A 222,500-nucleotide genomic window follows, 5' to 3' on the forward strand; every position below is an offset into this window, starting at 1 on the left:
AACTGTGACAGACATACAGGCAGACACACAGGCAGACAGACAGACAGGCAGACAGATAGGCAGACAGACAGACAAGCAGATAGGCAGACAGGCAGACCAGCAGATAGGCAGACAGACAGGCAGACAGACAGGCAGACAAGCAAATAGGCAGACAGACAGACAGGCAGACAGACAAGCAGACAGACAAGCAGATAGGCAGACAGGCAGACAGACAGGCAGATAGGCAGACAAGCAGATAGGCAGACAGACAGGCAGACAGACAGGCAGACAAGCAAATAGGCAGACAGACAGACAGACAGACAGGCAGACAGACAAGCAGATAGACAGATAGGCAGACAGACAAGCAGACAGACAGACATGCAGATAGGCAGACAGGCATTGCGGTCCAAGAGCCCTGACTGAACGGGGAGATATAAATATTTTACCCACTGCATGTTTTGGTGAAACACACGAGCCCCGGCGTATCGCCGCCCCACCCCGACCCTCTCCCTCTTTCTCTGCTACACTCACTGGATCAAATGTTGGACTGCCAGAGCTGGGGTGGTGCAGAAACATAGCCTCTTGGCATATATGATTGTGAATGGCTCAATTGGCTACTAACTGCTTGATGAGTATGGTTAAATACCATGAAATATAGTGAAACCACCCAAAAAGGCCATCCATGAGTAAACGGTGCCTGGGGAGATAACTATGTAAAATGGCAGCATGCTGCATAACTACATCTTAAGAGAGACTTGTCTCGAGTCGGGTTTCATGTGGTGAATGGAGGCCGGGGTAGGAGAAGGAATGACAGGTGCATAGCAACCAGCGGGTTGGGATATAAAGAAGGAAGGGCAGCGACAAGAGGGAGGCATGGGGAATAGCGAGGGGCGAGGGGCGAGGAGAGAGCGAGGGAGGAATTCAGCAGCTGTGCGTGTGCCGGTATCGATGCCAGTACACTGATGCTGCATGCCTACTCACTCAGTCCGAAGCCAAGCCCTACCACTCCCCCACAAAAATGTACTGGCTTTCTCTTGGAAAAGGAATGTTGACAGTGACATACTGAAAACATCACAACGTGTCTTTATCTGACGGCTAAATTCAACTCCATGGCGGATGACTGTCCTCTGAAATTCCGAATGCACAATAGGCTACAGCAGAATAGCCTTCTGCAGCAATGACCCTGTCCTGCCTCTGTAAGAACTAACAGCCATTTAAAATTCACCATGAGTCTATATAGGCTCCACGACATGCCACTTAGAATAGATTCCCCTGCATGATCCGCTATGTAAGCTTACTATTCCGATGCTGCTGCAGAGAGAGAAAATACCTTGAAAATACCCCATGCCGGAATAGCCTACCGCAGCGAAATTGCAAGGGACAGCCAATTCAGCTCCTCACCAATATGAAATTACATAATCCACTCTAGATCTCCGTCCGCACACACCACCGACAATCCCACAATGTAACACTTTTCTGTAATTTCAACAGTAAAATACCATAAAAGTGTATTACAGCACTAATGCTGTATTTTGCACTGCATTTTGGGTAAAATGCTGAAAAACAATGTTATTAACTGTTAATGGATGCTTCCTGTAAAAATTACTCTAACATACTGTATTTCTTTACAGTAATAGCTTATGCCTACAGTAGATTCAAATTGTCTGTTTCAGGCGCCAACCTCATGCTGTCAGGTGAGACTCATGAAGCTCAGTTTTGAAGCGACGGTGAAGTGGAATAATAATTTCAGCAGCTGCTGGGTAGGAACCTTGACTTGTTTATAAGTATCTTTATTGCTAGCCAATGTTGAATTACTGTATATTTTCTTAGCTAACCTAGCTAGCTATCTACAGTTGTAGTCGGAAGTTTACATACACCTTAGCCAAATACATTTAAACTCAGTTTTTCACAATTCCTGACATTTAATGCTAGTAAAAATTATCTGTTTTAGGTCAGTTAGGATCACTACTTTATTTTAAGAATGTGAAATGTCAGAATAATAGTAGAGAGAATGATTTATTTCAGCTTTTATTTCTTTCATCACATTCCCAGAGTTTACATACACTCAATTAGCATTTGGTAGCATTGCCTTTAAATTGTTTAACTTGGGTAAAACATTTCGGGTAGCCTTCCACAAGCTTCCCACAATAAGTTGGGTGAATTTTGGCCCATTCCTCCTGACAGAGCTGGTGTAAATGAGTCAGGTTTGTAGGCCTCCTTGCTCGCACACACTTTTTCAGTTCTGCCCACACATTTTGTTTTGTTAGGTGAGTTTCAGTTTATTAAAATTATGTGGAACTCTACTCACGCTGCGCCTTGGTCTCATCATTATGACGAACGTGACAGAAGATCCCACCAACAATGGACCAAGCAGCGTGTACAGGAGGAGTGGACTTGGGAGGAGATCCTGGAGGGAAAAGGACCCTGGACGCAGGCCGGGGAGTATCGCCGTCCTAAGGAGGAGATAGAGGCAGCGAAAGCGGAACGGCGACGATACGAGGAGATAGCTCAACGGAGCAAGCACGAGAGGCAACCCCAGTAAAAAAAATTGGGGGGGCACATGGAGCCAGTCAGGGAGTCGAGTGAGGAGTTCGACGCAAGATTCCGGAGAGAGGTGCTGGCATTGAGAGCGCTGCAGAGCGGGCGTGCTGAGGTGCGTGTCATCTGCCCAGTACCACCATTGCCGGCACCAAGCATCAGGCCTCCAGTGCGCCTCCACAGTCCAGAGCTTCCGGCGACAGTTCCCAGTCCAGAGCTTCCGGCGACAGTTCCCAGTCCAGAGCTTCCGGCGACGTTTCACGGTCCGGAACCTCCTGAGATGGTCCCCGGTCCGGAGCCTCCAGCGACGGTCCCCGGTCCAGGGTCTCCAGCGACGGTCCCCTGTCCGGGGTCTCCAGCGACGGTCCCCAGTCCGGGGCCTCTAGCGACGAGCTGCAGTCCAGAGCCTCCGGCGATGATCCGCAGTCCAGAGCCTCCGGCGATGATCCACGGTCCGGTTCCACAAAAGCGTAAGGATCAGCGTAAGGAGGAGGGGGGACTGCGTCCAGAACCGGAGCCGCCACCGAGGGTAGATGCCCACCCGGACCCTCCCCTATAAGTTCAGGTTTGCGGCCGGGAGTCTGCACCTTTGGGGGGGGGGGGGGGGGGTATTGTCACGCCCTGACCTTAGATATCTCTGTTTTTCTATATATTTTGGTTAGGTCAGGGTGTGACTAGGGTGGGTACTCTAGTTTTTGTATGTCTAGGGGGTTTTGTATGTCTATGTTGGCCTGATATGGTTCCCAATCAGAGACAGCTGTTTATCGTTGTCTCTGACTGGGGATCATATTTAGGTAGCCATTTTTCTCATTTGTGTTGTGGGATCTTGTCTATGTATTGTTGCCTTAGTGCACAGCAGTAGCTTCACGTTTCGTTTGGTTGTTTGTTGTTTTGTTAGGTGAGTTTCAGTTTATTAAAATTATGTGGAACTCTACTCACGCTGCGCCTTGGTCTCATCATTATGACGAACGTGACAAATTATGTCAATTAGCCTATCAGAAGCTTCTAAAGCCATGACATCATTTTCTGGAATTTTCCGAGCTGTTTAAAGGCAGTCAACTTAGTGTATGTAAACTTCGGACCCACTGGAATTGTGATACAGTGAATTATAAGTGAAATAATCTGTCTGGAAACAATTGTTGGAAAAATGACTTGTGTCTTGCACAAAGTAGATGTCCTAACCGACTTGCCAAAACTATAGTTTGTTAACGAGACATTTGTGGAGTGGTTCAAAAACAAGTTTTAATGACTCCAGCCTAAGTGTATGTAAACTTCCGATTTCAACTGTATATCACAGCGTAGCCATCTAGATATCACCGTGATACAGTTTACTCAATGGGGAGAGCATGATTGAGTAAAGCCAGTGTGTCTTTCGGATGACTCAACACTATATAATTCAGCTACTACAGCTAGTGAATTCAGTCAACACTTAACAAAGAACTGCAGTTAGTTTCAGAATGGGTGGTAAGAAATAAGTTAGTCCTGAATATTTCAAAAACTAAAAGCATTTTATTTGGGACAAATCATTCACGAAACCATAACCCTCAACTAAATCTTGTAATAAATAATGTGGAAATTGAGCAAGTTGAGGTGACTAAACTGCTTGTAGTAACCCTGGATTGTAAACTGTCATGGTCAAAACATATTTATACAACAGTAGCTATGATGGGGAGAAGTCTGTCTATAAAAAAACGCTGCTCTGCCTTAACAACACTATCAACAAGGCAGGTCCTACAGGCCCTAGTTTTGTCGCATCTGGACTACTGTTCAGTCATGCGGTCAGATGCCACAAAGAGGGACCTCGGAATATTACAATTGGCCAGCATGGCTGGCCCTTAAATGTACACAGAGAGCTAACATTAATAATACGCATGCCACCAAGGGTCTCTTTACAATCCCCAAGTCAAGAACAGACTATGAGAGGTGAACAGTACTACATAGAGACATGGCTACATGGAATCCTATTTCACATCAGGTAACTGATACAAGCAGTAGAATCAGATTTATAAACCAGATAAAAATACACCTTATGGAACAGCAGGGACTGTGAAGTAACACACACACAGGCACAGACACACATACACATGATAAGACATGCACTCTGCACACACGTGCACATGGATTTTGTATTGTAGATATGTGGTAGTAGAGTAGAGGCCTGAGGGAACACACGTAATGTGATGTGAAAAGTGTTATGAAATGTAATGTCGTAATATTTTAAGTTGCACACTACCGGTCAACAGTTTTAGAACACCTACTCATTCAAAGGTTTTTCTTAATATTTACTATTTTCAACATTGTAGAATCATGTAGTAACCAAAATATAATGTAACCAAATATAAAATATTTTATATTTGAGATTCTTCAAATAGCCACCCTTTGCATTGATGACAGCTTTGCACACTCTTGGCATTCTCTCAACCAGCTCCATGAGGTAGTCACCTGGAATGCATTTCAATTAACAGGTGTGCTTTGTTAAAAGCTACATTTGTGGAATTTCTTTCCTTCTTAATGTGTTTGAGCCAATCAGTTGTGTTGTGTTGTGGTATATAGAAGATAGCCCTATTTGGTAAAAGACCAAGTCCATATTATGTCAAGAACAGCTAAAATAAGCAAAGAGAAATGACAGTCCACCATTACTTTAAGACATGAAGGTCAGTCAATGCGGAAAACTTCAAGAACTTTGAAAGTTTCAAGTGCAGTCGCAAAAACCATCAGGCACTATGATGAAACTGGCTCTCATGAGGACCACTACAGGAATGGAAGACCCAGAGTTACCTCTGCTGCAGAGGATAAGTTCATTAGAGTTACCAGCATCAAAAATGCAGCCCAAAAAATCTTAACAGAGTTCATGTTCATCTCAATATCAACTGTTCAGAGGAGACTGTGTGAATCAGGCCTATGGTCTGGAGTCCAAACTGGAGATTTTTGGTTCCAACCGCCGTGTCTTTGTGAGACGCGGTGTGGGTGAACGGATGATCTCTGCATGTGTGGTTCCCACCGTAAAGCATGGAGAAGGGGGTGTTGGTGTGGGAGTGCTTTGCTGGTGGCACTGTCTGTGATTTATTTAGAATTCAAGGCACACTTAACCAGCATGGCTACCACAGCAATCTGCAGCGATTCGCCAGCCCATCTTAGTGTGGGCTTAGTGGGACTATCAATTGTTTTCAACAGGACAATGACCCAACACACCTCCAGGCTGTTTAACACTTTTTGGGTTACTACATGACTCCATATGTGTTATTTCATAGTTTTGATGTCTTCACTATTATTCTACAATGTAGAAAATAGTAAAAATAAAGAAAAACCCTTGAATGAGTGTGTTCTAAAACGTTTGACCGGTAGTGTATATAACTGTCTTAATGTTGCTGGACCCCAGGAAGAGTATCTGCTGCCTTGGCTGCAGCTAATGCAGATCCTTAACGCAAATACAAACATATGAATGGCAAACACACCGGGATTTAGCTGTCAAAACCCTGTGTGATTCGGTTCACTTGGCTCTCAGCAGTGCGACATAAGCCATCGTTTTGCAGGCCAGGAGTGTCCATATAGCCTCTCCCCCCTAACCATTTGTTTAATTTAAATAACATTGTTCCATAATGATACAGTATTAGCTAAACCTGTTCACTTCACCAGTAGTATGCAAACATCTGGTGGCACAAAAAGAAAGGAAAATGTTGTGAATCTAGTAAAATAAACTGTGGTATTGAGTATTGCTATAGCAATGTTTTATTAGTTTAGCTATGGTTTGAAGTAATGTGTATCTAGCTCAGTGGTTCTCAACTGGGTTTTATCCTCGGGACCCAAATTGAACCAGGTTGTCTCAGTCGCAACCCAATATTCGCATCGCAAAAAATTATCAGGAAAATACAATCTGGAAAAATGTCACGTGTGCTCCCTCTCCTGCCTCTATGTCACCAGGCTGCTCGTTATGGCGCACACCTGTCACCATCACCTCATTGATTACCTGCCCTATATGTCACTCCCTTTGGTTCCTTCCCCAGGTGTCATTGTTTCTGTTTCCTGTCTGTGCGTTGTTCGTGTTTCTTGTTTTGTTCATTTGTTTATTAAATGATGCACTCCCTGAACTTGCTTCCCGACGCCCAGCGTTACAAAAACTATTTTAATGCTATAATGATAGTACATTTAGAAATTAACATGACAAGGGAACAACACTCCCACCTCTTTCATTGTCAATAATAGAATTTTGCCCAATGTTAATAAACTCAGTGGTTTGAGACCACAAAATTGACCCAAATAGTACTGCTAATAGCTTGAAAATTCTGCGATTGAAGAAAAAAAAAAAAATTCAAAATGTAGGTTTATTATCATTTCTACACCGTTTCTACCTGAAGTTCTTCATTGAAGTTTAGACTAGAGTATTCTTTCATAAAAATATGTAAAACACGTTTTTTTTCTTCCTCAGACTCCTTTCAAAACAAATTTGGGTCGCGACCCATTGATCTAGCTGTCTTATTTGTTGTGATGAGGCAGCCTTAGACTGGCCTCATCACCATTTTAAAAGGTCTTTAAAATGCATATCATGAAGTTGTTATTATCTTAAATGCTTAAAGGTATATACATGTGTGGTTGGATAAAGTGCACTACTCCATTGCCATGCATAGCTATCTACTAGTTTAGGTGTTCCTGACCTTAATTGTTTGCTACAGAGCTGGTTGCTCAGGTTCAAGACAGGTATGGTGAGTTAGATAATTAGCGTGTAGTTCCCTGATGCTTTCAGTCTCCCTGATTAGTTCTAATCATGTTCTAATTGATGATTCTCTGTCTTTTAAACTAGTGTAAATGTTTTTGTGCAATCATGGGTCCTCCTTATTTCCACCAACCACCCTCCTTGGCTACTCTGGGTCTACTATTGTACACATGGTGGTGGGTTAAAATCCCAAGCCCTTTTTGGGGAGACCCATAGTATTTGTTTTTGGACTGATTTTTGCAAGTAGTTGAATGGACCTGGCTGGCGTGATCTCTAAGAAGCAGACTGCAGTGGAGGTGTCGTAGGTTTATCTGAGGAGTTTAGGGCGGCCTGAGCCCAATGACGGGAGCAGAGGGTAGACCTCCAGTTGCTGATGTGAGCCGTGGAGGAGCTGCTGTCGTGGCCTCACTAGTGGAGTCGTCCTGGGAAGGTGGAGGTTTCCCCAGTAGTCCAGAGGTGCCCATGTCCCAACCTGGGCTACAGCTCATAAAAGCCCAGGATCTGCTGGCATTGCAGAGGCTGAGTGTATGTGTGTGTGTGTGTGGGACCTGAAAGTGGAAGGAGTTCCATAGTGGGACCATATGCTGTGGTATTCAGCAGCCATTTGTGTCAAGTTGGAACTTTGAACATTCTAAACATTTGGGTTTTCAGTGACGGACTAATTCTCTGCAGCGCTCGCCACTGCGTTTGCAAGCTGGTGAAGGGGAGAGTAATGTGAAGATTGCAATAAAATGCCATCACTTATACCTTTTTTTAATGTGTGATTGTGTTAATTGGGACCAAAACTATTTAATTATTCAAACCATTCCATATACATGTACCATCAACTTAATTCACATTTACCATCAACTTAATTCTCGACAGTCAGTCGATTTGAGTGTTTTTTTTAGTGTTGGCCACACCTGATCTTTTTTTATTTTTTTTATTTAACAAGGCAAGTCAGTTAAGAACAAATTCTTATTTACAATGACGGCCTACTGGGGAACAGTGGGCAGAACGACAGATTTTTACCTTTACCTTGTCAGCCTTTCGGTTACTGGCCCAACGCTCTAAACACTAGGCTACCTGCTGCCCCAAAAAACCTTTATTGGTTTGTGTCTTGAAATGTGGTCTGTTTGAACAGTGGGACAAGAATTTTTTAGTAGACATGCTATATGCTCTGCAAGAATGTTTTTTGTTGTTTTAACCTCTTTAAAACCATAAGTTTTATAGCCTAATAAATATTTATTGAATTCTGAACATTTTTATCAGTCCAGTTACAGTACTCTTGTTGTATGACTCAATTGAGTTCAATTGACCCTGCTGTAATATAATGTTTTACAGTAAGGAAAATTACTGTGAAATATATTACAGCATCTATGCTGTAAAACAAAATTACAGTATTAAGCTGGCAACTTTAGTGCCAGGATAATTATGTACATCTCGAAGTAAAAGTTGTACAGTGCATGCATACACCTCATTAACCGTGACATTAAGCTAAATTCTGCAAGCCACGGAGCAGGAGGTCTCCCTCCAGTTCCCGAGCCTCCCGCCCGCTGTCGGTTGCAGATGTAGAAGCAGGAGTCGGAGCCAGTGAGGTATTTTTCTGTTTGATAAACATGCTCGAATTTGCATTAAGTTCTATACACTCACGATACAAATGACTGTTGTAATTTACATACGAGTGAATGACCCCTGCAACAGGCAAATAGGAGTGTTCTACGGTTCTAGATGTGGCATCCTCGGCTCGCGGGTTCCTTCTCCCTCGCAGATGGTTAGCAAGCCATCGAAATGCTGAGAGTTGGATAGCTAGCCCTGCCCAACTACCCATCATATCGGTGTAATAACCCCATAAATTCGTAATAACACAAGTTTCACTAGCTATGGTTTCCGGTAAAGCATATCAACTACAAAACAGTGTAGGTGTTTGTGTTGCCAGGTGAGATTCAAGGCTGAGGGAAAAAACAGATGCATTCACAGAGCTGCAAACACCCTCACAGAAACAGATGCTGCTCGTGCCGCTGGATCTTGAGTTGCACACACCGAAGGGCTGGATAGGACAAGTCCTCCAGCTACCAGGTAAAGATGGCCAACGGGAGTAACATGACCACGTAAACGAATAAACTGACCGAGAGGCAGGATAGCTCAATGCCCAGTGACGTTAGCTAAGAAAAAACAGCAGATATCCTTTTGCCTCAGCTCAGTCCTGGCTAGGTCGCCAACGAAGAAGCATCGCTACAGAATACATTTCATTGGACACATCAGCGACGTAAGAATATAAATCGTTTCAGCCTTACTTACCTCTCTGCCATTTTCCCGGTAGTTCCCAATTAAAATCCGTTAGTAATAATAATCCCCACAACGTCACCCATGTTGCCAAAATCACTGTCTCCGCAGTCACCGAACTACTACTGTAGCTCTCTCCTCGATGGAATATGGTGCACGAACTCTCTCCTAGCACGCAATGCCCGCTTCTCCGTCACTGAGCTGACGTCACCCAGTTTCAACCAAGAGCGCACGAACTGCGTTTCCATAGCAGCACGGAAATGCCAGGATCCCGACTCCCGAGTCTAGAAATAAGTATTCATCGTCTGATAGAATGCACCACCAACAACCCGCAACAAAATATGTGACAATAAGGTCGAGACCTCTTAACAAAGTCCGTAATTCTCAAGGAAAACCCGTCCAAACACAAAACAGAAGTAATTCAGCCATTAATTCATGAATTCATTCAACTTTAATCTATAGGCCTGCTGCAATGACTGACTATACTGTCGACTTTCCCACCGAATTTCTTTTTTTTTTTAAATACCTTATTTGGTCGTTTCTCGCAAGTTATGCTATGTATCTTCAAACATATGAATCCGCGATCGCTTTTTGCTGTAGTGGGGTACATCAATCTGGTATAAATGCATTTGTTCTCAGCTCGGGGAGTAAGAGACGGAGCGCTCAGAGTGGGGCTGGATTGCTGGTAATGATGGGCATCTGCTGCTCTGTGTCTGGAGCCTGAAGAGTGTGAAAGCAGCGCCCCCTAGTGTTCCTGTGGGTTACAGACAACTCCACAGCACTGATTGCAAAATGGCAATTTGCTTCAAACCTAGTGCTCTTTGGCTGCATTTACACAGGCAGCTCAATTCTGATCTTTTTCGACGAATTGGGATAAGCTGATCTGATTGGTCAAAAGGACAATTAGTGAAAAAAATATCTTAATTGGGCTGCCTGTGAAAACATACTTTATGACTTCTGCAGAGTCATCAAACGAGCAAAAGGATAATATAGGAATAAGGTGGAATCATATTACACAGGCTCCGAAGCCATCGTATGTGGCACCGACCCAGAAGATTGGGTGAATTCACTCTCAGAGGCCGACGAGAGTAAGGTAAGTAAGGTCTTTAATCAGGTCGACACCAGCAAGGCCGCGGGGCCCGACGGTATTCCAGGGCGCATTCTCAGAAAATATGCAGAACAGCTGCCAGGCATATTCACTGTAATTTTCAACCTCTCTTTGTCCCAGTCTGTAATTGTCACGACTTCCGCCGAAGTCGGCCCCTCTCCTTGTTTGGGCGGCGTTCGGCGGTCGACGTCTCACCGGCTTTCTAGTCATCGGCGCTCCATTTTTCTATTATCCATTTGTTTTGTCTTGTTCCATTCACACCTGGTTTGCATTCCCCAATCACACTACATGTATTTATTCCTCTGTTCCCCCTCATGTCTTTGTGTGAAATTATTTGTGTGTTACGTGTTGTACGCACTAGGCTAAGCGTTTGTTATTTTCCGTGTGTTTTCACAAAGCTTATTTGTATTGTTATACATTTATGTTGTGTGACTATTGTGCACGCTATACACTTTGCCTTGGTGGCTGGAGGAGGTTTTTGACGCAGCTGCGTCCGTCTGTATATCTCTCCTGCCGTAATAAAGTGTGCGCCTGTTCAGAATTCTCTGCTCTCCTGCACCTGACTTCACCTCAAGTACGCACACGCCTGACAGTAATCCCCATATTTTAAGATGACCACCATCATTCCTGTTCACAGGAATTCTAAGGCTTCATGCCACATCTGTAATCATCAAGTGCTTTGAAAGGCTGGTTATGGCACACATCAACTCCATAATCCCAGATACCTCTTGACCCACTCCAATTTGCATACCACCCCAACAGATCCATAGATGACGCAATCTTAACTGCACTCCACACTGCCCTCACCCACCTAGATAAAAGGAATACCTACAGTTGAAGTCGGAAATTTACATACACTTAGGTTGGAGTCATTAAAACTTGTTTTTCAACCACTCCACAAATGTCTTGTTAACAAGCTATAGTTTTGGCAAGTCAGTTAGGACATCTACTTTGTGCATGACACAAGTAATTCTTCCAAAAATAGTTTACAGACAGATTATTTCACTGTATCACCATCCAGTGGGTCAGAAGTTAACATACACTAAGTTGACTGTGCCTTTAAATAGCTTGGAAAATTCCAGAAAATTATGTCATGGCTTTAGAATCTTCGGATAGGCTAATTGACATCATTTGAGTCAATTGAGGTGTACCCTTGGATGTATTTCAAGGCCTACCTTCAAACTCAGTGCCTCTTTGCTTGACATTATGGGAAAATCAAAAGAAATCAGCCAAGACCTCAGAAAGGAAATTGTAGTCTGGTTCATCCTTGTAAGCAATTTTCAAACGCCTGAAGGTACCACGTTCATCTGTACAAACAATAGTACGCAAGTATAAACACCATGAGACCATGCAGCAGTGCATGCATACCACTCAGGAAGGAGATGCGTTCTGTCTCCTCGAGATGAACGTACTTTGGTGCATAAAGTGCAAATCAATCCCAAAACAACAGCAAAGGACCTTGTGAAGATGCTGGAGTAAACAGGTACAAAAGTATCTATATCCACAGTAAAACGAGTCCTATATCGACATAACTTGAAAGGCCGCTCAGCAAAGAAGAAGCCACTGCTCCAAACCGCCATAAAAAAAGCCAGACTATGGTTTGCAACTGCACATGGGGACAAAGATCGTACTTTTTGTGGAAATGTCCTCTGGTCTGATGAAACAAAAATAGAACTGTTTGACCATAATGACCATCGTTATGTTTGGAGGAAAAATTAGGAGGATTGCAAGCTGAAGAACACCATCCCAACCGTGAAGCACGGGGGTGGCAGCATCATGTTGTGGGGGTGCTTTACTGCAGGAGGTACTGGTGCACTTCACAAAATAGATGGCATCATGAGGGATAAAATTATGTGGATTTATTGAAGCAACATCTCAAGACATCAGTCAGGAAGTTAAAGCTTGGTCGCAAATGGGTCTTCCAAATGGACAATGACCCCAAGCATACTTCCAAAGTTGTGGCAAAATGGCTTAAGGACAACAAAGTCAAGGTATTGGAGTGGCCATCACAAAGCCCTGACCTCAACCCTATAGAAAATATGTGGGCAGACCTGAAAAATTGTGTGCGAGCAAGGAGGCCTACAAACCTGACTCAGTTACACCAGCTCTGTCAGGAGGAATGGGCCAAAATTCACCCAACTTATTGTGGGAAGCTTGTGGAAGGCTACACAAAACGTTTGACCCAAGTTAAACAATTTAAAGGTAATACTACCAAATACTAATTGAGTGTATGTAAACTTCTGATCCACTGGGAATGTGATGAAAGAAATAAAAGATGAAAGAAATAATTCTCTCTACTATTATTCTGACATTTCACATTCTTAAAATAAAGTGGTGATCCTAACTGACCTAAAACAGGGAATTTTTACTTGGATTAAATGTCAGGAATTGTGGAAAAACTGAGTTTAAATGTATTTGGCTAAGGTGTATGTAAACTTCCGACCTTAACTGTATGTAATGAACAGAATGCTGTTCATTGACTATAGCTCAGCGTTCAACACCATTGTCCCCTCCAAGCTTGTCATCAAGCTTAGGATGCTGCGACTGAACACCTCCCTCTGCAATTTGATCCGAGACTTCCTGACGGCCGACCCCAGGTGGTGAGGGTAGGCAACGTCACCTCCACCACGCTGACCCTCGACATGTGGGCCCCACAGGGGTGTGTGCTTAGTCCCCTCCTGTACTCCCTGTTCACCCATGACTGCGTGGACACGCACGACTCCAACACCATCATGTTGACGACACAACGGTGGTAGGCCTGATCACCGGTGACGATGAGACAGCCTACAGGGAGGAGGTCAGTGACATGGCAGTGTGGTGCCGGAACAACAACGTCTCACTGAACAACAGTAACACCAAGGAGCTGATCGTGGACTACAGGAAACAAGGGGGGGCGAGCATGCCCCCATCCACATTGCCAGGCTGCAGTGGAGCAGGTCGAGAGCTTCAAGTTCCTCTTTGTCCAAATCACTAAGGACTTAAAATGGCCCACACACACTCGCACAGTTGAGGTTGAAAAGATTTGGCATGGGCCCTCAAATCCTCAAAAAGTTCTGCAGCTGTACATTTGAGAACATATTGACTGGCTGTATCGATGCTTCGTATGGCAATAGGACTGCCCTCGATTGCGTTGCGCTACAGAGTGTGGTGCGGACAGCCCAGTACATAACTGGGGCCGAGCTCCCTGACATCCAGGACCTCTATATCAGGCGGTGTGAAAGGAAGGCACGGAAAATCATTAGACTCCAGCCACAGACTGTTCTCTCTGCTTCTGCACGGCGAGCGGTACCGGTGCATCAAGTCTTACACCAACAGGCTCTTGAACAGCTATTATCTCCAAGCCATAAAGCTGCTAAACAGCTAACAAAATGGCTACACAGACTGAGTTGACCCTTGTATTTTATTTACATTTTTGCACTGTCTCTATGCACACTCACAGGGCCCTACAAACTCATGCACACTGACACTCCAACACACACACACACAAACACTCCATCATTTGCTCACACACACATAATATGCACATACATTTGTACTGACTCTACACACACCCACACCCACTCACATACAATCAACATATGCGCTGCTGCTACTCTGTTTATCATATACATATACTATACATATCTACCTCTATCACTCCAGTATCCCTGCACATTGTAAATATGGTATTGACCCTGTATATAGTATGCTTACTTACTTTCTCGTGTTCTCCTTATTTCTATTTCTCATGTGTTTATGTTCTACCTTGTGCAATACTGAACAAAAATATAAAAGCAACATCTAAAGTGTTGGTCCCATGTTTCATGAGCCGAGTTAAAAGTTCCCAGAAATGTTCCATATGCACAAAAAGCTTATTTCTCTCAAATTTTGTGCACAAATTTGTTTACATCCCTGTTAGTGAGCATTTCTCCTTTGCCAAGATAATCCATTTACATGACAAGTTTGGCATATCAAGAAGCTGATTAAACAGCATGTGTAACGGATGTGAAATGGCTAGCTAGTTAGCGGGTACGCGCTACTAGCATTTCAATCAGTTTCGTCACTTGCTCAGAAACCTAGAAGTAGTGTTGCCCCTTGCTCTGCAAGGGCCGCGGCTTTTGTGGAGCGATGGGTAACGACGCTTCGTGGGTGTCAGTTGTTGATGTGCGCAGAGGGTCCCTGGTTCGCGCCCGTGTCGGGGCGAGGGGACGGTTTAAAGTTATACTGTTACATTGATGCTGTTGACCCGGATCACTGGTTGCTGCGGAAAAGGAGGAGGTTGAAAGGGGGGTGAGTGTAACGGATGTGAAATGGCTAGCTAGTTAGCGGGTACGCGCTACTAGCGTTTCAATCAGTTACGTCACTTGCTCTGAAACCTAGAAGTAGTGTTGCCCCTTGCTCTGCAAGGGCCGCGGCTTTTGTGGAGCGGTGGGTAACGACGCTTCGTGGGTGACTGTTGTTGATGTGTGCAGAGGGTCCCTGGTTCGCGCCCGTGTCGGGGCGAGGGGACGGTTTAAAGTTATACTGTTACACATGATCATTACACCGGTGCACCTTGTGCTGGGGACAATAAAAGGCCACTATAAAATGTGCAGTTTTGTCACAACACAATGCCACAGATGTCTCGAGTTTTGAGGGAGTGTGCAATTGGCATGCTGACTACAGGAATATCCACCAGAGCTGTTGCCAGAGAATTGAATGTTAATTTCTCTACCATAAACTGCCTCCAACGTCGTATTAGAGAATTTGGCAGTACGTCCAGCCAGCCTCACAACCATACCACGTGTCACCACGACAGCCCAGGAGTTCCACATCCGGCCTCTTCACCTGTGGGATCTTCTGAGACCAGCCACCCAGACAGATGATGAAACTGAGGAGTATTTCTGTATGTAATAAAGCCCTTTTGTGGGGATAAACAAATTCTGATTGGCTGGGCCTGGTTCCCAAGTGGGTGGGCCTATGCCCTCCTAGGCAAACCCATGGCTGCGCACCTGCCCAGTCATGTGAAATGCATAGATTAGGGCCTAATTTATTTATTTAAATTTACTTATTTCCTTAGATGAACAGTAATTCAGTAAAATCGTTGAAATTGTTGCATGTTGTGTTTAAATTTTGTTCAGTATATTTTCAGTATAACATTGTTATTGATTACTGCATTGTTGGGTTAGAGCTTGCAAGAAAGGCATTTCACTGTACTTGTGCATATGACATTAAAACTTGAATATTTGCGGTGTATGATACTTTTGGTAAATAAACTCCAATAATCCATTAATTTAACATAAAATGTGCCAAATCAGTGTGCATTTCAATAAAGTGGATCCCTCTCTCATCCTCTGCTTTCCTTCATCTGTACTGATCGGAAATAACTGGACAGTTGAAAGCAAATCCCTTGTAAAGATCCACCACATTGCTTTCACCTGTCCTGTTCTTCTAATTAGTGCAAATGAGGGTGAAGAGAGAGGGATGAAGGCCCAACTACTGAGATGCACCAAAAATGATCTATTATATTGACACGCGTGGCAACTCTAACGACGGAAATACGTGTCCTCAATAAGGGGGATCGATTAATCTCGCACGGGCACACGTGTAGGCGTGTTTCGCACCGGCTGAAGGTGTATTGCATTCGATTTGGAACCGGGCTGCCTCCAGGGCATAAACCAGGTGCCGTGCCCCACTCTGTCTGACGGCGAAGTCGGCTCAAAACATGAGTAGCCATGAGTAGGATACTGTGTTTTCACACGCAAAAGTGATTGCTTTTGATATAAACGCTTTATATGCCTTCCCAATGGAAACTATTTTTAAAATTAAAACATTGATTTTATGGAAAAGATAAGTATGTTTCTGGATGATGCACCATGCTGTCTTGTTGCCAACATGACAGAGTGGCTCAGATTACTGTTCGATTCGATTCGCCCCAGGCCAGATGAATCGAACCCCCTCAATGATTGAAGGCAGGCAAGATCAGGTGGGACCATTCTAGCCAATGAGAGGGCAGATACGCGTCGTTATACTCAACATTGCCAGAATGCCACGTGCATCCATTTATATCAGTATATGTTTAACAGTTTAAACATTACGAAACGTGTATCTAATCAAATCAGCCTCACGTAATTCTACTCTCATATACCTCCTTACAAAAAAGGGCGTTGGCAGAATAAATCCTATCGATTCGCCTGTTCCTTTCTGCACGCACTCACCCTGATTAGAAGTGTAAAACAACACCTGTAGATTTCTCAGTCCATCACACCTGCACATTTAATTATCCCAACCTGAATCTGGCCACGGCTTCTTACCAGACTAGTTTACCTGGAGGAGAAGACGGATCGTTGTATCAGCCCTGGGAAGGTGTTGAGATGGAAGATCTGGAACTGAGAGAGGCGCAGAGAGAATACTTGGACTTTCTGGATGACGATGTAAGTACAGAGGAGAGTAGAATGTGTTAAATAAAAATCGAATAAATCAATCAAAAGTGTAGCTATTCATGTGAGGCAATGTAAGATGTGTTGCTTATTTATTTTGTAGCAAGATCAAGGCGTTAATCATGAGAGGGTCAGAAGTATGGTGTCAGAAAACCGGTGCCGCCTCATCGTGAACATCAACGACCTGAGAAGGAAGAACGAGAAGCGGGCCAAAGCGTGAGTATAGACCCTGACAAACCCAGTTGTTACTCGAGTTTTCCCACGTTGGACATTGAGTGAAGAGGAAATTCCCCCATCTTTTGGATGGCAGTGTAAGTCCTTAACTTATCTTTTGACAAAACTAAATGTTTTTCAAACCTTAGCCTTGATTAGGGTTTTAAACCTCTCGTTTTACATATCGAATCATGGTTATACCTTTCAAAATTGTCAGTACTATCCGAGATCCTTACAACGTCCATAATCTTGATATTAAATTAAATGTAAATTTCAATTAGGCGGAGAGATTAAATGTAAAGGATACCTAATAGCACGTACCATTTCAAAATGGCCCCCTTTAGGTTCAGAGATCAATCGCAATGTGATTAGAGAAAAAAACATGTGCAACTACTGGTTGTAACGTTCTCAGGGAAAATGGAAAGAGCCAGTGACACAACTTATGCGTTTGACCACTAAACCCACAGGTGCAACATCGAGACTTCCTGGAAGGCTTGCGCAACAGACCAGGGTTTGAGAAGTGAACAATTCTTCCTTAGTAGTTAATTTTTGCAAAATCTGAAGGCATAACCTAGATTCAAGCCACATTCTTAAGTAGTTGAACATGTTATTACTCAACTTGTGAAAGTGACAAACTGACATGTTTTCATTTTAGGCAAAAAATACTTTTATATCAAAGGAGTGCCTTTGATTTGATGGCCTGCACGTGTAGATTGGCGCAAGATGATTGTTAGACCCGAAAACGTATTTCTACGAATGAGCTTTGCTAGCCAAGTCACAATGACTACAATTGAGATCAGGGATTTCTATTTGAAAAGCTGTTTTATCCCACCATACTGTACAGCTTTTGTTAACAAGGCTACATATCTTTACTCCACATTTACTGGATTGGTTCAACAGTGCAGAATGAAGGAAAAAAGCATTCTCAAGGGGCAGGGGTTCCTAAAAAAAGAATGTGGCCCACAACCCCATTTTGATATCTGAAAATTATCCCACCCCAACCATGTGAAAAAAAATGCTAACAGTATTTCTGATTGTCTAATTCTCTGCATACTTTTAATGTGGGGCTGTGATAGTTAGTTGGAAATGAATGACATAATGTCTTAATTCACCACTACTAATGAGATGGGTGTGCTTGATGCATGTCACGTTGGCGCTTCTTTGTCAGGGGACGTGGTTGTTTAATCTCTGCAGTCACATCCAATCTGGATTGATATTTGGTTTTAATGCAGACGAGAGCACTGAATCCAGCTTCACACAGATTTGAGCTGGTGAATGGTATGAGTTTTTTATGATGCTTTCAAAAATACAAGGTAAAATCATGATGTCAATTATCTTCAGGTCGGCGCTCTAGAAAGAGGCCGAGTTCCTGAGTTGGAATGCCGAGTTGAATGACAGTTCAAAATGATTTTTCCCAGTCGGACCTCGCCCCGTCCTCCCCCAGAGTTCCCAGGTGTCTTTAACGCACTGAAGTCGGAATTCTAATATTTCAGAGTTCCCAGTTTTGATTGTATTTTTTATGCAGCATTAATGCTCAAGGGGAGACTGCAGGCCATTTATTCCCTTTTAGTCAGGAACCAAAACTCCTCCATAGTGACCCATGAATGTGTTGTCTGCAGCATTCAGTCACATGACAGCTCGATCAGCTGTTCAAATTAATTTACCAGTATGTCAACTGAGCCAGGGATCACAGTCAAATGGAATGGAAAGTATGTCCCAAAATGGTCTTTCCTAGCATTGGAGGTGAGCAGCCATCACTCATGTGGGACGCTTACTGATGCTGTTTTCTGTTAGAAACATGCACAGCCGAGGGAAGGGGGCATGGTTCGCATTTGAAATACTCTCTCTTCAATAAGTATTCTTTCCCCTGAATCCACTGACTCGGTCGCTCGTCTGTAGAATGTTTTTGTATTTCCCCTGCATGCTTGCGTTCAGTTCATTCAGTTTATCAAATACAATGCCGTAAAAAAGTACACTGAACAAAAATATAAACGCAAATAAAAGATCCCAGAAATGTTCCATATGCACAAAAAGCTTGTTTCTCTAAAATTGTGTGCACCAATGTGTTTACGTCTGTTAGAGTATTTCTTACTTGCCAAGGTAATCCATCCACCTGACAGGTATGGCATATCAAGAAGCTGATTAAACAGCATGATCATTACACAGGTTCACTTTCTGCTGGGGACAATAAAAGGTCACTCTAAAATATGCGGTTTTGGGACCCATGTCATCCAAAAAGTTAGACTTTTGAATCATCTGTCCACAGAACTTTCTTCCAAGACTCTTGATGATCATCCAGGTGCTTCCAGGAGCTGTTTGGTGAACTTGAGTCAACTACACTGCTCAAAAAAATAAAGGGAACACTTAAACAACACAATGTAACTCCAAGTCAATCACACTTCTGTGAAATCAAACTGTCCACTTAGGAAGCAACACTGATTGACAATACATTTCACATGCTGTTGTGCAAATGGAATAGACAACAGGTGGAAATTATAGGCAATTAGCAAGACACCCCCAATAAAGGAGTGGTTCTGCAGGTGGTGACCACAGACCACTTCTCAGTTCCTATGCTTCCTGGCTGATGTTTTGGTCACTTTTGAATGCTGGCAGTGCTTTCACTCTAGTGGTAGCATGAGACGGAGTCTACAACCCACACAAGTGGCTCAGGTAGTGCAGCTCATCCAGGATGGCACATCAATGCGAGCTGTGGCAAGAAGGTTTGCTGTGTCTGTCAGCGTAGTGTCCAGAGCATGGAGGCGCTACCAGGAGACAGGCCAGTACATCAGGAGACGTGGAGGAGGCCGTAGGAGGGCAACAACCCAGCAGCAGGACCGCTACCTCCGCCTTTGTGCAAGGAGGAGCAGCTGGAGCACTGCCAGAGCCCTGCAAAATTACCTCCAGCAGGCCACAAATGTGCATGTGTCTGGTCAGAAACAGACTCCATGAGGGCCCGACATCCACAGGTGGGGGTTGTGCTTACAGCCCAACACCGTGCAGGACGTTTGGCATTTGCCAGAGAACACCAAGATTGGCAAATTCGCCACTGGCGCCCTGTGCTCTTCACAGATGAAAGCAGGTTCACACGCACATGTGACAGTCTGGAGACGCCGTGGAGAACGTTCTGCTGCCTGCAACATCCTCCAGCATGACCGGTTTGGCGGTGGGCAGTCATGGTGTGGGGTGGCATTTCTTTGGGGGGCCGCACAGCCCTCCATGGGCTCGCCAGAGGTAGCCTGACTGCCATTAGGTACCGAGATGAGATCCTCAGACCCCTTGTGAGACCATATGCTGGTGCGGTTGGCCCTGGGTTCCTCCTAATGCAAGACAATGCTAGACCTCATGTGGCTGGAGTGTGTCAGCAGTTCCTGCAAGAGGAAGGCATTGATGCTATGGACTGGCCCGCCCGTTCCCCAGACCTGAATCCAATTGAGCACATCTGGGACATCATGTCTCGCTCCATCCACCAACGCCACGTTGCACCACAGAGTGTCCAGGAGTTGGCGGATGCTTTAGTCCAGGTCTGGGAGGAGATCCCTCAGGAGTCCATCCGCCACCTCATCAGGGGAATGCCCAGGCGTTGTAGGGAGGTCATACAGGCACGTGGAGGCCACACACACTACTGAGCCTCATTTTGACTTGTTTTAAGGACATTACATCAAAGTTGGATCAGCCTGTAGTGTGGTTTTCCACTTTAATTTTGAGTGTGACTCCAAATCCAGACCTCCATGGGTTGATAAATTTGATTTCCATTGATAATTTGTGTGATTTTGTCAGCACATTCAACTATGTAAAGAAAAAAGTAGTTAATAAGAATAGTTCATTCATTCAGATCTAGGATATGTTATTTTAGTGTTCCCTTTATTTTTTTGAGCAGTGTATTTGGATGACATGGGTCCCGTTATGTCTGGCAAAAACCAAACACTGCATTCAACAGTAAGAACCTCATACCAACAGTGAAGCATGGTAGCGTAATGGTTTGGGGATGCTTTGCTGCCTCAGGACCTGGATGACTTGCCTCAATAGAAGGAACCATGAATTCTGCTCTGTATCAGAGAATTCTACAGGACAATGTCAGGCCATCCATCTGATCTGAAGTGAAGCTGGGTCAAGCAGCAAGACAATTATCCTAAACACACAATCAAGTCTACATGAAAATGGCTAAAAAGCAACAATTTTGAAGTTTTGGAATGGCCTAGTCAAAGTCCAGACCTTATCCCAATTGAGAGGTTGTGGCAGGACTTGAAACGAGCAGTTCATGCTTGAAAACCCACAAATGTTGCAGAGTTACAGCAGTTCTGCATGAAAGAGTGGGCCAAAATTCCTCCACAGCGACATGACTCAACTACTACATTCAGCGTTTGGTTGGGGCCATTGCAGCTAAAGGTGGCACAACCAGTTGAGGGTAAGGGGGCAATGACTTTTTCCACACAGGGCAATTGGGTGTTGCATTACTTTGTTTATGAAATAAGTATGTAATTGTTGTTTGTTCCCTATATCTAATATTAGGTTTTGGTTAGAGATCTGATAACATTCACTATCAAAAATATGCGAAAGTTAGAAAGGGGGCAAATACTTTTTCACGGCACTGTATCTCTGTTACATAGGCAAGGATACATTTTCTTTTCATTAGTCAACCAAGTCTGTCTTTTTTTTTACCTCCATTGTGAATGACAACAGATCCCCTCTCAATGTGGAAAATCTGTCCAACACTCCTCGATAACCACCAAGTGTGAAATATATTTATCAAAAATATAAATACAACAATTTCAATGATTTGACAGTGTTAGTTCATATAATGAAATCAGTCAATTTAAATAAATATATTAGGCCCTAATCTATGGATTTCACATGAATGGGCAGGGGTGCAGCCATGGGTGGACCTGGGAATAGCTAGTCCCAGCCAGTCAGAATGAGTTTATCCTCACAAAAGTGCTTTATTACAGACACAAATACTCCTCAGTTTCATCAGCTGTCCGGGTGGCTGGATGTCAGACTATCCCGCAGGTGAAGAAGCCGGATGTGGAGGTCCTGGGCTGGCGTGGTTACACGTGGTTCATTCCTGCAGTCAGCATGCCAATTGCACACTCCCTCAAAATGTTAGACATCTGTGGCGTTGTGTGACAAAACTGCACATATTAGTGGCTTTTTATTGTCCCCAGCACAATGTGCACCTGTGTAATGATCATGCTGTTTAATCAGCTTCTTGATATGCCACACCTGTCAGATAGATGTATTATCTTGGCAAAGGAAAAATTATCATTAACAGGGATGTAAACAAATGTGTGCACAACATTTTAGAGAAATAAGCTTTTTCTGCATATGGAACATTTCTGGGAACTTATTTCAGCTCATGAAACATGGGACCAACGCTGCATGTTGTGTTCATATTTTTGTTCAGTAAAGAACATTGTCATGTTCTGATAACATATCGCAACATAGTTTTGCCAACAGGCATGCACACAGTGGATGTGGTTATAATGCAGCAGGTAACTTCGATTGGTATCTGAGTTCTGTGCTAAGCTCTGTTGCTGCTAGTTCCTCTTGGTGTATCATACAATGCGTCCATATAGCAGAGGGAGACACACATAACTAGAGTGTAGCGGTCTGCCCGCCATAGATAGATCCCTATCTGTGCAAAAGCCTACCATTCGATTCCATGGAATCTGTTTTTCGTCAATATAGGCGCTCAGCACTCTGAACATCCAATCTCCTGTGCCGTTCCATGCTCGGAAATTGTGAGAGAACAATGTGTCCTCGTGAATAGGACCCTCGGACATGTGTAGCGGGGGGGACCTATGCATGGTGTCGTGTCTTTGGCTATGCCGGATTAATTGCTATGACATACTATTCTATAAAATAATTTCTCCGTAATTAATATTATCTGATTGAACTAATCATGTAAATGTAATTAACTAGAGGGACACCACGAAATAATATTTATAGAGCTGTTATCTTCCGAATAAACTCTTAAAGATTTAGTAATATTTTACATCAATAGCAGTCAACATTAATCGTCATCTTATTCAGTCTCATCTGAAAGTTGTAAATCCTTGGTTATCTGCAAGAATCCTGGCTAACAAGTTGAATCAGCAATACAACATTTGGTTTAATTTATTTACTAAATACCTAACTAATCACACAATCACACATACACAATTAAATCATAACTTGATTACAAATTGCCGTCATAAAGGAAAACATCCCTAGCGGGCGGAATAGATATGACAGCTTGTTACACAAAGGAAAGGGGCTGGATTTTAGTGAAAGAGCGGGAGACTGGAACAGAGGCGAAGCTGTGCTATAGTAAATACAGTATCTTATGCATTCTAAATTACCGCCCATTTGGAAAAGGAAAATGCAATAAATATTTACTCTGAGCTGTGCTTCAGTAGGTTGGTGGTAGATGGAAGACCGTGTTGCCAAACCGAGTCCTCTGTCCTTTGAAGAATGTCTCTGGTGGTCACTGGATACGTTGTAGTAATGTCGTTGTGTAGTAGACGGGATACTCTGACTGTCCTTCCTAACCTGCGTTTGTAGCTGCTGTTGCCAACAACGTCTAGGAGGTATCACTTCTATAGTGAATACGAGTTCAAAGTTCATACCATTCACAACCAAAGTTCATGCTGATGTTGGCTTTGTCCTGTAGTTATTATCTGAACCATTCTGACATGGGATCGTCACCCTCATATCCTCGGAACAGGAAGTTATATTTTTGTCAATGGCTTTATATAGTGGAGGGAGAGGGGTGTGTCTGAAAGTTTATTACCCATGTCTCTTCATAGGGGCGGGCCACTGGTTGAGCAGAGGCCCAAACTTATGAAAACCCAAATCTCTCATTTGGAAGCTAAAATTACATTTCATCTCTTCACAAATAATTTCATATTCAAGCATTTGAATTAAACAACAATTCCATGTGAATCCGATACCTCTGATTTTTAGACTTTCCACAGTAGAGTTTGTCATCCTATCATTGATGAGAATGTCTCAGATGACAACCGAACTGACATAATATACCTTAAGTACCACCGCATATGTTCAGTTGGTCGGATTGCCAGAATATAGTTCATTTCCCCCCAACTTCTGATGTTCCCAGAATTTCTGTTAGCCAAAGGGTTTTCTTATGTCACATCAGTATAGTAGGGAGAGGGAAAAAGGGGGGAAAGAGGTATTTATGACTGTCATAAACCTACCCCCAGGCCAACGTCATGACAATGGGCATCTCGGCCCTCACAGCTTAAGTCCATTTGGAGAGCATAAGCCGGGGAGTTTCTGATTGCTAGCAGTAGCATAAATTCTGACAAAGGTGTTGATGTGAGTTTGTGCATATGCCTCCCCACACAAGGTGAAAACAATATCATTAGCGGCCGGTTATATCAGTCTCTGCAATGGTGTCATCGTGTAGTGGGTCTAGCCATTCACCGTGGGAATGATTCAAGTGCAATGGTCAAGTGTGGCCCTTTCCCATGATCTAAGGGCGCTCTCTGGTTGAATTTTATATACGAGTCATTTTCATTCCGATTAATGTTAACCAGAATATTATGTATTTTATTTCTTATTTTTCAGGATTTTGGAAATTCTCCCGTGACACCATTATCATATCAGGCGAACCCACATGGGGTCGCAACCCCTAGCTTGGGAACTGCTGAATAACTGAATTTCTTGTTCACTTAATTTTTCTCCTCAATTCATGCACCTTGTTGGAGAGCAAGGTAGCGGTGTTCCATTCCCTTTATTGATCCTTGAGTGACAAAGGCCAAGTGGTGGATTAAATGTTGTAATTGGTTTGAGGCCTGTGTATCTTATTTTGTATAAAATATACTTTTAAATACTCTTTTCAGCTTGCTGAAAGACTCCTTCAGTGAACTCGTTGCTTTCCAAAGAGCTCTGAAGGACTTGGTTGCATCCATCGACGCAACCTACGCCAAGCAGTTTGAGGAGTTCCATGTGGGGTTCGAGGGTAGCTTTGGAACCAAGCACGTGACCCCTCGAACCCTCGCGGCACGATATCTCGGGAACCTGGTTTGCGTGGAAGGAATCGTTACCAAGTGTAAGTATATAATGCATTTGAATGGCTCATTATTCAGATTGATCAATTGACCATTCTTTACCACAAAACCTTTCTTGGTTCCTCCTTATTAGAATTACACTACTGCAATCCCATTCAACGGAGAGGCTACTCAAAATAACTAACAGCCTGCATGTGTATCTGTGATTGTGGTAGGTTCTCTGGTGAGGCCTAAGATCACCCGTAGTGTCCACTACTGTCCAGCCACTAAGAAGACCTTGGAGAGGAAGTACACTGACCTGACCTCCCTGGACGCTTTCCCTTCCAGCTCCATATACCCTACCAAGGTGTGTAACTCGATGTGCAATTTTGAATGGTGCTCTATCCCTTCCCATGCTCCCCTATCTACAACATTCCTGCTACAGATATCACACAAACACACACTCCTTTGCCGCCTCTCTCTCCCTGGTCTATAGGATGAGGAGAACAACCCCTTAGAGACAGAGTTTGGGTTATGTGTCTATAAGGACCACCAGACCCTGACCATCCAGGAGATGCCTGAGAAGGCCCCTGCCGGACAGCTCCCCCGCTCTGTGGACATAATCGCTAACGATGACCTGGTCGACACGGTCAAACCGGGCGACCGTGTTCAGATGGTTGGGATCTACCGCTGTCTGCCGGCCAAACAAGGAGGTTTCACCTCTGGCACCTTCAGGTGGGTGGGTGTGGGAATGGGTCTATTTGTGTTCTACTTCCAAATAGTTTTGATGAAGGGTTGGGGTAAATTTCAATTCAGGAAGTAAATAAAAATACCTGTTGCTTTTCAGTTATTTTATTTTCGTGAACACAACCTTCTGTTTAATGCAGGACAATTCTGCTGGCCAATCACGTGAAGCGGATGAGTAAAGAAATCGTGCCGACCTTTTCTGCTGAAGATATTACTAAAATCAAGAAGTTCTGTAAAGCCCATTCTAAAGTAAGTCACTGACTCTAAAGAGTTGCATTGAACTCTGATGGGAAACTCTACTACAGTAGCTTGTGGTAGAGCATTTAAAATGACGACAAAGGTGTTGTATACAATCAGACGATCGGATCACTTCTTGGCATACAAACTGTTACATCACATTTGGCATACAGTGTATTCGGAAAGTATTCAGATCCCTTAACTTTTTCCACATTGTTACATTAGACTTATTCTAAAATTGATGAAATGTTTTTCCTCAATCTACACACAATACTCCATATTGACAAAGCAAAAACAGGTTTGTAGACATTTTTGCAAATGTATTACAAATAAACTGAAATATCACATTTACGTAAGTATTCAGACCCTTTACTCAGTACTTTGTTGAAGCACCTTTGGCAGTGATTACAGCCTAGAGTCGTCTTGGGTATGATGCTACAAGCTTAGCACACATATATTTGGGGAGTTTCTTCCATTCTTCTCTGCAGATCCTCTCAAGCTCTCTCAGGTTGGATGGGGAGCGTTGGTGCACAGCTATTTTCAGGTCTCCAGAGATGTTAGATCGGGTTCCAGGCCGGGCTCTGGCTGGGCCACTCAAGGACATTCAGAGATTAGTCCCGAAGCAACTCCTGCATTGTCTTGGCTTTGTGCTGAGGGTTGTTGTCCTGTTGGGAGGTGAACCTTCGTCCCAGTCTGAGCTCCTGAGCGCTCTGGAGCAGGTTTTCATCAAGGATCTCTCTATACTTTGCTCTGTTCATCTTTCCCTCGATCCTGACTAGTCTCCAAGTCCCTGCCACTGAAAAATATCCCCACTGCATGACGCTGCCACCACCATTCTTCACCGTAGGGATGGTGCAAGGTTTCTTCCAGACGTGACACTTGGTATTCAGGCCAAAGAGTTCAGTCTTGGTTTCATCAGACCAGAGAATCTTGTTTCTCATAGTCTTAGTCCTTTCGGTGCCTTTTGGCAAACTCCAAGCGGGCTGTCATATGCCCTTTACTGAGGTGTAGCTTCCGTCTGGCCACTCTACCATAAAAGCCTGATTGGTGGAGTGCTGCAGAGATGGTTGTCTTTCTGGAAGGTTCTCCCATCGCCACAGAGGAACTCCGGAGCTCTGTCAGTGACCATCGGGTTCTTGGACCAAGGCCCTTCTCCCCCGATTGCTAAGTTTGGCAGGGCGGCCAGCTCTAGGAAGAGTCTTGGCGGTTCCATGCTTTTTCCATTTAAGAATGATGGAGGCCACTTATTGTGTACCTTCAATGCTGCAGACATTTTTTGGTACCCTTTTCCAGATTTGTACCTTGACACAATCCTGTCTCGGAGCTCTAGGGACAATTACTTCAACCTCATAGCTTGGTTTTTGCTCTGACATGCACTGTCAACTGTGGGACCTTATATAGACAGGTGTGTGCCTTTCCAAATCATGTCCAATCAATTGAATTGGTGTATTTAAGTTGTAGAAACATCTCAAGGATGATTCATGGAAACAGGATGCACCTGAGCTCAATTTTGAGTCGCATGGCAAAGGGGCTGAACACTTATGTAAATTAATTAGCAAAAATTACCAACCTGCTGTTGCTTGTCATTATGGGGTATGTCTAGATTGAGGATTTTTATTTAATCAATTTTTGAACAAGGCTGAAAAGTAACAAAATGTGGAAAAACTCAAAGGGTCCGAATGCACTCTATACCAGTTGGCTCATTTGATACCAATGCTCTTCAATCATACACATGTCAGTTTTCTGTGTCATGATTGTTTTACAGGATGTGTTTGAGCATCTGAGCTGCTCGCTGGCTCCCAGTATACATGGCCATGAGTACATAAAGAAGGCCATTCTGTGTCTCCTGCTGGGGGGCAACGAGACCAACCTGGAGAATGGGACACGTATCCGTGGAGACATCAACATACTGCTGATTGGTCAGTCGTATAGTCAACCACTACTATTGATGGGTTGGAGTCATTTGCAAGACTTCTGTGGTCTCGCTCTATGGTTGTGTCCTGATTCTTCTCTGCAAGTGTACACCTGCACACTTCACATCATGGGTCTAACCATGGTGGGAACTCCGTCTGGCTGGTGGGAACTCCACCAGCCAGAGGTGGCTGATGCTAACACCAATCCAATGCTTTCAAATCCATGACAGGAAGCACACTTTACACGAAGGGTGGCACATCGGGATGTAGCTTAACATTGAACTCAATGCGTGGCCTTTTCTGTTTGGTGTCTAACTTGGTTGGTCTCTCTCTGGTCAGGTGACCCGTCGACGGCTAAGTCCCAGCTGCTGCGCTACGTCCTGCACACTGCTCCGCGGGCCATACCAACTACAGGACGTGGATCAACTGGCGTGGGGTTGACCGCCGCTGTCACCACAGACCAGGAGACTGGTATGGAAAACTATTTAGGGATGTCATTTTTAATGATTGTGCTCTTGGTATTTGTCTGCATGCTGTTATTCCCGCTCCATCCACCTTCATACAAATGGAGTTCCCGCAGAGAAAAATATAATTCTTGAAGCCGATACTCCTTCCTCTTTCACCTATTTACCATAATTATTATCCCACTCTGCATACCACTCACGCTATGCACACACTTCTGTTCATACCCCTTTCTCGCTATGTCTCCATCCCTCTCACTTCCTCTCCAGGTGAGCGGCGGCTGGAGGCCGGGGCTATGGTGCTGGCAGACAGAGGAGTGGTGTGCATCGACGAGTTTGACAAGATGTCTGACATGGACCGCACAGCCATCCACGAGGTGATGGAACAGGGCCGTGTCACCATCGCTAAGGCTGGCATAATGGCCAGGCTCAACGCCCGCTGCAGTGTGCTAGCCGCCGCTAACCCAGTCTACGGCAGGGTGAGACGAGCTAATGCTAACCCAGTCTGTCTATATAATCTAAGACCATGTACAGTGCTGTGACAAAGTGTTTGCCCCCTTTCTAATAAAGGGATCCTGAGTGAACAAGAAACACAACAATTACATATTTCATAAACAAAGTTCTGCAACACCCATTGGCCCCTTACACTCAAGCTGTTGTGCCACCTTTAGCTGCAATAACTGTAATCAAACGCTTCCTCACGTCGCTGTGGAGGAATTTTGGCCTACTCTTTCATGCAGAACTGCTGTAACTCGGCAACATTTGTGGGTTTTCAAGCATTTACTGCTCATTTCAAGTCCTGCCACAACCTCTCAATTGGGATAAGGTCTGGACTTTGACTAGGCCATTCCAAAACTTCAAATTTGTTGGTTTTTAGCCATTTTAATGTAGACTTGATTGTGTGTTTAGAATAAGTGTCTTGCTGCATGACCCAGCTGCATTTCAGGTCACAGATGGATGGCCTGACATTGTCCTGTAGAATTCTTTGATACAGAGCAGAATTCATGGTTCCTTCTATTGAGGCAAGTCGTCCAGGTCCTGAGGCAGCAAAGCATCCCCACACACGTTGCTGATTTAAAGCAGTTCTGCATGGAAGAGTGGGCCAAAATTCCTCCAAAGCGACGTGAGAGACTGATCAACTACAGGAAGCATTTGGTTTGCAGTCATTGCAGCTAAAGGTGGCAAAACCAGTTTTTGAGTTTAAGGGGGCAATTACTACTTCACACAAGGGAATTAGGTTTTGCGTAACTTTAAATAAATAAAATAATGACTTCTTTTTTTTAACGCCAGTTCCCTTTTCCTAATATTAGGTTTTGGTTGAAGATCTGATTAACATTCAGTATGAAAAATAGAGAATCATTAAGGGGGCAAATACTTTTTCACGGCACTGTATAACAGGATGTCACAGCTACTTGCCAATAATCCTCCATCTCAATAACTGGAATACATAGACTTTCCTCACAGCTTTCTTAATGCACCGTCATCGGGCTCGATCTGGATAAGGCTTTGCAAAGATTCGCCAATCTTGATCACATAAGTCGTTTTTTGGGATGCAAGTTAATTTGTAGGTTAGTTTTCTTTGTGCGGGTCAATCCATTTTGTACACACTGTTCATGTCTCTGTGACAACCTATGTACGTTTTCTTTTACCTATCCTTACAGTACGACCAGTATAAGACTCCCATGGAGAACATCGGTCTGCAGGACTCTCTGTTGTCTCGGTTCGACCTTCTCTTCATTGTTCTGGACCAGATGGATGCAGACAGTGACAGGAAGGTCTCGGAGCATGTTCTACGCATGCACCGCTACAGAGCACCAGGGGAGCAGGAGGGAACAGGTGGGGTACACTAGTGACTAAATACACACAGCTTCTCATTCAAAAGAACAAAGCTCATTTTTATCACCAAACCAGTGGAAATTATTTCTGACTTTGTTGCTCAGTATCTGATCTGTTGATTGATGCCCCTGTACCCTGCAGCCATGCCCATGGGCAGCACTGTGGATGTGTTCGCCACGGAGGACCCCAACATCACAGAACCCGCCAAACAGGAACTCCAGATCTACGAGAAGAAGCACAATGTCCTGCACGGACACCGGAATAAAAAGTATCCAGCAAAACCTTCTTTATATTAATTATTTAAACACAACAAACCTAATCTTAAAGGCGCTGTATTAATCACTCGTAGTACAGTACACATTATGTTCTTATAGAACCCCTGCCTTTTTCTGACAATCCATGGCTTTGTGTGTAAACCCCTTTATGATGGTGTCTGTCATCCTCCAGGGAGAAAGTAGTTACCATGGAGTTTATCAGGAAGTACATCCACGTGGCTAAGCTGGTGAAGCCTGTTCTAACCCAGGAGGCATCAGACCACATAGCAGAGGAGTACTCCAAGCTCCGCAGCCATGACCAAGTGAACGCCGAATCAGCCAGGGTCTGTAGTACTTACATACACTATATTACCAAAAGTATGTGGCGGACACCTGCTCGTTAAACATCTCATTCCAAAATCATGGGCATTATATGGAGTCGTTGTCACCCCCCCCCCCCCCCCCCCCCTTGCTGTTATAACAGCCTCCACTCTTCTGGGAAGGCTTTCCACTAGCTATTGTAACATTGCTGTGGGGACTTGCTTCCATTCAGCCACGAGCATTAGTGAGGTCGAGCACTGATGTTGGGCGATTAGGCCTGGCTCGCAGTCAGCGTTATAATTCATAATTCACAATCCTGTATGTAAAATAATTGATTGTCTGTATCATTAATCATGGCACTATTGGTTTGGCAATGTCTGCTTCAAATAGACATTGTACTTTGTTTGATGGGTTGTCTGCCATGTAGACAATGCCGGTGACAGCCCGAGCGCTAGAGACAATGATACGATTGTCCACTGCCCACGCCAAAGCCCGCATGAGCAAGACCACAGACTTGGTTGACGCAGAGGCTGCCCTGGAGCTCATGCAGTTTGCCTACTTTAAAAAGGTAACGTTGGGATCAAACAATTTGACACTGGATACATTAACTTTATGGATAGGTTTTAATTCATGTTGCTATGTATACTGTCATGTCTACATGTAGATTCTGGAGAAGAGGAGGAAGGTTGTAGAGGACGACATGAGTGTGACTCAGAGCCAATCCCAGAGCCAGGTGGCCAGTCAGAGGACAAGCACCAGGTCTGAGCCCATATTCAAAAAGCAGCTCTGACTAAGAATACTGGTTATAGGATCAGTTCAGCATTTTGGATCATAATGAAAAATATTATACAATAGATTTTATTTCGCTCTTTTCATTACGAGAATCTGAGGCTTCAATAAAAAACAAACTAAATCAAATCTAGGGTTCTGGCAGTTCATGGACGATTTTCTTCTAGAGCGTCAGACGATGGGGTGACCGTTATAGTACAGTGGCTTGCGACGTATTCACCCCTTGGCGTTTTTCCTATTTTGTTGCCTTACAAACACCCCCCAAAAAACAATTTAATTCCAGGTTGTATCATTTGATTTACACAACTTGCCTACCACTTTGAAGATGCAAAATATTTTTTATTGTGAAACAAACAACAAATAAGACAAATTGAACTATTCACCCCCCAAGTCAATACTTTGTAGAGCCATCTTTTTGCACCAATTACAGCTGCAAGTATCTTGGGGTATGTCTCTATAAGCTTGGCACATCCAGCCACTGGTATTTTTGCCCATTCTTCAAGGCCAAACTGTTCCAGCTCCTTCAAGTTGGGTGGGTTCTGCTGGTGTACAGCAATCTTTAAGTCATTACACAGATTCTCAATTGGATTGATGTCTGGGCTTTGACTAGGCCATTCCAGGACATTTAAATGTTTCCCCTTAAACCACTCGAGTGTTGCTTTAGCAGTATGCTTAGGATCATTGTCCTGCTGGAAGGTGAACCTCTGTCCCAGTCTCTAATCTCTGGAAGACTGAAACAGGTTTCCCCCAAGAATTTCCCTGTATTTAGCACCATCCATCATTCCTTCAATTCTGACCAGTTTCCCAGTCCCTGCTGAGGAGAAACATCCTCACAGCATGATGCTGCCACCACCATTCTTCATTGTGGGGATGGGTTTTCTCGGTGATGAGGTGTTTGGTTTGTGCCAGACAAGTGTTTTCCTTGATGGCCAAAAAGCCCAATTTCAGTCTCATCTGACCAGAGTACCTTCTTCCATATGTTTGGAGAGTCTCCCACATGCCTTTTGGCGAACACCAAACGTGTTAGCAAATTTTTTTCTTTAAGCAATGGCTTTTTTTCGGGCCACTCTTCCTTAAAGCCCAGCTCTGTGGAGTGTATGGCTTAAAGTGGTCCTATGGACAGATACTCCAATCTTCGCTGTGGAGCTTTGCAGCTCCTTCAGGGTTATTTTTGGTCTCTTTGTTGCCTCTGATTAATGTCCTCCTTGCCTGGTCTAAGTATTGGTGGGCGGCCCTATCTTGGCAGGTTTGTTGTGGTGCCATATTCTTTCAATTTTTTTAAATGGTTTTAATGGTGCTCTGTGGGATGTTCAAAGGTAGATTTTTTTTTTTATATATATATATAACCTAACCCTGATCTCTACTTCAAGTTTGTCCCTGACCTGTTTGGAGAGCTCCTTGGTCTTCATGGTGCCCCTTGCTTAGTGGTGTTGCAGACTCAGGGACCTTTCAGAACAGGTGTGTGTGTGTGTATATACTAAGATCATGTGACACTTAGATTGCACACAGGTGGACTAACTAATTGTGACTTCTGACGGGTAATTGCTTGCACCAGATCTTATTTAGGGGCTTCATAGCAAAGGGGTGAATACATATGCACGCACCACTTTTCTGTTTTTTATTTTTATTTTTTTATTTTAAACAAGTACATTTTTCACCTCACCAATTTGGACTATTTTGTGTGTCCATTACATGAAATCCAAATAAATCTATTTAAATCGCAGGTTGTAAGGCAACAAAATGGGAAAAACGCCAAGAGGGATGAGTACTTTTGCAAGGCACTGTATAGACAAGGGAACCTGATCCCAGATGAGTGCTCTTACTCAGACATTTTTTAAATACAGGCCCTAATCTCAAGGATGCAGGAACTGGAGAGATTGGTTGCATCAAAGACTAGGTCTGAATAATCTTAAATGGCTACCTACCTTTGTCTCCTTTCCTTCATGCTCAGGAAGCGTACCTGTGTGGGTAAGGAAAACATGGATGGGGCAGAGTCTGACCCTTATGAGTTTGAGGATGAGGAACACGGTAAGGCACGCACACACCCTGCACGTACAAGATCTGTCTGTACCCCACCTGGTCACCAATAGAGCTCAGTTCTTAGGGTTATAAACCATTTCAATCTGCACCATTGTAAATACTTTACTATTTTAATGACTAAGAATCATCATACATTTCTCATCCCTCTCTTTCTCCCTCCTAGCCCAGTCTATTTTGAAACCCAAGAATGCTACCTCTCAGAGCCTGAAGAAGCCAGGACAGGACATCAGACAGGACAGGTACATCTCCCTTTATTTCAGTAACCTTAACTCTACTGGACATTACTAGTCACAGAGTACTGTACCACTTAGCTACTCTGTCAGAACTGGTGATTTTAGAGGTAGGCTACACCTTGTCAGGGATTGGAACTGCTCAAACACTAAACAAAATCAACCTCTAAGCCTGTTGCAGGAAGAATGGCATGAAGAATTTGTAAAAATTACTGGCCCATTTATCCGCTCTTCAGAGACGGTCAAGGTGGGATAACGTTCGTGTGTGTGTTCTCAGACCCCTCCTGCCCAGGCTGAAGCTATTTAAGGCTGCTCTGATGAAGGCCTTTCAGACTACACGTTCCCAGTCTGTAGCGGTGACGGAGCTCCTGACCCTGGTCAATAAGACCACACACGGTCAGGACGACCATGAGTTTGACGAGCAGGAGGTCGAGAAGCTGCTGGGGCGCATGCAGGACGACAACCAGGTCATGATGTCAGAGGGCGTGGTCTTCCTAATTTAGAGCTGGGACAGCCAATCACAAGAGCCAGTCCCAACCTGTCTGGTCATCATGAACTGTCTCTAATAAATGGGTTGAGCATGAAATGTGGTCTGGAGTTTGTTCAAATGTAAATGTGGAGTTATTGAAAGGCCCTCTGTAAGTGTGGAGTTTATCCAGGAACCAGTGATTGGTAGTAGTTTTAACTGCAAACTGGAGGCAAGACTATAGTTTGTTTTATTAGATAATTTTTGATGTGGAATGGATCAATTTCACTTACAATAACATACAATGTATTTTCCATTGTTGGTCACAGTTTCTTATGAAGAGATGGAAGGTCAGTGTCAGATTTTCCTGTAAAGATGTTCCTTAACAAGTCTCACACTTCTGGTTTGTCAACTTTTTTTATTGATAATTTATAGCTAACATTTTCCATCTATTGATTCTCATCAGACAGTCAAGTGTTAGTTAGGCTATATTCTAGTTTCAGTGAAGTTTCTTCAGTAGCACTTTCAACAATCTGCCGATGGAAAAGGTAAAGAAGCCATTTTAGGTTGGTTGTCACTCTCAGTACTAGATGTCCATGTTCTCCACAACGATCACGTCACTCTCAGATCTCCTGGCGTACACCGCTCACCATGGCAACCACGAACATGACCGCCGCCAAGCTCATGGACACAGCCATCACAAATTTTGACGTGTTGGTGGTCTCCCGGCTGGGTGATACTACGGCACTCTTCTCAGACTGAACAGCAGAACGAGGAAGGGGCTGGGTCTCCAGCAGTGCAGACACATCTGAAGAGGTTGGGGTTAAGAACACTGGTTTAGAACCGAGAGAGGTCAAGGTAGTCTAGTCCCAGATCTGTTTCTCTGTCTTGCCAACTGCTATAGTCATTGGTACGCTGTAAGATGGCACAAACGGATCTGGGACTAGAGCTAAGGAACGATTGGGCATGTCTATGGTTAAGAGCCTTCTCCAGCGATGGGAATGTAATGTCTTACCCTCTAGACCGAGGAGGAAGATGGCGTCGTCTCCTTTGATGAAGTTCCTGCTCTTCAGCATGCTGTGGGTGAGGTAGCTGCTGGTTCCAGTACCAGGCCCGCGGGAGAACTGGCTGCTGTCGGAACCGTTCACCAGACTGCCCACCTTACGGGGGTTGTCCCAGTAGAAATCATTGCCTAGGGGAGAGAAGGGAAAATCTTAAATAGAAACAATTTGACTTCAGGTTCTCCCACACCTGTCTCCCTAACTGTTTCTAGTCTAATTTGAGTCTCCTCACGCTCGTCTCAGATTGGAAGACCTTGCAGCGTCTATGAAGGACAGAGAGCCAATAGCATGCTATTATTTGGCGTACTGTGTAAGCATTTTTTGTGTAAGCATTCTCACCATCTGAGGATAGCTTGTTGGTCGGTGGTGATCATGCGGTGGTTGGACATTCTCTGTCTGATGTCCGGGTTCTGGTCCATCGTGGCCTGATGCCATGGACAGGGCCAGGTGAGGGAGTTGTCTTTAGGGCCGGAGGTTAGGTGGAAGTAGATGGCCATGCTACCTGGGCTGCTGCGGCCGTTGATGTACACGCTCACCTAGGTAGTTCATTATTACCAGGCCAGGACAATGATGATGTATTCAAATGCAGAAAGGGAAAGCGGGATACCTAGTCAGTTGCACAACTGAATGCATTCAACTGAAATGTGTCTTCCGCATTTAACCCAACCCCTCAGAGAAGTGTTGGGGGGCTGCCTTTATCGATGTTCACGTCATCGGCACCCGGGGAATTGTTGAATTCTACCACATTTATGCAAAGTTATGGGATATTAGAAAATTCACGTCTCAACCTTGTTACTATAGTGACCTTGACACTCACCATGAAGGAGTAGCCACTGGGGGACAGGAAGCGTGGGCTGTAGATGTTCACACCTGTCGGTGTGGTTTCTAAGAGACCGGTGAAGTCACAGATGTGCTGCGGGCAGGTTGTCTCTGATAGGTTGATGTCATCCAATGAGAGCCCTCCGGTGGATGCCCCTGTGCCCTTCAAACCTTCAAACTAAATCCGGAACTTCATCTTCACATCCAGGGTCACATAGTACAGCTCCCCGGAGTCTCTCATGCCACCTGTAGGACCGAAGGAAACAGACATCCACACAAACCCTATAAACGTACATGCTGAGCAGACCACTCGCATGTTGATTTTGTCCACCCACACCTGACTCAATCAGGACACGTAAGGTGAAATATCAAAATGAACTCTGAACCAACTATATTAATTTGGGGAAAGGTTGATAAGTAAACATTTATGGCAATTTAGCTAGTTAGCTTGCTGTTAGCTCATTTGTCCTGTAATATAAACATTGGGTTGTTATTTGACCTGAAATGCACAAGGTCCTCTACTCCGACAATGAATCCACAGATAAAAGGGTAAACCGAGTTAGTTTCTAGTAATCTCTCCTCCTTCAGGCTTCTTCTTCTTTGGACTTTATATGGCGGTTAGCAAACAACTTTAAGGTGCATTACCACCACCAATTGGACTGGAGTGTGGACCTCAAGTTCATCTTTCAATCACCAATGTGAGTATATGCTCCTAAAAACCAATGAGATGGCACCTGGGTATATGCTCCTAAAAACCAATGAGGAGATGGGAGAGGTGGGACATGCAGCGCGTCAAGCGTCACAAATAGAACCAAGTTCTATTTTAGTGCCCGGTTACGCAAACGCGCATGAGCAGTGTGGGTGCAATGATTGAATAACATGTATGTGTACATTTATTTTGCAACGCGAGCGGTGTGGTCAGCATATACCCCTCAAATTCAAATTTGGAGCTCAAAGCCAGCTCCTCTGCTTTTTAAAATTCTTCCCCTTTGTAATCAGGAACTGATTTAGACCTAGTACACCAGGTGGGTGCAATTAACTATCAGGAAGAACAGAAAACCAGCAGTATTCCAGACGTCGTAGGGTAAGATTTGAATACCCCTGCTCTATACTATTGTACACCCAATACTGTTGTACAACATTGTTTTGTATGAGCTGAGATGTGATGTCAAACCTGTGATATCGATTTTCTGGATGAGCCTCAGTTTTCCTTTGGGGTTGGCGTCGTCATACTCCCGCACCCACACGTTCAGTCGATCATCAGCACCCCCGCTGTTGTGGAGGTAGAACTGCAAGCACTGGGAACCTCTCTTGGGGTAGAAGAGATGACTCCAGGTGGGCCTGGTTACCCTTAACCGTACTGAAGTGCATTAAATAACCTTTTCCTGGAAACAGAAATAAAACATTTGAGTGAGACAAACTGATCATGGATCAAAAAATATGCATATTCTGTAATGGGAGAAAATGTTTCATCTTTAATAAAATCAATTAGGATATTAATGATATCGCCTTCAAATAGATGTTATCATTATGGTGCTACAGGGTACTTCAATGTTGTGATCCTCTGAGAACTCAAAGTCCCTCCACTGAATCTTAAGAGACAAACAAAGAAACACGTTGGAGGGCATTGACCTTCCTGGCCATTCTCTTTATCTCTTTAGGAGAACAGCAGATAAGTAGATGTGCCGTTATAGTGGCATGATTATCATGTTACACTAGGACTATGGTCTCTGGACCTTGCATCAGAGTAAAGTGTGTGTGCATGCGTGTATGTATATCTTACCATCACACTGGCCCATGTTGGTGTAGTCGGTGTTGGGTCCCCCAGCCACACTGTGTCTGTGTTCCCACTGAGCTTTCCCAACAGGACCCTGGGTCATCCCACAGATCTTCTCCTTCTCAAAGCTGCATGAGTCCAGGAACGTTGAGGAAGTTGCTGTGGAGAGAGGGAGTTGGGGTGACGGAGAGGGAAGGTCAGCATTAGTCTATGAAAGTAAGAATCAAGAGACCAATAAAAACAGCTTTATGTAACTCTTCTGTAGATAATCTACTACCTGGCTGGACAATCTTTATGTAATCACCTTCATTCGCTAGATATTTATTACATATTGATAAAGTAAGAGCATTAACTAAAGGTCAGTCTGATGAACTCCTGAGTTACAGTAAATTATTGGCTGATTGATTGATTTTTGATCTGACTTTTGATTGATATTGATTGACAGGTGAGGACTCACTGCAGTTGTAGAGCCTGTTGAGCTTCAGCAGGTCACTGTCGCTGAACTCCATGCGTTGACCAATCACGTCCATGAAGCTCGGTATCTTAGTAATGATGGAGGGCTCTGACCCGATGTTGAAGGCTGTTTTACTGTAGTGCATCACAGAGCCGTAGTCATAGGGCACATTCAGAGCACTCGACACTGACTCACCGTGGATCAGGAAGTTATGGTCTTTTCCTAAAAAGGGAAATAATGCAATGTTCAGTCATTGAAATGTACATGTATAAAGTACATTTAGTTGGTGACACACCAGCAGATTGATAGACAACTACAGACAGTGAGACTATATATAAATAATCTCTAACATACTATTAACTAAAACATCACGGTCATCTTATGTTATTAATACAGATTTATTGATTGATTGCTACCTTAGATGCGGTCCCACATGATGTTGACATAGTCATCGCGGTCAGCTCTGGACTGCTCGTGCCAGAAACCCAGAGCATGCAGAAACTCATGCTCAACTGTTGCCAGACGGTCACAGTTACGACCAATAGATAACTTCTGCTTCCCCACCTGCCTGTTACCTACTGAGGAGTAGCACCTAAAGAGAGGAGAGAGACCCACAAAGAATTAGAAAACAAATAAACTCCCATATCTACTGGGTGAAATACCACAGTGTGCAATCACAATATTTGTGACGTGTTGCCACAAGAAAAGGTCAACCAGTGAAGAACAAACACCATTGTAAATATAACACATATTTATGTTTATTTATTTTACCTTTTGTACATTAACTATTTGCACATTGTTACAACACTGTATATATACAATATGATATTTGAAATGTCTTTATTCTTTCGGGACTTTTGTGACATTTTGTTAGTTAATTTATTATTGTTTTATTTCACTTTTGTTTCTTATCTATTTCACTTGCTTTGGCAATGTAAACATGTTTCCCATGCCAATAAAGCCCTTAAATTGAAATTGAAATTGAATTAGAGATAGAGAGAGAAAGATATGGAAAATAGAGTGGAAGAACATACAGAAAAGTGTGGAAGAATGAACAGATATAATTTATCATTGTTCAAAAATGTATTGGCGACCCCTGAACGAGATGGCCGCATGAACTAGGAGCTCCGCACAAGTAGTTTCCAATTCCTAATCTTACCTCCACTTCAAGTTTAAACTCATTTAGCTTTAGTCAAAAAGTCATGGCGGCTACAAAAGGCGACACTACAGGTGACATTTTTACCCGGACTCGAGCACTAGCGACGGAAAAAGCCTCCAAGAAGCAGCTAGCTTCAGAAAAAGCTAGCGCCATTAGCCAGGAGCAAGAGGATCCGTTCACCCCGAGGCCCAACGAATGGCAACCTCGCACTCTGTCGAAGACATCTTTTCTGAGCTGAGATCCCAACGTACAGAACTCAACACTAAACTAGATGCCATTAACGCTCAGCTCAGTGCGATAGGGGGCAAGGTGACAATCCTGGAAAATGCTTTGCCTGACATAAACAACAAGATAACCATAAACGCGGGGCGCCTGGACGAGGCAGAGGGGCAAATCCTATCCACGGAAAACTTATTGACAGATGCCATGGAAACAATAGCATATGCTAAAAAAAAAAATAGAGCAGCTGGAAGAGAAAACAGAGGACCTGGAAAACAGGGGGCGAAGGAATAATTGTGTTCTATTAAATCTGGGCGAAAAAGAAGAGGGAAACATGCCACTGATCCGCTACCTGCAAGACAAACTTCCCGAGTGGCTCCACCTGTCCACCGACAGGCCCATAGACCTCGAGAGAGCTCACCGAGCACTGAGGCCCCCACCAGCAGCCAGACAACCACCGCGCCCAATCACCATGCGTTTCCTGAGATTCACCGACAAGGAACGAGTCCTACAGGCGGCGAAAACCAACACCATTACAGTGGGAAACGCCAAACTCACCTTACACCAGGACCTGTCAGCTGGAATACGCCGAAAGCGCCGAGAGTTTGACGAGGTGAAGAAATGCTCCATTGACCGAGGCATCTTTAGGGGATTCAAATACCCAAACGAGCTCAGGATTCTTCACCAAGGAGCCCTGCGACACTTCAAAACTCCCGAAGAGGCAAAACGTTTTTTGAAAGACAACCCCGGTCAATGAGAAATGGACCAATGACTAAATGCGATTACTGTTATTACTAAAGGAGGTAAGACAACATATAGCCGATATCCAAAGACCCACCCGCCCTGCTAAATGTCATTATAGCCGTCTAATCTATATTTATGTTCCTTTAGCTGAGAGGGATAGGCCCCATATTATAACCTAGGCCTACTATATGTAGGCTGGGCCATTGATTTTATTTTGTCCCTTTTTTAATGTGGTCTGGACGGGGGCTACGTTGTCATTTACTCAATGCGGGGCGGAGAGGATGAGGCATTTCTTTGGTGGGGAGGGGGAGACGTTGTGCGTTGCTAACTGTTCCCGTTTTTTTTTTTTTGGAACACAGAATTGTGACTGAGCGGGGGGGTAATAGATCCAACGGGATATGTCGAGTTGTTTGGGAACTCGGCTGGGGTGTTCAGAGATTGTTATTTTATGTAAACCATTTATTTTCCTTTTATGTGAACGCAGCTGTAACTACTATCCACCTTTACCCAGAGATGACTTGCACTAAAGTTCGATTACTGTTCGATGACGATGACTAGTACCTTAAATCTATTGACATGGAACTGCCATGGTCTAGGTCATGCAATAAAACGGAAAAAGATACTATGTGCTCTAAAAAAGGAAAAAGCAGACATCGCGCTATTGCAAGAGACACACCTCTGTGATGCTGAACATGCCAAACTCCGCAGAGCTTGGGTGGGACAGGTTTATTTCTCATCTTTCAAATCCAACAGCAGAGGTACAGCCATACTTATCCATAAGAATGTTCCATTCATAATTGACAAAAACATATCTGATCCGGAGGGGAGATTTATTTTGATAACTGGGTCACTGTATGGGCAACCAATTACTATTTTAAACATATACGCCCCTAACACAGATACTCCTGCTTTTATGTCGAAAATGATAACCCTGTTCAATGAGCATTGTGTTTCCTTTGGAGTGTTGGCCGGAGATTTTAATTGTACCCTGAACCCAACCCTAGACAAATCATCTCAAGTTCCCACCACAAATCCTAGATCTGCAAAGATGTTGAACTCTCTTACTAAAGAGATGGGACTGATAGATATCTGGAGAGAGACTAATAGCTCATCTATGGACTATACATACTACTCTAATGTCCATAACACCTACTCCCGTATAGATTACATTTTTATCCCAAAGAGTTTCATAAATTCAGCCACGTGTACAATCGGACCCATAGCGCTTTCGGATCACGCCTTTGTCCACCTCCGCTTTGACCTCTGCAAAAACATCCCGAGGTCAAAGAGCTGGAAATTCAACACCTCCATGCTATCAAACGAAGCATTCCATACATTGGTAACTACATGGATAGACAACTATACACAAGACAACAAAGATTCTCCTGTTTCTCCAGCCACAATGTGGGACGCTGCTAAAGCCACACTAAGAGGTCATCTAATTGCATATGCTTCCTCTAAGAAAAAAGCAATGGAAGCACACAGGCTAGATCTGGAGAGGGAGCTGGAACGCTGTGAAAAAGTACATAAACAATCCCCAGACAGCACCTCCTGGAGTCAACTTAAAGCAGCCAAAGCCAAACTGAATTTGGACTATACTCGGGAGATTAAAAAAAAGGTTTTCTTTACTAAACAGAAATACCATGAGTATAGCAATAGGCCTAGTAGATTGCTTGCTTATCAATTAAAAAAAGAGCAGTCAGAGCGTACAATTATGGCTATCCGAACAGCAGAGGACGAGGTCACATATGACCCCAAAAAGATAAATTTAACTTTTCATGATTTTTACTGCAAACTATATACCTCTGAGAGAAAACACACGGAGGCAGAACTCCACTCCTTCCTAGAGGGAATCTCGCTACCTAAACTATCAGAGACCGACCAAGATCTCAACTCCCCCTTCACTCCTGAGGAGATCCTGGAGGCAATTACCTCCATGCCACCTAACAAGTCCCCAGGCCCAGATGGATTCCCCAGAGAGTTCTACAAAGCTTTTTGGCCCCAGCTTAGCCCTATTTTCATGCCAATGCTGGAGGATTTTTGCAAAAACGGAGTTCTCCCAGACTCAATGCACACAGCTCGCATTACAGTGTTGCTCAAAAAAGACAAGGACCCCCTATCCTGCTCCTCCTTCCGTCCCATAAGCTTGTTGGATTTCGACTACAAAATAATTACCAAATTGCTCGCCAAAAGACTAAACACTCTTCTTCCCAAAATAATAAAAGCGGACCAAACTGGATTTATTAGAGACAGATACTCTTCTGATAACATTCGCCGTCTTTTTGATATTATTGATCAAGTAAACGCACAGAAGACTCCTGTCCTGCTGGCTTCACTGGATGCTGAGAAGGCGTTCGACAGGATGGAGTGGAGCTTTCTGTTCTCAGTCTTAGAAAAGTTCAATATGGGCCCAAACTTTATTAAATGGATCAAATCACTATACTCTCATCCAAATGCCATGGTGACTACTAACGGACTGAACTCTGACAGATTCCCTTTGGGACGGGGCACAAGACAAGGGTGCTCGCTGTCCCCCCTGCTCTACTTGTTGGGGGCGGAGCCTCTGGCAGAGTTGATAAGGAGCAATCCAAGTATTATAGGTGTTCCTGCAGGCGGCCTGCAGCACAAGATTTCGCTTTACGCGGATGATGTCTTGCTCTACATATCCAACCCTGAGAAATCCCTTCCTCCCATTTTAGACACAATTGCTCAGTATGGCACGTTTTCAGGTTATAAGATTAATTTTAACAAATCCACTGTCTGCCCTCTCAATATTACACTCACCAGTTCTATGAAGACACTATGCCCATTCCAATGGAAGACACAGGGGTTTCAATACCTTGGGATATTCATAACACCAGATCTGAATAGGCTTTTCAAGGAGAATTATCTTCCACTCCTGGATCGAATCAAGAACAACCTCCAAACCTGGATCTCCCTCCCAATTAGCTTAGTAGGAAGAATTAATGTAATCCGTATGAACATCCTCCCTAGACTGAACTATTTATTTCAGATGCTCCCATGCTATCTCCCAGCTTCCTTTTTCAAAACAATTAACCAAAGCATCACCAAATTTATATGGGGCAATAAAAAACCTAGGATCAAGCTCGCCACTCTATCGAAACCTGAATCTAAGGGTGGTCTTGCCCTTCCCTCCCTTCAATTGTACTACTGGTCTGCCCAAATCCGCAACATGCTAACATGGATCACAAACAGACAAGAGTCAACGTGGATCCAGATAGAAGCCCAATCCTGTGGTTCATTGCCACTAAGCTCAACTATATTCATTAATAACTTTAGTGAAGTGGGCAACATAGCCAAAACATTTGTGATTTACAGCACCCTACTAGCGTGGAGGGACTGTAAGAAATACCTGGGCATCTCCTCCCAAATATGTTCTCACTCGCCTATAGTAGGCAACCCAGACTTGCCAAAAGCCCTGAGGGATGCCAACTTTAATATTTGGCATACTCTAGGAATCAGGACCTTTTCAGACCTATTTCATCAGAAGACCACTACACTGAAATCCTTTCAAGAGCTCTGCAGTGAATTCAATGTGCCAAGATCCCTTTTTTTTTTTTTTTATATATCTTCAAATTAGACATGTCATCTCCTCATTTACTTCCAAGAGGAGGTTTAGAACTCAGTTGAATGAAGTTGAAACCCTTCTTGTCACAGCACAATCCATTAAAGGCAAAATATCCTATATCTATAGACTCCTTTCTGAGAAAGGAGGCTCCTCCTTTACTCCTTTGAAAATAATCTGGGAAAAGGACCTTGGTCTGACTATCAGTGATGAGTTATGGGCGGAGGTTTGCGACAGGGTATACTGCTCCTCTACTAATGTAAAAATGAAAGAATCTAATTACAGATTTTTGTACAAATTTTATTACACTCCCTTGAGACTCCATAAAATGAAAACAGACATTTCTCCTAACTGTAAAAGATGTACCTCTGAAAGTGGAACCTATATGCATGTATTTTGGAGCTGTAGAGAGATTGCTAGATTTTGGCAATCTATACATACTGCTGCACAGAAAATACTAGATGTACAGTTTGATATGACCCCGTGTCTCTATCTTCTTAATGCCCAGCAGGACTTTGTTCTTGATCCTGACAGAGAAAATTTGCTCATGACCATTACATACTTTGCTAAGAAATGTATTCTTCTATTGTGGGCCTCTAGTACCTCTCCTACATTTAAAATGTGGATTGACCAGATTGTTGACTTTCTCCCTCTTGAAAAGCTCACTTATGACCTCCACAAGAGACAGCCCAAGTTTGATAGACTCTGGTCTCCACTACTCAACTATATTTCAAATTGGACAGAGTGAATGGGGGGATCAGGGAGATGAGCAGATGCGTGTTGTGTAAGGTGCTGTAAAATCTAAAAACTAATTATTTGCTCGTCATCTCAGCTAAGGCTGGAAATAGCTAATAAGAACCTTGATAGTGCTGCTGCAAGTTCTATATTTTAAATTTTGTTATAATTATTATTTGTGTGTATGTGTGTGTGTGTATGTATGTATATATGTGTATATATATATATATATATATATATATATATATATAAAACAATTTTTTATTATTATTATTATATATATTTTCTTTTTTAAGTCTGTCACATCTGTGAATGTGGAATGTGTTTGGTTGGTTGATTGAAAACTTAATAAAACTTTAAATTGAAAAAAAAAAAATGTATTGGCTTCTGACATTGTGGCGTCCGTGTGTGTGTGTGCGTGCGTGTGCGCTCACCCGGTGCCTTTGAACACAGATATATAGTTCTCCTCTCCCTTCCATGGCACAACGTTGATGCAGGTCTTCAGTCTGTACTGTTCGAAGGCTTTCAGAATCACCCCCTTAGCATGTATGTCTACACACGCACGCACACACACACAGAGAGAGAAATATATATTTCAAAATTGTATAGAATTTTGTCACACTGATTTAAATGTATTTTTGTATTGAATTTTGTCACACTGATTTAAATGTATTTTACCAAAGCTATGTTTGAAGTATTGAAGTGTACTATTTCTCACCCAGGCTGTCCTTCAGATAGTAGAGTACAGTCTGAGGCCAGCGATACTGCTCCCCTAGGATAGTGTTTCTGCTGTCAGTCTAAACAGAGAGATCCACACACTCTCAATCAGTGCAATCAGACACAACACCCTCATGGTGATCAGTGATGACCAGATATTATTGGCAGGCTATGAGAAATCCACATCATTATTCAAGTAAAAGAAAAGATGAGTTGTCAAACTCACCTCATCTATTACAATATCACCCTCCAGCAGGTCCAATCCTGCCTCTGCAAGTGAACACACTAGAGTTAGACAATCAGCACACAGAGATACTATCTATACACACAGTCATGTTATAAAGTTATTTTCTTATATACCTTTATTGATGTCAAAGATGTCCCAGTCGTGTCCGTGTCCCTCATCCACATCAGTCTCTGCAGGTAAGAGAATGTCTAAATCAACCACAGCACACAATTGCTTGACATTATTTCTACCACCACTATGAGTCATAGTTATGAACAACAACAATAAGAGGTTTCACTCACCTGTTTCACCTGTGAGCTGGGATGCTGCTGACTACAGCAGGCAATAAACAAACAGGAAAACAGATAAATAAACAAGGAAAAGAAAAGAGTGCAATGCAACAGGTCTGCAATAAAATGTAACAAGATTAGAAATGTGACCACACAAAACTGAGAAAAAAAGAAAGCTAAATTGTTACACAATTATGACAAGTACAGTAACTGTATCAGGCACCACAAAAATACAGTTGGTCAGAGTAATGTAATTTAGGTAATGTAGTGTTTTACATAAAATTACAGTGATGGAATAGGAAACGTACCAAGCACCAGAGCATACTGAAGACCAGAACAATCCATTTAGAAGCCATGGCTCTAAGACTGCCGGTAATCACAAGCACAAGAAGAGAGAAGGGGTCAAAGACCACCTATATGCAGCAGTTCCAGCCTTAGTCTGGGTGGAGTGTGTGTTTGCTAGGTTTTATACAGAAGCTGAACAAATTGCAAGGCTTGCAGGATTGTGCAGATTGCGTAAAATGTATGGTTTAAGATAAAATATCTTCAATTGCTGTCAAATTTATTATTATTGATTGTTTAATTGTCCCCCATTTGCTTATGTAAGTTTTACAGGAACACAAATGTGCGTGCACGCATGCACACGTACAAACACAGACACACACACACACATACATAATGTTGTTTTGTAGACTTCAAGGATCAGTGCCTAATAGAATCCTCCAGGACACACAATAGGTTTGATTTCAATATTCTTTATTATAGTTATTCTATGTCAAGAGTATACAAAGATATTAAATATACAGTACCAGTCAAAAGTTTGGACACACCTACTAATTCAAGAGTTTTTCTTTATTTTTACTGTTTTCTACATTGTAGAATAATAGTGAAGACATCCAAACTATGAAATAACACATATGGAATCATGTATTAAGCAAAAAAGTGTTAAACAAATAAAAATTGATTTGAGATTTGAGATTCTTCTAAGTAGCCACCCTTTGCCTTGTTGACAGCTTTGCACACTCTTGGCATTCTCTCAACCAGCTTCGTGACGTGGTCATCTGGAATGAATTTCAATTAACAGGTGTGCCTTGTTAAAAGTTCATTTGTGGAATTTCTTAACCTTCTTAATGCGTTTGAGCCAATCAGTTGTGTTGTGACAAGGTAGGGGTGGAATACAGAAGATAGCCCTTTTAGGTAAAATACCAAGTCCATATTATGGCAAGAACAGCTCAAATAAGCAAAGAGAAATGACAGTCCATCATTTCTTTAGGACATGAAGGTCAGTCCATCCGGAAAATTGTGCAGTTGGAAAAACCATCAAGCGCTATGATGAAACTGGCTCTCATGAGGACCGCCACAGGAAAGTAAGACCCAGAGTTACCTCTGCTGCAGAGGACAAGTTCATCAGAATTACCAGCCCAAGAAATTGCAGCTCAAATAAATGCTTCACAGAGTTCAAGTAACAGACACCTCTCTACATCAACTGTTCAGAGGAATCAGGCCTTCGTGGTCGAATTGCTGTAAAGAAACCACTACTAAAGGACACCAATAATAAGAAGAGACTTGCTTGGGACAAGAAACACGAGCAATGGACATTAGACGGTGGAAATCTATCCAAATTTGAGATTTTTGGTTCCAACCGCCGTGTCTTTGTGAGACGCAGAGTAGGTGAACGGATGATCTCTGCATGTGTGGTTCCCACCGTGAAGCATGGAGTAGGAGGTGTAATGGTGTGGGGGTGCCTTGCTGCCTTGCTGGTGATACTGTCTGTGATTTATTTAGAATTCAAGGCAAACTTAACCAGCATGGCTATCACAGCATTCTGCAGTGATACGCCATCCCATCTGGTTTGTGCTTAGTGGGACTATCATTTGTTTTTCAACAGGACAATGGCCCAACACACCTCCAGGCTGTGTAAGGGCTATTTGACCAAGAAGGAGAGTGATGGAGTGCCGCATCAGATGACCTGGCCTCCACAATCACCCAACCTCAACCCAATTGAGATGGTTTGGGATGAGTTGGACCGCAGAGGGAAGGAAAAGCAGCCAATAAGTGCTCAGCAGATGTGGGAACTACTTCAAGACTGTTGGAAAGCATTCCAAGTGAAGCTGGTTGGGAGAATGCCAAGAGCGTGCAAAGCTGTCATCAAGGCAAAGGGTGGCTACTTTGTTTAACACTTTTTTGCTTACTACATGATTCCATATGTGTTATTTCATAGTGTTGATGTCTTCACTATTATTCTACAATGTAGAAAATAGTCAAAAATAAAGAAAAACCCATGAATGAGTAAGTGTGTCCAAACTTTTGACTGGTACTGTATGAAAAAGTATATCAAAGCTGATATTGAAAATGTCCATTAAAGTTGATATATTTGATAGATGCAGTAAACAGGGCATGATTTTATACATTCAAAAGAAAGAAAAGAACAGCTGCAACGATCAATGTTCGACAACATTGCCATTTTTACAAATGCTTCTGTGAGCAGCTTTAGCATCAAAATATACAAATCATGATGAGTGTGTTATTGCTAAATTACTAGATTACTGATGTTGTGTCTGATATCGATAAAGGTCATCTGGGATTCAGGTTGGCATCCTGGAGAGACTCAATAATGGCATCTTGCAAGTTCAACATGTCGGTTTGATGGGTGTTCTGTGGACCAAAGAAACATCTTATTAGTGTGTGTGTGTGTGTGTGTGTGTGTGTGTGTGTGTGTGTGTGTGTGTGTGTGTGTGTGTGTGTGTGTGTGTGTGTGTGTGTGTGTGTGTGTGTGTGTGTGTGTAGCCAACCGTGTATTTCTCGGCATAGTAGCAGTGTCTCAGGTTCAGATGCATGATGAAGTTCCTGCTAATTTGGTGTGGATTACCGTGAGGCAGAGAGACACACACTGGACACACCTAGAGGATGCCAGAGAGCAATAGTCAATCAGAGCAACAAAGTTTGATCCCAATTGGCCAACAACTCCCTAGGAGTAGGGACTATGGACGAGGAATCCCTGGAGGCAGAGCCAAGTGTTACGAAGTGGATTATCTTGGTTAACTAAAATTGAAATAAAATTAAATAAACTCATGTTTGAGACGCAGTGATTGAGAGCAACTGACTGACAGCTTTATAGCAATTCATAACAGATATATCACTGACCACGGGCCTGTTGTCATGGTAATGCTTGCCATTGCAGTGAATCCACAGATCCCTCTCATCCAGACCACTCTCCTGGCAGAACGGACAGACAAACGTCATCCTCACCACAGAACTGAGCGAGAGAGAGGGAGAACCGACAGACAGAGAGAGAAAAACAGAGAGTGAGAACAGACAGACAGAGAGAGAATGAGTGAGTGAGTACAGACAGAGAGAGAGATAGAGGGAGGGAAAACAGACAGACAGACAGACAGACAGACAGACAGACAGACAGACAGACAGACAGACAGACAGACAGACAGACAGACAGACAGACAGACAGACAGACAGACAGACAGACAGACAGACAGAGATATATAAACAGAGAGAGTGAGAACAGACAGAGAGAGAGAGGTAGAAACAGAGAGAGTGGGGACAGACAGACAGACAGACAGACAGACAGACAGACAGACAGACAGACAGACAGACAGACAGACAGACAGACAGACAGACAGACAGACAGACAGACAGACAGACAGACAGAGATATATAAACAGAGAGAGTGAGAACAGACAGAGAGAGAGAGGTAGAAACAGAGAGAGTGGGGACAGACAGACAGACAGACAGACAGACAGACAGACAGACAGACAGACAGACAGACAGACAGACAGACAGACAGAGTGAGAAAAGACAGACAGAGAAAGATAGAGACAGAGTGAGCGTTGGAGAGAAAAATATAAAACAGTTAATACTGTAGACAAGGGTAAATATTCACTCTTAAAACCAATACATTATTACCTCACTAACTGGCCTTGCAAGCCCAGCAAGTTTTCATACAAGTCACTGAAAAGAGACATATGATCAGGTTACATTTCTCATGATGAGTCTGCAGTAGTCAACAATGAGCAGCAAATATGCAGTATAACAATCAAAATAACTCTAAACACCACACAAGCACACTTATGCAAACATACAGATCAATGGTGACTTAAACTTACCCATCATCCGTGAAGGAGAGGGATGGAGGAGCAGCCAGTACTGGGGGAGCAGGGTTAGAGGTAGAGGGCATGGCGGTGGGTCTTTGCGCTGCGGAAGGTGTGTGCTGAGGGATGGCCAAGGGCTGTTGTCCTGGGGCGGAGAGAGCCCTGGTGCGGGGTGTGGGGCTGGGTTTAGATGTGATGGTAGGTGTCAGTGTGATGGCAGGTATGGTAGTTGTGGTTGTAGGTGCTGGTGTAGTTGTGGCACCTGTTGGAGTGACTGTGGGGGCAGGTGTTTGAGCCATAGTCATGTATAAACCATTGGTTGTGGCAGGACGAGTAATTGTAGGTGGGGTGGCAGATCGGGTGGTAGGTGGGGTGGCAAGTTGGCTGGTAGGTGCAGTAGTGCCAGCTGTTGGGGTGAGTGTTGGGGCGGGTCTACGAGTCATAGACATATATAGGTCTACATCATTGGTTGGGGCAGGAGGAGTGATGGAGGAAGAGAGTGGTCTGTGGAGGGGTCTTGGAGTGGGAAGGGGAGGGGCTGTGGTGACAGCTGGGGTGTGATTGGCCATGCTCCTTTCTTCTGTCTGAGTGCCCATTTGCAGCAGTCTGATATAGCTAAAAAATAAACATTAAGTGTTCAATTGGTCAACCTTTAGGTCATTATTGAGACTGTCAATGCATGAATTGTAAACCTCTGAATTTAATGCTAAAATACATCATGCCCTCTCTGTGTTTGGCTGTGTGTGTTTGGCTGTATCTGGACCAGTCAGTCATTCACCTCTGGACGTCACCTGCCACAGATCTTGTTGCTGGGGTGGAAAGCTCCGACAAGCCAGGTAGAGGTTGACCCAACCTGACGACCACGTTCCCTGCCTTGACTCTGACAGGCCTGATGTCATCAACCTGCGCCTCAGCTCTGCACACAGGGCAGTGGGGTAACCACATTAGAGAACGGGTCAGACATGGGCGGCAGAACCTGGAACACACACACACACAAAACATAAGATTGAGTTTTACAGTGCATCATTCAATGAAATGCATAAGCAACATGCACAGCTGTGGTTATTGTCCATTGATAAAGTGGCACATTCTTCAGTCATGAAGTAAACACTTACAGGAAGAATCAAACCTGTTCTGTGAGAAGCTGCTATTGACTAACACTGCAGCTATGTCATAAATCCAGACTACACTAGTCGTAAGAATGGAAGGGAATAGTTAAAGAACTCTCATCCTCATTCTAATAGGCTACTTCTGATTGCTATTAAGAACAGAGATTAACATAGTGGTGAGAGTGGTAAATTGAGCCAAAGAGGTAAGTTGAGCCACCCTTGTTTCCGGCAAAATGAAAAGCAATATAGCTGGGATATAAGGTAACAACAGGGCCTGACCTATGTAAAAAAGTGTTTGTTAGGTGTTAAGCCTGTGTCAAAAGATGCTTAAAATGATTAAAAGACAAAAAAGAGATTGTGTTAAATTGTGTTTGGGAAATAAAGATAGACATGGTTTTAAAAAGATAGTGGTAATGTATCATTCAGTACAGACATTTGTAGGCGGCTTAACTTATCCTGTCCCACGGCTCAATTTACCCCATACCCGAGGTAAGTTGTGCCAAGAGACCAGAAGCTATGTTTTTAAAACTGTAATGTATATGAATTCTGATTATTACCAGGTATACACAACATCCTGAAATATATGTAGATATCTTTGTTATAAAGAATACTATATTTACCTTGACGGAGTGATCCTGAATGTAAAAAAAGATCAAATTACCCATCTCTCCCCTATAAGTATAGTATTTGCTATAGACAGGTCTTTTTTGTGATGTGAGGGGAAATTCCCCTCAGTGTTACTTACCTGCATATGTGGTGGAAGTAAATCATCTGTTTATTACTTAGAGTATGAAGGCATTGGTCAAATCATAGCATATAATCTTTGACAATCTGACATGCCTAAACTAAACTTTAGTCTCTTTTACAAACAATCTGAGCTCATCTCAGTAGTTTATAATTTTTCGCAAGTGATATTGAAAAGCACTGTGAAGGAGAAACATAAATGTTGAGTTTGTACACAGAGGCTATTCTTTGCACTGTGCTGATGGTCTTTATTCATAGAAATGGAGAGAACTAATAGAACATGTATTTGAGGGAGTTCCTTACACTGAAATAATTTCATTAGAAAGATTTACCTATTTGGACCTATTTGGGGTTAGAGACTGATATAAACCAACCATCATATCTGGGAGTTCACAGCTACAGAGTAGCTTCTATGTAAAATTGAATCTACTTTACATTCACTAAATTTAACAGAAAGACCTGGCTACAAATTAAGTTACAGATTAGGCTTCAAACTGCAGTATAACACCAGAGAATATGACAATAAAAAGAGGTTACTCACGCATGAGAACAGGCATCAGGGTGATGTGGGTCCGTCAGGGTGCTTCTACAGATGGGACACTCATCCTCAGATGGGGTCTGTAGGCCTGCTGCAGAGTGGGCCATACTTGGGCTGGGACAGTTTTCTCTGTCAGACAGCCCGGGACAGAATACATTAGTGTTTCAGAGGGAAACTCCGATCACACAGCTGACTGTGTTTTTTACGCTCAGCCCAGAGACTTTTTGGACTGGATTTACTTCCTTTACTGAATGGACTCATTTCCGGGAGAGTGTGTGTGTGTGTGTGTGTGTGTGTGTGTGTGTGTGTGTGTGTGTGTGTGTGTGTGTGTGTGTGTGTGTGTGTGTGTGTGTGTGTGTGTGTGTGTGTGTGTGTGTGTGTCACACTCACAACCAGGTTCTAGGATAGGGCATGGGATGGGAGGCAGGCCACACAGTAGTGCAAAAATAAAACATATTTTATTAAACAATGAGTATAAAAATGTTACACAAGCTGACAGAACACAATAGTTATCTTGCTGTCTGTCTCCAAGTCCACACAGCCAAACATAAATTGTATTCAGAATACGTACAGCTAACACATTAACACATACAGTGCCTTCGGAAAGTATTCAGACCCCTTGACTTTTTCCACATTTTGTTACTTTACAGTGTCATGACGTGGCCCTTTCTGGATATAGATCGTGGCTTCCCCCTCTCTCACTCTCTCCTACACCCAGGTTCTGTTATCTCAGGTCGTAAATTCCTGGCGGAGACTCTCTCCCCCTGGTCATGCAGAGAGAAAGACACAGAGAGAACAAAGGATTTCACGTGGCCGAACTCCTAAATCCCCAAAATGGGAAAATGAAACAAAATGTCCACTTGTGAGAAGGTGGCAATGGTCCGTGGACACTTAAGGGACGTTTATGACGAGTGTGTTTCATTTGGTGACCTCAGAGAGGACAGGAAACACACATAACTATATATCTGAATGTGTACATTTCTCAATTATGGGGTTTGCATCTAATTCTTGTATAAAATGAATAAGTAAAGATGAAACTATTTGTGAAATGATGTAATGTGATGTTAAACCTTTAATGTGAGAGAATTTTATTCCCGTTAAAGTTTAACTAAGTCATTCGCCCGCCCCAGTGAACACAGACATGATCAGGCATCATAGAACTGCCTTTTCTACTGTTACGAATAAAAAACCCTCCTGAGGAAATCCTCTTCAGACCACGCATACCTCGGTGTAAACTGAGGTGGCACAGGTTTGAGTACCAAGACTAAGCAAACCCACAGCGTGAGCTGTGATTGCGAATAGTTATTGAATTCTTAACCATACCACGTGGAGCTTTGGCTACACGGCGGGAAATTGTTAAACTCTGAAACTATCAATCCCTACAGAATAAGAGCACATCTTAAATACTAATTACTAGTCTGCAGCTAGAAATTATGGAAACCTGGGATGCGAATACCGACCACCGACGAAACTTCTATTCTATGAGAACATTTGTGAATGGTACTCTGAAGTATCCATTCTAACCACAAAATACTTTGATCTTCAGGGAAACAGAAAGAGAGAGAGGAACTCGGATGGACTCTCCAGCAGACGGACCGGATTCCAACAGAAAAGATCACGACACCTGGGCGTAAATACAGTTGAAGTCAGAAGTTTACATACACTTAGGTTGGAGTCATTAAAACTCGTTTTTCAACCACTCCACAAATGTCTTGTTAACAAACTATAGTTTTGGAAAGTCGGTTAGGACATCTACTTTGTGCATGACACAAGTGTCACGCCCTGACCATAGATTGCTTTGTATGTTTCTATGTTTTGTTTGGTCAGGGTGTGATGTGGGTGGGCATTCTATGTTGTATGTCTAGGTTGTCTGTTTCTATGTGTTTGGCCTAGTATGGTTCTCAATCAGAGGCAGATGTCAGTCGTTGTCTCTGATTGGGAGCCATATTTAGGTAGCCTGTTTTTCTTTGTGTTTTGTGGGTGGTTGTTTCCTGTGTCTGTGTTATCACCATACGGGACTGTTTCGTTTTTGTTTTGTATTTCACGTTGTTATTTTGGTATTTCTTAGTGTTCAGTTAATAAACCGAATATGGACACTTACCACGCTGCGTATTGGTCCGACATCTCTTCTCATTCCAACGACGAGCGTGACAACAAGTCATTTTTCCAACAATTGTTTACAGACAGATTATTTTCACTTATAATTCACTGTATCACAATTCCAGTGGGTCAGAAGTTTACATACACTAAGTTGACTGTGCCTTTAAACAGCTTGGACAATTCCAGAAAATGATGTCATGGCTTTAGAAGCTTCTGATAGGCTAATTGACATCATTGGAGTCAATTGGAGGTGTACCTGTGGATGTATTTCAAGGCCTACCTTCAAACTCAGTGCCTCTTTTCTTGACATCATAGGAAAATCAAAAGAAATCAGCCAAGACCTCAGAAAAAAATTGTAGACCTCCACAAGTCTGGTTCATCCTTGGGAGAAATTTCCAAATGTCTGAAGGTACCACGTTCATCTGTACAAACAATAGTACGCAAGTATAAACACCATGGGACCAGGCAGCCGTCATACCGCTCAGGAAGGAGACGCGTTCTGTTTCCTAGAGATGAACGTACTTTGGTGCGAAAGGTGCAAATCAATCCCAGAACAACAGCAAAGGACCATGTGAAGATGCTGGAGGAAACAGGTACAAAAGTATCTATATCCACAGTAAAACGAGTCCTATATCGACATAACCTGAAAGGCCGCTCAGCAAGGAAGAAGCCACTGCTCCAAAACCGGCATAAAAAAAACAGACTATGGTTTGCAACTGCACATGGGGACAAAGATCATACTTTTTAGAGAAATGTCCTCTGGTCTGATGAAACAAAAATAGAACGGTTTGACCATAATGACCATCATTATGTTTGGAGGAAACAGGGGGAGGCTTGCAAGCCGAAGAGCACCATCCCAACTGTGAAGCACGGGGGTGGCAGCATCATGTTGTGGGGGTGCTTTGCTGCAGGAGGGACTGGTGCACTTCACAAAATAGATGGCTTCATGAGGGAGGGAAATTATGTGGATATATTGAAGCAACATCTCAAGACATCAGTCAGGAAGTTAAAGCTTGGTCACAAATGGTTCTTCCAAATGGACAATGACCCCAAGCATACTTCCAAAGTTGTGGCAAAATGGCTTAAGGACAACAAAGTCAAGGTATTGGAGTGGCCATCACAAAGCCCTGACCTCAATCCTATTGAAAATATGTGGGCAGAATGAAAATGCGTGTGCGAGCAAGGAGGCCTAGAAACCTGACTCAGTTACACCAGCTCTGTCAGGAGGAATGGTCCAAAATTCACCCAACTTCTTGTGGGAAGCTTGTGGAAGGCTACCCGAAATGTTTGACCCAAGTTAAACAATTTAAAGGCAACGCTACCAAATACAAATGGAGTGTATGTAAACTTCTGACCCACTGGGAATGTGATAAAAGAAATAAAAGCTGAAATAAATCATTCTCTTGTCACGGATGTCTTCGTCCTCCTCATCTGACGAGGAGAGGCGAGAAGGATCGGAGGACCAATACGCAGCGAGGTAAGTGTTCGTCATTATTTAATGAAAGAAACTGAACACTACAAAAAACAACAAAGTGACAACCGTGAAGTTAAATAACAATAGTGCTGACACAAACACTACACATAGACAATCCCCCACAAACCCCAACAGAAAACAGGCTACCTAAATATGGTTCCCAATCAGAGACAATGAATGACAGCTGCCTCTGATTGAGAACCATATCAGGCCAAACGAGAGAACCCCACATAGAAACAGACAACATAGATAATACCCACCCAGCTCACGTCCTGACCAACTAAATAAAGACTAAACAAAGGAAATAAGGTCAGAAACGTGACATCTCTGTACTATTATTCTGACATTTCACATTCTTCAAATAAAGTGGTGATCCTAGCTGACCTAAGACAAGGAATTTTTACTAGGATTAAATGTCAGGAATTGTGAAATACTGAGTTTAAATGTATTTGGCTAAGGTGTATGTAAACTTCTGACTTCAACTGTAATTACTCCTGTATAAATAAAATAATTCAAAATACTTCACCAAGGAGCATGACTTAGCCACAGAGAATCATTCACTTCTTTAATTAAACAAATTGCTGTGGATTGTTTCAAATCACAAGTGAGTAGGCCTATGCCTATTTGGGAAGCCTGCAATTTGGGTAGTGCGCTTGGCAATAGGTCTTGCTGATTGAGTTGCGGCTGTCACTGAAAATTATCTAAAATATGTGTGAAGATAATATGTCTCAAGTATAATTTAAAATGTTGCATCAAGAGGAAGGGGAGGGGTGTGTGACGAAGATATGGTGCATCTCTCTCTGGAATGCATGCATATGTAGGAAAGTGCCCATTTGGCAATGTCTGGTTTTTGATTGTCTTAACTCACCACGTACACTACTAATAAGCATAACCTATCAGTAATTATTTTTTTATCCATTGCAAATTTATCCATTCCTCAGTATTTGAAAAATTATTCCAACGCGGCCTCGATAATCACCAAGCCTCATCTGAAAGAGCAAAATATCATGATTTGATGGTCCCATATATCCATTGGAAATTTCCTAAAGAAACAGCTGTCTGTCCAGAGCTCACTTGCCCAGGAAACTCTGAGGTGCTGTCATAGGCTAGTTCATGCAATGTTGCAAGTTCGCTAGCGACAGCTTCTGGCTGGACCCAGTGATCATACAATGTTGAACTTCACTAAAAATAGCTCAAGTCAAGACAGATATAAAGGGAGGCAGACAGGCGGAATAGAGAGATGAATGTGATTAAAAGAACCAGAATTATCATCAGGATATTTTCAACAGTTTTTATTTATCGGCTTTAGGCCTATGTATTTTACTTAGTTGATGATGGAAGTTATAGGCCTGTGCTCTCAGTTCTTTAGCCGGTGTTGTGCCGAAAATCTCCCCCCTGCCAGAATTCTCCTCCCTTTCGCTTTGTTCATTGCTGCAACTTGCTTGCTAGTTGAGATTTCTCTGTTGTCAGTTTAGCCTACATTTCACAGATTTTAGTAGCAGAAAGTATTTTTGTCTGCAGTTTTTGTTTTGGCTATTTGTTTCAAGTGTATGTGGTGTTCAAGGTTGTACAACCGGAGCCCTGGGCGAATCTCCCTTCAGCACCCGCCCGCACCCTAAATCCGCTACTGATTTTGTATTAGTCTATAAGTAAATCTAAATAGAACGCTGTGTTTGCCTTGCAGTATTGCATTGCAGAGGCAGTTACCTTCGAACACACCGACAGTGTCATTGCGCAAAATGTTATGCAGCATAATTTGGATATGTATTCAACAAAAGTTCAACATTCACCTCTGCTGGCATGTTCTATTGGAATCCATTGGAAATGTATGAGCCAAAATGCAGGTATGACAGCATCATTGCATTTTGGTACATCAGAATTACATTCATTTCCAATGAAACGCTGCGTTTGCCTTGCAGCATTAAAGTTGCAGAGGCAGTTGCAGTGCGTTCAGTGTGGTGCATATGTTGGATTTATCAAACATATGTATCAAACTGTATGCGGTAGACTGCTTTACAAAAATGGGAAATGGCACCTGTTTTGAGCCCCAATTCTTTTTGAGGGGGGATTGCCTGTTTTGCATGTTATTTTGGCATTAATACCTGTCACATATCAGTTTGCAAACAATGTGAAAAAAAATATATATCATTGAGTTAATAAAGCTGCATACAAACATCATCTCTTTTTTGTTTTCTTGAGTAAGAGAGCTCCAAAATGCAGGTGTTTCAGCCTGGCTCAGTGCTTTCTGTGGTGGGGCAAGACAGAAAAAAATAGAGTGTTGCGCCGTGATTGGCTCAGTGTTCTGTCACTCATGGGGACACTACGTCACCGTCAAGTCTAAGGGTAGAGCTCGAAAATTCAAGCCCCTTGGGTGCTGCCATAGAGTTACATTAGAAGTGCCCATCCAAGAAGGCTCAAGGTCATTGGCCACAGATAAAATTATATCAAATTATGTTATATCTACAGTAGCTTTGATTGGACTGCCAACATCATACTTTCAAAATCTTAGCTAGCACTCATCTTCATGAATCACGTCGACAATCTACTGGCAAATCCTTTTTAATCCTTGTCATATGAAGAGAAATAATTAAGAGAAATTATAGATAAAACGTATCCGGTGCTCATCGGCCATTGGACATAAACATTACACAACAAGTTGGAAATCGCAAATTCAACAATGAGTGGTTTGGAAGGAATCAGTGGCTAACTGCAAGCATTGCAAAGCAATCATTATCCTGCTATTCAGAGGAGTGGCTGTGTGGTCCCAAGACTAAGATTAAGGGTCTCTTTTCCTAGTTTAAAATTATAAACATTCAACATTGGCCATGCTGTCAATTAAGCATGATTTGTGCCTTGCTCAAAACAACTGTTAACTTGGAACTGTAAAATCTGACTTCAGTGAGTTCAACTGGGAACTCAGGAAAAATGAGCTAGGACTGAGAAAATATGTTTTGAACTTTCATCCATCTCTGAATTGTGAATCGGGAACTCTAGCCTCTTTCTAGACCTATGACTTGAAGATCACTGACATCATCATGATTCAACCTTTTTTTCCAGAGTTCCCAGTTGACTTGAAAGCACCATAAATCCAGAGAATGCCAGACTTTGATGACAAAATTTGCCCACGAAGGACCACCGTGCCACCTTCCTGTTCAAGTGAGCACAGCACAACAAGGTGAGTCCAAAAATGTATTGTATGCTGCTGCATAATTGATTTAATATGCCAGGGAGATATGTATACTGTAGCTAAGAAAGTAATACTAAGTGTATGTTGTGTAGTAAGCTGTTAGTAGCCCATGTGCCTCATCCTAATAATTAGGTCTACTGTTCTGACTTGGTGGTGCACATGTACCCATAAACCTGTTTTTGAGAAAATGTAATAATCAAATATTGTAAGAGCTTTCATTGTCTGCTTATTTGCCTCCTTTGTTTATCCTACGGTTCTGACATGGTGTACAGGGAAAACACTGTAAGAACGGCCTATGTTCTGAATTCTGTCGCTGTACATTTCAAAAGTGTTGAACACATAGTTATATTGACGACGTTCGTCCTAGCTCGCTCATTAATGTCTTAATCGAAATTACGTATTGCCTCTTATCCGCTTGTCGTCTCCTTATGCCATAGTTTGTAAATCTCAATTGTCAGTAGAAACCACATTTGTTTAAGCAAGTCAGCCATATCAGCTATGTTTTTTTAAAAGGCAGTAAATGAGGCTGAATGAACTGTTTCGCTGCCAGACAAGGCTCCAGTGATAGCAAGGTGAAGCAGTGGTAAGGTGTTGGGACTACTGTTGGGACTCTGCTGTTGGGACTCTGCTGTTGGGACAGCTTTATGTAGGCCCTAACAGTTTATGGGCATTGTTTGTCACTGTTATAGTGCAATTAATGTATTGTTTAGTTTTGTGTTGTGGTTTTGCTGGTATGCATCCCACAAGTTATTTTTCCCCCACCAAGATTTACATGCTAAAATCGCCACTGACCATAAGACATGGTGACAGTGATTGTGTTGGTTGAACAGGTAAATGTGTGGTAAACTGGGAACTCTGGGGGGAAAACAAGGTCAAATCATGACATCAGTGAGTTTCAGGTAGGAAATTTGGAGAAAGATGCCAGAGTTTTTTCGAATTGGAATTCCGAGTTGGATAACTGTTGAAAACTATTTTTACCAGTCAGAATTCATTTTTTTCAGAGTTCCCAGTTGTCTTGAATTTACTGAATCCGGAAGTCAGAGATTGCAGCGTTCCGAGTTCCCAGTTGTTTTGAAGGTGGCACTAGAGACCTAAGTTGTGTTCGAATACTCATTCTAACCACACTAACCGTACTATTTGTGACATGAATTGAGTATATAGTATCATTATTGGTCATAGTATGGATATAGTTAATATGCCAAAAGTACGTCATAAATTCGCCAAAATACAAAGTATACATGCAGTGGACACTATTTCCGTGCTTTTAGGGCCCATAATGCAATTCTTCAGAAAATGGGCGTGGTTTCATAACTTTTCAGATTTTAAGAAAATGGCGGGAAACATGTAGCCGAAGTCCGATGAGAGTGTATACAAATGTATTGCTTTAACTAATTATGAAAAATGTTAATAAAATGTTAAAAAATTTAATAAGTAATGCCTTTTCAAATAAGTTACGTTACATGTTATGTTGACTGACAATTTGTTAGCTATCCTTTAGCTATCCTTTACAGCAGTATGTTAGCTAGTTACCTACTGTAACGTTAGTTGGCTACTAATACATCAAACTTGCAAGGCAGTATATTAACCATCTGCTATCTAACTAACTACCCAACGTTTATAGACTTGATTATTTACATCATTCTTAGCTAAGTGGTATAGTGGTGCAATTCAATGGCTATCTACTCCGATATCAGAGCACTCTCGTGCAGAATAACTCATGAATTAACAAACTCTCAACAACCTTTGAATATGGCCGGTGTCAGTAAACGTTGGCAAAAAAATGCAAATTAAATTGTTGCCAGCAGCACAGTTACAGTCACTGAACCAGCTCTGCTAGGCCGAGTAAAATGGTCAAAGTGAGGTGTTCTCTCACTTGTGTCTGGAAGTAGCTAGCCAACATTAGTCAGTTAGCTTCAGTGCTTGACTGCTGTTGAACGCTCGGATCAACCCTACTCCAGTGTGTGCTCTGAATGCTCCGAGAGCGAAAAGCTCTGAATTTACAAACGGACAATTTGACAATGTTCTGGATTTATTAATGCCCAGAGCGCGCTCTGGCACTCCAGATAGAATTTACGAACACACCCAAAATCGTAAAATGTTTAACTAGTCATTTGTTGCATAGCAACAGCATCAACTTCCGGCAGACAGGCGAAGCTCTAGTACGCTCAACTGAAACGATACCGTTAGTTTACAGTATACTAAAATTAACTAATAGTATATAGTGTCGTGACGTGACTTTCATTAATGTGATGACTGATATTTAATTAATAATTACCTACTATGTTTAATAATTACCTACTATGCTGTTTGCCTCAGGGGCATAGGTATGAGTGGGCCTGGGTGGACACATGCCCAACCACTGGGGAGCCCTGCCAGGCCCACCCAATCAGATTGAGCAAAACCAAAAACATATACATTATTAGTACAAAAATATTGGGCCCTGCCAGGCCCACCCAAACAGATTGAGCAAAACCAAAAACATAAACATTATTAGTACAAAAATATTCCTCAGACCTCCAAAATGGTGTCCTGGTGTGGTTTAAGCATTGTTGTGGACTTAGAACATCACATTTTTCTGATTTTGAGAGTGAAAATCTGAAAAATATATTGGAAAACTAATTTAAAAAACTCAGGAAATCATAGGATTTTTCAAACCGGGTGCCTTTCTTTCGCTGGGCAGGTCATTTTGGGATATCTTTGGCAAAATTAGAGTATACCCACTTCTCCAGGTACCACTACACCACTGTATAGGGTCGATGGAAAGAAAACAAAAACTGAAGAGATTAAATCAGAACATCATTGAAAAGAATAATATAATAATTATTATTATTTTATTAATGTCACGTTCTTTCAAAATTGAACCCAGAAGCAGACCAGGACAAGGAGCGTAGGAAGAAGGTGAGTATTTATTTACAAGTAAATGTGAATGGGTAGATATATCCAGGTGGCGTAGCGGGCAGCGGTGGTGAATTGATGGGAGTAAATAGGTGAATCCAATGGAGTAGCGGAATCCTCCGTCGACCAGGCGGGAATGGGGTGAATGATCCGGGTGAGTAACTGAAGGCAAAACAAACGGAGGTAAGTTCAAGGCAAGCAATACGTAAACAAAAATAACAAAACAAATACTATCCAACTGGAGTCTGATACTATGGCACAACATACTGTTCATGGCTAACGATCCGGCAGGGAATGGATGTCAGGTCAGAGCTTTTGAAGGGAAGAGGTGATGATCAGGACAGGTGTGCAGATTACTGATGGGATACAGGTGCGGGTGAACATCAATCTCCCAACAAGCTAATTCGCCCGGCAACCAGACAGGGTGCGTTCCAGGACACCGGAAACACACTCCAGGACAGAAACACAAGCAAACACAGACTCAGGAAGCGGGATTCGTGACAATTAATCCTTAGCCCTTCTCTGAAGCCTATAGGGAGGAGGTCAGAGACGCCAGGACAACATTCTCTCTCTCAATGTGAGCAAGACAAAGGAGCTGATCGTGGACTATAGGAAAAGGAGAGCCAAACAGGCCCCCATTATCATCGACGGGACTGAAGTGGAGTGGGTCGAGAGTTTCAAGTTCCTTGGTCATACATCACCAACAAACTTTCACGGTCCAAACACACCAAGACAGTTGTAAAGAGGGCACGACAACATATTTTTCCCTCAGGAGACTGTAAAGATTGGGCATGGGTCCCCAGATCCTCAAAACGTTCTACAGCTGCACCATCGAGATCATCCTGACTGGTTGCATTACCGCCTGGTATGGCAACTGCTCAGCATCTGACCGGAAGGCGCTACAAAGAGTAGTGCGTACGGCCCAGTACATCACTAGGGCCAAGCTTCCTGACATCCAGGACCTATATACTAGGCAGTGTCAAAGAAAGGCCCAAAAAATTGTCAAAGACTCCAGTCACCCAAGTCATAGACTGTTCTTTCTATTACCGCACGGCAAGCGTTACCAGAGCGCCAAGTCTAGGACCAAAAGACTCCTTAACAGCATCTACCCCCAAGCCATAAGACTGCTGAACAACTAAACTAATCAAATGGCTTTTACACTGCTGCTACTCACTGTTTATTATCTATGCATAGTCACTTTACAAATTACCTCAATTAAGGTTAGGTTTCTTCCTAGGTTCTGGCCTTTCTAGGGAGTTTTTCCTAGCCACCGTGCTTCTACACCTGCATTGCTTACTGTTTGGGGTTTTAGGCTGGGTTTCTGTACAGCACTTTGTGACATCAGCTGATGTAAGAAGGGCTTTATAAATAAATTTGATTGATTGATTGATTAACCTGTACCCCCGCATATAGACCCGGTAACCCCTGTATATAGCCTCATTATTGTTATGTAAATGTCTTGTGCTAACTTGTGATTGTTTCGATTTTTTTACTTTAGTTTATTTAGGAAATATTTGATTAACTCCATTTCTTGAATTGCATTGTTGGTTAAGGGCTTGTAAGTAAGTGTAACGGATGTGAAATGGCTAGCTAGTTAGCGGGTACGCGCTAGTAGCGTTTCAATCAGTTACGTCATTTGCTCTGAAACCTAGATGTAGTGTTGCCCCTTGCTCTGCAAGGGCCGCGGCTTTTGTGGAGCGATGGGTAACGACGCTTCGTGGGTGTCAGTTGTTGATGTGTGCAGAGGGTCCCTGGTTCGCGCCCGTGTCGGGGCGAGGGGACGACGTAAAGTTATACTGTTACATAAGCATTTCACGGTAAGGTCCACACCTGTTGTATACGGCGCATGTGACAAATACAATTTGATTTGAAGGCGTAGAAGGCCCTCATTGTTCCCCACTGTGTTTGGGTAAGTAATAATTTGTGGAATGGCTCTCTTTGACCTCAGCATACATTTTTCACCATTCTGAATGTCTAAAGAATCCATATGTTCTTCTGAAATATGAATACAGAAATACTGGACATTTTTCACTCTTATGTTGGCGATTTGACAAAATTATAATCATGGTCTTCAATTGGACTCACATTTTTCTTGTGAAGGTCTTGACTCGGTATTGGACCCCTTGTCCCCTCCCGGAGAACACCGGTCCCCTTCCCGGTCTTGGTCTTGACTCAGTCTCGCCCCCCTCTGGCTATTGCTGGCTAACGCCTCTGTTCCGAAGCAAGCACCAGTTAGTCTTGAGCTAGCCTCGAGCTAGGCCCATCTCCCGACTAGCCGAAGAGGTATACCAGCTAATTCTTGGGCTACAACACCTCTTTTGCCAATTGGCCTGGACTCTTTATGGCCGACACGGAGCGCCGCCGATCCATCAAGAGTGGTCTGCTACGTAATTGTCCGATGTGGTTTTAACAGGATTCTCCGTTGCGATGTCGCCGAAGACCCATCTGCTATCCCCGGCCCGCTAGCTTTCTGAACGCCTTGTCTCCCGCTCGCCTAGCGTAGTAGCGACTACCGAACAGCTCCCTGACTAATCTATCGCTGCTCATTTTACCTTATGATCACTCGGCTACACATGCCTCTCCCTAATGTCAATATGCCTTGTCTACTGCTGTTTTGGCTAGTTATTATTGTTTTATTTCACTGTAGAGCCCCCAGTCCCGCTCAACATGCCTTAGATAGCTCTTTTGTTTCACCCCCCACACATGCGGAGACCTCACCTGGCTTAACTGGTGCCTCCAGAGACACAACCGCTCTCATCGTCACTCAATGCCTAGGTTTAGCCGTACCCTTATCCTACTCCTCCTCTGTTCCTCTGGTGATGTAGAGGTTAACCCAGGCCCTGTAGCTCCCAGCACTACACCTATTCCCCAGATGCTCTCATTTGTTGACTTCTGTAATCGTACAATCCTTGGTTTCATGCATGTTAACACCAGAAGCCTCCTCCATAAGTTTGTTTTAGCATCACTCCTCTGGACGGCTCTGACTTAGAATATGTGGACAACTACAAATATCTAGGTGTCTGGTTAGACCAGGGGTGGGCAAACTTTTTGACTCGCGGGCCACAATGGGTTCTAAAATTTGACAGAGGGGCCGGGCCAGGAGCATTTGGAGGGAGTGTTTGGGCCGGATATACTAAAGCATTAAATGTAGTGTGTGCAAACCTCATAGCACAGTAAGAACACTACAACCCAATTTATTAACTGTCTTTCAAATGTGAAAAATAGCCCTTATCAGTTAATAAATTTGTCTCAAGGAATATGCAAGATATGGCATTTACATACTATTTCGCCGCCCGTTCTTGTGTTGACTGCTTGCTAGCATAGTTTGCATGCTTCGTGGCAAAGTGACGGCTGATATTGTACTCTTTGAAAACCGCAACAGCTTCTTGGCATATCAGACATACAGCCGTTGATCGGACTTCAGTGAAGAAGTATTTTGTTGTCCACTCCTTATTAAACACTCGGCATTCGCTGTCCACTTTCCTTCTCTTTGGTCCGCTCATTTTCACAGAAGGGCTTAATGGTGACGTGAAACGAAGTGAAAATTAAAGTGAAATAAAGAGAAATACGCGCCACTCCAACAACGGTCAATGTGTTTTGAGTGCGCCATCTATTGGGGAAACGTGGGCATTGCAGGGAAAGGGGGAAAAAAGGAGGTTTTTACTATAATTTGGACAAGTTCGGCGGGCCGGATTAAAAAGCCTAACGGGCCGTATGTGGCCCGCGGGCCGTAGTTTGCCCATGTCTGGGTTAGACTGTAAACTCTTATTCCAGACTCACATAAACATCTCCAATCTAAAATTAAATTTAGATTCGGCTTCCTATTTCACAACAAAGCATCCTTCACTCATGCTGCCAAATATACCCTCGTAAAACTGACTATCCTACCGATCCTTGACTTCGGCAATGTCATTTACAAAATAGCCTCCATCACTCTACTCAGCAAAGTGGATGTAGTCTATCACAGTGCCATCTGTTTTGTCACCAAAGCCCCATATACTACCCACTACTGCAACCTATATACTCTCCTTGGCTGGCCTTTGCTACATATTCGTCGCCAAACCCACTGGCTCCAGGTCATCTATAAGTCTTTGCTAGGTAAAGCCCCGCCTTATCTCAGCTCACTGGTCACCACAGCAACACCCACCCATAGCACGTGCTCCAGCAGGTATATTTCACTGGTCATCCCCAAAGCCAACACTTCCTTTGGCCGTCTTTTCTTCCAGTTCTCTGCTGCCAATGACTGGAACGAATTGCAAAAATCACTGAAGCTGGAGACTTATATCTCCGTCTCTAACTTTAAGCATCAGCTGTCAGAGCAGCTTACCGATCACTGTACCTGTATACAGCCCATCTATAAATAGAACACTCAACTACCTCATCCCCATATTGTTATTCTTTTTTTGTTGTTGCTCTTTTGCACCCCAGTATCTTTACTTGCACATTATCATCTGCACATTTATCACTCCAGTGTTAATGCTAAATTGTAATTATTTCACCACTATGGCCTATTTCTTGCCTTAACTCCCTAATCTTACTAAATTTGCACACACTGTACATGGATTTTTCTATTGTGTTGACTGTACGTTTGATTATCCCATGTGTAACTCTGTGTTGTTGTTTTTGTCGCACTCATTTGCTTTATCTTGGCCTGGTTGCAGTTGTAAATAAGAACTTATTCTCAACTGGCCTACCTGGTTAAATAAAGGTGAAATAAAATAAATAAATAAAATTGGGGAGGATGGCTGGAGTGCAATAAGTGGAATGGTATCAAATACATCAAACGCGTGGTTTCCATGTGTTTGATGAAATTCCATTTGCTCCATTACAGCCATTATTATGAGCCATCCTCCCCTCAGCAGCCTCCACTGGTGTGCGTGTCATGTGACATGAACGTGTCAGCAGTTTGATGCCTTCTAAAAAACTAGTCCCCGTTAATTCATGGCGGTATTTTATGGGCTAGGGAGATGTTAAGTGACTTGGTGAAAGGTATCAGTAGCCTCACTAAGCTTAATTTTGACATGAATCAGTCCCCATAGGCATGAATCAGAATCACTCCCATTAAAACAGTACCCGACAAACTGGGTGAAGGACACTGTCTACTGCTGTAGCCCTCGCTTCTTCTTTTGTGGGGTTTGTCGGCGGTTGGCATCCAACTGGTACCTACTGTACTGCTGCGCCCCTATCTCTCGGCTATTGTAGTTTAAACATTTACCAATATAAGTATAAAGGGGTTCCTGCAGATGCAGGAATTGCGGGCTGCAATTGCACATTTCTCAGAAGCGAATGGTTTCCACTAAATAGCATAGCCACAAAGTCACATTTGGCTATATCGTAAAAATGCTTTTTAAAAAATGTGCTTTTTGTCTTAATTTCAGGTTAGAGTTACGCATAATGTCAGTAGTGTGGTTAAATAACGAAGAGACATTTTAAAAATAGGCGGAGTTTATAACTTTGTGGCTGTGTTAACTAGTGACGACCGAAGCGAATCAGGCAACTGTAGAATTCAACATGGCTGCCTTGCACTGTTGTTTTCAACTCAGAAGCGGATAGCTTTTCACTATCTAAATCCAGAGAGAAATACAATTTCGTAGTCTGGGCCTCTCAAGCAGACCGCAATGTCTCAGTGCGTACAGTCTGTGCAGGAGTTCATCCAGGACTCGTTTGTTCCGATGGTGGCTGTCCTGTGCAGCGAAGATGCGGAAAAAGTGACTCGTAAAAACAACCTTAATTTCTCGGAGCTGTTAAGACCTTTCTGCCGGCTAACCTCCGAAGGTAAGGGCTTTTATACACAACAACTTGAAGTTTTCATGCTAGAACTTCCACATTACACAAGGGGAATCTAAAATGAAGCTATTGCGCCATTTTTGTGTGTTTTATGTCCACAGCTAGCTACTTATCATTAACGTAGCATGTTATCCTAGCCAGCTAAGCTCGCTAACGTTAGCTAAACTACCTAGCTAGTTACACTCCACAGCTACTGCCGTCACTTTGTCAGTCAAGTGACAGGAATGGCTAACCAGTAACAGATGTGGTGCTGAAACAGAGGCCTTTGTCTTGTTTCTTCAATGTGTCACCCGATAGGACACGATATGTCCGCTATTGTCGTACGTCTGCAACCGTTTTGGGTGTCTTTGCAGCTAATGCCGTTAGCAAAGAAGGCTTCCTGGTGTCAAAGGGCTGGGAAGAGGCCCACCTAGACTAACGTTAAGTGGGACTGGCAGGGACGTGGGAGTTAAACATCGCCTGTCATACTAAGTTGTTTAGCTGCAACTTGAAAGTAGAAAGTCTGCTTTCTATCTTAACCAATTTCAAAAGTGCTTAGCCAGCTAACAGCCAGTCACCTTGTTGGACAGTGTCACTGACTGAACAACGCCCGACCATATTTGACATACCGTACGCTAAAAAGCTGGCTAACAGGAGGAAGATGGAGTCTGAGACAGAGATGGCCATTCAGTTGAACTTGGATTAAGCAGCTACAGTTGAAGTCGGAAGTTTACATACACTTAGGTTGGAGTCATTAAAACTCGTTTTTCAACCACTCCACACATTTCTTGTTAACAAACTATAGTTTTGGCAAGTAGGTTAGGACAACTACTTTGTGCATGACAAGTCATTTTTCCAATAATTGTTTACATTCAGATTTTCACTGATAATTCACTGTATCACAATTCCAGTGGGTCAGAAGTTTACATACACTAAATTGACTGTGCCTTTAAACAGCTTGGACAATTCCAGAAAATGATGACATGGCTTTAGAAGCTTCTGATAGGCTAATTGACATAATTTGAGTCATTTGGAGGTGTACCTGTGGATGTATTTCAAGGCCTACCTTCAACCTCAGTGCTTCTTTGCTTGACATCATGGGAAAATCAAAAGAAATCAGCCAAGACCTGAGGAAACAAAATTGTAGACCTCCACAAGTCTGGTTCATCCTTGGGAGCAATTTTAAAACGCCTGAAGGTACCACATTCATCTGTACAAACAATAGTACGGAAGTATAAACACCATGGGACCAGGCAGCCGTCATCCTGCTCAAGGAGGTTCTGTCTCCTAGAGATGAACGTACTTTTGGTGCAAAAAGTGCAAATCAATCCCAGAACAACAGCAAAGGAACTTGTGAAGATGCTGTAGGAAACGGGTACAAAACAGTATCTATATCCACAGTAAAACGAGTCCTATATCGACATAACTTGAAAGGCCGCTCAGCAAGGAAGAAGCCACTGCTCCAAAACCGCCATAAAAAAGCCAGACTACGGTTTGCAACTGCACATGGGTACAAAGATTGTACTTTTTGGAGCAATGTCCTCTGGTCTGATGAAACAAATATAGAACTGTTTGGCCATAAAGACCATCGTTATGTTTGGAGGAAAAAAGGGGAGGCTTGCAAGCCGACGAGCACCATCCCAACCGTGAAGCACGGGGGTGGCAGCATCATGTTGTGGGGGTGCTTTGCTGCAGGAGGGACTGGTGCACTTCACAAAATAGATGGCATCATGAGAAAGGAAAATTATGTGGATATATTGAAGCAACATCTCAAGACATCAGTCAGGAAGTTTAAGCTTGGTTGCAAATGGGTCTTCCAAATGGACAATGACCCCAAGCATACTTCCAAAGTTGTGGCAAAATGGCTTAACTTCTCTGGGATATGTGGGGCCAAAGCCAGTAAAAATGCAGAGCGCCAAATTCAAATAAATTACTATAAAAATCAAACTTTCATTAAATCACACATGAAAAATACCAAATTAAAGCTACACTGGTTGTGAATCCAGCCAACATGTCAGAATTCAAATAGGCTTTTCGGCAAAAGCAAACGATGCTATTACCTGAGTTAGCACCATAGTAAACAAAGAGAGAGAAGCATATTTCAACCCCGCAGGCGCGACACAAAACGCAGAAATAAAAATATAATTCATGCCTTTGACGAGCTTCTGTTTTTGGCACTCCAATATGTCCCATAAACATCACAAATGATCTTTTTGTTAGATTAATTCCGTCGATATCTTTCCAAAATGTCCATTTATTTGGCGCGTTTGATCCAAAAAAACACCGGTTCCAACTTGTGAAACGTGACTACAAAATATCTCAAGTGACCTGTAAACTTTGCCAAAACATTTCAAACTACTATTGTAATACAACTTTAGGTATTTTTTAACGTAAATAATCGATAAAATTGAAGACGGGATGATCTGTGTTCAATACAGGATTAAAACAAACTGTAGCTAGCTTTCTGGTCACGCGCCTCTAACAAACAGTACACAACAAGTGACCCTCGTTGAAGATGGCCTAACTTCTTCATTACACAAAGGAAAAACCCTCAACCAATTTCTAAAGACTGTTGACATCCAGTGGAAGCGGTAGGATCTGCAAGAAGGTCAATTAGAAATCGGTATTCCCAATGAAAATCCATTGAAAAGAGTGACCTCAAAAAAAAAAAAAAAACTAACCTGAATGGTTTGTCCTCGGGGTTTCGCCTGCTAAATAAGTTCTGTTATACTCAGACATGATTAAAACAGTTTTAGAAACTTCAGAGTGTTTTCTATCCAAATCTACTAATAATATGCATATCTTATCTTCTGGGGATGAGTAGCTGGCAGTTGAATTTGGGTATGCTTTTCATCCAAATGTGAAAATGCTGCCCCCTATCCTAGAGAAGTTAAGGACAACAAAGTCAAGCTATTGGAGTGGCCACCACAAAGCCCTGACCTCAATCCTATAGAAAATTTGTGGGCAGAACTGAAAAAGCGTGTGCGAACAAGGAGGCCTACAAACCTGACTCAGTTACACCGGCCCTGTCAGGAGGAATGGGCCAAAATTCACCCAACTTATTGTGGGAAGCGTGTGGAAGGCTACTCAAAGCGTTTGACCCAAGTTAAACAATTTAAAGGCAATGCTACCAAATACTAATTGAGTGTATGTAAACTTCTGACCCACTGGGAATGTGATGAAATAAATAAATCATTCTCTACTATTATTCTGACATTTCACATTCTTACAATAAAGTGGTGATCCTAACTGACCTAATACATGGCATTTTTACTTGGATTAAATGTCAGGAATTGTGAAACTGAGTTCAAATGTATTTGGCTAAGGTGTATGTAAACTTCCGACTTTAACTGTCCTTGTATTAGTAATTTGGCTTAGTGCTAGTTTACCAAATGCCAGGTTACTCATGGTCTGACAATGAAATGTCCTGGCTACCTTACTCTTTATGCAATCTAGCTAGCTAGTTAGCTATGTAGTTTCCAACTGATATCCATAGCTACCATATAGTCTTGCTACAAAGGCCTAGCAACCACATCCATAGCTACCGTGTTTCTTTTTGCTATGGCTCATGTGAAATTGGAAAACTGTCGTGTTTTGGAATAAACAAGACTGGGTTTTAATCATCAGGCTATGATAAAATCACATCCATTATAGTCACTGACCTGTAATAACCCAGGTTGTCTTATAATTACCCCTTTCGGGCCTCCCGAGTGGCGCAGTGGTCTAAGGCACTGCCCATAGGTAAAATAATAAATAAATAAAAATAACCCTCATGTACATTAGATTTGTGGAATGCATAGTTTACATATTCTGCTCAAGAGGAGTTGGATTAGGGGTTTCCTATTGTCCTCCTGCACCTGTCTATCCAGAAGGTCAGTCAGCCCTACATTACAGCACGGTTGTCACAGCTGCCTGTAGAGCAACAGACTTACTAACAATTTAGTAGCTGGTGTTGATGTGTGTATTCTGGGGGAAATTCCTCGAATTAGAGATGTTACTCCCGCAAACAGGTTGTGGCATTCTCACAAAAATTGCTTACAGAGATTTTGCTTTTCAGTGGTGTGTATGTGTGTGCCTGCTTTTCAGTCAAATGTAATTTCTGTAGGAATGTTTCCAAATTGTTGACAGGCCAGACAGACTTAGAGGAGGACACAAAACGCTTCTCTTCGCTATGGAGAAGTGCCATAAGAGTTAGGCTACATGACCACTTGAATGTGAGTGTATGCTTTGATGTCCGGCTGTCCAAACATGCTGCCTCATGATAATGTTCTTACTGCATGAAGTTGTATGGACGCTGTTTCTGTGGATCCTTCATGCAGTAGTCATAAGTAGTTGGGTGTTTTATATCACCTTAATTTAGTCTCACATCCACGTCTCTTCACACGTTTAGCATCATCCCCCTCTTTTGTTAAAATTTCGAATGATTTTCTTAATTTGACTGTCTGTGTATCTGAAAGGAAAAAGGAGATGCACACTTCAATCAATGCTCTCATGTGGTTTATTGGTGACATATGAATAACCTATATTTTCTCATGTCCAGCTCAAAGACATATGATGTGTGATTGTGCGTATGTAGCCTAACCTTTTCCCATACGGGTCTCTCAATAGGTCACATGAGGGACCCTAACAATCAGATGCAGGTGGTGAAGAACCTTCGCATCAGTGTCAACAATGTGGTGACACGCCCGTCTGTCCCCACCGCCGGAGTCCATAGTCCCGCCCAGCGACGGCTGCTCAGCGAGGTGGTGTCGGCATGCCAACCAGCAGAGGGGGGTGTGGCCAATGTCATCACCGCCGGAGACTATGACCTTAATATTAGTGGTGAGTAATTTGGACAGCGAAAGAAGGGGATGAGTGTGACATGGGTAAAGGATGGAGTGTTTAATGAGTTGTAGGAATGTAGTGTTTATTGATGATGAATGTGAGACTTGTCCTGTAGTTTCATAGACTGTCCTGCAGATGGCAGCAGACACTCGGGAGAGAGGCATGACTGTAGGGATTTACTTTAAAATAAATTGTTTTCCAGACAGACAATAACAGCAAACATATTGCAATATGGGAGTGATTTCCATGTTCATTTTGTAATTTATGAACTTCTCTCGTTTTATTTTCTCTTCTCTTGACCTGGACGACCCTTGGGTAAGAGCCTACTTCAACCTCTGTCCTCTAACCTACAACGTTACAGGTCAAGCCGTTTGACAGTGGAACAGAAATATCCCTAAACACTTTTAGTTACCTGAAATTTAGTTCAGAGAAATGCTTTTTGCAGGACATATTATTTTTCAGTGTATATAGCTAGGTTTCCATCCAATTGGCGACAGATTTTCATGCAGATATTCACACATCTGCATAAAAACAATATGCACATTTTCCCACCAGAGATGTGTTTCCAGCAAATTGACTTGTTGCAGATAAAAGGCTGTGTGAGGTGACAGTGCACATAAAAATAACTTTTGTAGTTCAATTCCCATGTATCGAGAAAAAAACCACAGGTTAAATGGGTTTCCATCTCATTTTCAAATCTACTGATGGTTTTAACACAAATATGCCAACTCTGGTATTGGCACGTGTGCTCAAGCCAACAGCTGGCAGATACAGTGCGGGTATAGCCTACATGATGATACTATGGACAAAGGAGTTAAATAATTTTTAATTGTCAAGTGGCAGCCAAGCATTGATCATCATATCACCAGAATAAGACCCTTGATATTTATTAGAAAGGAGCATCAAGCTCATTACTTTTCACATTCACCACCCTGTGAAGTTCATAACTTATTTCATCTGTAGCCTAATAAACTGCATGCTTTTCCGAGTCGTAGTTGGAGAGCCACACATGTCATCGCATGACTCCAAATTTACTTCGATATGATGGTTGTTATATTCAATATTTGCGCGTAAGAGTTAACAACTCCATTTCTTGCATAATTCATTTTACCAACAAGAAAAGATCCCACCGTGTCTAGCGTATTTTGTTTTGTGGACATTTGGAAAGTTGAACAGCAACATTTGCTGTTTCCATCAGGCCTGTCGTAATGTTTAAAAAACATTCTTTTTATCCAGCATGTACTTTGCTCACAATAATGTTGGATGAAAACGTGGTTCATTATATGAATACAGCCTAGAGAAATTTCAGGAAAGTTAATGGAGATTACTGTTACATTTTCACAAGGAATGACCTTTGGGTAGCAGTGCAGCAACTTTGTGGTGACTCTATCAAAGCGTGTGTTTCCCCCTGCTGGTCCACATCCACAAACCTCTCCAATCCACTCTATTTCTCCCATACTGTTAGTGGACCTTGCTTGGATCAAACAGCCTCCTCTAACCCTAACCTACAGTTAAGTCAACCCAACTATGGCTCTCCTATTTCTCCCTTTGACCTATGAATGGAGCATAGAAATGGTATGTTATGTCTTCACTGTTTTGTTTGAATCTAAACTGGAAGCTAAGCTTATGATTTGGGCTAACCTTTTTTCCAAGCTATCTATAGGTCACATTTGTAGGTCAAAGTGGAAGCCATGGTTGTGAGAATGACCCTCTCCAGCAGCACAGTCTCATATACTGCTGCTCTTCCCTGGTTTTCCCTACAGTGGTCAACTAGCTACAATGTGGTATCTACAATGTGATGTATACTATCTATGATATTGGTACTGTGGATGAGCTATGAGTGGTAAACATCAGTGGGAGATCCTGTACAGTTAATGGGATGTTGCTAACGCTAGTCCATGACTCTCTCCCCTCATCAGATCGCTCTGTTAAAGCTAGCGTCCCCTGGTACAGTGACTGGAGGGACACACTAACGGAACTCAGCACCTCCAAGCATTATACAGGTACCTGTACTCATCTCACCTGGCCTCACCCGACAACCTCACAATATCTATGTAGGGGGTGGCCCTACCTCTCCCCCTCTCTCCGTTCTTCTTTCTTTCCATAGCATAACTGTAGCAGACTGTCCTTCTCTCCTAACATCCTCCATTTTTATAATTGAAACTGGCCTATCCTTGGTTGGTATATTGGTTCTATTGTGTCAGGCAAGCTCAATCAAGCACAGCTAATGTATTTGAAATGGTTTCAAATATTATTTTAAACTGATGTATGAGCATTAGTAGCATATAACTCCTGTGTCCTTCTGTTCTCTCTCAATCAGCTTTAACCTGTGGTCCTCTCTGAAAAGTAAGGGATAGGAAATGATTATGGGTGACACATGGTTTGCTTGTTTGTAAACAAGGTACAAACTACGCTATTAAAAGTAACAACCAATCATTCAATGACTAATTTCAGGTTTGGCTAATTTGCCTTAGTACATATATGGCACTAAATGAATTGTGCAGGACAGTGGACACTAACAATTAAGTGTGAGTTATGCTTGTTTTGACTTGTCAAATTAATGTTTATTTAGGCCTTTGTTGCTACATTTTTCAAAAACAGACCTAGTGTTGTCACGATATGCAGATTTATTTTAATTTTATACTTCGATATCTAGTTTAGTATCATAATACTCATTACCAAAACGATACTGGAATGATACCATGGCAACAAAAAAAAGAAAACATATTAGCTAAAGTCACAGAATAACCACTGGGCTTAATTTTTTGAAACATTGAACAATATGTTGATAACTAGTAGAATAAATAGAATATATTCTATATTCAGTAAAAAAAATTGGGACAAATTTTATTTATCTGTTATTTTACCAGGTGAGTTGAACACATTCTCATTTACAGCAACGACCTGGGGAATAGTTACAGGGGAGAGGGGGATGAATGAGCCAGTTGTAAACTGGGGATTATTAGGTGACCATGATGGTTTGAGGGCCAGATTGGGAATTTAGCCAGGACACCGGGGTTAACACCCCTACTCTTACAATAAGTTCCATGGGATCTTTAATGACCACAGAGAGTCAGGATTCCCGTTTAACATCCCATACGAAAGACGGCACCCTACACAGGGCAGTGTCCCCAATCACTGCCCTAGGGCATTGGGATATTTTTTAGACCAGAGGAAAGAGTGCCTCCTACTGGCCTTCCAACACCTCTTCCAGCAGCATCTGGTCTCCAATCCAGGTACTGACCAGGACCAACCCTGCTTAGCTTCAGAAGCAAGCCAGCAGTGGAATGGCAAGAATATCAAAAAAAATTATTATGCAAACCCATGTATGAGACTCCGAGCATACAAAATTATTTTACATTTTTGTGTTTTAAAACTTTTGAAATATAATTTGATACATATCAGGGTTAATTTTCTCATCTATGGCCATAATATTGGGTCAAATGACATTCTTTAGATCTAGGATTCATTACAGCTAAATATTTTGATGTATTAAATTAATAGTTACAAAACAACAAACACTTTGAAGCTACTTTCTGAAGCTTCTATATTGTAATAGTCTACACGCAATAGAAATACAATGGAAGTTACACAGCATAGTACATTTCACTTCCCAGGGTGCAATACTCCGCCCAGGGCTGCTGGCTGGCTAGTGGCTACTGCTAGCAAGCCCAGTCTAACGCAAAGTAGTCTAAATATATTGCTGTCAAGTTATGAGTGCATTTCACATGATTTTTGGCTTGTGTAATCATATTATAATTCTCACATGAATGTCATGCTGAATATAGGCAGGTAGCCTAGTGGTTAGAGCGTTGGACTTGTAACTGAAAGGTTGCAAGATCAAATCCCAGAGCTGATAAGGTAAAAATCTGTCGTTCTGCCCCTGAACAAGGCAGCTAACCCACTGTTCCTAGGCCGTCATTGTAAATAAGAATTTGTTCTTAACTGACTTGCCTAGTTAAATAAAGCTAAACAATTATTATTATTATTTTTTTGTCGTTTTAGAATGTTGATCTATGATCTCTCGCTTGCTTTTCAAAAGTTGCTTGCACTGTATGCATAAGCGCAGCCTGGCTAGCTACTGCCCCCTTGAAAAGAGTCAGACAAATTACAAGACAGACTCAATCCTCTCAATTGGCATATGACGTGAGACACATTTGACAGATGTACCTAAAGTAACACAAATTCTGGTACCAAACCGTTTTTCATGTTCTAGTATCGAAAAAGTACTGAAGTTTCGGTATATACCGTGCAACACTAGACTGACCTCTGGTGGCTTTAGATTCCCTTTCTCATGATTTATCTGCCATACAATGATTCATGTAAATGTCTTGCTGCGTAATCTCTTTGGAAAATGGACTGGAGCCGTGCCCAGGGGTTTATAGGTTAATCTTCCTCATTGTGCTGTTGTGCCTGTGTTCTACTATAGTAAATGTACTGCTATATAACCAAATTATTATTGTTTTACTGGCAGTCTTGGTTTAAAGTTTCTCCATCCATATTCAGATTGAATCTAAGATTGAATGGTCTCTTTTGATTTGATTGTTGCTTCTTGCTGTACTATTTATTTAGGCCTATATTTTTGTAGAGCTGACGAGAAGAGCTGTCCTCTGTCCAAAAATATACATGGGTCGGTTTTGGCTTCCATGCATAGAGCGAGACACCGGCAGCTCTGTACAGTTCACTTATCAGTTGATCTAGTCCAAACACACAGTCTGCTGTGTTTGTCTTGTGAAGAGCGAGAGAACCAGAGATGGTGGAATTACCAGGATGTATTCATTAGGGCACACCTTTTAAAGATCACGAGAGCTTCTTATTGGACGAGTTCTGATAGTGTTGTCTGCATACTGACTCCGGTACTATTTCCTCACTCTCATCCAGGTGTTACGTTACATAGGTGTCTACACTTGCTTTGATCCTCATTGTCCTGTCAACATTACTGCCTGAAGCTGGTTGTTCTTCTGACAATACTGGGTGTATCTCTTGATGACAAATATAGTCTGCAATAAGCAGCAAGATGCTCTCTGCATCTCAATGGGGTTTAGGATAAAAGAAGAATTGAGTGCTGGTAAAATCCTTCTCTTTCATCTGGCTAATCATTCATTTATTTCTCTCCCTGAGTATCATTTGTTGCAGCTACACAATCAGTGTGTGTATGTCAATTCCCAGCCTCTCTTGTCTGGTTGAGCTGGGTGTGTATAGACCTCTCAGCAGCGCCCCTGGGTGTAGGCTTCAGGTGGTCTCTGTGCAGCTCCACTCTCTCAGGGTTGTGTTGCATGGAGGTGAGGTGAGGTTAGGTTAGAGTGATGTTCTTGCTCTCATTTTGTTGTTGTCTTCTCTCCAGCCACGACTCCCTGGTTTGAGGCGTACAGGGAGAGCTTCCTCCAGTCAATGCCTGCCTCTGACCATGAGTTCCTCAACCACTACCTCGCCTGTATCCTTCTCTGCTTCAACATACTACAATAAACACTATGATCATGATAAATCAAATCTCAAAATCAAATCATTTCTAGGTAACAATTAAGTACCTGACTGTTTATTTTTTTATTACAACAAATTATATATTACCAGTGTGATCATATACAGTGCAATCGGAAAGTATTCAGACCCCTTCCCTTTTTCCACATTTTGTTACGTTACAGCCTTATTCTAAAATTGATTAAGTTAAAACAAATCCTCATCAATTTACACAATGCCCCATAGTGACAAAGTGAAAACAGGTTTTTAGAAATTTTTGCAAATGTATTAAATCTTATAAACAGAAATAACTTATTTACATAAGTATTTAGACCCTTTGCTATGAGACTGGAAATTTGAGCTCCGGTGTATCCTGTTTCCATTGATCGTCCTTGAGATGTTTCTACAACTTGATTGGAGTCCACCTGTGGTAAATTCAATTGATTGGACATGATTTGGAAAGGCACACAACCTGTCTATATAATGTCCCACAGTTGACAGTGCATGTCAGAGCAAAAACTAAGCCATGAGGTCGACGGAATTGTCCATAGAGCTCCGAGACAGGATTGTGTCGAGGGACAGTTCTGGGGAAGTGTCTGCAGCATTGAAGGTCCCCAAGAACACAGTGGCCTCCATTATTAAATGGAAGAAGTTTGTAACCACCAAGACTATTCTATTCTAGCTGGCTGCCTGGCCAACCTGAGCAATTGGGGGAGAAGCGCCTTAGTCAGGGAGGAGACCAAGAACTCGATGGTCACTCTGATAGAGCTCCAGAGTTCCTCTGTGGAGATGGGAGAAGGACAACCATCTCTGCAGCACTCCAGCAATCAGACCTTTATGGTAGAGTGGCCAGATAGAAGCCACTCCTCAGTAAAAGGCACATGACAGCCCGCTTGGAGTTTTCCTAAAGGACTCAGACCATGAGAAACAAGATTCTCTGGTCTGATGAAACCAAGATTGAACTCTTTGGCCTGAATGCCAAGGGTCATGTCTGGAGGAAACCTGGCGCCATCCCTACAGAGAAGCATGGTGGTGGTAGCATCATGCTGTGGGGATGTTTTTCAGCGGCAGGGACTAGGAGACTAGTCGGGATTGAGGGAAAGATGAACGGAGCAAAGTACGGAGATCCTTGATGAAAACCTGCTCCAGAGCACTCACGACTTCAGACTTCCAACAGATCTGTAGAGAAGAATGGTAGAAACTCCCCAAATACAGGTGTGCCAAGCGTGTAGCCTCATAACCAGGAAGACTCGAGGCTGTAATCGCTGCTAAAGGTGCTTCAGCAAGGTACACTGAAAGAGTGTGACTTCATATGTAAATGTCCTAGTTAATGTCAAACCTGTTTTTGCTTTATCATTATGGGGTATTGTTTGTAGATTGAGGGGGGAGGACGATTTAATCAATTTTTGAATCAGGTTGTAACATAACAAAATGTGGGAAAAGTCAAGGGGTCAGAGATAATGTGTTGAGCCTATAGCCTACTGCACAAATCTCAGAACTATTTTTAAAGGTCAAATGCAGCCGTTTATCTCAATATCAAATCAAAAGACGGTCTTTTCAAACAGCTCTTACACCAAAAGGGCATTATCATTTTTCAGTTTGTCCATCTGTCACTCCCCAGCTATTTCCCCTTCTCTAATTTCATCCTCTCTCCCCACCCTCCCTACTCATTATCTTCTCCTTTTGCTGCTCTCTCACTCTCCCCCCCACCTCTCTCTGGTTGTGGTTCCTTGACTGGTGCTCCTGCAGGTCTGTTGGTGGTGTCGTCCAGTGAGGCTGTACCAGTGGAGCAGTTCCTCAAGCTGTCTCAGGAGCAGCACAGGATCCAGCACAATGGAGAGTACACCAACCCCAAGTGGTTCATCCCCAACACACTCAAATACTACGTCCTCCTGCACGACATGAGCCAGGGGGAAGAACAGAGGTGGGCAATAGACGCGCACACACACTTGCATGCACACACAGTCGCGCTCTCTCGCGCTTGTCGTGGCAATTTCCTGTATTACCAAATGAGGAGAGTTATAAACCACACACCAGTCAGAGTTATACTTAAATTTAATCTTTAATCATATGAGCTTCAAAATCGCCCTTTTATTTTTTATTTTTTTTATTTCACCTTTATTTAACCAGGTAGGCTAGTTGAGAACAAGTTCTCATTTGCAACTGCGACCTGGCCAAGATAAAGCATAGCAGTGTGAACAGACAACAACACAGAGTTACACAGAGTTACACAGAGTTAAACAATAAACAAGTCAATAACATAGTAGGGGAAAAAAAGAGAATCTATATACAATGTGTGCAAAAGGCATGAGGAGGTAGGCAATAAATAGGCCATAGGAGCGAATAATTACAATTTAGCAGATTAACACTGGGGTGATAAATCATCAGATGATCATGTGCAAGTAGAGATACTGGTGTGCAAAAGAGCAGAAAAGTAAATAAATAAAAACAGTATGGGGATGAGGTAGGTAAATTGGGTGGGCTATATACCGATGGACTATGTACAGCTGCAGCGATCGGTTAGCTGCTCAGATAGCAGATGTTTAAAGTTGTTGAGGGAGATAAAAGTCTCCAACTCCAGAGATTTTTGCAATTCGTTCCAGTCGCAGGCAGCAGAGAACTGGAAGGAAAGGCGGCCAAATGAGGTTTTGGCTTTAGGGATGATCAGTGAGATACACCTGCTGGAGCGTGTGCTACGGGTGGGTGTTGCCATTGTGACCAGTGAACTGAGATAAGGCGGCGCTTTACCTAGCATAGCCTTGTAGATGACCTGGAGCCAGTGGGTCTGACGACGAACATGTAGCGAGGGCCAGCCGACTAGAGCATACAGGTCGCAGTGGTGGGTGGTATAAGGGGATTTGGTGACAAAACGGATGGCACTGTGATAAACTGCATCCAGTTTGCTGAGTAGAGTATTGGAAGCTATTTTGTAGATGACATCGAAGTCGAGGATCGGTAGGATAGGCAGTTTTACTAGGGTAAGTTTGGCGGTGTGAGTGAAGGAGGCTTTGTTGCGAAATAGAAAGCCGACTCTAGATTTGATTTTGGATTGGAGATGTTTGATATGAGTCTGGAAGGAGAGTTTGCAGTCTAGCCAGACACCTAGCTACTTATAGATGTCCACATATTCTAGGTCGGAACCATCCAAGGTGGTGATGCTAGTCGGGCGTGCGGGTGCAGGCAGCGACCGGTTGAAAAGCATGCATTTGGTTTTACTAGCGTTTAAGAGCAGTTGGAGGCCACGGAAGGAGTGTTGTATGGCATTGAAGCTCGTTTGGAGGTTAGATAGCACAGTGTCCAAGGAAGGGCCAGAAGTATACAGAATGGTGTCGTCTGCGTAGAGGTGGATCAGGGAATCGCCCGCAGCAAGAGCAACATCATTGATATATACAGAGAAAAGAGTCGGCCCGAGAATTGAACCCTGTGGTACCCCCATAGAGACTGCCAGAGGACCGGACAACATGCCCTCCGATTTGACACACTGAACTCTGTCTGCGAAGTAGTTGGTGAACCAGGCAAGGCAGTCATTAGAAAAACCGAGGCTACTGAGTCTGCCGATAAGAATATGGTGATTGACAGAGTCGAAAGCCTTGGCCAGGTCGATGAAGACGGCTGCACAGTACTGTCTTTTATCGATGGCGGTTATGATATCGTTTAGTACCTTGAGCCTTTGACTCTCAGATCAATTCAGTGTCTATAATGAATTCTGAGAGTCCCTACAAAAGAATACCAAGATCTTTTATAGCCAAGATACACCCCTCTCAACTTACATGACAGACCACAGATCTTAGGAACAGTTCACAAAGAAAGACTTTTACTTGAGAGAGGAGTATCCCATAGCCAGATAGCATTAGCTATAAATTATCGTTCAGTTTGGTCTCTAAGACGAGGTTCTAATCTCGTTCCTGGTACTTCATAGTACCAAAACATTACCTCATCCAAGGCATAACTCAATTGTCAACTCTATCTCAAGTAAAACCCCCTATTCTCCCCACTCCTGGACAAGCTCACTGAGGGGAGTGACTTGCGCACAGACATTGTGGAGCCAAGAGATAATTGGTTCCCCCTTAATCATCCCTTCACATGGTTTAACAGATACATTCACATATGAAGACAATCCTGACCTCTCCCCTCTCTGGGCCCCAAGTGACTTTTCCCTAGCTGAGAAGGGAAAAGTGCAACTGCCAACAGTATAGTCCAAAGGGAGACATTCTAATGACAAGTATCTCACATAAGCATATTATGTAAATAAAACATCTTATTTATCTATGTTACCCAACTAATTCTGATTCATCCCCCACTCGCGCTCTCTCGCGCTCTCTCGACAGCCAAGTCTATGACCTCAGCTCTTCTCTGTGTGTGTGTGGCCCTCTGCATCATTAGACCAAAAGCAGTAAAGAGGAGGGTGTTGATTCTGTTCCCCACCGGCAGTTATGGATTCCTTTCATTTTTACCAGTACACAACCTTGAATTAAAACCTCATTATTAGCACAACCTTGATGCATGAACGAACCAAGGGATGATTCATGTGGATTGAGAATGTATTTTTATAATAAAATTATGGCGGGATGTAAATCATTTTATTTTATTTTACTGTCTGTAAAAATATGGCCAGAGGCTGTTAACTGGTTGGGTTAAGTAGTAGTAGCTTTTCAAAAAAAAATCTGAGTCTATGGATTCGTCTCCGTCCATTCCTACGTTTAAAAAATGACTATAGGGGGGGAGACTATAGATCTGTCTCTGTACGTATGTTAGTCACATGATATCTCAGACACCACTGGCCTGACTTTGACAAACTTTGGGGAATGATGTGGCTGCCATGGACAGTATAGAACAAGAAGGCCCGCACACTTTTAAAGCTCCCAGTTCACCACTTTATTGACAATGTTTCCATCCAAAACGGATCTTCGTCAGGTCAAACAAACTGAGTGCTCACATCCCAAAATATACACGTTTCACCTCATATGACCATTTCGGACATGACGCATGGTGGGTGCAAAAACAATTTGTATCTGTAATAATTGAATAACAATGAGATGTGTACATGTAGTAGTTCCAGAAAATATATATATACACTGCTCAAAAAATAAAGGGAACACTTAAACAACACAATGTAACTCCAAGTCAATCACACTTCTGTGAAATCAAACTGTCCACTTAGGAAGCAACACTGATTGACAATAAATTTCACATGCTGTTGTGCAAATGGAATAGACAAAAGGTGGAAATTATAGGCAATTAGCAAGACACCCCCAATAAAGGAGTGGTTCTGCAGGTGGTGACCACAGACCACTTCTCAGTTCCTATGCTTCCTGGCTGATGTTTTGGTCACTTTTGAATGCTGGCAGTGCTTTCACTCTAGTGGTAGCATGAGACGGAGTCTACAACCCACACAAGTGGCTCAGGTAGTGCAGCTCATCCAGGATGGCACATCAATGCGAGCTGTGGCAAGAAGGTTTGCTGTGTCTGTCAGCGTAGTGTCCAGAGCATGGAGGCGCTACCAGGAGACAGGCCAGTACATCAGGAGACGTGGAGGAGGCCGTAGGAGGGCAACAACCCAGCAGCAGGACCGCTACCTCCGCCTTTGTGCAGTTACACTGGGTATATATATATCCATAGTTACCGTCTAGGACAGCCAACATTTGCACAATTACACTGATTGGCCCAATGGAGGCGTTATAGTAATCAACTGAACTTTTACTAAGCAAATCTCCTTTCCTGTTTGAGCTACAGTCATGAAATGGTGTACATATATGCAGCCCATCATAACAAGAAAGTTTCCCCATAAGGACCTATAAGCTCCGCCCATTGATTTCCAGCAAGGGGGATTTTTATTTAATTTTTTCTTCTCATTAATCCATGCAACATAAATAATTGGCCCACGGGGGGGAGGGGTGCTGCATCATTTGTGGGGGATGACATTTTTACTGTTTCACCTCACTGTAAACCAGTGGTCACCAACCGATCGACTGGCCGATCTCAAAGGCTTTCCTCGTCACCAAACATTCCTGTAAAAAGCCCAATGATAAAGCTTTACGTTCCTATTTTTTTTATTCGGTCTGCACTCTTTGTAGTAGGTGCACATGATTCAACGGCCCTGCACGCTGGTTAATTTAAGTGTTCCCGTTTTGAACCATTTCATGTGTCTGAAGGTACAAACTCTGCCTACCCGGTGCGGCCCGGAGAGCAAATCAAGTGCACCTGTCGGGCGACCGCTGGCTAATCTGATAGTTTGGATCTTCCACGAGCCTATAGCGAAGTTGATAGTCAACTCTACTAATTGAGATTTCAAAAAATTTTAAAAAACATGACTAGAGAGAGACTGTCAACGAATACAGCAAAGACCTGCTGTTTTCTTTGGGCGAGTTCCTGTTAAAGATTTGTCAGCACTGTCGACACTTCTATAAGCCATAAAACGCCCCCTCTATCCACTCACACTACAAAGTCTCGATAGGCTTGCGTTGTTATTAGTGGCTTGTCTTTCTAATTTCGAGGAGTATTTCATGTTCTCTGGTCATACGAGTAACAACATGAATTGGTGCATGAGTTAGAAATAAAGAAGTGTAACTTGAGTTTAGCCATCAGATGGAAGGTGGGGACCCCTTTTTGGTCAGTCAGCGGAGGGAGGAAGAGCAGATGGGACAGTGAGAGGCAGCCTCTCCGCTGCGCTCTTACACTCGTCCCCTCACACACTCTTTTTCTCTCTCCCTCCATCTGCTGAGATGCACCATCAGTCCAGTTTAATGAAAACACAAATGATTTACATTTGTCTCAAGTAATACAACAAATTATATATTACCAGTGTGATCATATATCTCATGTTTTGAAATATAATTTTTAAATAGTTTGAGATGAACAACATTGGCAAGGCAATTCAAGAATAGCCAATATGCAGTGATAATGTGTTGAACCTATAGCCTACTGCACAAACCTTATTAAAGGTCCAATGCAGCCGTTTTGATCTCAAAATCAAAAAAATTCTGCGGAACAAATAAGTACCATTTTTATTTTATTGTATTAAAAACTTGTTATGGCTGCATTCCCGGTAACGGGATCGATATGACAGCCAGTGAAAGTGCAGGACGCCAAATTCAAAAAACAATTCTCATAATTAAAATTCCTCAGACATACATGTGTCTTATACCATTTTAAAGGTAATCTTGTTGTTAATCCCACCAAAGTGTCCGATTTTTCAAATATGCTTTTCAGCGAAAGCACCACAAACGATTGTTAGGTCACACCAAACCACAATAAGCACAGACATTTTTCCAGCGAAAGATAGCAGTCACAAAAAGCAGAAATAGAGAGAAAATGAATCACTAACCTTTGATGATCTTCATCAGATGACACTCATAGGACTTCATGTTACACAATACATGTATGTTTTGTTTGATAAAGTTCATATTTATATCCAAAAATCTGAGTTTACATTGGCGCGTTACATTCACTAGTTCCAAAAACATCCAGTGATTTTGCATAGCCACATCGTTTCAACAGAAATACTCATCATAAATGTAGATGATAATACAAGTTATACACATGGAATTATAGATATACCTCTCCTTAATGCAACCGCTGTGTCAGATTTCAAAAAAACTTTACGGAAAAAGCAAACCATGCAATAATCTGAGACGGAGCTCAGAACAATAGTCAAATTAGCCGCCATGTTGGAGTCAGCAGAAACCAGAAATTACATGATAAATATTCCCTTACCTTTGATGATCTTCATCAGAATGCACTCCCAGGAATCTCAGGTCCACAATAAATGCTTGATTTTGTTCGATAATGTCCGTTATTTATGTCCAATTAGCTACTTTGGTTAGCGCGTTTGGTAAACAATTCCAAAGTCACAAAGCGCGTTCACTAAAACCTGACGAAATGTCCAAAAGTTCCGTAACAGTCAGTAGAAACATGTCAAACGATGTATTGAATCAATCTTTAGAATGTTGTTAACATACATCTTGAATAACGTTCTAACCGGAGAATTAGATTGACTTCAGATGAGCGATGGAACGGAGCTGCCTCTCATGTGAGCGCGCGTGGTCAAAGAATGTTCACCTCATGGCAGTGGTGACTCATTCTCCTCTCATTCAGCCCCCCTTCACATTAGAGTCATCAGACAAAGTTCTACAGACTGTTGACATCTAGTGGAAGCCGTAGGAAGTGAATACTCATTCATATCTCGCTGTGATTTCAATGGGATCTTGGTTGAAACTCGACCAGCCTCTGAATTTCCACTTCCTGTTTGGATTTTTTCTCAGGTTTTTGCCTGCCATATGAGTTATGTTATACTCAGACATAATTCAAACAGTTTTAGAAACTTCAGAGTTTTCTATCCAATACTAATAATATGCATATATTAGCAACTATGACTGAGGAGCAGGCCGGTTACTCTGGGCACCTACTCAATACTGCCCCTGCAGCCATGAAGTTAAAATGGGAAAAAATAAACAAATAGCTTCTTAGCAAAGAGACATTTATCAAGCAAGAATTTTGCTAGACTTTCTGGAAGTGGTCTGCGTGGTGCAGGGAAAATTGAAAACTAGCTGTTAGTGGCAGAGGTTTGGAACTCTTTATTGGTCTATTAACTAAACTCCATCCCACCAAAACAGGTAGAAATTTCAGACGATCTTTTCGAACAGCTCTTACACTAAAAGGGCATTTAATTAGATTTTTTTTTTTACTAGGTGAGATTAAAATTGATTTAATTTTCATTTTTGTCAATGACCTACACAAAATATATAAAGCAGACCGAAAGAGGTTTTCCTCTCTGATTTTTCCTGTGCTTAGCTCTATTACGTTTATTTTATCCTAAAAAAACTCTCCTAGTCTTTGCCAATAACAAGCATACCCATAACATGATGCAGCCACCACCATGCTTGAAAATATGATGAGTGGTACTCAGTGATGTCTTGTGTTCAGGACATACAGTGCATTTGTAAAGTATTCAGACCCCTTGAGTTTTTCCACATTTTGTTACGTTAGAGCCTTATTCTAAAATGGATTAAAAAAAATACTCATGAATCTACAGTTGAAGTCGGAAGTTTACATACACTTAGGTTGGAGTCATTGAAACTCGTTTTTCAACCACTCCACAAATTCCTTGTTAACAAACTATAGTTTTGGCAAGTTGGTTAGGACATCTACTTTGTGCATGACACAAGTCATTTTTCCAACAATTGTTTACAGACAGATTATTTCACTTATAATATCACAATTCCAGTGGGTCAGAAGTTTACATGCGCTAAGTTGACTGCCTTTAAACAGCTCGGAAAATTCCAGGTAAGTATGTCATGGCTTTAGAAGCTTCTGATAGGCTAATTGACATCATTTGAGTCGGAGGTGTACCTGTGGATGTATTTCAAGGCCTACCTTCAAACTCAGTGCCTCTTTGCTTGACATCATGGGAAAATCAAAAGAAATCAGCCAAATCCTCAGAAAAAAGATTGTAGACCTCCACTAGTCTGGTTCATCCTTGGGAGCAATTTTCAAACGCCTGAAGGTACCACGTTCATCTGTACAAACAATAGTACGCAAGTATAAACACCATAGGACCACGCAGCCGTCATACCGCTCAGGAAGGAGACACATTCTGTCTCCTTGACATGAACGTACTTTGATGCGAGAATTGCAAATCAATCCCAAAACAACAGCAAAGGACCATGTGAAGATTGCTGGGGGAAACGGGTACAAAGTATCTATATCCACAGTAAAACGAGTTCTATATCGACATAACCTGAAAAGCTGCTCAGCAAGGAAGAAGCCACTGTTCCAAAACCGCCATAAAAAAGCCAGACTACGGTTTGCAACTGCACATGGGGACAAAGATTGTACTTTTTGGAGAAATGTCCTCTGGTCTGATGAATGGAACTGTTTGGCCATAATGACCATCGTTATGTTTGGAGGAAAAATGGGGAGGCTTGCTAGCTGAAGAGCACCATCCCAACTGTAAAGCACGGGGGTGGCAGCGTCATGTTGTGGGGGTGCTTTGCTGAAGGAGGGACTGGTGCACTTCACAAAATAGATGGCATCATGAGCGAGGAAAATTATGTGGATATATTGAAGCAACATCTCAAGACATCAGTCAGGAAGTTAAAGCTTGGTCGCAAATGGGTCTTCCAAAAGAACAATGACCCCAAGCATACTTCCAAAGTTGTGGCAAAATGGCTTAAGGACAACAAAGTCAAGGTATTGGAGTGGCCATCACAAAGCCCTGACCTCAATCCCATAGCAAATCTGTGGGCAGAACTGAAAAAGCATGTGCGAGCAAGGAGGCCTAGAAACCTGACTCGATTACACCGGCCCTGTCAGGAAGAATGGGCCAAAATTTCACCCAACTTATTGTGGAAGGCTACCCGAAGCGTTTGACCCAAGTTAAACAATTTAAAGGCAACACTACCAAATACAAATGGAGTGTATGTAAACTTCTGACCCACTGGGAATGCGATGAAAGAAATAAAAGCTTAAATAAATCATTCTCTCATTTTTATTCTGACATTTCACATTCTTAAAATAAAGTGGTGATCTTAACTGACCTAAGACGGGGAATTTTTACTAGGATTAAATGTCAGGAATTGTGGAACTGAGTTTAAATGTATTTAGCTAAGGTGTATGTTAACTTCCGATTTCAACTGTACACACAATACCCCATAATGAGAAAGTGAAAAGAGGTTTTTAGACATTTTTGCAAATGTATTAAAAATAGAAAATAGAATTACCTAATTTGCGTAAGTATTCAGACCCTTTGCTACTAGACTCGACATTGAGTTCTGGTGCATCCTGTTTCCATTGATCATCCTTGAGGTGTCTACAATTTGATTGGAGTCCACCTGTGGTCAATTCAATTGATTGGACATGATTTGAAATGCCACACCCCTGTCTATGTAAGGCCCACAGTTGACAGCGCATATCAGAGCAAAAACCAAGCCATGAGGTCGAAGGAATTGTCCATAGAGCTCCGAGATAGGATTGTGTCGAGGCACAGATCTGGGGAAGGGTACCAAAACATGTCTGCTACATTGAAGGTCCCCAAGAACACAGTGGCCTCCATTATTAAGTGGAAGAAGTTTGGAACCACCAAGACTCTTCCTAGAGCTGGCTGCCCGGCCAAACTGAGCAATCGGGGGAGAAGGGCATTGGTCAGGGAGGTGACCAAGAACCCGATGGTCACTTTGACAGAGCTCCAGAATTCCTCTGTGGAGATGGTAGAACCCTCTGACAACCATCTCTGCAGCCCTCCACCAATCAGGCCTTTATGTAGAGTGGCCAGACTGAAGCCACTCTTCAGGGCACATGACAACCTTGGAGTTTGCCAAAAATCTCCTAAAGACTGACCATGAGAAACAAGATTCTCTGTTCTGATAAAATTCCGGCCAAAGAGTTAAATTTTATTTGACCTTTTTTTAACTAGGCAAGTCAGTTAAGAACAAATTATTATTTTCAATGACGGCCTCAGAACGACAGATTTGTACCTTGTCAGCTGGGGGATTTGAACTTGCAACCTTTCGGTTACTAGTCCAACGCTCTATCCACTATGCTACCCTGCCGCCCCAATGCCAAGCGTCATGTTTGGTGGAAACCTGGCACCATTTCTATGGTGGTGGCAGTGTGATGCTGTGGGGATGTTTTTCAGCGGCAAAGACTGGGAGACTAGTCAGGAAAGATGAACAGAGCAAAGTACAGAGAGATCCTTGATGAAAATCTGCTCCAGAGCACTCAGGACCTCAAAGTGGCATCTGGAGAAGTCTCTGAATGTTCTTGAGTGGCCCAGCCAGAACCCGATCGAACATCTCTGGAGAGACCTGAAAATAGCTGTGCAGTGACGCTCCCCATCCAACCTGACAGAGCTTAAGTGGATCTGCAGAGAAGAATGGGAGAAACTCCCCAAATACAGGTGTGCCAAGCTTGTAGTGTCATACCCAAGAAGACTCGAGGCTGTAATCGCTGCCAAAGGCGCTTCAACAAAGTACTGAGTAAAGGGTCTGAATTCTTATGTAAATGTAACATTTAAGTTTTTAATTTAACAGATTTGCTAACGTTTCTAAAAACCTATTTTTACTTTGTCATTATGGGGTATTGTGTTTAGATTGAGACGGGGAAAAACTTAAATCCATTTTAGAAAAGGCTGTAACGTAACAATATGTGGAAAAATTCAAGGGGTCTGAATACTTCCTGAATGCACTGTATATCAAACACAAAAGTCATGTTTTTGACTGCACTGGGCCTTGAATAGTTTAATGTTTCATTGGCTTACATTTTTAAGTCATGTAAAAAATAAATCTATATACTTGATTTCAGCCCAAAAGGACTGCTTTAAACTGTTAATGTGTCATTCTTAGCCTGTCATTGTAATTGTATATATTTTTTTTCTCTCTTGTGCTCTCAGAGCTGACTCTGTGTATGAGGATATGAAGCAGAGGTATGGTTCTCAGGGTTGTTACCTTCTGAAGATCAACTCTCGTACAGCAGCAGCAGGAACAGATGAACAGATACCGGACCCATGGAGCCAGTACCTTAACAAGAGCAGTCTGCAAAGCCAGGTACGGTAGAGCCCAGACGAAGTTTTCCAAGTATCTAATTCAGTGGTCACCAACCGGTCGACCGCATTCAACTGGTCGATCTCCAAGGCATTTCTAGTCGATCGCCAAACATTTCTGTAAAACCAGAGGCGGCGCTCCTAGTGGCCGGAGACTTTAATGCAGGGAAACTTAAATCAGGTCTACCAAATTTCCATCAACATGTTAAATGTGCAACCAGACGGAAAAAAATTCTAGATCACCTGTACTCCACACACAGAGACGTGTACAAAGCTCGCCCTCCATTTGGTAAATCTGACCACAACTCTATCCTCCTGATTCCTGCTTACAAGCAAAAATTAAAGCTGAAATCACCAGTGACTCGGTCTATAAAAATGTGGTCAAGATGAAGCAGATGCTAAACTACAGGACTGTTTTGCTATCACAGACTGGAACATGTTCCGGGATTCTTCCGATGGCATTGGAGTACACCAAATCAGTCACTGGCTTTATCAATAAGTGCATCGAGGACGTCGTCCCCACAGTGACTGTACGTACATACCCCAACCAGAAGCCATGGATTACAGACAACATTCACACTGAGCTAAAGGGTAGAGCTGCCGCTTTTAAGGTGCGGGACTCTAACCCGGAAGCTTACAAGAAATCCTGCTACGCCCTGCGACGAACCATCAAACAGGCAAAGCATCAATACAGGACTAAGAATTAATCATACTACACCGGCTCCGACGCGCGTCTTATGTGGCAGGGCTTGCAAACTATTACAGACTACAAAGGGAAGCACAGCCGCGAGCTGCCCAGTGACACGAGCTAAATCACTTCTATGCTCGCTTCTAGGCAAGAAACACTGAGGCATGCATGAGAGCATCAGTTGTTCCAGGCGACTGTGTGATCACGCTCTCCATAGCCGACGTGAGTAAGGCCTTTAAACAGGTTAACATACACACGGCTGCGGGGCCAGACGGATTACCAGGACGTGTGCTCCGGGCATGTGCTGACCAACTGGCAGGTGTCTTCACTGACATTTTCAACATGTCCCTGATTGAGTCTGTAATACCAACATGTTTCAAGCAGACCATCATAGTCCCTGTGCCCAAGAATACAAAGGCAACCTGCCTAAATGACTACAGACACGTAGCACTCACGTCTGTAGCCATGAAGTGCTTTGAAAGGTTGGTAATGGATCACATCAACACCATAATCCCAGAAACCCTAGACCCACTCCAATTTGCATACCGCCCAAACAGATCCACAGATGATGCAATCTCTATTGCACTCCACACTGCCCTTTCCCACCTGGACAAAAGGAACACTTATGTGAGAATGCTATTCATTGACTACAGCTCAGCGTTCAACACCATAGTACCCTCAACTCATCACTAAGCTAAGGATCCTGGGACTAAACACCTCCCTCTGCAACTGGATCCTGGACTTCCTGATGGGCCGCCCCCAGGTGGTGAGGGTAGGTAGCAACACATCTGCCACGCTGATCCTCAACACTGGAGCTCCCCAGGGGTGTGTGCTCAGTCCTCTCCTGTACTCCCTGTTCACCCACGACTGCACGACTCCAACACCATCATTAAGTTTGCAGACGACACAAGTGGTAGGCCTGATCACCGACAATGACGAGACAGCCTATAGGGAGGAAGTTAGAACTGGCCGGGTGGTGCCAGAATAACAACCTATCCCTCAACGTAACCAAGACTAAGGAGATTATTGTGGACTACAGGAAAAGGAGGACCGAGCACGCCCCCATTCTCATCGACGGGGCTGTAGTGGAGCAGGTTGAGAGCTTCAAGTTCCTTGGTGTCCACATCAACAACAAACTAGAATGGTCCAAACACACCAAGACAGCCGTGAAGAGGGCACGACAAAGCCTATTCCCCCTCAGAAAACTAAAAAGATTTGGCATGGGTCCTGAGATCCTCAAAAGGTTCTACAGCTGCAACATCGAGAGCATCCTGATTGGTTACATCACTGCCTGGTACGGCAACTGCTCGGCCTCTGACCGCAAGGCACTACAGAGGGTAGTGCGTACGGCCCAGTACATCACTGGGGCTAAGCTGCCTGCCATCCAGGACCTCTACACCAGGCGGTGTCAGAGGAAGGCCCTAAAGATTGTCAAAGACCTCAGCCACCCCAGTCATAGACTGTTCTCGCTACTACCGCATGGCAAGCGGTACCGGAGTGCCAAGTCTAGGACAAAAAGGCTTCTCAACAGTTTTTACCCCCAAGCCATAAGACTCCTGAACAGGTAATCAAATGGCTACCCGGACTATTTGTATTGTGTGTGCCCCCCCCCCCAACCCCTCTTTTTACGCTGCTGCTACTCTCTGTTTATCATATATGCATAGTCACTTTAACTATAAATTCATGTACATACTACCTCAATTGGGCCGACCAACCAGTGCTCCCGCACATTGGCTCACCAGGCTATCTGCGTTGTGTCCCACCCGCCAACCCCTCTTTTACGCTACTGCTACTCTGTTCATCATATATGCATAGTCACTTTAACCATATCTACATGTACATACTACCTCAATCAGCCTGACTAACCGGTGTCTGTATGTAGCCTCGCTACTGTATATAGCCTGTTTTTTTACTGTTTTATTTCTTTACCTACCTATTGTTCACCTAATACCTTTTTTGAACTATTGGTTAGAGCCTGTAAGTAAGCATTTCCTTGTATTCAGCGCACGTGACAAACTTGGATTTGATTTGAAAAACCCAACGATAAAGCCTTGTGTTCCTATTTTTTTTATTTATTAGTCTCTGGTTGTTGGTGGTAGGTGCAGCCAATTCCGCTGCCCTGCGCGCAGGGTAGTCAAACTGTACCGGGTAGGCGAACTGTACCAGTCTGAAGGAACAAACTCTGCCTTTTCGGTGGACTTGGAGAGGAAATCAAGTGCACTATGCCTCCCCTGGCCAATCAGATTGCTCAGATGACCCGAGTCTGCAGTAACGTAGCAGGCATAAAAGAAAGCTACGGCAAAATTGATACCGTGAGATTTCAAAACGTTTAAAACCATGACTAGAGACAGACTGTTAACGAATACAGCAGAGCTGCTGTTTTTGAGTGAGTTCATGTTTAAGTTCTTACTCAGCACTGTCAACACTTTGTATTCAACACTTTTATAACCTATAAAATGCATGTTCTTCCTATTTCCACTCAGCGCTACAACAAGCAGTGCAGCAGTAATGAATGAGTAGGAAAGTGTATCTATAAGCTTGCGTTGTTATTATTAGCGGCTTGGGTCTTTTTTAATATCAAGGAATATTTCACTTTCTCTGTTCATAGGAGTAATAACATTAATTTGTGCATGAGGCAGAAGTAATGCGGTGCGACTTGTTTCGCCATCAGCTGGAAGACGGTGTACCTTTTTGGTCAGTGGAGGAAAGAGAGAGCGGAGGGATGTTGAGAGACGCTCCCTCAGTCTGCTGTCTCTCCCTCCGCTGAGACTGACCATCAGATGCAGGCACCATCAGCCCAGTAAAATAAAAAATAGAATTATTTAAATGCATCCTTACTCATCTGTGCCTCACAAGTAATACAACAATGGATTTATTACCGGTGTGATCATATAGCCTACCTCAAATTTTGAAATATATATTTTTTTTAAAGTCCCAAACAACAATGCATTGGCAGGTAAATTCAAGCAAAGCCAGTATGCGGTGATAATGTATTGGGCCTATAGCTTAGTGCACAAACCTCATTGCTACAGTACTGTTTTTAATTGGTTAATGTTGCATAGGCTTACATTTTAAGTCATGGTAATAAAAAAAATCAGAGCGGTAGATCTCGGCATGCATTTTGACTCAGAAAATTCTCTTGACTTAGCAAAGGTTGGTGACCACTGATCTAATTGTCAGTTCCTAATGTACTGTAGCAGATAACTGACCATACCATTGTCGGGTTCATTAGGACACTTCGCAAAGGAAAGGAGTGTGACTTATTAGACAAGTTCAGTTAGTACCTTCCCGTTTTACTCAGTTTCTGAGCACTTCTTGAGCCGACCAATAAATTGGTTGACTGATTTATCGGCTGATATCAGCCATTCACAGAAATATTTGTGTCGGTCTATATTACGCCGATATTATATACATATAGAATGAACAAATACGTTTGCTCATTTGTGGTTATTTTTTGAATTTATTCCTATTCCATTTTCAGTTGAAATATATAGCCTATATATTTTCTATTGAATAACTAATTTACTTCATGGTTTCAGTAAGGAAACAGTTTTGTAATGAACACCTAATGTATGCTTGTCATAACAAGCTCTCATTGTGAGGTTGCCATGAATTGTTTCTTAACATGACCTTGTTGTAAAGCACTGTAGTGAATCTACTCAATACAAATGCTGATTCTAACATCTAGGGGTGATATTATGAACGGCATCTTATTGGGTTTCACTGCATTCTTATTGAAGAGTTTAGTTTTTTAGGTTTACTTTGTGACAAAGTTTAATTCATTCAGCCCTCGTGTATTAGGGTACTTGTGGTGCTTCAGTACAAACACTTACGCATTTTTATCCAGTGCCATAGATATACAAATCTTTAAGTTTTACCAAAGAATGTAAACTGAACAACTGTTTCGTATTTATAGAGGATATACAGTGCATTCGGAAAGTTTATACCCCTTCACTTTTTCCAAAACAAAATGTACGTTACAGCCTTATTCTTAAATTGATTAAATAAGTTCAGCAAAAAAGAAATGTCTGTTTTTTCAGGACCCTGTCTTTCAAAGATAATTTATAAAAATCCAAATAACTTCACAGATCTTCATTGTAAAGGGTTTAAACACTGTTTCCCATGCTTGTTCAATGAACCATAAACAATTAATGAACATGCACCTGTGGAACGGTCGATAAGACCCTAACAGCTTAGACGGAAGGCAATTAAGGTCACAGTTATGAAAAGTTAGGACACTAAAGAGGCCTTTCTACTGACTCTGAAAAACACCAAAAGAAAGATGCCCAGGATCCCTGCTCATCTGCGTGAATGTGCCTTAGGCATGCTGCAAGGAGGCATTAGGACTGCAGATGTGTCCAGGGCAATAAATTGCAAAATCCGTACTGTGAAACGCCTAAGATAGCACTACAGGACGGACAGCTGATCGTCCTCGCAGTGGCAGACCACGTGTAACAACATCTGCACAGGATGTCACCGGCAACAACGTTGCCTATGGACACAAACCCAAAGTCGCTGGACCAGACAAGACTGGCCAAAAGTGCTCTTCACTGACGAGTCGCAGTTTTGTCTCACCAGGGGTGATGGTTGGATTCGTGTTTATCAGCGAAGGAAGGAGCATTACACAGAGGCCTGTACTCTGGAGCGGGATCGATTTGGAGGTGGAAAGTCCGTCATCGTCTGGGGCGGTGTGTCACAGCATCATCAGACTGAGCTTGTTGTCATTGCAGGCAATCTCAACGCTGTGAGTTACAGGGAAGAAATCCTCCTCCCTCATGTGGTGCCCTTCCTGCAGGCTCATCCTGACATGACCCTCCAGCATGACAATGCCATCAGCCATACTGCTCGTTCTGTTCGTGATTTCCTGCAAGACAGCAATGTCAGTGTTCTGCCATGGCCAGCAAAGAGCCCGGATCTCAATCCCTTTGAGCACGTCTGGGACCTGTTGGATCGTAGGGTGAGGGCTAGGGCCATTCCCCCCAGAAATGTCCGGGAACTTGCAGGTGCCTTGGTGGAAGAGTGGGGTAACATCTCACAGCAAGAACTAGCAAATCTGGTGCAGTCAATGAGGAGGAGATGCACTGCAGTACTTAGTATCAGGTGTGGCCACCAGCTGCATTGACTTACTTTTGATTTTGATTTTGATTTTGACCCCCCCCCCCCCCCCCCCCCCCCCAGGGACACATTATTCCATTTCTGTTAATCACATGTCTGTGGAACTTGTTCAGTTTGTCTGTTGTTGAATCTTATGTTCATACAAATATTTACACATGTTAAGTTTGATAAATAAACGAAGTTGACAGTTTTTTTTATTTTTTACTGAGTTTAGTTTTTTTCCCCTCATCAATCTACACAGAATACCCTGTAATGACAAAGCAAATGTATAAAAAATCTACACTGAGATATTACATTTATATAAGTATTCAGACCCTTTACTCAGTACTTTGTTGAAGCACCTTTGGCAGCTATTCCAGCCTCGAGTCTCCTTGGGTGTGACGCAACAAGCTTGGCACACCTGTATTTGGGGAGTTTCTCCCATTTTTCTCTGCAGATCCTCTCAAGCTCTGTCAGGTTGGATGGGGATCGTCGCTGCACAGCTATTTTCAGGTCTCTCCAAAGATGTTGGATCGTGTTCAAGTCTGGGCTCTGGCTGGGCCACTCAAGGACATTCAGAGACTTCTCCAGAAGCCATTCCTGCATTGTATTTGGGTCATTATCCTGCTGGAAGGTGAACCTTTGCCCCAGTCTGAGGTCCTGAGCCCTCCGGAGCAGGTTTTCATCAAGGATCTCTCTGCACTTTGCTCTGTTCATCTTTCCCTCAATCCTAACTAGCCTCCTAGTCCCTACTGCTAAATAAAATCCCCACAGCATGATGCTGCCACCACCATTCTTCACAGTACGGATGGTGCCATGTGTCCTCCAGACGTGACTCTTGGCATTCAGGCCAAAGAGTTCAATCTTGGTTTCATCAGACCAGAGAATCTTGTTCCTCATGGTCTGAGAGTCCTATAGGTGCCTTTTGGCAAACTCCAAGTGGGCTGTCATGTGCGTTTTTACTGAGGAGTGGCTTCCATCTGGCCACTCTACCATAAAGGCCTGATTTGGTGGAGTGCTACAGAGATGTTTGTCCTTCTGGAAGGTTCTCCCATCTCCACAGAGGATTTCTAGAGCTCTGTCAGAGTGACCATTGGGTACTTGGTCACCTCCCTGACCAAGGCCCTTCTCCCCCGATTGCTCAGTTTGGCCAGGTGGCCAACTCTAGGAAGAATCTTGGTGGTTCCAAACTTCTTCCATTTAAGAATGATGGATGCCATTGTGTTATTGGGGACCTTCAATGCTACAGACATGCTTTGGTACCCTTCCCCAGATCTGTGCCTCGACACAATCCTATCTCGGAGCTCTACTGACAATTCCTTTGACCTCATGGCTTGGTTTTTGCTCTGACATGCACTGTCAACTGTTGGACCTTACATAGACAGGTGTGTGCCTTTACAAAATAATTTCCAATCTATTTAATTTATCACAGGTGGATTCCAAGTCGTAGAGACATCTCAAGGGTAAAGGATGGATCGACGCAATGGATCGAGTCTCATAGCAAAGGTCTTAATACTTATGTAAATAAGGTATTTCTGTTTTATTTTTAATACATTTGCAAACATTAAAAAAAAATGTTTTCGTTTTGTTATTGTGTGTAGATTGATTGGGAGACTTTTTTTTAAGTAAGGCTATAATGTAACAATGCGGAAAAAGTCAAGGGGTCTGAATTCTTTCCCGAATGCACTGTAGTTTGTATTTGTGGTTTACTAGATAACCACAAAAAAAAAATCTTAAATAATGTTCATTTTAATATTTAGTTGAATTATAATTTAGAGTATCATTTGGACCACAATTTGTGATAAAAGGGCCTGTTTTTCATTACACCTAAAAAAATAATAAAAAAATAAATACAGTACCAGTCAAAAGTATGGACTCCTACTCACTCCTACTCGCAGGGTTTTTCTTTCTTTTTTCTACATTGTAGAATAATATTGAAGACATCAAAACTATGAAATAACACACATGGAATCATGTAGTAAGCAAAAAAGTGTTAAACAAAGTAGCCACCCTTTGCCTTGATGACAGCTTTGCACGCTCTTGACATTCTCTACCAGCTTCACAAGGAATGCTTTTCCAACAGTCTTGAAGGAGTTCCCACATCTGCTGAGCGCTTGTTGGATGCTTTTCCTTCACTCTGCGGTCCAACTCATCCCAAACCATCGATATTGGGTTGATGTCAGGTGATTGTGGAGGCCAGGTCATCTGATGCAGCACTCCATCACTCGCCCTTACATAGCCTGGAGGTGTGTTTTATGTCATTTTCCTGTTGAGAAACAAATGATAGGATGGCGTAACGCTGGTGTGGTAGCAATGCTGGTTAAGTGTTCCTTGAATTATAAATAAATCACTGACAATATTACCAGCAATTCACCATCACACCACCACCTTGCTTCACGGTCGGAACCACACATGAGATCATCCATTCAGCTACTCTGTATCTCACAATGCACTGTGGTTGGAACTAAATATTTCTAATTTGAACTCATCGTACCAAAGGACAGATTTCCACCGGTCTAATGTCCGTTGCTTATGTTTCTTGTCCCAAACAAGTCTCTTCTTATTGGTGTGGTGTCTTTGCAGCAATTCGACCATGAAGGCCTGATTTCATGCAGTCTCCTCTGAACAGTTGATGTTGAGATGTGTCTGTTACTTGAACTCTCTGAAGCATTTATTTGGGCTGCATTTTCTTTGGCTGGTGACTCTGAACTTATCCTCTCCAGAAGTTACTCTGTGTCTTTCTTTCCTGTGGCGGTCCTCATGAGAGCTATTTTCATCATAGGCTTGATTGTTTTTGCAACTGCGCTTTAAGAAACTTTCAAAGTTCTTGAAGGTCAATCAATCCAGAAAATTTCAAGTAATGATGGACTGTTTCTCTTTGCTTATTTGAGCTATTTTTGCCGTAATATGGACTTGGTCTTTTACCAAATAGTTTTATCTTCTGTTTACCATGGAAAGAAATTCCACAAATTAACTTTTAACAAGGCACACCTGTTAATTGAATTGCATTCCAGGTGACTACCTAATGAAGTTGGTTGAGAGAATGCCAAGAGTGTACAAAGCTGTCAAGGCAAAGGGTATAAAATATTTTGATTTAACACTTTTTTGGGGGGTTACTATATGATTCCATGTGTGTCATTTCATAGTTTGGATGTCTTCACTATTATTCTACAATGTAGAAAATAGTAAAAATAAAGATTAACCCTGGAATGAGTAGGTGTCAACTTTTGACTGGTACTGTATTTTAGCAGATATATCGTTAATCGTTGACTATTGCCTCCCTAAAATCGGTATCAGTATTGGATCTAAAAATCCCATATCGGTCAGGCTCTACTATCTTCAGTTTCGTGCCTATTGATCATGACCCATATATTGTCATGTTTGCTCCTGGCTGTTCTAGGATCAGTCTGAGGAGCCAGCCCCAACCCCTGTAGTGGTGAACAACACGGCTGTAGAGAACAACGTAGGAGGAGCACCAGAGATGGACGGACATGACTCGGCAGAGAATGGTGAGCTTAGCCACTTAGAAATACTCAGGAGCTGAAGATTTCATATCATTACTCACTCTTGGGGTGGCAGTTAGCCTAGTGGTTAGAGCGTTGGACTAGTAACCGAAAGGTTGCAAGATCGAATCCCCAAGCTGACAAGGTAAAAATATGTCGTTCTGCCCCTGAACAAGGCAGTTAACCCACCGTTCCTAGGCCGTCATTGTAAATAAGAATTTGTTCTTAACTGACTTGCCTAGTTAAATAAAGGTATAATAAAAAATAAAAAATCTAACTGACATGCACATACTTGTGGTCCTGTGTGGCTCAGTTGAACAGAGCCTGGCGCTAGCAACTCCAAGGTCGTTGGCTCAGTGGGATTGCATATACATATATATATGTTGTGTATCCGTCTCATTCTCCCTTACTGAAAGATTGAAGGATCTGTAGTTGAGTTTAATTATTTAATCCAGATGGAGAAACTATATGCTCATTACTAATCCATCTGAAGCATGCGTGGGTTGACAATGTATTGTTTATTCAGATGTAGTTTCTATGAAGTCTAGACACACACCCTCATTTGAAGTCTGCCTAGGTTCTTGACAATACTTTGTTTATCCAGACGGAATCTCCCAACAGTCTGGACACACACCTTTACATTGTTGACATTGTGTGTTGTTGTTGACAATGTTTTGTTTATCAGACGGAGTCTCTGTAAACAGTCTGGACAACACCCACCCTCTCCAGCTGGAGACTGCCATTGACATGCCCGGTAGCCTGGACTCCCTCAGGGCTATCGCCGCGGAAACCAACACTACGACAGTCTACACGGGAGTGGCGGCGGGCACCAGCCATGGGGCATGTCTAACGCTGAACGACCACAACCGCCTCAGACTATTCATCCAGGAATTTACCTTCAGGGGACTACTACCTCACATAGAGAAGCACATTAGACAGCTCAATGATCAGGTAGACACACACACACACAAGATGACCATGAGACCGCTCAGCTACCACGGTTTACCACTGTGTTGTCTTGTATTGTCATATTTTTGGTAACTGTCCCCTGACTACTGCCATATCTAAGCATATGTACTTCCTGTCAGTTGGTTTATTGATTAATCGGTCAGGGTGTATTGACACAAAAATAGCAGCGAAATCCTGGAAGGACTGATTAATGATAGGACACAATCTATTATATGGCCTTAGGCATTCTAATGATCTGATCTCATTCCCTCTCTCTCCCTCCTTCCCCTCCGTCTGTAGCTGGTCTCCAGGAAAGGCTTGAGTCGCTCTCTGTTCTCAGTCACTAAGAAGTTGTTTGGAGGAGGGAAAGTTCCAGAGAAGAGTATTGCTGAACTGAAGAACACTTCCGGCCTTCTGTAAGTACATCACCCTCCTTCTCCTCTTCACTGTCCCCTTCCTCCTCTCCCTCTGAGATACCTACTCCAGCCCTCATCGTCCACATACAACACCCGTTCTGCCATTCACTTTTGGTTAAAGGTCCTCAAAGCACACACATCCCTGGGTCGCTCCTCTTTTCAGTTCGCTGCAGCTAGCGACTGGAACAAACTGCAAAAAACACTCAAACTGGACTGTTTTATCTCCATCTCTTCATTCAAAGACTCCATCATGGACACTCTTACTGACAGTTGTGGCTGCTTCGCGTGATGTATTGTTGTCTCTACCTTCCTGCCTTTGTGCTGTTGTCTGTGTCCAATAATGTTTGTACCATGTTTTGTGCTGCTACCATGTTGTCATGTGTTGCTGCCTTGCTATGTTGTCTTAGGTCTCTCTTTATATAGTGTTGTGGTGTCTCTTGTCCTGATGTGTGTTGACATATATTTATTTATTATCCCAGCTCCCAGCCTTTTGGTAGGCTGTCATTGTAAATATGAATTTGTTCTTAACTGACTTGTTAAAAAAAAAAAAAAAGTGTAATCTACATCATGGATGGGCAGGGCTACTGGTGGCCAGCAGGTCTTATTTTTTTGGAGGAACTCAATCGGTGTCTCAATTTACTGTTCAGAGGTAGAATACACAGTGTGCAATTTGGAAATTTGGTTGTGCATCAGCAGTTTCTCTTATGTCAGGGGGGCCCAAAATGCTAGTGCCGGGCCAGCGCTGTATGGATGTGGGTTTGCAGAACCGCGAGTCATAGTGGCCCTTCGTGATGAGTTCAGATTTTTTTGTTTCCCCCACAAAAATGTTTTGCCCGTCTCTGATCTACTTCACCAGTAGCAAGGAGGTTATCCAGTTAGCTGTGGTCTTGGTACTTACTATCACATTTCTCACTGACCAGTGCTTTGAAAGATGGCAAGGTTCTCTCATTAACAGATTACACCTCGGATTCCACAATCAATCAATCAAATGTATTTATAAAGCCCTTTTTACATCAGCCAATGTCATAAAGTGCTATACATAAACCCAGCCTAAAACCCCAAACAGCAAGCAATGCAAATGTAGAAGTACGGTGGCTAGGAAACCTAGAGGAACCAGGCTCTGAGGGGTAGCCAGTCCTCTTCTGGCTGTACCGGGTGGAGATTATAACAGAACATGGCCAAGATGTTCAAAGATGACCAGCAGGGTCAAATAATTATAATCACAGTGGTTGTAGAGGGTACACCTCAGGAGTAAATGTCAGTAGGCTTTTCATAGCCGAGCATTCAGAGTTAGAGACAGCAGGTGCGGTAGAGAGAGTCGAAAATAGCATGTCCGGGACAAGGTAGCACTTCCGGTGAACAGTTCACTGTCTGGTACATACGGTATGAACACAACCACCAGGTAAGTTGACTGAACACATTCTCATTTACAGCAATGACGTGGGGAATAGTTACAGGGGAGAGGGGATGAATGAGCCAATTGTAAGCTGGGGATGATTAGGTGGCCATGATGGTATTATGGGCCAGATTTTGGAAATTAGCCAGGACACCGGCGTTAACACCCCTACAATAAGTGCCATGGGATCTTTAGTGACCACAGAAGGTCAGGACACCCGTTTAATGTCCCATCCGAAAGACGGCACCCTACACAGGGCAATGTCCCCAATCACTGCCCTGGGGCATTGGATTTTGTTTTTGACCAGAGGAAAGGGTGCCTCCTACTGGCCCTCCAACACCACTTCCAGCAGTATCTGGTCTCTCATTCAGGACCAGGATCAACCCTGCTTAGCTTCAGAAGCAAGCCAGCAGTGGGATGCAGGGTGGTATGCTGCTGGCTGTATGTCTGGTACATACGGTATGAACACAATCACACATTTACTGAGTTAAACCGTCCATGTGTCCAATCAGAGGTGCAGAATAAGAGGATAGAGAGAGAGAGAACTCAAAGATTAGCTTTAGGCTTTCACCCAAGACAGTGTATATGTACAGTGCATTCGGAAAGTATTCAGACCCCTTGACTTTTCCCACATTTTATTAAGTTACTTATTCTAAAATTGATTAAATCGTTTTTTCCCCCTCATCAATCTACACATGATACCCCATAATGACAAAGTCAGGTTTTTATAAAAAAAAAAAAAGAAATATCACATTTACATACAGTACCAGTCAAAAGTTTGGACACCTACTCATTCCAGGGTTTATCTTTATTTTTGACTATTTTCTACATTGTAGAATAATAGTGAAGACATCAAAACTATGAAATAACATACATGTAGTAACCAGAAAAGTGTTACCAAATCAAAACATATTTTATATTTGAGATTCTTTAAAGTAGCCACCTTTTGCCTTGACAGCTTAGCACACTTTTGGCATTCTCTCAACCAGCTTCATGGGGTAATCTGTTTGAGCCAATCAGTTGTGTTGTGACAAGGTAGTGGTGGTATACAGAAGATAGCTCTATTTGCTAAAAGACCAAGTCCATATTATGGCAAGAACAGCTCAAATAAGCAAAGAGAAATGACAGTCCATCATGACTTTAAGACATGAAGGTAATTTCAAGAAGTTTCTTCAAGTGCTATGATGAAACTGGCTCTCATGAGGACCGCCACAGAAAAGGAAGACCCAGAGTTAACTCTGCTGCAGAGGATAAGTTCATTAGTTACCAGTCTCAGCAATGAGCAATTATCTGCACCTCAGAGTTCAAGTAACAGACACATCTCAACATCAACTGTTCAGAGGGAACAGCGTGAATCAGGCCTTCATGGTCGAATTGCTGCAAAGAAACCACTACTAAAGGACACCAATAAGAAAGGAAAGGGAAGAGACTTGTTTGGGCCAAGAAACACGAGCAATGGACATTAGACCGGTGGAAATCTGTCCTTTGGTCTGATGAGTCCAAATTTGAGATTTTTGGTTCCAACCGCCGTGTCTTTGTGAGACGCAATGTAGGTTAATGGATGATCTCTGCGTGTGTGGTTCCCACTGTGAAGCATGGAGGAGGATGTGTGGGGGTGCTTTGCAGGTGAAACTGTCTGATTTATTTCGCCCCAGTCTGAGGTCCTTAGCGGTCTGGAGCAGGTTTTCATCAAGGATCTCTCTGTACTTTGCTCCGTTCATCTTTCCCTCGATCCTGACTAGTCTCCTAGTCCTTGCTGCTGAAAAACATCCCCACAGCATGATGCTGCCACCACAATGCTTTACCGTAGGGATGGGGCCAGGTTTCCTCCAGACGTGACGCTTGGCATTCAGGCCAAAGAGTTCAATTTTGTTTTTTATCAGACCAGAGAATCTTGTTTCTCATGTTCTGAGAGTCTTTTAGGTTCCTTTTAGCAAACTTCAAGCGGGCTGTCATGCCTTTTTACTGAGGAGTGGCTTCCATCTGGCCACTCTACCATAAAGGCCTGATTGGTGGAGTGCTGCAGAGATGGTTGTTTTTCTGGAAGGTTCTCCCATCTCCACAGAGGAATTCTGGAGCTCTGTCAAAGTAACCATCGGGTTTTTGGTCACCTCCCTGACCAAGGCCTTTCTCCCCCGATTGCTCAGTTTGGCCGGGCAGACAGCTCTAGGAAGAGTCTTGGTGGTTCCAAACTTCTGCCATTTTAAGAATGATGGAGGCCACTGTGTTATTGGGTACGTTCAATGATGCAGACATTTTTTGGTACCCTTCCCCAGATCTGTGCCTCGACAATCCTATCTCTGAGCTCTTCGGACAATTCCTTCGACCTCATGGCTTGGTTTTTGTTCTGATATGCACTGTCAACTGTGGGACCTTTTATATTGACTGGTGTGCCTTTCCAAATCATTTCCAATCAATTTAATTTAAAAACGCAGCACACTACTGCTCATGCTCCCAGGTGATATTTATTTACTTGAAGTTTCCTCTCAATGTCCCCTCCCCTGCGTGACATCTTTACCATTTCTATTCCAATGTATCTCAGAGATCTAATAAGATGTCCAGCTTGTACAAAATGACAAGCAACCAGATTTTGCCTACAAATCCAGCACCTGCGGAAAGTACCTGCATGTGCATATGTCCTTCAGCTTTTGTAGAATCAATTGAATTTGCCACAGATGGACTCCCATTTAAGTTGTAGGAACATCTCAAGGATGATCAATGGAAACAGGATGCACCTGAGCTCAATTTCGAGTCTCATAGCAAAGGGTCTGAATACTTATGTAAATAAGATATTTGTTTTTTATTTCTAATATATTTGCACAAATTATAACAAACTTTTTTCCCCCTTGTCATTATGGGATTTTGTGTGTAGATTGAGGATTTTTTTTTATTTAATCAATTTTAGAATATGGCTGTAATGTAACAACGTGAAAAAAAAGTCAAGGGGTCTGAATGCTTACCGAATGCACTGTACAGTTTGGATGTGTCCCAAATGGCACCCTATTCACTACAGTGCACTACTTTTGACCAGAGCTTTGTTGGCCCTGGTCAAACGTATTGCTGTCAATAGGAGAATAGGGTTCCATTTGAGTCTGACTTTGTTTTCTAACACCTCCACCTATACCTCAGCTGAGTATATGACCTCTGCCCTCTGCCCTGTGTAATATCATCAGCTATCATCCAGAAGCCCCTGAGCTGCAGATCAGGAAGATGGCTGACCTGTGTTTCCTGGTTCAGCACTATGAGCTGGCCTACAGCTGCTACCACACGGCCAAGAAGGACTTCTTATCTGACCAGGCCATGCTCTATGCCGCTGGGGCGCTGGTGAGAACACACACACAGAAAGGGAGAGAGAGATGTGGCGCGCACACACACACTGTTGTGGAAATTCTAATCAATAAGGAGGAGAGACAAGGTCAATCACTGATCAGGATATTACTTTATTCACAACTTATTTATAATGCGGCATAGAGTAATTGCTCTGCAATAATGAGGCTGGTGACTCAACAGCGAGCAGCTCTGACATACAAAGAATGCAAAATATATTTTATAGCAAAGATACACCTTCTTAGTCTACATGACAAACAACAGATGTATGGAATGGGTCACAAGGTGATACTTGATATATGAGAAAGCAGTATCCCCCAGCCAGATGGGATTTGTTATGAAGACTTTTCTTATTGTACAGAGTTAGCCCCCTAAGATCTCGTCCCTGGTACTTCACAGTACAGAAACAGCAACTCATTCTATGGCATAAATCAATTGTAAAGTCCTGAGGGGAGTGAGCCTCTGGGTTATACACTATCCCAAGATAGGTGCCACATCAGAGATGACGTACAGTGGTTCCAGACACTACCCCACACATCTTTTCTCAGACCTGATCTCCCCCAAGGTCAAAGGGAGTGAGTGGCGCACAGACATTCTGGAGACAAGTAATTGGTTCCCCATTTAATCACATGGTTTAAAATAGGTAAAGACACATTCACATATGAAGACAATGTTCCAGCCTGTCCTCTTCTCTTTCTGATATTCTGCATAGCAACAGGGACATGTGATAGACAAGCCTGATTTCTCCCCTCTCTGGGCCCCAGATGACTGGGGCCCATATGAGGGAGGAAGTGCAACTGCTAACACCAGAGTCCAAAGGGATACATTCTAATAACAAGAGTTCAACAGTTCAATCAAATAAGCATATTATGCAGATAATCTATATTACTGAGCTAATTCTGATTCTTCTGCCACAACACTCAAAGAGAACCTACACAGATAAACAAGTGAATACTGTACACGCTCACACACACGTCACATGCACACACACAGTACATTGTCATGAAGGTACAGGTGCGTGTGTTTGAGACTCTTATAGCCAGAATATTTTTGACAGTCTGATGTGGTCTGGAGCTGTGACGTGTCCCTTCCTATCCTCCACACACCCACCATATTACCACTTATGACACTCAACACTAATTGTTATTTAGATATATGAGAAATGGATACATTTTAAATGGTTATCATTCTCCTCTCATATTGCTGCACCCTCTTTCTCGTTATCTCTCTCTCTTTCTCTCTCGCTCTCTGTCGGTCTGTCTATAGGAGATGGCAGCAGTGTCTGCGTTTCTCCAGGGTGGGGCTCCACGGCCGTATCCAGCACACTATATGGACACGGCAATTCAGACCTACAGAGATGTGTGCAAGTACGGCATTAACACACACAGCTGCATGTGTTGTCACAAAAACACACATTGATTAACAATATCCAGTAAGCTAAAATACCCAGCCTCATAGCTCAACAGCCGCATACAAGTCACAAAATACACAACTACAATGCACTGGCTCTCCCATTCCTGTGGTAGTGTGTATGAATGTTTTATAAATGTCACCCCCTACAGGAACAAGGTCCTAGCTGAGCGTTGTGCTCTGTTCAGTGCTGAGGTACTGAAGAGTCAGGCCAAGTACTCTGATGCTGCTACCCTCCTCATCAAGATGACCAGTGAGGTGAGAAGTACACACTACTTCTCATTGGGACCACAGGTTCTATGTTTTTATTCTGTAGATTGACCTCTGGCTCTGTGCATCTCTGTGGAAGTCAGATTATTGAATGTTACGTGTATCATATACAGTTGAAGTCGGAAGTTTACATACACTTAACTCGTTTTTTTTAACCACTCCACAAGTTTCTTGTTAACAAACTATAGTTTTGGCAGGACGGTTAGGACATCTACTTTGTGAATGACACAAGTAATTTATCCAACAATTGTTTACAGACAGATTATTTAACTTATAATTCACTGTATCACAATTCCAGTGGGTCAGAAGTTTACATACACTAAGTTGACTGTGCCTATAAACAGCTTGGAAAATTCCAGAAAATTGTCATGGCTTTAGAATCTTCTGATAGGCTAATTGACATCATTTGAGTCAATTGGAGGTGTACCTGTGGATGTATTTCAAGGCCTACCTTCAAACTCAGTGCCTCTTTGCTTGACATCATGGGAAAATCAAAAGAAATCAGCCAAGACCTCAGAAAGAAGATTGTAGACCTCCACAAGTCTGGTTCATCCTTGGGAGCAATTTCCAAATGCCTGAAGGTACCACGTTCATCTGTACAAACAATAGTACGGAAGTATAAACACCATGGGACCAGGCAGCCATCATACCGCTCAGGAAGGAGACGTGTTCTGTCTCCTAGATATGAACGTACTTTGATGCGAGAATTGCAAATCAATCCCAGAACAACAGCAAAGGACCTTGTGAAGATGCTGGAGGAAACGAGTACAAAAGTATCTATATCCACAGCAAGGAAAAAGCCACTGCTCCAAAACCGGCATAAAAAAAGCGGACTACGGTTTGCAACTGCACATGGGGACAAAGATCGTACTTTTTGGAGAAATGTCCTCTGGTCTGATGAAACAAAAATAGAACTGTTTGGCCATAATAACCATTGTTATGTTTGGAGGAAAAAGAGGGATGCTTGCAAGCCAAAGAACACCATCACATCTGTGAAGCACTGGGGTGGCAGCATCATGTTGTGAGGGTGCTTTGCTGCAGGAGGGACTGGTGCACTTCACAAAATAGATGACATCATGAGCGAGGAAAATTGTGGATATATTGAAGCAACATCTCAAGACATCAGTCAGGAAGTTAAAGCTTGGTCGCAAATGGGTCTTTAAAATGGACAGTGACCCCAAGCATACTTTCAAAGTTGTGGCAAAATGGCTTAAGGACAACAAAGTCAAGGTATTGGAGTGGCCATCACAAAACCCTGACCCCAATCCTATAGAAAATATGTGGGCAGAACTGAAAAAGCGTGTGCGAACAAGGAGGCCTACAAACCTGACTCAGTTACATCAGCTCTGTCAGGAGGAATGGGCCAGAATTCACCCAACTTATTGTGGGAAGCTTGTGGAAGGCTACCAGACACGTTTGACCCAAGTTAAGCAATTTAAAGGCAATGCTACCAAATACAAATGGAGTGTATGTAAACTTCTGACCCACTGGGAATGTGATGAAAGAAATAAAAGCTGAAATAAATAATTCTCTCTACAATTATTCTGACATTTCACATTCTTAAAATAAAGTGGTGAATCTAACTGACCTGAGACAAGGAATTTTTACTAGGATTAAATGTCAGGAAATGTGAAATACTGAGTTTAAATGTATTTGGCTAAGGTGTATGTGAACTTCTGACTTCAACTGTATGTGTGAAACTTTTGTAATGTTGCTGCCTGCCACTGTCTTGAACAGGTCTCTCTGTACAAATTAATGTTAAATTAATGTGTGTGTGTGATAGGTCCATGGTATTAACTAACCTGTCTAACTATGTCTCAATCTCGCTCTCAGGACTCTGATCTGTGTTCTGCCCTCCTATTGGAGCAGGCAGCCCACTGCTTCATTAACATGCGAAACCCCATGGTCAGGAAGTTTGCCTTCCACATGATCCTGGCAGGACACCGCTTCAGCAAGGCAGGACAGGTGAGTGGAACACAACTTGTGTTTGTGCATATTTGTGTTTGTGCGTACCTGTGTTTGTGCATGTGTGTGTGTTAACCACAGCCAGGCCTTTTAAAAACAGAACAAGGTTATTCATGTTTGCTGACATTTATTACTAATTAAAAAAAAACATTTGATCACCAGATGAACAGAACAAGGTGATCTGAGAGACTGGTGATTTACAGGTAGCTAGGTGGGTCAGAGAGGTTTAAGACTTTTGTAGTCTTCTATGTTCAGAGCAGCATGATGTGAATGAAGTTCTAGAACCGTTAGAGCATTCCATTTATAACTTTTGACTGATTGTTCTCTTTCCCTCTCGTTTTCCCCTCTGTTCTGTCATTTTCTGCTTTGCTTTTCTTTCTTTCTTTATGTTCCATCTTCTTGCTCTCCCTCTCTACCTGTACCTCGTTCCCTCTTCTCCACCCTCTCTATCCCTCTTTCCCCCTCACTGTCTTCGTCCCCCCTACATGCCACCTCTCTCTCACTCGCTGTAGAAGCGCCATGCGTTGCGGTGTTACTGCCAGGCCATGCAGGTATATAAGGGTAAAGGCTGGTCCCTGGCTGAGGACCATATCAACTTCACTATCGGCCGCCAGTCCTTTACGCTGCGCCAACCAGAGAACGCTGTCTCAGCCTTCAGACACATCCTCACCAACGACAGCCAGCAGACCTCCACACAGCAGGGAGCCTTCCTCCGGGAGTACCTCTACGTCTACAGGGTAACACTCACAATGTTAATACAACCCTATCACAACCTTAAAACAACCTTAACACATTGATTGCAGGGAGCCTTCCTCATAGACATGAAAACAAGATGACAACACAACCTATACATAACCGCAATACAACCTCAGGGAGCCTTCCTTAGAGTGTACCTCTATACCCATGAACAAGGCCTTGGCGTGATAGACTGTTATGTCACACTCTGTCCCACTGTTTCTGAAGAAACATTCACCTGAAATCTGACAATTCATCTCAAATATGTGGACATACACACTACAGAACTGGTCCTTCACAAACCTGTTATATTAGTACTGCTCTCTGATTAATACATCAAAGTACTTGAAGCCTATGCGTCAGCCCCAGAATCTCGATGTCATTTAACAGAGTTTGGTTATTAAAATAAGTTGCTTCTAGTAGACTTCTAGTGTGTGCTTTTAGGAATCGGAAATGTGCTGAGCTTTGTCTGGATGAGTCAGTGCTTGTGCATTTGTGTGTGTGTGTGTGCGCGCGTGTTCTTACCCTCCACTATGGCCAGTGAGGAAGCTGTGTGTGTGTGTGCGAGCTGAACCCAATTTTAAGTCTGATTATTATAACACTAACTCAGCATGCAGAGTCCGATAGTGAGTCTTGCACAGGCTATATTTTAGTGTGTGTGTGATGTTCGGCTTCAGTGTGTGTTAACAGTATGTTCTTACTCTACCTGTTCCTCCAGAATGTGCCAGGGGTGTGTGAGGTGGCACTACCCCAGCTGCCCCTACCCTGCATCAACAGCTCTGCTACCAGGGTCTACTTTGGCCACGAACGCCGCCTGGCAGAGGGTAAGACTGACACACACAAATTTCACCGCCAAGCATTGCTCCCCAGTCACATATTTAAAGCTGCTAAATAACTGTATGTGTATGTATATATATATATGTTAAACAAAGGTCGTTCAAAGTAGCCACCCTTTGCCTTGATGACAGCGTTGCACACTTGTCATTCTCTCAACCAGCTTCACATGGAATGTTTTTCCAACATTCTTGAAGGAGTTCCCACATGCTGAGCACTTGTTCGCTTTTTTTCCTTCATTCTGCGGTCCAACTCATCCCAAACCATCTCAATTTGGCTGAGGTCGGGTGATTGTGGAGGCCAGGTCATCTGATGCAGCACTCCATCACTCTCCTTTGTCAAATAGCCCTTACACAGCCTGGAGGTGTGTTTTAGGTCATTGTCCTGTTGAAAAACAAATGATAGTCCCACTAAATGCAAACCAGATGGGATGGTGAATCGCTGCATAATGCTGTGGTAGCCATGCTGGTTAAGTGTGCCTTGAATTCTAAATAAATCCCCTGACAGTGTCATCAGCAAAGCACCATCACACCACCACCTCCATGCTTCACGGTGGGAACCACACATTCGAGGATCATCTGTTCACCTACTCTGCGTCTCACAAAGACACGGCAATTGGAACCAAAAATTGACTCATCAGACCAAAGGACAGATTTCCACCGGTCTAATGTCCATTGCTCGAGTTTCTTGGTACAAGGAAGTCTCTTCTTCTTATTGGTGTCCTTTCAGTATTCGTTTCCTTTCAGCAATTCGACCATGAAGGCCTGATTCACGCTGTTTCCTCTGAACAGTTGATGTTGAGATGTGTCTGTTACTTGAACTCTGTAAAGCATTTATTTGGGCTGCAATTTCTGAGGTGCAGTTAACTAATGAACTTATCCTCTGCAGCAGAGGTAACTCTGGGTCTTCCCTTCCTGTAGTGGTCCTCATGAGAGCCAGTTTCATCATAGTGCTTTGCGACTGCACTTTGTAGAAACGTTCAAAGTTCCCGTGCGCGTCGTCAGTGGTTGCGGGGGGGGGGGCGTGTGTGCGTGTCGTCGGTGTGCGTGTCGTCGGTGTGCGTGTCGTCGGTGTGCGTGTCGTCGGTGTGCGTGTCGTCGGTGTGCGTGTCGTCGGTGTGTGTGCGCGTGTCGTTTGTGTGTGTCGTCATCGGTGTGCGCGTGTCGGTGTGGGTGCGTGTCGTCGGTCGGTGTGTGTGTGCGTGTCGTCGGTGTGTGTGTGCGTGTCGTCGGTGTGCGTGTCGTCGGTGTGTGTGCGCGTCGTCAGTGGTTGCGGGGGGGGGGGGGGGGGGCGTGTGCGCGTGTCGTTTGTGTGTGTCGTCGTCGGTGTGCGCGTGTCGGTGTGGGTGTGTCGTCGGTCGGTGTGTGTGGGTGCGCGTTGTGGAAAGGGTGCGTGCCGTGGGCGGGTGCGCGCCGTCGTCTGTGTGTGTGTCGTCGTCTCTCTGTGTGTGTGTCAGGGTTTCCGTTATGAAATGTGGCACTAGACATTTGGACTGCAGCACTTTTAATTTACACTGGGGATATGGCTGATCATTCTATTCATTGTCTTCTCTTTACAGCACACTTTACAAACAATGTTTTCCCACGATTTAATTTTTAAATATTGGGATATGCCTGGCTGGTTGGTCTTCTCTATATTTCACTGACAGTCTCAACTCAACAATCATCTATTTGGTATTTGCAGCACACTATGCCTTTCCTTCCGACTTTAGGGATTACGATTTAAAACACTCCAATTTATTTAATGATCCTCTGTGGCCAAATCATGCTTTAGTAGCCTATTTGGAAGGATTTTATTTATTTCTGTATGGACAGGAGTGGGTTAATTAGGTAGGCTAATTAGGTGAGTAGACTCATTTGGCAATTTAATTAAATTTACTTAGGGAAAGCTTAGCTTCCCCTAACCTTATAGAAAGGCCACCTATGAGCCTATGTCAATCTACTATCTCCCGTAGTACAAAAGTTGACCTATTATGTTGGTCAGCTTCTTGAGAAATAAATAGCCCAAACAGACTCTGGGACAGTTCTGGGACGATAGATCACAAATTAATACAACCACTAGGATACATAATAAAATGTGAACTAAAACGTTTTGCTTGAAATGTTGATCAATTATTATTTCTTAACATTATTAGCACAGCAATGCGCTCAAGGCAGTAGGCTACACGCGAATGTGCATTTGGCTACTAGACAAGGAAAGAAAGTTGAAAACCAATAGAACAGGAGAGAAATAGGCTACGGGTTTCAGTAATTGCCTCCATATGGTCGTGTTTTTGCCTGGGCTGCTTTGTAGCGAGGCAAAAAATACCTCGTATGTAGTAAGACATTCAGGTTTCAAATAATTAAGTAGCTATATGTTTTCAAAATCAATACTGCCTCCAGCTCATTGCAAAGTGGTGTGTGATGCATTGATGAACCCTGCCTTCCGTTGCCTATGCATTTGAATGGCGAATGGTGCTTCAATTACCAGTTGAGAAATTTAAATATTAGCTATTTTTAATGGTAACCCCAAAAATATTTTTTGTATAACATTGCATTTAGAATTGTTGCGCAATGATTGGCTTATAAAAGTGCTGCCTGACAGATTTTCTGCTAAAAGGCTCCATCTGTATGCTGTGTGTGATTTAATGAATTTAACACCAATTTAATTCTACGAAATTATTCAAATGAACCCATAGACAGATGAGCATGACCCTTCAAATGTATTTACATCAGCTGGTATTTCCATCAATGAATGCCCCAAAAAGCATTATTTCGCGATCGGGTTTTGGTTCATCTTCATCTCTTGGTGTATGACTACTTTAAAACGTTTAGTATTTGGTCCCATATTCCTAGCACGCAATGACTACATCAAGCTTGTGACTACACACTAGTTGAATAGATTTGTTTTGGTTGTTATGTTTTGCCCAATAGAAACAGAATGGTGAATGATGACTTTAGTAGTTGAGTAGATAAGATATTTCTGAACACTTCGAAATTAATCCTGATAATGAAGATTAGAGGCTTCAACAACACGATAACCTATCACCATTACCAATAACAGGGGAGATTAGCATTTTTTTGACACAATACGTTATTCACCATTCAATTCCAAAATGCTGCAGTATTGAGCCAAATTGAATATTTTAGCTTCACTGTCCAAATGCATACGGAGGGTAGTGTATGTATCCCTTTTGCACCAACCCACTCACACAGTAATTGTTTTGATCCACAATGTCCTTGTCAAGTTGTGTTATTAATATATTGAATTTCCCAGGCAGAAGTCTATGTTCTACTGGATAGTGCTTGTTTGATCCATAATGACCTGATTGATTGATCAATTTATTTCTTGTGATATTGGTTATTGATCAGGTGAGAAGCAGGCTGCCACCCATGTGTCCTTGGACCAGGAGTTTGACCGGGACCTAGCTGCCGTGTGGCAGGACCTCGAGGAACAGGTGGTTGCCGCCGCCAACCGTGGGGTTGTCCCGTCAACGTTCTACTCTACCCAGTGCTGCCTCAACAGTCAGACGGACAATCTCCACTTCCCGCTGGCTGTAGTAGAAGGTAAGAACAGTTACTCTCCTCCGTACAACACCTCTCCCATTTCCTCATCACTTTTCGTATCTCATTTTCTCATTAAAGAATGAGTCTGGAAACTCGATAGTTAGCCCACACAACCCCATACCTGCACCCACACACACTGAGTGTATAAAACATTAGGAACACCTGCTTTTCATGACAGACTGACCAGGTGAATCCAGGTGAAAGCTATGATCCCTTATTGATGTCACTTGTTAACCTCTAACGAGCCTCAACCCCGGATCCGGGATCCGGGATCACCCCCCACCCCCCCCCCACACTGATTAGCATCGCTAGCATAGCGTCACAATTAAATAGTAGCATCTAAATATCATTAAATCACAAGTCCAAGACACCTAATGAAAGATACAGATCTTGTGAATAAAGCCACCATTTCAGATTTTTAAAATGTTTTACAGGGAAGACACAATATGTAAATCTATTAGCTAAACACGTTAGCAAAAGACACAATTTTTCTTTGTCCACCATTTTTTCTCTCCACCAGTAGCTATCACCAATTCGGCTAAACTAAGATATTGATAGCCACTAACCAAGAAAAAACCTCATCAGATGACAGTCTGATAACATATTTATGGTATAGGATAGGTTTTGTTAGAAAAATGTGCATATTTCAGGTATAAATCATAGTTTGCCATTGCAGCCACCATCACAAATCTCACCAAAGCGACTAGAATTACTACAGAGAGCAACTTGTATTACCAATTTACTCATCATAAAACATTTCTTAAAAATACACAGCACATTGCAATGGAAAGACACAGATCTTGTGAATTCAGACAACATTTCAGATTTTCTAAGTGTTTTACGGCGAAAACACAATAAATCGTTATATTAGCATACCACATATGCAAACGTTACCCCAGCATGAATTCAAGCCAAAGAGAGCGATATCGTTATCATCGCCAAAATATATTAATTTTTTCACTAACCTTCTCAGAATTCTTCCGATGACACTCCTGTAACATCATATTACAACATACATATAGAGTTTGTTCGAAAATGTGCATATTTAGCCATAAAAAAACGTGGTTATACAATGAAAATAGTAGCAAAACAAGCCTGGAAATGTCGGTCGCCATCTTTGAGTGATCTAGTTTAATCAAAAGCTAATCATATACTTGACTAAAAAATACAGGGTTGACAGGAATCGAAAGACAAATTAGTTCTTAATGCAATCGCTGATTTACATTTTTTAAATTATCCTTACTTTTCAATACAGGTTGCGCCAAGCGAAGCTATACAAAACAAAATGGCGGCATAAGCGTTTAACATTTTTCGACAAACACGATTTATCATCATAAATTGTTCTTACTGTGAGCTGTTCTTCCATCAGAATCTTGGGCAATGAATCCTTTCTTGGGTCTAATCGTCTTTTGGTCGAAAGCTGTCCTCTTGCCATGTGGAAATGCCCACTAACGTTCGGCATGAACTGGAAACGTGCCCAGCGGTTCAAAGTGTCTCAGAAATAAATGCCTCAAAATCGCACTAAACGGATATAAATTGCTATAAAACGGTTTAAATTAACTACCTTATGATGTTTTTAACACCTCTAACGAGTAAAAACATGACCGGAGAAATATTACTGGCTAAACAAAAGCTTGGAAGGAGGCGAGTCCGACGTCCTTCGTGCGCCAGGCGCAGGCAGCAAAGGGAAGCTACTTCCGGTATTTGCTGTTTTATACAGCCCCTGATTGCGCAATCGACTCCATTCAAAGCGTCATCACGTACTGACATCCAGGGGAAGACGTAAGAAGTGTCTGTTTCTCCATAGCATTTACAGGGACCTTTAAACTGACTCCAGATCAGGGGCCAAGATGTCTGAAATCTGACTCCCTGTCATGAAAAGTGCTGTAGAAGGAGTTCTGTTCAACTCAGAGACAAAATTCCAACGGCTATAGAAACTAGAGAGTGTTTTCTATCCAATAATAATAATAATATGCATATTGTACGAGCAAGAATTGAGTAGGAAGCCGTTTAATCTGTAGAGCAAATTATGCTAATGCGAAACAGCACCCCCTATAGTGGCAAGAAGTTAATAACCTTTTTATGGCTAGGGGTTCCGCTAGCGGAATGTTTCGACAACATCCGGTGAAATGGCAGAGCGCGAAATTCAAAAAGAAATTACTAGAAATATTTTACTTTCATACATTCACAAGTGCAATACACCAAATTAAAGCTTAACTTCTTGTTAATCTAGCCATCGTGTCGGATTTCAAAAAGGCTTTACGGCGAAAGCACACCATGCGATTATGTTAGGACAGCGCCTAGCCACAAAAAACCATACAGACATTTTCCAGCCAAGGAAAAGGCTCACAAAAGTCAGAAATAGTCGGCGCAACCTGTCCTGGGACGTCTTCCTGGGTCCTCTGAGGTGGTTCCAGATCTCTCCGCCATTCCCGCGGAGTACCAGGATCTCCGGGAGGTGTTCAGCAAGTCCCAGGCCACTTCCCTTCCTCCGCACCGTCCCTATGACTGCGGGATTGACTTTCTCCCTCGCACCACGCCGCCCTCGGGGTGTCTGTACTCGCTGTCGGGACCTGAAACCAAGGCTATGGAGGACAACATTGGACTCCCTAGCTACTGGATTTATCCGTCCCTTTTCCGCTGGCGCAGGGTTCTTCTTCATGGAGAAGACAGACAAGACCCTGCTCCCGTGCATTGACTACCGGGGATTCAATGACATCACTGTAAAGAACCGTTATCCACTACCACTCATTTCCTTGGCCTTTGAGCCGCTCCAGGGGGGGCCACTGTGTTCTCCAAGCTGGATCTACATAACGACTACCACCTGGTGCGGATATGAGAGGGCGACGAGTGGAAGACCACCTTCAACATGGCCAGCGGCTACTATGAATATCTGGTCATGCCCTTTGGCCTCACCAACGCCCCTGCTGTGTTCCAGGCTCTGGTGAATGACATTCTCTGCAACATGCTGAACCGGTTCGTCTTCGTCTACATTGAAGAAATCCTCGTCTTCTCCCGCTCCCCCCAAGAACACGTACACCATGTCAGGCAGGTTCTCCAGCGCCTTCTGGAGAATCAGTTGTTCGTTAAGGTGGAAAAGTGTGAGTTCGATCCCTCCACCATTCCCTTTCTGGGCTACATCATCTCTGCTGGGAGCGTCAAGATGGATCCCGAGAAAGTGAAGGTGGTGGGGGATTGGCCTCAGCCTACGTCCATGGTGCAGCTGCAATGCTTCCTGGGGTTCGCCAACTTTTATTGCCGCTTTTATCCAGGGTTACAGCACCCTGGCCTCCCCCGTCTGCCCTCACCTCTACCAAGGTTCCATTCACGTGGTCCACGGTCTCGGACCGGGCGTTCCGGGACCTTAAACACCGCTTTACCACGGCTCCAATCCTGCTTCATCCGGACCCTTCCCATCAGTGGTGGTGGAGGCCGACGCTTCGGATGTCGAAGTGGGGGCTGTATTGTTCCAACGTTCTGCACTGGACCTTAGGCTGCATCCCTGTGCCGCCTTCTCCCACCGCCTCACCGCCACGGAGAGGAATTACGATGTGGGGAATCGGGAGCTTCTCGCGGTGAAGATGGCATTGGAGGAATGGAGTTACTGGCTCGAAGGGGCAGAACATCTGTTCATTGTGTGGACGGACCACAAAAACCTGGATTATCTCCGCACTGCCAAGCGCCTCATCTCCAGGCAGGCGAGATGGGCCCTGCTGTTTACCCGGTTCAACTTTTCCCTCTCCTACCAGCCGGGGTCCAAGAATGTCACGCCGGATGCCCGGTCTCGCCCCTATAACCCCACAGCTACCACCCCGGAGCCCGAGATCAGCCATCAAATCAAATGTACACTGCTCAAAAAAATAAAGGGAACACTAAAATAACACATCCTAGATCTGAATGAATGAAATATTCTTATTAAATACTTTTTTCTTTACATAGTTGAATGTGCTGACAACAAAATCACACAAAAATTATCAATGGAAATCATATTTATCAACCCATGGAGGTCTGGATTTGGAGTCACACTCAAAATTAAAGTGGAAAACCACACTACAGGCTGATCCAACTTTGATGTAATGTCCTTAGAACAAGTCAAAATGAGGCTCAGTAGTGTGTGTGGCCTCCACGTGCCTGTATGACCTCCCTACAACGCCTGGGCATGCTCCTGATGAGGTGGCGGATGGTCTCCTGAGGGATCTCCTCTCAGACCTGGACTAAAGCATCCGCCAACTCCTGGACAGTCTGTGGCGTTGGTGGATGGAGCGAGACATGATGTCCCAGATGTGCTCAATTGGATTCAGGTCTGGGGAACGGGCGGGTCAGTCCATAGCATCAATGCCTTCCTCTTGCAGGAACTGCTGACACACTCCAGCCACATGAGGTCTAGCATTGTCTTGCATTAGGAGGAACCCAGGGCCAACCGCACCAGCATATGGTCTCACAAGGGGTCTGAGGATCTCATCTCGGTACCTAATGGCAGTCAGGCTACCTCTGGTGAGCACATGGAGGGCTGTGCGGCCCCCCCAAAGAAATGCCACCCCACACCATGACTGACCCACCGCCAAACCGGTCATGCTGGAGGATGTTGCAGGCAGCAGAACGTTCTCCACGGCGTCTCCAGACTGTCACATGTGCGTGTGAACCTGCTTTCATCTGTGAAGAGCACAGGGCGCCAGTGGCGAATTTGCCAATCTTGGTGTTCTCTGGCAAATGCCAAACGTCCTGCACGGTGTTGGGCTGTAAGCACAACCCCCACCTGGGGACGTCGGGCCCTCATACCACCCTCATGGAGTCTGTTTCTGACCGTTTGAGCAGACACATGCACATTTGTGGCCTGCTGGAGGTCATTTTGCAGGGCTCTGGCAGTGCTCCAGCTGCTCTTCCTTGCACAAAGGCGGAGGTAGCGGTCCTGCTGCTGGGTTGTTGCCCTCCTACGGCCTCCTCCACGTCTCCTGATGTACTGGCCTGTCTCCTGGTAGCGCCTCCATGCTCTGGACACTACGCTGACAGACACAGCAAACCTTCTTGCCACAGCTCGCATTGATGTGCCATCCTGGATGAGCTGCACTACCTGAGCCACTTGTGTGGGTTGTAGACTCCGTCTCATGCTACCACTAGAGTGAGAGCACCGCCAGCATTCAAAAGTGACCAAAACATCAGCCAGGAAGCATAGGAACTGAGAAGTGGTCTGTGGTCACCACCTGCAGAACCACTCCTTTATTGGGGGTGTTTTTTCTTGCTAATTGCCTATAATTTCCACCTTTTGTCTATTCCATTTGCACAACAGCATGTGAAATTTATTGTCAATCAGTGTTGCTTCCTAAGTGGACAGTTTGATTTCACAGAAGTGTGATTGACTTGGAGTTACATTGTGTTGTTTAAGTGTTCCCTTTATTTTTTTGAGCAGTTTATTTATATAGCCTTTCTTACACCAGCTGATATATCAAAGTGCTGTACAGAAACCCAGCCTAAAACCCCAAACAGCAAGCAATGCAGGTGTAGAAGCACGGTGGCTAGGAAAAACTCCCTAGAAAGGCCAAAACCTAGTAAGAAACCTAGAGAGGAACCAGGCTATGGGGGGGTGGCCAGTCCTCTTCTGGCTGTGCCGGGTGGAGATTATAACAGAACATGGCCAAGATGTTTAAATGTTCATAAATGACCAGCATGGTCAAATAATAATAATCACAGTGAACAGGTCAAGGTTCCATAGCCGCAGGCAGAACAGTTGAAACTGGAGCAGCAGCACGGCCAGGTGGACTGGGGACAACAAGGAGTCATCATGCCAGGTAGTCCTGAGGCATGGTCCTAGGGCTCAGGTCCTCCGAAAGAGAGAAAGAGAGCATACTTAAATTCATACAGGTCACCGGATAAGACAGGAGAAATACTTCAGATATAACAGACTGACTCTAGGCCCCCGACACACAAACTACTGCAGCATAAATAGTGGAGGCTGAGACAGGAGGGGTCAGGAGACACTGTGGCCCCATCCGATGATACCCCCGGACAGGGCCAAACAGGCAGGATATAACCCCACCCACTTTGCCAAAGCATAGCCCCCACACCACTAGAGGGATATCTTCAAACACCAACTTACCATCCTGAGACAAGGCCGAGTATAGCCCACAAAGATCTCTGCCACGGCACAACCCAAGACAGGAAGACCACGTCAGTGACTCAACCCACTCAAGTGACGCACCCCTCCCAAGGACGGCATGGAAGAGCACCAGTAAGCCAGTGACTCAGCCCCTGTAATAGGGTTAGAGGCAGAGAATCCCAGTAGAGAGAGGGGAATCGGCCAGGAAGAGACAGCAAGGGCGGTACGTTGCTCCAGTGCCTTTCCATTCACCTTCACACTCCTGGGCCAGACTACACTCAAGCATAGGACCTACTGAAGAGATGAGTCTTCAGTAAAGACTTAAAGCTTGAGACCGAGTCTGCGTCTCTCACATGGGTAGGCAGACCATTCCATAAAAATGGAGCTCTATAGGAGAAAGCCCTGCCTCCAGCTGTTTGCTTAGAAATTCTAGGGACAATTAGGAGGCCTGCGTCTTGTGACCATAGCATACGTGTAGGTATGTACGGCAGGACCAAATCGGAAAGATGGGTAGGAGCAAGCCCATCTAATGCTTTGTAGGTCTGCAGTAAAACCTTGAAATCAGCCCTAGCCTTAGCAGGAAGCCAGTGTAGAGAGGCTAGCACTGGAGTAATATGATCAATTTTTTTTGGTTCTAGTCAGGATTCTAGCAGCCGTATTTAGCACTAACTGAAGTTTATTTTGTGCTTTATTCGGGTAGCCGGAAAGTAGAGAATTGCAGTAGTCTAACCTAGAAGTGACAAAAGCATGGATACATTTTTCTGCATCATTTTTGGACAGAGAATTTCAGATTTTTGCAATGTTACGTAAATGGAAAAAAGCTGTCCTTAATCAAATCAAATTTTATTTGTCACATACACATGGTTAGCAGATGTTAATGCGAGTGTAGCGAATAGCTTGTGCTTCTAGTTCCGACAATGCAGTAATAACCAACGAGTAATCTAACCTAACAATTCCACAACTACTACCTTATACACACACAAGTGTAAAGGGATAAAGAATATGTACATAAAGATATATGAATGAGTGATGGTTGAAACAGTCTTGATATGTTCGTCAAAATTGAGATCAGGGTCCAGAGTAACGCTGAGGTCCTTCACAGTTTTATTTGAGACGACTGTACAACCATCAAGATTAATTGTCAGATTCAACAGAAGACCTCTTTGTTTCTTGGGACCTAGAACAAGCATATCTGTTTTGTCCGAGTTTAAAATTAGAAAATTTGCAGCCATCCACTTCCTTATGTCTGAAACACAGGCTTCCAGCGAGGGCAATTTTGGGGCTTCACCATGTTTCATTGAAATGTACAGCTGTGTGTCATCCGCATAGCATTATGTTTTCCAATGACATCCCCAAGAGGTAAAATATATAGTGAAAACAATAGTGGATATATAGGCCGATAGTTGTTTTATATTTTCTGGGTCAAGGTTTGGCTTTTTCAAGAAAGGCTTTATTACTGCCACTTTTAGTGAGTTTGGTACACATCTGGTGGATAGAGAGCCATTTATTATGTTCAACATAGGAGGGCCAAGCACAGGAAGCAGCTCTTTCAGTAGTTTAGTTGGAATAGGGTCCAGTATGTAACTCGAAGGTTTAGAGGCCATGATTATTTTCATCATTGTGTCAAGAGATATAGTACTAAAACACTTGAGTGTCTCCCTTGATCCTAGGTCCTGGCAGAGTTGTGCAGACTCAGGACAACTGAGCTTTGGAGGAATACGCAGATTTAAAGAGGAGTCCGTAATTTGCTTTCTAATGATCATGATCTTTTCCTCAAAGAAGTTCATGAATTTATTACTGCTGAAGTGAAAGCCATCCTCTTCTGGGGAATGCTGCTTTTTAGTTAGCTTTGCGACAGTATCAAAAAGACATTTCGGATTGTTCTTATTTTCCTCAATTAAGTTGGAAAAATAGGATGATTAAGCAGCACTGAGGGCTCTTCGATACTGCACGCTACTGTCTTTCCAAGCTAGTCGGAAGACTTCCAGTTTGGTGTGGCGCCATTTCCGTTCCAATTTTCTGGAAGCTTGCTTCAGAGCTCGGGTATTTTCTGTATACCAGGGAGCTAGTTTATGACAAATGTTTTTAGGGGTGCGACTGCATCTAGGGTATTGCGCAAGATTAAATTGAGTTCCTCAGTTAGGTGGTTAACTGATTTTTGTCCTCTGACGTCCTTGGGTAGGCAGAGAGAGTCTGGAAGGGCATCAAGGAATCTTTGGGTTGTCTGAGAATTTATAGCATGGCTATTGATGATCCTTGGTTGGGGTCTGAGCAGATTATTTGTTGAGATTGCAAACATAATAAAATGGTGGACAGATAGTCCAGGATTATGAGGTAAAACATTTAGATCCACAACATTTATTCCATGGGACAAAACTGTCCAGAGTATGACTGTGGCAGTGAGTAGGTCCGGAGACATATTGGACAAATCCCAGTGAGTTGATGATGGCTCCGAAAGCCTTTGAGTGGGTCTGTGGATTTTTCCATGTGAATATTAGTCACCAAAAATTAGAAAATTATCTGCTATGACTACAAGCTCCGATAGGAACTCAGTGAGGAACGCTGTATATGGCCCAGGAGGCCTGTAAACAGTAGCTATAAAAAGTGATTGAGTAGGCTGCATAGATTTCATGACTAGCAGCTCAAAAGACGAAAACGTCAGGTTTTTTTTTGTAAATTGAAATTTGCTATTGTAAATATTAGCAACACCTCTGCCTTTTGCGGGATGCGTGGGGGATATGGTCACTAGTGTAACAAGGAGGTGAGGCCTCATTTAACGCAGTAAATTCATCAGGCTTAAGCCATGTTTCAGTCAGGCCAATCACATCAAGATTATGATCAGTGATTAGTTCATTGACTATAACTGCTTTGGAAGTGAGGGATCTCACATTAAGTAGCCCTATTTTGAGATGTGAGATATCACAATCTCTTTCAATAATGTCAGGAATGGAGGAGGTCTTTATTCTAGTGAGATTGCTAAGGCGAACACCACCATGTTTAGTATTGCCCAACCTAGGTCGAGGCACAGACACGGTCTCAATGGGGATAGCTGAGCTGACTACACTGACTGTGCTAGTGGCAGACTCCACTAAGCTGGCATGCTGGCTAACAGCCAATTATCTACAAATTCTATCTTTTGGGAGGGGCAGAAAACAGTTTTCAACCAGCGATTGAGTTGAGACTGCTGTAGAGCTCATCACTCCCCCTAACTGGGAGGGGGCCAGAGAAAATTCCTCAATGCCAACACATCTTTCTAGCTGATTTACACGCTGAAGCTATGTTGCGCTTGGTGACCTCTGACTGTTTCATCCTAACATCGTTGGTGCCGACGTGGATAACTATCTCTATACTCTCTACACTCGCCAGTTTTAGCTTTAGCCAGCACCATCTTCAGATTAGCCTTCACGTCGGTAGCCCTGCCCCCTGGTAAACAGTGTATGATTGCTGGATGATTAATTACTGCGGGTAATGGAGTCGCCAATGACTAGGGTTTTCAATTTGTCAGAGTTAATGGTGGGAGGCTTCGGCGTCTCAGACCCCGTAACGGGAGGAGTAGAGACCAGAGAAGGCTTGGCCTCTGACTCCGACTCGCTGCTTAATGGGGAGAACCGTTTCTGTCGGCTGAATGAGCGACACCGGTTGATAACCGGATGTTTGCCTTCGTGCGACAACGATTTTGGTGGCCAAACATGGTTCCAGACGTCGCCGCCTTTGTCGCCGCCTGCACGGTCTATGCACGGAAGACGCCTCGACAAGCTCCGGCTGGCCTCGTCCAACCTCTGCCCACATCGCCCCTGGTCTCACATCTCCCTGGACTTTGTCACGGGTCTCCCATCGTCTGATGACAACACCGCCATGACCGTGGTGGATCGCTTTTCCAAGGCCGCCCACTTCCTTCCTCTCCCCAAGTTACCCTCTGCCAAGGAGCCGACCCAAGTCATGGTGCAGCACGTCTTCCGGATCCATGGATTGCCTGTGGACATGGTATCTGACTGCGGCCCTCAGTTCTCTCTTCTGGAAGGCGTTCTGCACCGTCATTGGGTCATCGGCTAGCCTGTCCTCTGGGTTCCACCCCCAGTCCAATGATCAGTTGGAGCGAGCCAACCAGGACCTCGAGACTACCCTGCGCTGCCTGGTCTCCGCCAACCCCACCACCTGGAGCCAGCAGCTTGTGTAGGTGGAATACGCCCACAACACCCTTCCCTGCTCTGCCACGGGCCTATCACCCTTTGAGTGTTCCCTGGGGTATCAGCCCCCGCACTTTCCCTGAGCAGGAAGAGGTCGGCGGCATACCTTCTGCCCAGATGTTTGTCCGCTGCTGTTGTCGAACCTGGAGGAGAGCCCGGTCGGCCCTCAAGTCTTCAAGACCAGGTATCCACGACAAGCGGATCGCCATCGGACCCCGGCTCCCCAGTATCTTCTCAGGCAGAAGGTATGGCTATCCACCCGGGATCTGCCCCTCCGGGTGGAATCCCGCAAACTCTCCCCCCGGTTTATCGGCCCATTCCCCATTTCCAAGATCATTAGCCCCTCTGCTGTTCATCTTCTGTTACCCGTACCCTTCATATACATCCCAACTTTCATGTGTCCAGAGTCAAACCCATGTCTCACAACCCTTTGTCTCCCATTTCCTGGTTTTGACCCTTGCCGGTCCTGACTCTGAGCCCGCCTGCCTGACCACTTTTCCTGACCCTGAGCCTGCCTGCCGACCTGTACCTTTGCCTTCCTCTGGTTTACTGACCCCTGCCTGCCTTGACCTGTCTATTGCCTCCCCCTGTTGGAATATTAAACTATTTTCAAGCAGACCACCATAGTCCCTGTGCCCAAGAACACTAAGGTATCCTGCCTAAATTACTACTGACCCGTAGCACTCACACACGTCTGTAGCCATGAAGTGCTTTGAAAGGCTAGTCATGGCTCACAATCAACACCATTATCCCAGAAACCCTAGACCCACTCCAATTTGCATACCGCCCCAACAGATGATGCAATCTCTATTGCACTCCACACTGCCATTTCACACCTGGACAAAAGGAACCCTTATGTGTGAATGCTATTCATTGACTACAGCTCAGCGTTCAACACCATAGTGCCCTCAAAGGACCCTGGGACTAAACACCTCCCTCTGCAACTGGATCCTGGACTTCCTGACGGGAAGTCCAGGAGGTAAGGGTAGGTAACAACACATGTGGTATGGGTAGGAAACAACACATCCGCCACGCTGATCCTCAACACGGGGGCCCCTCAGGGGTGTGTGCTCAGTCCCCTCCTGTACTTCCTGTTCACTCATGACTGCACGGCCAGGCATGACTCCAGCACCATCATTAAGTTTGCCAATGACACAACAGTGGTAGTCTTGATCAATGACAACAACGAGACAGAATATAGGGAGGAGAGACCTGACCTAGTGGTGCAAGGCCAACAACCTCTCCCTCAACGTGATCAAGACAAAGGAGACGATTGTGGACTACAGTATAAGGCGGACCGAGCACGCCCCCATTCTCATCGATTGGGCTGTAGTGCAGCGGGTTGAGAGCTTCAAGTTCCTTGGCGTCCACATCACCAACAAACTAACATGGTCCAAGCACACCAAGACAGTCATGAAGAGGGCACGACAAAACCTATTCCCCCTCAGGAGACTGAAAAGATTTGGCATGGGTCCTCAGATCCTCAAAAGGTTCTACAGCTGCAACATCGAGGGCGTCCTGACTGGTTGCATCACTCCCTGGTATGGCAACTGCTCGGCCTCCGACCGCAAGGCACTACAGAGGGTAGTGCGTATGGCCCAGTACATCACTGGGGCCAAACTTCCTGCCATCCAGGACCTCTATACCAGGCGGTGTCAGAGGAAGGCCACCCTACTCATAGACTGTTCTCTCTGCTACCACACTGCAAGCAGTACCAGTGCACCAAGTCTAGGTCCAAGAGGCTTCTAAACAGCTTCTACCCCCAGGCCATAAGACTCCCGAACATCTAGTTAAATGGCTACCCAGACTATTTGCATTGCCCCCTCGCCCTCTCTTTTACGCTGCTGCTACTCTGTTATCATCTATGCATAGTCACTTTAATAACTCTACCTACATGTACATATTACCTCAATTACCTCAATTTAACCTTTCTAGCCCAGGGGTTCCGCTAGCGGAACACCGACAGCATTCCGCTGAAAAGGCAGCGCGCGAAATTCAGAAATATTTTTTTGAAATATGTAACTTTCACACATTAACAAGTCCAATACAGCAAATGAAAGATAAACATCTTGTTAATCTACCCATGGTGTCCGATTTCAAAAATGATTTACAGCGAAAGCACAACATATGATTGTTAGGTCAGAGCCAAGTCACAAACACACACACAGACATTTTTTGAGCCAAGGATAGGAGTCACAAAAAGCAGAAATATAGATAAAATTAATCACTAACCTTTGGTGATCTTCATCAGATGACACTCATAGGACATCATGTTACACAATACATGTATGTTTTGTTCGATAATGTGCATATTTATATCAAAGAATCTCAGTTTACATTGGTGCGTTACGTGCAGTAATGTTTTGATTCCAAAACATCCGGTGATTTTGCAGAAATACTCATAATAAACATTGATAAAAGATGCAAGTGTTATTCACAGAATTAAAGATAAACTTATCCTCTGCAACCGCTGTGTCAGATTTCAAAAAAACTTTGCGGAAAAAGAATAATCTGAGAACGGCGCTCAGAACCCAAAATAGCCAAAGAAATAGCCGCCATTTTGGCGTCAACAGAAGCTACAAAAAACACTAAATATTCACTTACCTTTGATGATCTTCATCAGAAGGCAGTCCCAGGAATCCCAGTTCGACAATAAATGACTGATTTGTTCCATAAAGCCCACCATTTAGCTACTTGTTGTTAGCATGTTCAGCCCAGTAATCCATCTTCATGAAGCACGAGAACTTCCTCCAGACAAAAACTCAAAAAGTTCCGTTACAGGTCGTATAAACAAGTCAAATGATGTATGCAATCCATATTTAGGATGTTTTTAACATTAATCATCAATAAGGTTCCAACCGGAGAATTTCATTGTCTGAAGAAAAGCGTTGGAACGAGAGCATACTCTCTCGTGACCGCGCGTCATGAGACCGAGTCTCTCTGCCAGACCACTCAGGTGGTCATGAGACCGAGGCTCTCTACGGACCAACACAATATGACACGTGTTACACAAGATGGCGCTTTAAAGAGAGAGAGAGCAACACTTGGATACATTTGTAAACTACGCTTAGTTTAGCCCTAATACCTTGCCCCGAACTGCCACTCTTATCTGTAAGAAGTGTAATGCATGTATTTACGTGTTTAAGGTCTTCGTTGGGTATCTGTGGGGTAACTCTGTTGGGCCCAGACCTTCGTGGGCCGAGTTCCGCTTAGTGAGAGAGGTTCGACGTAGGCCTTGTTCTTTGGATGGCCGTCTCCTTCGTTCTCGGGTGTAAGTCTCTGATTGTCCACAAGATGTCACAATGTCCTTTCTCTTAGTTGTTTGTTTCCTTGTACTCGTTCTGGAAGAGTCTTCTGAGCACGACTAAAATCAGTCGCATGCATTCGTGAATGCAATTGCCGACATGGAACGGTTTATTTAACAGTTAGGCTATTGATTATATACCTAATTAAGTTGGTTTCCTCTCTCCTCATTTTTCATAGACCGTTAAGGCAAGGGGCGGCAGGTAACCTAGCGGTTAGAGCGTTGGACTAGTAACCAAAAGGTTGCAAGATCAAATCCCTGAGCTGACAAGGTAAAAATCTGTCGTTCTGCCCCTGAACAAGGCAGTTAACCCACTGTTCCTAGGCCGTCATTGAAAATAAGAATTTGTTCTTAACTGACTTGCCTAGTTAAATAAAGGTAAAATAAAAGTTACAAAATTGAAGGGCTGTTTTCTCGTCTCAACTCTGCAGTGGGTAACTTTGCTATTATGCACATAGCAACATGGTTTAGGAAAAGGTGCCAATTCAACAGCACGCTGGTGTTTCAGAACCTCGGACAACCACCGTTATCCAACGGGGGAGAAAGCACATTTGTTATAAAATAATATTTATATTAGTGTTGCACCATTGTTCTTACGTAATATAACCATACACAATTTTGGTAGCACATGTCTTGGACTCTGCATTACGCAATTGATTAGTCAACTCAGACAGGTGTCTTGTACACAAGTTATTTTTTTTATTGCCTAATGGAATCTCGGTCAACCAACCAAACAATCGACCAGTCGACTAAATGGGGTCAGCCCTAGTATGTGTGCCATTCATAGGGTGAATGGGTAAGACAAACGATTTAAGTGCCTTTGAACGGGTTATGGTAGTAGGTGCCAGGCACACCGGTTTGAGTGTGTCAAGAACTGAGAGAGGGGTTTTTCATGCTCAACACTTTCCCGGGTCTATCAAGAATGGTCCACCACCCAAAGGACATTCAGCCAAAGTCACACAACTGTGGGAAGCAATGGATTCAACATGGGCCGGCATCCCTGTGGAATGCTTTGGACACTGTAGTCCATGCTCCAACGAATTGAGGCTGTTCAGAGGGCAAAAAAGGGTGCAACTCAATATTAGGAAGGTTTTATTAATCTTTGTGTACTCTGTGTACTGTATATTACGTATGGTTTTGAATTCACTATACTTAGATATCCTCACATTTCTTTGGTTGTGTTTGTCCTCATCCTGGTGTCTCTCTTTCTGCTCCTATGTAGAACCCATCATAGTTGAGGTGGCGTTCCGGAACCCTCTAAAGGTTCCGCTGGTTCTCTCAGACCTCTCGCTGCTCTGGAAGTTCACGCTCAAAGACTTCTCTCGACCACAACCGCAGGACGTCATGGTTGGAGACGCTGTCACCATCAGCAATGAGAAGGAGGCCATCGCTCCCATGGTAAGAAAGGGAAAGGGGGATACCTAGTCAGTTCTACAACTGAAATGTGTCTTCCGCATTTAACCCAACCCCTCTGAATCAGAGCAACTGTTGGTGTTACCTTCGCTCTGTGAGGCTACAGTGCTGTAAAAGCAGTTACTTTTCATTTAAATCGTCAGATTCAACTCGTTAACCTCTCATTTTTACAACCGGCCTCGTTCCAGACAGTGCAGAAAGATGACATCATCACCACAGAAGTCATCCCAGAGTTCTACATGAGCCCCGAGGAGACAAGAGTGGTAAGCGGTGGTATCTTTTCTGATTTTCTGCCGTTCTTGGTCTCGCTCTCTTACCATTTTTTTCTCTCCCTCATTCTCTACCTCTTTCTTTCTCCGCCTCATTTTTTGTGACTTCTCTCTAACTCCATGTTCAATCTCTCTCTTTCTCTCCCCCTCTCTCATCATTGTCATGTGATAACAGTATATGACTCTTCTTTCTGATACAGTTGAAGAAGGAAGTTTACATACACTTAGGTTGGAGTCATTAACTGGTTTTTCAACCACAACCACTATAGTTTTGGCAAGTCGGTTAGGACATCTACTTTGTGCATGACACAAGTCATTTTTCCAACAATTGCTTACAGACAGATTATTTCACTTATAATTCACTGTATCACAATTCCAGTGGGTCAGAAGTTTACATGCACTAAGTTTGCTGTGACTTTAAACAGCTTGGAAAATTCCAGTAAATGATGTCATAGCCTATCAGAATTTTCTAAAGCCAATTGACATCATTTGAGTCAATTGGAGGTGTACCTGTGGATGTATTTCAAGGCCTACCTTCAAACTCAGTGCCTCTTTGCTTGACATCATGGGAAAATCAAAAGAAATCAGCCAAGACCTCAGAAAAAATATGGTAGACCTCTAGTCTGGTTCTTCCTTGGGAGCAATTTCCAAATGCCTGAAGGTACCACCTTCATCTGTACAAACTATAGTACACAAGTATAAACACCATGGGACCACGCAGCCATCATACTGCTCAGGAAGGAGATGCGTTCTGTCTCCTAGAGATGAACGTACTTTGGTGCGAAAAGTGCAAATCAATCCCAGAACAACAGCAAAGGACCTTGTGAAGATGCTGGAGGAAACGGGTACAAAAGTATTTATATCCACAGTAAAACGAGTCCTATATCGACACAACCTGAAAGGCCGCTCAGCATGGAAGAAGCCACTGCTCCAAAACCGCCATAAAAAAGCCAGACTACGGTTTGCAACTGCACATGGGGACAAAGATTGTACTTTTTGGAGAAATGTCCTCTGGTCTGATGAAACAAAAATAGAACTGTTTGGCCATAATGACCATCGTTATGTTTGAATGAAAAAGGGGGAGGATTGCAAGCCGAAGAACACCATCCCAACCGTGAAGCACGGGGGTGGCAGCATCATGTTGTGGGGGTGCTATGCTGCAGGAGGGACTGGTGCACATCACAAAATAGATGGCATCATGAGGGAGGAAAATTATGTGGATATATTGAAGCAGCAGCTCAAGACATCAGTCAGGAAGTTAAAGCTTGGTCGCAAATGGGTTTTCTAAATGGACAATGACCCCAAGCATACTTTCAAAGTTGTGGCAAAATGGCTTAAGGACAACAAAGTCAAGGTATTGGAGTGGCCATCACAAAACCCTGACTATAATCCCATAGCAAATATGTGGGCAGAACTGAAAAAGCGCGTGCGAGCAAGGAGGCCTACAAACCTGACTCAGTTACACCAGCTCTGTCAGGAGGAATGGGCCAAAATTCACCCAACTTATTGTGGGAAGCTTGTGGAAGGCTACCCAAAATGTTTGACCGAAGTCAAACAATTTAAAGGCAATGCTACTAAATACTAATTGAGTGTATGTAAACTTCTGACCCACTGGGAATGTGATGATAGAAATAAAAGTTGAAATAAATTATTCTTTCTACTATTATTTTGACATTTCACATTCTTAAAATAAAGTGGTGATCCTAACTGGCATAAGACAGGGAATTGTTACTAGGATTAAATGTCAGGAATTGTGAAAAACTGAGTTTAAATGCATTTGGCTAAGGTGTATGTAAACTTCCGACTTCAACTGTATCTCTGTATTTTGCCTCCTCTCCTGGCAGGCTCGTCTGAAGCTGCTTCCTCGCCAGACAGGTCAGCTCAGCATCCTGGGTCTGGTCTATAACCTGGCCTCCACCCCTTCTACTGGAGACTCTACTATTAACAGCAACAGTTTCTCGCAGAACCAAGGTAACACATGGTCATGCAGTTACACACACACACACTGTAAAACCAATGCTATAAACTTGTTTTGGTCCTTCTCACCCGACCGTTGTTGTGGTTGCGGTCCTCTCTACAGGTCCCTCAGCGACCGCAGGGACATCGGTTCGTGGTCGACAGGACCTAGAGATTCAGGGACCGCGGTTGAACCAGACCAAGGAGGAGAAGACCTCTGTCAGCCACGGTCCTGACCGACGTCTTGACCCCACCATCACCCCTCCAATGCCCCTGCTGGAGGTACTGACTCACCACTGTGCACTACCCCTTAACCAGAAATGAGCTTCAGTGATTTCTTTATGTCATTTTGAAACGAAACTATTCATTTTATACATTCAATGAATCCTAGGTCTAATGAATGTCATTTGACCCAATAGTATGGCCATAGATGAGCAAATTAACCCTGATATGTATCAAATTAAATTTTCTAACAGTTTAGATGTAATTGTAAAAAGTCTATGGTTTTGTATAAGGTAAATTTAAGATATTCTTCTGCTTTTTAATATGGTGTTTTATTTTTGATAGAAATTGAATATGGAAGATATTATATTTTGAGGTTCAAGCAGCGAGGCTGGGGAAACCTTGTATTTCTTGGTGTTTTATGTACCTTCTGCCAAATGGGTGAAAAAAAATAATAATAAAATTCCAGCAAGATGGTAAGGCAACTTTACATGATGGTCAAGGCCCATGCGTCACATCCTCTCATGCTGTGCCAATTGGCCACATGGTGGCTCAATAACAAGCCATCAGTATTGTAACAAAACTTGGTACACATGTTCCAAACACTGCCAAGACTCAACATTATGCAAGCACTCTGATTGACCATAGGGTGGCGCTATAACGGCACATATATATCTCTTGACCTTTTTGGCACACATGAGTCTAGCCAGAAAGGAAGAGGTGAAAATCTGTCTTCTCCAGCAGGAGGCGTTGTTTCGTTTCTTTCGCTCACCAATCAGAGTTTTTTAAAATGTAGGGCAAAGTGTGTCGAATTTGGTCGACAAAACATTTAATAGCTTATTTGCTACGTGAGGTTTATTTGATCTAATAGAAGTTTCGTAATGCTTAGGTTGTTACAAGTGTACTGATATAAGTAGGACACGTAACATTCCAGCAAATTTATTTAAAAAATAATAGTCCTTTATATTGCTATGCATATTCATGACATGAGGTTAGTAGCATAGCATCTCTCTCCATAGAATACAGGCGGTTGACGTCAACAACTCTAATCGAATATTAAAATAATGTATCCACCAATCCAAAGTGAGGAGTAGACAGGAGCTTGTGAGCCCTCCGTGCTGCTTTGTGGACAACGACTCTTATTGTTAGCTGTAAACTATGGTTCAGTTTGACTGCATGGTGGATAGGAAAAAACATTCACACAAGCTCATTGGCTCATAACGGCCATATTGCTTGCGCTAGAGTCCTGGAAAATAGAAGACGGGTACATAACATAACATATACACCATATTTGGTGCCAATCGGCGCAGCGGTTCTAGAGAAGGCATTTGAAAGTAGTCAACATCATTGAAAATGGTCCAAAATACATCAAAAGCATATTGCATGATTTGTTTGATTTTGAGTTCTGATATTTGTAAAGCATGATAAGGAGTACATAATTAGCTCATCCTAGAGCAATATGTCCAATTTGTCCTGCTGGTGGTGCTATGGGTCCAAAGCTTGAACCTCGAGCATTGCTTCTTGCAGCTAGCTATATTTGTTATTTTAGTTGTTCTAAAAAATAAAAAAAACAAGCGCTATGATGAAACTGGCTCTCATGAGGACCGCCACAGGAAAGTAAGACCCAGAGTTACCTCTGCTGCAGAGGACAAGTTCATCAGAATTACCAGCCTCAGAAATTTCAGCTCAAAAAAATGCTTCAGTGTTCAAGTAACAGACACATCTCAACATCAACTGTTCAGAAGAGACTGCGTGAATGAGGCCTTCATGGTCGATTTGCTGCAAAGAAACCACTACAAAAGGACACCAATAAGAAGAAGAGACGTGCTTAGGCCAAGAAACTCGAGCAGTGGAAATCTGTTCTTTGGTCTGACGAGTCCAAATTTGAGATTTTTGGTTCCAACCGCTGTGTCTTTGTGAGACGCAGAGTAGGTGAACAGATGATCCCTGCATGTGTGGTTCCCACCGTGAAGCACGGAGGAGGAGGTGTGAGGGTGTAGGGGTGCTTTGCTGGTGACACTGTCTGGGATTTATTTAGAATTCAAGGCACACTTAACCAGCATGCCTACCACAGCATTCTGCAGCGATACGCCATCCTGGTTTGCGCTTAGTGGGACTATCATTTGTTTTTCAACAGGACAATGACCCAACACACCTCCAGGCTGTGTAAGGGCTATTTGTCCTAGAAGGAGAGTGATGGAGTGCTGCATCAGATGATAGGGCCTCCACAATCACCTGATCTCAACCCAATTGAGATGGTTTGGGATGAGTTGGACCGCAGAGTGAAGGAAAAGCAGCCAATAAGTGCTCAGCATATGTGGGAACTCCTTCAAGACTGTTGGAAAAGCATTCCAGGTGAAGCTGGTTGAGAGAATGCCAAGAGTGCAAAGCTGTCATCAAGGCAAAGGGTGGCTACTTTGAAGAATCTTTAACACTTTTTTGGTTACTAGATGATTCGATATGTATTATTTCATAGTTTGGATGTTTTCACTTATTCTACAATGTAGAAAATAGTAAAAATAAAGAAAAACGTTTTGAATGAGTAGGTGTGTCTAAACGTTTGACTGGTGCTGTATATATATATTTGTTTAGGTGTATATGTGTCTTTGGTCCATGCACATACATAAACTGTTTCATACATAGTCGTGGAAATGAAATGGGGGTGGTTTCTAACTATTCCATCTTTTAAGGATTTCATCTTTTTACTTATTTAAAAAAAAAAAATGTTTTACCATTTTAGATTGAACTGGACAGTATGGGAGTAATTATGGGGTTAATTCAGACTAGTATATATTTAAAAATGACTTGCAGCCAAGTCCCTCCCAGTTTCTGCTTTATATTTGCCTGTCTTTCTCCTGAGGAGAAAGCTACACTGGAGTAGGTCGCACAATAACTAACCCCTCTCTATCTGTCCCCATGTCTCCGTCACCATCTCTCTCCCCTCCTGTCTGTCTCTGTCTGCTTTTTTTTTTTTTTTTTTTTTTTACCCTTCCAGGTATTCTTCCTCCAGTTTCCTACTGCCCTACTATGTGGTGAGATCAGGAAGGCCTACGTGGAATTCTGTAATGTGAGTCACGTTCCCCTGTGCGGCCTGCGGGTGGCGTCCACGCACCCAGACTTCTTTACCTTCGGAAGCTCCTCCCTAGCCACACCCCTCACCCCCCTCAGCCCCACCTCCTTTGAGAACTGCTCTGCCTACAAGACCCTGGCCACACCCCCAGGAGCCACGCCCGGGTCGGTAACCGCGGTAACGCTGGTGTCGGCGGCTGACTTTGGGTCGGGAGGAGGAGTGTTTGGTACGGGGGGTAAAAGGGTAGCAGAGATCCCTCTAGGAGAGGGAACGCTAACGCCTGGAGAATCTACCCAGCTACCCCTGTGGCTGAGAGGACCAGACCAGGAAGGAGTCCATGAGATCAACTTCCTGTTCTACTACGAGAGCGCCGAGAAAGGAGGAAAGATCAGGTGGGGAGTAGTCTGGTATTCTAACTACACACTACGCAAGTCAAGATCAGGTAGGGGAGAGTTATTCAAGAGAGAACTCAGTACACACTACACAAGCCACATTACATCAGCCATTGAAGTATGGGAGAGAGAGAGAGCACCCTGTTATAATCAGCTAGTGGAGAGAGAGAGAGAGCGCACCCTGTTATAATCAGGTAGGGGAGAGAGAGCGCACGCTGTTATAATCAGGTAGCGGAGAGAGAGCGCACCCTGTTATAATCAGCTAGTGGAGAGAGCGAGAGCGCACCCTGTTATAATCAGGTAGCGGAGAGAGAGCGCACGCTGTTATAATCAGGTAGTGGAGAGAGAGAGCGCACCCTGTTATAATCAGGTAGTGGAGAGAGAGAGCGCACCCTGTTATAATCAGCTAGTGGAGAGAGCGAGAGCGCACCCTGTTATAATCAGGTAGCGGAGAGAGAGCGCACCCTGTTATAATCAGCTAGTGGAGAGAGCGAGAGCGCACCCTGTTATAATCAGGTAGCGGAGAGAGAGCGCACGCTGTTATAATCAGATAGTGGAGAGAGAGAGCGCACCCTGTTATAATCAGGTAGTGGAGAGAGAGAGCGCACCCTGTTATAATCAGGTAGTGGAGAGAGAGAGCGCACCCTGTTATAATCAGGTAGTGGAGAGAGAGAGCGCACCCTGTTATAATCAGGTAGTGGAGAGAGAGAGCGCACCCTGTTATAATCAGGTAGCGGGGAGAGAGCCACGCTGTTATAATCAGGTAGCGGAGAGAGAGCGCACGCTGTTATAATCAGGTAGCGGAGAGAGAGAGCGCACCCTGTTATAATCAGGTAGTGGAGAGAGAGAGCGCACCCTGTTATAATCAGGTAGTGGAGAGAGAGAGCGCACCCTGTTATAATCAGGTAGCGGAGAGAGAGCGCACGCTGTTATAATCAGGTAGTGGAGAGAGAGAGCGCACCCTGTTATAATCAGGTAGTGGAGAGAGAGAGCCACGCTGTTATAATCAGGTAGTGGAGAGAGAGAGCCACGCTGTTATAATCAGGTAGCGGAGAGAGAGAGCCACGCTGTTATAATCAGGTAGCGGGGAGAGCGCACGCTGTTATAATCAGGTAGCGGGGAGAGAGAGCGCACGCTGTTATAATCAGGTAGTGGGGAGAGAGAGCCACGCTGTTATAATCAGGTAGCGGAGAGAGAGCGCACGCTGTTATAATCAGGTAGCGGAGAGAGAGCGCACCCTGTTATAATCAGGTAGCGGGGAGAGAGCGCACGCTGTTATAATCAGGTAGCGGGGAGAGAGCGCACGCTGTTATAATCAGGTAGCGGGGAGAGAGAGCGCACGCTGTTATAATCAGGTAGTGGGGAGAGAGAGCCACGCTGTTATAATCAGGCAGCGGAGAGAGAGCGCACGCTGTTATAATCAGGTAGTGGGGAGAGAGAGCGCACGCTGTTATAATCAGGTAGTGGGGAGAGAGAGCCACGCTGTTATACTCAGGTAGCGGAGAGAGAGCGCACGCTGTTATAATCAGGTAGCGGAGAGAGAGCCACGCTGTTATAATCAGGTAGCGGGGAGAGAGAGCGCACGCTGTTATAATCAGGTAGCGGGGAGAGAGAGCGCACGCTGTTATAATCAGGTAGTGGGGAGAGAGAGCCACGCTGTTATAATCAGGCAGCGGAGAGAGAGCGCACGCTGTTATAATCAGGTAGTGGGGAGAGAGAGCGCACGCTGTTATAATCAGGTAGTGGGGAGAGAGAGCCACGCTGTTATACTCAGGTAGCGGAGAGAGAGCGCACGCTGTTATAATCAGGTAGCGGAGAGAGAGCCACGCTGTTATAATCAGGTAGCGGGGAGAGAGAGCGCACGCTGTTATAATCAGGTAGCGGGGAGAGAGAGCGCACGCTGTTATAATCAGGTAGCGGAGAGAGAGAGCGCACCCTGTTATAATCAGGTAGCGGAGAGAGAGAGAGCGCACCCTGTTATAATCAGGTAGCGGAGAGAGAGAGCGCACCCTGTTATAATCAGGTAGTGGGGAGAGAGAGCGCACGCTGTTATAATCAGGTAGTGGGGAGAGAGAGCGCACGCTGTTATAATCAGGTAGTGGGGAGAGAGAGCGCACGCTGTTATAATCAGGTAGTGGGGAGAGAGAGCCACGCTGTTATAATCAGGTAGTGGAGAGAGAGAGCGCACCCTGTTATAATCAGGTAGCGGAGAGAGAGAGAGCGCACCCTGTTATAATCAGGTAGCGGAGAGAGAGAGCGCACCCTGTTATAATCAGGTAGTGGAGAGAGAGAGCGCACCCTGTTATAATCAGGTAGCGGGGAGAGAGCGCACGCTGTTATAATCAGGTAGTGGGGAGAGAGAGCGCACCCTGTTATAATCAGGTAGCGGGGAGAGAGAGCCACGCTGTTATAATCAGGTAGTGGGGAGAGAGAGCGCACCCTGTTATAATCAGGTAGTGGAGAGAGAGAGCGCACCCTGTTATAATCAGGTAGCGGGGAGAGAGCGCACGCTGTTATAATCAGGTAGTGGGGAGAGAGAGCGCACGCTGTTATAATCAGGTAGTGGGGAGAGAGAGCCACGCTGTTATAATCAGGTAGTGGGGAGAGAGAGCCACGCTGTTATAATCAGGTAGTGGGGAGAGAGAGCGCACGCTGTTATAATCAGGTAGTGGGGAGAGAGAGCGCACCCTGTTATAATCAGGTAGTGGAGAGAGAGAGCGCACCCTGTTATAATCAGGTAGCGGGGAGAGAGCCACGCTGTTATAATCAGGTAGCGGAGAGAGAGCGCACGCTGTTATAATCAGGTAGTGGGGAGAGAGAGCGCACGCTGTTATAATCAGGTAGTGGGGAGAGAGAGCGCACCCTGTTATAATCAGGTAGCGGGGAGAGAGCGCACGCTGTTATAATCAGGTAGTGGGGAGAGAGAGCGCACGCTGTTATAATCAGGTAGTGGGGAGAGAGAGCCACGCTGTTATAATCAGGTAGTGGGGAGAGAGAGCCACGCTGTTATAATCAGGTAGTGGGGAGAGAGAGCGCACGCTGTTATAATCAGGTAGTGGGGAGAGAGAGCGCACCCTGTTATAATCAGGTAGTGGAGAGAGAGAGCGCACCCTGTTATAATCAGGTAGCGGGGAGAGAGCGCACGCTGTTCTAATCAGGTAGTGGGGAGAGAGAGCGCACGCTGTTCTAATCAGGTAGTGGGGGGAGAGAGCGCACGCTGTTATAATCAGGTAGTGGGGAGAGAGAGCGCACGCTGTTATAATCAGGTAGTGGGGAGAGAGAGCGCACGCTGTTATAATCAGGTAGTGGGGAGAGAGAGCCACGCTGTTATAATCAGGTAGCGGAGAGAGAGCGCACGCTGTTATAATCAGGTAGCGGGGAGAGAGCCACGCTGTTATAATCAGGTAGTGGGGAGAGAGAGCGCACGCTGTTATAATCAGGTAGTGGGGAGAGAGAGCCACGCTGTTATAATCAGGTAGTGGGGAGAGAGAGCCACGCTGTTATAATCAGGTAGTGGGGAGAGAGCCACGCTGTTATAATCAGGTAGTGGGGAGAGAGAGCGCACGCTGTTATAATCAGGTAGTGGGGAGAGAGCCACGCTGTTATAATCAGGTAGTGGGGAGAGAGCCACGCTGTTATAATCAGGTAGTGGGGAGAGAGCCACGCTGTTATAATCAGGTAGTGGAGAGAGAGAGCCACGCTGTTATAATCAGGTAGCGGAGAGAGAGCGCACGCTGTTATAATCAGGTAGGGGAGAGAGAAGGAGCACCCTGTTATAATCACATAGGGGAGAGTTATTCAAGAGAGAAGCCTTTTACTCACTACACATTAGGCCTACTAGCAGACTGCTTATCAGGTAGGAGAGAGGAGCTATTATATTCAGGTAGGGCCGTGGGAAAGCTGCCTGATGCAAGAAACTATCTATTATCATTACGATAAAGATAAAGAACAGGTGATCTAGTAAAAAAAAAAAAACATGAAATCTACACACACAATTGGAGAGAGAAGACTGGTATTCACTCACTACACATTACACAAGCCAAAACAGTGTAACGTGAAAGAGATTAGGGTAGCAAGAGCAGCCTTTTATATTAAAGTAGGACCGAGGCATAAGGAGAGTTGAAAGTTATTCACTGGTACACGAAACAAAGAGTGAATCATGAGAGATTCCTCGTGTCTCTTCTTCAAAGGGAATACTATGATTAAATTAAATATACTTTACATCAGTCTGAATATACTTTACACCAGTTTAAAAAAATTATGGGACCTTTATTTAACATTTACATTTAAGTCATTTAGCAGACGCTCTTATCCAGAGCGACTTACAAATTGGTGCATTCACCTTATGATTACTAGGCAAGTCAGTTAAGAACAAATTCTTATTTACAATGACTGCCTAACCCGGACGACGCTGGGCCAATTGTGAGCCGCCCAATGGGACTCCCTATCACAGCCGGTTGTGATACAGCCTGGAATCGAACCAGGGTCTGTAGTGACACCTAACACTGAGATGCAGATGTGGAATAAAAAATGGTTCCGGTAATTATTGTAGGTGTCGGCACCCCAAGTTGCATTTACACAGGCAGCCAAATTCAGATATTTTGCTCCCTGTGTAAATGCAGCCTTAGTTATCCTGAATGTACCCCTGAATGTTCGTCGGTCTCGCTTTAAATCACGGTGCTCACTGCTCAGCTCATTGGCGATAGAATGAGGTCAAATCGGGGCACTTTTGAGAAACCATATGCTCATGCTACTTTAGAAGTTAATTTATTTTTTCCCTTCATAGGGGCCTTTCAAATCTCACAGAATGTCCCTGATCATCCCTGTTTAAGTGAAATGGTGTAATTTTAATTCTGGGACATTTTGGAGACATGGTTTCTGTAGTTGAAACTATATAGTTATAAATGCATGACAAGAACATATTTAAATTACTCAATCTCTCGTTACCTTCATCTGTTTCTTTCTCTACCCTCCCTCCATCTCCTACCTGCCTCTTATCTCCTCTTTCTCTCTCTCGCTCCCTCTCCTTTCCCTCGCTCCCCAATCTCCCCCTCCCTCAGTCACAGGGTGCTGCGTCACACAGTATTTATCTGTGCCAGTCGTTCTCTGTCGGTCCGGGCCACCGCCTGCCGTAGTAACACACTGCCCGAGGAGGAGAGAGAGGAGGGGAGGAATGGCAGCATGCTGGTCTTTGTCGATGTGGAGAACATCAACACAGTGAGCTCAACACACACGTGTCAACGCGATACTCATATGTCACTTAATCACTCTGTCAAGCTGACATTTGATGGAACATTGTTATTCATGGTCACATGCATTCAGGCCCTCTTGGCTCCAGAGAAATGTTGCTGTTTTAAAGCTAATTTCCTACAATTGTACACATTTGTCATGGGGATGAGGAAAGAGTTGCATTTAAAGCAAATTTCCTGCGATTGTACACATTTTGCCATGGCTTTTTTGTCACATGCGCATATTACAACAGGTGTAGACCTTACCATGAAATGCTTACTTACAAGCCCTTAACCAAAAATGCAGTTTTAAGAACATAGTTAAGAAAATATATAATAAATAAATAAACGAAAGTAAAAAATAAATAACGATAGCGAGGCTATATATAGGGGGTAACGGTACAGAGTCAATGTGCGGGGGTACAGGATAGTTGAGGTGATTTGTACATGCACAGTGGTTGCTCCATTAAAAGTTTTGTGATTATGCTGCGGTACTTAGAGGTAATTTGTGGTTTAGTACGGTACCCTGCGTCACCACTTCATTGCTCCAGACCAGCGCAAGGGGGAGTTAGAGCACTGATTATGCTTTTGGGTCCTACTGTGTCTCTAACTGACAATTAATGGGCGACATAAACCTAAATAGAAACTGATAATTGTGCAGACTTCAGTATTACTTACTAAAACTGTTGTTACACTAAGGTTTTTATTATTCTATTTTGTTAGGATTATCTTGCTCTTACTGTAGTACTGTAGGCCACTCCCAACCGGTCACATTGTACAGCGCCTGAGTGGCGCAACGGTCTAAGACACTGCAGTGCAAGCTGTGTTGCTACAGATGCTGGTTCAATACCTGTGCCGGCCCCATTGAGATGACTGTAGGTTTTTGGTTTCTCTCCCTTTATATACAGAATAAATCATTCTAAATAACAAACTGGTTTTATTTACAAATTAGTAACTGTCTCACCCCATGTTCAAGAATGGCCTTTTTCTCGCTCATTTTACGTTATTTGAAAACGAAATCATCTCAAATATAATTTTTTAAACAAAGCGATTGTTATTATTATTAATTTAGAATGATATAAAAGCCCCTTGGATATTCTCACATATCTTATTAACCCTGTTATTAGCAGGACAATATATGTTGGTCATGGCTCCCGAGTGGCGCACAATGGGACTGCCTTGCAGTTCTCCGGCTGTATCCACTGAAAGCGTGCAAGGCACAAGGGCAGGGGGCGGGCCGCAGAGCCGCGCACAGAAGACAGACTTAGCCCACGGGGAACGGAGGAAGCGAGAGGGGGTTGGACCCCCACCCCGCCACACTGGGTACATAGAGCAACACTTTAAGGGGCATTGCACTAATAATGGCGCTGCCTAAGGAAACTTTCCCGCTGTTCGAGCAGGTAGCTGGACAATAGACTTGCCGAGATGGAAGGTAGGGGGAGAATTCTATTGTCAAATGTATTTCTAAGTTGGGTATCATTATTGTCATTATTATTATTATGCATCACATCCGACCGTGATTGGGAGGCGCACAATTGGCCCAGCGTTTCTCTCCCTCTAAAAACAGAAATCAATGTTTTAGCCTTTACAAATATTATTTTGGCCTTTTTTCAGATTACAATCGCTCACTTTTGTTTTTTTTGAAAACTAAACACCCCCCAAAATATCGTTATATATTATCAAGTTGATGGCACAGTCATATAGCTGGCACCGACATAAAGCTGAGTGACTCACTCATTCATGGCTTTGGATCAAAATAAACAAGTACCAACATTCTTTCTGATAGTCTTTAATAAATAAATGTTTTGGTTATCCTGTCCTGGGCACCATGTATAGTATTATAATAGCCCATTATGGGCTATTAGCAGGACAATATACCTTTACCAACACCTCTCTGTATTTTGATACTTTGTGGATGAGGTCTCCCCAGTGGCGTGGCCGCCACCGGGAGACCCATGAGGCGGCTTTTGGTTTTAATTTAGAATCCTCCAATCCTCTATTTAATTATCACATCATATTTTTCAATATACTGTAGGCCTACCGTAGGCGACATGAGTCTCACTAGTGTTGAGTAATGTGCTGTTAAGTTATTTGAAGAGCATATTGAAGTTAGAAGCAATAGGATTTGAAGCATTAGCCTACAACTATTTTAGCACCGTTTCGCGCTGCTGTGAGACAAGCATGGGGACTGGTCTTGATAAATCAATGAGATTTTTATTTTGACTGAATCTCTGTTTGGGGATGGTGTAGAAATGTTATGCTCTTAGTGTAACCTTTTATTTAGTTAAGAACAAATTCTTATTTACAAGGACAGCCTACTCCTTCCTCCCCATCGGTAAATTGAACCCCGGTCTCCCGCGTGCCAGCACACGACACAGGGATTCTTTAGCTAAATAGCCCAGTACTGTGTAGCCTTCTCCTGACCGTCACGTTGTACAGCGCCATATTTTCCGGTCCATCCTAACGGAAACCCAGAGGGTTTTTCTTGGAGTATAAACACCATAATATTAATCAAATTAATCCCAAACTCTAAGAGTAATTGGAACGGTAGATACAAATTATTTGTGACATTGTGGTTACAATAAAGAATGTAAACAAGATGCTGTTTTATTATTTACAGTAGTGATGGACAGCTGGTGACATTTTGAAAACTGGTTTTCAAACACTTGTAGGCCGATTATCAGGACAATACTCTTTATAGCCCGGCTACTGTAGGTGTGAACATCCCCCTACATGCAATGTATTCAATGCTTAAGTACTCTAGTGTTACATTTGTGACTCAACAGCAGTACAGTATTTGTTCATCAATATCTTTATGCTTTCGTTAATAAAATATCTAGAAAAAAGACATTCAAAATGCAGATGGTTATTTAAACTACATTTTAGTTGCACTTCCACGATCACAGGTAAAACCTTGCTGAGATGATCAATGTATTTGTTGCATTATAATATCGTCAATTCCTCTAGCCAAAACGTCTTGATGGCCTCAAGTTTGGACACACCTACTCATTCCAGGGTTTTTCTTTATTTTTTATTATTTTCTACATTGTAGAATAATAGTGAATACATCACAACTATGAAATAACACATATGGAATCAGTTAAGAACAAATTCAAATTTACAAGGACAGGCTACTCCTTCCTCTCCGTCGGGGAATTGAACCCTGGTCTCCCGCGTGCCCGCACGACACAGGGATTATTTCGCTAAATAGCCCACTGTAGCCTTCTCCCGACCTTCACGTTGTACAGCGCCATATTTTCCGTTCCATCCTAACGGAAACTGATGGTTTTTAATTTCTTGGAATAGAAACACCATAATATTAATCAAATTAAGCACATTTTCTTAAAATCAGTCCCATATACTATGTTCTTACAAAAAGGTTTTAAATTCTCTAGTACAGCAACTATTGAAGGCTATCAAATGCTTCTCAAAGATGCCCTCTGGTGGTCAAACTAGCACTAACTAGCATTAATAGTACCAGTGGTTGGCACTTAAATAACGTGCCATAGAAAACTATGTTGCAACTTTTAAAGGACGAACCACTGTAGGTAGGGGTAAAGTAACTGCATAGATAATAAACAGCGAGTAGCAGCAATGTAAAAACAAAGGGGGTGGTGTCAATGCAAATAGTCCAAGTGGCCATTTGATGAATTGTTCAGCAGTCTTATGGCTTGGGGGTAGAAGCTGTTAACCTGTCTGGCACCGGCGTTCCGCTAGCGGAACTCCTCCCACATTCCACTGAAAAGGCAGAGCGCGAAATTCAAAATATATTTTTTAGAAATATTTAACTTTCACACATTAACAAGTCCAATACAGCAAATGAAAGATACACATCTTGTGAATCCAGTCAACATGTCCGATTTTTAAAATGTTTTACAGCGAAAACACCACATATATTTATGTTAGCTCACCACCAAATACAAAAAAGGACAGACATTTTTCACAGCACAGGTAGCATGCACAAAGCCAACCTAACTAACCAAGAAACAACTTCATCAGATGACAGTCTTATAACATGTTATACAATAAATCTATGTTTTGTTCGAAAAATGTGCATATTTGAGGTATAAATCAGTTTTACATTGCAGCTACCATCACAGCTACCGTCAGAAATAGAACCGAAGCAGCCAGAGTAATTAGACACCAACGTCAAATACCTAAATACTCATCATAAAACATTTCTGAAAAATCGATGGTGTACAGCAAATGAAAGACAAACATCTTGTGAATCCAGCCAATATTTCAGATTTAAGTGTTTTACAGCGAAAACACTATAGCATTATATTAGCTTACTACAATAGCCTACCACACTACCGCATTCATTCATCAAGGCACTTCATGCGCTCTCCGGGTCCCGTGTGGCTCAGTTGGTAGAGCATGGCGCTTGCAACGCCAGGGTTGTGGGTTCGATTCCCACGGGGGGCCAGTACAAAAAAGTATGAATGTATGTACTTGTAAGTCGCTCTGGATAAGAGCGTCTGATAAATGACTTAAATGTAAATGTTAGCGATAGCAATAGGCACGTTAGCGATAGGGAATAAACCAGCAAAAGATATTAATTTTCACTAACCTTCATAAACCTTCATCAGATGACAGTCCTATAACATCAGGTTATACATACACTTATGTTTTGTTCGAAAATGTGCATATTTAGAGCTGAAATCAGTGGTTATACATTGTGCTAACGTAGCATCTTTTTCCCAGAATGTGCGGATATTTTTATGACACAACTATTCTGACCAAATAACTATTCATAAACGTTACTAGAAAATACATGTTGTATAGGAAATGATAGATACACTAGTTCTTAATGCAATCGCCGTGTTAGAATTCTAAAAATAACTTCATTACGACATCCAGCTTAGTTATAGCGAGAGAGTACCCAAAATCTGGGCGCAAACGACTATTTCACATGTTCGACAGATATATGAAATAGCATCATAAAATGGGTCCTACTTTTGATGATCTTTCATCAGAATGTTGTACAAGGGGTCCTTTGTCGGGAACAATCGTTGTTTGGTTTTAGAATGTCCTCTTCTCCAGTCAATTAGCACGGAAAGCTAGCAAAGTGGCGCGAAGCTCTCCTTCCTGAACAAAGGCACACAACGCAACACGCCTAACGTCCCGAATAAATTTCAATAATCTAATAAAACTATATTGAAAACATACTTTACGATGATATTGTCACATGTATCAAATAAAATCAAAGCCGGAGATATTAGTCGTCCATAACGACAGCTTTACAGAAGGCAAAACCAGGTCCCTTCATGCGCTCTCCAGAAAACAGGAAGCTGGTGACGCGTCATGCCGAGAGCTTTTATTTGACCCCAGATCAAGTTATACACTCCATTTCTTCTCTCACTGCCTGTCGACATCTAGTGGAAGACGTATGAAGTGCATGTATACTGATATATATGAAGCCCATTTATAGGCAGGCCCTGGAACAGAGCATCGATTTCAGATTTTCCACTTCCTATCAGGAAGTTTGCTGCAAAATGAGTTCTGTTTTACTCACAGATATAATTCAAACGGTTTTAGAAACTAGAGAGTGTTTTCTATCCAATAGTAATAATAATATGCATATTGTACGAGCAAGAATTGAGTACGAGGCCGTTTAAATTGGGCACGATTTTCCCCCAAAGTGAAAACAGCGCCCTCTGTCCTCAACAGGTTAAGAAGCCTTTTGGACCTAGACTTGGTGCTCCGGTACCACTTGCCGTGCTGTAGCAGAGAGACCAGTCTATGACTTGTGACTGGAGTCTTTGACAAAAAAAAATCTCCCTCTGACACTGCCTTGTATAGAGGGCCTCTGGCAGGAAGCTTGGCCCCAGTGATGTACTGGGCCGTACGCACTACCCTCTGTAGCGTTTTACGGTCGGATGCCAAGCAGTTGCCGTACCAGGCGGTGATGCAACCAGTCAGCATGCCCTCGATGGTGCAGCTGTAGAACTTTTTGAGGATCTAGGGATCCATGCCAAATCTTTTCAGTCTCCTGAGGGGGAATAGGCGTTGTCGTGCCATCTTCACGACTGTCTTGGTGTGTTTGAACTAGAGGTCGACTGATTATGATTTTACAACACCGATACCGATTATTGGAGGACAAAAAACAGATACCGATTAATCGGACGATTTTTCTATTTTTATTTATTTGTAATAATGACAATTACAACAATACTGAATGAACACTTATTTTAACTTAATATAATACATCAATAAAATAAATAAATAAATAATGAAAGATGTTCAATTTGGTTTAAATAATGCAAAAACAAAGTGTTGGATAAGAAAATAAAAGTGCAATATGTGCCATGTAAAAAAGCTAACGTTTAAGTTCCTTGCTCAGAACATGAGAACATATGAAAGCTGGTGGTTCCTTTTAACATGAGTCTTCAATATTCCCAGGTAAGAAGTTTTAGGTTGTAGTTATTATAGGACTATTTCTCTCTCTACGATTTGTATTTCATATACCTTTGACTATTGGATGTTCTTATAGGCACTTTAGTATTGCCAGTGTAACAGTATAGCTTCCATCCCTCTCCTCGCCCCTACCTCGGCTCGAACCAGGAACACATCGACAACAGCCACCCTCGAAGCAGCGTTACCCATGCAGAGCAAAGGGAACAACTACTCCAAGTCTGAGCGAATGACAATTGAAACGCTATTAGCGCTCACCCCGCTAACTAGCTAGCCATTTCACGTCGGTTACACCAGCCTAATCTCGGGAGTTGATAGGCTTGAAGTCATAAAGCATTGCGAAGAGCTGCTGGCAAAACGCACGAAAGTGCTGTTTGAATGAATGCTTACGAGCCTGTTGGTGCCTACCATCGCTCAGTCAGACTGCTCTATCAAATCATAGACTTAATTATAACATAATAACACACAGAAATACGAGCCTTAGGTCATTAATATGGTTGAATCCGGAAACTATCATTTCGAAAACAAAACGTTTATTCTTTCAATGAAATACGGAACCGTTACGTATTTTATCTAACGGATGGCATCCCTAAGTCTAAATATTGCTGTTACATTGCACAACCTTCAATGTTATGTCATAATTGCGTAAAATTCTGGCAAATTAGTTCGCAATGAGCCAGGCGGCCCAAACTGTTGCATATACCCTGACTCTGCGTGCAATAAACGCAAGAGAAGTGACACAATTTCACCTGGTTAATATTGCATGCTAACCTGGATTTCTTTTAGCTGAATATGCACGTTTAAAAATATGTACTTCTGTGTATTGATTTTAAGAAAGGCATTGATGTTTATGGTTAGGTACACGTTGGAGCAACGACCGTCCTTTTTCGCGAATGCGCACTGCATCGATTATATGCAACGCAGGACACGCTAGATAAACTAGTAATATCATCAACCATGTGTATTTATAACTAGTGATTATGATTGATTGATTGATTTTATAAGATAAGTTTAATGCTAGCTAGCTACTTACCTTGGCTTCTTACTGCATTCGCGTAACGTGAGGCAGGTGGTTAGAGCGTTGGACTAGTTAACCGTAAGGTTGCAAGATTGAATCCCTGAGCTGACAAGGTCAAAATCTGTCGTTCTGCCCCTGAACAAGGCAGTTAACCCACTGTTCCTAGGCCGTCATTGAAAATAAGAATGTGTTCTTAACTGACTTGCCGAGATAAATAAAGGTGTAAAAAAAAAAAATATATATATATATATGTGTATATATATATATATATATAAAAAAAAATTGAAATGGGCACTAATTAATCGGCCATTCCGATTAATTGGTTAACCTCTAGTTTGAACCATGATAGTTTGTTGGTGATGTGGACACCTTGAAGCTCTCAACCCGCTCCACTACAGCCCCGCCAATGTGGGCGTGTTTGGCCCTACTTTTCTTGTCGTCCACGAGCAGTTCCTTTGTCTTGCTCTTGTTGGGGGAGATGTTGTTGTCCTGGCACCACACTGACAGGTCTCTGACCTCCCGATTTGTGTTTTAATGATGGTGTTGGAGTTGTGCTTGGCCACGCAGTCGTGGGTGAACAGGGAGTACAGGAGGGGACTAAGCACGCACCCCTGAAGGGCCCCTGTGTTGAAGATCAGCATGACAGATGTTGTTGCCTACCCTTACCACCTAGGGGCCACCCAACAGGAAGTCCAGGATCCAGTTGCAGAGGGAGGTATTTAGTCCCAGGGTCCTTAGCTTAGTGATGAGCTTTGGTCACTATGGTGTTGAACGCTGAGCTGTAGTCAATTAACAGCATTCTCACATAGGTATTCCTTTTGTCCACGTGGGAAAGGGCAGTGTGGAGTGCAATTGAGATTGTGTCATCTGTGGATCTGTTGGTGCAGTATGCGAATTGGAGTGGGTCTAGGGTTTCCAGGATGATGTTGTGAGCCATGACTTCATGGCTACCGAACATTCTATACATCTTATGCTATCTGAGTAACTCAAACATCAAAACAAAAGCATTGGGATCCCCGTGCCACGACATTTTTTTAATTTTATATTCTCCCTGACTGTCTTATTTTTATTTGGGTGATTGTTAGTTCTCAAAGATGATCTTATTATAAAATATATAGGTCCATTATCTTTTCTACATTCTTAATCTGGTTTTAGTAGTATAACTTTACACTGAAAATGATTTACCATCCCGAAAAGTATTTTCAAAAATAAAAACATTTGCCCACCGCTGCTAAATGAATATAGGGGAAACACTGCAGTATGTAGACTTTAAAAGTTGTTTAAAAGTTCCACTGTCTCTCCATCCACAGAGTGAGGCTGGGGTGCGTGAGTTCCACATTGCACAGGTCTCTAGCAGCAGTAAACATTGGAGACTACACAAGTGTATAAACCCAGCAGAAGACAAAGGTTTGTCCCTCTGCTCTCCGTAACCCTCTCAGATAGCACTACAATAGTCTTAAACTCATTTACTCGATAACTGTTTGACTTTTTGGTGTCAGGTTTTGATTTGTACATTTCCATTCAGGCTTTTTATGTTGCTGAGGAGTCTGCATCCCTAGGTGATATGCAATGTAGCAGTCCTACGCAGAAGAATTGCCAGCCCGCGATGGCTTTAAACAGATCAAATGTTCCATCTACTGTGGAACTTGGGATTGAATCAACATAAGTCCCTTTCAATGCAACAAACCAAATCTAAATTCAAGACCGAGTTGTTGATTTTGTTGTAGGCTGAGGAGCACATCAGAGTAGCCTATTTCACGAGCACAAGCATTTTTTCCATCTGTGTTCAGAGAGAAGCCTAGATGTGCATTTGAGATCAGAGGGTCGCCGCGTGTGCACATTTGTTGATATTCTTTACTAGTTAGTGAGTTACTAGCCCAGTTATAGCACATTTTTAGAGTGATTGCTTCCTACAAGAGCACAAAACTTGTACATATCTAATTGTCTTTGAAAAGCAAGTCAAGTAAAGAGCTTTTTTTGTGTTAAAGGGGCAGTGTCCTGTTTTGAGACGAGCTTAAATACTACCCTCTGCTGCAATTCACCTATTTGGCCAATTGTGTTACAGATCAGTTCTTTTTTAAAGTGATTTGAGCTTTCGGACAAGTAAAACATCAGTCCCAAAATGGTTGTCATAATGTGCATAATGTTTTTAAAAAGTGTCACAGAATAAAAAATCTAGTTTCCGCTCACAACTCCTGAAATTTGCTCAGTGCTGAAAAATATTAGAGGGAACATTGGTTATATGGTGTCTCTATGAAAACAAAGTAATTTCCTGTTTAGCTATTTGGCGTCTTGGATTGCTTTGGTGTATTGGGTTGTGTTCCTTAGATGTTATGTTCATTAGATATATGCCTTTTGGTGGTTTGATCAGTGAGGTTCACCTGTTTTTGAAGTGGTTAGCTTGGTTGGGCTATTTAGCCTCGTTCAGTTGGTAGAGTAGGCTACTGAATCTTGTATGCTGCTAAGTCACAGTGCATTTGACATTTAAGTCATTTAGCAGACACTTTTATCCAGAGCGGCTTACAATTGGTGGCTTTTCATGTTGTACTATTGCTATGGGACCGCCCTTCGCAGTTCATACAGTGTTAAATGCTTTCATTCAGAGCTTGTTATTCAGCTTATTCAGCTCTGCCAGGCTGGGTAGATGATCCCTGTGGGAACTAGCTTTGTGACTGAAGACCAGTGGTGTGGTTGGTGGCCAGGACATATAGCCGAGGGCAGAATGATCTTTTAGCCGCTCCCTAGAGCAGTGTGATATATGGGTAGTCCCAGTAACACACATACCACCGGGGGGCACTTTTGCAAGTAGGTCACTTTGTTCATGTTCGCTCTGTAATCAAATATGGAAATGTGGCGATATAGAGTTGGCCGTGACCAGGACAGAGTGGAAAAGAGAGACCACACTCACTCACACACTATCTGCTTAGAACACTGAGCTGCAGCTGGCCCATAGTAATAAGTAAGCTGAAAAGAACATCCAGGGTCTCTCCAATGTGTTAGAAAATCAGATGGCCTTTAGAGAAGTGTTGTGTTTGTACATGTTTTACTATACCTGTGAGTACCAGAAGTCCACACAAGAATAGTAAACTAACTACAATTCTGAGAAGTGAGGCCATTTAGCCAGTCCTCACTTGTAAAATGGCTATTTTAGGCTTAGGGTTGGAGTTAGGGGTTTGGTTCAGATGGAGACAGGACATGGACATGTCTCTCTCTTTCTTTCTTTCACCCTCCTCTTGTCATTCCAGACTGCAAACTCACCACCAGAGAGAGGGGCAAGCTGTGCTTCAGAGCAACACGATGCAAACCCCATGAAGGTACACAGACTCTCATTACCAACAATGTCAGACAATGAGGAGAATCTCTTTTCTGTCTCCTGACTTATTTTCTGTGTCTTCTGTGTCTTAGCTACCTCAAAGTCACTAGAGAAGTACACCTTTGCAGACCTGAGCCTTGGAAATGAACAGGTATGTTAACCATTGTAAGAGGACAATAACAGTTATCTGTCACTGCTGGTCAGTTTTGCTGAATGTATAAAAAAAATTGCTGTACTATTACCCTCTCCACCCAAACCTTCTCTCCCTCCCTTCCTTCCCCACGTTTTCCTTCCTCTCCATCTCTTTTTCTCTCTCCCCTTTTTATCTGCTATCTTGTCACTCACCCTTTCTTCTTTCCTCTATTGTCTTCCCCTCTCCTTCCTCCTCTCCTCTCCTCAGATCATCAGCTCCACCACTCCGTGTGCAGACTTCTTCTTCCGGAGGTGTCAGCCCTCGGAGTCTTGGAGACCGCTTATTGCCATGGAGACACAGGGGAGACATTCCAGGAGTCAGGGGGCGGGTCCTGGGGGTGGGGCTGAGGATATAACAGGTGTGGTCAGGAAGTGCAACGAGGTGGACCTCAACATCATCGTCCTCTGGAAGGTAAATCACAGAATTAAAATACATTACTATTACTAATTGTATTAGGATTAGTACTACTGCATAATTTAAATAGACCCCTAGAACACTTATGACACATATATTTAGACCTGTTGTGACATGTATTGCGTTATTTTATGGCTGGTTATGACATCTAAAACCCGAAAAACATTCCATTACACCACAGCCTACGCATCAATAATATGTTTGTTATATATAAAAAATGAAATTGACCATGTTAAATTATTGTAATTGCGCACACACTGATGTCAGACATGCACCTACCCCAATGCTCTGTTGCTGATGACTGGGATGAATGCAGGAGCATGTCAAGACACCCTCTTTTGACTGATGACTGATATAAAGACATGTACGTGATAGGCCTATCTGGCTTATATGATGCTGACGTCATAATGATTCTTGACAGTGCCGTAAAGAGTATTTTCTTAGTCCAAATAAAGTGTAACAGGATGGTCATAATGCTTCATCAGTGTAATAGTGTGCTTTCTGCAAGTTATGTAAATATATATATATTTTTTTTTTTAAACATGACTAAAGAATTCATTACAGAAAAACAAAGGATTTAAGAGAAACTTTCAAATGAAAAGGCACTTCGTGGCAGGGAAAAAACAAATTAGAATAAATGTGTTTTTTTGTTTTTTTATCCCCAATTTTCGTGGTATCCAATCGCTAGTAATTACTATCTTGTCTCATCACTACAACTCCCGTACGGGCTCGGGAGAGACGAAGGTCGAAAGTCATGCGTCCTCCGAAGCACAACCCAACCAAGCCGCACTGCTTCTTAACACAGCGCACCTCCAACCCGGAAGCCAGCCGCACCAATGTGTCGGAGGAAACACCGTGCACCCGCCCCCCGTGGTTAGCGCGCACTGCGCCCGGCCCGCCACTGGAGTCACTGGAGCGCGATGAGACAAGGATATCCCTACCGGCCAAACCCTCCCTAACCCGGACGACGCTAGGCCAATTGTGCGTTGCCCCACGGACCTCCCGGTCGCGGCCGGCTGCGACAGAGCCTGGGCGCGAACCCAGAGACTCTGGTGGCACAGCTAGCGCTGCGATGCAGTGCCCTAGACCACTGCGCCACCCGGGAGGCCTGGTTTTGACACTCTTAAGCCATAAAATAACACAATATATGTCAACAGTTGTAAATATATGGGTCATGGCAGTGTTATGACTTTGTTATGACCTTTGTTATAACTTGTTATGATACTGGGTGTCAAGTAAAGTGTTACCCAATTGCTACTACTATTGAACTAGCCATTACTAGACATACAGTATATAGGATTCTGGTATTATATGATGACTCGATGGGTAAAACACTACATGCATCCCATTCTTCCTCGGGTTCTGTTTGGACTGCCTAGGCAGCAGCTAATTGGGATCCTAATAAATACTAAAATCCCAAACCACTACAACTCACTTAATACTGTTAGTTCTCCCACACTATTCTAGGACTTCTATGGTGTTGCTGTTCCCTTCTCCAATTATACATAGATGGAATGTATATTTAGCTCATGTCATTATTGAAGATGTTGTCAATAAACAAAAAAAACAACTTCAGCATTTTTCTCCATCCTGTGTTTCATTGTTTAATTATGCGTTGATAGTCAGTTTTTGTTGAGCTGATTGCCTAAGTTGTTTTTGCTGTTTTGCTATTGACATCAGGCCAATGAATTTACTAATGTTTGTTTGTTCTTGTTGACATGCGTATGTTGTTGGTTGCTAATATTTGTTTGTTGACAGGCGTATGTTGTTGGTTGCTAATATTTGTTTGTGCTTGTTGACAGGCATATGTTGTTGGTTGCTAATATTTGTTTGTTGTTGACAGGCATTTGTTGTTGAAGACAACAAGCAGGTGATCCTGGAGGGACAGCTTCATGTGGCACTACAGACCATTGGCAAAGAGGCCTGCTCCCTCACACAGAAAGAGGTGCGCACACACCAGGCACACACATGTACATACAGTGCCCTCTGTAATTAGTGGGACAGTGAAGCATTTTTTTCTTCTTTTGGCTCTATACTCAAAGTTTGGATTTGAAATCAAACAATGACTGAGGTTAAAGACGGTCATCCTTAATTTGAGGTGAATAATATCGGGTGAATAATGATGAGTGAGAAAGTTAGATGCACGAATATCTTACCCCCTCTGTTATTGTAAGGGTGAGGTTTGAATATCTTGGGGGTATGATATTTGTGCATCTAACTTTCATACTTATCATTATTAACGATTCATTCAGGATTATCCGTAATCATGGTAGCATCCACATTACTGTAGAGGTTTTTAGAAACATTCTATTCTTATTTATAATAAAAGTGACTCTAAAATGACACAATACATTATTTACCATTCATGTCTATTGGCCACAGAATAATCTAAAACACAACTAAAAATAAAGAGCAAATGCATCCAACATATTTGTAGAGTCAAAAGCTTGATGTAGTCATTTAGTACTATGCATATGGGACCAAATACTACACTTTTTACTGCTTATATTTATATAAGTATAAGTATATTTGTTTTAATACTTTTGGTGCCCTAAAATGGGCAGAAAGTGCTATAATTTCTAAATGATTCACCCAATTATGGATGAAAATACCCTCAAATTAAAGCTGCTAGTCATTTTATCATTTAAAATCCAGTACAGAGCCAAAAAAACAAACATTGCCACTGTCCCAACACATACAGTGTTCTGGCTGTCTCCTCTCTTTTCTCTCCTGGATGACTCATCACACTGAATGAACGCTGGCCATTTAATGATCAACAAGTGTAAACATTCAAATCACCGTTGTGTTCTTACTGTGTAGTGTACACACAAGCTGAATAACTATACACTCTTCAGGACTGAGTTATCTGCATTGAGACTGAAGCACAAACAAAACCACACACGCACAACTCCAACTGAGTGTTTAGTGTGCCCCCTCCAAAACACACATACACAATCTGTGACCATGCTGTCAGTGGTGGCACTGAAACGTTTGGTGTCTGGGGCCTGGTACAAGTTTTTACAGGGTTAGGTCTACACCGATAGCCAAAGGTTATGCTTCCAGTGTAGCAGGTAAAAAAAAACTGCTGCTTTTGTGACGTCCAAGTGTAGCTCTTATGTTAAAGTTAAGTGGTTTCAAGGCAGGCCCAAGCTTTACTATTTCAAGGCTGTGTGAAGAAGTTCATTGTTCTTATTTATCCCTAGATGGAAAATTCCATTTGTCACCACTAGGGCTGTGGCTGTCATGAAATTTTGTCAGCCAGCTATTGTAATGCTAATGTAGGTCTCACGGTAATTGACAGTTAATTAACATAAACCCCTTTTAGCATCTCCAGGCCTTCAGCATACAAGTCGCTGATGCACGCCATTTAATATACACCATCACAATAAATCCATTATTTATTTTGGGCAGGTCTAAAGAAACATGATATGAAGAAAAAATATTTCAGAAGAACAGAACTAGTTGGCCTACTGTATGTTATCTGGCGATGCACTATGCCATAAGGTGTAAGCTTGTTCATTTAGCAGACATGATATGGTTAAGTCCTGTGCCATTATTTTATATTATATGATTTTATAGTAAGAAGAATATAATTGAACTTAGCTGAATAAAATAGGAAGGATATTTTCCCCATTCCAGAGCAACTGTGCATATGAAGTGGCTATGTTAAGCATAAAAGTGATCATTTGAAATGTGCTAGATGTAGAGTTATTTGGCAACTTTAGTTGTAAATGATGCAAACCCTTAGAATGTCTTAGATATCAAAACATACAGTGCATTCTGAAAAATATTTAGACCCCTTTATATATTTTAGACCCCTTATAGCCTTATTCTAAAATTGATTAAATACATGTTTTCCCTCGTCAATCTACACACAATACCCCATACTGATGAAGCGAAAACAGGTTTAGACATTTTTGCAAATTTATTACAAATAAAAATCAGAAATGTATATAAGTATTCAGACCCTTTCCTATGAGACTTGAAATTGAGCTCAGGCGCATCCTGTTTCCATTGATCATCCTTGATGTTTCTACAACTTGATTGGAGTTCACCTACGGTAAAATAAAGCAATGTAATCAATTTTAGAATAAGGCTGTAACCAAACAAAATATGGAAAAAGTCAAGGGGTCTGAATACTTAACGAAATGACTCTTGGCTCCTGCCCCAGATTTATCTGCGTAAGCCTTTTTAACTCTGACACACAGAAAGAGACACACACACATACACACATTTAAGCTAATGTATTTTTTTTGTGGGGGGTCTCTGAAGATATGAAGACAAAGGGAGAGTGATTAACCAAGCCATTACTTTAAGTGTATGTGAGAGAAAGTGACAGACAGCTCTAACCCTCTTAACCTTAGTCTAGTTAGTCACCACTGTCTTGAATGATTGATCAGCACTTCTCAATGACTTCATTCATTAACTCTCTGAAACACTGTGTCACATTAGAAAAGTTGAGCGTCCACAATTGTTTTAATACTTTGCCATTTTTAAAGTCATGTTCCCCCCCATCCTTGACTTTTCCTAAATAACACACTGTCATTGTTAGAATCTTAATATCACTAACATAACTTGTGTAATAAGCCGTTTTAAGAGGACATAAAATATTCATCCAAGTCTAACTGAAATCTTATCAGAAACATGTTGGGTAGTTTTCACAACTTTAAATTTGTTGATGTCATTTAGAAATTTTGCACGGAAAATCTTTTATTTATTTATTTTTATTGCATTTTCTCTCCGGTCCCTAAACATCTTTGCTGCGTGAGAGAAGCAGAACTTTACCGATGTCAACTAGATTGAAGCATTCATTCTATTGATTTATGACATTTTTCTGGGGAACAGCAGTTTATTTAGTATTCTAGGGCAACAAGTAATGACAGAAGAGAAGCTGCATGTATCTACAGACAAATTGACTAACAAATAGCACACCAAAATGTCAGATTATAAGCCGAAACATAAGCCTATCTCTGACTGTACAGCGCATTTTTTTAGTTGCCATTGTTTATATTTGTAGGTTAGGGTCTGGTGTGGGCCTCAGATTTTCACTTTACCACACATAGTTGGGCGTTTGCGGATTGGTTATTAGCAATTGTGGGCGGTTCCGGGTGAACAAACAGCTGACCTGCGGATCACTAGTGTGTGTCTGGCTGGCGTGTGAGAGAGCGAGAAAGTGACAGATGGCTCTAACCCTGTTAACCTTTCTAGTTAGTCACCACAGTCGTGAAGGATTTGAGAAGCACTTCTCAATGACTATGCATTTACATTCATTACATTCATTATCTCTTAAACACACTGTCACACTTTACAAAATACATAATTGTTTTTTCATTCACATTTGCCATACACGGTCACATCACAACTGTACACCTCCCTCCCACACACAGTGTGATTTAATGACAGAGTGAGTTTAACAGTGTCTGAGCGCACGTGCGTGTACGTCTGTGAGGCACAGACTGTACCCACTGCACGATGCAAGCAGTTTCTCACCTCTCTTATTCTGTCTACCTCCTGTGGAAGTAGTGTGTCATTGGTTTAACTTCTCTAGGATAGGGGGCAGCATTTTCAGGTTTGGATGAAAAGCATACCCAAATTCAACTGCCAGCTACTCATCCCCAGAAGATAAGATATGCATATTATTAGTAGATTTTGATAGAAAACACTCTGAAGTTTCCAAAACTGTTTGAATCATGTCTGTGAGTATAACATAACTTATTTAGCAGGCGAAACCCCGAGGACAAACCATTCAGATTTTGTTTTGAGATCACTCTTTTCAATGGATTTTCATTGGGAATACAGATTTCTAATTGACCTTCTTGCAGTTCCTACCGCTTCCACTGGATGTCAGTCTTTAGAAATTGGTTGAGGGTTTTTCCTTTGTGTAATGAAGAAGTACGGCCATCTTGAACGAGGGTCACTTGAAGTGTACTGTTTGATAGAGGCGCATGACCAGAAGGCTAGCTACAGTTTGTTTTAATCTTATATTGAACACAGATCATCCCTTCAATTATTTACGTTAAAAAATACTTAAAGTTGTATTACAAAAGTAGTTTGAAATGTTTTGGCAAAGTTTACAGGTAACTTTTGAGATATTTTGTAGTCACGTTTCACAAGTTGGAACCAGTGTTTTTCTGGATCAAACGCGCCAAATAAATGGACATTTTGGATATATATATCGACGGAATTAATTGAGCAAAAGGACCATTTGTGATGTTTATGGGACATATTGGAGTGCCAACAACAGAAGCTCGTCAAAGGCATGAATTATATTTTTATTTCTGCGTTTTGTGTCGCGCCTGCAGGGTTGAAATATGCTTCTCTCTCTTTGTTTACTATGGTGCTAACTCAGATAATAGCATCGTTTGCTTTTGCCGAAAAAGCCTATTTGAATTCTGACATGTTGGCTGGATTCACAACCAGTGTAGCTTTAATTTGGTATCTTTCATGTGTGATTTAATGAAAGTTTGATTTTTATAGTAATTTATTTGAATTTGGCGCTCTGCATTTTTACTGGCTTTTGGCCAAGTGGGACAGTAGCGTCCCACATATCCCAGAGAAGTTAAGCATGATTGTGTGTGTGTGTGTCATTGGTTTAAGTGTGTGTGTGAGAGCGATTGCGATGGAGATATAAACGGCTATTATCATCAGACCGCCTCATTTCCAGTCTAAAAATAACTCTCCAATAACGACCACAGAGACAAAACGTGATGTCTGCCACCACCTTCCTCCCTCGTTCCCTCATTCCCCCTCTCTCCTCTACCCACTCACCCGGCCAGACCACATCCACATTTAGTCTGACACTTCCTTTTTACTCCCCCTCAGACACACAACTTCCTCCAAGCCAAGCTGTTGGCATAGCAACAGTGTCTGCGGCGCTCATTCGTAACACTGGCGTGCACGAGAACTTCTCTCATCCTTCTTTATCCCTCTGGCTTTTTATAGCTCTGCACATAAGCTGCCGAGACCACCATTTCCCCCTACCTTCCTCCCTCACTCCTGCCGTCGCTCGTTAGCTTTCTCTCCTCCCAGAAGAACTCACTGCTCCCACATCATTGCCTAGACCAATTACCTCTATAGCAAAGGCATTGTTTTGAACGACTTAGCTATTATTTCTACCTACTTGAATATCAGAATGTCATACAGTATAAGGGAATATCACTAATAGGGCTCAAATGTTTTTAGATATAAAACAAATGTATTGATATACAGTCGTGGCCAAAAGTTTTGAGAATGACACAAATATACATTTTCACAAAGTCTGCTGCCTCAGTTTGTATGATGGCAATTTGCATATACTCCAGAATGTTATGAAGAGTGATCAGATGAAAGTCCCTCTTTGCCATGCAAATGAACTGAATCCCCCAAAAACATTTCCACTGCATTTCAGCCCTGCCACAAAAGGATCAGCTGACATCATGTCAGTGATTCTCTCGTTAACACAGGTGTGAGTGTTGATGAGGACAAGGCTGAAGATCACTCTGTCATGCTGATTTGAATAACAGACTGGAAGCTTCAAAAGGAGGGTGGTGCTTGGAATCATTGTTCTTCCTCTGTCAACCATGGTTACCTGCAAGGAAACACGTGCTGTCATCATTGCTTTGCACAAAAAGGGCTTCACAGGCAAGGATATTGCTGCCAGTAAGATTGCACCTAAATCAACCATTTATCGGATCATCAAGAACTTCAAGGAGAGCAGTTCAATTGTTGTGAAGAAGGCTTCGGGGCGCCCAAGAAAGTCCAGCAAGCGCCAGGACCGTCTCCTAAATTTGATTCAGCTGCGGGATCGGGGCACCACCAGTACAGAGCTTGCTCAGGAATGGCAGCAGGCAGGTGTGAGTGCATCTGCACGCACAGTGAGGCGAAGACTTTTGGAGGATGGCCTGGTGTCAAGAAGGGCAGCAAAGAAGCCACTTCTCTCCAGGAAAAACATCAGGGACAGACTGATATTCTGCAAAAGGTACAGGGATTGGACTGCTGAGGACTGGGGTAAAGTAACTTTCTCTGATGAATCCCCTTTCCAATTGTTTTGGGCATCTGGAAAAAAGCTTGTCCGGAGAAGACAAGGTGAGCGCTACCATCAGTCCTGTGTCATGTGAACAGTAAAGCATCCTGAGACCATTCATGTGTGGGGTTGTTTCTTAGCCAAGGAAGTGGGCTCACTCACAATTTGGCCTAAGAACACAGCCATGAATAAAGAATGGTACCAACACATCCTCTGAGAGCAACTTCTACCAACCATCAAGGAACAGTTTGGTGACTTATGAGAATTTTGTTCTCAGTTGTTCATAATACCCAATTGAATTAATTACTCAGCCTGAAACCCAGAATTTGTAAGAAACTGGTTGAAATGAATTAGGCGGAGGCCCAGCTACAATTGTCAGGAATGTTTATTTAGAGAGCTCTGACGTGCATATACAAAAACGTTCCTTTTATCCCTTCTCTTAACCTCTGGGATAGGTGGGACGATAGCGTCCCACTTGGCCAAAATCCAGAAAAAATGTTGCGCGCCAAATTCAAATATATTACTATAAAATCAATCTTTCATGAAATCACACATGAAAGACACCAAATTAAAGCTACACATGTTGTGAATCTAGCCAACATGTCTGATTTCAAAAAGGATTTACGGGGACAGCACACCAAACAATTGTTAGCTCAGTACATAGCCACAGAAAAACACAGCCATTTTCCCAGCAAAAGATAGTAGTCACAAAAAGCAGAAATAGAGATAAAATCACTAACCTTTGATGATCTTCATCAGATGACACTCATAGGACATCATGTTACACAATACATTTATGTTTTGTTCGATAATGTGCATATTTATATCCACAAATCTCGGTTTACATTGGCGCCATGTTCAGAAATGCCTCAAATATCCGGAGTAATTGCAGAGAGCCACGTCAAATAACAGAAATACTCATCATAAACTTTGATGAAAGATGCATGTTTTACACAGAATTAAAGATACACTTGTTCTTAATGCAACCGCTGTGTCAGATTTCAAAAAAACTTTACGTAAAAAGCACACCATGCAATAATCTGAGACGGCGCTCAGATTTAACAACATTTCTCCGCCATGTTGGAGTCAACAGAAATACGGAATTACATCATAAATATTCCCTTACCTTTGATTATGTTCATCAGAATGCACTGCCAGGAATCCTAGTTCCACAATAAATCGTTGTTTTGTTCGATAATGTCCATTATGTCCAATTAGCTACTTTTGCTAGCATGTGTAGTACACGTGTCCAAACGCTCGCGCAAGATGCAGTTAAACGTTGGACGAAAACTTCAAAAAGTTATATTACAAGTCGAATAAACTGGTCAAACTTAGTAGAGAATCAATCTTCAGGATGTTGTTATCATTTATATCCAATAAGGTTCCAACCGGAGAATTCTTTTCAGTCTCTAAGTAATGGAACGCATGGCGATATCATGAGGAATGCGCGTGACCAAGATCTGGCAATCTGCCAGACCACTGACTCAAACACCTCCCATCCGGTCCCACATCACAGTATAGGCTTCATTCAGCGTTCTACAGACTGTTGACATCTAGTGGAAGGCGTAGGAAGTGCAAACAGATCCATATATTACAGGGAATTGAATAGGCGATGAGTTTAACAATGACCAGTCTCAGAATTCTCACTTCCTGTTTGGATTTTTTCTCAGGTTTCTGCCTGCCATATGAGTTCTGTTATACTCACATACATCATTCAAACAGTTTTAGAAACTTCAGCGTGTTTTATATCCAATAGTAATAATAATATGCATATATTAGTATCTGGGACAGAGTAGGAGGCAGTTCACTATGGGCACGCAATTCATCCAAAAGTGAAAATGCTGCCCCCTATATCAAAGAAGTTAAACTACGCACATACACACTATATTTGGATTATCCCCTGAAGTCTCACCACAGTTTATTACCACTCAGCTGACAGTTCCAGTCCCCCCCAGATACAGAAAACCTGGAGGGGCTCTCCCTGTCTTATTTAATCTCCACAGAGTTATAGCTGGGTCGGTTCAAACATAGTTTAATGATCCACTTTGTTTTCTTTAGGCACACACATACCTTCCTCTCTTCCCATGTACATGCTACATTACCTCTTTCTTATGGAGTTTACAAGAAAAACAGGGTTGAATTCAATTAATTATAGTTCTATGTTAAATGTATGCATCATTTAGTCATTATTCATAAAATTCATAACAGTGACGAACAATGCCTTTTCCAGCATGATGGAGCACCTTGCCATAAGGCAAAAGTGATAACTAAGTGGCTCGGGGAACAAAACATTGATATTTTGGGTCCATGGCCAGGAAACTCTCCAGACCTTAATCCCATTGAGAACTTGTGGTCAATCCTCAAGAGGCGGGTGGACAAACAAAACCCCACAAATTCTGAAAAACTCCAAGCATTGATTATGCAAGAATGGGCTGCTATCAGTCAGGATGTGGCCCAGAAGTTAATTGACAGCATGCCAGGGCGGATTGCAGAGGTCTCGAAAAAGAAGGGTCAACACTGCAAATATTGACTCTTTGCATCAACTTCATGTAATTGTCAATAAAAGCCTTTGACACTTATGAAATGCTTGTAATTATACTTCAGTATTCCATAGTAACATCTGACAAAATATCTAAAGACACTGAAGCAGCAAACTTTGAAAATTAATATTAGTCATTCTCAAAACTTTTGGCCATGACTGTACACACACACACACCAACTGAAAAGTTGTCTATTGTCAAAACGTCTAATTATAGTTCTCTGAATGTCTCTATCAAGGCATTTTGCCAAAGAGGCCATTCATTATATTTTGTAATGGCAAAAGTTCTGAACGGGGCGAACAAATTATACCACAACAAAATGTCTGTGTAACTACATGTATATAAAAGCAGTGTTTGTTTGACACAATGGCCTCTGTTTCTCTGTTGTGTAGTAGGAGGCTCAGGAGATGTATATGTGGTGTGTTGAAATGGCATCTGTTCCTGTGTCCTGACCTCATGTGTTGTGTTCCTCTGTCCTGTTGTAGGAGGCTGTGTGTATAATGGTGTGGATTCTGTTGTGTTCCTCTGTCCTGTTGTAGGAGGCTGTGTGTATAATGGTGTGGATTATGTTGTGTTCCTCTGTCCTGTTGTAGGAGGCTGTGTGTATAATGGTGTGGATTCTGTTGTGTTCCTCTGTCCTGTTGTAGGAGGCTGTGTGTTTAATGGTGTGGATTCTGTTGTGTTCCTCTGACCTGTTGTAGGAGGCTGTGTGTTTAATGGTGTGGATTCTGTTGTGTTCCTCTGACCTGTTGTAGGAGGCTGTGTGTTTAATGGTGTGGATTCTGTTGTTCCTCTGACCTGTTGTAGGAGGCTGTGTGTTTAATGGTGTGGATTCTGTTGTGTTCCTCTGACCTGTTGTAGGAGGCTGTGTGTATAATGGTGTGGATTCTGTTGTGTTCCTCTGACCTGTTGTAGGAGGCTGTGTGTATAATGGTGTGGATTATGTTGTGTTCCTCTGTCCTGTTGTAGGAGGCTGTGTGTTTAATGGTGTGGATTCTGTTGTGTTCCTCTGACCTGTTGTAGGAGGCTGTGTGTATAATGGTGTGGATTCTGTTGTGTTCCTCTGACCTGTTGTAGGAGGCTGTGTGTTTAATGGTGTGGATTCTGTTGTGTTCCTCTGTCCTGTTGTAGGAGGCTGTGTGTTTAATGGTGTGGATTCTGTTGTGTTCCTCTGACCTGTTGTAGGAGGCTGTGTGTTTAATGGTGTGGATTCTGTTGTGTTCCTCTGACCTGTTGTAGGAGGCTGTGTGTTTAATGGTGTGGATTCTGTTGTGTTCCTCTGACCTGTTGTATTGTAGGAGGCTGTGTGTATAATGGTGTGGATTCTGTTGTGTTCCTCTGTCCTGTTGTAGGAGGCTGTGTGTTTAATGGTGTGGATTCTGTTGTTCCTCTGTCCTGTTGTAGGAGGCTGTGTGTTTAACGGTGTGGATTCTGTTATTCCTCTGACCTGTTGTAGGAGGCTGTGTGTTTAATGGTGTGGATTATGTTGTGTTCCTCTGTCCTGTTGTAGGAGGCTGTGTGTTTAATGGTGTGGATTATGTTGTGTTCCTCTGACCTGTTGTAGGAGGCTGTGTGTATAATGGTGTGGATTCTGTTGTGTTCCTCTGTCCTGTTGTAGGAGGCTGTGTGTATAATGGTGTGGATTCTGTTGTGTTCCTCTGTCCTGTTGTAGGAGGCTGTGTGTATAATGGTGTGGATTCTGTTGTGTTCCTCTGACCTGTTGTAGGAGGCTGTGTGTTTAATGGTGTGGATTCTGTTGTTCCTCTGACCTGTTGTAGGAGGCTGTGTGTATAATGGTGTGGATTCTGTTGTTCCTCTGACCTGTTGTAGGAGGCTGTGTGTATAATGGTGTGGATTCTGTTGTGTTCCTCTGACCTGTTGTAGGAGGCTGTGTGTATAATGGTGTGGATTCTGTTGTTCCTCTGATCTGTTGTAGGAGGCTGTGTGTTTAATGGTGTGGATTCTGTTGTGTTCCTCTGTCCTGTTGTAGGAGGCTGTGTGTTTAATGGTGTGGATTCTGTTGTGTTCCTCTGACCTGTTGTAGGAGGCTGTGTGTATAATGGTGTGGATTCTGTTGTGTTCCTCTGTCCTGTTGTAGGAGGCTGTGTGTTTAATGGTGTGGATTCTGTTGTTCCTCTGTCCTGTTGTAGGAGGCTGTGTGTTTAACGGTGTGGATTCTGTTATTCCTCTGACCTGTTGTAGGAGGCTGTGTGTTTAATGGTGTGGATTCTGTTGTTCCTCTGACCTGTTGTAGGAGGCTGTGTGTATAATGGTGTGGATTCTGTTGTTCCTCTGACCTGTTGTAGGAGGCTGTGTGTATAATGGTGTGGATTCTGTTGTGTTCCTCTGTCCTGTTGTAGGAGGCTGTGTGTATAATGGTGTGGATTCTGTTGTGTTCCTCTGACCTGTTGTAGGAGGCTTTGTGTTTAATGGTGTGGATTCTGTTGTTCCTCTGACCTGTTGTAGGAGGCTGTGTGTATAATGGTGTGGATTCTGTTGTTCCTCTGACCTGTTGTAGGAGGCTGTGTGTATAATGGTGTGGATTCTGTTGTTCCTCTGACCTGTTGTAGGAGGCTGTGTGTATAATGGTGTGGATTCTGTTGTTCCTCTGATCTGTTGTAGGAGGCTGTGTGTTTAATGGTGTGGATTCTGTTGTTCCTCTGACCTGTTGTAGGAGGCTGTGTGTATAATGGTGTGGATTCTGTTGTTCCTCTGACCTGTTGTAGGAGGCTGTGTGTTTAATGGTGTGGATTCTGTTGTTCCTCTGACCTGTTGTAGGAGGCTGTGTGTATAATGGTGTGGATTATGTTGTGTTCCTCTGACCTGTTGTAGGAGGCTGTGTGTTTAATGGTGTAGATTCTGTTGTGTTCCTCTGTCCTGTTGTAGGAGGCTGTGTGTTTAATGGTGTGGATTCTGTTGTTCCTCTGACCTGTTGTAGGAGGCTGTGTGTTTAATGGTGTGGATTCTGTTGTGTTCCTCTGACCTGTTGTAGGAGGCTGTGTGTTTAATGGTGTGGATTCTGTTGTGTTCCTCTGTCCTGTTGTAGGAGGCTGTGTGTATAATGGTGTGGATTCTGTTGTGTTCCTCTGTCCTGTTGTAGGAGGCTGTGTGTTTAATGGTGTGGATTCTGTTGTTCCTCTGTCCTGTTGTAGGAGGCTGTGTGTTTAATGGTGTGGATTCTGTTGTGTTCCTCTGACCTGTTGTAGGAGGCTGTGTGTATAATGGTGTGGATTCTGTTGTGTTCCTCTGTCCTGTTGTAGGAGGCTGTGTGTTTAATGGTGTGGATTCTGTTGTGTTCCTCTGACCTGTTGTAGGAGGCTGTGTGTATAATGGTGTGGATTCTGTTGTGTTCCTCTGACCTGTTGTAGGAGGCTGTGTGTTTAATGGTGTGGATTCTGTTGTGTTCTTCTGTCCTGTTGTAGGAGGCTGTGTGTTTAATGGTGTGGATTCTGTTGTGGTCCTCTGTCCTGTTGTAGGAGGCTGTGTGTTTAATGGTGTGGATTATGTTGTGTTCCTCTGTCCTGTTGTAGGAGGCTGTGTGTTTAATGGTGTGGATTCTGTTGTGTTCCTCTGTCCTGTTGTAGGAGGCTGTGTGTATAATGGTGTGGATTCTGTTGTTCCTCTGACCTGTTGTAGGAGGCTGTGTGTATAATGGTGTGGATTCTGTTGTTCCTCTGTCCTGTTGTAGGAGGCTGTGTGTTTAACGGTGTGGATTCTGTTATTCCTCTGACCTGTTGTAGGAGGCTGTGTGTTTAACGGTGTGGATTATGTTGTGTTCCTCTGTCCTGTTGTAGGAGGCTGTGTGTTTAATGGTGTGGATTATGTTGTGTTCCTCTGTCCTGTTGTAGGAGGCTGTGTGTATAATGGTGTGGATTCTGTTGTTCCTCTGACCTGTTGTAGGAGGCTGTGTGTATAATGGTGTGGATTCTGTTGTTCCTCTGACCTGTTGTAGGAGGCTGTGTGTATAATGGTGTGGATTCTGTTGTTCCTCTGACCTGTTGTAGGAGGCTGTGTGTATAATGGTGTGGATTCTGTTTTTCCTCTGACCTGTTGTAGGAGGCTGTGTGTATAATGGTGTGGATTCTGTTGTTCCTCTGACCTGTTGTAGGAGGCTGTGTGTTTAATGGTGTGGATTCTGTTGTGTTCCTCTGACCTGTTGTATTGTAGGAGGCTGTGTGTATAATGGTGTGGATTCTGTTGTGTTCCTCTGTCCTGTTGTAGGAGGCTGTGTGTTTAATGGTGTGGATTATGTTGTTCCTCTGTCCTGTTGTAGGAGGCTGTGTGTTTAACGGTGTGGATTCTGTTATTCCTCTGACCTGTTGTAGGAGGCTGTGTGTTTAATGGTGTGGATTATGTTGTGTTCCTCTGTCCTGTTGTAGGAGGCTGTGTGTTTAATGGTGTGGATTATGTTGTGTTCCTCTGACCTGTTGTAGGAGGCTGTGTGTATAATGGTGTGGATTCTGTTGTGTTCCTCTGTCCTGTTGTAGGAGGCTGTGTGTATAATGGTGTGGATTCTGTTGTGTTCCTCTGTCCTGTTGTAGGAGGCTGTGTGTATAATGGTGTGGATTCTGTTGTGTTCCTCTGACCTGTTGTAGGAGGCTGTGTGTTTAATGGTGTGGATTCTGTTGTTCCTCTGACCTGTTGTAGGAGGCTGTGTGTATAATGGTGTGGATTCTGTTGTTCCTCTGACCTGTTGTAGGAGGCTGTGTGTATAATGGTGTGGATTCTGTTGTGTTCCTCTGACCTGTTGTAGGAGGCTGTGTGTATAATGGTGTGGATTCTGTTGTTCCTCTGATCTGTTGTAGGAGGCTGTGTGTTTAATGGTGTGGATTCTGTTGTGTTCCTCTGTCCTGTTGTAGGAGGCTGTGTGTTTAATGGTGTGGATTCTGTTGTGTTCCTCTGACCTGTTGTAGGAGGCTGTGTGTATAATGGTGTGGATTCTGTTGTGTTCCTCTGTCCTGTTGTAGGAGGCTGTGTGTTTAATGGTGTGGATTCTGTTGTTCCTCTGTCCTGTTGTAGGAGGCTGTGTGTTTAACGGTGTGGATTCTGTTGTTCCTCTGACCTGTTGTAGGAGGCTGTGTGTATAATGGTGTGGATTATGTTGTGTTCCTCTGACCTGTTGTAGGAGGCTGTGTGTTTAATGGTGTAGATTCTGTTGTGTTCCTCTGTCCTGTTGTAGGAGGCTGTGTGTTTAATGGTGTGGATTCTGTTGTTCCTCTGACCTGTTGTAGGAGGCTGTGTGTTTAATGGTGTGGATTCTGTTGTGTTCCTCTGACCTGTTGTAGGAGGCTGTGTGTTTAATGGTGTGGATTCTGTTGTGTTCCTCTGTCCTGTTGTAGGAGGCTGTGTGTATAATGGTGTGGATTCTGTTGTGTTCCTCTGACCTGTTGTAGGAGGCTGTGTGTATAATGGTGTGGATTCTGTTGTGTTCCTCTGTCCTGTTGTAGGAGGCTGTGTGTTTAATGGTGTGGATTCTGTTGTGTTCCTCTGACCTGTTGTAGGAGGCTGTGTGTATAATGGTGTGGATTCTGTTGTGTTCCTCTGACCTGTTGTAGGAGGCTGTGTGTTTAATGGTGTGGATTCTGTTGTGTTCTTCTGTCCTGTTGTAGGAGGCTGTGTGTTTAATGGTGTGGATTCTGTTGTGTTCCTCTGTCCTGTTGTAGGAGGCTGTGTGTTTAATGGTGTGGATTCTGTTGTGGTCCTCTGTCCTGTTGTAGGAGGCTGTGTGTTTAATGGTGTGGATTATGTTGTGTTCCTCTGTCCTGTTGTAGGAGGCTGTGTGTTTAATGGTGTGGATTCTGTTGTGTTCCTCTGTCCTGTTGTAGGAGGCTGTGTGTATAATGGTGTGGATTCTGTTGTTCCTCTGACCTGTTGTAGGAGGCTGTGTGTATAATGGTGTGGATTCTGTTGTTCCTCTGTCCTGTTGTAGGAGGCTGTGTGTTTAACGGTGTGGATTCTGTTATTCCTCTGACCTGTTGTAGGAGGCTGTGTGTATAATGGTGTGGATTATGTTGTGTTCCTCTGTCCTGTTGTAGGAGGCTGTGTGTATAATGGTGTGGATTCTGTTGTGTTCCTCTGTCCTGTTGTAGGAGGCTGTGTGTTTAATGGTGTGGATTCTGTTGTGTTCCTCTGACCTGTTGTAGGAGGCTGTGTTTAATGGTGTGGATTCTGTTGTTCCTCTGACCTGTTGTAGGAGGCTGTGTGTATAATGGTGTGGATTCTGTTGTTCCTCTGACCTGTTGTAGGAGGCTGTGTGTATAATGGTGTGGATTCTGTTGTTCCTCTGACCTGTTGTAGGAGGCTGTGTGTATAATGGTGTGGATTCTGTTGTTCCTCTGACCTGTTGTAGGAGGCTGTGTGTTTAATGGTGTGGATTCTGTTGTTCCTCTGACCTGTTGTAGGAGGCTGTGTGTATAATGGTGTGGATTCTGTTGTTCCTCTGACCTGTTGTAGGAGGCTGTGTGTTTAATGGTGTAGATTCTGTTGTGTTCCTCTGTCCTGTTGTAGGAGGCTGTGTGTATAATGGTGTGGATTCTGTTGTGTTCCTCTGTCCTGTTGTAGGAGGCTGTGTGTTTAATGGTGTGGATTATGTTGTTCCTCTGACCTGTTGTAGGAGGCTGTGTGTATACTGGTGTGGATTCTGTTGTGTTCCTCTGTCCTGTTGTAGGAGGCTGTGTGTTTAATGGTGTGGATTCTGTTGTGTTCCTCTGTCCTGTTGTAGGAGGCTGTGTGTTTAATGGTGTGGATTCTGTTGTGTTCCTCTGTCCTGTTGTAGGAGGCTGTGTGTATAATGGTGTGGATTCTGTTGTGTTCCTCTGTCCTGTTGTAGGAGGCTGTGTGTTTAATGGTGTGGATTCTGTTGTGTTCCTCTGACCTGTTGTAGGAGGCTGTGTGTATAATGGTGTGGATTCTGTTGTGTTCCTCTGACCTGTTGTAGGAGGCTGTGTGTATAATGGTGTGGATTCTGTTGTGTTCCTCTGTCCTGTTGTAGGAGGCTGTGTGTTTAATGGTGTGGATTCTGTTGTTCCTCTGACCTGTTGTAGGAGGCTGTGTGTTTAATGGTGTGGATTCTGTTGTGTTCCTCTGTCCTGTTGTAGGAGGCTGTGTGTTTAATGGTGTGGATTCTGTTGTGTTCCTCTGACCTGTTGTAGGAGGCTGTGTGTATAATGGTGTGGATTCTGTTGTGTTCCTCTGTCCTGTTGTAGGAGGCTGTGTGTTTAATGGTGTGGATTCTGTTGTGTTCCTCTGACCTGTTGTAGGAGGCTGTGTGTATAATGGTGTGGATTCTGTTGTGTTCCTCTGACCTGTTGTAGGAGGCTGTGTGTATAATGGTGTGGATTCTGTTGTGTTCCTCTGTCCTGTTGTAGGAGGCTGTGTGTTTAATGGTGTGGATTCTGTTGTTCCTCTGACCTGTTGTAGGAGGCTGTGTGTTTAATGGTGTGGATTCTGTTGTGTTCCTCTGTCCTGTTGTAGGAGGCTGTGTGTTTAATGGTGTGGATTCTGTTGTGTTCCTCTGACCTGTTGTAGGAGGCTGTGTGTATAATGGTGTGGATTCTGTTGTGTTCCTCTGTCCTGTTGTAGGAGGCTGTGTGTTTAATGGTGTGGATTCTGTTGTGTTCCTCTGTCCTGTTGTAGGAGGCTGTGTGTTTAATGGTGTGGATTCTGTTGTGTTCCTCTGACCTGTTGTAGGAGGCTGTGTGTTTAATGGTGTAGATTCTGTTGTGTTCCTCTGTCCTGTTGTAGGAGGCTGTGTGTTTAATGGTGTGGATTCTGTTGTTCCTCTGACCTGTTGTAGGAGGCTGTGTGTTTAATGGTGTAGATTCTGTTGTGTTCCTCTGTCCTGTTGTAGGAGGCTGTGTGTATAATGGTGTGGATTCTGTTGTGTTCCTCTGTCCTGTTGTAGGAGGCTGTGTGTTTAATGGTGTGGATTCTGTTGTTCCTCTGACCTGTTGTAGGAGGCTGTGTGTATAATGGTGTGGATTCTGTTGTGTTCCTCTGTCCTGTTGTAGGAGGCTGTGTGTATAATGGTGTGGATTCTGTTGTGTTCCTCTGTCCTGTTGTAGGAGGCTGTGTGTTTAATGGTGTGGATTCTGTTGTGTTCCTCTGACCTGTTGTAGGAGGCTGTGTGTATAATGGTGTGGATTCTGTTGTGTTCCTCTGACCTGTTGTAGGAGGCTGTGTGTATAATGGTGTGGATTCTGTTGTGTTCCTCTGTCCTGTTGTAGGAGGCTGTGTGTTTAATGGTGTGGATTCTGTTGTTCCTCTAACCTGTTGTAGGAGGCTGTGTGTTTAATGGTGTGGATTCTGTTGTGTTCCTCTGTCCTGTTGTAGGAGGCTGTGTGTTTAATGGTGTGGATTCTGTTGTGTTCCTCTGTCCTGTTGTAGGAGGCTGTGTGTTTAATGGTGTGGATTCTGTTGTTCCTCTGACCTGTTGTAGGAGGCTGTGTGTATAATGGTGTGGATTCTGTTGTGTTCCTCTGTCCTGTTGTAGGAGGCTGTGTGTATAATGGTGTGGATTCTGTTGTGTTCCTCTGTCCTGTTGTAGGAGGCTGTGTGTTTAATGGTGTGGATTCTGTTGTGTTCCTCTGACCTGTTGTAGGAGGCTGTGTGTATAATGGTGTGGATTCTGTTGTGTTCCTCTGACCTGTTGTAGGAGGCTGTGTGTATAATGGTGTGGATTCTGTTGTGTTCCTCTGTCCTGTTGTAGGAGGCTGTGTGTTTAATGGTGTGGATTCTGTTGTTCCTCTAACCTGTTGTAGGAGGCTGTGTGTTTAATGGTGTGGATTCTGTTGTGTTCCTCTGTCCTGTTGTAGGAGGCTGTGTGTATAATGGTGTGGATTCTGTTGTTCCTCTGACCTGTTGTAGGAGGCTGTGTGTATAATGGTGTGGATTCTGTTGTTCCTCTGTCCTGTTGTAGGAGGCTGTGTGTTTAATGGTGTGGATTCTGTTGTTCCTCTGACCTGTTGTAGGAGGCTGTGTGTATAATGGTGTGGATTATGTTGTGTTCCTCTGTCCTGTTGTAGGAGGCTGTGTGTTTAATGGTGTAGATTCTGTTGTGTTCCTCTGTCCTGTTGTAGGAGGCTGTGTGTATAATGGTGTGGATTCTGTTGTGTTCCTCTGTCCTGTTGTAGGAGGCTGTGTGTTTAATGGTGTGGATTCTGTTGTGTTCCTCTGACCTGTTGTAGGAGGCTGTGTGTTTAATGGTGTGGATTCTGTTGTGTTCCTCTGACCTGTTGTAGGAGGCTGTGTGTTTAATGGTGTGGATTCTGTTGTGTTCCTCTGTCCTGTTGTAGGAGGCTGTGTGTTTAATGGTGTGGATTCTGTTGTGTTCCTCTGACCTGTTGTATTGTAGGAGGCTGTGTGTTTAATGGTGTGGATTCTGTTGTGTTCCTCTGTCCTGTTGTAGGAGGCTGTGTGTATAATGGTGTGGATTCTGTTGTGTTCCTCTGACCTGTTGTAGGAGGCTGTGTGTTTAATGGTGTAGATTCTGTTGTGTTCCTCTGACCTGTTGTAGGAGGCTGTGTGTTTAATGGTGTGGATTCTGTTGTTCCTCTGTCCTGTTGTAGGAGGCTGTGTGTTTAATGGTGTAGATTCTGTTGTGTTCCTCTGTCCTGTTGTAGGAGGCTGTGTGTTTAATGGTGTGGATTCTGTTGTGTTCCTCTGACCTGTTGTATTGTAGGAGGCTGTGTGTTTAATGGTGTGGATTCTGTTGTGTTCCTCTGTCCTGTTGTAGGAGGCTGTGTGTATAATGGTGTGGATTCTGTTGTGTTCCTCTGACCTGTTGTAGGAGGCTGTGTGTTTAATGGTGTGGATTCTGTTGTGTTCCTCTGACCTGTTGTGTTGTAGGAGGCTGTGTGTTTAATGGTGTGGATTCTGTGGTATTGTAGGAGGCTCAAGAGATGGTGCTGCTGAAGTTTAAACCAGAGCTTCCTCCTCCTATGACACGGCCCTCCATGGAACAGCTCTCCCACCTCATCAAGACCAACCTGCACTACCCCGAAAGCTACAGCCACCCCTTTGTACAGAAGAGGTAACACGTCACGCATGCACACATGTTCATGAACGCACACACTCGCATACATACACACAGAATTTCAGCCATCGATCAATACATGGGTCCAGTGGATATATTGCGCCACACTCACACACCCAGTGCAACAGTCTGTCAATCTATATGTGGTTACAGAATGTCTCTCTGACTGTGCTTTATCAACCCAGCCAAGAAAAGGGGAGATATCTCCTTGCTTCTCTTTCCCCTTGCGTCTTGGTACCTGTCCTGGTTGTATGGGTTTGGATGCCACTTGCCCTATAGCAGTATCTATGACTGAATGGCTCAGGGGCCAGGTGATACCTGGAGCACTGAAATACAGACAGGGGAAGAGACAGGAAGACAGAAATGCTTGGGCTGTGATATCGCAATGTTTTCCATGGCAAAAATGAAAACAGGAAGCAGACCTAACTTTTTTGTCCTTTAAAAACCTGCTGTATGTAAAATATAGTATGCTATAGCTGGGAAAATAAATACATGTGACTCTGGATGACAACATAATGTTTGTTTCCAACATTAGGGCTGTTTTCCTAAAGAAGTTAAATCCGCTTCCTGTTTTGTTTCATTGTCACGATACTGACGAGTATCGCAGTACTGGTATCGTCCCGGCCCCAATAAATACACCGAGGGGTACACAGGGACACACACTGGCACACCTGTCTCTCGCTCTCTCTCTTTTTGATCTCCACAGGATATGGGAGTGCAGAATTATTTCTGAACAGGCACTATACTAACAGGCACTTATACTAATCTACTCTAAACTGAAACCGTTCATGAGGAATCTGTCAGCCTGCTTGTCCCAAGGGTGGTTGTTTGTGTGACACGTGTACTCTCACATAATTCACTAGTCAGAACTGGACTAACACGATTATCTTTTGACATGACTTGGTTCTAAACTCCACTGTTAATGTCATTATTTCTAGGGAAACCAGAACTGTTGTAGCTGGCAGAAGAGAGGTGCTTTGAGGAGATTAAATGATAACTATTAGTGTGGTTTGGAGACAGTGAGGAGAAACAGACTGATAGTCAGGGACCTTAAGTGCAGTGCTTTAGTTAATGTGACATATAATGAGTATAATAACCATATCTCTGTCTATATTTCACGTTCTCTAACTCTCCCTCTGCCTCTCTCTCCTCCCCCTCTGCCTCTCTCTCCTCCCCCTCCGCCTCTCTCTCCTCCCCCTCCCTCTCGCCCCCCCCCCCCCTCCCTCTCGATCCCCCCCCCTCCCTCTCGATCCCCCCCCCTCCCTCTCGATCCCCCCCCCCTCCCTCTCGATCCCCCCCCCTCCCTCTCGATCCCGCTGTCGCCCCCTTCCTCTCGGCCTCACTCCCCCCTCCCTTCTCTCCCCCTCACTACCCGCCCTCTGCCTCTCTCTCTCCCCTCTCCCCTTCTCTCTCCCCCCCCTCTGTCTATATGTAGTCTCTGTATGGTTCCAGTCACTTTGACTCTATCTAACTGCTCCCTGGCTCAAGTTGATGCCATCATTGACCTTCGACACAAAACTACGAGGTAAATATAATCACATGCACACCCACACCCTCAGTAGTCCCTAGTCCTATTTTCTCCTATTACAGTGCATTAGCTCCGCACTGTACTGTTAAAGATGCAATATGTAACTTTTTGGGCGACCCGACTAAATTCACGTAGAACTTGTACTTATAGATCTGTCATTCTCATTGAAAGCAAGTCTAAGAAGCAGTAGATCTGTTCTATGTGCACTATTTCTATGCTTCCCTTGCTTAATCTTTCATTTTTGCATTCATTTTTTCATTGTACACCAGCTTCAAAATACAATATTTTTGGTTATGGAAAATATATTTCACAGGGGTTTAGATGACGCAATGATTCTCTACATGATACTTACTTGTTATGTCACAAACTTAAATTAGGCGCACTATTACAATTTTAGCAACCAGGAAATGACGGAGCGATTTCTGCACAGTGCATCTTTAAATCTGCCATCTGTTCCTCATGTCCCTGAGCAAATGTTTACCTGCTAACTGCATCCTGTTCATCCTCCTGGTTTTAATATTCTTTGTTTTCCTCTCATCCCCCTCTTTCATCATCCCTTTTTCTCTCTTTTCCTCCCTCCATCAGTCCTGAGTCTCTTGAGGTGCACGGTTCGTTTACATGGCTGGGCCAGACTCAATACAAGCTGCAGTTGAGGGCACAGGAAGTGATGCGGCTGCCGCTGAGAGCCGGCTTCCTGCATGCGGGCGTCTATAACCTGGGAACTCCACGGGTCTTCGCCAAGCTGGCGGACCAGGGAGCCATGTGTGAGACCAGCCAGCAGACGGCCACGCCTGCACTAATCATCATTAACAGCACCTGAACATTGTCCTGCCCATCATCAATTATGAATTAACCACCATCTGTCAATCATCACTACCAAGACTCCCCATTGGTTGGCAACAACAGGGTTGAGAGCTCAGAGACCCACCCAGCAAGAAATATCTTCCAAATCCTAATCACCCGCTCTTCACCATCAATGCTTGAACACTGGGCTATCTTAATTAGGCATAAAACTGAAGAAAACAGTCTATAACAGGGAGGGACTACTTGAAAGGCTCTTTTTCATTTTCTGTTGCAAAAGGTTTTACTACAGGGTGCCCTAATGAATAGGATCCCAATTCTGCCTGCCCGCCCACCCGACAATAACCAATGAACAATTATCTGCAAATCATCACTACCAAGGCTCCCCATTGGTTAAGAAACTGTTGAGAGCTCGGAACTAGCTACCAAGCAGAAATATCTTTCCACCAAGTCTCAAATCATCCACTCCCTAAAAATTTGACCCATTTTTCCAAACTAGTATACTCAATACTGGACTAAGGAAAGAAGTTTTGTATTTTGCAATAAAAATCAGGGCGATAAGATGTATTTAAAAATATATATAAAATGTTTGAATGAAATTGTGCATCAGTTGAGCTTGTAACCACTGTGATGGTCAGACTGTTGTTAAATAAACCCCCCAGTAGCTATTTTATGTCCCAGCAACACATCAAAGCATCATGGACTTACATGTGGAAGAAGGATCTGTTTTCTCTCTGTGTATTATTCATCTGTCATCTCAGCTGATGCACTTTGGTTTTGACCTTTTTTATTTGATGATATCAACCTGTGGAAGGGGAGGAGAACAGACAGACGTTGTAAACTTAGACGGCAACAGCGTGTCTCCTACGATACTGGTGTCATCTGTCTACCGCCAGAGATGTATTTTATTTTTAGTGTTGAAAAACGAATCACATGTTGTTGAGCAGTTGTCACCGTGGCGACAGATGTCGTTTACTTCTTGGATTAACCAGGATGAGGAAGTAGGAAAAACTGCCTCTGCCTCAATGAGACTGACCATGACCAGGGTTTTCTGTTGTGTGGTCACATGGACCAGACCATCAGCACATCACAAACAGTTTAGAATATGACCCAGCGTTTAACCACTATACTACAGTATGTGACTGACAAACTCTTTGACTGACAGGTTCTGATACAGATACTGCCTGCCCACCTGTCTGTGAGCCTGTCTGTTGTTGGTCTGTAGTCTATCTGGACTGACAGTGCTGTCAGTCACCACGTGCACACATTTAATTTTCTACAAAACAAACAAACATACCAACATATGAACCAATCAAATCAACATGATCCCTATACTTCTCCCTCATTGGACCTCCACCTTGTGCTCAAGCTGTTATTTAAATGTATGTATTTACTCAACTGCTTTTCAGATTATGTATTATATTTATAACAAATTTACTGTAAATAGAAATAAAAATGTAACCAATGATGTGGGCTGTGAGATACAGTAACCGTCTCCCCTCTGTGCAATGTGTAGACGATGTTGTGATTTGTAGTTATACTTTTCAGACTGACTGACTGAGTTTTAGGATGTTTTCCAAATGGCATCCTATTCCCCATTAATGTTAAGAGAATTATGTTCTCAAGGTACATAACCCAATTTAATTATATTACTCAGTCTGCAAACCAGAATTTGTAAGATCCTGGTTGAATGAAACAGACGGAGGCTCAGCTAAAATTAGTCAAAAAGGTTTATTCACGGGAACGTTCTAAAGTCAAGAATACAAAACAATTCATTTTATACTGACTTCTCACGCACACACATTCACACAACCATACGCACACAATGTCCTGCTACGCACACACATTCACACTAACAGAAGGTATCCTACGCACACACCGTCTCACTACCCAGCTGACAGAGATTAGGGAGACCTTGTCCTTGAGACGTACTCCCCGTTCTCTCCCAAATCTCTAGTCAGGTCGGCACCGAGCTCAGACAGTCTGTGTTTAAAATACCATAAAGACATATTGTTTTACCCTAATTCTGACTAGGACTACACATTTATAGATTATGGTTTTATACATTCTAATCAATTCCATACAATTATATATTTCAGGGCGGAATATTCTAAAAATTCAATTAACAGAAAAATCCCATTAACAATAACACTACTTTTGACCAGAGCCCTATGTGCACTATAAAGGGAATGGGGTGCCATTTGGGAAGCAGACATAGGCTGCGTTTAGAGGCAGCCCAATTCAGATTGTTTTTACCTCACTAATTGGTCGTTTGACCAATCAGATCAGCTCTGAAAAAGACCTGATGTGATTGGCAGCCTTAGTGACTTCCTCTTTTATTATGGTTGAAGGAAGGGTTGATTGTAGATGCAATGAATGTAGTCCAACCCTCAATTAGCCTCTGTCCGTCTGCTTCGTCTCAATGCCATCTCTGCTAAATGGATTGCACTTGTTATGCTTTTTATGATTCGAATGCATTAAGAGCGAAGTCTTCATGCTGTCCTGTCACTCTTTCTCGCTGGCACACACACTTGCAATTCCTTGGCATTGCTTCAGGATGAAGGTATAGTCAATCAATCAAATATTTTATAATGCCCTTTTTACATAGGTAGTTGTCACAAACTGACAAAGCTACTTACCTGGTGCGGCAGGTAGCCTAGTGGTTAAAAGCGTTGAGCCAGTAACTGAAATTTCATTGACTTGAATCCCAGAACTGACTACGTGAAAAATCTGTCGGTGCCCTTGAACAAGGTAATTAACCCTAATTGCTCCTGTAAATCGCTCTGGATTAAAGTATCTGCTAAATGATGACAATATAAATATATAGTTCCAGTCAAAAGTCTGGACACACTCATTCAAGGGTTTCTTTATTTTGACTATTTTCTACATTGTAGAATAATAGTGAAGATATCAAAACTAAGAAATAACACATGGAATCATGTAGTAACCAAACAAGTGTAAAACATATGTACACATCCTTACATGCATACATACCCAGCCTAAAACCCAAAAGAGCAAGCAATGCAGATGTAGAGGCACAGTGGGTAGGAACAGAAAGGCAGGAAACTAAGAAGAAAAAAATTGGTTCCGAAGGAGTAGCCAGTCAGTCCTCTTGCATACTTACAAGCCCCTAACCAACAATGCAGTTAAAAAATAAAATACGAATAAGAAATAAAAGTAACAAGTAATTAAAGAGCAGCAGTAAAATAACAATAGCGAGACAATATACAGGGGGATACTGGTTAGTTGAGGTAATATGTATATGTAGGTAGAGTTATTGAAGTGAATATGCATAGATGATAACAGAGTAGCAGCGGTGTAAAAGAGGGGGGGCATTGCAAATAGTCTGGGTAGCCATTTGATTAGATGTTCAGGAGTCTTACAGCTTGGGGTAGATGCTGTTTAGAAGCCTCTTGGACCTAGACTTGGCGCTCCGGTACTGCTTGCCGTGCGGTAGCAGAGAGAACAGTCTATGACTAGGGTGGCTGGAGTCTTGGACAATTTTTAGGGCCTTTCTCTGACACCGCCTGTTATAGAGGTCCTGGATGGCAGGAAGCTTGGCCCCAGTGATGTACTGGGCCGTACACACTACCTTCTTGCGGTCGGAGGCTGAGCAGTTGCCATACCAGGCAGTGATGCAACCAGTCAGGATACTCTCTCTGGTGCAGCTGTATAACCTTTTGGGGGTCTGAGGACCCATGCCAAATCTTTTCAGTTTCCTGAGGGGGAATAGGTTTTGTCGTGCCCTCTTCACAGCTGTCTTGGTGTGCTTGGACCAGTGTAGTTTGTTGGTGATGTGGACGCCAAGGAACTTGAAGCTCTCAACCTGCTCCACTGCAGCGCTGTCGATGAGAATGGGGGCGTGCTCGGTCCTCTTTTTCCTGTAGTCCACAATCAACTCCTTTGTCTTGATCACGTTGAGGGAGAGGTTGTTGTCCTGGCACCACACGGCCAGGTCTCTGACCTCCTCCCTATAGGCTGCTTCGTCGTTGTCGGTGATCGGGCCTACCACTGTTGTTTCATCGGCAAACTTAATGATGGTGTTGGAGTCGTGCCTGGCTGTGCAGTCATGAGTGAACAGGGAGTACAGGAGTGGACTGAGCACGCACCCCTGAGGGGCCCCTGTGTTGAGGATCAGTGTGGCGGAGATGTTGTTACCTACCCTTACCATTTGGGGGTGGCTCGTCAGGAAGTCCAGGATCCAGTTCCAGAGGGAGGCGTTTAGTCCCAGGGTCCTTAGCTTATTGATGAGCTTTGATGGCACTGTGGGGTTAAATGCTGAGCTGTAGTCAATGAATAGTATTCTCCCATACGTGTTCCTTTTGTCCAGGTGGGAAGGGGCAGTGTGGAGTGCAATAGAGATTGCATCATCTGTGGATCTGTTGGGGCAGTATGCAAATTGGAGGGGGTCTAGGGTTTCTGGAATAATGGTGTTGATGTGAGCCATGACCAGCCTTTCAAAGCACTTCATGGCTACAGATGTGAATGCTATGGGTCAGTAGTCATTTAGGCAGGTTACCTTATTGTTCTTGGGCACATGCACTATGGTTGTCTGCTTAAAACATGTTGGTATTACAGACTCGGACAGGGAGAGGTTAAAAATGTCAGTGAAGACACTTTCCAGTTGGTCAGCGCATGCTCACAGTACATGTCCTGGTAATCCGTCTGGCCCTGCGGCCTTGTTAATGTTGACCTGTTTAAAGGTCTTACTCACATCAGCTGCGGAGAGCGTGATCACACAGTCTTCTGGAACAGCTGGTGCTCTTATGCATGTTTCAGTGTTATTTGCCTCAACGATCATAGAAGTGGTTTAGCTTGTCTGGTAGGCTTGTGTCACTAGGCAGCTCTCGGCTGTGCTTCCCTTTGTAGTCTGTAATGGTTTGCAAGCCCTGCCACATCTGACGAGCATCAGAGCTGGTGTAGTACGATTCGATCTTAGTCCTGTATTGATGCTTTGCCTGTTTGATGGTTCGTCGGAGGGCATAGCGGGATTTCTTAGAAGCTTCCGGGTTGGAGTCCCGCTCCTTGAAAGTGGCAGCTCTACCCTTTAGCTCAGTGTGGATGTTGTCTGTAATCCATGGCTTCTGGTTGGGGTATATGCGTACTGCCACTGTGGGGATGACGTCATCGATGCACTTATTGATGAAGCCAATGACTGATGTGATGTACTCCTCAATGCCATCAGAGGAATCCCAGAACATATTCCAGTCTGTGCTAGCAAAACAGTCCTGTAGCTTAGCATCTGCTTCATCTGACCACTTTTTTTATTGACCTAGTCACTGGTGCTTCCTGCTTTAATTTTTGCTTTGTGAGGAATGAGCCATCTGATTCAATGAATGATGGAGCAGAGTTAGCCTTTTTTCCCCCCATAATTTCATTTAAGGTGCTCAAAAGCTTTTTACTATCAATCTTTGTCATGTATCTTTGTTTCATAGTGTAGTTTATTTTTCTTCAGTTTAGTCACATGATTTCTCAATTTGCAGTACGTTTGCCAATCAGTTGTGCAGCCAGACTTATTTGCCATTCCTTTTGCCTCATCCCTCTCAACCAAACCATTTTCCCGTTCCTCATCAATCCACAGGGGTTTAACAGTTTTTACAGTAATTTTCTTAATGGGTGCATGCGTATTAGTAACTAGGATAAGCAATATCATGAAAGTGTCAAGTGCAGCGTCTAGCTGCTCCTCATTACACACCACGGACCAGCAAATATTCTTTACATCAACAACAGGAATCACTACAAAACTTATTGTATGACCTCATATACTATATTAGGTCCAGCCTTTGGAACTTTGGTTTTCCTTGATATGGCTACTATATTGTGATCACTACATCCTACGGATTTGGATACTGCTTTGAAGCAAATTTCTGCAGCATTTGTTAAGATGTGATCCATACATGTTGATGATTTCATTCCTGTACTGTTTGTAACTACCCTGGTAGGTTGACTGATAACCTGAACCAGGTTGCAGGCACTAGTTATCGTTTGAAGCTTTCTCTTGAGTGGGCAGCCAAATGACTGCTGGTCAATATTCAAATCACCCAGAGAATATACCTCTGTTGAAATCACATACATTATCAAGCATTTCACACGATATCCAGATACTGACTGTTAGCACTTAGTGGTCAATAGCAGCTTCCCACCAGAATGGGCTTTAGGTGAGGCAGAGGAACCTGTAGCCATATTTCTAAAACAATATTTAACATGAGATCCTCTCTAAGCTTTACAGGAATGTATATTTTAAATGGTCTAACACCATAGGCCAAACAGCTGACTAAATCACATTGTATTGTGTGATGCAAGAAACCACTTTTTAAAAATACAATTATTATTATTACAATACAGAGAATTAGACAACGTAAGCTACCCCTCTGCCTATTGGCTTATTTGCATATTCAAGCCTGTCTCAAAATGCAACACTGCCCCTTTAAGACATACGTTTACCTGACTGGCTTTTCAAAGACAGCTTTAAATGTAGTCTACGCGTTTCCTGCTCTTGTGAGAAGCAGTAACTCCCCATTGCTGACCTACACGTGTCTATAACTGGGCTAATAACTCGCTAGCTAGAAAATAATATCAGCAAATGTGCAAACGCGCGGCTCTGTGCTGTGATCTGAAAAGCGCATTCACTTGCGTGTGGGCTTCCCCTGACAATATATGTATTCTCTGTTGCGCTCTGGCTCTCCCTATAACAAAACCACAGACTCAGTCTTGCAAAGTTAGATTTGATTTGTTGCATTGAAAAGGGGACGATTGAATGTTGATTTGATAACAGAAAACAACGTTGATCTATATACTGCAAACTAATGAGGCGAACTCGTCTCTGCGCGGCTTAGCATTTCTTCTGCGCGGCAGTCCTGGAGGAAGTGCGGCACTTGCGCTGTTTAGCGTTATTAACGTTGGTGACAAGTCGGCTACCCTCGAACCTCGCATGGTGCTATTTCCGTATGTTATTTTGTCGGAAAAATAAAAGTTTATTAGCCTATTGAGTTAAGGGAAGTTTTAAATTCCCTTGACTTCAGGTAAAGGGTAAACGTGCATCACTTCCAATAATGTTAAATAAAATGGTCCAATGACCTCTGTTTCGTGCTCGAGTGTTTTATCGCGCATTTGACTGACACCTGCACACGCCACAACCTGAGTAATCTCGTTCAACACAGAACTAAAATCTCACTTAATTTGGTCAGATATGTTTACTTAGTCTGTCAACGAGAGACTACTTACTACCCGAGGTAAGCACGCGCACCCGGGGGCCCTCTTGTCCCTTTGGTTTTATGATCGGATGACCTATCTTGATTTTCTGAAAAGCTCGAAAAATCTTAAAACATAGCGTAGGCTATTTCTCAAACATTATTTGGTTAGGCTATTATAGCCCCTTAATAAGACAGGCAACCACGTTTTCAGGTTGGTTTATTATCCTTTTCTGAAAAATAATTTGCATATAATTGTGTTGTCGAACCTGGAAGGGGCGCTCGGCTCAGCCGTATCTTCAATAACCGACCTCAGCTGTGGAGTGGGAAAGTGACCTCATTCACAGTCGTTCTTTCAGAAAAGAACCCGATGGGCTCCTTAATTGGTCTGATACGCATGTGTATAAATCTCCCACCTAAAAAGGGCTGTTCCACAGCGCAAGGTAGTAGCTTTAAATCCGAACTTTTAGATATATTCAAAGAAATCTGCGGACACCGGGGTGAACTGGCATGTCGTGTAGTCAGTGACCAATCCCGCAACATGTTTGGCTTTTTTAAATTGACTAAATACTGAGGTCGCCACTACTGCCCCACTGCCATGCGCGTTGAGCCGGAGGATATTGGATTTAGGTACACACCTCTCCCGTTACCCACGTTTCGCGCTGTACCTGATTGGACTGCCATTCTGATTTAACATAAGAGGAACTGTCCTTTATTCACGCGTTGTCATTAACGGCTTTTGAACGTGTGGAACAGTTTCCGTTCACTCACAGGTGAAGTGTCAACTGCGCACAGGCATCCTCGCGCCATGACTGGAGGAGTTCCCTCGATTCTCAGGGAATTATACAGACTGAGACTGTCTGAGTCAGAGAACCACAGAGAGGTAAGGCTCGATGTACTGGGAGAGGGTGGTGGGTGTGTGATTTTAGTCAGAGGATGTATATAGGATGGATAGCCACAGGTGCCGCATGCATCAGACCTGACAAAGAGTTGAAGGCTATGTGGATGACAGCACGGAGTGTTTTGTTTGCTGTAACAATTGGGAAGGTTGGTCAACCTTACGCTTTACCATGTCGCACAGCCACAGTTGGATTCTACAGTGACAGAGCTGTCAGGATACGCGACCCGAAACAGCGAGAATAAGGAGACTGACATACTGACCATGGGGCTGTCCCTGCCACACTGCGCGCTCACAATGGGCACAGTTTGACCTGCTGCGTATAAATTGTTTTACTCTGTGCACTGTCAGTGATATAATGACACACATATCGCTATGACCCTTGCACTTTTGGAAAGCACACATGATGACTTGCTTAACTACTGTGGGTATTCAGTCCGAGTAGCCTACAGTATTAGCTGGAGGAACTAACAAGGATGGACATGGGTGGTTATTATGTAGGCCTACATATATTTTCAGCTGTTTTTGTCCACTCAAAATAGCCTGCCACAGGGGAAGTTGAGCAGCATAAAATCAACATATCAGGGTTGTGAGTCTAGTGGCCAGTTTTAAGCCTCCTGGCCTCCTTCACATGTACCACACACTAATGTATTCAGAATGCTTGAGGGTGGGTGGGTCAATATAAAACAAACCCCATCCCCATGCTAAACTGTAGAGAGCGCTGGCTGGTGGACAAGATTAACATAAAACTAACTGTCCAGTCTCTCTTCTATAGGGGTTCAAGCAGCAGCAGCACATGCCTGGGGTGGTGGAGACAGGAGGGGCTATAGGGCAGATGCTGTAGTGTGTACACTACTGTACCTCCAGGGCATTTAGATGACTGGGATTTAGCTCCATAATGCATCAACAATCAGTTTAAATTCAATTAAAACTTGATCTCCTCAGGGGCTAAGTAACACCCTGGGCTGTTCTCTCTATGATTGGAGAGTGTCTGTGCAATTGTCTGTACAAATGTGCTGTTGTTCATTGATCATGTTTGTTTGTGTGGTCACTGTGTAGAAGATGACTCCCCCCAGGGCCTCTGGCAATAGTCACACAGTTAGAGGTGTTATTGTAGCCTCCTAGTGCTCAATGGGAGAGCACACTGTCTCCATCTATTTTACCCTTGTCTGTCATTCTCAGTCACTGTTAAATTGGCAGGCGGGGTGTCACATTGTCTCACACTGTCCGCCATAGTGCTCAGAGGAGAGCCACACAGACTTGACTAGGCACACCTCTGGACTCTACTGGACTAGAAACACCTCTGGGCTCTGTACTAGTCTGTCTTGGGAGGGAGTGAGAATTTCTATCTTCCCTTTCTCTCCCACCTTTGTCTCTTTCTCTTGACTCTTGCTGCTCCGCAGAGTGAGAGAGCAGAGTGAGAGAGAAGAAACCGGTAATTCACATTCAAAGGTTTTATTTCCAATTTAACAATTGCATAACAGGGATTTAAGTACAGAACATTATCGCACCTATATGTCTGTTGCTCTTCTGTGAGCCTTTTCATTTTCTTCAGAACTGGCAGCAATTATGTAGAAAGTTACCCAACCAACAGACCACTTTAACTAAAACTACATTCTCAGTAATGGCTACAGAAACATTTAACTTTTGTGGTTGTTTTATCAACCTTAGTTGAATGCACTGACTGAAGTTTCTCTGGATACAAGTGTCTTCTAAACCACCAAAATGTTTTTTTTTTAATAACACTTGCAGAGCATGCTGGATATTATTCTAATGAGCTCTGCCCCCAAACAAGACAAAACTTTTAGACTAAATGAATTTTGGTCAGTTGATTTCTGCATGAAGTAATCTGGTTCACATCAAATTCTGCCAAATTAAGTATAATCTACAAGAGACACTACATTCTGGCATAAAACATGAATTGATTATGTAATGTTAACACATTATGATAAAGCAAAACATAATGGCAGCCAAAATATTTTTTTGTTGTGTAGAATAATGAATCATGCCTGCATTTTTTTGAAGTCCTTTCTCATAGCAGGTTACTTTCCTTGCTTATTGTGTTTGGAGGTCAGCTTTTGAACTGTGCATAGCACTCATATTTTTTGTTAATGTATATAAATGAATTGCGTGTGTGTGTGTGTCTTTCTGCATGTAGGTCTACTTGTGTGTTCGATACCCCTCAGAATGCTGACGTCTTGGTTCACCTGCTCCACCATCCCACAGGTCCGTCAGTAACATGTTGTTAATCGGTGCAGTGCAGCGCCATCTCTGCCTTCTCTACACCACACCTATCAAGCACCACACCTATCAAGCACCACACCTATTGACCTTCATTAACATCAGCATTGAATTAAGGACACCTACCTTGCAAGGGCACCTACATTCATGTAGACTTAGCTGGCTGCTGTATTATTTTTTTATTCATCATTTGAAGTTATATACAGTGCGTTCAGAAAGTATTTAGTCCCCTTGACTTTTTCAAAATTTAGTTACATTACAGCCTTATTCTAAAATGCTGTTTTTTTTCTCTCATCAATCTACACACAAATACCCCATAATGACAAAGCAAAAAGAAGTAAACATATTTTTTTTGCAAATGTATAATAAAAAAAACACATCACATTTATATAATTATTCAAACCCTTTACTCAGTACTTTTTTGAAGCATCTTTGACAGCGGTTACAGACTTGAGTCTTATTGGGTATGATGCTACAAGCTTGGCCCACCTGTATTTGGGGAGTTTCTCCCATTCTTCTCTGCAGATCAAAAACGTCCCTTTTTCAGGACCCTGTCTTTCAAAGATAATTCGTAAAAATCCAAAACTTCACAGATCTTCATTGTAAAGGGTTTAAACACTGTTTCCCATGCTTTTCAATGAACCATAAACAATTAATGAACATGCACCTGTGGAACGGTCGTAGAGGAGAGGCTGGACAGAGGGCTTGTAGGCCTGTTGTAAGGCAGGTCCTCACCAGACATCACTGGCAACAACATCGCCTATGGGCACAAACCCACTGTCGCTGGACCAGACAGGACTGGCAAAAAGTGCTCTTCACTGACGAGTCGCGGTTTTGTCTCACCAGGGCGGATGGTCGGATTTGCGTTTATCGTCGAAAGAATGAGTGTTACACCGAGGCCTGTACTCTGGAGCGGGATCGATTTGGAGGTGGAGTGTCCGTCATGGTCTGGGGCGGTGTGTCACAGCATCATCGGACTGAGCTTATTGTCATTGCAGGCAATCTCAACACTGTGCGTTACAGGGAAGACATCCTCCTCCCTCATGTGGTACCCTTCCTGCAGGCTCATCCTGACTTGACCCTCCAGCATGACAATGCCACCAGCCATATTGCTCGTTCTGTGCATGATTTCCTGCAAGACAGGAATGTCAGTGTTCTGCCATGGCCAGCGACGAGCCCGTATCTAAATCCCATTGAGCACGTCTGGGACCTGTTGGATCGGAGGGTCCCCCCCCCCCCCCCCCAGAAATGTCCGGGAACTTGCAGGTGCCTTGGTGGAAGAGTGGGGTAACATCTCACAACAAGAACTGGAAAATCTGGTGCAGTCCATGATGAGGAAATGCACTGCAGTACTTAATGCAGCTGGTGGCCACACCAGATACTGACTGTTACTTTTGATTTTGAGCCCCCCTTTGTTCAGGGACACATTATTCCATTTCTGTTAGTCACATGTCTGTGGAACTTGTTCAGTTTACGTCTCAGTTGTTGAATCTTGTTAGGTTCTTAAAAATATTTACACATTTTAAGTTTGCTGAAAATAAACACAGTTGACTGTGAGAGGATGTTTCTTTTTCATTTATATATATTTTTTAAATTTATTTTTTATTTAACCTTTTTATTTCACTAGGCAATCAGTTAAGAACAAATTCTTATTTACAATGATTGCCTTATATGAACTGTAACTATGAAATTGTTTCATGTTGCGTTTATATTTTTGTTCAGTTTAAATGCCGTAGAGGAAGGCCTTAAAACCTCTTTGGGCTAGGCGTGCCTCAAGCGACCCAATTTCACCGGATGTTGATCCGGTGAAATTGCAGAGCGCCAAATTCAAATTACAGAAATCGTAATATTAAACATTCATGAAAATACAAGTGTCATACATCATTTAAAAGCTTAACTTCTTGTTAATCCAGCCGCGTTGTCAGATTTCAAAAAGGCTTTATGGCGAAAGCACACCATACGATTATCTGAGGACAGCGCCCCACATACAAGGGCATTAAACATTTTCCAACCAAGCAGATGCATCGCGTAAGTCAGAAACAGCGATAAAATAAATCCCTTACCTTGTAAAGATCTTTATCTGGTTGCAATCACAAGGGTCCTAGTTACATAACAAATGGTTCTTTTGTTCGATAAAGTCCTTTATATCCCAAAAAAGTAAGTTTATTTGGCACGCTTCATTCAATAATCCACCTGTTTCCCCTCGTTCAAAATGCATACAAAATCAATCCCAAACGTTACCAATAAACTTGGTCCAAACATGTCAAACAACGTTCCTAATCAATCCTCAGGTACCCTAATATATAAATAAACGATACAATTTATGATGGAAAATAGTATATTCAATACCGGAGATAAATAGTGCGCGCCCTCACCGGAGCGAGTCAAACATTTTCCAACCAAGCAGATGCATCACGAAAGTCAGAAATAGCGATAAAATAAATTGCTTACCTTTGAAGATCTTCATCTTTTTGCAATCCCAAAGGTCCCAGTTACACAATGAATGGTCATTTTGTTCAATAAAACGTCCTTCTTTATATCCCAAAAATGTGTGTTTATTTGGCACGTTTGATTCAGAAATACACCTGTTCCAACTCGCCCAACATGCCTACAAACGAATGTAAAAAGTTATCTGTAAACTTGGTCTAAACATTTCAAACAACATTTCTAATCCAACCTCAGGTACCCTAATATGTAAATAATCGATACACTTTAAGACGGAATAAACTGTTTTCAATACCGGAGAAAAACAACGAGGAGAGCGCACTAATTCACGCGCACCAAAAGACTAGAGTCCTTCTGAATGACACTTAGAAAGAATACGAATACTTCTTCATTTTTCAAAAAAAAAAAAAAAAAAAAATACTGTTGACATCTAGTGGAAGCCATAGGAACTGCAATCTGGGTCCTAATAATTAGGCTTTCCCATAGAAAAGCATTGGAAAGTCCAATGACCTCAACAACAAACAATTCCTGGATAGATTGTCCTCGGGCTTTTGCCTGCCAAATCAGTTCTGTTATACTCAGACATTATTTGAAATGTTTTAGAAACTTTAGAGTGTTTTCTATCCAATACTACCATGCATATCCTAGCTTCTGGGCCTGAGTAACAGGCAGTTTACTTTGGGCACCTCAGTCATCCAAACTTCTGAATACTGCCCTAAAAAAAGTTAATTAATAGGGAGTTAAGAAAACTGTGAGATGCCTGCTTCAGTAATTCTACCCTATACACACACTCTGTTTGCTAGCGTTTATGTGTTCAGACATATACTTTCCCAGCCACACTGGCACCCTGTGTTTTCTTCACCTTCCCCACCCCTCACTTTCATCCTCTTTTCTTGCGACACCCACTCATATACATTAAACAAATCTTTGCCTGTGTCTGTCTGGTCCCTTAGTCGGTCACATGGTATACCATACTATGGGAGTCAACGATTAATGCCTTCATTTTTTTGTGTGTGTACTTCTTATACAAACGAACAACTTATAGATGCACACAAACAATGACTAAATGTCATCTGCTCAGACCCGCATGCTCACACCCCTATCTCTAGTGCCTGCATTATTGTATGCTACTTGGCCTTAAATTGTGTCAATTAGTTTTTCTCAGTCGCCCATGCTGTCAATATTTAAATAATAAATCATTTAGATTTTTCCATTGTGTTAATGATGGTGATTCATTTCCATGTTTTTAGTATACGTTTTTTCAAGATGAGTGATAAGAGACCCAATGGGCTAGATGATTATCTCACTACACCCCCATATGCCTTGTCTTGAAATATGGATTAAAAGTAAGTTTTAATTGTAATACTTCTGACCGACAACTTTCTACCTCCACCCACAACTTCTGCACTTTATAGCATTCCCAGAAAGCATGGCTTATTGAGTCATTATTCGTTTTATACTTAAGACATGACTCTGCCATTGTGGTGTAGAATTTGTGATCCTATTCACCTGAAGCAAACTAAAATCACACCCAAAGGGCCAATGGATGCCGAGCCTGCTCGCGGAAGCCCCGCCTTCCTGGTTATAATATCGGGGCTCACATTTCCTAAATTCTTTGCTCTTCAGCTCACCTGAAGGAAGAATGTGTCACGCAATTTACAAAAATGTCAAGCCCACAAAGGCTATGAGATTGGGCTCTGACTTAGGTGTCTGTTAGTGGGGAGAGAGTATTCATCCCCCTAGATGTTGTGAGTTTTGGGTCTGGGCATTGGTTTTTGTGTTTGCTAAAAGAAAGCTACTTTATGGTTTGCTTGTGCAGCCAAAGCTGTCTTATTTGGGTAAGATTTGTGTTGGCTAAAAAACCTACTACTTTCTGCTTTGATTGTGTAGCCAGTGCTTCCTTGCTTGAATAAGATGGCCAGTGGTAAGAGTAAGTTCAAAAAGGCTAACCAGCTGAGTTTGAACCTCTGACCGTGACTTAGGGCAGGTGGTTTCACAATGAAAATGAACGATACTCACAAGGGCTGTCCTGGGGTGAAAACACGCTCAGGAGGCCTTAGCTCGGGGCCAGTTCAAGTGACCATTGTCTCCGGCTGGGCTGAACTTCCATTGGGAGTAGGGCTGACTTTGTGAAGAAAGTTGGTGGTCGGCGTTGATAGGGGTGTCTTCCCAGCCGAGTGAGGCTCATTCCAGTGTTCAGAGTTCGGGGATGATATACTATCCCTGATTGGGTCTAGAGGCTTTTCAAAGTGTGAATCGAATGATTCAGTCCTGGGCAGCCTGAAGTCAGGGGTTTGGATTCGGCGGGGGAGAGTGAACCTTTTGGTGGTGAATACGCCTTTTAATGGCATTTTCTCTCCCGCAGAGGAGTTCCTCCAGGTCTGGGGGAAGGTATTTACCTTCTGTCCCTGCAGCGGTGAAGCATTGCTTTACCCCTGTTTAAAGATTTCTCAGATAAGTGTTGTGTTACTTATCTCCAAAGGCTAACCCAGTGTGGGCCAGGAATCAGAACGCACAGTTTCTTCCCCACGTTCAGACACACGGTTGTCAGGAGTAGTGAATATGAAAACAAGCATGACGAAAATACCAAATGATCCCAGTCCTCAGGGTGGCACTCTGCCCCTTTGGGAAAGAATGTATGGCTAACTGGCAGCGTGCTCCATCCAGTGGCGTCATTACCTCAATGGTCCCAAGGTCCTAGCGCCTGTCTTGAGAGAGGAGATTTCCTCTCTCCTTTAAAAGCAGGCTATTCGGGTGGTCCCCATGTCAGAAGTACAGAGGGGTTGGCACAGTTGGTACTTCTTAGTTCCCAAGAGCGATGAAATATTGTGTTCCATCCTGGACGTGTTTTAAACAAGCACCTCAAGGTTGCAAGTTCAAAATGCTCACACATCGTCGGCTATTGCAGTCGGAGCGTCCCACGGAGTGTGGACTGCAGCCCTCGGTGGTGGCCCTGATATCGGACCTGTTTGGCAGGGCCGACGTAGATCTTACGCATCGCGAGAAAACGGCTTTGGCGTATCAGTGGCCTCGAACCCTGCTCTATGCGTTCCTCCGGTGGTCCTGATTCAGGCCACTGTGTAGAGGGTCTGTTGACGATTTTGGTGGCTTCCCGTTGGCCTAGACAACCCTAGTTCCCGGAGACCATCCATCTGTTGGGCGAGGACCCGTGTGGGGCTCTGTATTGTCGGGATCTATTGTCCCAGGCAAATGGGAGAGTTTGACACCCGCAACCGAAGATAAGAGGATCCGTGGGTTTGGCTTCTGAAAGGTTAAATTTCACGGCTAGGGGTTAAGCCTCGAACATGATTATGACTGTACAGTCAGCGCGTGCGTCCTCTACGAGAGGATTGTGTACATTTAAGTGGCGTGCTTTTGAGGGTTGGTGTCAAGTTAAAGGAGTTTCTCCCTTTGAGAGGTCTTTGGTGGACATTTTAATGTTCTTACAAGATATTTTTGAGCAGGGCTTTTCTTTTTCCACATTGAAGGTTTATATGGCAGCCATCTCAGGTGTCATGTAGCGGTTGACGGCTTTACCCCGGGGTCTCATCCTCTGGTGGTGCAGTTACTGAAGGCCCCCGGGGTCTCTTCCTCTGGTGGTGCAGTTACTGAAGGCCCCCGGGGTCTCTTCCTCTGGTGGTGCAGTTACTGAAGGCCCCCGGGGTCTCTTCCTCTGGTGGTGCAGTTACTGAAGGCCCCCGGGATCTCTTCCTCTGGTGGTGCAGTTACTGAAAGGCCTATGGCACTGACCTGAGATCTGGCTTTGGTCCTGTACTCTCTGTGTGAGCCTCCATTTGAACTATTGGAGTCTGTAGACCTGAAGGTCCTTTCCTACAAGACTGCCCTGCTCATGGCCTTGACGTCGCACTCAGTACACTCTTCCTGTTTGGAGTTTGCGCCTGGCAACTCCAAAGTGATGTTACGTCCTAATGCAGCTTTTGCTCCCATGGTTATGTCTTACAGGTCCCTGGCTTTCAAGCTGTTCCCTTTTTCACCACCTCTGTTTGCTTTCAGTGAACAACAGAGGTTGTGCTTTGGAAAGGACCAAGGTTATCCACATTTGTGACCAGCTCGGGGTAGGGCCACTTCCAAGCAGCATCTTTCTCATTGGATTGTGGAGGCTATCTCCCTGGCATACAGTGGCAAGAAAAAGTATGTGAGTCTTGTGGAATTACCTGGAGTTCTGCATTAATTGGTCATCAAATTTGATCTGATCTTCATCTAAGTCACAACAATAGACAAACATAGTGTGCTTAAACTAATAAAACACAAATTATTGTAGTTTTTGGTGTCTATTTTAACAGATATTTAAACATTCACAGTGTAGGTTGGAAAAAGTATGTGAACCCCAAGGCTAATGACTTCTCCAAAAGCTAATTGGAGTCATGAGTCAGCTAACCTGGAGTCTAATCAATGAGACGAGATTGGAGATGTTGCTTAGAGCTGCCTTGCCCAATTAAAAACACTCACAAAATTTGAGTTTGCTATTCACAAGAAGCATTGCCTGATGTGAACCATGCCTCGAACAAAATAGATCTCAGAAGACCTAAGATTAAGAATTGTTGACTTGCATAAAGCTGGAAAGGGTTACAAAAGTATCTCTAAAAGCCTTGATGTTCATCAGTCCACGGTAAGACAAATTGTCTATAAATGGAGAAAGTTAAGCACTGTTGCTACGCTCCCTAGGAGTGGCCGTCCTGCAAAGATGACTGCAAGAGCACAGTGCAGAATGCTCAAAGAGGTTAAGAAGAATCCTAGTGTCAGCTAAAGATGTACAGAAATCTCTGGAACATACAGATAATTATAAGACTCAAGTTACAAATGCTGGTAAACACTCAAATACATTTAGTAAAAAAATTCACAAAAGTAGTGCAATGGGCCTTTACTAGTCCTGTATTAGCGGACTGATAGACATCTACAGTGTGGGCAATTTTGTCCTTTCTGCCTGTGTTCAGTTGAAAGGTGATTAGTGTGTGTGTACACAAAAACAGTTTAACTTAGAGACAAAGGGGTGATTAGTCACTAAGTGTTTATTGCGTTAACCTCCCATAAAGTACCTAAACACAACACGCGTGTATCTCTCAGTACCCCGTAAACACCCCCTGCTATGTTTATTAGTGTAATAATAAGGTTTTATTAAAGGAACAGGCAGCGTTTAAAGACATAATCACGCCTCAGACAACAGGCAGGAAAACAATAGGCTCGAGATTGCTGGTGGCTCAGAGCGCTCTGTAGGGGCAGGACTGGCTGACCGACTGACTAACTGACTGGTTATACAGCAGGCTGGCTGACTGACTTGCTGGCTGACTGGCTGGCTGATTGTGGTTGGACTCTAAATCAGATTATTGTGAAGGAGGGCCGGGTTCCCTAAAAAGTGCTACTCATATTGGACCGTCTCCAGATTTGTAATGTTTTATGTGTTTGTGTTTTGTATGATGTCAACCTAATAAAGGGTTTTAAATTAAAATGTTCTTCTCTCTCCCTCCCTTCCCCAGGTGTGTGTTCTCTGGTGGGTAACACCATACTACTCTGTCTCCTATAATAAGAAGATGCTGCTGAAACCAGCAGAGTTCTTCATTATTAACCTGGCTGTCAGTGACCTGGGCATGACCCTTAGCCTCTACCCCCTGGCTGTGACATCTAGTATCTACCACAGGTTGGTTAGATACAAATACCTACACGTGCACACACACATGCATATTAAACAGATTCATACACTCACTCAGCTGATTTACTATCTGAGTAATAACAACTCTCTCGGTTCCTTCCTGCATCTCCCACTCTCTCTCCCCCTTCCCCTCCCTCTGCCCATCCGCCTCTCCTCTCTCTCTCCCAGGTGGTTGTATGGTAAGACTGTGTGTCTGGTCTATGCCTTCTGTGGAGTGTTGTTTGGTATCTGCAGTCTGACCACCCTGACCATCCTCAGTACTGTGTGCTGCCTCAAGGTCTGCTACCCTCTCTATGGTAAGACCACAGCACCGCTGACCTCAACATGACCATCTTGGACCCACACTATGACAATCTCTTGTTGTTATTGTCTCTGACCAAACTACGACCACTCTACAACTGTCTGACCACATGACCGTCTATATCTGTGACTGTTTCTGCAATATGAATTGCAGAATGTGCTCTTTTGACCACATAAGCATCAAACATCACTGTTACTGATTCTGACCACACTATGGCTGACTGTGTATGATCCCTCCCCCACAGGTAACAGGTTCAGCCCAGACCATGGTCGTATCCTGATAGCGTGGGCGTATGCCCTGGTGTTTGCCTGTTCCCCTCTAGCCCATTGGGGTGCATACGGCCCAGAGCCCTACGGAACGGCCTGCTGTATCGACTGGCAGGTTCGTCTCCTCTTACTTATTTATTCTGTCTATTACTTTGTTCATAGAGTCTTTGTTACTATTTAACACTTTAGATTATTTATTTATAGTCGTCAGTGGAACCCCAAAGGTTATGAATGAACTGTTTGTACATTTTAACTTACAGCATTATCTGACACACTTTCAAAGTAAGTCGCTAAGGGCGATTTGACACAAATACAAATCATCATTCATTCATTCTACAGCGGTCCAACCGGGACAGTGTGGCGAGGTCCTACACGGTGGCACTGTTCCTCTGCTGCTACGTCCTGCCCTGCTGTGTCATCACTTCCGCCTACTCACAGATCCTGGTCACGGTCAGGGAGTCACGGAGAGCAGTGGAGCAACACATCTCACAACAAAACACGTCTCACAACAAACACACATGGGGAATGTACAGACCACCATAGTGAAGGTAACGGTATAGGATACACACACACACGTCATTAAAGATGGAATCCGCAGTAGGGGAAACAGTGCCACTGCCCCACCTACGTTGTTATTCTTTTAGATTTTTTGATGAAGTGGAGGTGAGGAGCATCGCGTAATGATGTATGAGGGGAAGAAAACTGTGTTCCCGGAAGTATCGCGATGTTGAGCCAATGGGCTTAGAAACTCTGTGGCGATAGTCAGACTATTTCCTCAATACGCTTTAACTACCTGGCTCAATGCAGCTACGACACGCCAATCACTATGCAATAAAGGTTTCTCTCCTGAATGGACAGAACAGTTTAGCTTGACTTTTTAATGGTCCCAGACTGGGCTTGGTATGCAGTAGCTTTGTCTCTCTTTGAAAAGTCATATTTCACATTTGCAGCAAAGAATACATTTCCTTGACATCTAACAAACTGTACCAAGACTATTGAATCCTTTATGTAGAATAATGGTTGTTTCTGTCTCGCTCTCTCTCCTCTTTCTGACTATCTCTGTCCCCTCCCTCCCTCTAGCTCAGTGTGGCGGTGTGTATTGGTTTCTTCACAGCGTGGAGTCCCTACGCCCTGGTCTCCATGTGGGCAGCGTTTGGTCACATGGACTCCATACCTCCGATGGCTTTTGCCATCCCTGCCGTGTTTGCTAAGTCCTCAACCCTCTACAACCCTCTGGTCTATCTGCTGCTGAAGCCCAACTTCCGCCACCTCTTGTCTAAAGACCTTCACTCCCTCCACAGGGCCTGTGTTTTCCAGTGTCGCTGTGTCCGCCACCTCTTGTCTAAAGACCTTCACTCCCTCCACAGGGCCTGTGTTTTCCAGTGTCGCTGTGTCCGCCACCTCTTGTCTAAAGACCTTCATTCCCTCCACAGGGCCTGTGTTTTCCAGTGTCGCTGTGTCCGCCACCTCTTGTCTAAAGACCTTCACTCCCTCCACAGGGCCTGTGTTTTCCAGTGTCGCTGTGTCCGCCACCTCTTGTCTAAAGACCTTCATTCCCTCCACAGGGCCTGTGTTTTCCAGTGTCGCTGTGTCCGCCACCTCTTGTCTAAAAACCTTCACTCCCTCCACAGGGCCTGTGTTTTCCAGTGTCGCTGTGTCCGCCACCTCCGCCGCTTCTACTACCACTCCGTCCTTGCCGTTACGCTACGCTGGCTATGCCCGCGGGGATCAGAATCAAACTCCGCCCCCAATGTGGTCACCACTGCTGCCGCAGCCCACGCAGTGCTATGCTCCTCGCAATGCCCCTGCAAGCACTGCCAGGATACGTTTGAGTGTTTTAAACAGTATCCGAGATGTTGTCATGTCAACGTGAACACTGTACAGCTCTCACTACAGGATAGTGTGTCTCCTGTTGTACCCCCCGCACCAGGCCCTCCCGTAACCCCGGCAAAACTCCACCCCCGGTCCCCAACGCAAAAAAAAGAGTGTACGCGTCATTGTAAGAGGTAGGAAGAGCTCAGAGATAGACAGTCTAGAGATCACCTTGGAGACAGTCCCCTCCCACTACAAGGCTGCCAGACCCTGAGAAACACACAGACCTTTATACACACACGTACACAGCCTCTCTTTTATGAATGTATTTTCTTAACATCTATGTCTTAAGACAAAGATGTGTTTTTTTTTTTACGAATGTCTGTTTGTAAGGTAAATCTGTGCCATTTTCCAAATGAAAAGTGACTATTAATATATGAGTTTATTTATTTATTCATTAGTTAGTTGTACTGTATGTCTCATTGAATAGGTCATAATGTTGCAACAGGTTCTTATCCATTTAACCAGTACAACTTCACCCAATCAGATGTGAGCAGAGGTAGACCTCAACCAACCAGCTCAGAGTTGAGGTGCACCTCAACCAATCAATGGCAATCCCTTTAGTTTTTGGGTATGAAGAGAAATAAGATGATCATGATTGGTTTCAATTATAGTTTACATATTTTTGAAATAATAATTTGTTGACAGTACATATTAACAATATTGGTGTGTTGATGATGATGAACGTTACTTAAAGAGAACATATTGTTCAGAGCAAAGCTGTGTTTGACACCTTTTCTTTTTCAACATTGATATTTTAGTCTCAGTTACTAAAGGCATAAGCTTTCAACATGTCCCTTTTGTCCACTGTTGTTTCTCTACAGTGTTACAGTTGAAGTCGGAAGTTTACATACACCTTAGCCAAATACATTTAAACTCAGTTTTTCACAATTCCTGACATTTAATCCGAGTAAAAATTCCCTGTTTTAGGTCAGTTAGGATCACCACTTTATTTTAAGAATGTGAAATGTCAGAATAATAGAGAGAATGATTTATTTCAGCTTTTATTCCTTTCATCACATACCCTGTGGGTTAGATGTTTGCATACACTCAATTAGTATTTGGTAGCATTGCCTTTAAATTGTTTAACTTGGGTCAAACGTTTCGGGTAGCCTTCCACAAGCTTCCCACAATAAGTTGGGTGAATTCTGGCCCATTCCTCCTGACAGAGCTGGTGTAACTGAGTCAGGTTTGTAGGCCTCCTTGTTCGCACACGCTTTTTCAGTTCTGCCCACATTTTCTATAGGATTGAAGTCAGGGCTTTGTGATGGCCACTCCAATAGCTTGACTTTGTTGTCCTTAAGCCATTTTGCCACAACTTTGAAAGTATGCTTGGGGTCATTGTCCATTTGGAAGACCCATTTGCGACCAAGCTTTAACTTCCTGACTGATGTCTTGAGATGTTGCTTCAATATATCCACATCATTTTCCATCAACAATTGTCCCCAAACATAACGATGGTCATTATGGCCAAACAGTTCCATTTTTCTTTCATCAGACCAGAGGACATGTCTCCAAAAAGTATGATCTTTGTCCCCATGTGCAGTTGCAAACCGTAGTCTGTCTTTTTGTGGCGGATTTGGAGCAGTGGTGTCTTCCTTGCTGAGCGGCCTTTCAGGTTATGTCAATATAGGACTCGAGTTACTGTGGATATAGATACTTTTGTACCTGTTTCTTCCAGCATCTTCACAAGGTCCTTTGCTGTTCTTCTGGGATTGATTTGCAACGAAGTACGTTCATCTCTAGGAGACAGAACGCGTATCCTTCCTGAGCGGTGTGACGGCTGCGTGGTCCCATGGTGTTTATACTTCTGTACTATTGTGTGTACAGATGAACGTGGTACCTTCAGACATTTGGAAATTGCTCCCAAGGATGAACCAGACTTGTGGAGGTCTACAATTTTTGAGGTCTTGGCTGATTTCTTTTGATTTTTCCATGATGTCAAGCAAAGAGGCACTGAGATCAAATCAAATTTTATTTGTCACATACACATGGTTAGCAGATGTTAATGCGAGTGTAGCGAAATGCTTGTGCTTCTAGTTCCGACAATGCTGTAATAACCAACGAGTAATCTAACCTAACAATTCCACAACTACTACCTTATACACACAAGTGTAAAGGTATAAAGAATATGTACATAAAGATATATGAGTGATGGTACAGAACGGCATAGGCAAGATGCAGTAGATGGTATAGAGAACAGTATATACATATGAGATGAGTAATGTGGGGTATGTAAACATTATATTAAGTGGCATTGTTTAAAGTGGCTAGTGATACATTTTTACATCAATTCCCATTATTGAAGTGGCTGGAGTTGAGTCAGTATGTTGGCAGCGGCCACTAAATGTTAGTGGTGGCTGTTTAACAGTCTGATGGCCTTGAGATAGAAGCTATTTTTCAGTCTCTCGGTCCCTGCTTTGATGCACCTGTACTGACCTCGCCTTCTGGATGATAGCGGGGTGAACAGGCAGTGGCTCGGGTGGTTGTTGTCCTTGATGATCTTTATGGCCTTCCTGTGACATCGGGTGGTGTAGGTGTCCTGGAGGGCAGGTAGTTTGCCCCCGGTGATGCGTTGTGCAGACCTCACTACCCTCTGGAGAGCCTTACGGTTGTGGGCGGAGCAGTTGCCGTACCAGGCAGTGATACAGCCCGACAGGATGCTCTCGATTGTGCATCTGTAGAAGTTTGTGTGCTTTTGGTGACAAGCCAAATTTCTTCAGCCTCCTGAGGTTGAAGAGGCACTGCTGCGCCTTCTTCACAACGCTGTCTGTGTGGGTGGACCAATTCAGTTTGTCCAGGATGTGTACACCGAGGAACTTAAAACTTTCCACCTTCTCCACTACTGTCCCGTCGATGTGGATAGGGGGGTGCTCCCTCTGCTGTTTCCTGAAGTCCACAATCATCTCCTTTGTTTTTTTGACGTTGAGTGAGGTCACCACCTGGGGGCGGCCCGTCAGGAAGTCCAGTACCCAGTTGCACAGGGCGGGGTCGAGACCCAGGGTCTCGAGCTTGATGGCGATTTTGGAGGGTACTATGGTGTTAAATGCTGAGCTGTAGTCGATGAACAGCATTCTCACATAGGTATTCCTCTTGTCCAGATGGGTTAGGGCAGTGTGGTTGCGATTGCGTCGTCTGTGGACCTATTGGGTCGGTAAGCAAATTGGAGTGGGTCTAGGGTGTCAGGTAGGGTGGAGGTGATATGGTCCTTGACTAGTCTCTCAAAGCACTTCATGATGACGGAAGTGAGTGCTACGGGGCGGTAGTCGTTTAGCTCAGTTAGCTTTCTTGGGAACAGGAACAATGGTCGCCCTCTTGAAGCATGTGGGAACAGCAGACTGGGATAAGGATTGATTGAATATGTCCGTAAACACACCAGCCAGCTGGTCTGCGCATGCTCTGAGGTTTGAAGGTAGGCCTTGAAATACATCCACAGATACACCTCCAATTGACTCAAAGGATGTCAATTAGCCTATCAGAAGCTTCTAAAGCCATGACATAATTTTCTGGATTTTTTCAAGCTGTTTATAGGCACAGTCAACTTAGTGTATGTAAACTTCTGACCCACTGGAATTGTGATACAGTGATTTATAAGTGAAATAATCTGTAAACAATTGTTGGAAATATTACTTGTGTCATGCACAAAGTAGATGTCCTAACCGACTTGTCAAAACTATAGTTTGTTAACAAGAAGTGGTTAAAAAACGAGTTTTAATGACTCCAACGTAAGTGTGTGTAAACTTCCGACTTCAACTGTATATATTTGTGTGCCAAACAGCGGCGTGGCCAAGGCTGGTCACAAAGATTTCGAACGTTTGAAAAGGTCCTGAGGATGTCAATATGAGCCCAGTCTCGTTCCATATATAAGGCAATCTCACAAGGCTCAGAGCCAGAGCACATTGCTTAGACCACAGCAGCTCACAGTTCTTTAGTAAGCAGGGAGAGTACTCGATGATACTCAATGGAAACAGCACATTGTTTTTAAGTATTTTGTTTTAAGCCTTCCCCAAATCACAGCCCTAACCTTAACCACTCGAAATGAATACCTTAACTTAATCCTTTAAGTTGTTTCTGTTTTAACCTTGTAACCACGCGGAATTAACCCTGTAATCATGCAGAATTAATGGGTAAAAAAATCGACGTTCGTACAATAACGGCAAGTTAAGAAGTGAAACTATGAGATCAGGTTGGGTGACCTCTAAATATATTGATAATTTTTTCCAAAACTTACTGACAGTAAGACTTTTTGTAACAAATGCCCCTTTCCATTCAAATGGCGGGTGAACTGTTGGGATTGTTTACTATGTGTGTGTATATAGTAGGAGATGTTTTTTTTTTTGTGCACGCAAGTGCGTGCACACACAGGAGACCCCCAAATGTCAAGGTATAATTCGCACTCTGGATGGCACTTTCAAGTGATTTTACTGCTGTATGCTAATACCCTTTATATAAATGTTCTGGAAATGCCAATGGCACCAAAACATCTGAATTGAGTTCCAGACTCTAGAATCCTAACTTAAGATCCACACTCAGAACATGTTGACCAAACTACGCGCGTCCACCATCGTGTGCATGTTGATTTTGCCTGTCCCCACCAGACACGTTCATGAAACGCAGGTTAAAATACCAAAACTAACTGTGAACCAACTATTTTACTTTGGGGACAGGTTGAAACACACAAAACATTCATGGACATTTAGCTCACTTGCTGTTGCTAGCTAATTTGTCCTGGGCGATAAATATTGGGTTGTTTTATCTGAAATGGATAAGTTTCTTTTTTTTGCTAGATCTTTTTGACCCATTTTGAGTCACACAATTATGTGTCCTCTACTCCGACATTTAACCCACAGATAAAAGGGGGAACCTAGTTTTATTAATCTCTCCTCATTTGTTGTTGTTCTGTGGATTTTATATTGCGGTTGGCAACAATTTCCAACCTGTGTAATGTTTATGTCCAATGGCCGATGAGGACTGATGCATTTATCTATAATTTTACTTTATATGTTAAGGATTGAAAAGGATTTGCCAGTAGATTTTTGACATGATTCATGATGACTGCTTGTCGAGCTTGCTAGCTAAGATTTTGAAAGTATGTTGTTGACATGATCAATCCAATAAAAACTATGGTAGATATGTGATTTGACGTAATTTTATCTGCAGTCAATGACCTTGAGCCTTCTTGGATGGACACTTCTAATGTAACTCTATGGTAGCACCCAAGGGGCTTGAATTTTCGAGCTCTATCCGTAGATTTTGCGGTGACGTAGTGTCTCCATGAGTGACATTACCAACCCCTATGCTACGTATTTTCCGCTGGATGCCCCACCACCACAGAAAGCACTGAGCTAGACTGAAACACCTGCATTTTGGGGCTGCCTTACTCATGAAAGCAAAAAAAGAGACCATGTTTTGTATGCAGCTTTATTAACTCATTGTTTGCAAACTGATATGTGACATGTACTAATGCCAAAATAACATGCAAAATAGGCAACAAAAGGGTCTCAAGGGTCGAAAATAGAAGCACGTTGAATAACATGTATGTGTACATTTATTTTGCAACGCTCGCGCACCGAACGCAGACGGTTTGGTCAGCATGTTAGACTTTTGTGTAATAAAAAATGTAAACCATGCAAGGATGTCAAAGGGGAACTTTTTGAGTTATGTGCATGGATCTAAAATTAGGATTCCATGTAACATTCCTTGGCCATAATGAGGATCAGTTTATGGAATGGTGCCTGATGGGAAATGTGTGAAACCTGTGTCATCAGACAGACCATGTATATAGGGAATAGGGTGCCATTTGGGACACAACCTAAATCTTGTTTACTTGGAACACAGCTGACTTGACTCAGCTGGTGTTTTTTAAAATGAATATGAATCCTTAGTTTGTAAAGACATTAAACTAACTTTGTTGTACTAATTAGACGTAACTGATGAGTGCTCGTTGAATTAACCAAATATGAAGGAAGATGCCTGTTGTTACAGATACAAGTGTTCTGTGTGTATTTCTTTTCTCTCCTTCTCCCCTACTCACAGGTGACAATAATCATTCCCCAATCAGTCATCAATCAGTCGCTAATCGGAAGACACCTGCTCCTTTTCCCTTACCCAATCACAGTCCCTTTCCCTTGGTTTAAAACCCCTGTCAGTTGTTTTCTCCCCAGCTCAATCTCTTTGTAACATGCCTTCTGTCTGTAGATCGCTTGTGTGTTTTGCAGCTACATGTCACTTTGTCCCCACCTGTGAGTATTGTTTTGGTTATGGTGTTTGAGTGTTTGTTTGATGGTGGGAAAAGGGGGTAACCAGACAAGTCGCCCTTGGGCTACACTACCCGTAGTTAAACAGTGGTAAAAACACTAGTTAGAACTGGGCGGACCACCCCCTGTATTTTTGGTTAGTTAGTTAGCTGTTTGTGAAGTAGGCTAGTCTAGTTTAGGGGTGTTTTTGAATTATTATTCTTTCATTCCTTGGGTCCCGCTCAGCCCCTTTTCCTGCTCCCCCCCCATTTACCGTGTGTTTATAAATAAACATTTAGTGTTTGACGGTAATTAAGTTGTCTGTGTTATTTGTTCTCACTGTTACGTTTTTCACTACTATAATTTGCATGAGTTGTGTTACGGGTCCCATTACCATCCCCCCCTAGACGGTCGGGCCAAAGGGATTCGTAACACCTGTGAAATGCATGTGTTTATGAATATCCTGAATGTGACATTTTTCTCTGAAAAAGGGAGGATGTTGGATTAAAAAACTGTGAATGAGGTTATCTTCAAGCAACATATCCTCAGAAATACAGGATATAAAAAGTGTAGTTGTGTGTGTGTGTGTGCCACATACGTCTCGTGTCTGAGCCGTTGAATTGTGACTCCACTTTCTCTATACTGACGTTTTGCCTGTTTGATTGCCTTGCGGAGCGAATAATTACACTGTTTGTATTCTGCCATATTCCCAGGCACCTTGCCATGGTTAAATGCGGTGGTTCGCGCTTTCAGTTTTGTGCGACTGCTGCCATCGATCCACGGTTTCTGGTTAGGGTAGGTTTTAGTCACAGTGGGTACAACGTCTTCTATACTGATAAACTCAGTCACCGTAACAGTATAATCGTCAATATTATTATCGGACGCTACCCGGAACATCTCAGTCAGCGTGATCAAAACAATCTTGAGGCGTGGATTCTGATCGGTCAGACCAGCGTTTAATAGTCCTTAGCATGGGTTTCTTCCTGTTTTGAGTTTCTGCCTATAGGAAGGGAGGATAAAAATGGAGTCGTGGTCAAATTTGCCAAAAGGAGTGTGGGGGAGGGCCTTGTAGGCATCCTGGAAGTTGGAGTAGCAGTGGTCGAGTTTTAGCAGTGCGAGTACTACAGTCAGTGTTGATAGAACTTCAGCAGCATTTTGCTGCTTTGTTAAAATCCCCAGCGACAATAAATGCGGCCTCATGATATGTGGTTTGCATAAAGACCAGTGAATTTCTTTGAGGGGCGTCGTGGTATCAGTTTGAGGGTGGATATACACGGCTGTGACTATAACCGAAGAGAGTTCTCTTGGGAGATAATACAATCTGCATTTGATTGGAAGGTATTCTAGGTCGGGTGAACAAAAGAACTTGAGTTCCTGCATGTTATCACAATCACACCATGAGTCGTTAATCATGAAACACACTCCCGCCCTTCTTATTCCCGGAGAGATATTTATTCCTGTCTGTGCGATGAACTGAGAACCCAACTGGCTGGACGTACAGTACTCAGTATATTCCGAGAGAGCCATGTTTCCGTGAAACAGTATGTTACAATCTCTGATGTCTCTCTGGAAAGAAATTCTCACGCCTAAGCTTGTCAACTTTGTTATCCAGAGACTGAACATTAGCGAGTAATATACTCGGAAGCGGTGGGTGGTGTGTGCGCCTCCTACATCGGACTAGAAAACTACTCCGAGTACCTCTCCTCCACTAGCGGTGTTTTGGATCGGCCTCTGGAATCAGTTCAATTGACCTGGGGAGTGCGAACAAAGGATCTGATTCGGGAAAGCTGCATTCCTGGTCGTAATGCTGGTAGTGCTGGTGAGTTACCGCTGCTCTGATATCCAATAGTTCTTCCCGGCTCTGTAATAACACAAAACATTTTCTGGGCTAATAATGTAAGAAATAATACATAAAAAAAACAAAATACTGCTAAGTTTCCTAAGAACTAGAAGCACGGTAGCCCTCGCTGTCTGCGCCATTTTCAATCAAGCTTCGGGTAGAGTGGGTAGTGGGTAGAGTCAGTGCAAAAGAGTTAGTTAAAGGGTCAATTCAGGTACTGTAGTCCGGGTAGCTATTTAGAGGCCTTGTTTAGCAGTCTTATTTTTGGGGTATTTTATTAGAATCCCCATTAGCTGTAGCGAAAGCAGCAGCTACTCTTCCTGGGGTCCACATGAAACATGACATAATACACAACGTTAATAGACAAGAACAGCTCAAGGACAGAACTACATACATTTAAAAATGGCACACAGCCTACATATCAATATGTACACAAAATATCTAGGTCAAATAGGGGACAGGCGTTGAGGTGTTGCATTATCAGTTTTTTTTATTCAGGTTTGCTGTTCATTTTAACAGATGGAAGGGAGTTCCATTCAATAATGGCTCTATATAATAATGTACTCTTTCTTGAATTTGTTCTGGACCTGGGGACTGAGAACACCCCTGGTGGCATGTCTGGTGGGGTAAGTGTGTGTTAAAGCTGTGTGTAAGTTGACAATGCATACAATTTGGAATTTTCAACACATTAATGTTTCTTATGAAAAGAAGTGATGCAGTCAGTCTCTCCTCAACTCGTAGCCAAGAGAGACTGGCATGCATAGTATTTATATCAGCCCTCTGATTACAATGAAGAGCAAGATGTGCTGCTCTGTTCTGGGCCAGCTGCAGCTTAATTAACTAGGTCTTTCTTTGCTGCACTTGACCATATGACTAGACAATAATCAAGATAAGAAAAACCTAGAGCCTGCATGACTTGCTTTTTTGGAGTGTGGTACAAAAAAAACTGAGCATCTCTTTATTATGGACAGACCTTATGGCTTGGGGGTAGAAGCTGTTCAGGGTCCTGTTGGTTCCAGACTTGGTGCACTGGTATAGCTTGTCGTGCACTAGCAGAGAGAAGTCTGTGGCTGGAGTCTTTTTTTGGGCCTTCCTCTGATACGGCCTGGTATAGAGGTCCTGGATGGCAGGAAGCTCAGAGAGTCAAGAAATGTATGTAGATCCGTGTGCGCGTGCCTATGTCCCTCTCCCAGTGTCCCCCTGCGACTGGACTGCCAGTGTCTTGTTTTAACCAGGCAGATTGACAGATATGAGAGAGTGGCTGACCCTGTAGCTGGAAACTGGGGGGTGAGATAGTGGATTTTAACATTGCCTCGAGATGCTGAAATTCATTAAGGAATTATCTCTTTTATAGAGGGAATCATTTTATATTATATCATGAAGAGTAGGCAAGGTCAGGGCTCAGACCACACACACTCTGTCATAAAGAGTTGGCAAGCATTAAGGTCAAGAGAAGCAGAGAGGTCCAGGTTGGAGAGCAGGAAGAGAGAGACTTACAGTAATTTTACTCAGTACATTCTCATTCTTTATTAATGCAACTAATCACTAATTATCGACCAATATCATCCATACCCGACACACTAATTCAAATGACACAACACTTCAAACCCCAGGTGGATAACACAGAAAACAGATAGTTCTAAAGGCAGGGCATTATCAAAGTGATAATGCAGCCGCTTATGTTTTGGTAGCACTATCTAAGTGTGCAGTAGTTAGTGTGTGCAATATATGGTTTAGACCAGTAGATCATAAATATTCATGGCAGGTCCTTTAGTATTCCCCTGAGGGACCAAAGAGGCTGTTCCACTGTACTCTACTATGTTATAATTCCCCTGATGTCCTCTCCTCTTCCCAATCTGTCACATCTTGCTGGGAATACAGTGCATTCAGAAAGTATTCAGACCCCTTGACTTTTTCCACATTTTGTTACGTTAGCCTTATTCTAAAATATATATTTTTTAATGTTGAAATTATCATCAATCTACACACAATACCCCATAATGACAAAGCAAAAACAGGTTTTTAGAAATGTTAGCAAATTTTTCAAAAAATATAAAATGGAAATATCACATTTATTCAGACCCTTTACTCAGTACTTTGAAGCACTGTTGGCAGCGATTACAGCCTCAAGTCTTCTTGAGTATGACCCTACAAGCTTGGCACACATATATTTGGGGAGTTTCTTCCATTCTTCTCTGAAGATCCTCAAGCTCTGTCAGGTTGGATTGGGCTCGTCGCTGCACAGCTATTTTCAGGTCTCTTCAGAGATGTTCGATCAGGTTCAAGTCCGGGCTCTGGCTGGGCCACTCAAGGACATTCAGAGACTAGTCCCGAAGCCACTCCTGCATTGTCTTGGCTGTGTGCTTAGGGTCGTTGTCCTGTTGGAAGGTAAAACCTTCGCAGCAGTCGGAGGTCCTGAATGCTCTGGAGCAGGTTTTCATTAGGGATCTCTCTGTACTTTGCTCCGTTCATCTTTCCCTCGATCCTGACTAGTCTCCCAGTCCCTGCTGCTGAAAAACATCCCCATATTATGATGCTCCCACTGCCATGCTTCACCGTAAGGATGGTGTCAGGTTTCCTCCAGACGTGACGCTTGTCATTCAGGCCAAAGACTTCAACCTTGGTTTCATCAGACTAGAGAATTTTGTTTCTCATGGTCAACGTCCTTTTTGCATACTCCAAGCGGGCAGTTGTGCATTTTACTGAGGAGTGGCTTCCATCTGGCCACTCTACCAATAAGGCCTGATTGCTGGAGTGCTGCAGCGATGGTTGTCCTTCTGGAAGGTTCTCCCATCTCCACAGAGGAACTCTAGAGCTTTGTCACATTGACCATCGGGTTTTTGGTCACCTCCCTGACCAAGGCCATTATTCCCCGATTGCTCAGTTTAGCCGGGCGGCCAGCTCTAGGAAGAGTCCTGGTAGTTTCTAACTTATTCCATTTAAGAATGATGGAGGCGGGGGGATTGGAGGGACGCCATGTGCGACTGATGTGTTTTCCGTTTGCTCCCGTGGTATTTTTAAAGTTTATGTGAATTTTGCAGCAGAACCGTATTTATTTTCATATATTATTTTGGTGATCCCTTCCCGTAAAAACCAAGACTACTTTGCTTCCAAATGTCAGCATGTCGACGAAACATAAGGCCAAAAGCATGACTTTGAGAAAACCCGGCCTACAAGACCCACTCTCATCACCGCCCTCTCCTGAGCCTGACGGCCCGGGGACTCACACTTTACCTGGGGGGGCGGCTTGGCCTGGCGGCGCTGAAATTAACATTCTCGAGGCCATCAAACTACTACGCTCTGAGATAGTTGAAATGAAAACGGAGGTGGTTGCTACGATTGAGGCCCGAATACAGGAGGTTTCTGATACTTTAAAAGCAGATCTAACCATCCTGCGGAACGAGACGGTGCCAGCAATCACATCACTCAAAACAACAATGGCGTCGCACACTACAACGATTGCAGCACTGGAGACCTCCGCTACAAATGTCTCCGACTTAACTACATCCCTGGAGGCTGACGTGAAACGCCTAGCTGCGGATTTGAAAAAGGTGAAGGAGAGCTGTGTAAGTTTAGAGGGATTCTCTCGCCGCAACAACCTGAGACTTGTATCGGTCCCAGAGTCAGCGGAAATGCCTTGCGCCACGGATTTCGTTTCTGGGCTGCTGAAGGATGTTCTTGCCTTAGATGAAAAGCCCCTGATTGATCGTGCCCACCGGTCGCTGCGCCCAAAGCCCCGGGATGGGGAGAGGCCCCGTGACATAATTCTTCGAGTGCACTTTTTCCATGAGAAGATGGAGATTCTCCGACGAGCCCGCAATACCACTCTGAGCTTTCAAGGACAGAGCTTCTCCATCTACCAGGACTACTCCCCCACTGTTTCCAGGCAGCGCGCAGCTTTCGGACAGGCCAAACGACTACTTCGGGACCATCCAGGTGTGAAGTATGGACTGCGATTCCCGGCCCGTTTATGGCTATCTCATGATGGTAAAGACTACACATTTGAATCTCTGGATGAGGCTCTCTCTCACATTCAACGTCACATCAAGAAGTCTTGAACTTGCTCACAGTTCAGCAACTGTTGCTTGCGAACTGTGGATAGTAAGTAACCCACCTGTGGTACAATTATGTTTAGTTATAACATGCTAATCTTGTATAGCTGGGGAGTTGGCGAACCCATTCAGGCTTATTTGATGTGATCTAATGTTTTGATCATCTAGTGTGCTTGCCTTACAAGCATTCAGTCATTTTAATTTCATTGTATTGAGGTTTTACTTTACTCCTGTGTTTCTAGGCTGTCTTGCTCACCTATTCAGTTTGTTTACATAGTGTCTCAGTGACTCAAAATATTCTTGGTTATTTGTTTACTGCATCCGTTTGCATTGACCCAGTAAACAGTAAATGCTTCCCGAGGCGACACGTTTTTTGGGGTCTTCACTTAAATTGTAAAAGTAGTGAGCGTCATTTATGCCCAGCAAGCGTTCAACGTTGCGCACACATAGTTTTTTGGTCTTGGTTGTAAGCTGTCTCAGCATTCAACTAGACAACTATTATAATAATTATTATTTTTGATTGTCTTACTACGATTTCCTTACTTCAAATTAGGTTTTCGGCTGAGAGCCTTTATACATTTTATTTTCTTTATTTTCTCTCTCAAATGCCTGTTATAAGACTGGGAATACAATTATATACATCTACAAGTGGTGCTTTTGTAATTTCGTTTGCACAAGGGATTGACTTTTTTAGTTTTTTTATTTAAAAAATGATTATCTCTTTTTGCTGTTTGATCCACTAACAAAACGCGACTTTAAAGAGCGGGACTGTGGGTTTAGGTTTAAGACCGCACTCTCACAGACATACTATGCGAAGAGAACATGTTCTATTTAGGCTTGTACCTCGTTTGGGGAGGTATTGTCTGGGATGGGGGGAGGGGGTGGGGGGAGGGGTTGAATTGTTCAGTTCTAATGTTGTCATTCTGTCTTTTTCGGGGGGTTTTCTGTACTTTTTCCAAACATCTACCACCGTACAGTATTACTCTGAGACAAGTTATTCTGGGGTTTTTGGGCGCTCATTGCTTTTCCATTCTATGCACTAATGACAGGGTTGTATAACAGGAATGCCCAGAGGGGCCGAAACAATGCGATCAAGTACATCTCGTGGAACATCAAAGGGGTTAATAACCCAGTGAAGCGTAAGAGGGTGTTGACACACTTAAAGGGTTTGAATGCAAATGTTGCATTTCTACAAGAGACTCACTTGAGGACCGGTGAGCACTTTAGGATGCGTAGGGACTGGGTTGGTCAAGTGTTCCACTCTAACTTTCATAGTAAATCAAGAGGGGCTGCCATTTTGGTTGATAAAGCTACTCCCTTTGTAGCTTCTGAGGTTATCGCTGATCCTAAGGGACGATACGTCATAGTAACCGGTAAACTGTTTTCTACCCCTCTTGTTTTGGCTAGTGTTTATGCTCCCAATTGGGATGACACAAGTTTCATTTCTTCCTTTTTGTCTGCTATACCCAATTTAGATTCTCATTTGTTGATTTTAGGGGGGGATTTCAACTGCAAAATGTCCCCAGTTCTTGACAAGTCCTCACGAACAACTACAGGCCCATCTAAATGTGCCCTACTTATTCAAGCCTTTCTTCAGAAATATGCCATGTTTGAGGCCTGGTGTTTTCCTACATCCTACAGATAGACAGTATTCCTTTTATTCTCATGTTCATCAAACAGACTCCCGGATTGATTACTTCTTTTTGGACAAAAAACTTCTGCCTAACCTTCGGCAGTGTACTTACAAGAGTATTGTTATTTCTGACCATTCACCATTAGTGCTTGAACTAGAGTTTCCCAAGCGACCTCCTATGTGTTATCAATGGCGTCTTAACCCCATTTTACTCTCAGATAAGGAGTTTGTCAATTTCATTTCTTCTGAAATCACCTTATTCCTAGAAACTAATTCAACCATATGGGAGTCTCTCAAAGCATACCTACGTGGCCAAATTATTTCGTATACAGCCAACCAAAACAGAGTTCGCTCTCAGCCACTTCGGGACCTTAGCGAATCCATAGCCACATTGGATGAGAAGTATGCACGGTTCCTTCCTCTGATCTGCATAAAGAGCGCCAACTACTCCAATCTGAATTTGATGAGCTTTCTACCAGGCAAGCTGAACAGTTACTCTTGCGAGCTCGGTACAGAGTGTATGAACAAGGCGACAAGGCCAGTAAACTCCTTGCACATCAGATCCGTAAATCTGAGGCCTCACGTTTAATCCCACAAATAAGGACCCCGTCTGGTGCCACCACAGTTATACATAAAGAGATCAAGGATCAATTCAAACAATTTTACTCTGCGCTATACACCTCTGAATCCCCTCAAGACCCTTTGCTGATTGATTCCTTCTTTAATGGCCTGAATATGCCTTCAATTGATACAGACACCCATGACTGTCTAGAAGAAGAATTTACTCCTGAGGAGATTGCAACAGCAGTGTCCGCAATGAAAAGTGGTAAATCACCGGGTCCGGATGGTTTTCCAACCGAATTTTACAGGACTTTTTCTGGTCTGCTTTGTCCATTCTTGTCTCGACTATTTGCAGAGTGCCTTAATACCTCAAAGCTACCGCCTAGCCTTTATCAGGCTTCAATTTCATTACTATTAAAGAAAAACAAACACCCCCTGGAATGTGGATCCTATCGCCCAATCTCGCTTTTAAACTGTGATTACAAAATCCTAGCCAAGCTTTTAGCCATCCGTATGGAAGGCTCGCTGCACCAAGTAATACACTCTGACCAGACTGGCTTTGTGAGAAATAGGCATTTGTTTTTCAATATTAGGCGCCTTATGAATATACTGTACTCCCCAGCGTCGGAGGACCCAGAGGTGGTGGTCTCACTTGATGCAGAAAAAGTGTTTGACCGCGTTGAGTGGGATTACCTAACAGCTACCCTTTATAGATTTGGCTTTGGCCCCAAATTCATTGCGTGGATAAAGATTCTTTATTTTCCCCCCATGGCTTCGGTACGGACTAACAACTTGTCCTCTGACTATTTTCCCTTGCACCGCGGATCCAGACAGGGCTGTCCACTCTCCCCCTTGTTGTTTGCTTTGGCAATTGAACCTCTCGCCATTGCACTACGCTCTAATGATGCCATTCAAGGAATAATCAGGACGGGCTCAGAGCAGAAAGTCTCGCTATATGCGGATGACCTCCTTTTGTTTATCTCTAACCCTGATACCTCATTGCCACGCGCCTTATCTGTTCTTAAAAGGTTTGGATCAATCTCAGGGTACAAGCTGAATCTAGGCAAGAGTGAGCTTTTTCCTGTAAACAAGGCTGCGTTAAAGTGCTCTTTTACAAGTTCTCAGTTTAGGATTGTCCGGGATCATTTCACCTACTTGGGAGTTAAAGTGACAAGGAAATATTCAAATTTGTTTCAGGAAAACTTGGTTGCTCTAGCAGACAGTTTGAAACAATCTTTTACTTTTTGGAATTCGCTACCTCTTTCTCTTATCGGAAGGATTAATGTCATTAAAATGAGTGTGTTGCCCAAATTTCTATATTTATTTCAATGTTTACCCATTTTTATTCCAAAATCTTTTTTTATTTCACTGGACCAAACATTCATGCATTTTATTTGGGATGGCAAGGTACCACGGATTGGTAGAAAACATTTACAGAAGCCTAAGTCATTGGGGGGTTTAGATCTACCAAATTTTCAGACATACTATTGGGCTGCAAATTTCAGAGCCCTTCTGTACTGGCTGCAGACTGATCCTACTGGCCCTAGACCACTGAGTCCAGATGGAGTCTGAATCGTGTAAACCTGCTGCATTTTCTTCTGTGTTGTGCTCGTCTCTCCCAGTGTCCCTAGGCAAAAGGTGTGTCAACCCAATTGTAAAGCAGTCTCTTAAAATTTGGAATCAGTTCCGTTTAGCCTTTGGCCTCCGAGGCTTTTCTCTATCAGGCCCAATCAATCAGAACATTTTATTTCCTCCATCTTTGAATGATGGGGCTTTTGGCATCTGGCACTCACTAGGCCTCTCCTCACTAGCCCAATTATTCTTTGATGATACATTTGCCTCTTTTGCTCAGCTACAGGAAAAGTTCAACCTCCCCCAATCCCACTTTTTCCGCTATCTCCAGACTAGGAACTTTGTCAGAGCTAACACACCTGAATTTCCCCATAGGCCTGCGAATACAGCTATAGAGAGCATCTTGGAGATGAACAAGCTTCCTAGGGGCGCAATTTCAGATGTATATGCAATCATTCATGACTTACAGAACCCCTCTTTGGTGCCTTTAAAGACTCGATGGGAAAAGGATTTGGGGGAGGAACTTGGGGAAGACACCTGGGAATCTGTGCTGCGCAGGGTGCATTCGTCCTCTTTTAGCACTAGACACAGCCTCATTCAATTCAAGGTGGTTCACCGTATCCACTGGTCTGGGGCCAGACTTGGAAGAATATTCTCTGATTTTCATCCTACCTGTGTCAGATGTAAAATTGAACCAGCCACACTGTTGCATATGTTCTAGGGCTGTCATAAACTGTCAGGTTTCTGGGAATTCATATTTAAATGTTTCTCTGATATATATGACACTGTTATAGATCCCTCTCCCCTTACAGCCCTTTTTGGAGTACTGCCCATAGGTACCCCCCTGTCAAGAATCCAGTCGGACACTGTTGCTTATACAACTCTTTTAGCTAGACGGCTAATACTACAGAACTGGAAGATGGCAGCTCTCCCATCTTATAAATATTGGGTGAGAGATGTGTTGTGCTCTGAAACTAGAAAAAATTCAATTCAATTCACGTGGGAACCCCAAACTGTTTTAATGAGGCTTGGGCTCCATTCCGGTCTTACTTTAAACAGTCCATCCTCTGATGGCATTCCTATTAAAACCAAAATAAGTCTGTATTTGACCCCCCTGTGACTTAGGGGTTGGATGAGCATTTCTCTGTGTTTTTTCTGGGGTGGGGGTGGGGGGCATTAAGGTTGATGTGCTTATTGATTGTGACCTGCGGATGCCTTGTTCATCTTGCCCGGGCAGAGACTAAGGTGTGAGCTTGTTTTTCCCAGTTATTTTTATTTTTACATTTTGTTCACGCCTACATAAAATTATTATTATTCATTTTTTATTTTAAAGCATTGTAAACTTTTTATTTTTGGTCCAGTGGATGGTTGGTCTGTGGCCTTGACTGTCTGTGAGTGGTTGCATTTCTCCACCCCATCCCTTGACTGTTTACAGGAACAATGGTGAGGTGTTTGCTCTGTCCCTATACTATAGATTGCCCTTTAACCTTTGTAGCCTTCTGCCTGGTGTGTTTAACTTGTCTAAAGTATGGTATCTTTAAAGCTATTTAAAAAAAAAAAAATTATGTGTTATTTGTATTTTTTTCTAGTTGAGTATATTATTTATATTGCTTTGTCTTGTCTGTGTGTGTAAAACTTAATAAACAGAGTTTTCAAAAGAATGATGGAGGCCACTTTGTTCTTGGGGACTTTCAATGCTGTAGAAATGTTTTGGTACCCTTGCCTGGATTTGTGCCTCGACACAATCCTGTCTCGGAGCTCTATGGACAATTCCTTCGACCTCATGGCTTGGTATTTGCTCTGACATGCACTGTCAACTGTGGGACCTTATATAGACAGGTGTGTGCCTTTCCAAATCATGTCCAGTCATTGGAATTTACCACAGGTGGACTCCAATCAAGTTGTAGAAACATCAAGGATGGTCAATGGAAACAGGATGCACCTGAGCTCAATTTCGAGTCTCATAGCAAAGGGTCTGAATACTTATGTAAATAAGGTATCGGTTTCTTTTTTAATACATTTGCAAAAATGTCTAATAACCTGTTTTTGCTTTGTCATTACAGGGTATTGTGTGTAGATTGATGGGGAAAACATTTAATTTAATGCATTTTAAAATAAGGCTGTCACGTAACAAAATGTGGAAACAGGGAAGGGGCTTGAATAATTTCCGAATGCACTGTATGTCTGTGCTGCTGCTGTGGGGAGACTTTTCCACACACACCAGCAGGATAATTGTGATGCTGTACGTTCTTTAATAATGACTAATTGACTAAGTGCAACGCTTAGTCTTTAATATTTCAGAGTGCATACTTAGTTCCCTGAAAACTCATCCTTCGGTGAGCATGCCATGCAACACACACACACAAACACACACCCACACAAAAGGTATTCCCATTCAAAATCCTATTTTCCCTAACCTTATTCCTAAACCCTGAAACTAAACTTAACCTCTAAACCTAGCCCTTACGCTAAACTTAACCGCTAAGCCTAAAATAGTCATTTTCCTTGTTTTATTATCCGTGTTCTGGTCCCAGATTCACAAAACCTTCTTAAGAAGAAACATCTTAACTGACATTTTTTCCCCCTTATCTATAAACTTACGAAGAAAGTTAAACAAAGTAGCTATTCCTCAAAGGTTCTTGGATAGGTTCTTGGAACATGTATTGTGCTGTTTTTATGTTAAGAAGTTAAGAAATTAGATTCTTGAAAATAAAGTTATTGTAAATGTTCTTAATTCCAAGATAGCTAAACCGTTGTCTTAAACTCAGGGCAGTGAGCGAAAAAGCTCATGAAAGCAATTGAACATGTTAATTCACTCAAACTTCATCTGAAAGTTTCAGTATTGATTATTTTAAACCCAAGAACATGTTTTAGAACAGTAATATCTGTATGAAATATGATTACATGATTGCCATTGCTAACAAGATGGCTAGCTAAAACGGTTGCCTAGCAACAAACATCTCAAGAAGATTTGTAAGAATGTAAGAAAATCGTAAAATCATAAGATATTGTTGAGGAATTTCACTTATGAACTATCTTATGGACTTGTTTTTTTTTCTTAAGAAGCTTCTTAAGTAATTGCATAAAAAGTGTTTTGTGAATCTGGGCCCTGGTACCCACAAGGACAATAAAACCAAGTGACACACATACACAGTCATCTTCACTGCCCAGGGTGAACAGGAGGAGAGCTACAGTAGTGGGTGTGCAGGCTTTTGCTCTAGCCCTACACTGACATACCTAATTCAGCTAATCAAGGTCCTGATAAGCAGCTTATTAGATAGATCACACATACTGTATAGAAACACTCACTACATAAACTGGAGAGTTAATGCCAGCATAGAGAGCGTCATTTGTTTCTCCTCACACTTTTCTCCGGGAAAGATGCCAGTCTCGTGGAGCATCTGCCTGCCGGTGTGTGTAATGATATGAGTATGTGTATGCTCCTGTGAGTGTGTGTCATGCACGCATTTGAGTGTGTGTGTGCGTGCTGGCGTGTGTGTATCTATGTGCGAGCTGGAATAGGGCCGGCAGCAGTGTTGGGGAGAAGTGAACTACATGCAGTTCATATAGTAATTTAACTACATTTTGCAGTAGCTTGGTGGTAGTTGAGCTAAATTCAAATCTAGATAGTGTTTTCAGTACTTATTTACTTTTTTTTGCCATGTAGCTAACTACTGGAACTACACACTACTTTTTTTTGCAAAACGAAAATATGGGTGAAGGTAAGAATTTACTTTATTTTTCGGCATCAGTCCTAACTAATTCTTACTTGAAACAGTTTTTGTGTTTAATAGGATAAATGAAACATTCTGTTAACATCTGACTACAGTGATCTGTTCTTGCAATCTGTATTCTATGACTTTTCAGATTTAGATATAGTGTTTCACGAAGTATTCAAAGTAGCTTTAGTTAAGTGAACTATATCTATCTATCTATCTATCTTAACTTCTTCCAGTGTGAAATAATTGGTAGCTTGGTAAACTATACTTTCAGAGTAGCTTCCCCAACACTGGCTGCTAGCAGATTAAAGCAATGGAGAACACACTGATTAGCCATTTCCATGGAACCCAAGCAGTTCATTAGAGTGACATTTCCTTTCTTCTCTATTTCAGGGTTGGGGGGAATCCGATCAACCAGCTGTTGGGGGGGGCTCCAACCAACCAACCAAACAAAGCCTAAAGTCTACATTGACTAAAACAGTCTCAAACATGAGCGCAAGGCAACAATAGAACACATAAAGAATATCAATGAGCGTGTTTGTGAGCATGGCGTGCAACTGTTACAACTTTTCGGATGCGGTCAAGCTGCACACAGGCCTCTCTGCCTAGTAGTGGTGTGTCAGATGCATCTGTAACATAGAACTGTAGCCGGGCTTGTTTGTGCCAGGTGTGCACTTGCAATGTCATGGTGCCGTTTGGTTTAACGTTTGTGCTTCCATAGGCTATGAGTACAGTCTCTTTCACTTTGAATTGCTTGGGCAATTTGCTTGTGGGAGCACATTAGCTTCAGCTCCTGTGTCTAACTTAAAGTTGACCATCTGTCACCCTATAAGCAAGTTTGTGCCAGCCAGCAGCTTTTTGAGTGCTTGTGTCATTGCATCTATGAACATGTCCACTTCCTTGACCTCGCTTTCATCAGGAGCAACATCTGTCCCTGACCTACACACAGCTGCAAAGTGATTTTTCTTGACACATTTTTTTATACTCAACATTGAATGCAGGACACCTCTTTGGTTTGTCTCTTTTTCCACATTTGCCACAAGTCTTCGTCTGCTGCTCACTGGTTGAGCGCTCGGCCTGTCTTTGTTCTGAATGAGCTCATGATTGCTTAACATGGCAGTCCTTTTTTTCTATACCACGCACAAACTGGTCTGTGCTATTGCTAGCTGACATACAGTTGTTTAGCCTGAGCTGATGTAACTTATTTTGCACGGCAAACATTTATTTAAATCTGAAATGGAGAGTAGTTTCTCTCTTAGCCCACTATCTGTGACACTAAATACGATTTTGTCCCTTCGCATTAGATTCTCAGTGCCTTTGAACTCAGTTACATGTTCCCAGTCTCAGTTCGGCTATAAACCTGTTAATAATAGCTGCCTGTTCATTGAACTTGTGTGCCCAAAATGGATGTCTCTCCAAAACCGTATTCCTGCGTGGTGAACAGTAGTTTTCAAACGCTTTCATTACCTCGGCCAGTTTCTTGTTTTCGTTGTCTGCATAAGTTATGTGATCTCCATCGTGTTGTATATCGACAGCGCCTCCTCACCGATGCAATGTAACAAAACTGCTATTTTGTAGCCTCTGAGTTGTCATTTAGCCCATTGGCTAAGTAGTACGTTCAGTCTTTGTTCCCATTTCCGCCAATTTTCTGCGAGGTTTCCAGTCAATAACAACGGAGATCGTGGTATAAACGACTGCATTGCTGCTAATCCCAAGTTTGACAGCTAACAATATTAAAGTATGTTGCTTCACTCATGTTAGTGTAAGCCTGCTAACTAGCCACTCATTTTAGTAGTCTGCTGGTGAAGTACAGTCGTGGCCAAAAGTTTTGATAATGACACAAATATTAATTTTCACATTCTGCTGCCTCAGTTTGTATGGTGGCAATTTGCATATACTCCAGAATGTTATGAAGAGTGATCAGATGACTTGCAATTAATTTCAAAGTCCCTCTTTGCCATGCAAATGAACTGAATCCCCCAAAAAACATTTCCACTGCATTTCAGCCCTGCCACAAAAGGATCAGCTGACATAATGTCAGTGATTCTCTCGTTAACACAGATGTGAGTGTTGATGAGGACAAGGCTGGAGATCACTTTGTCATGCTGATTGAGTTTGAATAACAGACTGGAAGCTTCAAAAGAAGGGTGGTGCTTGGAATCATTATTCTTCCTCTATCAACCGTGGTTACCTGCAAGGAAACAAGTGCCGTCATCATTGCTTTGCACAAAAAGGGCTTCACAGGCAAGGATATTGCTGCCAGTAAGATTGCACCTAAAGCAACCATTTACCGGATCATCAAGAACTTCAAGGAGAGCGGTTCAATTGCTGTGAAGAAGGCTTCAGGGCGCCCAAGAAAGTCCAGCAAGCGCCAGGACCGTCTCCTAAAGTTGATTCAGCTGCGGGATCGGGGCACCACCAGTACAGAGCTTGCTCAGGAATGGCAGCAGACACGTGTGTGCATCTGCACGCACAGTGAGGCGAAGACTTTGAGGATGGCCTGGTGTCAAGAAGGGCAGCAAAGAAGCCACTTCTCTCCAGGAAAAACATCAGGGACAGACTGATATTCTGCAAAAGGTATAGGGATTGGACTGCTGAGGACTGGGGTAAAGTAACTTTCTCTGATGAATCCCCTTTCCAATTGTTTTGGGCATCTGGAAAAAAGCTTGTCCGGAGAAGACAAGGTGAGCGCTACCATCAGTCCTGTGTCATGTGAACAGTAAAGCATCCTGAGACCATTCATGTGTGGGGTTGTTTCTCAGCCAAGGGAGTGGGCTCACTCACAATTTTGCCTAAGAACACAGCCATGAATAAAGAATGGTACCAACACATCCTCCGAGAGCAACTTCTCCCAACCATCCAGGAACAGTTTGTTGACGAACAATGCCTTTTCCAGCATGATGGAGCACCTTGCCATAAGGCAAAAGTGATAACTAAGTGGCTCGGGGAACAAAACATAGATATTTTGGGTCTGCCAGTCCGCACATCCTTGGAACAGAAAGTTACATTTTCGTCAACGGGTTTATATTGTGGTGAAAGAAGGGCGTGTTTCATAGTTTACAACCCATGTCTGTTCACTTGGGCGGGGCCTCTGAGTGAGCAGAGTGGTGTTCTTCTGACAAACCGTTCTCTCATTAAGAAGCTAAAAATGACATTTAATCTTTTCACAAATAGTTTCATATTTAAACATTTTAATTGCACAACAATTCCATGTGAATCTGATCTCCAAGATACAGTTTGTCGTCCTATCATCAGTAAACATGTCTCGGACGCCAACTGAACTGACATCATATTCATTAAGTCCCAACGCATATTTTCAACTGGTTGGATTACTGAAATATGGTTCCGTTTCCCATCTTTTGATGTCACCAGACTCTCTCTCAATGTTAACAAAGGGATTTTCAATAGTCACATCGGTAGAGCAGAGAGAGGAAAAAGGGGAAAGGTATTTATGGGGGTCATAAACCTCCCCCTCAGGCCAACGTCATGACAACTGTTTCTGGTTAGGGAAGGTTTTAATAGTCACAGAGGGTACGACATCTCCGATGCACTTGCTAATAAACTCGCTCACCGAGTCAGCGTATACATCTTAGACACCTGAATGATATCCTTCAGAGAAGGAAACATATCATCATCCAGGAGGTTATGCACAGCAAGCATATCTTTGGGAGGACATCCAGCCTCTCTTTTCCGGGCAATAAAGTTTCTGGCCACCAACATCTCTTCTGTTTTAACATCAATACTGTAGTGCTTGGCAAACTCAGTTAAGCACAATGTATCTAGGAAGTTTTTTTGAGTTGGGGCTGCATGCCTGTATGCCTTTGAGCAGACCTGCATCTACAATGGAGAATCGCTGGTCAAGCTCACAAACCATCCTGTCCAAGCAGGGGAGCAACAACTCTGTTTTCATTGTTTGGGAACATGAAAATTCTGTGCCTAAACCCAAGGAGGCCACAATCTCCCATTTTCCTTTGTTTGCGCTTTCTTGCTGCCTCTGCATCTGAATTTCAGAGTGCTTTGGTTCTGTGGCAAATGCATCTGTGCGTTTGCCTGTCAGTGTGTCACATACAGCTTGTTTGCTGAAACAAGCTTCTGCCAGGTCTCCAGTCTCTTTCTGGAGAAACTTGTGTCGTCCCTCAGTTATAGAAAGAAGGGACTGAAACATCAGTAGCAAATACACAGTGGAGAACTTTGCTCGCAGACCAACAGCCATGGGGGATCCAATGGCAGATAGGCAATCAAAAATAGCAGTTAAAGTGTCCAGGACTGCATTTATGGACCGCAGCTGACATGCCCAGCGAGTGTTTGAGAACTGTACAAGTTCAGCTGATGCTATTCCAAGTTTGGACTGGGCTTCTTTGAACTTGTGGTGGTTAACTAGGGATGTACTGAAAAACAAATACACATTCTCCAAGAAACTGATAAACTCAGCAGCCTCGGGAATATCCCTGCAACTATGACACAACACCAAATTAAGCTCATGGGCATAGCAATGTACATAAATAGCCTCCGGATGCAGCACTCTGAAATGTGCTGCACACCTCCTTAGGACCCACTCATGACAGCTGCACCATCATAGGTCTGTGCAACGCACTTTAGGCCTGCTACCCCTCTCATTTGGAGCTGCTGTTGCAACTCATTTGCTATCGATTAGGCATCAAATGACTTGATTTCTGCTCGTGCTAGTAAATGCTCCTTATTAACTGTCCCCTCTGTCACATACCTAACACACAGAGCCAACTGTTCAGACTGCCCATCCCTGGCCTCAACCGCCATAATGGCATACATTACAGACATCTCAGAGACTATGATGTATGTAATCTTTTGAACACAGCATTCAATCATGTCATTCGGAGATTCTGGAGAGAGATACATCGCATTTGATGGAGTATTGTACCTTTGCAGGAAAGGGTCAAACTCCTTCAAAAGCTCCATACATTCAGGAAAGCTCCCTCTATTTGTGCTTTCACTAGATTCACCATTGGCATGGAAAAAGAGTCTCTGTCTTCCTCACATTGAGGTGACCGCAACAATTCTTCTCAGATACTCCCTTCTCTCTGCAATATCACTAGCATGTGCAGATGTTAAAATCTGAGCAACGTTCCTATGATTGCTAGTTGCCTGGTAGCTTTTCCATGCCACAACACTGTCTCTGTGTTTTTGTGCCATCTCATGTTTACCTGAAGATAAACAAAGCTTTTTTCAAATTTTTGCAGCCATTACTTACAAAATAATCAAATTGAATGTTTTTGCCAAAAACTCTACATGGAAAACAGAAAGCTGTGTTTTTGTGGACAGAGTACTCTACCCAATTTGTATTTCTCAAACCAGCAGTGCCCTTTTCTGTGTACCAATACCTTTTGTGTGGGTAGCTATTCACTTCACTTGTCTGGGCACAGTGTCTTTGTCACCTAAATCGCTCTCATTTCTGGAAGGAGTTGCTGCAGCGGCTTGATTACTTTCTTTCTCTGGATCTGTTTGTTGTCCCTCCCTGTCTGGATCTGTTTGTTGTCCCTCCCTGTCTGGATCTGTTTGTTGTCCCTCCCTGTCTGGATCTGTTTGTTGTCCCTCCCTGTCTGGATCTGTTTGTTGTCTCTCTCTCTCTGAATCTGTTTGTTGTCCCTCCCTGTCTGGATCTGTTTGTTGTCCCTCCCTGTCTGGATCTGTTTGTTGTCCCTCCCTGTCTGGATCTGTTTGTTGTCCCTCCCTGTCTGGATCTGTTTGTTGTCCCTCCCTGTCTGGATCTGTTTGTTGTCCCTCCCTGTCTGGATCTGTTTGTTGTCTCTCTCTCTCTGAATCTGTTTGTTGTCCCTCCCTGTCTGGATCTGTTTGTTGTCCCTCCCTGTCTGGATCTGTTTGTTGTCCCTCCCTGTCTGGATCTGTTTGTTGTCCCTCCCTGTCTGGATCTGTTTGTTGTGTCTCTCTCTCTGAATCTGTTTGTTGTCCCTCCCTGTCTGGATCTGTTTGTTGTCCCTCCCTGTCTGGATCTGTTTGTTGTCCCTCCCTGTCTGGATCTGTTTGTTGTCCCTCACTGTCTCTCTCTCTCAGTCTGGATCTGTTTGTTCTCTCGCTCTCGCTCTCGCTCTCGCTCTCGCTCTCGCTCTCGCTCTCGCTCTCGCTCTGTTGGTTGTCTCTCTCTCTTGCTCTGTTTGTTGTCTCTCTCTTGCTCTCTCTGGATCTGTTTGTTGTCTCTCTCTCTCTCTTTCTCTCTCTTTCTCTCTCTTTCAATTCAATTCAATTCAATTCAAGGGGCTTTATTGGCATGGGAAACATGTGTTAACATTGCCAAAGCAAGTGAGGTAGATATTATACAAAAGTGAAATAAACAATACAAATTAACAGTAAACATTACACATACAGAAGTTTCAAAACAATAAAGACAAATGTTATATTATATATACACAGTGTTGTAACAATGTAGAAATGGTTAAAGCACACAAGTTAAAATAAATAAGCATAAATATGGGTTGT

At 43.3% G+C, this 222,500-nt stretch overlaps 3 protein-coding genes and 1 pseudogene across 5 annotated transcripts; 3 read left to right on the forward strand and 1 right to left on the reverse strand.

Annotated features, from left to right (window-relative positions):
• The first annotated feature begins 16,933 nt into the window (after window positions 1-16,933).
• On the forward strand, window positions 16,934-34,531 carry mcm3l (MCM3 minichromosome maintenance deficient 3 (S. cerevisiae), like). Its single transcript, XM_039001746.1, has 17 exons — window positions 16,934-16,993; window positions 17,103-17,215; window positions 25,054-25,262; window positions 25,437-25,567; window positions 25,697-25,935; window positions 26,088-26,196; window positions 27,950-28,103; window positions 28,437-28,568; window positions 28,829-29,037; window positions 30,220-30,394; window positions 30,536-30,662; window positions 30,842-30,992; window positions 31,397-31,537; window positions 31,634-31,728; window positions 33,710-33,786; window positions 33,962-34,037; window positions 34,306-34,531. Exons 1-17 carry the CDS (start codon window positions 16,934-16,936, stop codon window positions 34,529-34,531), a joined length of 2,424 nt encoding a protein of 807 aa, XP_038857674.1.
• A 586-nt stretch (window positions 34,532-35,117) lies between these two features.
• On the reverse strand, window positions 35,118-49,862 carry mep1b (meprin A, beta; the record flags this gene model as incomplete). The annotated part of the gene is given in 16 exon segments (XM_039001747.1): window positions 35,118-35,302; window positions 35,510-35,686; window positions 35,809-35,818; window positions 35,909-36,091; window positions 36,373-36,620; window positions 37,549-37,700; window positions 37,702-37,759; window positions 38,158-38,310; window positions 38,609-38,827; window positions 39,022-39,197; window positions 45,483-45,600; window positions 45,767-45,845; window positions 45,992-46,035; window positions 46,126-46,182; window positions 46,294-46,309; window positions 49,824-49,862. Coding segments are annotated over 16 exon segments (1,914 nt in total), but the record flags the coding sequence as incomplete, so codon positions are not given.
• Window positions 49,863-67,939: 18,077 nt separating this feature from the next.
• trappc8 (trafficking protein particle complex 8) lies at window positions 67,940-177,015 on the forward strand. 3 transcript variants are annotated; one of them, XM_039002835.1, is made up of 30 exons: window positions 67,940-68,206; window positions 72,806-73,018; window positions 74,941-75,024; window positions 78,366-78,455; window positions 80,228-80,402; window positions 90,864-91,017; window positions 100,196-100,304; window positions 100,984-101,249; window positions 101,547-101,662; window positions 106,232-106,382; window positions 107,652-107,752; window positions 107,948-108,053; window positions 109,899-110,030; window positions 110,543-110,767; window positions 111,484-111,589; window positions 114,950-115,144; window positions 129,952-130,127; window positions 130,331-130,405; window positions 132,256-132,382; window positions 132,492-132,649; window positions 135,585-136,051; window positions 141,112-141,268; window positions 150,022-150,118; window positions 151,957-152,025; window positions 152,117-152,175; window positions 152,425-152,628; window positions 154,475-154,576; window positions 173,061-173,203; window positions 174,642-174,731; window positions 175,320-177,015. In XM_039002835.1, the coding sequence occupies exons 1-30, from the start codon at window positions 68,050-68,052 to the stop codon at window positions 175,552-175,554; spliced, it is 4,539 nt and encodes a 1,512-aa protein (XP_038858763.1). In that variant the 5' UTR covers window positions 67,940-68,049; the 3' UTR covers window positions 175,555-177,015. The 3 variants fall into 3 exon arrangements, with proteins under 3 accessions (XP_038858763.1, XP_038858764.1, XP_038858765.1); XM_039002836.1 differs by lacking the exon at window positions 74,941-75,024; XM_039002837.1 differs by lacking the exons at window positions 150,022-150,118; window positions 154,475-154,576; window positions 173,061-173,203; window positions 174,642-174,731; window positions 175,320-177,015 and having other exon boundaries at window positions 152,425-152,539.
• Window positions 177,016-191,190: 14,175 nt separating this feature from the next.
• Window positions 191,191-196,630, forward strand: LOC120054336 (annotated as a pseudogene).
• The last annotated feature ends 25,870 nt before the right edge of the window (window positions 196,631-222,500 follow it).

Source organism: Salvelinus namaycush, chromosome 10 (genome assembly GCF_016432855.1).
Source record: "Salvelinus namaycush isolate Seneca chromosome 10, SaNama_1.0, whole genome shotgun sequence".
NCBI lineage: Eukaryota > Metazoa > Chordata > Actinopteri > Salmoniformes > Salmonidae > Salvelinus > Salvelinus namaycush.

Coding starts and splice junctions, on each gene's coding strand:
- mcm3l (XM_039001746.1), top strand. CDS start 16,934: ATGGAAGATCTGGAACTGAGAGAGGCGCAGAGAGAATACTTGGACTTT. Junction 28,569..28,828: donor CACCACAGACCAGGAGACTG/GTATGGAAAACT, acceptor CTTCCTCTCCAG/GTGAGCGGCGGCTGGAGGCC. Junction 31,538..31,633: donor AGTTTGCCTACTTTAAAAAG/GTAACGTTGGGA, acceptor GTCTACATGTAG/ATTCTGGAGAAGAGGAGGAA.
- trappc8 (XM_039002835.1), top strand. CDS start 68,050: ATGTCTCAGTGCGTACAGTCTGTGCAGGAGTTCATCCAGGACTCGTTT. Junction 101,663..106,231: donor AAGAACACTTCCGGCCTTCT/GTAAGTACATCA, acceptor TAATATCATCAG/CTATCATCCAGAAGCCCCTG. Junction 152,026..152,116: donor ACGATGCAAACCCCATGAAG/GTACACAGACTC, acceptor TCTGTGTCTTAG/CTACCTCAAAGTCACTAGAG.